This window comes from Lates calcarifer, linkage group LG17, assembly GCF_001640805.2.
Source record: "Lates calcarifer isolate ASB-BC8 linkage group LG17, TLL_Latcal_v3, whole genome shotgun sequence".
In the NCBI taxonomy this organism is placed as follows: Eukaryota; Metazoa; Chordata; class Actinopteri; family Centropomidae; genus Lates; species Lates calcarifer.
In genome coordinates, this window is record NC_066849.1 from 25,156,932 (window position 1) to 25,379,591 (window position 222,660).

General features: G+C 43.0%; 9 protein-coding genes, 4 long non-coding RNA genes and 2 pseudogenes across 18 annotated transcripts; 4 read left to right on the forward strand and 11 right to left on the reverse strand.

Moving 5' to 3' along the window:
- Positions 1–23,734: 23,734 nt before the first annotated feature.
- On the reverse strand, positions 23,735–26,957 carry LOC108879544 (proproteinase E). The gene is made up of 8 exons (XM_018670841.2): positions 26,879–26,957; positions 26,450–26,538; positions 25,954–26,051; positions 25,746–25,871; positions 25,309–25,445; positions 24,403–24,545; positions 24,156–24,308; positions 23,735–23,799 (listed from the first exon to the last, which is right to left on the reverse strand). The coding sequence occupies exons 1-8, from the start codon at positions 26,916–26,918 to the stop codon at positions 23,782–23,784; spliced, it is 804 nt and encodes a 267-aa protein (XP_018526357.1). The 5' UTR covers positions 26,919–26,957; the 3' UTR covers positions 23,735–23,781.
- A 152-nt stretch (positions 26,958–27,109) lies between these two features.
- On the reverse strand, positions 27,110–36,921 carry LOC108879541 (alanine aminotransferase 2-like; annotated as a pseudogene).
- On the forward strand, positions 35,687–45,930 carry LOC108879549 (uncharacterized). Of its 3 annotated transcripts, none has more exons than XR_007814857.1 (8): positions 35,687–36,406; positions 36,789–36,974; positions 37,585–37,656; positions 38,332–38,490; positions 38,565–38,746; positions 42,196–42,274; positions 42,487–42,596; positions 45,794–45,918. It is a non-coding gene; the product is annotated as an uncharacterized LOC108879549 (long non-coding RNA). The 3 variants fall into 3 exon arrangements; XR_007814855.1 differs by having other exon boundaries at positions 37,588–37,656; XR_007814856.1 differs by lacking the exon at positions 42,487–42,596 and having other exon boundaries at positions 37,588–37,656; positions 45,794–45,930.
- On the reverse strand, positions 36,981–41,646 carry LOC108879540 (alanine aminotransferase 2-like; annotated as a pseudogene).
- Positions 44,031–73,130, reverse strand: LOC108879537 (1-phosphatidylinositol 4,5-bisphosphate phosphodiesterase gamma-1). The gene is made up of 33 exons (XM_018670830.2): positions 73,034–73,130; positions 71,159–72,833; positions 63,030–63,179; positions 62,008–62,101; positions 60,942–60,989; positions 59,152–59,236; positions 58,976–59,056; positions 58,134–58,168; positions 57,671–57,743; positions 57,471–57,566; positions 57,266–57,384; positions 56,560–56,645; positions 56,340–56,460; positions 56,031–56,199; positions 55,486–55,605; positions 55,303–55,410; positions 54,506–54,690; positions 54,137–54,337; positions 53,911–54,030; positions 53,617–53,800; positions 52,820–52,897; positions 52,399–52,502; positions 52,227–52,323; positions 52,066–52,132; positions 51,329–51,495; positions 51,008–51,104; positions 50,693–50,917; positions 49,714–49,859; positions 49,510–49,624; positions 49,251–49,412; positions 49,063–49,151; positions 47,778–47,962; positions 44,031–46,597 (listed from the first exon to the last, which is right to left on the reverse strand). The coding sequence occupies exons 2-33, from the start codon at positions 71,451–71,453 to the stop codon at positions 46,537–46,539; spliced, it is 3,963 nt and encodes a 1,320-aa protein (XP_018526346.1). The 5' UTR covers positions 71,454–72,833; positions 73,034–73,130; the 3' UTR covers positions 44,031–46,536.
- A 2,613-nt stretch (positions 73,131–75,743) lies between these two features.
- naprt (nicotinate phosphoribosyltransferase) lies at positions 75,744–82,500 on the reverse strand. Its single transcript, XM_018670833.2, has 13 exons — positions 81,850–82,500; positions 80,519–80,646; positions 80,349–80,431; positions 79,648–79,778; positions 79,358–79,473; positions 78,540–78,736; positions 78,134–78,274; positions 77,922–78,006; positions 77,743–77,823; positions 77,560–77,662; positions 76,933–77,090; positions 75,969–76,076; positions 75,744–75,848 (listed from the first exon to the last, which is right to left on the reverse strand). The coding sequence occupies exons 1-13, from the start codon at positions 82,094–82,096 to the stop codon at positions 75,762–75,764; spliced, it is 1,665 nt and encodes a 554-aa protein (XP_018526349.1). The 5' UTR covers positions 82,097–82,500; the 3' UTR covers positions 75,744–75,761.
- Positions 82,501–82,652: 152 nt separating this feature from the next.
- lg17h8orf82 (linkage group 17 C8orf82 homolog) lies at positions 82,653–85,011 on the reverse strand. Its single transcript, XM_018670842.2, has 3 exons — positions 84,661–85,011; positions 84,519–84,567; positions 82,653–84,090 (listed from the first exon to the last, which is right to left on the reverse strand). Exons 1-3 carry the CDS (start codon positions 84,823–84,825, stop codon positions 83,609–83,611), a joined length of 696 nt encoding a protein of 231 aa, XP_018526358.1. The 5' UTR covers positions 84,826–85,011; the 3' UTR covers positions 82,653–83,608.
- Positions 85,012–86,622: 1,611 nt separating this feature from the next.
- Positions 86,623–90,266, forward strand: si:ch211-191a24.4 (uncharacterized protein LOC100150331 homolog). Of its 3 annotated transcripts, none has more exons than XM_018670838.2 (4): positions 86,623–86,762; positions 87,245–87,329; positions 87,772–87,890; positions 88,549–90,266. In XM_018670838.2, the coding sequence occupies exons 2-4, from the start codon at positions 87,247–87,249 to the stop codon at positions 89,205–89,207; spliced, it is 861 nt and encodes a 286-aa protein (XP_018526354.1). In that variant the 5' UTR covers positions 86,623–86,762; positions 87,245–87,246; the 3' UTR covers positions 89,208–90,266. The 3 variants fall into 3 exon arrangements, with proteins under 3 accessions (XP_018526354.1, XP_018526356.1, XP_018526355.1); XM_018670840.2 differs by having other exon boundaries at positions 86,633–86,762; positions 87,242–87,329; XM_018670839.2 differs by lacking the exon at positions 86,623–86,762 and adding an exon at positions 86,888–87,007.
- A 1,302-nt stretch (positions 90,267–91,568) lies between these two features.
- On the reverse strand, positions 91,569–110,550 carry LOC108879536 (PH domain leucine-rich repeat protein phosphatase 1). Its single transcript, XM_018670828.2, has 17 exons — positions 108,551–110,550; positions 103,659–103,855; positions 102,594–102,719; positions 102,315–102,463; positions 100,105–100,251; positions 99,088–99,315; positions 98,623–98,825; positions 98,462–98,522; positions 98,260–98,355; positions 96,901–97,056; positions 96,539–96,739; positions 96,224–96,386; positions 94,810–94,940; positions 94,610–94,726; positions 93,915–94,109; positions 93,585–93,822; positions 91,569–93,489 (listed from the first exon to the last, which is right to left on the reverse strand). The coding sequence occupies exons 1-17, from the start codon at positions 110,178–110,180 to the stop codon at positions 92,347–92,349; spliced, it is 5,181 nt and encodes a 1,726-aa protein (XP_018526344.1). The 5' UTR covers positions 110,181–110,550; the 3' UTR covers positions 91,569–92,346.
- A 1,330-nt stretch (positions 110,551–111,880) lies between these two features.
- si:ch211-191a24.3 (tensin-3) lies at positions 111,881–155,600 on the forward strand. Its single transcript, XM_018670832.2, is given in 29 exon segments — positions 111,881–112,064; positions 115,386–115,559; positions 117,303–117,353; positions 117,443–117,565; positions 117,690–117,754; positions 120,392–120,475; positions 120,718–120,830; positions 120,980–121,040; positions 121,132–121,207; positions 121,844–121,973; positions 122,218–122,283; positions 123,685–123,774; positions 128,654–129,117; positions 129,119–129,596; positions 132,727–132,857; positions 134,084–134,192; positions 134,279–134,347; positions 149,910–149,997; positions 150,106–150,284; positions 150,287–150,547; positions 151,498–151,581; positions 151,736–151,867; positions 152,192–152,287; positions 153,140–153,217; positions 153,304–153,381; positions 153,541–153,709; positions 153,797–153,865; positions 153,979–154,008; positions 154,401–155,600. Coding segments are annotated over 28 exon segments (3,666 nt in total). The 5' UTR covers positions 111,881–112,064; positions 115,386–115,409; the 3' UTR covers positions 154,543–155,600.
- LOC108879548 (uncharacterized) lies at positions 117,664–120,807 on the reverse strand. The gene is made up of 3 exons (XR_001960359.2): positions 120,686–120,807; positions 120,369–120,504; positions 117,664–117,777 (listed from the first exon to the last, which is right to left on the reverse strand). It is a non-coding gene; the product is annotated as an uncharacterized LOC108879548 (long non-coding RNA).
- Positions 122,209–123,677, reverse strand: LOC127143446 (uncharacterized). The gene is made up of 3 exons (XR_007814858.1): positions 123,593–123,677; positions 122,472–122,666; positions 122,209–122,338 (listed from the first exon to the last, which is right to left on the reverse strand). It is a non-coding gene; the product is annotated as an uncharacterized LOC127143446 (long non-coding RNA).
- LOC127143447 (uncharacterized) lies at positions 153,592–194,371 on the reverse strand. Its single transcript, XR_007814859.1, has 3 exons — positions 194,281–194,371; positions 189,796–189,929; positions 153,592–153,725 (listed from the first exon to the last, which is right to left on the reverse strand). It is a non-coding gene; the product is annotated as an uncharacterized LOC127143447 (long non-coding RNA).
- On the forward strand, positions 190,253–209,255 carry igfbp3 (insulin-like growth factor binding protein 3). Of its 2 annotated transcripts, none has more exons than XR_007814854.1 (4): positions 190,253–190,743; positions 194,289–194,539; positions 197,015–197,184; positions 205,594–209,255. XR_007814854.1 is itself a non-coding variant. In XM_018670837.2 (4 exons), exons 1-4 carry the CDS (start codon positions 190,380–190,382, stop codon positions 205,717–205,719), a joined length of 861 nt encoding a protein of 286 aa, XP_018526353.1. In that variant the 5' UTR covers positions 190,265–190,379; the 3' UTR covers positions 205,720–209,255. The 2 variants fall into 2 exon arrangements, 1 of the variants encoding a protein (XP_018526353.1); XM_018670837.2 differs by having other exon boundaries at positions 190,265–190,743; positions 197,065–197,184.
- Positions 209,256–209,824: 569 nt separating this feature from the next.
- On the reverse strand, positions 209,825–212,475 carry igfbp1a (insulin-like growth factor binding protein 1a). Its single transcript, XM_018670942.2, has 4 exons — positions 211,932–212,475; positions 211,625–211,794; positions 211,224–211,352; positions 209,825–211,007 (listed from the first exon to the last, which is right to left on the reverse strand). The coding sequence occupies exons 1-4, from the start codon at positions 212,311–212,313 to the stop codon at positions 210,897–210,899; spliced, it is 792 nt and encodes a 263-aa protein (XP_018526458.1). The 5' UTR covers positions 212,314–212,475; the 3' UTR covers positions 209,825–210,896.
- Positions 212,476–222,660: the final 10,185 nt, after the last annotated feature.

Here is a 222,660-nt window from a genome sequence, read left to right on the forward strand (position 1 = left end):
CCTGTGTGTCATGGTACCTCACCTGGTTCCTGACTCAGTCTTTACACCTGCTTCCCATCAACTCATCACCAGATTATTACAGCTCTCTCTGTGGTAGCTCTGCTCTCAGCCACCCAGTTCTCTGCTCTCGTGAATTGCTCTCATGCTTTTGCTAACTGTTGTCAGTTGTCTGATACGAGGATCATTTACTCTTCGTGGTAAGGCTGTCCTCCCCGAATCCTCTGACTCCATTACCCACACAAGAAAATACTGTTCATTCATTCATTCATTCAAAATTTGACTATTGGGAATATTATTCCCGCCCACCCCTGTTGACATTTAGTCCCGTCCAAGTCACACGATGAGTAGTGTATCTGAATTCCCATCCCATGGGAATCTTATGGGAATTACATGACCCACAGAATTCTTGAAAAATGTCAGCTCCTCCAGCTAAAACCAAAACCAAACATGGCTGCTTGTCATTTATTTCTGATGTGTATCTACCAAAGTAAAAGTTCTCTGTAGCTAATCACGTAACATCACTGACAAGATCAGCGTGCTGCAGTTTGCGCCTCTTTTGCCTGAACAATTATCTCGCCTCTTTGGTCCACCGAGAAGAAGACACACACCAAGCCCAGACATGACAGCGTAGCGTGTGTGTTTGTTGGCGCATAAATTTGTTGTGACAGTTAGTTACTCAGAGCTCTGTGACCCAGTCACCCAGCAGACAGAAGGGAGCATCCACCCAGCGTTAACTGGTGCATCTACATCCACCAAACACGCTGCTGTTTCTGTAACATGATTTGACCTGAGAGAGAAACTACTTCTCCGCTGGAGAAAGACGGAGATAAATGGAAAGAAAAACGGCGGGGGGAAAAAAAACCCTTTGACAGACATCCTCAGAGACAAGCAGAGCGCAGAGTTAAACATTAGCAGTCCAAACAATACGATGAACAACTCTCACTTGATAAATAAAACATTTCCATTAATGCTGATCTCCAGAAGGCTCGACGGGCCAGGGTGAGAAACGACAAGTGCACTGCAGCAGAATGCATTTCTCAGTGTCTGCAAGCAGTGTGTGTGTGTTAGTGTATACAGTATGTATGTGTGTTTGCCAGCTCTTTCTTCCCACGACAGAGTAATTTACTAATTCTCAGAGGATGGGGGATATAAACTGTTTTTTTTTACGACTATCACAAACCCCTAGCTATTAAAAGTGCGGGTTTTTTTCCTGTCAGTATTCAGTTGAATTGCGTTGCATGAAAATGCATCAGCTGTCAGTCAATCAGGATATTTGGCACCAGAATATCCATCCAGAGCTGTGTACAAATAGACCAACAGAAATAACCAAAGCAAACGAGAAGCTGCAGAGATTATTCCAGCCCATCGAGCTGCGCTGGTAAATAAAACCTAAGGAAGCCTATAAAACCAATTACTTTTAATGTCATGGAATGTATTCTCCCCGGAACTTTTGATATGTTATGCATCAGTATTTAAACTGGGCCAAACCCACACAGTCCAGGAAATGGTTAAATAAAGAAAAATAGATATTTCCAGCTCTCAGTCCGGTTGACTTTGTCATCAGAATCACAGCAGGAGTTATTTTCTTGTCTGATTGTCGGATGAATGGAGTGAGAGATATTTACAAATTGGTGTCCCTCGTTAAAATTTTTCCCTGTCATTATTATTAGAATTGTTCTAAATTGTTGACCAGGCTTTGAGTTTTTGAGGAAAGATATTTCTTTAAGCCTTCAAGCTTGGAACAGGTGCTTTTTTAATGTTGTTGTTTTAATATTGAAGGTGTCCTGTGTTGTCTGCTACCAGGACATTGGCAGTGGATCCTTTTGGGTCCTGTGGGCTTTGGGGTGGGGTCTCCATGGATCTGGTGTATATGTGTGTATATTTAGATGTGTGCAGGTTATGTGAATGCATCAGAGATATTTCAGTTTGGACCAAAGGACCAAAGGACATCAGCCCCACCCTCTACAAACCAGTGAGCACAGACAAGTGCAGACATCTCGAGGTAAGAAACACAGCATAGTTCAGATGTTTAAAACGACCTCTGATTACACTTTAATGACAACAAACCTCTTGTGTCTGTGTGAAATGTTGTTTCTCATCAGCAAAGGAAGAAGTAGTCTGTTGCTATAGTGCTGCAAAACCTCCTGGGGGAGGAGGTCGGGGTTGATTGCTGGGTCAAGAGAGTCCAGAGTGAGACTTTGACGCAGACACAGATTAATGTTCACATTCCATTTCCCCCTAACAGTCACCAGTGGTTTACTTTGAAACAAGGTCACAGTCTTTTCTTAACCTCAACTATGTAATCTCTGAGTACAAATCCAATCAAACTTTACCCACAGCCGCGGTAAATATGTCATTCCTGACCAGACTGAACTGGTACAGGCCCGGGAACACAAACGGCGAGGAAGCCCCTGATCCACAGTCTCTGTTTGAAGTGACTGAAATGACCGGACAAACAAATAAGCACAAAGATGCACAACACTACAACAAAGAAGAGACACAAATGGACCATAAAGAAACAAAAGGATTCAAAAACAACCGCAGAGGTGTAAAACAGCTGCAGAGATACAAATCGACAACAGAGAAACACAACATGACCACAAACAGACACAAAACTACCATAACCGTAACAGCACAACAAGACAAAGAATAACCATGAAGTGCACTTGATGGTGTTTTCATCACTTACAGTGAGATGCTGGTTACTGGAACAGGTTTCAGAGACTTTGTGACCTGTGCAGTCAGAGCTGATTGGCTGTGGTGTCGGTCTGTGGTCAGGAGTTAACTGAGATACACTGAGCAGAAACCAGCTTCAGAGAAACAACAGAGATCATGGAGCTGAACGTGTCGCTGTGCTGAAACGTGCCTTCACATCAAGACATGTGCATGATGAAACACTCCACACTCTACACTCCACACACACACACACACACACACACACCAGCTCCACCACAATGAAATTACTGCCTTTATCGGGGTGTAATCACTGTTATTGTGCTGTCTCCCCTTGCACTGTCACACAGCCAGGGGAAATGGCTGCAGGTCTATTTTCAGACCTCCTGCTGATGGCAGTTCTCAGGTTAGACCCCTGTTTTTGTACAATTATAAGACCCCCTCAGAAATACGGTGCTATCTCAGCTAGAAAAATGCCGATATGTGAAGCTAGGACTGAGGTTGTTATGTTGTTAGATTCAGATTTAGCTCCTTAAAATCAAAACCTATAAGATGAGGATCTTTTTGGCTTCTTCATACTGCGTCTCTCAGCTTTTGTCCTGCCGTTGGTAAAGGTTATTGTCTTCACTTTAGAGGCAGAACGCTGAAGGATGAGTTTATTTTCCAAGGCAAAGGTTTCTTTTGGGAGGGACGTGGGCTGCAGTTTATTTGAAATGTAGATTCTCAGCCGTGTCTGTTGCGCTTTCATCCTGTCCATGAAAAATGCATGCTGTGATCTCATTATCCTGCTCTCCTGTTGGAACGCTACATAAAATCAATCCGGGGCAGAGGAGGGGTGAGAACACCACAGATTCTTCTTCTCTTTTCACAATGGGTGAGAAGAGGCCCTACAAGTGGGAGGAGAAGTGTAGAGGAGTGTGTGAGAATCTGCACGTGTGTGTGTAAAAAGCATTAAACTGGTGGTTGGCTTGATTTAGCACATTAACTGCATGATTTCCTACCTTTCAGGCAGCTGCTCTTTTACATTCATTTCAGTCTGCTTGAGATAGGAAATCCATAATAACAAGCAATTTGATATATTTATTCTAGAAAGTTATTTTTTCTGTGTGTGGTTGTGCAAAAAATGTGCTACACATTCCAAAATCTAATGGAGGTCATTGAAAAATTGTTCAACACTACAGCATAACTTCCTTTATATGGAACTTCTGAGCAGCGGTGGAAGAATATCTAGATACACAGTGTAAAAATACTCCATTGTAAAAGTGCAAGTGCTGCATTAAAAATAAATATAATCAGTAAAATATATTTAAAGTATCAAATTTAAAAGGATTCAACGAAGAACAAATACATCATTGTACAATATTTATTTATGTTTTAATGCTTAAATGGCATTTTACTTTTGAAGGTGGTGAGTACTGGGCTAATTTGAATTTTTTCTATTCATTCAATCCATGAAAAAGCGAGCAAGATTATCATGTGTCTTGTATGAAGCAATCTGAATGTGTGTCAGATAAATGACATAAAAAGTGCAATATTCTGAAATGTCGTTAAATAGAAGTATGAAGTAGCATAAAACAGAAATACTCAAGTTTTTCAGGATTTTATTTCTGTATAGTGCTTGAATAAATGTACCTGGTCACATTTAATCACTGTAACTGATTTTCAGGAACATTAAAAAAGTGACAATTCGTAATTTTATGGGGTATTATGTGGATAGAAATATGGATTATTTCTTTAACCAATGGAGAGAAAGTCACTGGTTCCAATCAAGAAATAGTCAGGTACATAAATCATGGAAAACCACAAGTTGTTTCTGTTACAGTGGTTTTAACATGGATTAAATAAACAAGAGCAGAGCTGCAGTAAAGAGAAGAAGTGGCGTCAAACTCGGAGCGTGGTGGGGGGAGGTCCTGATTTGTAATCAGCCACTGATGCACCACCAGGAGCAGTGGTGGTGAGGTGGAATTGAAGAATCCTGAAGAGACATTTCATTTGTTACTGTGGACTGTAAAACTACAACAGAACACATTCACAAGAAAAAGAAATCCTCACGTCTGACTTGCAGGACACAGGACCATTTTTCAAACTTTATTGTTGTGGATCAACATTTGCTCTGTAACAGTTACAGTTAATGTAACATCATCAACATACTAGTTTAAAAAATAAACAATATTGGTTGTTGGGAAACAGCAGGACACGGACCATGACCACCCACGTAGAAGCTGCGTGCTTTGATGACCGATCCATTCACCCTGATCTCCTGCCTTCTCCCACACGTTTCGTGAAGACATAATGTCACATGAGAGGGGGCGGTAATTAATCTCAAGGAAAAAGTTGATATAGGTTGTTTTAACAAGAAATACAGTTTAAGTTTTCTGGCAATGAAACACTCAACCTCATAAAAAAATAAGGAGCTCTCTTTGCTCTGAGACGCTGGGGGCGTGTCCACTGAAGGCGCTAAAACCACGCCCACTCTGCACAGTGATAGTTAGCATCCTGCGAGCACCCTGTTAGCGCCACAGCTTGAAAAATAGATTCTAACAGCCTTGGAGCTGTACAGACGTTCAGAGTCAAGTTTGAAGCAACGGCCAGTTGCTCATTCAAAACTGATGGTGAATTCCCATCATCTCCGATAAAAGTTTGGGGCGGTCGCTGCAGAGACGGGAGTTGGTGGTGTGATCCTCAGCGCTCCTTCACTGTGGCTCTTCACAAACTGAAACCACCTTCTCTTAATGACTTTCAAAGTTAAACAAGGCGACGACCGAGCTGCTCTGCAAACTCTGGCATCCAGAGAAGATGCGTTAACGGGATGACGGCATAGCTAGCTAGCAAAATCTACAATAACTTGCAGTCGAGCAGGAGAAGCACTGATGCTAACGCAGCACTGTTCTTTATAACGGTCACAGTCTTAGTCGCAGGGTTATGATGAGTGGTGGCTCCACCACCGTTTCAGACCCGCCCATAAAATCCAGACTGAAACTGATGTAAAACTGTTTACATGGTGCAGTAACACACAGTTCACAGTCTTTATTCATCCTCTAAAAAACTATTTTCAAACATATATAATGTTTTTAGAGACAAATTCCTGAATTTGCTTTACACAGACTTTACTGAGTTTTGTATTGTTCCTTAAGCTGCATGTGTTGTTAGTGCACACACTTGTCTGTCAGTGTAGGAGGAAGATAAAAATATCACTGCTTATCTTCGTCTCCCAGGAGAAAACTCACCTGTCGTCTTTATTTCAGTACAACAGCTTTTTTGTTTAGTTTTTTTCTCTCCTCTCTCTCTCTCTCTCTCTCACCACCGGACGTTCTCTTTGCTAAATTGGCAGCAGGTGGGGAGAGATACATGTAGCTGCAATTTAACCAATTACAGTAATGATGGGTGAGGGCTGTGTCTCATTTCCCACTGTAATGGGCTAAAGTGAGCACACCTCACCAAACACACTGCATACCAATAGCACACCTGAAATTCAGCAGCAGCTCCATATGTATGTGTGTGTGTGTGGGTGTGTGTTTGTGTTGTAGGAACCCCCCCCGTTTATTCCAGCTGTGGTTGCCATAGGAACCACTGGCCAAAGGCTAAAGTGAGCTGTGCCCTTGGCCGGCTCGGAGATTAATGGCCCGTTCAGTCCACTACAGTTCGATTGATGTCCTCTTCTTCCTTCACGTCAATATAAGCACGGCTGTCTTTACCGTCCTCACTGTTAGATTAATGTAGCCTTCAGCTCCTGGTATCACCAGCAAGGATCTGAGCTCTGCTGCAGTGAAGTGCTGGCCAAAAAAAAAAGAAGAGCAAACATATCTTTTCTGCTGAGACTTTTTCAGTTTTGTGATTTTCTGAGTCTGCACTGCTTCCAGTATAAACTACTGCAGCAATCAAAATGGAAGTATTACCTCCATACCCACACTGAAAAACCTATTTTCTCGGTCATCTCCTCCATGTCCCCAGTGAGGCCTGCAATCTCAGGGTTATTATTCATCTTGAACTAATTAAACCAGCTGAACTTTTACCACAGATGTGATCACTCGATCATGATAGAATCAAAATGGCACATACATATATACATACACTATGTAACAATATAAAAATCTCACGATACGATAATACCTCAATAGCAAGTCCACGATACGATATTTATTGTGATATTTTTTTTTTTTTTTTTAAAGGCAAATGAAACTTGGGGGGGAAAATCAGTTTATTGAACAAAGAACAAGGCATTAATTTATTTTAAAAACAATCTAATTTCATGACATGGGGAAACTGAAATGCTTCCATGTGTCAGATCTAAAAGACGCTGGAGAATCCACAGTTTCAAAGGCTTCATCTTTCTCTCCTGCTCTGTTTTCCCTCACCTCCATCACCAGCGTCAAAGGATGATGGTCTCTGTAGATCTCATTTCTTTAGTTCTACTGCACCACGACTGTAACAAAAGTACAGTTTTGCCCAGAGGACCTATTATTTGTTACTGGTACTGAGACACTTTTGTTCTTGCGATACAGAAATGAAATTGACAACACTGTTACATCCCCAGTATTTACAAAATATACAGTTTTCACAGTATCACCGTTCCATATTTCTGTGTCACAAAATGAGATGGCAGATGTTTGCATTGCTGTTTTGGTCTTTCAGAAACTTTACGTCCCTAATATACATGTTCATAGATTTCTGTAGTTACTATAATGAAACATAAAGCTTTATATTCTACCTTATACCAGGACATCCTCATGCTTGAGGACCTGATAAATAACATAGCAACATAGCACTCTAACTCTGCTGCACTGCTGCAGTGTTGTACTGTTTCTATCCCAGGCTGCCTGTACTGACTTACATTGACTTTGTCTTTGCTGTAATCTCATTGGGATAATGGACTGTGCAGAATACTTTAAGTCTATTTTCAACCCAAGGCTTATTCAATCATTTTGCCCTGTAACTTGGTTAAGAGAGATTTGTTACCATTATCATTATGGATCACTATCAATGGGATTAAACGCACAAAAGGTGTACCCAGATAAACTGATTCAACAAGACACTGAGTGATGTTTATGTGGAAACTGTTTAATGAAGGAGAGGAAATTGATCTCCGACATAAACATGAAAAAAGGCTGACGTTGCCGAGACTCAGACACAGGTGGGGGGGGGGTTAACTCTGAGCACCCCGGCTGTAAATCCACAATCTTTTTTTCTGGTGTCACGAAGCCACTTCATGTGAAAGGCGACACCGCTGTCGCCTCCTCCCTGCACGCTCCGACTATTGAACTGCCCACAGGAAATGTCAGGTGATGCATGTTAACTCGCTGGCATTTTAATATACAACAGGTCTGAAGAGGATCGTGGTTCGTCACTTTCCAAGTCCCCAGAATGAGATATATACAGTATGCACCATTGCTACAGTATGTAATATTATAATCGCTATAATTGCGGTGTGCAGGAAGTCCTCCAAAACATCACTAATATGCTCTGTGAAACCACTGATAATGATATTTGTAATGATGATAATGCGTGTGAGCATACATTCAAACAAAGGGTGTAATTTGGAGATGAGAGGACATGTAGCATGGACTAATAATGATGAGATAATTGGATGATTCATAATTACAATGAGTCTAATTTTCATTGTTGTATGAAAGGAGGCCGTCGTTTCGTCTAGTCTAGGTGGTTGAATCCGGTTTGCGTTTGGCGGATTCCTCTGTGTAACTGAGCTATCTGCTCTCAACCAGGCACCTTGTGCAGGCTGCCGTAATTTTCTGTCGGATTGTTTGACTAATTAAATTGGCCACGCTGTCTGTCGGCAGCGACAGGCAAAGATCAAAGCCCCAAGGCTCAGAACATGGAGTGCAGACACAAAACTCCAACGTAAACTGACTTCTGGATACAGAGGAGTGAAAGAAAGCTGATACGATGGGGGGGGGGGGCAAGCGGAAATTAAATTAGGAAGATGCTGCACTGACGAGGCACTTTGTTGAAATAGAATAAGGCGGAAAAGAGACTGGTGAGGTGGGAGACATTTAATAACACATCACCCAACAACAGAGAGAATACATCATTTAAAAAAAACACACAAGTGATAATATTACAAGTGGCTCTCAGAGGTGGGATTTATTATTACATGCTGAGAGTGAGAATAAAAATAATGGAGCAACAAACTAACAAAAAGACCAGTGGGCCTCAGCTATGAAATCAGTGTGACATTAGTCTAAAGAGGCTGATCACATGGGTAATGATGGCGAAGGGAAGACTACGCATTGTCGAAGACCAAGCACACCCCCTCGGTGGCAAATCTACATTCCCTCATGTCCAAATCTGATTGAGTATCTGTGAGATTTTACTTTTCCCCTGCAGTTTATATAGTAGCAATGTACAAACTGTCAAGGTCCCAGATGAGGCCTCTCTGTGGCAAAACAGATTAAAGATTAAATCATACTGCTTTGTGTCCATCAACCCCTGCAGCTCTGTGGACCGAACACATCCAGAATGTCCAAAGACATTTTAACTCTGAACACAGCAAATTAAGTCATTTTATATGCAGATGACACCATTTTGTTGTTTGACAATATCTGTTTCAGACATTTTTCCACTTTATTTGGTCATATATTAAATTACACAAGGAACTGGCCTAATTCTGTGATACTTCTATATACAAATATGGGCCATATAAAAAATAAAGTACTTTAAACTCAGTATCAGAGCTAGAGAGATTGATAAAAATGCCAGGAACTGTATGATAGTTTACTGGTAGAAAATTATGCTACACACACACACACACCTCTTACGCACTCAAAAAAATCCCTCACGAATAAAAGCACTGATGCTGGGGAGTTGTTACGCAGAATAAAATCATCTCTTTCATTTTTTACACCCCAGTGCAGATGTGTCACTGATGCTTCATGATCATATTTGTGGTGATGATGTCTGTTCAACCTCAGGCTGCAGTGTAGTCAGCAGCTGACGCTTCTACTGCTGCTTCTACTGTATGAGTCTCTGTGGGGCTTGTTGAAGCTGCAGGGGCGACTGTAACAGCAGCAGAAACAGGAGCTCCACTGAGATGCATCTAAATGAGAACAGGGGAGGAGGCTTTTCTCACATTTTCGCTATAGTCTCACATCAGGAGCTACAGTTTTCAGTCCTGTGCAATGCATGTTTCCTGCAACACCAGAGTATATTCAGTATCTATTAGAAGACAAATCTGAAAATATGGTAAAATATCAATTTTGGATGCTTGGTCCTGATAAATGTGATGGGATAAAGGCAAAATCTTTTGTTAATTGTTGTAGCAACAGGTATATCAGTGTAAATTAAAAAAGGATGGATAATGAATGGGAGATTCACGATTGTCACGAAATTTGCTGACTTTTCAGACCATTTTCGTGACTTTCAAAAAAGCACGTAGCGACAAATTTAGCAACTTTGTTGACAAACCTTAACTACTTTCTGTCAAAGAGAGTCACCAGCATTGCTCCCCAGGTGCAAAGTCAGGATTATTGTACAAGTACATAGCCCAAATCACTGGAAATCAGTTGACTTTACCACCTGGCAGGAAGTAAAATCAGGACAATAATAACCATTCTTTGTTGCATGTCATTATGTTTCCTTTTGCTCTCTGTAAAAAAGATTAAGTGCTGTAGTTTCCCTCTGAATTTCATTGGAATCTGTTGACAAGTTGTTGAGACACAAATGAAGGAATTCTAATGGCACATGACCACTCTCCATGATTTCCATGTATGGAAGTTTATTCCTGCAGTAAATCCGACATTCCCAAAAATGGAGGCTTAAATTTATTTAACCTAATCTGCTGTTATCTGTACCACGGAGACAGAAATGAGCTTAAAGCTCTTTTCAAGTTTTAAGCTGCATCCTGTTCATACTTCCCTGCAGCAGTAATATCATTGTACGGTGTCAGGAGACACACACAGTCGTACAGAAGCAGCTTTTCTTTAAATGCCTCTTGAACTGAAAGCCATTGTGATCACTGAACTCAGTTAAGAGCAGAGCCAAAAAAAATGAGCAGCTAGCCTTCAAGGTTTCATAAGTCCAGAATCCCAGAGCAATTCAAACGCAGCTTTTGTTCCCATGACAGCAGAAGGACTGAAATCTCACTGATGAGCCTGATATGGGCCACATGTGCAGCACAGCACATTAGATCATCATAAAGATGAGTGTCTAGTAGAACATTTTTCCCTTTTTATAAAATTAGCCTCTCGCACGAATCAAACCCAGCTTTTACTTGACAGCTACATCTCGCACAAATTAGAGAGGTGATCAACCGAACGTAATTTTTGACTCAGTGATGTGATTGCACCGCCAGCTTAGAGGCGAAGAAGGGGGGAGAGAGAGAGAAATCAGCAGGGTGGGAGTCGAAGGGAGGGAAAACAAGAATTCTGGGCAGCAACATCCCAGGAGTCTGGTTGGTAGACAGACACTGATGTTGAAATTCAGATCACACACACGCCTGCAAACCATGCTGCTCACCAGGGAGGGGAAGGATGAGAGACAGAGGGGGTGAGGGGGAGGAAGCAGAGGGGGGAAGAAGAAAAGGACAGAGGTAGATAGAGAGTGTGTATGACAGCATATAGAGGAAGAGGAGAAGTCCGGTGGAATCACGGGAATGAGGAGCTTCTGATGAGGCGTCCAGCTGGATTCACGTTATTAAAATTCCACCTAAATTTGACTTCATGTATACAGTATTGTATAATCCTCCTTCAGGTTTGGATCAGAAACCACCTCTCCTGAAGCTGAGCAGCAGCAGAGGGACTCACTGTAGTGATGATGTAATGTAGAGACAAATCCCAGAGCTGCTCCACTGACGACGAAAAAAAAGAAAGGAAAAACTCCTCGAATCGATGAAACAGCGGTGGTGATTTAACAGAGATGTGGGGGATTTTCTTCCATATTCACAGCTGGAACGTTCAGTCGAGCTTATTAGATTATTAGATTGTAAAACGTCCAGAAAAACTCGAGTTAGCTTGTACAGATCAGTGTCACTGGACCAATTTCAAATAAGATGCAGTGTTTAGATTAGTGAGTTTTTCAGGTGCTGGCAGGATGATTGTCATTATTACTATGGCCACAAGAGGTCGCTTTACGATAAAGCGTAACTACAGGTTGTAAATAAATACATAACTGTCTTTTGTAAATTAATCACCCAGTTGGCTGCAAGACATGGAAATGGGGCTTTTAATTAGTTTATATTCTCCAAAGACAAATTTATTTAAACTATTTTAGTTTCTATGACTTTGCGTTTGTTCTGCGTTTGTTGCACTTCCTCAGACCAGAGTTTGGATGTTTCCAATGGGTCCATTGCGGATCTGGTCCAACATGAAGACCTCTAGTTTGGATGTCACAGCTAATCCAACATGAACCCAGGAAGTTCTATTTATAATTATTATTTTATTATTTTTATTTTCATCAGACAGAAAGCGTCGGTGTGCACAGATTCTGTGCTGCTTCCACTGAGGAGCTCTTAACCAACTTAAGACCTCTGCAGTTCTCTCAGTTTTTATTCTTAACTTTGTGAGTAAAAGTAAAGTTTTATCTTTTACTAACTTTTACTCTCCTTCCTCTGTCTCTCGTCCTACTAAAGTCCATGTTTGATAAGTACAGGCCAAGTTCTTCAGAGCCACAGTTTATCTGAAGTTCAGCTCCACTTCTCCCCTCAGAATTTACAGTCCATGTTCTTTGTCCACCATCTCCAAATTTAGGATCTATCCATTTTTTGTGATTCTTTGCCTTGTAAAGGCCTGTGTAAATTGCAGCATGACTCGGCAAAGCAAACTCCTTTTTATGGTGGTTCATTTGTGTTTTGGTTAAGTCACAAAAGAATTTGTGTTCTCGCAGGATTTCAGGAAATGTCTAGAGACTCTACTCCTAGTCTAACTGTTCAATTTGCTGTTTTCTCTAATTCCTCAGTCGTTAATTACAGACTTCTTTCTTACTGTGAGGATGAAAAAATCTGTCTGTGTTTCATGGATACATTCAGTATATGTAGTTATTTTGTTTTAGTTTGTTCTCAGCTTTGGCTAGACAGTTTCTATACACATTAAAACTACAGTACACCATCTCTGTTATCCTGCGTCATGTTTTTATAATGTGGTGTGGTGACAAATGTGTACACAGAGTGAAGGTAAGTGCATACAAATACAGACAGGTGAGAGGATAGGAGGCTGTCAGGAATAACAGCGAGCCGGATGAAGAGGCAGAGCCAGCACCTCATGATTCTGCAACTGCTGTTGTTTACACACCGAGCAAAGCAGATGGGTAAATGAGTGTTTGGCGGTGCAAACACAAACCCAACACACACACACGTGTGCACACAGAGATGATTTGTTCATCACCTTTTTATACATACACAACATAGCGCAGCAGATTACTCGCACAGTATTTCCTTGAACACACGCACCAGACCTGCTTCACTGCCAAGGCAAACATTCAAGGACATCATTTTGACTTTCAGTTTGATTCATTCTCTCAAATACCACAAAATTACAGTGTGTGTCTGTCTGACTGTCCAGCCACCTGAATCCAGATGGAGAGAAGCTCTGAGTTATCTGAGAGTCTTAGTTAACTTCATTTATTATCACGTGATCACATTATTTAAGCTTTTCAAGGATAGGGGAGTGATTTTAAGATTTATTTGCCCCAGATATTGCCTCTCAGGCAAAATATAATATATAATATGTTTTAACATAATGGCAACCAGGTTCTGTTTTCTATTAATGTAATGAGGAAAAGCTGTAAAGTGCATACCTGCCACCTAGCCAGTGATGACATTTGCCACCAACGCAAAACAGTTCAGTAAACTAAAAAACATAATCTCTAGGAAACAGGATTGTCATAGTGCAGGTTGTGAGGAAGCCTGCAGACATGACTCAGGGCTGAAAAAGTCCTGCACTCCTCTTATTCAGCTGCACAATAAGGAAACTTGTCAACCTACACCCTAACGAATATTATTTCTAATTTAACCTCTCTTTTCCCATCTAATAACTCCTTCGAATCCCTCTGTCCAGACGTGACAAAGCTATGTGATGCCAACATTCACACGGAGCATTAACCCAGCAGAAAGGGCAAGGCATGATGGGTAGAGGAGGGCTGAAAAGAGAAGGCTTGTAACAAACTGGCATGAGGCAGACTTTGCCAGTTTTACCCACTATACATACCATTTTGCCCCTCATCCCTCAGCCACTCCTCCCAGCTCTTGTTTTGGTGTTTGTGCTTGTTCATTCTGGGTCAGAGGCGATTAACAAACAGGAGTCTTCACTCAGTGCCCCATTCAATGCCCTCCATTGATCTGCAAATGCAAGAAGGGGACCAAAGCACTTTTAGCTCCTTTGTTTGAGGTTTGAGTGCGGTCATTTGTTTACTGTCATGCAATATTTGACTCTTCAGTGTGTGTTTGGGCCTCCTCGGGAGATGCAGGGGCCTCGGAAAAAAAGGCGATGTTGCTATAAACAGAGCAGAGGAGACAGAAGAGGAGGGGGTGAGAGCGAGGTACAGTAATGAATTTAACAGAGAGAGGGGAAATAGAAAGAGAGCAGAGGAGGAGATCATTTCTAGGTGTGGTAGAAAAAAGTAAAAGTAGAAAGAACTCCCCGTGAGCTGAACCAGTGATAATGACTTTGCGTGGGTCTGACCTGTGGTGATTTAACTGAAGAGCCGAACAGAGTGAGAAGAAATGAGGCTGTTTAAACTGGACAGTTTCACAGAGAGGAGCAGATACTCTCCGTCTATGCTGCAGCTTTCGCTTTTAATCTGAAAGGGACAAAAAATTTGATTTACAATGATCTGTATGAACTGTTTGAATTGAAAGTGGAAACTGCTGATTTAAATCATTTTGTTCAGTTCAGATCAAATTATTGAGTACTTTACTAATATAATAATATAACATCATCATCATTCAATCAGCAGAAAAGGATGCTCCAATGCAAAAAAACCTAGCCGACACTTCTCTATTAAGTAAGTACCTAAGTAAAACATTTTTCATACCACTCACAGCACACTGAGGCCGCCTTAAAGAAGTGGCTTTGTAACTGTTGTTTAAAACAGTCAACAGACTCAGCTGATTTATTGGGAGAGGAGGATTGTTCTAAAGTCTGGGCAGGAGAAGCACAGTCACCCCGGGTTTCTAGTTTGGCACTAAGACACACTTTCGTTTGGTACGGCCAACAGGTCTCGGCTGGGTGACCTGAGTGATCGCTCAGTAATGTCAGTAGTTTTTAGAATACTGAATATCAGTAAATGTTTGTTCTCTTCTATAATAAACATAAGCTACCGGCATTTTTGCCAATGTCCCAGTCTACACAAGACATAACACAACCAGCCGTGACACACACAGAGGGAAACTGTGGTCCGCACTGTTACCACCAGCGGTCTAATTAACGCTGTACATCAGGGTCAGACAGCTGAGGTTCACTGATGTAGATAATGGTGCTGGTTTGAAGTCAGGAGCCCCCTGAGCAGAGACATGAAGCTGGGTCAGGCAGAAAGAAAGAGGCCAGCAGGAGCAGAGGCTCCATCTGCAAAACACACAGCTCAGCTCAGCGGCGAGATCAAACCGGTGGGAACTATTTTATCACAGACGAGCAACAAACACTCACGTCAGCACACGAAGGATGGAAGTAAAGAAAGGCTAGAATAATCTGTCTGAATTCATGTGGTTTGAAGTGCCTTATTCATAAATTCCTGTTGCTCAGTCCAAGTACAGTGTTAAAGTTTAAGATCTAAGGATTCACGACAAGTTGAAAAAAATGATTTTCAGACAGAAACCTGAACAGCTGTGCTACCAGCGACAGAGGAAGCAGAAACCTCGAGCAGAACCAGACTCAGGGTGGGCGGGCATCTGCTTCGACCGGTTGGGTTGAGAAAGAGAGAGAAAGTTGAGAGTTATAATAGTAATAGCAGCACGACTGCCAATAACACTAACACAAGAACAGATGTCGAGCAGGATCGTGGCAGCAGCAGGAGGCTTGACATCACAGATCAGACTCTGCAGCTCCGGAGGTAGAAATACCTGCAGAAGGCGACAGGAGAGGAGGAGAGAGATGAAAAACACAGAACTACAGGAGAGAATAGATGAAGAGAGAGGACAGAAAGACAGAGCGGGGCACACAGCCTGGACAATAATGTGCTTGAGGACACCTCTGTCCTCTCAGGTTTCAGTCGGTCACATGGTCCATGCACCTGAAATCTGGGCAACACAGTCCACATACATTCAGACAGATGGTTGATACTTCAACAAATCCTCCAACCTTACCCTGTTACGTACCTTGAGATAAAGTATTAAGGTTAAGAACAATCATGTCAGTCTCATGTTAAAGTCCAGTGTTTCATTGACTCGTCCATCCACCCCCAACCTCCTCCACGTAAGGACTTTGTTGCTCTATAATAACGTCACCTGACTTCTCTTTTAAATACCTGCATTAGTCATAACAATTTCAAAAATATGATGGCTGTTATTTGCCTCCACGCAGACACACACACACACACACACACACACTTGAACATACTGTCCCCTGCAGCACCTACAGTTCACTAATCACTATGGCAACCGACTAGGTCCACATTTTCTTCTCAACAGCATCACTTCATTTAGAATAACAATAATTTCACGGCATCACACTTTCTCACTGTGTGTGTCTCTGCCACGCGTTCACTCTTACGAGTGTTTCACTGTGGCATGAATCCTGGTATTTGTGTTGCTGTGTTTTGCTCCATGTCTGTCATCTAGCAAAGTGCAGCTATTCATAGAGGCAATCAATGCCAACCAGGAGGAAGAGTGACAAAACAAAGCTTAATGACGCGCGAAGCTGCTTTTGATAGCATGTATAAATAAACTGTACGCTGCTGCTCACCAGAGAGTCTGTTCACAACAATTAAGGGATGAGCCGATAAAAACAGGCCTCTGATACCTAAACATCCACCTGATGTTTGCTTATTGATTCCTGTCAGATGCAGAGAGGAGACGAAATGATGTGGGATATCAGCTCCAGCTCCGATCAACAGTGATGGAAACAATACTTGTGTGGTAAATATGTCTAACCTTCACTTAAGTTTCCAGTTTCCGGTCTTGCGCTGTGTGGTGTGAGAGAAGTGCCTCGGTTCAGTGCCCTCAGAGCGCACAAGCAATTAAACAAATACTGTGGGGAAATAATGGCCGTATGTCCTCCCCGTGGGCTCTGTAGCCTGAGAAGGATGATGACTCCATAAGTCTGTGCAGAGGAGATGAGGAGCTGTGAGTCACAGCGTTTCCTCAGGTCTTTTTGTCTCTGTAGAGGAGTTTTAGACGACGAGCAGGTGGAAACACGGACCCAGAATCATATGTCTGCGTCTTTCTGCAGAAACCAGGCAGAGGTTCCTTTGTTCCTGTGCATCTGCAGTGATTATTACTCTATGATGTGTGTATCGTAGATGTTGTTTCCTAATGCGCAGTTAGACACAACATCTAACACTCTCTTTGCCCCGAGGAGAATCATGTTTCGACCACAACAAACCACAGACTCACCCACACACACACACACAATGACACACACAGTGAGCAGTCATAGCCTGTCTGCAGTCCCCAGGCTGGCAAAGTAAATGAGGTGGAAATGTATGAAGCCTAAAACATCCCCAGGGAGACATTATGTGAAAGAGACACCATCTCGCTAAGGAGAGCAGCCACACAGGGCCGAGAGAGACAAAGAGGAGAGACAAAGCTGAGGGGCAAACGCAGGCTACTGAAGCTAACAAAGAGCTACATGAAGAGTCTGACATGCACCACAGAGTACAGTCAAGTCTATGTTGCTCTGCAAAAGAGAAAAGAGATATCTATATACTTAATTGCTGCATTTAATTTCTCTGGCACTGATTTTTCTTTTCATTAAAAACCATGGAAAGTTCTCATCCTGTGTCCCTGCACTGATTAGTCATTCATCTCTTGTCTCATGCTAAATATGGGTAAATATTTTTATTTTTATTTCAGTAGAAAATGCCTCTCTTTCTTCCTGTGAACTCTAAAAATATTTTTTGATGACCAGCCAATCATTTAAAACCACACTTGCCTAACCAGTGGGACGCTAACAGACTGTTTACCATGGTAGGTGGTTTGTGGTCTAATTGATGTGGTTGAGGTCTAATTATTTAATTCAAAGCAGGTGTGTGACCACACCTTGGTGGCTGATGAGAGCGTGTGAAACACCTCACCTCTCCTGTCTTTGTCTCTACATGGTCTGAATGTTGTGATTCTTTTTGTATCTGTAGAGCTCCTGTACATCGTCGTCAGTGTGTGGGCGGTTTGTCTATGAATGGGACCATTGATTCACACCTGACATCGTCATCTGAAACACCTGGGTTCAGGAGCACAGAGCCAGTGACAGCTCTTGACTTGAATAATTTATTCATTTCGGTCTTATCCTCCTCCACAGGTGTGGTGTGGATGGAGGCCAACGCTCCTCTGCAGCTTCGTATCTTGAAGCCGCTGTAAGCTGCGCCCACTATTTAGCAACCATAATTTATTTGCTGTAACAACGACCTTTCCCTCACCTTAACCCTGCAGCAGCTGCTCCTCATGGCTGCATCCGATTTCACTCTAAGAACTGTCTCTTTGTGGTCTCGACAAAATGAATCTCCGGTGTTTGAGGGTAATGAACACTTTCAGACACCTTGAAGGCATCTGTGAGTTGTTCACACAAACAGTGACGTGCATTATTGTTGAAAGTATTGATTCCTATTTGTTACTGCGAATCACGTGTATAACAACATAAGCTTTAGGGAATCCTATTAATTTCCTTCTTGTTGCAGTGATGCAGATGAGTTTGTACGTTTTATGTTTCAGCTCAGATTTGTGCATGTGGCTTTAGAGAAGGAGAATACTCCAGAGCAGCAGATCACACGATAACCAAAGGTTTTAATGACTAAAATATTCTCTGTGAACATATAAAAGAAACATTTTTAAAACGACCTCTCTGTCTCGCTAAAATCTGTGAGACAATAACCATTCCTGGAGCTCTGTCAGAGATTTCAGAGCTCGACCCTGCAGCCATCTGCAGGTGTATTTCTCTGCTTCCCTCTGACAGTAATAAGATTATGTATTCCCGCAGGCTTTGTGAACAACATGCTAACTGTCTAACCCCCGACCCCGGTCTCCAAGGTGCTCCTTTTTCACTGTCACTCATCCCCATGGAGCCTACAGGGGCAGCTGTACCTGCCAAAGCCCCATCAACCCCCCTGCTGCCCGGCAGCCGGCACCTCTCACCCCCCCAGCAACACCTTCCACCACCCGCTGGCATTCAACGGCTACAGCCAAGATATTTAAGGCAGACGGAGCTGGGAGAGGGAAGGGAGCAGGGTTTGTGTGTCAGCGTGTGCGTGCAGTTCGTCTTAACATTTGGACGCCAGCCTGGAAAAAAAAGAAGTATATATTTAGCCTCAGAATACACATAATGAATGTGTCCTAAATGTCTTCTGTAGCAATAACATGCTGTTGAGATGGAGTGAAGCCCCTCACACAAGGTATCCATGGCAACACTTAGTATCAAGCATCACTTCTCAGAAGCTATGAGCTGTGCACACCACTCAGCTCGATACAAGCGTCCTCCAAACACAAGACGGTTCTCCTGGTCCTGTCTACAACCACGACGAGCCAATCAGATCACAGAGAGAATCAATCTTACCAGGATATCTCTATGGATGTCTTTTAGTTATCGTACTTGTTTAAGGATTAAATTACAGATTATAAAATAGAAATAAAAGCAAAACTATCATCAGAAGTGGAAACAGCTTCTGCAGAATAGTCATGGCAACACAGATCGTACCACGTTTCTAACAAGCTCACTGCAAGAACAGAGTCTGAGTCTGAGAGAAGAAGCAAAGCGAGGGTTGAGATGTTGTTTAGTTCACCTCTCACAGTGATGCTCCATGTTTTGTTCATCATCAGGCACATATTAAAGCTGAGTGTGTAGTGAGACAGCTGGGTTTTAATGAATTATTACATCAGTGACACTATAGTTCACAATCTCAGGGTCAGGGCATCCCCAGTTCCCAGAGTTCTGCACACGCCTAACACTGAGACAAACACCTACAACTTACTCTTATTTTCTTTTTTAAGTCACATTGATGGTAATCAGAGCATCTCTAGCTTCTATAATGTGATGTGTGCTGGAGTTAAATGGAATAAATGAGCAGAATCTGATGAAACTGTTCAGGGAGTTGATCAGATCTTTATCGTGTCCATATGAGTCTGAAGAATATGGAGCAGCACATGCCTGTTCACCTCCACCTCCCACACACACACACACACACACACACACACACAGTTACATTAGCAGTTAGAGAAAGTTTTTCCTGATTTCCAAGCAAACACACGGAGGAGTTAAGTGGTTCCCATAAATCAGTGAGGACAGGAGAAGTCAAACATCACAGGAAGAGAGATAAAATATACAGCGTCATATTCAACAGTGTCATTAATCAACAGCCATTTTTACCATGAAACACAGTGTGTTAGATTTCCTTCACTCATGCTGCTGGCTCGTACTTTAACTTCCCTTCATGACCACCTGCAGTCTGCTGCTCGTCCCCTCTGTGGCTGCTGCTCTGACTCTTCATTCTCATTTCCCACACTGCCTTGCTCCTGGTTTGTGACATTACTTGATTATTGTTTGTGCACTACGTGTAAAGCTGGACTCACACCAGAGGATAATTGCCTCTCCCAACAATCACACGGGACACACGAGAAAAACAGCAAATCAAACTTTAATTCAAGAGATTAAGTCCCACTACTTCTTTGGAAGAAATCTAAAGAGAAGCTGGTTACTAGGTGCTGGAAAGCTGAGACTGTGTTAGAGTGACAGAGGGAAGAAACAAAAGATAATCAGATTCAAGAAAAGACGGCAAAACAAGAGGTGTAGGAGAGAATAGAGAGATGAGGAGAATGAAAACAAGCAGCCCATCCTGTCTGGTCTCCATGGTGAGCATCACGACAGCTTGCAAGCTCCCGCTGTAGCTCCTTACAGGAGGAGCACGCCTCCTCTTTGACAGCAGATTTAGTCTGCTCCTGCACGCCCAGTCCCTGCTGATGTCTTACTCTTGTGTTCGTATGTCACCTCCTGTTTGTATATCGCGCTTACAGTGAGGTGCGTCAGATCGGCTGCACTGTATATGTGTGTCACCGCCATCACGGCTGCAGTGGAAATCCAGGCGGGCAGGCAGGCAGGTCAGCAGGCAGATGGCCAAACAAACAGACAGAGAATCGGTGGTGAGGATTGGATTAACATGAGTATCTAATTGCATTTGAGAAACCAGAGAAAGCGCATGAGGAAAAATTAAAAGTGGCATCCAAATGAGGGCTCAGTTACATAGCAACATTGGCACAAACACAAAAGTAGTTTAGAGTGCATTTCCCTTTGGAGATTATTACAATTATTAGGATTTATGAGGCAAAGGAAACTAATTCTTTATGTGATGTATTAGGTCATATCAGGTGTTATGCAAGTGTGCAAACAGCTGACCATGTGCATAAAATCTCATAAAGGGAAAGAGGTGAGGCTGCTCTCCAGACCAGAAATATACATCCCTCCATAATAAATTCACTTAGACACAAGGACATTCATTGAGTATTACCTATTCATTATAATTCAAATGTTAGATACTTTAAAGAGGAAGAGGAACACCTCAACTAACAGGCCGACCGATTTTTATAAAAACTAAAATTACACTGAAGATTTAAACCAATATTCTCAATTCTCAACAGCAGAAACTCAGCTTTAAACACCACTGTTAAACACTGAATCACTGTTTACCTCGCTGTATTGTTAAAAGTTGTGTCCTGCTTCTTTGTCTTCATCATTCATCTTTCATTTTTTTGCACCCGTACACCTCATACAACAACATCGTTGAGGTCACACAGGTGTTCTTCATTGAGCCTAATTACTGCAGTGTCCGTATGTGCAGCTGATTGTTGTTTCAGACTGATTTCAGTCTGTGACTGCAGTCAAACAAGTTTAAATGGTCATTTCTCAATAAAATGTGTGTCGTTTTTTAAATTTGTTTTACGCTAGGAGGTGGTATCACTGTTTAAAATGTTGGCATGTTACTGTCACTTCAGTGTTGGACTCTATTAAGCAATTGTTCAACGCTTTATTTGCTTTAATTGTGGTGTTCTAACGAGGAACAAAGCTGTTGTGTGTAACACTTAAAGTCACCAGTTGCTGATTTAATACACTGGGTTCACCTTTGTTTGTTCATATACTCAACACCTCCAGCAGTAACTGTTACCACAGTCCAACCAGGATACATGTAGGAGTAAACCTTTAACAGCACTCAACCATGCAGGTCAAATACAATATAATACTTCAACAGAACCTGTCATCACACATCTGTATTTTTGTGCACAATAATTATAGAAAATGAAACCCTTTTCATTACCCTGGTCTCTTTGAAAGGTAACACGTTAAATTTTACAATTTTAAGGTTTAGCGAACCAAAGTTACAGAGCCCAACAGACCAAAACACACCTAAAGTAGTGTCCATGGGTGTGTTTTTAAAAGGTTAAACCATCCTGTGTACTGTGTGTTTTCCTAATCATGGACCCCAGACAACACGTTTTATGCACAAAGACAGTTTTAACCTCAGCAGGGGATTTTTCATTTCTGGCAACCTTCAGTAAAGCTGAGCTGTTTTTTTTATCCTTATCAATGTATTCATCTTGGTGGAAAATAATCCACTAAACACTGCAGTTATTTTGTGTATGTGAGAGCAAATTGAGCTGTAAATACAATTTTTAAAAGGGCAAAGCAAAAATGCATGTCGAGAAACAAACAGAGGTCAATTTAAGTCAAGTCAGTTTTATTTATACATCCCAAATTTTCCTTAAAAGGCTTCACGAGTTTATACAGCGATTTGGTTTCATGACAGCAGATAGAAACAGATCTTCATCAGTGTGTGCAGTAAATGCACCTGAATCTCACCTCTCGTATGTTTCCTGCCCCTCCTCTCATCAGTGTTTATTTCCTGCTCTGGTTTTCTCTCCTGTAAAGCTGCTGATTCCACGTTTCTGTGAAGCCTCTTGAAATGATGCTGTGGTTTCCCCCTCTGCCTCCTGCAGTGGAGCACCCTGAGCTGAGCGGTGTGAGGCGGGAGGGATTGTGGGGGTTTTGCTTTTGAGGAATGAGCCATCTCACTCTCGCTCCCTGGAGCAACTGGGGTGGAATAATTACATAGCATGTGCAAAATTGAACTCCACTCATTGTGAAAGGATAGAGAGAGTGAGTGATAAAGAGAGAAGCAAAAAGAGAGAGAGAGAAAAGGAGAAAGATGGCCGTCACTTCCTGTGGGTGAAGCTGAGCCCTGCACAGCAGTTATCACATTATTTACAGCCGAGGATTTAATGCATCGTTCAGTAATGAGCAGCCAGCCAATGGCCTGTGATCTGAAGCTCACTTATTCACTCGCTGGGCTCAACTCCAGGCAGAAAAAGGCTGGAGGAGTCCCCCCAGATGCAAACAAAGCCAGATCCCCCCCTGCTATTTTTCACTTCATTCTTTTGCTCTCAACTCCAATACATCACGTGAGTGTTTGTGTATAATGTGAGGAAATGTGTGAATGTTTTGGGAATTACTGAGTCGATTTCATACCTGTAGAAAGGAGGGTGAGATCATTTGGTTCACTCACCTGCCTGAAGTCTCTGTCCTCTTGTAGTAGTTCCCTCCTTTCAGTTTAGTGGTGGGACGTCAACAGTCATGTGCAGCTTCATTAGACTCATTTTAATGAATGAATGATGCCTTTTTCTCTTTAAGTTAATGACATATTCAGGTCCATATATACTGTATGTTGCCTCCTCTCTCTCATCTGCAAATACAACCAGCCGCCCACACTAAGATCTGCCCACAGGCTTCAGAGCAAACACTGACACCCTGTGGTTTGACACTGACAATACACCTCCCTCAGTTTCTACAGTAAATCGCTCTGGTCTACTGTTTGGCTGTACAGTGCAACAGGTTTATACATACTAATTGTGTACAGTATATCAAAGTGTGTAGGATAGATTTGGCACACAAGTTAAAAAAAGAAAGAAACTGAGAGACACCTGTGACACTGTGATTGATGAAATTGCTTTATTGACATTCAAGAGGCTCCAGGTCTTCAGTACTGCAGCATAGTCTGAAATGTAAAAAAATAAGAGCACATACATAAGAAACAGATTATCTTTGCAGGTCACATGAGGAAACTGCTCTTTGATTCTGAGATACTGTAGAGTCCATGTTTCACCACATTACCCACCCGTCGGACATTTTGACCAGGCAACAAAAATGTTACTTTGATTTATCATATTTAATTTAGCTAATTAACTGTTTAATTATATTGTCTGTAATTTACACCCAACACATCTGTTAAAAAAACCTTCCCCACACTGTCAGGAATATAACTATCTTAAGGAAATCTTTTTCTAGTTTAAATATTTGTCACCCCTCTGTATTTCACATGCAGCTGTCGTCTCTCTCTGCCTGGAAACTCACGTCACTGATCCACTTTGTGAAGGAAGAGGTGCGAGTGAAAACTGTGGGCTTCTTCAGGGTGTTGCATCCGAGGGAGGAGACGAAGCTGGTCACCCCCTGCACGTACCACCTGCCATCATTGCCCTTGCAGTTCAGAGGGCCACCTGAATCTCCCTGCAGAGACAGACAGAAGACTAGTGAAGGCAACACAACAGACTGATACACCAAGAAGCTGTTTATGCTGTGATAATGAGATGCAGGGTTGTACATGGCAGGCAGAGCGGATGTCACCACCACCACAGATCATGTGGGTCTTCACGGTACTCCCCCACCAGTCGCTGCTGCTGCAGACACTGTGACCGACTACGGGAAGAATAGCCTGCTGGAGCTTAGATGCAATGGGACCACCACCTGCAGGAAGAGACATGGTTGTTGAGAAACAATTAAAAGTTAGGAGCAAAGAAAAAAATGCAGTTAAATGGTAAAGAAAGAACATGTTTAAAAAGATGTAATTTGTAAATTACCTTTTAGTGTTTCATGATCTTTGCTTGATAATTTTGTAAGTATTTCCTTAGAGTTTTTTAAATTATTATTCCGCTGCTTTTATTGTGAAAATTGCGCTTTTATTCTGAAGTGACGTGACGTAAGCTACGGCGTATGCTACGCGGTTACGCAGTACTTAGGCCGTACCTATGACGTCGTTTCAAGACAGAAGGGTTGATGAAATGTTGATGTTTCTGTTTCCTCAGCACCTGGTTGATGGAGGCACAAGGTTGGTGTGTGTTTAATTTTATGTTTTTTATGACACGGTAGCGCTGTTTTCATAGTTTTCCATACATAAATTAGACGATGTAAGCTAGCTAAATTGCTAGTGTTTATGCCGATGTACCTGCTAATTTTTTGTTTTGCATTAACAACAGGGGACGTAAAGAGTGGTAATTTAAATGTTTCATTGTGGTTAAATACAGTTTGGAAGTAATTTATAATTATGATTAAATAATTAATATGACTAAAAATTCTAAAAAAAAAAAAAAAAAAAAAGCTAGCTTGGCCCTATTTGAAGTACAAAAATCAGCCTCTAACACTAATGTCTAATGTTTCATTTGTTTTATCCATACACAAACAGAAATATGTGAGATAAAAATCACATATTATTATCATAACAAATACTCACTGTAGAGTCTCCCCCAGCCGGTGACGTAGCAGGGGTAGTTGTGAGGGACGATCTCTCCGCTCTTGGGCACACAGGAAGGCTGCACCTTGTCGTTTGGGACAGCAGGGGAGGCCAGTTTGATCATCGCAATGTCGTTTCTGAGCATAAAGGAAATCACATGAACGTATAATATAATTGTATAGAAAGATCACTAGGAAATGATGACACAATTTACTGTAAATTACTTCTTGAAGAGTAAAGAGATGTGCTACAGTAACTGCTCAGTAAATCATAAGGCTATAATATTAGAGGTATGTGTTTTTAGCTTCTTGTGCCCCCAAGTGGCCAAAAAATGAATTAATGCAGCTTTAATCTTAGTTGAGAAATGTTCACTGACATTTGAATTACAACATGTATAATCTCTCTCTTCAGCTCTGTGATGGAGTTTTAATCCTTACCCACAGGACAGGCAGTTACTGTTCCAGCCAGGGTGAACGATGATCCTCTCCACAGCTCTGACCTGCTCATAGCCCTCCCCGTTTGTGAGGTCGTACTCCCCCAGCACCACACGGTAAGTACGAGGTCTGATAAGTCATACAAACACACTTTAGATCAAACCACCTTCTCACATCATGACATTAAAACAAGCAGTAAACTGTGATTCACCCGATGCAGTGTCCAGCAGTCAAAACCCAGTTTGGAGCGAGCAGAGTTCCTCCACACGTGTGTCGGTACGTGGAGCCGCTCAGATACTGCAGAGAGATCTGTGAGAACACACACAGGCAGTTTCAAAAACAGCATCAGAGTCATACATCACTTACAGACAAATAGTATATATGTAGTAGGTCATTCTTAAAGGATTATTTTATCTTATCTTCAGTCTGTTTTGTGCAAAAGCCAAACAGCGACACACCCAAAATAAAGCTGTAACTGTTTTTGAACACTTTGGATTACTGGTCTCTTCTGAAAAGTAACTGTTTCCAGTTCATGGTCAGAGCATGATAAAGATGTAAGGTTTTTTTTATTATTCTTGCCTACTTTTTTAATTTACTTGTTTTGTGTGCATTTCTGTTTCAAAATATTCATTACATTCAGGCTGCTGCTCATGGCTTTTATCACCTAATGTCATGTTGCTAAACCCCGAATTTTAGTATTAACTCACCTGCCAGGGCCAGCTGTAGGGACGAGCATCCTCCCCGTTCACAACACGGTTCACAGAGGGCTCATAGGTGGGTGTGCCACACCCGTAAGCTGGACCACAGGGAGAAGTGGAAGTCAGTAAGGCTGATACAGCTCAGCTCTGACACTGAGATACATTAAACAAACACTGTGGTATCTGGCTGGATGAGAAGCTGACTTTAAAGAGATATGTTGACAGACAGATTGATTCCATCTCATAAATTGAAACTTTAGTTTTTACATAGAAACAGATCAATGGAAAAAACCTTGGTGTTTGTCTTTTCATGGGATACAGTGGTTATAAGACAAATATAGTCCAACACTAGACTGACCTTTATCCTTTAACCTTTCTAGTGATAGAAATGACCCTTTCTAAATCACATTGATTGGATTCAAAGAAACAGAGACTCACCATAGGCAACAAACAGCAGGACAAGGGCCACTTTCATCATGACTTCTTCAGAGTGGTCTGTCTGAGTGTGTTTCTCTTTTATACTCTCAAACTACACTCAATAATCAGAGCTCACACACACACAAACACACACACCGTCCAATCTTTGACCTGGGAATCTACGTTCCATGCTGCATCTGTTTCACCTGTCCTTAGATAACCTGTCCAAAATGAGGAGAAAAAATCAGGATACAGATTCAGAAATATTTTATTTAATATTTAAATATACTACACAGGACGTGGGCGTGTTAATAAACTAATACGTTACTAGACTTTAAAGGAACATTTTGGATAAGACCTGAATAAAAGAACAGACAATGCAGAACTGTCTAAATGTGATTTAATTTTTATTTATTTCTTGAAACAGTCTTTAAATTGTATTGATATATTTCTTAACAAATAATTAAAATCACAGATGCTGGATCAGATTGGGATCTTTTCGGGATCAAGAAAATAATGTATTCCTTTTATTTATTAGCAGTGTACATTTAAAAGATTAAAATCGTAAAAGACAATGTGTTACTGTCAGTGAGAGACGACCATGAAAACCATGCTTTTGTATTTTTTCCCCAAAGTCTGTGTCCTTGACATTTCTGTCAGGGAAACCTGTGCAGCAGGTGCAGGTGGAAAGAACGAAGGCGTGCCAAGACCTCCTCCAGAGTGGCAGGAGGAGCCAAAACACACAGCCTGAGAGGGAAAAGAAACACACTCGTGCTTAAAGCAGAAATGACCTGGACATTACATGACTTGTTTAACAGCTATTACACTGTATCCTCTATTATCTGACGTAAAAAAGATTACCCTCAACACCCAAACAAGTGTTTTCAGTTATTTTGAACATGAGACATTTCCAACACTTTCTACGATGTTCTCAAAGAGTCCTAAATCTAAAACACACAAAGAGCTTTTGTTTCGTACCTGATGTGGTAGTTTTGATCGTCCTGTCCGTTCTCACACCCCGCTCCCAAACACACACCTTCCTCCTCCAGTAACCTCTGACAGTAAAGGACATCTGCCTCCACCCCTAATATCTGAAATTAATCGGGAGAGCAGCAATTATATATGAAGACCTCATTTATGAAAGTTTGAATTATACCCTTCTTATACTAATTCTGAGCCAGTTAGTGATTAAATTACTGCTGAAACCTTCATTTGCATGTGATTTTATGCACGTTAGTGATTTTCACTAAAACTTCAGTGCTAATTTTTGTTTTTTATTTTTTTAACTTTTTTATTTTCATGTAAAAATATATATTTTTAGTGTATTTCCTGCATTTATAGAAACACAAGTACAGATTTAATTTATGGACATATTATGATTAAAATTTGCGTATCCATCATATAATCATAATTAAGCTCATGTTTTACACAATATAATATTACAGATGTAAACTAAGCTTAAGCACCCTCAGAAAACATTAAAGATACAATCATGTACGTATATTCACAAATGATATTTTAAATTTACTCATACATGAAAAATAAACCTTTAGTTTTATATTTTTCAACTGAACATAACAGAAAATAAGGATGTGAAACATAATGACTGGATCCAAATCAAACAACATCAGAAAGTATTAATCAATTATAAATATTACAGCCATATACTGTGGTGCAGCCTGAGGACTTTCTGACCTTGGCTTCCTCTATCATCTGAGGTGGTAAATGCAGACGGGGATAAAGAAAGACGCCTGCCATCGCTGGTTGACACTTTATCCCTGGTAGACCGTTCAAGAAGTCACAAGCCCGCTGAGCATTCTGGGACAGTGTTGTCTGAGTGTGAAGAATCTCCTACGATGGAGAAAATCTTTCTATATCCAAATAATCCTTTTGGATGAAATGTGGATTTTTCTTCGTCTCCTCACCTGTGCATATGTTTTATGTGACAGATCTCCAGGTGTGGGTCGATTGACCATCGCCTCCAGAGTGAGCTGTGGTAAAACCGGAGGGCTGGAAGTGGCCTGCATATTTCTTAAATACTTATTCACAGCTGGGTCCAGGTTAATCACCTCCATATACCCTCCTCTCAGACCACACCTGAACACAGGGTGAGTACAGAGTCATAGAGTCACCAGAGAGAAAACATACAGGTTGTCTTTGTTGTGATCTTCCATGTTTATTTGTCCTACACACTCAGTTTGTTTAACACTGTCTACTAAAAATTACTTCTACTAAATCACTTTTTCTTTTCTTTTTAAATCAGAAAGGTTGAAGTTGGTCAATTTTCATTCCCTGGCCACATATTTTCAGGAGTTATTTTACTGGGCAGGGTGGATGTTGGATATTTAAAGCCAGGACTTTGACACCTGTGACACATCCACACCTCTTTGAAACATCGCTGGAACTCACTCTCCTGTGCAGGCTGAAGATATCGAGTGAAAGGAGATCAACTCCACTTTCTCTGCGTACATTTGTCCCATCTCAAACAGGACTTTCTTATAGGAAATAAACTCTTTGTCTTGCCCATACACACTGTCCTGGTACACCTAGAAGATCCAAGAGGACACGAAAAAAAGGAGCTTGTGTTGAGACAAAAGTCTTTAAACGTTTGTTTCATTGTACAGCTTATAGTCACCTCCTCAGCCAATAGGACGAGGCCTTCTGTTGCAGCAAATTGAATCACTTTCTCTATTGTTTTCCTGTCCTGCACCTGACCTAGGAGGACAAGTAATCGTTAGTATCAGATATTAAAATGTAAGCTGTTCTTGAGGCAGCTCCTGTGAGTTCTGTTTACCTGTGGGGTTTCCTGGGTTGCTGATGTAAATAGCTCTGGGCTCACAGTGCCCCCTAGCGGCGTTCAGTGCTCGGTGCAGCTCTTCCAGGTCCACAGCCCAGCCTCCCTCCTCTGTCAGCTGGTACGGCACCAGTTTCACTCCCAACACATCCATCAGTGTGGGCAGTGTGTGAGGGCAGGGCACAGGAGTTAACACGCCTGTCTGAGTCTCCTCATCCCCGCTGGCCATCAAGTGCAAAACCAGCTAAACATGATAAATAACAACATGAAAAAATATTCACTTTTATTTCACATTAAAGTGAATATTTGCATGCTAATGTTAGCATGTAAACAAGTGACATTAGATTCTTTTTGTATGATTCCTATATAGGTGTTTATTAATGGACAATGGACATTTGCGATATGTAAATAAATAAATTAATCTACATGTTTAGCATGTATTAGCAGCTATAAGGACATTTTGTGTAAAAGCAATCATGACATCTTTGAAAACACATTTTGTGTCATTATGATGAGTTTACTGCTTTTGAATGCTAAATAGGGAGACTTAATGTCAAGTGTTGATAAATATATCCTGCTAATAATAGTCCCAGACATATTTTTAATCATACCGACAAGGCCCTCTGAGAACCACTGGAGAGGATGATGTCCTCTGGATGTGAACTGACTCCATCGTCTCTCCTTGTTATGAACTCAGCAATGCTTTTCTGGACATGTGGTATACCGCAGGAGGATGCCGAGTACGAGCCTGTCATCGACAAAGAGGATAGATCAGAAGAAGTCTGGGTGTGTTTAAGTCTGTGGAAGACGAAATAATATTTTTTATTCTTACCTACGCTCCCTCCACCGCAGGTCCCCAGAAGCCTCTGCGCCCTCCGCCTGACATCCAGAGGAAGGCTTTCTTCTTTGAGGAGCTCAGGGTACAGACACACCGCCAAGACCTGAAAAGACAAACAGGGAATGACAGACGGAGACAGACTCAGTTTGTAGCTGTCAGGCTGATCACGGGGGCAGGAAAACTGCTACAGGAGGTAGACACACACACACACACACAGACACACAGATAAAATATAAAACACCAACCTGGCGAACAAATGAGATGGGTGCCATCCCTGCCCTGTGGGATCACCTGAGCTGACATCAATCACCTCCTTGAAGGGTTTCTCTGCTCCCTGACAAGAAAACAGTCTGAGTTTAGACACAAGCTCAGGTTGGTTTTACTTTTCAACCCTCACTGTTTAGTTTTATCCTTCATTCTTTCATGTTGTTAACAACAAATTTTTTTCACCTTATTCTTCCTTACAGTTCAAAAAGCTGGATGAAAAGGTGAGTGGAGCCATGATTTCCTGAGTTAATCATCAGCACAGACCCAGAGATGAGGCTGCAGAAATGAATTCTTTGTGTTGGCTGTGCAGGGTAATAATCTATGAAGTTTCTGTAAAGTTGATTACACAGCTGGCTGACATTAGTTAGGTGATACTTTAACACATCAGGAGTCCCTGAGCCCTAAAATCATAAGCACCATATAGAGGACCAATAAAAATATAAAGTTGTACAGTTTTTCTTGTAAAATGCTAAAGGTGAAACATCTGAATCATAAAGCATAAATCTAACCTCTTTATTGCTTGTCCAGGTATATATTTCTATAGTAAGCATTTAAACTGGGTTATGTCAGGAAGAAATAACAGTCTGATCCTTGACATGACATTAACATGTTGCAGCAGACCAAGATGCATCACATAAACACTGGTCATTACATACTTAGGACCAGGACATATACTGAGTAGGGTAACAAAGCAGCCTTTGATAAAATATGATGCCTTGTTACTGATTAAACTGCCCAACAACGTAGGAACATATAAAGCATTTAAAATTTACAGCAGCAGCTGCCACGTAAAAATACTGCGCTCTTCATACTTTACATTTGAATTGTTGAGTGTTTTTATATTTCCTTAAATAAACCACATTTAATATTGTTTCTTTTAATTAAGGCACTTCCATTTAAAATCTGTGCCTTCCTCTCGTCAAGTCAAGTCAAGTCAAATTTTATTTATATAGCGCCAATTCACAACAGAAGTTATCTCGAGACACTGTACATATAGAGCAGGTCTAGACCGTACTCTTTATCTTATAAGATTTACGGAGAAAAACCCAACAGATCCCACCATGAGCAGCACTAGGCGACTGTGGCAAGGAAAAACTTCCTTTTAGGAGGCAGAAACCTCGAGCAGAACCGGACTCAAGGTGGGCGGCCATCTGCCTCGACCGGTTGGGTTTAGACAGAAAGAGAGGGGGGTGGGGGAATGGGGTAGGAGAAAGACAACATTGCAGATACACAGACTAAGTCAAAATGTAAATAGTAGTAGTAATAATAATAATAATAATAATAATAATAGTAATAATTATTATTACAGCTAAAGGAATAATAATGACAAACAATGGTACATTAATAGCACTAACACTATCAATAACACTAGTAAATGTTTTAATTATTGTTGCATCATGGGTTGAGCTGGATCATGGGAGCAGCAGGAGACTCTCCAGCTCTGGAGGCAGAACCCTGCAGTAAGAGACAGTAGCAGAGAGAGAGAGAGAAGCACAGCCTGGGCAGTAATGTGCTTGAGGGAAGAACACACAGTTAAAGTGATGCAGTGATATTAAGACAGTTAATAATAATCTCGTCGGCAGGACATCATGGACAACATTTACTAACTATTAATCTTAACTGATGCAAGGGAAAAATGGTATCCTGAAATAGGAACCAGAATAATGTGCTAGTTAAAAGTTAAGGCATAAAGATGAGTTTTTAGTTTGGATTTAAAGGCCACAACTGAGTCAGCCTGTCTAATATCACTAGGGAGGTTGTTCCAGAGGAAGGGGGCCCGATAGGAGAAGGCCCTGCAGCCTGCTGACTTCTTTTTGACTCTGGGGACAGACAGCAGCCCTGCACTCTGAGAACGCAGAGCACGGGAGGGAATATAAGGGTTAAGAAGATCAGACAGGTATGAGGGGGCTAGCCCATTTAGAATTTTATAAGTCATTAAGAGAACTTTAAAGTCTGATCTAACATGAATAGGGAGCCAGTGAAGGGAGGCTAAAACCGGGGTAATATGGTCAAACCTTCTAGTGCTTTTAGTGCTAGCACGCGGTAGTCCTGAAAGCAAAACATTACAATAATCCAGTCTAGAAGAAACAAAGGCATGGACTAGAATTTCAGCGTCTGCCATGGAAAGAAAAGACCAAATCCTAGCTATATTGCGTAGGTGAAAAAAGGCGGTCTTTGTAATGTCTTTAATGTGCTGATCGAAGGAAAGAGTACGATCAAGTGTGACACCCAGATTTTTGGCTGTTGTACTTTGAGAGATAACACAGTTGTCAAGGGATATAGTTACATGATCGAACTGGTGTCTATATCGTGCTGGGCCAATAACCAGCATTTCCGTTTTGTCTGAATTAAGAAGCAGGAAGTTTTGAGACATCCAGCTTTTAACAGATGACAAGCAGATCTCTAGTTCCCTAATTTGAGAGGCATTATCAGCCTTTATAGGCACATATAGCTGGGTATCATCAGCATAACAGTGAAAATTAATTCCATGACTCCGAATAATTTGGCCAAGAGGAGAAATATAAAGAGAGAAAAGCAGGGGGCCAAGAACAGAACCCTGGGGTACTCCATATTTCACATCAGAAAAGGATGATACAGTGTTATTACAAGAGACACACTGAGTTCTGTCAGATAAGTAAGATTTTAACCAGCTGAGGGCCACGCCAGAGATTCCAAATCTATTTTCCAATCAGTCCATGAGTATACGGTGATCTACAGTATCAAAGGCTGCACTAAGATCAAGTAATATGAGCATAGAGGTGGAATCTGAATCTAGAGAGAGTAGCAGATCATTTACTACTTTAGCAAGTGCTGTTTCAGTAGAGTGAAAGGCCCTAAAAGCAGACTGATACGGTTCAAATAGATTATTATCAGCTAAATGAGCTGAAAGCTGCTGATACACCACTTTTTCTAGTATTTTAGAGAAGAATGGGAGATTTGAGACAGGCCGATAGTTACCTAAAGACCCAGGATCAAGGTGTGGTTTCTTAAGTAAAGGTTTAACCACAGCTGTTTTAAAGCTAGAAGGAACAGTGCCAGTCGTCAACGATAGATTCACAATATTCAGCACTGCAGGGCCCAAGACTGGCCAGAGATCTTTGGAAAGTTTACCCAGGAAAGAATCAAAAAGGCAAGTGGTGGGTTTAGAAGCTAGTACTATCTTAGATAATGAATGAAGACATATAATGTCAAAATTCATCAGAGCAGAAACTCTCTGAGACTCAGTATGATGGACAGCCGGTTCTGCAGCAGATGCTGGAGAAACTGAACTGATTTTTAATCTAATCTCATCAATTTTACTGCAGAAAAAATTCTGAAACTCACAGGCAGTAAAGGGCGAGCAGCTAGGAGGCGGCTGCTTTTTAGTGAGTTTAGCTACAGTGTCAAAAAGAAATCTAGGATTATGTTTATTGCTATTGATTAAATTTGAAAAATATGCTGCTCTGGCAGTAGACAGTGCACGCTTATATTCCAGAACACCCTGGTGCCACTGGAGATACAGAGCTTCTGATTTGGATTTGCGCCATTTGCGCTCTAATTTCCGACAGGCCTGCTTCAGAGCATGTGTGTCGTCTGTGAACCAGGGAGTGGACCTCTTTGGCTGTTTAATTTTAGTGGTGAGAGGTGCAACTGAATCAAGGAGACTAGACAAGGTTGTATTCAAATCCCTGGTACAGTTATCAACAGAACCAATTGCTGTCGTAAAAGGGGCCAGGACCTCTGATAGTTGCTCTCTAAGAACAGTTAAAGTTGCGGGACCTATGTGTCTGGTGGAAGATATATTAGAGACAATTTTAGGGGGACAGACTAGAGTTGCAACAAATTTGATAAGAAAATGATCGGAGATAACCGATGTGACAGGAGAGATGGTCAGATTAGACACCTCAATCCCACGGGAAAGAATCAGGTCTAGAGTGTTACCACCACAGTGAGTAGGTTCATGTACAGACTGTGTGAACCCGAAAGTATCAATAAGTGCCAAAAAAGCTATATTTAAAGGATCAGAGGCCTTATTTAGGTGAATGTTAAAGTCACCCATAATTAGGATATCATCACTATATGTGACAAGACATGATAAAAAATTTCCAAATTCATCTAAAAACTGTGAGTAGGGGCCAGGTGGCCTGTAAAGTACCACAAGGTTGAGTGGTTGCAATCTATTTCCCTGGTCATGGGGATCGGAAGCTACTGGAGAAGGTTTCAATACTACAGCCTCGAAGGAGTTAAAAGTGACATTAAGAGCTGAGGTTAGACCAAAGAAAGACTTATAAATTAAAGCGACGCCCCCACCTTTTTTCGTAGCCCGAGCAACATGTGCGTTGGCATACTCAGGTGGGGAAGCTTCATTTAAAGGCAGGAACATATCTGGTTTAATCCATGTTTCACATAGACCAACCATATCCAGATTATGTTCAAGAATCAAGTCATTTATCAATAATGCCTTGGTAGAAAGTGATCTAATATTTATGAAGCCAAAATTGAGGATCATATTGAGCCTGGAGCTGCTGGTAGCAGCCTGGTGTGGCAAGGTACCTATAGATGAAGTATTAATAGGAATGAGGCATCTAGTGTTTCTGTTAGGAAATTTAAGTGGCCTTTTATTCAGTACTTTATGGGACCTAGCACTGTCACCAGTGGCAGGAGTGGTGATTTGTACATGGTGGTTTAGAAGCTTAGAAACTTGTGAATAGTACGGCGGGGAATGGAGAGAGTCTCAATGCAGTAGATCAGGCTATCAGTCTGAGCATCTAAAGTCTGCAAATGATCCTGGTTAGATTCATCATCTAAGCTATCTAAGCTAGTGGACTCCAAAACCGCACCACCTAAAGACCTAGCAGGTTCTCTACTCTACGATCACTAGTGTCTTACTGTCAAACCCGACGTAAACACCTGTCTATATTCCTAGATAAATAGCAGCGCTGCTCAGTAGGATGCAGACCATCTGCCTTCAGCAGGTCAGGACGGCCCCAGAAAGAAGGCCAGTTATCCACAAAACTATATCCCTGCTCACTACAGTGACGAGCCAGCCAGCGGTTCAGAGACGTGAATCTACTGTACACCTCATCATTACCCCGCATGGGTAAAAGACCAGAGACAACTAATCGATGCCGACACATCTTTCTAGCAAACTCAAACGTCCTAGCTAAACTAGCTTTGGTGACCTCAGACTGCTTCATTCTAATGTTATTGGTGCCGACATGAATGACAATGTTGCTATAACTAGGTGTGCAGTGTACCTGAGCCCCCTGTTTCTCCCTGCGTGATGCCAGCACCCTAAGATTATCCTCAATGTCGGAAGCTCTGGTCCCAGGTAGGCAGTAAACATTGGCTGGCGAGGCTAATCTGACATTGCGAGTGATGGGAGTCCTCTATGACTAGAGTGCGTTGTTTAGCCCTGTCAGCGGGAGCGGGGGAGACACGCGGGCGCACAGGACTACCAACGGGGCTAGCAAGAGTCGAAAACCGGTTTGCAGTCGGGAGGGGCGACTGCAGACCAAGCCACACAACCGGTTGCTTGCTCTTACGTGCCCCTTTCCGCCCGCTGACAGGGACGAACTCCGCACTCACTGCCGACGAGGCTAAGCTAGCCCTAACAGGCTCGCTGTCGAGCCCGTGGCTAACGCTATCTGGAGTGCCCGTCATATCTAAGGTAATGCTAGGAGAAAGGTCTCTAGCAGAGACACCCTGTCTTCAAGAGCAGAACAGCTAACACAAGCCATGGTAGTAGTTACTTTAAGCTAGGTTAGCTGTAGGAGTGAGAGGTGAGGCTACAATTTAAATTAGGCTAATGAGGCTACAAACGGCTAAGCTAAATTAAACTAATAACAAACAGGCTAAAGTCAGAGGAAATATCACTACACAGGCAGCGATCAAAAGTAAGATAGATTAGTACAAAGCGGCAGCAAATAATGTGTAACAAAAGACTATAGGACAGAAAGTAAAGAGAGAAAGCGGAGCAGCGAGTAAGTGTCGATCTCACAGAATCATGGCGTACGGTACAGGTAGCGTCACAGCCTCTCGTCTCCTTACAGTGGTATTTGACCATAAATCTCTCACGTGACTCACCTGTGTGACCTGCTGAGTGATGCGTGCAGCCAGGCTCTGCAGGTTCGTCGGGGCTCTGATTGCCCGGACTCTGGGATTCACCTGCTGCACCGAGGTCATCTCCTCTCCTCTGACTGAGGAGATCTCAGTGACAGCCTGCCTGTAAACTCCAGGTGCGTCTCTCTCCCGCAGGTGATCAGATAATTAAAAACTAGTAATCAGCTCGACATCCCTGAGGAGGAGTCGAGCAGTGCGCGCTCACAGCGAGAGCGCCAACTGACTGGAGTAACAGAGTACATTTACTCAAATACTCTAATGTTTTAATTGATCCTTGTTGCAGTAATTTGGTAATTTCATACTTAATTTATGTATTTTCAGGTGGTTTAATCGATCACAGTTGATGAAATGCTCACTTGTTTTGTATGTGAGCTATCGATCTGTAAAGTAATAAGTAACTAAAGGTTATAAAGTAAAATAAAATAAACTTGCTCAACTTTATGCATAATGAGTATTTTTACTTTAAAGACGTTCTGCTGTTTACATTTAGGATGCAGTACAGAAAGAATTTGTGGGTACAACAAGACATTTTATTTTCACGTGTAAAGATTTATTTACTTGAAAATAAAAAAGTGTATTGTGAAACAAAGCCTGATCTGCCGGTAAACATGTTTTCTACATGTTTGACAAATCCTCTGTCAAAGAGTTACAGATGAGGATCTGTGCTTCTCTCATGTTGGATCTCAGTGTTTTGCTGCCTGTCTCTGTCCTTCACACCTCTGTTAGCAGGAGGGAATCTGTCCATGAGGCGGCGGTGAAAAGAGCCGAGGCGAGCCAGGACCTCCTCCAGAGTGTCAGGTGGGACAAGGACACATAGCCTGAGAACACAGTCACTTTTTGAAACACTGCGACACACAGCGCCTGATTAATGTGGCTAACTTCACGTCTCTTACCTCAGATGATGTCGGTCAGTCGCTCCACCGTGTTGGCAGCCTGCTCCTACAAACACACCTTCTTCCTGCCAGTAACCTCTGACAGTACAGGACATCTGCCTCCACCTCTAATGACTAAAAACAGAAATATATAAATCTTAGAGCTGCCAGTGTGACAGCAATCTGATTTACTCATGAGTTTATTATTATTTTTAACACAATTTTCCCCAAACTTCAACATTTCTTTGGCATGTACTGTATGTCCACAGTACAAAAATACTTTATAACATATAGTTTTGTATTAATTCTAATTATAAACATGCATGAGTTTGCATGTTCTCTTTTTTTCCTGTGTGGGTTTCCGACAGTCCAAAGACATGTTACGGTTAAACCGGTGACTCAGAATTGCCCTGAAGTGTGAATGTGAGTGGTTGTTTGTCTCTATATGTCAGCCCTGTGATAGACTGGCGATCTGTCCAGGGTGTACCTCGCCTTGCTCGGTGGCAGCTCGGATTGGTTCCAGCCGCCTCAGACTCTCAAAGGAAAAGTGGTACAACTAATGTATCGATGATTCCCACCTTGGCCTGCTCTGTAATCTCAGGTGGTAAATGCAGACTGGGATAAAGGTAGACTCCCCCCATCGCCGGCTGACAGCTCATCCCTGGTAGACCGTCCAAGAACTGCCAAGCCCGCTGAGCATTCTGGGACAAAGTGGCCCGAGCAAGGAGAATCTCCTTCAAAGGAAAGAACAGCAGAGATTGTAAGCAGTAATACAACACATGACAGAGGTCTGTGCTGTCAGGTCGGTGTGTTACCTGTGTGTATGTGTCATAGGAAGGGTCTCCAGGTTTTGGAGGGCTGACCATGAGATCCAGAGCAAGCTGTCCTGTGACTGGAGTACTGATATCAGTATCAATCAAGATATCCAGATACTGCATCACCTCTGGGTCCATGTTGACAGCCTCCATGAATCCTGCTCTCAGACCACACCTGGGACACAGATACAGAAGTTTAATGTAAGTTATCTCCATGTTGTAGTGGATAAGATTTCTGACTTTCTCAGACAGAGCTGACTTGTAATTATTAATAATCTGACACTAAAGTACAGCAACAACTCACTCTCCCATGCAGGGGCTGGATAAAGAGTGAAAGGAGACCAGCTCCACTGTCTCTGAGTACTCTTCATCCATCTCAAACAGGACTTTCTTATAGGAAATGAACTCTCTGTCCTGTCTGTACACACTGTCCTGAAACACCTGCAGAGCACAGCAGAAGAATACATAGATTAATGTGAGCAAAAGGCTGCCAATTAAATTCATATGTGGAGATTTAGTTTAGTTTATAATCACCTCATCAACCAACAGTACGAGTCTCTCGGCTGCAGCGAACTGAATCACCTCCTCTATTGACTTCCTGTCCTGGACATGACCTACGAGGACAAACAGCAGCATGCTGAGGTGATGACGGCAGGGAAGTTTAAGCAGGTGGTGTTTACGTTGCTGCTGTGTGTTGTGTTTACCTGTGGGGTTTCCTGGGTTGCTGATGTAAATGGCCCTGGGCTCACAGTGCCCCCTGGCGGTCTTCAGCGCTCGGTGCAGCTCGTCCAGGTCTACAGCCCAGCCCCGCTCCTCTGTCAGCTGGTACGGCACCAGTTTCACCCCAGCCTCATCCAGCAGCATGGGCAGGGTGTGAGGGCAGGGCAGGGGGGTCAACACACCTGTCCGAGTCACCCCCTCCCCTCTGGCCAACAGCCTCACAAGCAACTTAAGACAACAGAACAGAATTGTATCGATTCTGTGCTTAATTTCACATTTGGTTTAAAGGATAATTACAGTTAATTTAAACTTGGGCCTTGGGTTATGATCATATTAACTGATGAGATCATTTTAATTTTGCCCCAACTTTACTCCTTCACTCCTGTATACTCGTCTGCTGGTTTTCCTGTCGTTTATGTCGTTCTGCTGTCTGAACCATGAATCTCAGTGACCTTGCCAGCACTAGAGCACTTTAAATCATACTCATGCTCCACATTAATTCTCCCTGGTCCTCCTGCAGTCCCTCTGTGACCCTCCTGGGAGGGCAAAGCCTCAGTTTGAGAGCCTCTAGCTGAACTATTGTCTTGATTACAACCTGTCTGAATGTCGGACTGCTCTTGTCTTTTCTGATTTTGTTGCATCAATGTCGCTGTGTTCCCGGATTAAAAAGATGAGTACAATGTTACTGTAACTCATGACCAGATCCTTTAACATCCATCTACCAGCAAATATTTCCTCAGTGTGGCATCTGGACAGTAAACAGTCATAATGGTGCAATTTTACCATCATGCCTCTTTGAGAACCAGCAGAAATGATGATGTCTTTGGCGTATGAAGGCACTCCACCGTCTCGTCTCGTGATGAACTCAGCGATGCTTTGCCTGATGTGAGGCATGCCAGAGGAGGCAGTGTAGGAACCTGTGGATCAGTCATTAGATGTGCTATTTCTATATGTTTGGCTAATTTCAATTCTAGTCTGTCATGTTTTAAATGTCAGACAGATTGTGCAGAAATCCTCACCCACACTTCCTCCAGGACAGACCTCCAGGAGACTCTGAGCCCTCAGCCTGACATCCACAGGAAGACTTTTGTCTTCCAGCAGCTGAGGGTACAGACACACCGCCAAGACCTGAGAAAACAGGACAGTACAGACAAGAAACCAGAGAATATTCATACAACTTTGTAGTAGGAAAGTGCCTCGCTGAGGTTAAAGTCATTTTTATCATAGTCAAGAAAGCAGCAACACAGAGAGCATGGTTACAAAGCTTGATGTGAAGAGAGTAATCAATAATCAATCATTGGAAGGATAATATAAAATATATGAAATAACAGCAGTCAAAATACCAGTAACTAACTGAGTCTTACCTGTCGAACATATGAGACAGGTTTCATTCCTGCTTGGTGAGGACTGCATGAGTTGATGTCGATCAACTCTTTGAAGGGTTTCTGCGCCCCCTGCAGGACAGTACATGTTAATGCAGGAGGGGTTTTTTTTTCAGTAAATTACTACTACTCCTCTCATGCAATTTATCTGATGATAAACAAGGTACTGATGATGTTTAAGCAGAGGTTTAAAAAAAATATGCAGAGACTTTATTGCAGTAAAAGTATCAGTACATTAATGTAAATATTAAAAACTACAAATAAAATTCCTTCGAGTCTTAGCAGCATAGTGAGAATCAAAGTAAAAGTTGTTCTGTAGTAAAATGTCCCCTGTGACTGATTCCAAGTGGAGTTAGTTGGCCACCTGGCCATGGCATTTTCATTTAAATAGCACATTTTATTACAGATAAACTCAATGTGCTTTACATTGAAAGACAAAATATAATAGGTAATATAAGAATATAAGCATGAGAGTAAAATGCAGGAACTGAATCAATGAAGAAAACAGACACAAGTTTGCAGACACAGCTGTTTCTCAGGGATATTGAAGCCAGATAGATAAATGCAGATTACTGGCACGTACCTGTGTCATCTCCTGTGTGATGTGTGCAGCCAGACTCTGCAGAGCAGTGTGTGGTGAGACTCTGATCCCCCTCACTGTGGGATTCACCTGCTGCAGAGAACTCATTGTCTTTCTCCCTGAAAAGACGCTGAAGACGTTTCAAAGTTGCACAAGGTTGAAATGACTCCTTCTGCAAATATCCATTCTTCCATATACAGGATGGAGGTGAATGGTTAACTGTTATGTCATTGAAAATCTCAGTGTCACAGCTCCCCCTGTTTGATGAGTAATCCTTTATGTTCACTTTGCCCTGCACACAAAACTCCCTGATCTCTGAGGTGAACTTTGTTCATGTCAAATCTTTCCCAGTATTCTCATTAATCAGAAAATAGTGGGGGAATAATAAAGTAGATACTTCACCGTTTAATTTGTTCATGAACATGTATTTTCCGTTTTAGGAGTTAAAATATCCTTTTTTAAATTGCTCTTTCACAACATCATTTTCTTTTTCAGTTCCTTGTCATTTTTTTTTTTTTTTTTTTTTTTTTTTTACATTTCTTTACATATTTCTTTGTTATTTACTCTTAAATTTCTTGATTTAAAACAAGAAACTCTCAGAACAAACGGTTAAAATTGATTTATATATTGTTGTTGACGCCATCTTGATATTTCTGCCGTCGTCATTAACCTCATCACATCTTCGGTTAATGCCACCTATTTGAGCTCGTAAATCAATCTTTACAGGTAAATAAGAGCGAGTGTGTGTTGTTAACAGGTTAATGTATCAAACTGATGCAGTTTTTAGAAGTTTTTGATGTTAATTAGCGAAAATGTTTGTTACGGTCTAACACCGCGGTGAAGCTAGCTAGCTTAGCTAAGATCCAGCGGTGTGTTATATCCATGTCTTGTGATCCAGTGACAGCACATTACTGTATAATTGTATTGCTACATTGGACAACTAAACACGTCTGTGTTTTGTATTTCAGCGCGTCGCCACGACCTCCATTTTGGACGTCACCTGCTCCTCCTCCACTGCTCATGCTTCACGAGACATCCTGCGGACAGGTGAGTGTACAGACGTTGCATTTTATTTTGGGACCTTACACTTAAGTGGTTTGTCATAATGAGCACTGTACCATTGTCACTGTATATTTCTCACTATTTTCTGAGCTTTTACAAACCAAACAATCAGTTTATTGATCGAAAATAATCCGCAGATTAATCCAAAAATAATCAGTAGTTGTAGTCCTTTATGATCTTTGTCTTTCATGTCTCAGAGGTTGGCTTCAGGGAAGTGGCTGGAGACGGTCAGCGTGCTGTAAATCTTTGCTGGGACCTCTCCTGGATGTCATTGATGTGTTGATCAAAGCTGAGCTTGTTGTCTAGAGTGAGTCCAAGATGTTTCAAGTTGCTGACTTCTTCTACCGTCTTGCTGTGGATGGAGTTGGGATTTGTAGGTTGTCTGTGCATCACTGTGTGAAGTGAGAGATGGAGTGTTGATAGGCTGTGATGGACTTATTGTTATAAAGTGGACCTCAAAGGAGGCTTGAGTGTTCTTTTCATAAGTAAATTCCCATTTGAACACAGCCTGCCATTAAATATGAAAGAAAATAAAGTCAAAAACTCTAAATATCTGGTAGGTGAGTGTTCTCTAGCAGTGTTTGAACCAGCCTTGTTTTAAATAAAGTTAATATCCCTTTGACAGTGTTGCAGAAAGTCCATTCCAGACATAATCTTATTTAATTATTTACAAAAACTGCCTGTCATGGATTTGGGCCTCTGCCTCTCTAACATCATGTCTTCTTTATATATTAGAGAACTGTGATGTAATGTAATCTCATTAACACTGTTATTGTTTAACCATGGGGACATTTTGTCAGACAGCCTCTTTAACATTTAGTGGAGCGGCAACATTTAAAGTTTTAACCATGTGATTAAAATATAAAAAAGAAAACTTTGCTTCTGCCTTGACGTTTAGGAATCACTAAATTCACTTTTCAGTTTTTGATAAGATAACCCTGTCGTTCTTATGAAGTCTGGAATGTCATCATGCTGAGGAGTGTGAACATGTTTTCCCTTTAATAAGAGCCAGTGTACCCAGCCACTGAGAACAGCTGCTGCAATTTAACCCAGCAGTGCAGCGATCCATGTCAAAGTATGTCATTGCTGTTATCGGGCTCAGATTGTTATTATAAGACAACATAATGGATAAGATTCCTACAGATACAGATTTTATTTAAGGACAAGATCCTTTTTGATTAACCAGAAACATCGCTATATATCACTACCAGACTCCACTGACAAAAACAGGATTTTTACCAAGTAAAACATGAGAGCTGCTGAAAAACCACTGCCTCCAGCAGTTAGCTTTCTTGTGTTTTTGTGTGGTACTTTTACTTATGTGAAGGATCAGAATACATGTTCCACCACTGAAAGTCACACAATAACACAATCAATTGAGGCAGCAGCTGACCAGCAACTCTCATGTTCTGCAAGGTAAAATTACTGTTTTTGTCAATGGAGTCTGGTATTGATAAATCAACAAAAAGGATTTTATTCTCTGCTCGTAATAAAAGGTCTATCTCTGTAGGAATCCTATCCATAATGTTGTCAGACATTTTAATTAATAAATAATTCTGGGCAGCAACCCTGAGAACATAATGGTCAAAACCACTGGAGCACAGGATGAGACATCTCGATTTTTAAGCTCCTTTTTATCTGTAAAATTACTGTGAAAGTCACTCTCCTCAGTGTGTAAACTTCCTGCTTACTTGTTGAAGTTTGTTTATTATCAGTCTCATGACGACAGTGCAGACAGGCGTACATGAAAGAGCTTTATTAAATGGAAACTTGCACAGGATTCGTAATGCAGAGTAATAATACTGGACAGTTAGCATAGATACAGAGAAAAAACACAACTTGAGTCAAATTGCCTAATACACAATGGCTATAGGCCAAAGAAGACGACCTTTGCATAGAAGTCCCTACCTGGTGCAACTGCAGCGTAGGAAGAAAGAGATAGGTTTGTGTCTATGGGGACATTTAAAGGGAGCTCCAAGCACACAATATTAATTTCTACATAAAGTTACAGTATCTTCAATCTGAAGTCCATTATCATTCTTCTAGTGTGTTCTTTCATCTATTAAAACAGGATCGACACCTGTCTGATAAATAAAAGAAGATATATACAATAAGAAATTAGACGGGGGAGGGGGTGATGGGAAGGTGAAGTAGCTACAGAAGGGAGGGAGGAAGGGAGGGGGTGTTATTAGATATGAAGCCATGCTGTGGGGTCGAATCAAAGCTGCTTTTTTTTTTCTTTTCTTTTTTGGCAGATCCAGGACCAGTTGAACCACATTTGTTGATTAGAGCCAGATGATGGGAGCTGGTCCTGGTCCTGTGGTTCAGATGTGAGGTGTGAAATCCGAGCCAGCAGGTTAAAAAGAGTGCTTTGCTAGTTTTTTTTTTCTTTTTTTTTCTGTGATTAGCCCTTGTTTGTTGTCGTGTGTGTGTGTGTGTCCAGTCAAAGTGGACACACCTCAGTCCCTGTGCAGGTGACATCCGGGGGACGCCCCCCTCCCCCTCCTTGCTCACTGTTCTCGTGCCTCTTTGAAGGTAGTATAGATTTATTTAGAGCCCTTTTTGAAGAAGTATTAAAAGACCTTCTCGGTGCAGTTTGGTTCGTCCAGTTTGTGCTCTCCCAGGCCAGGTAGGACGGGAAGGTCTGTGACAGGAGCGCCCTCCAACTCCACCTCCACCCTCCCCCCAAACACTGCCACCTGGGGGGACAGAGTTCATGTGATCACCCAAATAAAAAGACTTGGTCTTGATTAGGAGGAACAGACTCCAGTCTTTAAATCCCTTTAAACCCATTTCATGAGTAGTGGTCCGAGCCAGATGAGTGGATTCCTCCTCCAGTTTGTTAGTAGTTTTCCCTTAAAGGGCCACTATTCCAGTTGTAGAGAAAGCAGTCAGTCTTATACTCTCTGAAACATTCGAGTAACTCTACAAAGCGCAACATCAAAGGCACATACATGATATTTCCTTTTTGCTACGTGTGCCCACCACTCCCTTTTTCCATCCACGTATCAAGAGGTTTTGTTTTTTTTTTCTCTCCTTCCATTTGTGTAACCTGAGTTTTCTTCTCCCTTTTATCCTGTTTTTTTTCTCACTAAAGTCTGAAACACAGGAAGAGCAAATGTGTTGAGCTCAGGGCTTATTTTCCAACAGCACAGTTTACGTTTTTATTAGTTTTGTAGCATTTTGTACCAACATCAACGCCATTTTCATTTTCCTAAACTTTTAAATTCAGACCAATCACAGCCCAGTATTGACTTGTTGTAAATTTCTAATATTTATTTTTGACTTTTAGTTGTGGTGGCAATTGGCCCGCAGCACATTTATGACAATCAGGTGACGTTCTCTGTGATTAGAACTGCAACAAATGATTATTTATATCATCGATGAATCTGCTGATTGTTTGGTCCATAAAAGGGAAAAGTGATAAATGTCTGGTATAATAAAAACCCTGCACAAGTAACATCAGGACCTGTGTTAACGCTCATTTGTTGTGGCCTCTTGCAGGTGTCAGAAGTCTGCAAAGATCTCCATCAACAGGCCTACGGCTACAACCACGACCCAGAGACTAAACAGCAGCCTCCAAGACCAAAGAAGCCGCGGCACGCTCATGTATTTATTCTTCAGTCCTGGGGGTGTTTGACCAAAAACAGCAGGAGCGCCAGGAGCGGTGTATTGCTACACAACAAGACTACTTCAAAAGGGATGGCAGCCATATTTAAATCAGGTACAGGTATCAGTCTGTTGGCATTTTTGCTTAAAAAATAACTGATTGGCGAAATGCTGCAGTTCTAATCACTCAAATTTTAACAAGTGAATAGCAGGGGTCAGTAATAAAAATTGTTGCTAATTATTTTTCTCTCTGTGAGAGAACGCTGCCCCTTCACCTTTCACCTGTCCTATCTGTGCTGTTTCCTTCCCTCTCCTGTTCGCTCTCATTGTGTTTCAGCCTGAAGTCCATGATTGTTTTTATAGCTTAGTTTTGTGAGTTTCTTTTAGTCCATGAGATGCTTCTGTTTGTTGTTGTCGACCGTCACTTCCTCCTCCGCTGTTAGCGCAGCACGGTGCAAGAAAATCTCACATTTTATTGTGAAGGAACATGTTTATTTCCTCAGTTTATAAATGGATTGCATGTCGCTGCTGTCGATCGCCTGTTTGTCCTCTCAGGCCGGCACTTCACAGCACGGGTGGCAGCGAGCGTCAGGCACCGTTTTGTGGTGGAGCTTAGTGCTCTCTGGTGGACAGGAGGATTAACTGCGCTTTGCTGCCACCTGCTGCCTCAGCTTCTCCCTCCTCTTCTTCTCCATCAGCCTGGAAAAGGAGAGAGTGTTTAGTTTTGGTGAAGCGAGAGCTGATTTAACGTGTTTTCATGTTAGGGAAACATAAAAACACTGGACACCTTCATGTCCAGATTTTGGTCTGGTCTTTTCCTGTCTATGGCCCAGTAAGTTTAACTGTGTTTTCTGATTGTAGTGAGCTGCTGCGATGGACGTGACGACCTGCTAATCATCTATCACGGCCACATCCAAGACCAGATTTGTGGATGTGCTGCGCACCATCGAAGAACACGCCTTCGTCACATCTGAGTGAGTGCAAAAAAATCTCACCTATCAAAACCAATTTTACCTTAATTCACTTAATAAACTAATATCTTTGGAATCAGTGCAGTGTTGAGCAGGAACAGTGTAGCCAGCCACAGGTGTTATTAACATCATTATGGACAGGATTCTTACAGAGACGGAGCTTTTTATTAAAGAGTAAGATCCTTTATGTTGAACCAGAAACATCGCTCATCTCTACCAGACTCCATTAACAAAAACAGATTTTTACCTTGCAGAGCCTGAGAGTTGCTTTAATACAGCTGCCTCGATCAGTGAATTTGAGTGTTATTGTGTGGTATGTTTACTTATGTAAAAGATCTGAATACTTCTTATACTAACAAAGTAAGGCAGCAAGATTCCAGCAACTCCCATGTTCTACGAGCTAAAATGACTGTTTTGTCAATGGAGTCTGGTAGTGATAAAACAGATGTTTCTGGTTAAACAAAAATAAAACAAAAGATCTTACTCTTTAATAAGAAAACACAATCTGAGTTTAGTGGATGTACTTTGATTGGTACGTTGACAGTTGCCCATTGGGAAAATTATAAACACCAGAATTATCCTTTAAGTATGTACTCTTAAAAAGTAATGCAAAAATAAGAGCTGAAACAATTAGCTGATGATAATTGATTTATTTTCTGATGTCCCACAAAAAAATAACAAACCGGGTTCAGATGATTGCTTTAGTCTTTAAATGTCTTCTCAGAACTCATGTTGATGTCTTTTCAGTTTGTTTTGTCCAAGCTTGAAACCTTACACTGATATAAAACAGCAGATTTAAGAGGCTTTAAGAAAATGTTTTGTTAACGTTGTTTTAAATGTAATGAATTTAAATGGGCGTCTACACATTCAGTCAGTTCATGTTTCTCTCCTGTTGTGTGATCAGTCACCTGCGGTTTCGAGCCTCCACCAGCTCGCTCAGCTGATCCTGGGCCGCTCGGAGCTCCTCCAGACTCTGCTGGTAGCTGAGGTCCGCTGAGCCCGACCTCTCCAGGAGGGACACCTGGTTGGACAGCTCGCTGGTTCGATCCCGCAGCAGCTGGATGGACGTGTACAGGTTCTCGTCGTCTTCCTCCTGCAACCACAGCGAGGACGGAGACAAAGACGTGGTGAGTGTGGATTACAGTTTGTTCTTGTGTGGATGTGTGTAGTAGAGTCACAGTGAGACGATACAATCACACATGTTAGTGTTTTACTAAAATAATCTCTGCAAATTGTAAACAATAATAATGGAGCAACGAATTAAAGAGTAAAACTACCAAAAATCTAAATTATTCCATCATAATTTACATAAACATAGAAGAATAATGTAGCAGATATTAATACATTAATAACAATATTAATAGTGAAAATGTCAGTCATAATTGTTACTTCACAACAATTTTCTGATTCCATGTAAACTGAAAAAATTACAAAATTACATTTTTCTTTTACTTTCAAAAAGTCCAGTTGAAGATAACAGAGAATAAAACTACAAAAAATATATAAAATAGTGAAAATGTTAAAATACTGTTCAATATTTTCATTTTAAACCAGGCACCAAATAATTCACTTATTTAAAATAATTTTTGGAACAATCTTCCAAATTGTGACAGATTGATAAATAAAATAATTCTTAATTAGAATGTAATATTGATTTTAAGAGACAAATTTTAGAGAGAGGTCAGTACAGATTTTTTTTTTAGGTTAAAAAAGTTGAACTAACCCATGATAAGATAAGATGAACTAACTCCACTGTAATCGTACATAATTTTATATTTATGCATTTATTTAATATGACATATATTTTGTAGTTTTATTTTAGAGAATTAGATACAAAGAAATATGACTTTAATTGATTATTGAACAGCCCAATTAGATATTAATCTTTATCTTTTTATTAATTTTGTTCCATGAAGTATAAAACCAGGTGTGATAGCATAAATAGGTATCCCTATAAAACAATGCATTTAACTTTTAACTGTGTGTATTTATATATGAAGGGAACAACTGCACTTTGTAAATTAAATGACTAAACAAACTGTTTCCACATAGATCTCCATGTTGCTACAGCCACCACACCTGGTTTTATTCTTAATATCTTCGTGTCTGTTGGTCCTACAGACCTTAACAACAAATTATTATTTTAACCCCTACCTCCTGGTCAACAGTGAGAGTAACTGAACTGTTCTGTACCTTTGCATTGACGATCTCAATGTGGACCAGAAGTGACGCCAACTCCAGCTCCTCACTGTAGCTGTTCTTCAGAGTTACACTCCTGTAGCCTGACAACACAATCATTGTAAAAGTTAGAAAAGAGCTGAACATCCAGAATGTGTTTGATTGTCCGGTGTCAGGGCTCTGATTGGTTAACGAGCGCTCACCTGTTCGGAGCAGGCGGACGGGATAGGTCGCCTGTGCCAGGAAGTTGGGGTCGCTGAACATGTCCTCCTCGTAGACGGTGAAGCGCAGGAAGGCGAAGGTGGGGTTGTGGATGTCGAACACAAACTGCTTCTGCACCCACACAGGGTTCAGGCCGTTATCAGCTGAGAGGAAACACAGTTAGAGACTCACAGTGCAACATGAACATGAAGTGAAGGAGCAGAGCTGTGGGGTTTGGTCTCAGCGCAGCAGCCATCTTACCTACGACGTCTGTCTTGCACTTGCAGCTGTCGTAATCAGCTCCGCAGATCTCCACCTCCACGAAGGGACAGACGATGCTGCGGCCATTTTTAGGCAGGTGTCGAGCTCCCAGCACCTGAAGGGAGAGATGGACGAATGTGAGATTAATCCGACGACGAGGTGAATCTAAGTTAAAGATGTTTTGTTCTCTCTCATCAGTCTGACCTGTAACTGGATGGTGATCGGCTCCACGTGCAGCGTGTCCTTGTCGAAAGGGTCAAAGGTGTCGTCCCTCATGACGTCGGGCTGGGGGACGTAGCCGCTGCCTCCTCCGAGCATGAACAAGGCCTGGTTCAGCTGCATGGGTTTATCTACAGACAGACATCAGAGACACATCCCAGGTAAGAGGCTGGACCATGAATCTGTATGTAATTATACATGTTACAATATGTTGATGTCTCCCCCTGGTGGTCATTTCTCTGTATTGACATCAATTTAAAACCGTTCACAAAATTTAATTCACTTCAATCAGAAAATAGATTTTAAAACCCAAACAAGCATCACAACTGTGCAACTTCATCTTTAAATGTTGCCAGGTTTGTGCACTAACACTGCTAATCGTACATTTGTATTACAACTGCAATCAGTGCTTTATTACTTAGATTTAACTACAAGAGAAACCTGGTTTCAGTTTGTTATTACACTGACTCGTAATGCTGAACTGTAGATCCGTTAAAAAGATTTAGAAGTCATTAAAACCCAGCGTTCATCTCTGATATCCAGCCAGAAAACTGAAAATATCAGGAATTATAAATGGAGTTTGGCTGTTGTGTTGTTTTACAGCAACAAAATGTAACTGTGCTGTAACAAACACACCAAACTCCATTTAAAATTCTTGATATTTTCAAAGTTTCCTGGCTGGATATCAGGGATAAACGCTGGTTTTAGTAACTTTTAAGTCTTTTTAACGAACTTCCAGTTCAGCATCACTCTCAAACTTACTGGGCCTGATTCCATTTCCTATTACAAGTCAGTGTACCATGAAGAATTATTCAGAAGCTGTTATTTTAAGATTATGTAATTACATAATGAGTGAATGTAACTTCTACCTCTGACTCTCTATATAAATCTGAATGTTACTAAGTGTCTCCCTCTTGTGTGTGATCTGATCTAAGCTATAACATCTTTAACAAGACACACTGACCTGGGGTCTGGAAGTTGAGTGCGACCAGCTGGGAGCCGCAGAGCCACATGGGCAGCGGGTCGTAGTTGGACGAGTCCAGCCTCTGTCCTCGGGGGTAAACTCTGGAGAGCTGGCGGCGGTTGTACTGCAGGAAACGCTTCCCTCTGCTGCGCGTCGCAAACTTCTCCGCCTTCGTCTCCGGGAAGGACGACATGTCCCGATAACACGCCCTCTCCGTCCCAATCTCTGCAAACGACGGCAGATTCAAGAGGAAATGAGACACAGGAAGTGTGATAAAGAGACGAGCAACAGAAGTGAGGGACGTTTGATTCTTACTGTCTTCATTGAAGGGGACGGGTCTGCAGTAAACCACGAGCTCCGACAACTCCACCGCGATCTTCTTCCTCCTCTCCATCTGTTTCTCCTCCTGCATCTGTTACCATGGAGATATGGGTAAGTCAGAGGTGACAACAATATGGACATTGTTTGTAAATATTATGTAGTTTTTACTGATACAAACGTTTTCCAAGAAAAAGACACCTTCCTTCCAGAGAGAGTGAGAAAATAAAGGTCTAACCAGGCTGATCAGACTCCCTGTGTGTGTGTGTGTGTGTGTGTGTGTGTGTGTGTGTGTGTGTCGTGCAGCGTCTCACTGACCCGAGCATCAGCGTTCTGAGCCGCCTCTCTGATCTTGCCGACCCAGGTGGTCAGGTCCTCCAGGCTGTCTGCTGCCACGTCCAGAGTCTGAACCGGGTGAGAGGAGAGGTGCTGGGAGTGGATGGTGAAGACGTACGGCCGCGAGTTCTTCCCGTCTTTATGAACCACTGGACAGACGGATGGACAGAGGGAGAGATAAGAGTCAGTCCCAGCCTTATGGTCAATGTCCAAACTGATAATTACATGTTAATAATAACTACTTTGTTGATTTTGAAGCATAAATAACATGAAAATGCAGATTAAATTTGGATTGTAAAAATGCAAATAATACAAATAAGATCCTTTTTGTTTAACCAGAAACATCACTATATCAGTACCAAACTCCATTAACAAAAACATGGATTTTACCTCACAGAGCACAGAAGCTGCTGGTCAACCGCTGCCTCGATCTCTTTGTTTGTTTGTGTTATTGTGCGACTTTCAGTGGTCGAAGAATTATTCAGATCCACAGAATAACACAAACAAACATTGTGTGGGGCAGTGGTATTCCAGCAGCTCCTGTGTTCTAAATTCCTGTTTTTGTCAATGGAGTCTGGTACTGATATAGAGAGACGTTTCTAGTTAAACAAAAAGGATCTTCCTCTTGATCTCTGTAGGAGTCCTATTCATAATGTTGTCAGCTGATCACATAATAAAACTGAATTAAAGAGCATCAACTCTTTGTTTATTGGACTCACCAACGTGGCAGGTTGGTACGTCGATGAAGCCCTTGAGGAACGTACCCAGAGGACTGTTCTCTGTGGACTGAGACGAGACAACAGAAGAACAGGAATGAAGAGGATTGATATTACAGAGGGAAAATAATCCACACTGGTTCCACGTCTGAACGAGAACCCACCGCTTCGTCCAGCTCTCTGGTGGGAGAACTGGGCACCTCCTCCACGTAGTTCGCAGGAAACCACAGCTGCTTCTTCCCGCCGTAGTCGCCTCGCCACCTACGCAAAACTCAGAGGTTAACGACAAGTTCCTACACATGTACAGGAAGTACAGGTGCGCTGAGAGTCGCTCACCAGCCGCCTTCCTGCTTGTCCACGTTGAGGATGAGCGCCTGTTTGGGGAAACACAGCTCGTCTTCTCTCTGAGCCCGGTAGTCGTACAGAGCTTTGACCGTACACTGAAAACACAACAGCAACGTGAGGAAGAAGTACATGTACTTCATCACAGTAATGAAGTACTCTATTACAGGCCTTAAGTGAAGAACACTGCTGTTTGTCACAGTGTGTTTTAGACACCGCCACACGGGGGCGCCAGAGTTAACTTTCAAAACCACATTTATCAAACTGAGACAGAAAAGTCCATCTATAACATCTTGAATCTGCTAATCATTTACTAAGTGATATAATAATATCTGATAATCATTCAGTAATCATGCACTGATTAAACTGGAGCTGTTCAAAGTACGAATCCCTGAGTGTTTGTAGTTTGACTCACCCGCGCTGTGGGCATCTTATTGGCCTCCACGTAGAAATGAGGAGTGCGGACTTCATACAGCGCACCATAGTCCAGCTCCTGACAAACAAACAACAAATAATGAGGGTTATTTATGACGCTGTTGCTGCTGTTCTCCCTGTAAACATCACATCTGATACACTGATTATTTTCATGTGTAAATATTAATCAGTATGGTCCCAGTTAAACTAATAAATCATGTTAAACTTTACCATTCTCTGTATGAGTAATCATTTTTATTTTAAATTGTGATTTTCCTACTTTACTGGTTTTCATTCTATTCAGTTCACAGTGATTGGAGGAAAAAAAAAACCCTTCAACTTGGCTAATCAATGAGATTTAAACGTGTACAACAGAATCACTGTATGTTACCTCTTCTTATGGTGCAGATTCATTAGAAATGTGAATAAACGTCACTGTCAGAAGTGACAAAGTCGACTTTTTAAGATGCTCTAATAAGACCTTGGTGGTTTTTAACTGGATACAGGATTTTAGTCATCAGAGAAACAAGCTGAGCAAATGTTAGCTTTAGATAAAAACAGCGGTTTTGAACGTGACACAGTTTTATTCAGTATTTTTACTGATGTGTTTAAGAGAGGAGGAGACCTGAGCGACGCCTAGTGGCTGAAATTACACACTACACTTCGGCTTTTTTTAAAAATATTCTCTGACATTTTACAGACTAAATGAACTGATTTTGTGAAAGTGAGTGTAGTTGACTTTTAACGCACATTAATGGAAACTGGTGGAGTGTGTGTGTGTGTGTGTGAGTGACTGACCGTGGTGCCCATCCGGTCCAGAGTGTCCTCGTTGATCGGGTAGCGGAGCCTCATCTTGCGGTACAGAGGATGTTTCTCGTAGTAGCTCACCAGATCCACCAGAGACTCAAACTCTGCTGAGCTGCCGAGCATGAAGAGACGACCCTCCTGCTGGATACGACAGTGTTTGATCTTACCCTCCGCCCTGCACACACACACACACACACAGTCACAGGAAATGTCAATGTCTGGCCATTTCAAAGTAAAAGTCCTCCACTGTTTTCACACTTCCTTAAACAGGAGTTGATGTTTTACCTGAAGGAGATGGCGTAGGAGTTGTGTTCGCTTCGTTTTCTCACCAGGAAAGCTCCGTCTCTGGGAACTCGCATCAGCATGTGTTCAGCCTGAACACGGGACAGACTGGAGTGGTACCACCTGGAAAACACACACCTCTGCTTTTAAACTTCCACCTTCCTCCTGCCCACACTTCAGTCTCTAATCGTCATGTAGCATGTTGCGTTCACAGACGTTAATCACTCACTCTCTGCTCTCGTGTGCGTTGGGCTGAGGGACGGGGCTGCCCAGCCTCATCTCGAACTCGTTGCAGCGCAGTGGCGTGTCTCTGTAGTGGCAGATGAGGCGGTACAGGCTGTCGAACACCAGGTTGTCGGTCAGGTAGAAGCGGGTGGAGCCGGACTCCTGACGTGAATGAATCCTGCAGTGCTGGACTCGACCGGAGCGCCTGGAGGAGGAGGAGGAGGAGGAGGAGGAGGAGGAGGAGGAGCGAGTTAGTGTTGTTATTTCTAAATTCCTCCGCACCAAATATCCTGTCGCCTCTCGGCTCTTCTCTAACCCGTTTTCCTCTCAGCTGAGATCACTTCTCGGAGATTTCCTGTGTATTGTTACTGACCAGAAGGAGAGGGTGTAGTCTCCGACAAACGTCTCGCTCTCTCGGACCAGGAAGGTGCCGTCTTTGGCCCCGCCCTCGCAGTACTCCTGCAGCAGCTTCTCGGCCACCTGTCGGCCGTCTCTGCCTCCGCCCAGCTTCCCGTGGAACCAGCGCTCGGCGCAGTGCTGCTCGTTGTTGTTACACTCCTGACGAGACGCAGAGAAGAGAGGAGAGAAAAGATGAGATAAAACCACATTTTTAATAGATCATGTTTCATGATGAGGAGCTGATACATTACATTGCTTTGTGGGATTTTTAAAAAATGTTTTTGCAGTTTACTCATGAAGAACCACTGACTGAAAAAAACTGGATCCAGATGCAGAGAAATCATGATTAGAATAATAAATTGAAAGTGTTGTGCAGCTTCAGAGGAAGTGTGCACTCCTCTCCACTTCTACTCTGTAATCATTTCCCTTCTTATTATCATTAATCAATAATTAATTACTGGACTTTAGAGCTGGATAATAAAACTAGAAAATGATGTGAGTTTTTTTTCTTCTGAAACATGAAAACTGCACCACAAACATCCACAATATCAGCAACAATCATCCTTCAAACCTGAGAGAAATAATTTGACATATATTGTGATAATCGTTGATATCGACCGATATTCAAAGTTTTTAGCCTTATATGATTTTGGACGGTGTCATCGAGCCCTGCTGTACTTCCAAGGATACAGACGACCCCTGAATCTACAGGAACAACTGAACCTTAAACCCTGTCAGCATCAGGATGAACTTATATTCTTCATCACCTACCTCTTTCCCTTCGTCGTCCTCCTCTTCATCAGCCGTCTGGTAGTGAGACGTCTCCTCTGAGTAGTAGATCTTATTACTGGTCAGGACGAAATAATGAGGAGTCCATGTCTGTAAATCAGAAACACACCTCAGTAACACTGTACAACACACACACAGGTGTATTCACACACTCGGTGCACTCACGTGGTCGATGGGGTCTTCGAGGTACAGGATGCCGTTCTTCAGCGAGTTGCTGATGTCATTTTCAGAGTAGCTGGCAGACGTCACCTCTTCATACAGAGTTCCCTCCACCAGCTTTTTGTGCTGTGATAATAATAAAACATGAGACGCACTGAGTTATGATAGATCATTATTATCTCCTGTCCTGAAGGTTTCACTGACACTGCTCCTCCTGCACAAATTAAACCAGATAAAAGCATCTTGTACAGTTAGAGAGTGTCAGGTTTATGAGCTTTAGTAACTGACTCCTGAGTTTACAGGACGAGTTGTGACATTTAACTTTACATGTTAACAAGAAGTGGAGACGACATCAACAAATAATCAAAGTGCTGCAGATAAATCACTTATGTAGCTGTTGATTAACTCACATACACATTTAATTATCGTTTTCTGCTCATCTAAATCAGGCTGCATTTCTCTGACCTGTATGTTCTGATATGTTCAGTTTTGTAATGTGGCCGAGGAGGATGCAGCACCTACACAGTATGTGTGTGTTTGTGTGTGTTTACCTTGATGAGGATCTTCCTGCGGAGCTGGTACGGCGAGGGAAGCTCCTCTGCGTTGTTATCGACCGGCTTGGTGAGCAGCAGATCTCCAAACACCTTCTTAAAGTGTGTGGCCATGTTCCTCTGCTGGACCACGCTGCAGTGGTCCTCGATGGACAGGATCACAGGATACCTGCACACACACACACACACACACACACACACACACACCACACACACACACACACACACACACACACCATCAGCTGCTGATTCAACGACAGGAGGAATCAGTGTTTTCTGGGTTTGACAGGTGAGATTTTTAGCACTCACTCAGATGTGACGAAGGCGTGTTCTTTGATGGTGTGCAGCACGTCCAGGAATTTGATCTTGGAGGTTAAAGTGTGGCCGTGATAGATGATTGGCAGGTCGTCAGGTCCGTCCCAGCAGTCCACTGAGATCAGGAGTTAAAGTTTGTAGTTAACTGTGTGCATGAACATGAGGAGCCCAACAGGATAATCTCACAAAATTCATCATGGACATTGACTCTTACGTTCGATGCAGCGGCAGCCCATCCTCAGGCAGCGGGCGTACGCCTCTAAAGATGATTCACTGGAGAACTGGTCACCTGTCAGGTAACTGGGACGACGACAACATGGAAATAAAGCTCACTCTTAGGTTTGTAGTATTTGGAAGCCACTTTGAATGGAGTTAAGCTAGCTCCCAGTTTCAGAGCTAGGCTTAGCATTTAGGCTAAGCTACATCAACATCCGATGCACTAAGACGAAACTGACATCAGTCTTTCCTAAAATAACAAGTGTATTCATCACAGATTGGACAGATACAAGACACTGCAAAAAGTCAGCTCTCAAAACAAGAAAAAAAATGTGGGAATTATTACTTAAAATAAACAAAATTATCACACAACAGAACAAGAAAGAAAGAACAGGAAGGTTTAGATTTTTTGTTTTTGCAGCAGCTCTACAATTCTGGTAATTCTACTTTCAAGTATTAAGTTCCTCAGAAAATCTTATTAGATAATTAAGGCCAGAAAAGCAAGTCACAGGCTCTGACAGGAAAACTTCCTGGTGAGAGGAAATATCTCATCAGACAAATATCAAACATACACTGCCTTGATTTAAAGATCCTCTTAAACGGAGGGTTTCTGAGACTGAGTCTTTACATCAGGGCCGGTGTCTCTACTCGGTGGTTTGACATAGGAACATGTGTGAGCTTTAAAGACAGATGATGAGACGTACGTGTTGTGTGAGGAGGAGATCCAGTACTGAGACAGCGGCCTTTTCATGTCGTCATGAACGACAGGCGAGAGTCGAGGGTCGCATATGGAGTTCTCTTTAGAGAACAGGAAGGTCAGGAACTGGGAGAATAAAGTCACATGATCAGTGAGGTATTAAAAAGTAGAAAAAAAACACAATCACCGTTTATTATTTCTGATTGTTTCACCTCGTCCAGCTGCAGCATGGGCTCAGGCTGCGGCCCTCCCCTCACGTACCCCATGAGAAACTCCCTGACACGACTCAGCTCCGACGCCCAGGACTCCTGAGACGAGAAGTGAGGACAAAGCAGTTTTTTGACAGAACTTTTTTTTTTTTTGTCTGTTGACGGTGGTGTTGTTGCTGACGGGTGCTGAATTTGCTCAGTACCTTCTGGTCCATCTGTAAAAACTTCTGGAAGTCGTAGAGGGAGATCTGACAAAGCTCCGGTCGGTCAACGTTCCTGCAAACACAACCGATTTCAAGATGTCAGACTGCAGCGGAGCGAAGGTTAAAGAAAGAGTATGAGAGGGGAGACATGACACATTAACATACAAATGTCTGTCTGGAAATTAACCTTGTTATTCTACCTGTGCCAGTTCTAATTATGCCATTTCTTTGAGTTAATGTCCCATAACATGAAGAGAAAAAACATTAAAGTTCCCATTAAAATGGAACAACACATGGAAACACTTCACTTTCCTGAAAGCCAAAACCTTCCTCGGCACACTGATAATCTGAGTTTTGTCTTAAAGAGAAACTGGACGTTTAGAAGGAGGGTGGAGGAAGAGGAGGAGGAGGGAGTGAGGAGGGAGTGGACACTGAGGAGGGAGGTGGAGGTGGAGGGACTCACCGCAGAGGGAAGGAGAGCTCCAGCTGCTCAATAATCTGGGAACAAAAGGGGAGGAACCAGGTGACGGACAGGTGGGAGGGAGCGTAAAGGTGAAGCATAAACAGTAAAGCTCAAAGTGAAGTGTCCTGTGGTGCGAGTGCAGAGGTGGACAGTAACAAAGTGCTGGTGAATCTTACTCAAATACTTTACTACATTTATCTGACAGCAGAAGTAACTGATTACTGTGCTGAGAACATAAGATAAAGATCAGATTGTTGTTAGTGTCTGACAACATTATGGATATGATTCCTACAGAGACAGACCTGTTTCCTTCAGGAGTAAGTCCCTTTTTGTTGATTCAGAATCAGCCGTTTTATCACTACCAGACTCCATTGACAAAAACTGTCATTTTACCGAGCAGGACATCGGACTTCCTGGGAATACCACTGCCTTGAACAATTAGTGTGTTTGTGTTTTGTGTGGTATGCTTACTTCTGTAAAGGATCTGAATACTTCCTCCATCACTGAAAGCCCCACAATACGACAAACAAACAGGCCGATCAAGGCAGAAGCTCCTGTGTTCTGCTCGGTAAAACTCCTAATTTTATCAATGGAGTCTGGTAGTGATATATAGTGATGTTTCTGATTAAACAAAAAGGATCTTCCTCTCAATCTGAGCCTGTCAGTGGAAAAAACAAGAACTTTAATGGATGGACTTTGACGTGGACAGTTGCCCAGTTGGATTACACTGCAGCAGAGGCTCACAGTTTGAGATGTAACTACTTTTCTGAAAGTAAAGGATTTGAGTACTTCTTCTGTCAGTGTGTGTGTGTTTGTGTGCAACACCCAAAGCCGACACTCACACTCCTCTGAGCGTCAAACATCAGTGTTCGGTAGAGCTGTGCAAAGTTGGGGTAGGACAGGTCGCTCCTGGCCTCCACCTCCTGTTGGTGCGACACAAATCAGTCAAAGAGGCACAGGAGCAGCAGGTGAACACAAATAAAATCCTACAACAAACTGAGTGCACTTCTGCTCTGACCTGGAGTTTGTCTTTGAGAAAACGCATGTTGGGGACTCGGTAGTTGATCTGAGGCAGCAGAGCTTTCACGTCCTTCACTGTGATACTGGAGGGAAAACAAGAGAAGAGAAGCATTAGATGAAGTTAAGCACAGTCTGTCTGAACACACACCCAGTGATGTCTGATGTCCTGTCACCAGGAGAGGGCGCTGTATGGTCTGAAGAGCCAGTATCAGCATTAGGATTCTACATTTTTTATCAGAGTGAGAGGAGGATGTTTCAGTTGTTATTGTTTAGGATCAGCAGGAATCAGCACAGAGACAGAGATATGTCTTCTAAAGCTGTGGGTACACATTACTGTCTGATCTGTCTCGTCCCTTTAAGTCTGGGGAAAGTCCTTATCTTTCTTAAAGTCAACACATCCCATAAAAAAAGACCAAAGCCAACAATGAATGTTTCCTACAAACGAGCCTGATTTACTCCAGTCTAATTCCTCTGTGCCAAGAGGCTAAAAAAACCTATTAATAACACATCAGTGAGCCATACTGTTGCACTGAGCGACCATCCTGTTACAACAGAATGTGGATTAATCCGCCCAGCTTTTTTTCTTGGGAAATCTCTGAGCCTTTTAAAAACCTTAAACTTTAAAGACTTACACCTTAGGAGATAAATATGATCTACAATCACAATCTAATATTCCCTTTAAAGAAGATAAATGGACAGGTGGACACTGACAAATGATGGTTATTTTATTAGTTTTATATTTACCACACGGCTTCCTCCAGCACAGGAGTGACGGGCAAAAAAGTTTAAAATACAGAATAAACAACACACTTTTTAAATCATCTTATAAAAGCTTCTGACTCTATTTGACATCTGGCATCAGGTCAAATCGTGTTGTTAAACAGGAGCGGACAGATGGATTCAGTAGCTGCTCGGAAGCTTTCACTCATCTTACATGATCTTCAGCAGCAGATGAAGTTTTAACTGGTGTAAAAAGCTGAAGCTTTCCAGAGACAAGACTGAACTTTTAACTTAAAAATGGAAATTGATGAAAACTGTGCGATGTGACTGAAAGCTTCAGATCTGCTCATAAAGAGACACAGTGGAGAGATAATTTATCAAGAGGAGCGGCAGATATATTTGCAGATAAGTCGTTGCTTCTTGTGGAGTTGCTGATGTCTTTACCTGTGCGTTTTTTTTTTTTTTTTTTCCAGGACAAACAGCACATGGATAATCACTTTAGTTGATTAAGAAAACACACACAAACCATCAGAAACAGAGTGAGGAAGGAAGCGAGAAAGACAGGTAGGAAAAAAAAAATTAAATAAAATGCAGGTCGACCAGCTCGGAGGCGGAGAGGATCTTTTGGGGTCAACGACCCGACTGTTGTCACTTGCCAGGTCTGATCCGTCTCCCCTCCCACTTCCCTCTGTCTAGCTACTGTTACTGTTACTATTTTCACAAGAGACAGGAAGCTGCCCTCTCCCAGCCCATCGCATCACTTCCTGCTCCTTATCAGGCGGTGGCAGGCTGTTTGTCCTGGAGCGGCTTCCACCCAAAACAGCAGCCTGGACTTATTAACACGGGACAGAAAACGATGCTGTGATATGTGTGTGTGTGTGTGTGTGTGTGTGTGTGTGTGGATGTTGAGGTCAGGGGTGTAACAACCCTCTTTGATGACGACATCTGGATCTGGTTTCACCCTCACTTTCTCCACCTGTGGCGACGGACCAGGACGACCAGCATCCATCACAGGCCGCTGTAAAAGGCTGTGATTGGGTGTTGACGTGTTTGTGGCGAGTCACTCACCTGCCCTCGTGGTTCCTGTCCATGACCTCAAACTGTTTCCTCAGCCACCTACAGAGGCAGGGATGGAGGAGAACAGAGACTGAAACAACAAGAATTAAAGTAGAGCTAAAATAAAAATAGAAATCTTTTTTAATTTGAACCTGGGCTTACTTTCACAAAAACCTTCAGTGCTATGTCCATTAAGGACAGGCTCATATTGTTATTCTACATGTCTGACAACATTATGGACATAATTCCTACAGAGACAGAGCTTTTTATTAAAGAGGAAGATCCTTTTTCTTTAAGCCGAAACAGCCTTTTTATCGCTACCAGGCTCCATTGACAAAAACAGGAATTTTACCGGCAGAACACAGGAGCTTGCAGGAATAGCTCTGCCTCCATCTGTTAGTTTGTTTGTGTCATTGTGTGGCCTGAGTTTCAGGTAGATACTGAGAACAGTCTGTGTTTCTCAAATGTCTCCACTCCCCAAACAGTTTACACAACTGTCATAAACAGACAAAATTAGCGATTTCATTTCCGCTGACCGTTTCCAAACATATACCGCTCTCACATTATGTCGACACAAAACTCTGTCTTTCTCCTACACATCCTCACAACCTCTCTCTGTTCCCCTGCTCTCACCACAGAAGCCAAAACCTGCCTCCGCACATTCAGCTGGAGTAAATATTTTCATCCCAAAACAAATATTTGTCCTCTCCCTCCAACCCGGCAACTTCCTCTCCAGTCGTGGTCGCTACGTCCACGACTTTTGATGCAACCAGATATCGCTTATTCACACATACAGAGGGCGTAGGAAAGTGTCGGTTGCTTTGTAAACACACAAATAAACATTTCAGTGATGCCTGTTAATGTCTTCAATCGCTATTTTATCCTTTATCTACTGCGGCGTGAAATGAGTGAGACCGTCTGTTCTGGAAAGTTACAATAATTGTCGGACGTACCCCTCCCAAATCCGATGTCAGAGAGGTGTGAGGGCAGGAAGGTTTTAGATGATTTCCAGCTTCCCAACAAATTAAATCTGACTCGAGTCCAAGATTAAATCTGTAGCTCTGACAAACACACTCACCTGTCTATCTGCTGTGGTGCCGGCGCTCTCTGGGTGTCGACCATCAGCCAGTTGAGACCGGTGATCCACATGTTGACCTCCTCTTCACTGAAGGCTGCAAAGTCACAGAGAAAAGAAGGAGAAAATGAAGATTTCTGATCTTAACGAATCAAATCAGTGTTTATTTTGTGTCTGGACAGTCTGTCCCAAATTTCACCAGAATGATGTGAAAGTTGCTGTAATCACATAAAAACACAGGGTCTGAGGCTGTAATGGAAGTAGAAACATCGCTACATATCAGTACCAGAGTCCATTGACAAAAACAGTAATTTTACAGAGCAGAACACAGGAGCTGCTGGAACACCACTGCCTTGATCAGTTAGTGTGTTCGTGTTATTGTGTGACTTTCAGTGGTGGAAGAAGCGATCAGATCCTTTACAGAAGTAAAAGTACCACACAATGACACAAACAAACTAACAGATCGAAGCAGCGCTGTTCCAGCAGCTCCTTAGTTCTGCTCTGTAAAATTCCTGTTTTTGTCAATGGAGTCTGGTAGTGATAAACCAGCTGTTTCTAGTTGAAGAAAAAGGATCTTCCTCTTTAATAAAAAGCTCTATCTCTGTAGGAAAATGATCCATTATGTTGTCAGACACTGTTAATAACAGTCTGAGCCTGTCAGTGGCAAAAACAAGCACTTTAGTGGACGTACTTTGACCTGAACAGTTGTTTCGTTGGATTACACTGCAGCAGCTGTTCACTGTGGCCGGGTACACTGTTCTTGCTCAATACTGCACTGATTCAAATGATTTTTATACATGTGGTGGATTAATCCACCACTGAAAATAGTCCCCAGTAAATTCACTATTTCCTTTGTTAAAAACTATATTCACCAGTTGTTTTAGGAAATTACTAACATTTATGAGGTGCTTTTATTTTCAGATTTACATCTTCAGGAAACAGGGATATTATGTGACCTTTGACCTCTAGTGCTGGGAGGACTGTGAGGACAAACAGTCTACAGTACAGTATGTGGACACACTGACCAGCCACACTGAGCGTCCTGAGGCGAAACTCCAGGCCGTAGAGCACGATGAAGCAGTGGGCAGAATCCAGTTTACGAGCTTCCTCCGGGTAGCGCTCAAAATCACGGGAGCCCTTCCCCAACCGCAGCTCCCGGATCTCTCGTATGTCGACTGGAGGGAGGGAGGGAGAGAGGAAGGAAGGATAGTGTTGCATGAAAACACAAATATGCACAACCATAAATCACAGTTTGGCTTGCTGTTCGTTTCCCTGCCAAACACACAGAAATCTGCTGCCGCCGGAGAGCTGAACAAATGTACTGTGTGTGAGAATCCAAAAAAACAGACGCACAAACATTTCAGCTGTCGGTGGCAGGATGCTACTAAACGGCTGCAGAGGTTTTTCAGCAGCAGCAGCCAAACAAACAGCAACTTTCCCTCACATTTATTTGGAAAATGAATCAGAAAACCTTCCCTCAAACCTCTGTCACTTTAAAGTGACAAAACAGCTGAACGAGACACTTAAAAACACTCATGATTTTTAATAACTTTAGAGCACTGATTTTATTTTTTAACTTGTGTTTGTCTCAGTCAGTCAGTTTTCTGAAAAATAAACACCCAGCAATCTTTGAAATAAAGTTATTTAACAACATTTACAACTGTTTTAAAAGCCATCTATGTTTGGATCAGGAGAACAAGTCATGAATCTGGCAATTTGTGGTTTAAAATATTCAGTTTTTTTTTTTGGATTGTGTAAAAGAAAAGTATTTTTTCATCCAGATGGTCAGAAGAGACGTTTAAGATTCTAGAAAGACACATAAATAAAGTCTGGGTTTCTAAACTCAAATATCTCCTGGAGGAGTTCAGATGTTTGTTTCAGAAAGTCACTCTGCTGATCATTAACTTTTCATTTAGCTCAAAGCATCAGTGTAAATAAGTGCAGCCTCACAAAGCAGCTATTTATTTAGAAAAACAGACGCTCATCTCTGTGTCCGACGGTGATGATACATGAAGCACAAACTGGAACTAAGTGATATCACGTAGTTAAAATGAATTTTTATTACAAGACACATGTATGGATTAGCCTTTTTTTTTTTTTTAGAAAGTTTGTGTGCTTGATTGTGTTTAACATTTGTTTTTTTCTTTCTATCAGTGTTTTTTAATTTCCAGTATAACTTCTACAACAATATACCAGTCGTATTTATGTGTTTCTGTGACAGGCTTCTACCTGCAAATCAAATTTTAGCAGCAGTTTGAATTTTCCAGCTCTAACTTTGCTTTATTTTGCTTTTGGCTGAAGCTCTGCAGCCATGTTAGCTTTATTAAATGGAAGTTTGCATTCTGCACTTGTAGAATTATGACTCTTAGTATGTTTTTGTCAAACAGCAATCTGAATATATCTGAAATGATATGAGAATATTTGTTGATGTGAAAAGATGTGTGCATCTAAACCTGATTTTTGCTACAAATCAAGCGAGAACAGCCTCATTTCTACTAATAAATAACATTGAAATGTTTAGAAGCTGCACTTGTGGCAGGTTTCATCCATATTATTCATGTTCAGTGAGTAATTGACACATAAATTAACAGTAAGTGAAAGCTTTCGTTGTGTGAGAGTGGCGAAGTCGGGTGACTGACCACAGAGCATGATGTAAACTCTGGACTCTACTTTGACACTTGCAGCAGCAACACACCCACAAGGAAAACCCTGGTTTATTGACATAGCAGATGTCTTGTGCAAACACACATAAACACACACTCATGGATGCTCTGGCATTCACACACCGAACACTGAGACCTCGTTTAGCACACACACACTTGAGCTGAATGTCACTCTTATAAGCCCGGATGCTCTTTTCCACCAAACTCCAGCTGAATGAAAACAGGAACAGTCCAGAGAACAGACGCGTTTTCCCATTTGATATCAAAATTTCCCACTCGGACAAAGTTATCAAGTCCAACAGGAGGACAACAGGGGACACAGGAAAAGAACAATCCCAGCCTGTTGCTGCTTTCTAACCCGAGTTGAGGTGAGGCACCCTCGGCCTCGGCAGGTTGTATATAATCCTGCATCAAAAGAGCCAAGAGGAGAAAAGTCTGGTTCCTATCTGAGGCTCCTGCATGTGGAGATGACAGGGAGCACGTTTGGCACGAGATTAAGAGAGAACGAAATTATCCTCAGATGGAAATGTGTCCATACTTCACCGTGGGAGGAGGCTCAATGCTGGAAGCAGCAGAGGAACACGTAACTGACTCTGTCTTTAGTTCTCACCCAGAGATGACCCACTAAAAACACGGTGCACAATATACCTGCTGACATGAACGTATCACCCTCCTTTCTTTAAAACAGAACAGGTGTTATGAGAACTGATCTGGTGTTATGGTTTTGTTTTTGTTCATTACGGAGTAAAAAAGTGGAGGTGTCTCTGTAATCAGTTTTCAAAGCAGAGGTTTCTTAATCGTTTTGGTCTTTTCAGGGGGATTTGTGGACATTAAGGGGACTTTTACAACTACTGAATCAAATTAGCAGGTGGTCTCGGTCCGGATCAAACTGAACCACAGTCTGGTTCGGTTGCAGTGTGAAAACACTGTTTTGGGAGGTTTGGACGACAACAATATAAAACGTCAATTTGAAAAGTTTTTCTGAGAGGATAAGCTGAACATGCTGACATCAGACACTCGCCTGTTTATTAATGTCAAGTACAGGAAGCACATGTAGGTGATGGCGACAGGCTACAGGTATGAGCCAAAACTGACCGGATCAAAAACACGAACCTCGATCCAGACTTTCAGGCGTTAAAACACCCTGAAACTATAAAAATCTATTCTCTAATTCATCACAAAAACTCCTCAAATGGCCTAGCCTTTACTTCACAACATGACGTCATCTGCTAGGCCGCTTCACTGGCAACAACATTTAAGCTGTTGATCTCAAACTAATATATAAAATAGCCCAAACCCTTGTATTTGTCTTCTCTGTGGTTTTTCCCTTTATTACTTCCTGCCTTTTACCCTGGACGTTGGACAAGACATAAACAGCGAGCCAGACGTCACACAAAAAACTGAACTCTCCACACATGATTCCTCCCACTGTGGCCTTTAATCCTGGTCCAGGTTGTAAACATGGTACAGATAAAGACAGTGAACTGCTGTGGAGGACGGCCTGATGTAAACTTTGATGAACATCAGGAGGGCAGCGGTGAGGGGGAGAAGACTCAGAGAGCAAACTGGAGAGACATCAGAGTGTACGATACTGTCAACAGCCTCGAGGAAATAAAACACCAGAGCAGTGACTCCATTAAAAGACATTACATTCATTTGTCTCCACCACGTTTCTCCTCCCGATCAGCTCTCAGTGCTGGACGGAAACTGCTCAGACTTGAGGGAGCGTTCAGTCTAAGCAGTTGTGTGCACTGCTGACCTGAAACCACCAGCCGTTGATAATTGCAGCGCATTTCGAGCGAAACAAACTGTTCCTGGTACAGCTGGTGACATCACTCCCCCGCCAGATGGCATGGAGGGTTTTACAGTAAGTCTCAGAAATGCAAAGGACGAGAGGGAGAGAAAGAGGGGAAAGAAAAAGCAGCAGAGGAGTTTAGAAAATGGATGGATGGATGGGATGCCTGGTGAAAAGCTGTGAGATACAGATGTTAATAAAAAGCAGAGGGAGCTGTAGAGATGGTGAAAGTCAGTTTCACCAACTAGAACTGACTCAAAACCTGGATCAGTCTCAGCTCTGTTGCACAAAACTTCCCAACTACAACTCAAACTTTTGTTAGTGATGAACTTGAAGCTGATAGAAAAGTGGCTGCATGTTTGAGCCACACAGAGTGCAGGGAATTCCCTCAACAAATAAAGTCTTACATTTCATTTACAAAGGTGTTTAATATTTGTTCTTGTGCTTCATCTAAAAAGTAGATTATTTATATCTTAACTGGTTAAGGACAGACTACATGACAGAGACACAAAAATACCACAGATGTGGTCACTTTGTCTCCTTGTGGTGCTTTTGCATCTCTGACCCTTGTTCAGTTCTCCAGTCATGGGTCATGGTCACATTAACTGATAACTCTATTATCAGGAACTATTTTTACAAACAGCAGCAAAGTGCTGACAATAAATTCATGTTCTTAATAACACTTGTAGACCTTATAGTTTGTTTTCTGTCATCGACCAGTCTGACTGAAAAATCTTCCTCTGCCGTCCTGAAAACGTCTTAAAATATTTTACATTTAATTTGGTCAATGCTGCAGAAACCCTCGAGTTTTACAAGCAAGTTTTAGCAACTTGCAAAAACTGTTAAAAACAACAACTGATACAAACTTCTTGCAGATTTTTGATGACTATTTTCAAATGCATGAGATGAAGATTTAAAATTTTTCTGTCCACTTTTACTCCTGTTTCATGCATGGACAGATAAAACCTCATTTCCTCAGGAATCAATCAGCACTTTAGAGCTGAAATGACCAGTGGATTAACCGATCAGTCATTTTTCAGGCAAAAAAGGCGACTGGAATACGTTAAAAATAATCATTAGCTGCAGCCCAGTCTATTCCTTGTTGGCATAAACCAGGCTGAGTATCTGAGGCATCTAGCGCCTCATTTGTGGTCCATGTCTCTGCTTCCTGCAGAAGATGCTGGGCCTTTTGTTCTCAGTCCTTCAATCTGAGACAGGAAGAGAGACACTCCCCTGATAACCCCACACTTCCTGTTCCTCAGGGTTTAATGCCTCCACTGTATGCCAAGCGCTCATCTCAAAGAAAAACACAGATTTCATATGTGTGTGTGCGTGTGTGTAGAAAAACTGAGGGAGAAGCTTCATTTTAAAGCAAACATTTAGGAAAAAAAAGTATCAGGCAACAAAAACAAAAGGAAGGAAAAGCGAGAGAGAAAGGGGGAGGGGGGTGAAGAGGAGGAGACGGAGCAAAGGGGTCAGTTAGATAAAAACGAGCGAGAACAAAAGACCAAAGTATCAGATAGAAATGACCTTGAAACTCAAAAAGAAACTGAAAGAAAGCAGGGAGAAAGTGAAGAGGGAGGTCAGAGAAGATACAGAAAATGAGAAGGGTGTTTAGGTGAGTGTGTGTGGGGGGGGTGCAGCTGGGGGAGGAAAATGGAGAGGCGAGAGGAGGAGGAGAAAAGAAGTGGGTAGCTGGGAGATAGAGCTGTGGGAGATAAAGTGAAGGAGAGACCCACTGAGTTCCTGGAATGTAGTGGTGGGTTTGTCCAGAGGGAGGTTGTTTGTAAAGGGCCGTTTGTGGGTTATGAAAGCATGTGTGTGTGTGTGTGTGTGTGTGTGTGTGTGTAAAGTAAAAGCAGTGTTTTCACCGGTGTGGGAGATTGAGCGGTGTAGGTGTACATGCTCGGGCTCGCTGCGTGTGTGTGTGCACGTCAGGATTAGTGAACAGGCGTCATTTATGCGGTTTATGATTATGGATAAATAATTGACAAGGAAACGCGTGGCGGCCATTAGAGCTCCGAGCTTTCGTAGAAGAGGAGAAGAAGGAAGAAGGGGAAGGGAGGAGAAACCTACAGTGGCCCTGAGAGCCCAACATGAAGACATGAAGAAAACACATTCACCAGTTCAACAAACGCAGCAAAATATTTCTAAATACTGAAAGTAAAAACAAAATGGAAGCAAAAAAAAGTTTCCAGACGACACTAAACTACTTCAACAGAGCTCTGAAATACAACCAAACAGTGTATATTACCCATGATCCCCAGCTTCTGGAGCAGGAAGTGCTGCCACTGTAACAAACACACCAAACACTCTTGATATTTTCAAAGTTTCCTGGCTGGATATCAGAGATGAACGCTGGTTTTTAATGACTTTTAGCTGCTCTACAGTTCAGCTTTACTCTTGAACTTGCTGGGTCTGATTCCAGCAGTTTAGGGAGATTGAACCTGCTCACTAAAGTTACAGAAACACGTGTTCAGGGAGCAGAGTGGGAATGACAGCAGCTCCGTTGCTGTTTTTTGTTTTCTTGAGTTACAGAAGGTTTGTTAACAGCAGAAAGAATCATGCTCAGTTAACTGAAGGAAAAACAAAGCAGAGAGACTTCTCACTAAAACTATTTCTATCTCATTCGGGCGGTGTCTTTTTTTTTTTTAACTGTGCTACCATAAAGTCTGAGAGTTAGAATAACACATGGCAGACAGAAGGAAACTCTATCATGCCAGTGAATGCCGTAACTTTTCTTGTTGCTAACAGACACTGTAACAAATCCTCCCCCAGGCCGCAAAATCCAGGACGCAGACAATAGCCTCCACGCCCCAGACAGGCCGAACGGTGCTCCGACAGGCCCGATTCAGCAGCACTACGGGCAGCCTGCTGCTTTAAGTTCACCACCACTGCCACTTGACTCCACTCCAGCAGGGCTGCCTCAGTCGCCTCAGCCCACAATCAGTCAGGCGGGCAGACAGAAAGGAAGCTCGGGGCTGGAGGAATCAGGACCCATGTGGCAGCAGCATGCACGCTCCTCTGTCTGGAGAGTTACTGAGAGGCTGACATGGAGGAGGCTGAGGTCACAGGGTCGTGATCTGTCTCTCAGCTGAGGACGCCATGACAGCGCCTCAGCTGAGAGATCACTTCAGGATGGGAGGGGGTTGTTGAGGTTGTAAAATATGCATCCCAGGCATAAGTTGACCCCAGTGCGAGGGCCTTCTTTACTCTCATTGTGCGTGGAGTGGCGCTTCCAACTACAAGCTAACGTTAGCTAGCAACCTCAGCTCGCTAGCCAAACAGTCAGTAACACAGATCAAGGTGAAAGCAAGAAAACCTGACGATGAGGAAAACAGCCCAGAGTCCTCGATAACCCTGTTAGAATCTAACTGATCACTCTTTTCCAAAGCTTTCTACCACATCACATGGTCTTCATCAGAGAATGGAGATGACTTAGTTGGCATCATGTGACTGCAGAGTAGAAATTCAGACACACAAACTATATGCAGTATGATACCATGAACATTTAACAAACGAAGCTGGAGATCCAAACGATAACTGCAAACCAGAAAAGGAGCGAGAAGGAAACTAAAACAGGAAAACACAACAAACTGAAGCCAAGACCAGAGCAGCTAACTCCAGCAGCAACAACGCCTGACAGTGACTCAAGTCAGAGATGCTAATGGAGCCGAATAAACTCTGATACTTCCACCTCCTACAGGTCTCTAAACATTTTCAAATTAAACAACCATACACTTTTATTTTGAAGGGTCACGGGTCCAAAAGCGGCTGGGAACCACCGGTTTAAACCGTGCAGAGGAAGAAACAGTCCCTGGTGTTCTGTTTCTGTATCTGTCAGCATGTTCTCACATACTCTGCTGACATTTCAGCATCTTCTGATACTGGCACAATGTAAATGACGCACAGACTGACTGGTGTGGTCGATGTCATGGACTGTAGTTGGTCTTTTATGCATGGGACAGATTATAGTACCAGATGTGCAAAAACCCCTCATACATACATACATACATTAGAAGAAAACCATCCAAAACTGAAAGACTGCTGTTGTTCTGTCTCTTGTCTTGCATCTATCTGTGGTCGTTTTTAGTGTTTTAGTGTCTTAGTGGCCATTTTCTGTCTCTTTTTAGTCATTTTGCATCTTTTTGTAGCTGTTCTGAGTCTCTTTGTTGTTGTTTTGCATCTTTGTGTCTCTTTTGAACCATACTGCATCTAATTTGATTCATCTCATTCTCATCTGCAGTCTTTTTGCATCACTCTGTTGACACTACACTGCTGTTTTCTGTCTCTTTGTAGTCGTTTTGTGGATCTTTGTATCTGTTTTGAGTCCCTGCAGCCATTTTGCATCTCATTGTAGTAACTTTGCATCTGTGAAGTTGTTTTGAGTCTCTTTGGAGTTGTTTGGGGGTTTTTAGTTGTCCAAAGCTTCCTGCCACAACAGACCCACACTTACACAAATATTATATTAAACAAAAACTACAGCACACCACAAAAATATTAAAGGAAATCATCAAAGAAATCTTTCTTAAAGCAGAGTCAAACCGACTTAAACAACAGTGAAGCACAATTGTGACATCCCTACATCCCTACAGAGGCTCTGGCACAGGCCCAGGCACCCACAGGGTCAAGAGGCCTTAGGCCCATGCCAGAGACCAGATCAGTAATCCATCCATACTTTGATGAGGATACTCACTCTCTCCTTCGATCTTGTCCGGGTTTCGGCTCCACACTATCTGCCGTGTGTCCTGCCTGATCTGGAACGTTCTCCTCTCGGGCCGCTGGGACTTCTTCTGGTAGAAGACGGTCATCACCGTGCCCATCTCCAGGCTGTGGAGGATGCGGGGACCTGCCTCTGTCCAGTCCAGCATCCTGGAGGCCATGACCGGACCAGCAGCCCCTGCTGCACCAACTCCACCACCGGCTGCGGCGGCGGCAGAGGCCTCCTCTGCACAGCCATTGAGGCAGCCACTAAACCTGGCTGCACACATCTTCACTGCATAGCTACGAGGAAACCTCACAGGATTACTAATCTGTTGTGGTTTCTTCAGGATGATGCTTGTCCTTTAATCAGCTACTGCGTGCACCGTGGGCCACGGCCATCCTAACATGTCCAAACACACTGATGCCAGGAGCAAATCTGGTTATGAACCCAAACTGTGCCACTGAGGAGAGGCAGGGGCTGTGAGAGCCAGTGTGATTAAACCAAATTCACATTAAAACAGAAGCTAAAAGACATCGCTCAGCAGCCACAGAGCTGAAACACTGAAATGTCTGAGATGTGAATTATCCTCTGGTCCTCTGAAGGGGGAGTGTATCCCCGTGTTATCCTTTCCAGATGCTTCTGGCAGCACACCAGCGAAATCCACTCGGGGTGAGTTCTCATCACCGCTGGACTCTCAGGTTTCCACCCTCTATGCGTCCTCCTCCTAGTCCCTTTAGTCCACGACAGCAAAAGGCAGCACAGTCCGGGGTTCAATCCCGCTTGGACTGCCGCCACCGCCGCCGCCGCGTCGCCTGCTGCTGCTGCTGCTGGGGCGGTGAACAAGACGTGGTTATCCGCCGCTCGCTCACTCACTCCTGGCTCCGGGAGAATGAAAGTCAGTGCGAGCGACGAAGACGCCGAGTTATGTAATGACGACTCGGACAAATACCCGGAGGTGGGTGCAGCAGGGCGGCGGAGAGGAGGACGGGCATCGGCGGACGCTCTGTGGCGGCTTCACGGACACGGAGGAGAGACGCGTGGTCGGGAGAGCACGGAGCGGCCGCGGCGAGAACTGTGTGCGCTCCCATCCGCCGAACCATTCTGCTCTCCCCTTCACACACTCCCCCTCTCCGAGCACACTACGCCACCGACAGGATGCATTATCCTACGCAGAGTAACAGTACAAAGGCGTGCGGGGTTGTGGTGGTACGCGTTAATTGCCCCAGTTTCTCCTCGCTGCTCCTCGCCTTGGTCCTCTCCCTCTCTCTCTGCCTGCGCGTCCCCGCCGCTCCAACGCCAGAGGTCTTGAGAGGAAATTAGGGCTAGCAGACCGGAAAAGCTTGATCTGATTTTTTTCTCTCCCTCTCTGTGCTGCTGTAGTATATCTGAGGGGAAGATGAGGGGAGTGGAGGGGAGAGTCGTAGCGGAGAGCCAGAGGAGAGGCGGCGGAGAGCAGAGCGACCTCCGCGGGCCTCCAGGAGATCTGCAGGCAGCTATGGTGGACAAAAAAGGAAAGGAGAGTTTTTCTTCCTTTTTTCACTGAACTACACGTCTCACACAGCGGGTGGTGACTCGAGTCAAGAGGTCAAGTGGGGTTCAGGTTGCAAAGGTCAGTGACATGTCAGGAAGTCATCAGCTGCAGATTTTAAAATGTCTGCGATCAAGTCTGAGAAGAAAAGTAGATTTTCTTTTGTTTATTGGAGCAAAAGTTAAATTTCAAGAACATGAGAGAAATCTTTTCCCTACAATCTAATTTTTTATGCAAATAAAAATCAGAATTTACATACATCTACGAATTATATAAAAAGAGTTGTGTTAGTGCATGTTATTTCATGAACTTAACAAAGAGAGATAAACCAAACTAACGACTAACGAAGTCGAGACGAGATCTGAAAGAGCCAGAAAACGTTCCGATAAAACTGCAGGTCTGCAGGAGCTGAAAGGCAAAGCAAAACAAACTCCATATGACTGCAGGCCCAGGTCCTCAGGGGCCCCTAAAGCCCCGGGTTTACTGCTTTTCATTTGGAGCGAGGACGAATTAATCCATCATAGGAGAACTGTAAGGCTGCAACCAACAGTTATTTCATTATAAATTCATCTGAAAGTAATTTCCTTTAATAACTGATTGATTTTTCAGTTTAAAGAAAAGTCAAAATAAAGAGAAAAATGCATATGTTAACATCAAATTGCTGTTTTCGTCTGACCAACAGTCAAAAACCCCAGAAACATTTTGTGAGACAATGAAACTACCAAATATTCACATCTGAGAAGCTGGAACCAGAGAATTTTTTGGCTTTAAAGACTTAAAAGATGAATCAGCGACTCATTTCAGCTCTGGAGCAGTGGTCAGCTTTCTGGACGCCTGAGAAATATCAACAAATCTTTGGCCCAGGGCCCCGGAGAGGAGGTTAATCCAGCCGTGAGGTTAAAGTGTCAACTGTAGAGAAAACTTCAGTATCAGCAGAAATCTCTGAGGCCGTAAACGAACACACACATGTGAAGTGTGTGAGAGTGTGAGAGTGAGATGAGACAGTCATGGATGATATCACAGCCTCTCCGTGTCTAATCAGCTCCATATGTCTCACTGGGTGTATCTGTGTTTCTACTACCACTGGTCAGCAGGCAGCCAATCAGAGCTCAGGGAAACACTTTTCACATATCCTGCAGCAGGAAGGGAGGAGGAGGAGGGTGGAGGTGGAGAGTTTCACAGGGGTTCTACTCTGTTTGTCACATTAAACATAAGACTTCTTCTCAATATGGTCAAGAATACAATTCAAATTCACTGTCTTACTGGTCAAAGAGTGACAGAAAACAAGCTATCATATTTCTTATTTATTAATAACATGTATATCACATTTCTGTCAGTGCTTCCCAGCTGTATATAACAATCATCCCTACTAATATAGTTAATTAGTTAACATATCCACCCCCTGGATAGATTACTGAAGTCTACCAATGGGGCACAGGCCCAGGAGACTGAGATGATGAGACCACCACAGACTTATGACCGCCACAAAGAGACTCAAAACAACCAGAGAGAGACTCTAAACCACCACAAAAAGATGCAAAAAGGAGATTTAAAATGAATAAAAAGAGATTCAAAACCACCACAAAGAGACTCACAACCACCACAAGAAGACACAGTACCACTACACAGAAACTCAAAACTACTACAACAACACTCTCTGTGTCTCTTTCAGTCTGGGGGTCTCTGTAGGAGACTGGAGGCTTTAACCAGCAGAACATTGATGGATGGATTGACCCAATACAGAATAAATAATGAATATGTTCATTTAAATTTAAAAATACTGTAGTAAAATCATCCATTGTCCATTACGAGTCAATGAGCTTCACAGAGACTCTTATATCTAATGTTACTGTCTACTGCAAGCAACAAAAATATTCACAACTCTTCAGTTAATCATTGAACTCTGCTGGACCGGATTTCAAGTCCAAACTAAGTCAAACACCAACAGCACAAGAGCAAATATCACATGTGGAGCAGCTAGACACTGTCAACATGTTGTGTCTTTTGTTATTTCTTGTCAAACTCAGAGTAAGGCGTGAGAGTGAGACAGTTTTTTGTTGCAGCTTCCCTTAAGTCGTCTGCTCTAAACTCTAGATATCTAGAACTGAAATCATTAAGCAACTACTTTGGTCATCAGTGAATCATTTCAGTGATTTATTAAGCAAAAGTTCTCTGGTTCCAGTTTATCAAATGAAAGGATCTGCTGCTGTTTTTGTTATATCTGATATTTTACTGAATATTTTGGACAAAACAGGCATCTAATCTGGGCTCTGGGGAATTATAAAAGGCATTTTTCTGGCATTCAATAGAGAAAATGAATGAATGAATTATAGGATGACTCCAGTATTTTTGAACCTGAGCCATATTTTCCCATGTCTTTGGGTGTAAATGATTGATAAGGACAAAAATCTTTGGAATCAGGACACTATTGAGCAAGAAAAGTGAACCTGAAATTAACCTGAAAACATTGCTTACATATCGCACCAGACTCCATTGACAAAAACAGTAATTTTACAGAGCAGAACATGGGACCTGCTGGAATACCTCTGCCTTGACCTGTTTGATTGTGCTGTTGTGTGGTATTTTGTTTATGTAAAGGATGTGAATACTTCCTTCACCACTGAAAGTCAAACAGTAACACCAACAAACTAACTGATTGAGGCAGTGGTATTCCAGCAGCGTCTGGGAAGTAAAATGACTGTTTTTGTCCATGAAGTCTGGTATGATCATGTCCCTGTCGATCTTCAGATTAAGATTTTGAGCACACTCAAAATTTATGTTTTTGATTTTAAGCCTCTCTTTTGTTTATGGTCGGGGTCATTTGATAGTTTGTTCATGTAAACCTGTTTTAAATGCATCAGATTTGAACAACACGGGCCACAACACATTTGTTATTTCCTGTATGAGGAGAGAAAACGACATTAACACTGTTACGGTTTCATTAGTGCTCGACAGATGTATCACATCCCTCTAACCGTGAGGCACTTTGAAGAATAGTGTTAATAAAACGACATAAAAACAAAAAACGAGAGGAGATGACAACAGAGCAGTTGTGTAGGATTATCTTTAGTTGGCTAAGAGGAAGTTGCTGTTGCTGGAGCTGCCTCTTCGGATCTCTGTCACCAGGTTGTGGAGTTTCTCTGACAGCGCCACCTGGTGGAGGAGAGGGACAAAGTGGAGGAGGAGAAATCCTTCAGTTAAAGAGAGAACAGTTGGTGAGATCCAGCTTCTGAGTCTTAGAGTTGTTCTGCGTTTTTGCCATTCAGCACTCACTGTGTAAGAGTCTGGCTCCTGCAGCCTCTTGTGTCGAGGGTGCAGAGTCTGGAGGGAGCCCTGGACCTTTGCTCTAGTTTCTGCAGCGCTACACAGAGGGTGTGTGACCTAGAAAATGTGGGAGACACGTTCATAAAGACTTAACTCCTCCACAGTTTTAGTCCTGTAATATTGTATTGATTTGTACTGTTTAATGACTTCTAGAAAATACTGTATGATCGAATCAGTTAGCTAATTAATGTTTTTATTAACTGTAATTCCTCATGGTCTCTAAGGCAGAATAATATGTTACTACTGTTGTAGCTATTTTAGATGCTGCACAGAATCTTTCTATAAATGTGTAAATCTAAATGCTTTTATATAATCCTTTTGCAAATATCTTCCTCCTACCTACAGTGTCTGCTTCCATCCCTACACTTCCCACCATTCCCTTCTAAAGTCACAGTTGCTAAATCCAAATTATAGACTCCAGTCGATGGGTGTGTTTCTGTAAAGGCTGGAGTGTCTGCAGCCGTCCAACTCATCAAGTCCACATGGAGGCAGATTATATTCTGGCATCCAGAGAGTCTGCAGGGGTGTGGACCAAGGGTGAACTCCTCAGACAGACATTCAGGGGTGGGAAACCTCACAAATTATTAACAGTTGTTTAAAGCTATTTATTGAAGTGTATTTTCAATATTAACGTTTTAAAGCAGAAGCTACATGTTTGTTGTTGATGTTCAGTAAAACACAGAACCTGGAGCGATAAGGACCACATCCCAGAGCCAACACACACCCCGGTGCACACCCAAGTTCCAGAAATGCCACCCAGGAATGTGTGTACACTTTCACCAAACCCACAATGACCTGGTTGGCTGCCAGCAACACAGTTCAAACACACTCTATCTTGTTTATATAGACATGCAAGAGTGTGTTTCTGCACAGTGTGCGAAGGACACACAGATCAATACTCTTTGATCCTCACCTGTCCTTTGGTGAACACTTCCTGACGCAGACAGGTGACCTGAGCTGGAGTGATTGAGACAGCGGAGTTATCACACCCCAGAGGGTAACAGCTCAGTGGGACGCCTGCCTCTGGAGGAGACTCTACCGCCAGACACACCAGGTCCAGGAAAGGATGGCCTGCAGAGGTGAAAAGAGAAGGGAAGCTGTGGAAAAGGTGTACAGGCGCACTAGCAGCCCCATGTGGCTGAAATGCTCATTACACAAGAGAAACATCTTTTCTATTCTTAAAGCATAACCACTTGTTATGATGGTGGTGTCAGTAGAAAGGCAAAATGGTGACTTTCTGACTTTTAGCTAAAATGCTAACATTAGCATCATGGGTGGGTGACCTGGATATTTTGGGTTTTTTTATGTTAAATTGTCCAGAAAAACATTTTAAAAATTGCTAATGGATAACATAACCATTCTGTTTTTAGATAATTCTGCACATTAAACACTGAAGCAAACATCATATAAAGATCTAATATTACCCTAAATTGCATGATAATCAGCAACAGCCTAACACACCCAGGGATGTTAAAGGGAAGCCTGCGACAGTATGAACTGTGCATCTTTTGGGATATCATCGTGTAAACCACACCCTCACCCTCAGCGTCTATGAGTCGGTAGACAGCTTTCCTTCCAGGTACAGTGCTCTTCTCTGGGTCTTCGCTGATCTTCATCCTGGGTCTTCCTCTGACCTCCACCAACTAACACACACACATACAAATGTTAATATGATGCCTATGTGTGCTACCATGTTAGCAAGGTGTGTTTTTAATTAAATTACCTTATACACACAACCCAGTGAGGGTTGTTTTGTGCAGGTGACCAGATGTGTTCCAACACCAACCACATTGATCTCATTCTCCTGAAACAATCACATAGAAACTATCAGGGACAAAGATAAACCCTGGAGGGGAGTGAGGATCAGAGACGATAAAATAAGCTGCTCATTCATTCATTTACCTTCTTGTTGAGCTCAGCCATGCTTTGCTCTGAGATGTTATTGGTCCCGACGATGACCAGTGAGTCAAAAGCAGGGATGGAGAAACTGTAGAGAAAAAGAAAAGAGTGAAAATGGAACAATGGCGAATGAAACGTGAACAGACCAAAATCAAATCTGGCTGTAGGTTTTAAAGACATACTGATGCACACATGCAGCATGGCACCTCACTCACTGCTCGCTGCAGAGTCTGAAGACATGACGGACGTCGACTGACTGCCTGCACAGGTCCCCGCTGTCCAGACGAACCCCCACAGGCCTGTAGCCCAGCTCATACAGCGCCAAGGCCACGGCGCAGAAGTTCAACAGGCCGCTACTGAAATCAGATACAAGCACAGATTACATTGTATGAGTCTGATACGTTCAGTCTTTCTTGGAAACTGTGGAAAAAGAGCAAGTATCTATGTAGCCATCAATGATGGGAAATGATAAGAGATTAGCTCCTTCACACCTCTTTCTTCTTCTGGTAAAAGTAATTTAGCATAGCTGCTGCAGTAACCACTACACTGGAAAGTTACATCAGAATTATGATGGTAGTTTTGTTGATGTAATATAAAATTAAAAACAACATCACTAATTACCAGCCAACGCTGTAGCTGTCGATCACAGGGAGGAAGTTCTGAGGGTAGGCGATGGCGTAGGACAGGAAGGCGGCTAACTCGCCCTCTCTGATCTTCCCAGGCTCTGCTGCCAGAAGCTCACACACTCGGCTCAACCAGCCTTTTGTCAGGGAAATGAAGTCGACTGGATCTGGGTCCCCGTTCACCGCCACCAGAGTCTGAGTGGGAACAAACGTCAGGGAGATATTATTACCTACGTGACGTGGCAGTGAAGAGTTTTTCCTCCTAGTTTTGAACAGACAGTTTCTCTGCACTGTTAGCAACATGCCTCCTGCATTACACACGGAGCCTCCAGCCCCTTCCTTCACACATGATCACCAGCTGAATTTCTTGAGCCACTCTTTTCCTCTGGAGACCGATATTCAACTCACTTCACCTGGGCTACAATTAACTAATACATTTCCTTTACAGATTATTTTGCAGATTATTTACTTTATTAACTGATTAATCATTTTGTCTGTGAAACATCAGGAAACAGTAAAAAAATGTCAAAAAAAAGTGACATCTTAAAGCCTACAGTGACATATTCAGTTCAGGTCTGTTTTTTTTAACCAACAGTCGTCAGGGTATTATGATGTAAGACAAGGAAAAGAAAATGTCAGTTTTTCTGTCTGTTGAAAATGAAGTTCTAGAGCTGCTACTAAAATGACTGACCTGGATCACCACAGAAACTTTAACAGTAATGTAAGCATACACAAAGTGGACTTAATGAGCAAGAATGTGTAAAACCACTGTTATGGTCGTATGCAGGTGATTGGTGGAGATAAAAACATACTCACCTGTGGCCACACCTCCTCCAGGGAGGTGAAGGAGGTGACGTATGAGTGAGCCATGGTCCCTGCGACGGGGATCCCAAACAGGAATCCAGCCTGAACGTTACTGGTGAGATCAAACCCTGGACAGATTCATGACACATTCAGCCACAGACAACACTACTCACATGTTATCTAGTAACTGCCAATGAATCTATTTATACTAGTTACTCGTAGCCAACAAAACCACAAATGTGGAGAGAAACTGTAGAGAATAATAATAACTGAACATGTCTGACAGATTACACAACATTCACCTCCAATGTGTGTGTATCGTGAGGCGGTGAGCCCTCCATCTGGCCCCTGAGCCCGCCTCAGGCCCATCTCCAGCAGCTTCCTCCTGGGACCGGCTGCCAGTCTGAAACGGGCAGCGTTACTACACACCAGACTGACAACAGAGAAGAAAAACAAGCTGTTTTATAACTTCTGCTGGAGAAAAGGTTATAAGAGTTATACAACAGACAGTTTGGGTCCACAGCTGTGGCTGACTGATGGTGGAGGCAGCTGTGAAGTACAGTGGTGTAACCACGAGCTTAAAAATGTAGAGGTCAGAGACTCAGCAGGGGATGAAAATGGAGACAGAAGGCTAAGATGGAGTATTCCCTTGTTTTTTCTCTTTTATATCATTATTTAATTTTTGTATGTAAATTCTATATATTCCTTTGTGGCCTATATCTGAGGAAATGTTAATGACTGTTCATTCACCACTTTCATTACTGTCTAAAACACATATACTGTACATATAAGAGATAAGATTATTTTTATGGCATGGACAGTGCAGATGCATCACAGGCCATTAGACTGTTGGGATTCAAGAAATTAATAAGCCAATGAAAAAATCAGCAACAGATAAATCAATAATAAAAGTAATTTACTGGTTAAAGCCCCATATACACATGTGGTTATATGACTGTTTACTATGGATGTATTGAATAAAAGTGTGTGTGTGTGTTGTTACCTGGCGTAGTTAACCAGACACAGTAAACTGGTCTCCAGCAGCTGAACCACAGCCAGCGGACCTGCCACCTCCATCAGAGGCACCTGCAGATGTTTTAGACACGCAGCACAAGTTAGACACTCTGACCCCGACTGTGGCCTTTGACCCTCACTTTAACCCTGACGGCTCACCCTGGCAAACACCACAGTTCCCTCTGGGACAGAGCGGAGCGTGACGCCCGAACAGTCCAGGCCTCGCAGGAACTGGAAGAAGGCGGGGTCAGTGGCCGGGGGCAGGACTGAGCGCAGGAACTCCACATCTGGATCCATGAAAACACACAGTGTTAACACAAACATCTGGAACAGTGACAGTCAGACCAACAACAGAGGACATCCTTCATCCTGACACCACACACATGGGCTGTTACACAAGCACATGTGTCCTTCATGTGCCCTCACATGTCCTGTCTCACAACACACACACACACTCACCACACACACAATTACAATAACAGAGCTAAATCTAATAACTCTCTGTACAGCTAATCTAATTCAGAAGCTGCGACCTCAGTGGTGTGACTGTGATGAAGGTCAAACTAAACATGTCTGACAGCTTGTTGATTGCAGTGGTGGAAAATAACTACAAAGTATTCAGTTGAGTACATAGACCAAGTACTATATAATTACTTATACTCTGAGTATTTTATGCTCCTTTAAACTATATTCCAACAGAAGTATTAAGATTCCTGATGTAAAGAGAAGTATGAAAACAACACTGAACTAAAGTACATCTGATACAACTGTTTATACAGTACATTTCTGAGGGAATTCTTGTAGTTTCCCTTCACTTATTTCAGTTTAAGTTATTGGAGAGATTAGTTAACATGTTTGAAACTAGTACATTTAGCTCTTTATTGCTACTGATGTGCTTTTCCTACAGTGCAGTTCTGACTACAGGACTTTGTCATGGATTATCAGGATCTGGAGATCTTTCAGCTCTGGCTGTAGGAAGCTTTGAGGCTGTTAGTGTTACACAACTTTAGATCATTTTTAGATCTTTAGTCATAACCGTTTAAAATCATTGTGAAAGACTACTTTTATATTGTTTTATAACTGACTTTGAATTGCATCTGTGTGAACTTAAACATGTTGCAAAATCAGAATAACTTCCAGTTACATGAGCGCAGGACAATCCGCGTTACATTGAACCACAAACGTTCCTGGAATGCGGTGTGCCATACTGTTTCATGTGCTTTACACACATGAGATTACTCTTCTGTGCTAAAGTTCAGAGCTATAATCCCCCCCCCCTTTCCCAAAATACCGCACCGGCATTCACGTTCTCTCAATGAAAGTCTCACGGGGGTTGCACGGCGAAGTATTGCGCAACCGGATCGGTATGCGTAAAAGGAGGTTTGGAGGGGAGAAAAGTCATGAATAACATTATTATTAAGAAGATTTGGTCTTGGCTCGTGTTTAAACTGAAATAATGTAGAAAGTCAAGTTCGAGTTGCCTTTCTCACCTTCGTCTGTGAAGCGAAAGCTGCGCAGGAACAGCTGACAGTCGTGCAGACCGGCGAACAGCGAGAAGCCGCCGCCGAACGGATTGTCCCGGAAGAAGAGCTCGAACACGGCGGGCTCCTGGTGCCGACCGGCCCGCCAGTACGCGTACGCCATGGTGAACTGGTACAGATCGGTCAGCAGCGGAGGGACTCGCTCCCGGATAGACCGCTCCATGGCCTCGCGTGTGTTGCTGAACGGCGCTGCCATGTTATTCAAGTCCTGGGTCCAGGTTCACTGATGCCGAGATATCTGGGACTTGGAGTTCTCCAGAGTCCTGCACCTACTGAGGCAGAAACAGAGCGGAACCTCTGACAAATACTCCAGAGGCAGGGTAAGACGTGAGGTGTGTAGGCAAACAGAAGAGTGAACAAATAAGATCTGAAACAGACGATTATTTCTTAGATATTTTAGTTGAACGAATTTGCCGAGTCATGTGATTTTACACAGTTTTGTGATCCACGTTGCCTTTTTGATGTCCTAGTCTTTCAGTGTACACCCCTGTGGTCTAAATGTCATTTAATAAAACTACAAGAACACAAACAACAAATTAAATAATTAACATCAAAATCAAAAGTATTCTAAAGAAATGTACCTGGTCCTTGTAGTAAGTTATTTCCTCTAAAACATATTGGATTTAAAGTAGAAAGCTGCACAAAAAGGGAAATAATCAAAGTACAAGTGCCTTAAAATGGAGCATAGTATTTGAGTAAAGGGGTTGTTGTGACATTTCCTGTCAATAACACAACAAAGCAGAAACAAGACATTCACATCATCTTATTTATTCACGGCAGAATTTTCCTCAAGTATCTTCAGTAGTAGATTTCAAAATGTTTGTAACAGGTTGTTGGTATTTGCATCACTTTTAGTATAGTTAGATTCAAATGCAGTACTTTCTGTATTATCCAAGCATCAATCTTACATCTCTAAGTATTTATTTGCTGCACTTATGGAGACACTGCAGCTGTTTTTATATATGTTGCTTGTATATGTTTTTCTAGATATAGATTTCATAGATTATTTTGTATCTAAGGATCTGAACCTAATGTACCAAGTAACTGCTTGATTCTCTTCAACAAATTTGATAAAATAACTCATGTATTTCCCTCTGGATTTATTCAGAAGTACCACATTTGCGTGACAGGGCGTCAAGCTGGAAGATGACCGTGATACTAAACAGACTTGTGAGTGTTGTTTTCTACTAGGTTTGTGTCATACAGCATTTAAAAATAAAAGCTTTCAGCCTCTTTCTCTGTCTCAACCACTGTAGCTTTAAGTCAGTAAATCTGAGCAGTCGCAAAACAAAAGTATGCCTATGTTTTTCAGACTTTTCCCCTATTTCTGCTTTTTATTTTATTGTTTTATCTCTTCAAGACTCTAAATATGATTTAAATGAACCTGGGGACAAAATAACTGTAATGAGGATGCAAGTAGACACTGTGCTGAAGTTGTCTCAAGCCAAAAGAAGGTTGGGAATCACTGATTTAACCAATTACACCTACATCAAACACTCTGCAGCGTCAGTGAATGACTTCCCACTTCTCACATGTCAAATTAGAACAGGAGGACACATCAGCCCATGCTTCAGTCAGTAACAACCACACTGTGAGCACAAGTGTCCATGTGGGACACAGCAGTTGTCTTTTCCCACTGTCCACATTGGAAAATCAGACATATGTGGATGAGGAATAATTTTCAGACTCTAAAGAACACCTCTGTTCCTTATCCCAGTTCTCCGTGCTGCCCGCTGCCCTCCTCTGCTGAGGAGAAACATCCTGCCAGCTCATTGGTCAGCGTGTGCTTCTGTCCTCCCCAGAGAAAATGTGTCGGCTGTCCTGATTGGCCCTGCTCTGGAGCATAAACAAAGAACGGGCTGAGCTCGATGGCCAGAGCCGACCGGACCAGGCCGACCCCCCCTGAGCGCTCTGAGCAGGGGTGATACAGTCGCCCGCTGACAGGGTGCATGTACAGAGCCTCGGGGCGGAACGGGACGGACAGCTTCTCCGCCCCGCCACAGTACGACAGTAGCTCCTGGCCTGGCTGTGTGGGGGTCTGCAGCAGGTGGGTGAAGACCACGGGCCGGTCATCGCAGCGAAGGAAGTTCCTCTCCCTCCCGCACAGGGACAGGAAGGGGAAGTCCTCCTCATATCGCCCGCTCTGATTAGAACGCAGACGACTGAAGAAGAAGACCAGGAACTGTTTGTCTGATGAGCACAGAAACAGAGATGATGGACGGCAGAACCAACATGGATCCATATTCTGCATGTAGTTCAAGAGACACACAGGGTACCTGTCCTTCATCTGTTTTATATTGTGTGAATGTTGCTGAAGTGCCTTTACATGGACAGGGTGGTACATTATGTGTCTTAGACAGATGATTTTCTCCTATCTTAACCAAATAAGGTAAAAAAGCAAACAGCTATATCAGCTCTACAACAGCAACAACAACCACACAGCTGTTTATTTGTTTATCCTGACAACTGATTTAATGGCAAACAAGCACATTTACCAAAACTATTATTACTCTTATGGGTTGTTGTGAACACTCGGGAAGGGCTGTGATTGGTCAATACGTTTCTAGTGATACATAAACTATAGTGTGTGTGTGTGTTTTTTTTTTTGTTTTTTTTACCTTTGAAGCAGGTGACAAAATTCTTTACTTTAGTGTCATCGAGGAAAAGCTGTAAACGAAGCACACATCATTATATCACGATGTTATGAGAATTAACAATATATTTTTATAGATTTAGTTTAATGTCAGTGCACACACTCACCTGTCCTTGGTGGTCGATGTAGTAGAAATACTCTCGGATGCGTGGTTCGGGGCTCTGGCCCTGGATGTATGTAGCGGCGGCTCTAGAGGCGGTGTAGCCGGCGGGCAGGCAGCGCAGGGCGGGTAGACCTCTGCAGCTGAGAGCCGCAGTCCGGAGCAACAACATGGCCGCGCAGGACCGCACGCAGCGGGAATATGTTCAGGAGTAAACACGAAAACGGAGAGGACGCGGTGTCGAAGTGACAACCAGTGTGTTAACCGACAGACTCTACTGTAAGAAGAGGTTACAGGACTCTAGCTTCGTCCTCATGTTGTTGTTTACAGCTGTGCCGCTTTAACCCGGAACAGCTTCACTGTGACGACATGATCAGTTTCTGAGTGCTGCCCCCTGGTGGCCACTGATAATACAGTTGTTGTAAATCACATAAGGATTTAATACAAATTCAATGCAACGTTGTATCAAAGTTAGTGAATAAGCACAAAAAATTATTGAAATTTAAACAGAAATGTAGAATTGAACTACTAGAAGCTATCTACCCTACTTTTTCCTGTTTTCTCTTTTCCTTTTGTCATTTGTTTTTTACTAATAAAGATTTTTTAAAATGTTTTCCTTTCTTGTGAAATAAAGTCAGTACATTTTTTTGCATTTAAAATATTATATCACAAGTTGAATTTACAGTAAAGCTACCATCAATTTTATCAAAAATACAATTCCATAATCATAAAAAAAACGAAAACTGTTACTCCTTCAAACAAATAAAAGTCAGCATTCTTTTCCTTGGGGGGAGTTACAGTTGTGAGGACAGGGACACAGTATTTGTGGGGAATTCACAGTTGTAGCCTGAGGGGTTGAGTCTATTTTTAGAGTCATTTACTGCTTTTTAAAGGTTTACTACACACAACTCCAGGTCCCTTTTTAACTTCTTCTGTATGACTCAGGCAACACTTCATTAACACATCCAGTTTCTCAAAACAGAGTACTGAAGAACTTCTGGTGAACCAGGACTTCATGAGTAATCAGGAATTTTTGAGATGAAGAAATTCCTGTGACAGCCAAGTAGATCACATGTGAACATAATATTATTTTTGGAGGTTGTTACACTACCCACATTCCTCCCTGTACATACTTACAGCCCATCCCTGCTGAAATCCTGGAGGTCAGGCTGACTGTTTGTAGCCTGTTTCCTAAACTGTGTATGAAACAGCGACATGACCAACACCTTGTACCACCTTGTGCATTAGTCATTACAAACTCATGCTGTGCCAAGCATTATTCAAACAGGACTTTATTTAAAATTCTAGTTAGTTGTAAGATTCAGTTTGTGTTGATAATTTTGGAGGCTTTGTTTGATTCGTTTTTATCAGTCTGCTGCTTATTTGAATGAATAAATGAATTGTTTCATCAATAAAATATTTGAATATAGTGAAAAATCATACAATTCAAATTGCTTGTTTCATCCAACCAACGATTAGAAACCAAAAGGGATTCATTTTGCGATCAGAAATGACAAAGAAAAGCATCAAATCCTCACTCACTGCAACCATTGCCATTATTCTGTGTAAGTGGCCTACATATTGTACAACTTGGCATGTGGGAGACAAATTAATTCCAAGACGAAGGGCAACATGTTGCCAGTGAACACAACAGAGCTCTTCAGGGGGCTTCATGTAAATCTCCGTGCTGATAAAAGACGCACATAAACAACAACATTCCTCTGAGACGCTGCTGCTCATATTAAAAGGCCAACACCCCCAATAAAACACGGTTTAAACAGAGGCTTCTTTGGCTCCTCTGATGGGACTGACAACACACAAAGCGGCTGATTCAGACGGGCTGGTAATGACTTGAACTTCGTCCAAAAAAAAAGACGCCTCAGCCAGGCTGTCCACTCCAGCTGTGACCACAGAGAGAGGACCCCCGTCCACCTACCTGTCCGGAACCTACCTGTACGGTTCTCTTCCGCCTCACCTCCTTTACTCTTCCCTTTCCAGGTTTGGGTGGAGCTGTTTCTACCTGGACTCTGAGAACAAATCAGGAGAGTGATTTAAGGATAAAACAATGGCGTTATAACCGGACTTTAGACCGCGTTCATCGACTTCACAGTAAGTTTGTTTTTCATTGTTAACGGCCGAGTTGATTCTAACGTTTTTAGCTAATTAAACTACCAAGTGTATCATAGGCGTTGTTGTTGTTGGCTTGCTTTTAAGCTACTAACCTGCTCCACAGTTGCGTTACCCGGAGTTCAAAAACTTCATTTTAATGCAAAGCTTCTGTTTAGTTAGTTTTAAAACATCATAAATAGTCTTAGTCGACGTTCAACCAATTCCTTCTAACGTCTCCGATAGTGGTATGTTAACGTTTACGTTTGTTGGCGTTCTGACGTAAGCTACGTCAACGGTCGCTAAACCTTTCATCAAAAAAGCGATTTTTGTGTGTTTTAATCGAAATTAACGTTAAAACGAAATAAAGAAAACATCCTTAAAATGTCTCTATTGTAACGTCTGGTTCCTGTCAAGTAACTGACAGTTTCTATGGCGTTCAAAGGTTGTTTACGGTGTCCTAACCGTGTCGTTTCGGTCAGCAGGTATGAGTCATCCGCCCCGTTCAAACCGGGGACACCGGGAGAGAAACGGAGACCACCGACATCACCGAGACTCCCCCGATGACAGGTGTGCACAGTGTACTGTGGTAGTGTACATCTACATTTACTCAATTACTGTACAGATCAGCTGCGTTTCTAAAGTCAAGGAGTCAACTTTAAATTTCAACATAAAACCAATATGGCTGAGAAGTCTTTGATGTTTAGTTTTAATGTGTTTATTACTATGCTTTTCAATATATAAAATCATTAAAGTCATTATTAAGTATTGAGAAATACATTACACAAGTATTCCTCAATACATAACAAACAACTGAATTAAAATAACATGTTTTTTCTATCATATTGTTCACAAAACATGAAAACTTAAGTACTACTTTTTCAGTAAGTTCAAAATTTACTGGACTAAACTTTAAAAATAGAACAAAATGTGGAGAAGATTCAGCTCCTCAAATAAAAAATCAGTGATTATTTTGTCAGTATTTTAATGCATGTGTTTCTATGTGCCTAAGGTCTTCCTCACAACCCCCATACTACCCCAGAGAGGCCGACCCGGCTCCCAAACGTGCACGGGAGGTTCCTCGAGTGGAGCACCATGACTCCAAATGCACAAACATCTGCTCCAGGAGAGGTACAGTCAGGATCAGGGTCAAATAAAATGAAAGCTGCTACGTCAGAGGGCAGACTTTGGTTTCAGTGCAGTTCACTTCCTCCTCCCTTCCATGAATACTGGACAGACTGGTTTTCTGGTGTTTACCAACCTCTGTACTCAGAGTTTAGACTTTAACAGGGAAACACAACCTGCTGACAGCCTGATACCTGAGTCTAATAGTTTAATGACCTGCTCCTTCTCTCATAAAAGAGTTAATCCTCTAGGAAGAGGAGCATTTCATTCTGTATAGTGCTGAAACTAACACACAACAGAGAGAAAAATAACATCATTTCAGTCACTTCAGTTGATCAAGCAAAAATGTTTTGGTTCCAGTTTTCAGATGTGAGGATTCACTGCTTTTCAGATCAGTTTCAATCAAATATTTTTAAGTTCACACTAATCAAACAAACTGGACTTTGGGGTCAAGTGCTCTTGGAGTACATCTTAAGTCTCAAGTAATTCAGGATCAGTTGATATCAAATCTCAAGTCCTGTAGGATCTCAGGTTTCTGCTGATTGTTATAGTCAGTTTTTAATTGCTTATTTTTACATTGATTAACTGCCTTTTTTGGCAGATTCAATATTGTAAACTTGTGATTTCCCTCCTGACCTGTTTCATGTGTCGACTCTCCTCCCAGGTATCGTGCTGATCTGCGCTGTACTGACCAACGCCCTGGTCCTAATATGTGTGGTCGCTGCTCAGCTGGTGCAGTCGGGCCTGTCCTCGGCAGCTGGGTTGGGAGGCTTCGACATCAACTCCAACTTTAACCTGCAGGGCACCGAGCTGCAGCAGGTGAGAGACCTGGACATGCAGTACAGCCAGATGAGGGCGCCGGGGATCTACGGGGGCATCGCCTTCAGCCTGACCATGGGGGTCATCTCGCTGCTGTTCGTGGTGGCCGGGAACAAACCCCCGCACCTGATGTCCAGGAAGCTCCTAGTCGGGGCGTTGGTGTTTCAGGCTGTGGGCGCGGTGGCATACGTGGTGGCTGTCGGCCTCTACCTGCACTTTGTCATCAGGGTCAACTCCACGGATATTTGCAAACAGCGGGAGAGACTTTACGCTCGCAACGGCTACACCTGGATGAACTGCGACGTGAGCGGGGCGGACGCAGCCGTGGCTCTGTTCGGGCTCATCACCGCCATCCTGTACACGGCCGGCACGGTGCTCACGATCCAGACCATCCGAGGAGTGAAGCGCTACCTGCAGGAGCGAAAACGCAGAGAGGCAGACAGACAGATGGCCCGGGGCCAACCACAGAGGGCGCCGCTGAGGGCTGAGACCACCTCTGTGTGAGGATGGACGTCTGGAGCCTGTATCATAAAGTGAAGCTGATGGGTTAACTTCACTAAGCTAGCTAACATGTTTGGGTTTAACTGGCTCACTTTAAGCGAGGTAGATCCTGTGGAAACCTGTGCTGCACAGATCAAAATGTGTCGACAGATCCACTACTGACCAATCAGCTCACTGGACAGATTTATTCTTATACTGCTGCAGGTTCTCATCAGGGACAAAAGAAAGCTACTGTGTTTATAATAAAGTTGGATTTGTTTGATAAATAGTGGAGGCTACTTAATATAAATCCGCTGAGTGTCTGACTTTACAATGCTCTCTCAGCTGTAGCCCACATCACATCCACAGGTATAACCAGCTACAGCTGTGGTTACAGTGGCTTTCTGTGGATTAGGAGGGATGCAACAAGTAGGCGGGGGTGGAGGGTGTTAGTATACCATGATAATTATGTCAAAGACAGAAGAACAAACCATGTGTGCACACTGGGATTAAAACAGAACCTCTAACAAACAGATATGCTTTACCTCATGAAGATTATAGCTGCCTATTATCACAGTGTAGATGCTTTTCGATTCTTCTTCTGTCGCTGTCACTGTTTATCAGTCACACACTGTAAATTGTCTCAACAATATTTTTACTCATCGCATTGAAACTTTCCTGTATGAGATTCTACTTGTGTGATTTTATTGTTGACATTTGACCCTGAACGTCACTTTTTCTTGCCGTGTTATCCTGTTAAACACGTCACTCACGGTTCTGATGTTGCATAGATCAGTAAAGATCAGAGTTAACTGAGCCAGGTGATAATAAACAGGATTATTAATGCTAAGCCAGGCAGTGCAGGGGAAACCAGATTAAGTGCTTTGTGATACAGCTCCCAGTCCTTTGAGTTTATTTTCAAGTGAATTGTTTATATGTTGGATTAGACTGCGTGAACTCAGACGGGGATTTAAATGTTTTTAACTTTAATTAATGAATGAATTAATGTTTTTTTATATCAGACTTTATAATGTAAAGTTTTTTAGCTCTTGAAATTAAACCTCCACCAACGTGACTATCCAACATGACTCTGTTTATGATGACGACAGATCGGCCTATAGGTGGCATCAGACGTCTGTGCAGCTCCCGCGGCTTCCTGCCAACCGTGACATCGCTGCTGCGAGTGTCCCCCCTCTCTGCTGTCACACAATGGACCACATGCACAAAGGACACGGCAGTGATGTAACTGTTGGTCTGTTCAGTCAAAGACTTAATTACTAACAAAAGAAATTCTCCAGAGTGAGGTAATTACCCAAGTTCTAATTTTACCACTTCACACAGCACAATGTGGTGATTGTGTCGCAGCAGCACAAACAAGACAACGTGACATTCGCAGAGAGGAGTTTGCTGCTTGTTGTTGTGCAGTTCTTAACCTTGTACATTTTGTTTTTTTAAGATCCTAAAGGGTCAGTTCACACAAATTCTAAAGACATTTTAGTGGTCTAGATTTCAAGACAATTTAGGTGAAAGGAACAAGGCAGCAACTTATAATTATTTTCATTTTCTGGATCTGAGATGATTTGTCGATTAATGAGCTCAAGTTCTAGCTTCTCAGGCTGAGGCTGACACAAAAACCTATTTGAAGGCATCGACTTGGGCTTTTCTTCAGCGCTTTTCAGCATTTTATGTATCAAACAGTGAATTGAGAAATTAATTGGTAGAAAAATCAACCATAAACATAATTATTTTCAGTCCTAGATTAATCGTTTGGTAGGTAAAATGTCCAAAAAGTAAACTGCAATATTGCTCAAATTGCTTGTTTTGTCTGACCAACAGTCCAACTTAAAAAAGCTCAGATTACAAAGATATAAAATATAGAGAGGCAGTACATAATCATATTTGAAAAGCTGGAATATATTTGGCTGTTTTTTTTTTATTTTTTGCTTTGAAAAATTATTTAAATGATTGATAGTTGCTGAAAATTTATTTTCTAGATTTCAAGACCAGGTTGATCAGGTCTTGAAGTTTCAGGAGTGAACATCTAAACATCTTATCACATAAAACCAAAGCTATTTGAAATATCTTTTTGTAATTTGTGTGAACTTTGAGTGTTTAAAAGATCCTGACAAATAGAAAACACAAGTTTAAGTACGTGACAGACGGCTGTGCCCTGGTAGCTCACCTGGTAGAGCTGCAGTATACTGCAGCAGCCTGGCTTCGAATCCTGCCTGGGCCCCTCGCTGCACGTCACCCCTCTCTCTACCCTGCCTTTCCTGTCTCTCTCCACTACCACTGTCAATAAAGAAGAAAGGCCACAAAAAGAATGTGATAGATGAATGCACAAACACGTCCTCCACCCCTCCCCAAGCAGTGAAAGTCAACATATTGTGGTTATTTGAAAACTTTAATTTATTATATAGCAAAAGTAGCTCTCTTGTGCGATTTGCCATTGTCAGGAAGTCTGTAACACTGTTCTGAGAACATTTATTGAGCTGGTAATAACTGTAGAATCCGTCCTGATCAGCATTTACTCACCACTGCAGCACCACTCCGAACTCTGCACACCCCCCAGAGAACGCAAACCTGGAATATCAGCCGTCTGAAATAATCATCTTTTCTCTCAGAGAATATTAGTACGCTTCAGTGACTAGGTCACTTTAAAGTATTAAACTCCTAGGAGTTAGTTAAACAGTTTTACTAACTCCGACAACTGTAAGGCCATCAGCCACGACAAACGGGGGGGAATGTCTGCTACAACACAAAAACAGAATGGTCCAAATCCAAAAGTACCATCTAACAGAATTAATCTCTACAGTCTAATAAAGAGCATTCAAAGTGCTTCAAATTAAAGATATGGTAAAACTCAATTACATGTGAAGATTTAATCAACATAAAGTGTTATAAAAATTGCATTGCATTTCAAGGGGCATAGAGTTAACAGTAGAAAATAAAGTAAATAACAAAAAACCATAACGAAACAGTCTCTGGTCCATAAGCATGTTCAGAATCCTCTGAGGGTTTTTTGGAGGGAGCGGTACGAATGAATGCAGTGCCGACAGTCCTGGTTCCACAGTTCTACATCCCTGAAACTCACTAAATCTGAAATCCTGGATGAGAAACCAGCTGCTGTGGAGCGTGGTGGAGGTGGTGGGTGGGGCAGAAGTTAGAGGGGTGTGACGAAATAGTCTGCAGGTTTCTGGTAGCTGTGTGCTTGCTGGTTGTGTGTCTGCATCTGCTCCTGCTGCTGCTGGATGATCTGCCGGACTTCCTCCTCCAGCTCTGGCGGGATGATGAGCTGGTCTTCGGGGTCCGGCTGGGCGGGAGCGTTGAAGTAACCCCCTTGCTTCCTGATGGGGGCGTCGCCCGCTTCCTCTATGAGGTCCTGGTTCTTCCCTTGGCAGGCCACGGAGCCGTTAGCTCGAGCCCTGCGGCCCAGAGTTCCAGACCGAGCCTCCCTGCTGAGGCAGGGAGAGGAGGGAGGGACGGGGGAGGGAGACTGGGTAGGGAAGGGAGGGGGTGAGGGCTCGTGATGCAAGGCGACAGCGGAAGGGATGTTTGTGCTTGGCTGAGCGTGAGCGTGTGTCTGGGGTGCTGCGCAGTCGTGGCGGCGCAGACAGTGGACGTCAGCCTCCACCTCCACACGGCTGCCGTTGGAGAAGACGCCGGCGATGGGCTCCTCGTCCTCGCTGTCCAGCCCGTTGTCGGACAGAGCTCCAGAGAACTGCCTCTGGAAGCTCCCTCCTCCACAGGCAGGTCTGCGCACGCCGGCTCGTCCCGGCAGGATGAGGTGGGACGTCAGGGGCTCGGCCTGAGGCGGCGGCTCCTCTGAGGACGCTGTGGATCCCACCTCGCTGCTCATTTCAGACGTGCTGAACTCGCTGCTCAGCTCGCTCACCGTTCCTGAGGAGGCCGGCGGCAGCGGTATCCCACCATCACCGCCTGCCGAGTAATGGTGTGTGCCCAGGCCGGGGCTCGGGGGCGGGGGCGGCGGCTCGCAGAAACAGCAGCAGTCTTCGGTGATGCTGAGCTGCACGACGACGGCGCTGAGGCTGTCGGAGCAGCCGTAGCTCTGAGCCAGAGTCACCAGCTTCTTGGCAGCAGCCAGAGCGTCCGGCACATTCCTGACCGCCTCCACCGCCTCACTGGGAGACAACATGTCCCACAATCCCCGGCTGCCCAGGAGAAAGAACTCATCCTGCGGGGTGAGCATCACCGTGGAGACGTGGGGTCGAGGGGTCACAGAGGGGCACAGGAAGGAGTAACCCATAATTCTGGTGGAGTCAGTTACACCACTGACTTTGTTATCCTGCAGAGAAGAAGGAGAAGAAGAATTTTAGGCCAACTCAACATTATTTTAGTGCAACAACACATAAGCCATGACTGACCACAGTCTGTCTTTACCTCTGTGATGATGGCGTTGTGCCGTCGAACCCTCTGGTACTCAGGCTCTTCTTTGACGGTGTGTGTGGTGGAGAGTTGCATAGCTTTGCCGTCTCGGCACAGGACAGCCTGACACCTGCCCACATTAGCAGCCTTCAGAGTAAAGCAGCCGCCGTGGTCGCCAGGAGCCACGGGGTCGTGTCTGATGTGGCATAAAGCTGCTGAGCCGCCCATCCTCTGGCCTGCTGTTCCCAGCTTCCTGCAGGAGAGAAACGCAAGAGTGTGACCGCTGTCACCGTGGAAATATTCAGGTGTGACTGTTTGCAAAGGAATCGTTTTCAGCGTCTTTACCTCTGCATGGTGAGGAAAGTGTTGGTCATGTAATCTTCCTGCCTTTGGCCCCTGTGTAGCTCCTCGGCTAGCACGTCTCCCATGGTGCACTGCAGCAGGTAAGGCACCTCAACATTCCTGTCTCCGTCGAAAACTCCATACAGAGCTTCACGAATCCCACAGAAGCTGTCCAGAGCCAGAGCAGCCACACACAGCCTGAGAACAAACAGGAAGAAGATCAACACGTTATCTCTGTGTAATGTGCATAGATCCTGACAGTAACACTTGAACGAATAATATACAAAGATCAAAACTAGGTGACAGTGCTGCAGAGAGGTAATTACATCTGTCAGACCTGCAGCATCACTTCTGAGGTCTGCTGACCAAAACCTTTTAAAAAACAAGAACTATCATCTTTTTACTGTTTAGCTGCAACACTATGGCATCAGCTGAGCTGAGTCTGTGCTTTCTAATTTAGTTTTATGCAGTTTTTATGCTTTTATTGAACATTTTTTATTTCATTACTGTTATTGCATTTCTTTCTGTGTATATTTTGAAAGCCCATTGTTGTAACTGTGGCTTGGAAAAGTGCTAAATAATCTAAATAAAGTTTACACACTTACCTAATTGTGTTCTTACAAACAATAGAGATCAATAAATGGAAAAACGCTGGTGAGTAGTTGGACAGAAATAGAAACAGAGGGGGAAAGACTGACTTGTTTTTGACTCCGGAGGCCTCGGTGTAACCGTGGCTCCAGACTGCAGGGGCCCCGTGGCTCTCGCTCACACACGGAGCAGAAGGAGACGGATCTACTCTGAAACATCGGATATTACTGCAAAGAAGAAGAGGGAGGAAGCTTAGCCTGTTGGTTTTGTATTTTAAAAAGGTTTTTGCTTCTGCTGTGTGTTTTCCTACTTGAGGAGCTCCAGGCTTTTGTGGTCCAGGTTGAGGCGAGGATTTCCTGTGAGGTCCAGCTCCTGAAGCTTCGGAGGAAGCGTCTCTGGCAGAGTCACCTCAGTCAGCTCGTTGCAGCTCAGGTCCACACACTGAGGAGGAGAAGGACACAGAGAGGGTCAGTTCTCAGAATCTCTAGACGCCTCATGATTCATCTGGCTAAAATTCAAAGCACTAAAATCCATCTACAAAAGACCTCTGTTGATCCTGAATCCTGACCACATTCAAAACAGCATAACGAAGGATGTCAGGCTTTTCCCCACCATTATAATTACATTTCAGGACCAGACAATAATGTCCTCATTCATTACTACAGTGTTTTCAAGTCTTTGAGAGTTAATTGGCCTTTTAAGTGTTTGGTTTGTCCAGTTCAACCTGCAGGAGTTTCTGAAGGAGGGTGAGACATGTTTTGCTGCCACAGAGGAAATGAATGATGAAGTATGTCTGATGAAGTTTACTTTATCATATTTTATTAATCAAAGGGTGGATACCGCTGTCTCAGCAGAGACGTGGTTGCAGATTAAATAAAACTTGTATGAGACCAAATGATTCATTCACTCAGGTTGTTTTTCCTCAGGCTGCAGCTGGAAACATGAGTTCACATTATTGTTTTTGCTGAGATAACTTATCGTTATATAACACAGCGTTCTCCATCCAGATCACGTCTTCCCTCTAACTGATGACCAACACGATCTGTTTCCCTCAAGGTAACTTGCCTGCAGCTGATATTGTTGGTTTATCCTTAAACAACCCCAAAACAAATTTAGGGATGGGTTCTGATAGCCGATTCTACTTTAATCCTGTTCCTGGTCGGAAAAATACCCAGATTCATTAAGCTCAAATCTCTTATCAAACATTTTATCTCTCCGGTTTTATTAGCAGAAACCAGTGTTGAAAACAAGCAGATAACAAATTGAGCTTCAAAAGCCTCAAAAAGAGTTTTGTGTATCGACAGTGAATCACTCCAGAGAAATCACAATGAAAATTCCTATTGTGTTTCCGACCCTCGTTTCACAAACACACACTCTTGCACTGGCAGGAGTATGAAACCCTTATTTGGGTTCAGAGAAAGGCAGAGATTAGGGAGTTACCGGGAGATTACAAAGGATTTCCTGATCTGGCCCAACCCAATAAAGATGAACACAGAAGTGGAGAGATAAAGAGGGACAGAGGGAGCTCGGTTTTTGTCATCAGACTACAGCGAGGTTGATTTTCTGAAACTCCACAGGGTCTCTAACTCGGGGACCAGCTGATACAGGTGTTTGTGGACGTGTGCCTCGAGACAAGCTGAGCATTGAGGCAAGAAAGTAGAAATAAATGTATGTGCAGCTGCGTTTCAAGCCCCAGACGACCACCACCCGTGTATCCGACTCACCTTGATCTCCGGCAGCTGGAGGACCTCAGGGAACGCGTTGATGCAGTTGGAGTGGGCTGAGAGTGTGTGCATGCGCTGACAGCTGAGGATGGTGGTGGGCACGGCCCTCAGTCTGTTGCCGCTCAGGTCCAGCTCCTCCAGCTGCTCCAGTCGTGCCAGTTTACTGCAGGAGGTGGAGGCACGGTTATATCAGAGCACTGGCACTGCAAAACTTTATTTTTGGGAACCACATTTATCAAACTCATCTCTCTCCAGAGCTGCAGCTCTTAAAACCACCACTTAAACATGGTCATGACACACAGAGATACTTTATACCTGGCAGTGAAGGTCTGCAGCTGGTTGTAGGCGAGGTGCAGCACCCTGAGGCGCCCGTGTCCCGTCAGGAGAGGGATGCACTTGTCCGTCAAGCTGTTATTGGTCACATAGAGCTCCTCCAGGCTGCTGAAGCTGTCATCCGATAGGCTGGCTGCAGGGAGGTTCTCCAGCTTATTGGCCGACACATTTAGGTACCGCAAGCTGCGAGGAAATCCCAACGGAGAATACAAACTTAGACCTTGAAGAAATGACTTGACAAAAAATAAAAGTCGGAGATGGGAGGAGGGAAAGTATGAAGCTGGAGATAGAAGAAAGGATGTGACAAAGACCGATGAAGAGATACAGCAGGATGAAACACACACCTCTGTGCTTTGATGAACAGGTTATGTGGGAGCTCAGTCAGATAGTTGTGTTGGAGGTCGAGAACCTCCAGCTGTGATCTCTCCAGCCTCTCAGCGAGCCGACACACTTGGTTCCAGCCTGCCAGCAGCTTTCTCAGGCTCCCGCTGGACAGCAGCCTACGACACAAACAATAAAGCGAGCTCAGCCTCTCTGTGTGTACAGTAAATCTGTCAGCGGGAGCAGCTCTGTTTTACCCTGATGAGGACACATTACAGTATACAAAACATCCTTTGCTTGAGTGACTTCATTTTCCACTGAGGTTCAATAAGTTCACTTCTTGAATCATGAGCAGCTAGAAGGAGAGTGCTTGACCTTTAGTTTGAATTACTTCAGTGCTTCATGTAGACTGTAGCTGAGGATAATGGCTGATGTCATTGTGTATGTGTGCAGCCAAAAAAAGACTTATTACCACGCTGCCTTTTCATGTACCACCAATAAGTACAAGAGTTAATGTTTTTAATTGCTCAGCGGTGGATGAAGCATAAAGCTGTATACAGACTGAAAATAGCTCTGCGCTGGTGTGGGCGTGTTGCTACAGGTACCAAAGAAAGGATGGAGTTTAATCCACCAAGTCCACTTATATGACAATTATTATTACATAATTATACAAATATGAGTTTAAAGACTTGTCAGACGTTTAAACACTTCACAGTGCTGAGGCGAGAATCAATAACTCATCGTTATTTTATTCTCCATCTTCATGTTACAGGTTTTTTGACTTGAGTTGTGTACGTGCATGTTTTTGTTCAGTCAGCACAGCACACTGTCAGATGATTCTGCTGCAAAACTCTACGCAGACTCAACTTTCTTTTCAGACAACCTTCTTTCTTTTTTCACTGCCAGCTTTGAATGTGATGCCACTAACATGACATTAAAAACATGCTGGTCTTATTTAAAACATACACTCTTGTGTCCAAGATGATCTGTAACAACTTAGAGGTTCTTCTGACTTTTCTAGAGCCATCATCTGGACAGAATTTCAAATTTTCCAGCACTTTGGTTTATTATTTTGTCATTGTGAGCATGTTAGCATTTAGCTCAAAGCACCACTGTGCAGCCTCACAGAGCAGATAGCCTGGCCGTGGACTGTTAGTTTTGTTGATACAGTTTTGTCATTTTATTAACCTTTTCTACACTGTTTATTAGTCAAGTCAGTTTTATTTATACAGCCCAAACTAATAAATCTCAAATTTGGCTCAAAGGGCTTTACAATTTGTACAAACAATCTGTGCAACACCCTGTGTCCTCAGACTCTTGGTTCAGATAAGTAAAAACCTCCTTAGTCTTTCAGGTGTTTGATGTGTTTGTGTGATGCTCACCGTATGGGCACCTCAGTAACAGAGTTATGATTGATGTCCAACACCTCCAGTCTGCTGCTCTCACACACCCAATCAGGGACACACCCCAGCTTGTTCCTTTAAGAGAACAAAACACAGTCAGCACCGAGCTCAGAACAAGAACCCAGTCTACTCTCTTATTCTGTAAATAGGACAGTGAAGTGTTTGTAGTGAGTCTTCTCACCAGGACAAATCCAGAACAGTCAGATTCTCTGGCACAGGCTGCACTTCCAGCTGCTTTAGCTCTACAAACACAACAGAGCGCACAATTCTTTATAGTCTCAGTGTGAAGGTGTCAAACATAATCGGTTTCACATCTCTACAACACATCAGCAGTGTTGGTACCGTTATGTGCGGCGTGCAGGCTCTTTATCGCATGGCCGCTGACTCTGAGGAGGGAGAGTGTGTTTCTGTCACAGCGGAGGAGCTCCAGCCGACAGAGAGACCTGACATCCAGCTCCTGTAGACCAGTATCCCTCAGGTCCAGGTGGGCGATATGGACCAGCTGCTCTGAGTCTCCCACTATTACCTTTTGAAGCTGGTTTAATCTGTACAAGAGAGAATGTAACAAAATGAAACAGGGTGGAGAGAGGGTAAAGCTGTTGGTGATTGATTTATTTCAGCTCCAATTTAAAAATTTCAAAAATAAAAGAGGCTACATTGAACTTCAAATCCTCAACGCAAAAAGACCAGCAGTGATGTAGAAATCTGGAGCACATTTTTCCCCCTGCAGCATCTCGGGAAGTGTTAGATTTCAGCTGAGCTTTGTTCCAGTATTACTTCTAAAAATGTCAGTGAGGATGTTCTTACCTGAGATCTATGTGGTGAGCAGGCAGCCACTGCAGTCCGGCCATATCCAGGACAGAGAGCTGGTTCCCTGCCAGACAGAGTCTCTCCATGCCTCTGAGCTTCTCCAGGACGGGGGGGACGCAGCTGAAGCAGTTGAAGGATAAGCCGAGGTAGGTCAGGCCCTCCAGAGAGCCCAGCTCCACGGGCAGAGAGCTCAGGAAGTTACTGTCCAGGAGAAGTGTCTGCAGACTGGACACAGGCAAACAAAAATGACAGTTAATGATGATAAAGTCTGCATGTTTAGATGCAGAACTAATTAATCTGTGTGGCAAAAATGACAATGAAACTCACAGCAGGAGTGAGGCTATGATGAAAAGTGGGTCTATTCTTTAAATTTCTTTTTCCAACAGGTCTGAAATCAAGTTTGTTTACATCACGTGTTAAAAATCAGCAGCCTGCTGCACCACGTATGTGTAAGAAAAGAGTGCAGTGTGGGAGTTACCCTGTAACTTGGTAAAAACAGGCTGCACCACACAAGACAGAAGTTATAATTTACACCTCCTCAGAGTAACTCCCTCCTTTTAAACTGCTGTCATGGTGCAACAGTTTTAAAAAATGGTAGGGACTAATGTTAAGCTCATTTCAGACATGGAAAATGTAACATCTAATCTATGACTAGTCCTTGCGGCTTTAGTGAGACGTGACAGGAGCTTTGAAGAGCAACTGCTGGTAGATACAGTAACTGAGTGTTTGACCCCAAATACCCTCTCGTACGGGGACAGCGTCGGCATGACTCTGCACTCTGATCACCTGGACAGAACCTCTGCATTGTCAGGACAGAAGTCTGGAGCAGAGCCAGTTGTTCATTTAATACACAGAGGGATTAATCTGCTCTGATGGAAACACAATGACAGCAACTCCTGTCTGATGTCTCAGCAAGGCACAGGTCACCGAGGACACATTCGGCTCTGAGGCAAATACCTGCCAAATTATCATCATCATTAATAACTGCACCACATTTTCCTGCAGCCCACTTACTTGTGCATGGTGCCTACTTCTGCAGGCAGCGACGAAAGACGATTTCCAGACAGGTTCAGCTCCGTGAGCGAGGTGATGTCACACAGGGCCAGAGGAAACTCGGACAGAGAGTTATTTGACAGACTAAGGCTTCTCAGTTTACAAAACCTAGAGAGAGTTAGAGAGAGGGGGAGGGAGGGAGGGACAGGAAGACAAGGGCAGAGAAAGAGGGATAAAAATATTAATCTCTCAGTGCCACAATCAGAGTTTGGCCTTCTTCTAAAATTGAAGCTCCAACAAAAACAAATACTGTGAAAACTTTTTTGGTAGTTACATAACACCTAACAGGGAAAATTACCAGGGAGGAAACCTGCGCGAGGTCTCAAGGATACAGCAGCACGACTCTTACAGTGCACAATCTATTTAAAGCTGAGTGTTTACACGACTGCAAGTTTTTCACCGTAACAATGCAGCATGTGGTTCAGGTGGGAGTTTGGGCATGTATGTGTGTGAATGTGTGTGTGTGTGTGTGTGTGTGTGTTCCCTGGCTTTCCTGGCCTACCCTAATCCAGTTCACAGAGGGGTCAGGGCGAGAGGCTAAACCTGACCCACGTCCTTCCGAGGGAAAGTCACAGGCAAAAACACATTCCTCAAAACACAGCCTGCGAAGCATGTGTTTAGAAAGGAACAATGGCAGTGTGTATATATATGTATACGTACACATTACATATTCATTTCCATGGAGAAAACGTCAGGCTTAGACATAAGGTTTCCTTGACATAAAGCAGCAGAAAAGACGCTTAAATCAGGGGAGGCAGAAACAGTTAGAGGTTCACATAAATGGGAGATTGAGGACATTTGTCTCATGGTTTCAGTCTCAGTCTCAGAAATTCCTCATGCTGGTAAATCAGCTTTTGCACAAGACAAGAAAAGGAAAGCTGTATTTTTTTTTGGGTCAAGGACATTTACTCAGTTAGACAGCTGTTAACACACCGTGACGTGACGCTACAAGCTCGACTGATTCTTACTGGTGCATTATATTAATATTACACACAGGATTTTTTAAGCCCAAAGACAAGATGCAAATTTCAGCTTTAAATATTCACAGTATGACAAAGCAGAATGATCGGAAATTCCACTGCCTGTTTGATATTAGTCAGACTTCTTCAAGTTAAATCTAAGACTTTTTAGGACACCATATAAAATACATTACCTCTTTACCACCACTTTTAGTTTACATGTGTTTGTACTGTCTCTCAGATACAAGAACATTTTGTAACTTATTCTGCCCACAGCAGGCAGGAGAAAATCTCAGAGTTAATTTAAGGCTTTTTGTTATTTCCAAGGCCTTTTTGAGAACACTGTATTCAGAGCTTTTCTAAGACTTTTCAGAATGTGCAGATAACCTGTCAACAGCTTGGATTTTACTCCTTTAAGCATTTAACATGACAGAAGGTTTAAAAGAGCAGCTGTACTCTTGTCTGATGATATAAGTGCTGTGGTTTTCTTTCTCTGCACAGTAATATTTTGAGTGGGTAGATCACTTGTCCCATAGCACATCAACAAGGGACTAAACAGACCAACATTTCTTAAGACTACATGAACTCTGCGCTGAGCTGAATCTGAAAACAGTCAGATCTCTTCCTTCTCCTCTGTCTGCAAACAACACCACAGCCAACATCTGGTCAGGAGAGGGACAGACACAAGCTCTGTTTTCTGCACACACTACAAACGTGTATGAGCATTTCCAAATGCAGCCGCTCCAGACAGTTTTTGTTGGTTTTTAGTTAGAAAATTCCTCCACAGCGAGGACAGAAAGGCAAACATGAAAGAATAGAAAATGACTCCACTTCATAAAACTGTGACATCAGCGACCAATTTAACAATCTGACCTGGAAAACAAGGAAAAGGCCTCTGCTCCTGGAGGTCATGTGACGGATGTCACTGTCAAATCTCTAAACACGCTCGCAGCTCGCTTTTAATCATCCAAACCACACAGCCGCCCACACACACGTCATCTGCATTTGATCTAAGCTGCTTCCTCTTTAGACCATATGGTAGCTCCCCAAGACAGAAACAACCTCAGAGGGACATTCCACATCCAAAAAAAGAGAGGAAAACAAAGGGGAAAACGCTGCTTTCATCTGCCGGCTCCTCCTGTTGCTGCGCTCTAAAACACACAGGATGGCAGTGCACTGTGAGACTGGTGTGTGCTGATGGCAGAAACTCACCTGGTAAGTGCTGGAACACCTTTGTGAGGGGACATGAAGTTGTTTTTGAGATTGAGGTGGGTGAGGTCCTGGCTGTAAAACAGCTGAGCGGGCAGCTCCTCCAGGCTGCAGCACGACAGGTCGACTGAGTTCACCCTCTGGGACGCGATCTGACACATTGAAGGGCGGACAGGACGACATGATGAGCGACTTGTGACAATGTGACAAAGTTCACAAGACGTAGAAGAAGTGTAAAACTCTGCCACCATCATCAACTGATGGGCGTAAATCTTAATGTACCTTTGAGGCCGTCCTGTGCCACCGCAGATGCTCTGTGTAGGAGTCGTAGCTGACGTAGTAGGTCTGACTTTGGGGACCGGCTGAGCTGAAAGCCAGACAGTGGCTGTGTCTCCTCACCTCCTCCACCTGCAGCACAGAACACAGTTCAGTTTCCTACATCTTTTCCATAAACAAGTCTTCGTTTGTCTGGCCAAACTAATGACTCAGGGATAAAAAAAGAACCTCTTTTCAAGCTCTGACCCTTCTGTTTTACCACAGGTTTTATCCAAATGATCCAGAAATGTGTGGTTTTCTCAACAAACTAACCCACTGAGGTAGAGAAAATGAGCATCTCCCATGTTCTGTGAGGTACAATAACTGTTTTGTCAATGGAGTCTGGTAGTGACATAAGGCAATGTTAGATTTTACTCTTCAACAACAAGGTCTGTCTCTTTAAGAACAAGTTTCTCAAGTCTTCTCAGATCTACCATGACTGTTTTTACACGTATTCAGTTATCTTCTCTCCATCAGGGTGGTGTCTGTCAGTCTCAGCTGATCAGTTGTACTATGTGTTTTGAGTATGTATAAAGATTCAGATGCATTTCAGCCTCACATTACTTCCAACTGTTTGTGTTTTGTTATGAATTAATGTTATTGTCCTGAAGGACTTGCTGCACAGGTGTGAGGGGGGCGGGGGCAGTATATTCTGGTGGATAATATCACAAAACACAGAACAAAAGCAGACGTGCAACAATAACTCAATAATAACAATAACTAAAATATTTTTTATCCTTTTCATTATTTAATGTCTGTTTGCTGCAGAGGTTTTCTTTACTTCTTTTCACTACATAAAACAACTAAACATGCTGTATAACAATAATACAGAGTCATCAGTCAGCACCAAATCTAAGTGAAGGCCTATGTTGAGCTGGGAACTGTGTGGCTGCAGGAGGAGGTGAACGACCTCTGAATGTTTTGTACCACTGGTCTCAGCCACAGAGACGACTTCTGTCCCTTTAAGGCTGATTAGCAGGTTATTTATCTGGAATGTGTTGCCTAAAAACACAAAAACACTTCGTGAAGTACCTTTCCTCCGATGAGAGGGAGGATGTGCATCTTGCCAGTGTGGGCGTGTTTCACAGATGAGACAATGAGGCAGGTTCCACTCAGCGTGACCTGACGCTTCGACCAGCGGTTCACCGGCAGCGCCAGCTTCCCCTTCCGAACATTGAACACTCCTGAGAGCTGCACGCGCTCAGAACCGCCCGCGCTGCGAGGCTTACCTGCAGAGAGAAAGACACAAGCTTGTTATACGATAGCAGAAGAGATCGCTGACGATTGCGAGCACAGTGATTATTACACACAGACTTTCCATAGCGGCTTTTTGCACAACAGAGAGTTTTATTTTTAGCTCTGTGGGATTTTGTGAATCAACTCTCTCACACTGGGTCTCTCTTTCAGAAAGTGAGAGCGACAGAGAGCTGGGTGGTTATGTAAGTGAATTGTAGCTGATAGCCTGTGGGCTGAGAGCGAGCAGTCACTCAGGCGTGATTTGTTACATTAACCCCTCGCTGGCACAAAAAGCAGCCACAGTTCAGTTAGAGACACGAGGCGGTGCAGGGGGCTGATGGTGTTCACGGCCAGAGCCCTGCTCCGCCCTGAGCGCTCCAAACCAACTCATAAACACTGTGTATTTTCCTATAGAGCTGTATTCTCCGGTCTGCTGGTCACATATACAAAGAGAACAAGAGAACAGAAGACACAAGAGTGTGAGCCACTCAGAGGCCTGAAATCAGATTAGCCTGTTATGCAATGTCTTCTAACACCAGCACCTAGAATCCTCCCTTCAGTGACTTACACCAAACGTCACTTAGGTTTCACCAGGATTAACCAACTCCTGAGTACAGCAGAGTACTGAATCTGAGTACTTTTTAAAACCTACTGAAATCTGTCCACAACACATCATCATCATCATCATATAGCTCAAGATTCAAATCAAACTTTTGCCAATTTTAGAATGAAAACTGACAAAGACATTCTGTTTTTCTCTCTTAAAAACTACAATGAAATATCTGCAGGTTTTGTTACTATTGATCAAAACAAGTGAATATCTTGGGAAACTTGGCAAACATTTTGCACTGTTCATTGATATTTCTGTGCAAAATAATTAGTCGAGACATTAACTAATCATTAGTTGCAGCCCTTGTAAAAAACATGGTGAAGTTCATCAAAGTATGAAGAAAAAGTCATTTTAATACACTATCTGTCCTACTTTTTAGCCAACTGAAGCTCTAATTTTTATTTTTATTTTTTATTAGTATAATTATTATTATTTTATGGTGGTTTGAAGCACCAGACTTAATCTCCTCCCATCCTATAAATATTCTTTAATTTCTTACTTCAACCAGGATCAAAATGTTGAGATAATTAATCTTAAACAGTTGCACAAATACGTTACGAACACAAACACAGATTAAACACACAAAAGTCAGGAAAAGGCAAAAAAAAATGTCAAAGAAAGCCAATAAAACACACAATTTCCTGAAAAAACTATTCATTACAGCTACTGCACCTAATTACCCACAGGCCAAGGTTACCGTCCAACAGTCCAAAAGATATTCAATGCACTGATATAAATGAGAAAAGCAGCAGAACCTCACATTTGAGAAGCTGGAGACAGTAATGACTGGAACAATTAATCTATTATTAAAATAGTTGACTGGTTTTTCTGTCAGTCAACTAAGCATTTCAGCTCTGCCTGCCGTGTTTAAATCCACTTTGGGTGACTGCCGTGCATAATTTCAGGACTTTTTGCAGTTTATTCCAAGATGAAGGATCTGCCCACATGAAAGCTCCTTTCTCAGCTCAAGCTCAGAGTATGAAAAGGAACAGAGAGTCCTGAGCGAGCAGACAACGATGGAAGGAAATGTAAGTAAAGATACGAAGGAGGAAGCTGAAAGATAAGGGGTCAAAACCTCCACATATGTTGTGTGACATAACAGAAGGACGGGTGATATCATGTGTTTTCTTCTGCCATTATTACTGAATGAAAGTGACGTAAACCCACCATTTAACTGATGGAGCAGATCAATCTGATGCTTTCAAACACACTCCATTTTAAACTAAACAATAACGTGGAATGTGTATTGTGTGGCGAGTCCACCCTTCCCTGGGCGGTGCAGGGGCGAGATGTAGCCTGTTAATATATACACACATACATGCCCTTTCCTTCCGTGTATTTCTCTGACTGAGGAACATCCTGTCTCCCAGCGAGCAGCCACTGGTCATTTCCTGTTCCCTGCTATGACAAAACCTTCGGGTGCATCTTGCCCTTGATGCTCCTGAAGGCAACAAGCATCTGACTAAAGCTGAAACGATTGGCTGACTAATCACTGAGTCAACTGACAAAAAATCATGTGTTTTAATCATAATTATCTAATGTTCTGAGTCATTTTTCAAACAAAAAGGTCAAAATTCCACTTGTTCCCAATTCTCCCAAAGAAGGATTTTTAGTTTTTGTCTATTTTATATCACTGCAAACTGAATATCTTTCTGGCATTTCGGACTCTAGGGAACAGTTTTTTCCATTTTCTAAATCAATTTTGATAATTTTATAAATTGCTTAAGCTTTTTCTAAGCAAAATGCCAAAAGTTTGTTGGTTCCAGCTTCTGAAAATGTGAGGATTTGATGCTTTTCTGTGCGACACATGATAGAAAACTGAATATCTTCAGGTTTTTCTACAAAACAAGACATCTGAAGACGTCACCTTGAGCTGTAATTATACCAGCCATTTTTCCACTACTTTCAAAATAAGAAGTGAAAATAATCTTTAGCTGCAGCCCTGTGTCTGACATCTTCATCCTTCTGTCTTATTAGCATCAATTTCAAGACTTGGCCTGAAGTTTTGATCATGAATTTTAGCCAGGAGAACATGGAGAGGCGGCAGTGAAGTTTTTATTCACCACGTATCTGGAACAAATTCCCAGAAAACTGGAGATCTGCTCCAACTCTCAGTTCTTTTAAATCAGGGTTAAGGAGTTTTCTGATACACTGCTTTTTATTGAATTAAACTTGAGACTATTTATTCTACTTAAGCTTATTTTTACTTTTTATGTTATTTTACTCTTTAAAATCCTATTAAAATATGTCTTCTGCACTGTCCTGTGTTTCTTTTGTGTTTAAAGTAAACAAAGTAGGACAAGGTAAAATGCCTGCAGGTATTTCAGCAGCTTTGGACTCATGCATCAGACGAGTTTGTTTGGTGAGTCGTATTTTAACCTTGTAAAGTAAAGCAGTGACCTCTGGGTGCTGCAGCTCCAGGATGAAGAGGCGTCTGCTGCTGCGACTGTCTCAGAGAGATCCGAAACACTGAGGAGGTGAAATCTGAGTTCCACTAAGGTCGCTTTTCTCTCACTGTCAGCACAGTCTGTGTGTGTGTGTGTCTGTTGCTGTGTGCATTTTGCTGGTGGGGTTTTTGCTTAGTCAAACTCCTTTGGCTCGACTCTGAGCATTAACATTAACAAACAATTCATACTGCAGGAGAGCGAGGAGCAAAAATCCCAGTCTCCTGAATTAATGTATAGTTTTACATCGTCTTCCTTTCCCACTTTTACTTGAGATTTCTAAATCTGGCAACACCATGAACGCCGCTGTCACTTCACATCATCACACCGCTTCTCCTCTGAGATTGTTCCTGTCATGCCAGTCGCACTTCCACTCCCCCTCCACCTCTCGTCGTACATACCAGCCTCTCACTGCTTGTTTCATGGCTGTGTGTTTGTCTGCAGTAGCTGGAAGGGCCCCTGCTTTCAGCAGCCGAACTCTACGTCATGCTTTGTTCCTCTGTCATGTTTCTGTGGGAGCCAAGAGTGAGGGGGGAGGTGAGGGGCGGGGGAGATTTGTCCAGCTCTCTAAACATTTTCAGGGTAGAGGAAAGCCTATTTTGAATCATGTCTTCTGTGTAGAGCTGCAACAATTAGTCAATTAATAACGATTGAAAGGGTGTGATCAATTAACAGTTTTTAGTGGATTTTTAAAGAAATTCTGTTTCTGGCTTCTTAAATATAAACATTTGCTGGTTTTCTACAGTTGTTAAGTGAATATCTTTGGGGTTTGGACAGTTGGTTTGACGATCAGGACATTTCAAGATGTCACCTTGAGCTTTTTTTACTTTCTGACTTGATTTTATGGAGGAATTAATCAAGAGAAATAATTAACAGAAGAATTAATTTCTTGCTTTATAGAATAAAAATAAAGAAGCTTGTCAAACAGGACAGAGAATGTGACTAAATCTTCTTCAGAGTATGTAATTTTAGTAAAATATTATTTCCAGTTTCTTCTTTTGTCATCACACCATCAGCTCCTGACTCTTTATCCCCACTGTCTTAGCTGAGGGTGTAAAAACAAGGTCAAAAACAATATCCAGTTGTGCTAATCCCATAAGAGATCATGGCTGTTTTTACATCCTCTTACCCTGCTGCTTTACAGCAAAACAGGATCATTATCAATAACAAAAACAACAACAACAGCAGCAGCAGCAGAGCTCGAAGAGAAACCAAATCTACACTGCCACATGATTTCTGGTCTTTGGCGTGCCGAAAGATCACACCTGTTACCTCCAGATGTGTCTCCCTACAGGACTGCACACAGAGAGGGGTTGGGTGGGTTTACAGGCAAAACACTGGGTATTGTCCCCACAGGACAACTGAATACACTCGTTTAACAGTCCGACTGACCAAACACAATGACAGCACTCACGGTACACTGAGAATGGATGAACAATGAATGAGCAGGGACAAGCCGAGCGCAACAAAAATGGCATGGAGTAACTAGCTAGTGGCTCTCTGACAGCCTCAGTGTATTTTAAATAAGAATTGTGATAAACCTTCTCGTGGTAATGTCCTGGTTTTGACACCCAAGTGTTCTTTTCTCACTAAAAATAAAAGATCTTAATTTTGATCTCAGACAAAATACTCACCGAAGTAGAAGCGAATCAGGCAGCCGATTTCTGGATTCATCCCCTCCTCCTGCACCCTCCAAGCATCTTCGAACCCCAGATTAGTCAGGTACTCGTTTAATATCTGCAGAGGCCTCTCGTCATCTCCCAGCCGCCGCACAGCTCCACCGTGCAGCTGGACAAAGAGGGCCGGGGTCAGACTAGTATTGATGGGCTCCAGCCATCCCCTGCTCCCCCCGGGGATCTCTGGGTCAGGCTGGACAGATGCTTGGCTGGTCAGGGGCCGGGTCTGAGAGCTGCTGGAGCATTTAGAGGGAGGTTTGATTAATTTGGGGGTATCTCCGTTATCCCCAGCTCCAGTTTCAGTATCATGACCTAGTCTTGTCACTTGGTTGGAAGCACTAGAGGGGTCTGTGGTGGTGGTGGTGGGCAGGTCTCCTTGCTGGTCTGCAACAGAGTCACCAGCTGAGTGTGTCGGAGAGGTGGTGAGATCCACTTCATCTGAGGAACTCTCAAATGGGTCAGGTCCCTCCGTGGCACTGTCACAGTTTGGGCTCAGCACTGAGGAGTCGGTGCCCAAACCCAGCCCGTCGCTGAGCGAGTCCCGGTGCTCTGTGCTCCTGGGTCCACCTGGGCTGAAGTCCTCACAGGTGCTGCTCTCCATGTCTGAACCTGAGTAGACTCCGTAGCAGTCTGCCACACTCAGGCTCAACTCCATCCCAATGTCATTCAGACAGACCTCAGATGAAGAGTTACTCGCTGTTTTATCATCCAGCAAGTTAGAAGGCAGTTTAGCATCGGGATAATACTGTTTCGTGTGCTCATTCTCCTCTACTTTGGGGTTTTTGACATCCGCACTGTTACTAAGACTTTTAACATCATCAGACCGTCCATTACTGTCTTTACAGTTATCATTTAAGTCAACTAAAGGAGCAGTTTTGAAGTTAATTCTCAACACAGCCCCAGCTTTGCTCCCCTCCAGCTTACAGGCTACCTCTTTAGCAGTGGTGTCCACCGTGCACATCACCGGCCGCGGGTAGGAGGGCGTGAGCCAGTCGTGGACGTGAATGCAGCCCCGCCGGAGGTCCGATCTCACCCATGTTTTATCAGAGGCCTGGAGCTGCTTGGACTGCTTCTGCCGGAGAAAAGTCTTCCTATCCAGGCTGAGGGTGCTCAGCGGCGAGACGGAGGGAGCGGGACTGGCCGCCTCCGCAGAGGACACCCCGGTAGAGGTGCTGGTCGGCGGAGCCCCCAGCGACAGATTCCTCTTGTGTCTCTGCCGCCGCCTGCTCAGCAAAGAGTTGACAGAAGTGCTGCTGTTGACCGATGTCAGACTGTAGATGCTGGCTGTTTTCACGGCGGGCATGTTCATGTTTTTGGCCGCACCGCCGATAGCGTTGGCAACTTGGTTTTGATAGATCCCGTTCCTTATCGCAATCTGGAGAAGGGAGGTGGCTGCGAGTCCCTTCCCGAAGAGTTTCGCCTCTGCGCCCCCTCCGTCATCCTCCCCGATGGAAGGTCTCTTTCCCGCTGACAGCGGGGTTAATCCACTTGGCTTCATGGAGTTACTGTCACCGCCAGAATCAGGCAACCCCTGTGGTGTAGGTGGAGTTGAAACTGCTCCGGATTCGTTTTCTTTCCCACTTTCCATCCTGTTAGCTAGCGGCGGCGTCAGTTAGTTAGCAACAGCCCGCAGGTGAACTGCTAGCCCGCGTTAGCTCGGAGCCGTTAGCTCGCTGTAGTTACTGGCTAGTTTCTCCTGGTTGTGCTCCGCGTTAGCTTAGCATGCTAAGGTGCTGCGTAGTTCGTCCAAAGAGTTTCTCCGCTACATCATCCCGTCCGATAACACGCCCGTTAGCTCTCCTACTGGAGCTAACCGGCTGGTCGACATGAGAAACGCTTCTATCTGGTCGCCATGGAAGCTAACGCGAGAAGGCGCGACCGCTACTGTACAAACCGAAGAGAGTGACGGTCAGCCGTACACGGTGGACAGGGCGGGGTCTCATTGGATATGAATTATGACACGTTCACGTCCTACCACAACGCTCGGAGTTATTTAACTTTGCACATGACTACAACGCGAGTTCACAACGTGATCCGCACGTGATCCGACTCTGTAGTTTAATTCCTCGCGAACCACATGGATACGTGAGAATAAACAGGCAGGAAATAATCTTTTGTATCAAATCGCTTTCAAGAAAAGAAAAACAGTCTCTGAATGCCCGAACTGTATCATTCATGAGTTTCGAAGATATAAATTACGAGTTTAAATGAAGACTTGAAAGCAACATTAAACTGCAGTTAGATGACTTTGTTTTCAAGCTCAACGTCCCATTAAAAGAAGATGGTGTTTGAACAAAAATAAATGTGTCCCCGGCTTTATGACCCGATACTACATTCTTCTGTACGTTCATACAATAAAACTTGTACATTTTACTGCGGAGTTTTGCATGTGTTGCCTATTAGTAAGCACAGAGGAGATGTAACTCGTCTTCTGGTGCCACCTAGTGGAATAAAAACCATATCACCTGAGCAACTGGTGACTCCTAAAGTGAGATTTAACTATTTATTATTTTACCCCCTGTAATCCAGCGGTGGACGAAGTACAAATCCACAATGCCATATAAAATTATTGCGTTGCAAGTAAAAGTCCTGCACTGAAAATAAGTAAGAAAATGAGAGTAATAGCAGTAAAATGTACATAAAAGTACTCATTGTCAGTATTACTGTGTAAGAGGATAAGTTTTAATGGTGTGCTTGAATTATTTTTTTGGCTAGTTTAATTCATAGCATTATATTTTATCAAATAATCATACATGCTGTACATAAAGTCTTAAATAGTAACGTGTGTGTATGTGTTTTTGTCAGTGATAAATGAGTTTTATTGTAGTTTTTTTTTTTTTTTTTTTTGACTTTCTCAGTTGTTTGGAAATGTATATGCTTGTCTTATAGGTCCATGCATGACACAATAATAAAAAACGTACAGTGTTTCCCACTGAAAGCAGAGTAGATGCTTAGTTACACTGCATCACTGCTAAAAGTAGCACAATAATGTAATAAATCAGGCACAGGATATGATTTATTTACTCTCCCTCATCAGATGAAGGTCTGTGATATATAAATCATGAATTTGCGTGTCCTCCACAATAAAAACCTGGTAAAATCTTTGTGTTTTATGTTTCTGTGAGCAGAAAAAGCAGTGCTCAAACAACTTAATCAGCCTCTGTGTGTGCTAATGAGTGTTTTTTTGAGAGAGGTGTCTGTATCTGTCTTTATCACTTTCACATGCGCACAAATAGGGTGGACTGCTGTCACACTGCAGTCCAACAGAGGGCAAAGTGCAAGCTGTAACTGTATGGTTTATCATGCTCTCACTCACTCTCTTTCTCTCTCTCTCTGGCTTTCTCTTCCTCCCTCCCCGCCTTTGTCAAGTCTCCACCTCGTTTTCTATACCAGCCACACACACAGACTTTCACTCATCTGGCTTCATAGTTGCTCTGATTTTGACTTCTGCTTTATTGCAGCAACAGCTAAGGTAAGAACTTTTTCTATCGTATGTTAAATTCATTTCAATTCTCTAAACCAAAACTGCACTGATTGAACATGAGGTGTATTTCTCCTGCTGCTGGTTTGGATTTTACAACCACTTTCAGTAAATTAAGGAACATGTGATGGATGATAAATCTCAGGGGAAGGGAGAGGGAAGGGGAGGGGAATTATGAGTGAAAAATTTCTCCCTACAGATGCACTGAGAGGAAGGGGGTGGCTGTGGGGGATTAGCCTCCTGACACATTAAGACAGTGAACCCCAGGAGACGTGTTTCCACTGGGATTCAGTCCATTTTAAGAGGCCATTTAATCCTTAAAAACCTACTTTTCTTGGGACAAGTGAAAACCCCCTCCAGTGGGGGTGTGATAATTCCACTTGTTACAAATGCAAATGAACTTCCTGCAAAGATTCCCCTGAATTAAGTGACATGATTTTGATACTTAAAGGTAGAGGACGAAGTGACTGAGACATCTTTGGGAAGTAAAAGAGGAATAAAATGAAGTTACGTCACGCTGCTGGAGAATTTAATTCAATGTCTTTATGATGAAATAAGATTGTGTAACTCAATAAGGAGTCTCAGTGAGGATCAGATGGGCTAAAGGGGGATTAGTGTCCTGCTCTAATAAAAAGCACTCAGGGAAAAGAGGAGGAAAAATAACAGAAAAGGGGGGTGGGAGGTCTGAATGGAGATGACAGGATGGGGCGCGCTAAGCTAAAAACGAAAGCTGGACACAGTGAGCGAGTGTTTCGGTTCTGGTGTTTTTTCAATTTCAAAACGACCTGTCAGCTGAATCAACCACCGTACGACGGCTCTATTCCGGCAGCTTTTTAAAGATGCCAGAGGATGTTTTTTCCACTGCCAGCTTGTGCCTGGAGGAGAGAAAAGGGAAAGAAACAAAGATTGCTAATCCATTTTGGAATGCCTCCTTTTAAAATGGGAAATAGAGACTATAATTAGATGTGGCCAGTTTAAAGCTCAAGGGCTTTGCTAAGCAGCTCTCCCTATAGCAACGCATGTGTGTGTGTGTACGTATGTGTGTGGTTAAGTTACACACTTCCGTTTGTTTTGGTTCCTCAGGCAGAGCGCTGACAAATTTAGATTGCAGCACCGAAAAACGCTGAAAAAAAAGAAACACAGACCAGAAATACATCATTGGAGAGTAGTCACTCATTAAGATTGTTTGCCCGACCCTGTCAAGTGTTTCAGCAAGGACACATCATATACACTGAAAAAACAGAGCCACATGTTTGTATAGACATTTTTCACACGTGTCCCAAAACAAGCCCGAGCCCCAGATGTGGACCATGTGACCCACCGTGTAGGAATCATGTGCTTTACATTTTTAAGTCAGTACCATGTTGCCTGAGGTGCCTGGGTGGCATAGAGGACCTGCAGACTCCTGGGTTCAGTCCTCCTGGCTGCTTGACCCTGCTGACCTCTGGTGGGAAGCTGGTGAGGGATCAGATCTTTGACATGCAGCACCAGCGACTCCCACTGATCTGTCTTCTTCTCTTTCTTTTTCACCCAAAAATGAAAGAAAAAGGTGAAAATTAAGAAGTTTTAGTATCACCTGATGATTACACCGTTGTTTACAGGTATATTTTGGTGACTAAGGGCACAGGACACACTGTATTTATAAGTTTAAAGGTACAAATTAGTGATGAATAACCATGTAATAATAACAACAAGCCTTTGTTTCTTTGATCAGATAAATAAAAGAAAAATAAATCAGTTAAATTTTGATTCAGCTGTCTTACAGTTTCCATTAGGAACACATTAAATACAAGTTTAAAACACATCCACAATTATCTAAAATATCTAGTGTTATATACACTTTATTAGTTATCTAATTAAAAGTAAGAAAGGCAAGTAACAAAGAGATGACTTCGCATCATTGTGTTCGGTTTGAATGAAGCTTTGAGGATTTAATCTCATTTATGACACCAGTTCATTGTCTCTTCTTTGGAATTGGGATGAATAACTCGGCTGAGCCTTTATGATCCCGTTATCCTGTTGTAATGCCATGTTGAGTTTTGGATGTTTGATCAATTTGACATCCTTATCAATGGGCACAATCTGCTCATGTTAAACAATAACAGTGTGATTCTAATCAGTTGAACCTGATCCTGCAGCGTGTTTTCATTCATGCTGCTGTGGTTCCAGTGGGTTATTCCTGTGTGTTACTCTGGTGAGAATGGTTGTATCACTGTTTACTCTGCTGTGGTCACACGGTCAGGGTGAAGGCAAAGCTAGCCACCGCTCCTTCCCCTGCTCCAATGTCTGCCACTCTCACTCCCATAGACATGAACCAACACGCATGTAATTGCCCCCTGAATCCATATGTTAACGTTAGAGCCCAGGCACCACAGAATCATCCACTCCAGGGTTTACAGAGGAATGTGGGAGGAAATCACATTCTTTAGCATCTCAGATTAGATTCAAAAAAACAAACATATTCAGAAAAAAAAAGAGGCACACACACATTTCACGGCCTTGGGATTGTAAGGTCAAAAAAACAGGCAACCTACTTTACTAGCACAAGTGATATGAACATCTTTTGGGATGCCAGGTTGTGGAAAATCCTCCTGATAAGTGGTCCAACAGTTCACAGGAGAGGTCTTTTTGATGAATTAAAGAGCTAAAAGGACAGGACTGGCATCCTAAAAGTTGTTCTTATGAATGGCTTATAACAGATCAGCTTATAAATCTTTCAGAAATGGGGCCTCATCAGAAAGTAGCACTAATAACACATTTCTTTTTTCAGAATATAAGGCCTTTAATGCTTGACAATAAAAACAGACCTGCACAAAATGTTGCAGACTCATGTGGACAAAGTCGGGTAGAACCTGATAAATCTAAGGCCATGGATTTCAGTCCTCATCAGAGTCTAAGTTTAGTGGTTTTGTCCTGATGAGTAATGAGGTTATGATCTGCTGTTTAGGCACCATTGCTCCTCTCTGACTCATCACCATCTCTCCTCCAGTCACGAGCTTAGCGAGGGGCTCCAGTGACTAAGCATTTGCGAGCAGTTCCTTATTTTTCTGGCCTTGGACGCCACTTTGTTTTAGCATCACATCCAGTAAAAGGATTTTGGGGGATTAATAAGGGCTGACCGCATTTGAACCCAAATATTTCACTGTCTGGGCTAAAAAACGCTCTGCTTTGCTCGCGGTTTCCAGCTGATACGGCACAAGCTCAGATAAAATGCTCTGCAAACATCTGCTGACCTGAGGTGAAAATTATCACTTCCCTAAAATTTTCCATGACTTTCATTGTCACAGCTTTCGCTTCCTTGGTGTTTTATAGGTGTCCATGTGACTGAAGTCAGTCATGGAGGAACTGCGTCGAATCGATCTGACCTACATCACTGAGCGAATCATCACCATATTCTGCCCTCCTGAGTGTCCAGAGGAGACCTACCTGCAAAACCTGCAGGAGATTATTCCCATGCTGCAGTCGAAGCACGGACACAACTACATGGTGAGGCAGTGGTGGAGGAGTTAAAGTAGTAATACTCAAGTAAAAGCAAGGCTGGATTACCGACAGGGTAACCGGGGCTCCAAACTCCCCAGGTTTACTGCGTATCATCTGGATCCACATAATCCGATTAATCACAAATTTGTTTTGAATGTGCACAGCTGTGATTTGTCCTCCATCCTCCTCCTCTTTCAAAATATTCAACTTCTATTTTGTCGGATCAACAGACAAAAAAACAAAAATATAGATTTTTCCCATCAAAGAAAAAATGACAAATATTCATATTTAAGAAGCTGGTAGCAGTAAATGTTTTGTTAAAAAAATGATTTAAACAGCTATTAAATTGTTTCTGATTGATTTTCTGACAGCTGACTAATCAATCAATTAACTAATCATGCAGGCTCTAAAGTACTCGAGTGTACAGAGAGATTTAGGAGCGTTCACCAACAACCTAGGAGGTTAATCCAGCCACGAATAAAAGTACAGAAGTATTAGCATCAAAATATACCAAGAGTAAAAGTACTCATTTTGTATTATTATAATACTCTATTATTGAACTGAAGCATTAATGTAGCTTGTGTAGGTGGGAGTAATTTCAGCTGCTTTATATACAACTTGGTACTTTTATTTGTCATATTGCAAAGTAATATTGCAAAGTAACTAGTTACTAAAATTTAAAATACTTTAAAAGTAAATGTAGTGGAGTAAAAGGGGAAATATGTGGAGAGGAGTTGAAGCTTTAAGTAGAAAAAAATGAATTAAAATTGTACTTAAGTACAATATTTGAGTAAATGTACTTAGTTACTTTCCACCACTAGGAAAAAAACTGTGCAAGAGATTTTAATTAAATTAATCTCAGTCCATAAATAATAAGCTAAAACAACCTGGAGCCAATTAACATCAACAAATAACAGAAACCAATATGATACAAAATAATTCAAATACTTTTACTACTTTTAGTTTTGATGATACATCCATAAATTGGGTAACTAAGTCATTTTAAAACACACTTTTTACACTTGCAAAGACTGTGTCATTGTTTCAGTTCCTCACTACAACTTTTCCATAATCTATATTAACTTTTATTTATATAAGTCCCAGATCGGCCCCTCATAATGAAGAACAGTCATCCCTCAGTTAAAACAAACTTTAAAAGCAAACTAAAATGCTAAGCTTTTTTGTTTTTCACATTCATCTTCACCCTCTGTTTCTTACAAATGCACATTCCTCTTAGATCATGTTGGCTTTCTCACATTTCTAACATCTCTCTGGTTACTTTGATGTCAAGTCATTTTTAATTACATTCGCCCAAATCACATATTTGTGTCGTTGTACAGTCTGAGCAGCACATGACACTCTGTCATTACATCCTCAGTTTGGATTAGGAAGAACTGAACAGAAATCTCCTCTCCAAGAGACATTTATTTTGAAAAGTAGACATGTTTAGACATTTTCTACCTCGGTGTATTATGTATTATTGATACCAAAAATCTAATTTCCTGTACTCTCAATTTGAAAATCAGTACATAACATCACAACTTCTTTAAATTTAAATGAGTATAAGTAAGTACTAGTTCTATACTTGCTATCTTTTCTGTTCTGTTTGCATTTTAGACATTTAGGTAACGATGAGGTTGAACATTGATTAAATTAAATATTAACTCATAGACTGTTGAGGCATTTTACATTATTCTTTAAGCCATGCCATGAATGCTTTCCTCATGCTGCTTTTGTTTTGTTCTTCAGCTCATCAACCTCTCACAGAAGAATGGCACCCTCACACAAATGAACCACAAGGTAATGGTAACACTTCACATGGCTTATTTACAGGATTAAATATTGTAGTTTGTAGTAAATTACCTGGATGTGTGTGGTTTGTCTGTCAGGTTCTGGACACAGGTTGGGTGGATCGCCTGGCTCCCTGCTTGGATCAGATCTTGAGCGTGTGCACGACGATGGAGAACTGGCTGCAAACGAACCTGAAGCATGTCCTGGTGTTACACTGCAGGGTAAACTGACACACACACACACACACACACACACTGACATGTTCTTTAGATTAAATTGATCTGTGTGCTGTAGGTGAGTATGTAAAGTTTATTTACCCTGATTCTGTGTCTGTCGTCCACACAGGGAGGTAAAGGGCGGCTCGGAGTCCTGGTTGCTTCTTACATCCACTTCAACAACATGTCAGCCAGGTAACACTGATGTCAGGTGACTACTGTAGAGGAAAGAAACATTTCTAGCTTTATTCTCATGGCAACAATGACACTGAGCAAAAAGACTAAGGGTCTACAGCTATGCTAGCAGTTCTGAGGCTGCACTTAGAAAACAGTGGTGCTTTCAGCTAAATGCTAACATGCTAACTTGCTGATGTGTCTGGCACAATGTTTTTCATTTTTACATGTTAACATTTACTAATCAGCAGTAAATACAAAGTCCAGCTGAGGCTGATAAGAATGTTTTGAAGATCTGGACAAACTAAAGTAAACATTTGATCTGATGATGGTGTTAGATGATAGGAAGAGATAAAAGTTATTACAGCTCATCCTCCGGGGACTATGAATGTGTGTGGCAATCCATTCAATTGTTATTGAGATATTTTACTGATAGGAGAGAAGCCAGAGGGAAAGGAAAAGTTGGATTTAGATTACAAATCTGACAATCCAAGTTATTACAATTAATCCTCTGGGGACTAAAAAAATGTCTAAAAAAATGTAATGGCAACCACCAAAGTGTTCAACCAACTGAGCATCTCTAGAGTCATGTCTCCGGAGTGGCTAAATATATAGAAACACTGAGAAACAGAAACTTGATGTTCATAACAAAAAAAATTGCAGAGGACTAGAAGTTTTTATAACCTAGCAACGCTTAAAAGAAGAAGAAAACAGCCAAAAAAGGAGATGATGCCATAGCAACAGAAATAACAGAAACGTCCATGATATCTCAAAAGCTGCTAGTCAAACTGCCATTAAATTTAGCATGGATAGCATGGTCCCCAGATGATGAATCCCTAAGGAATTCGGGCCAAATCGGTGCAAAACAAACCTTTTCATGTTCAGATTCATCGTTCAAAATCAGTATTTCATTAAACTAAAGCTGTAAATTAATGACACAGCATTGACATTTAGTGTTGAGCCTGTTTGCAGGTCAAAGAGCAGCGGCAGAACAATAGACAGAGTGAACAGAGGCTCATCCACTCTACGCCTCCACCAGGCAAAGAGCAGCACGTCTGAATGAAGAGACTTTGAACCAGACTGTTATTTGATTTTCGGGCAGGGATCCTACTGCCGCTGTTGGGACACCAGTGAATTTATTTACTCTTTATTCACCTGCGTGTCAGACTCTGTAGAAGAGAAACCACAGTTCATTTCAATCAAAGGCATTTTTAAAGAAAATATTACAGTCTCTGCGGTTTATGTTGTTACATAACATCGGTTTTATGGCCTCTGTGTGAGCTATAAAAAGCACATCCTCATTTAGTTGTGTCTAATAATGGGGTGAGGTGAAAGGCCAGTTAGAGTCAAAAAAAAAAATGTAGAAAAGAGGAAGATCAGGTTGATTCTGTGCTGTTTGTGTGCACGTGTGTGTGTGCTCACTGTTCATGGCCGAGCTGACTCACTGTTGAGAAATATCTGATTATGGCCATTCATTGTCCCTCTGATAATAACACTGTATGAGCCTGTGTGAGTGAGTGCAGGTATGCAAAGGTTTGTGAATGATTGCAAATCTGATCTGACTGTGTGGTGTTAGGTCTCGCAAAAAGTTTTGGTTTTATTTGTCCAGTAATTTTTGTTTTGACATATTGTGTCTCTGAGATTTCTGCTGCCACCCCCAATACAGTGGAGATTAATGTGTTCTGTTAGCGGTGCACTGAAAAATGACCCTTAAAATAAGGCAGAAATGCTCCCATTACTCTGGATAAACCACAGAATACACTGTCAACAGTTTTAATAGGGACTATTTATCCAGTGGAAAGTAGTTTGATATGTAGAAGCTCATTTCTGCTAATGTAATGGCAAAAAAAGATCCTGTAAGGTTTTATAATAAGAAACCATCTCAAAATAATCACTCAGAAGAAACAAGAAACTTTATTTTCTCATTAAAATTACTTACAGGATCTTTTTTAATCATATTAATGGAAATTGGCTTCCCTAAATTCTGGGAAGGCACGTTACCATTGACTATTTTTAACCCCTTTTAAAGGGGAACTCCACAGATTTTAAAGTCCATTTATTAGTCACGTTAGCATGTTAACATTTGCTAATCAGCACTAAACCTAAAGTCCAGCTACAGATGATACGTCATTAGTTTTGAAGATATTCAGACATAAAGTAAACTTTGGATCTGATGATGGTGCTAGATGAAACGTTAGGGGATCAAAAATTTAAAATCATCTTTTTCCACAGACACAGTGAGTGAGTGAGTAAAATATCAAACCCAAGACACTACACTTTAGACAACATAGACACATTTTCCCAAAATTTAAAATAAAGTTCCATTTAGTAGCTCTTCTAGAGCTTTCAGTCATATCTCTTTGCATCTTCATCAGCAGATGGAGTTGACGTGGAACTGTAGATTTTAAATTTTCTATTTTTTTTCCATCTGTCACATCATCTTCATCAGCAAATCAAAGTCCTGTGACAAGGTGTGGTGTGAGTGTCACAAACAATATATTGCATTTACTTCCATGGTACTGGGGTGTGGACGCAAAATCACGGATAATTTGAAATGTCACTGCATAAAACCTGCACGATCAGGTGCCACTGCAGGTAAATGAGTAAACATGAGTAGTGTCACGTGCATCGTCACCTGAATGTCTGCCTCTCCCTCAGTGCAGACCTTTCTCTCGACCACTTTGCCATGAGGAGGTTCTACAACGACAAGCTGTCTGCTCTGATGACCCCCTCACAGAAACGGTAGGAACTGGGTGGACTGAGCAGGGTCTCTGCAGGTCAAAGGTCAACACCAGTTTAACTCTCAGCCTCTGATCTACGATGTAGACCGAGGGATCTGCTGTGACGGTTGACCCGAGTCTGCAGGGTCACCAATCACCTGATTTATCCTCTTGTGAAATAGTCACTTGAATAAAGCTACTATGAGGTTGCGAAACAAGGAGGGTGACTCACTGAAAATGAACACATCTCCCTCTGCTCTCCAGGTACGTTTGGATGCTGGGCAGCATGTTAAAGGGAGGACTGAGGATGTGTCCCTCTCCGTCTTTCCTCCTCTGCGTTGTTCTTCATGGTCTTCCCAAAATAAGAGCAGATGGAGGTGAGCAGCAGACGTCTGATCTGAATTAGAGGGAGCTGACTGGTTATAAGTTGGACACCTGAGGTAGAAGGAGATGTTGTTACCTGAACTCTTTGTACGTGTGTCTGACACACAAACTCCATCATGTTATCTTTCTGAATTCTTCCCAGGATGTTGTCTCTTCCTGAGAGTCTACCAGAGTCTACAGGCTGTCTGCACATCAGCAGTTTAGTAAGAAATACACTTCATTATAATATAATAATAATAATCAATAAACGTATTACAGAATACAGCAGGTAATGTGTGTTTCTCTCCACGGCAGCCATGTTACTGCAGGACAGACGGACCGGCTCTACTTTGTGCTCCAGCCGGCTCAGCTGCTCAAAGGTGACATCATGGTCAGTGGAAATATATCTGAATATTATTATTATTAGAAATACTTCAACAGTTTTTTAAAAAACATTTAGAGTTCATGTGTATACTATTACTGCAAAAAATGCTAAATGATTTTTATTGGGCAAATAGGAGCTAAACTTGCAGCAGCCCTATTTTACTCTTTGTTTTTTGTATTAAAATATTATTTTAGTATTTTTTTAATTAATGAAACTGAATATATTTTTCTAAAATACAGTGACTTTACATTTTTAATAACACTTTATTTCATGGATCTGTAATGTATGCATAATTTCCTAATATTTTTCAACAGATTTCTGGGAAAAATGTTATTTGATGCTGATTCTTTAGGGAAAATAGAAAAGAAAATATCAATTAAAGTCAAGTAAATACTAATTCACTATTAAAAAATCCATGTATGTAAGATTGTGTGCTTGTATCTAAACAAATGTCATATTTTTGCACCTGTGTGCAAATAAAACAACACCATTTTTTGTTGCATTATAATGTCTGATATGTTGCAAAGAGCTAAGATAAAAGATATAATGCACAAAATATCTCATTTACCTTTGAGACACTTTCTATGCAACAGAAGCCTGACTTTACATTTACATCATGTGTGTTTGTGTCTCTGACTTTAGGTGGTCTGTTACGATAAAGACAGTCGGTCAGGAAGCCGTCAGGTCGTCTTCTGTCTCCAGTTTCATACCGGCCTTGTACACGGACACACCCTCACTTTCTCGAAGGCAGACCTTGACTGTGCCAGTGAAGGTATTTATAACCTGCTGCCGCCATTCACTGCACGCTGCCAACTGTTGCTCCAACTACATCAGTTAATGTGTAACCGATAAATCCTCCAGCCTCCCTGCTCTGTCCCTCTCTCTCTCTGTCCTCCAATGTAAACACCTGAACTGACCTTGGACCTCGTGTCAGCTGTGCAGGTGTGAAGTACTCATGAGTACAGGTCCAGTAAAGTTACCGGCTGTCTCATCTTTTTTCTTACATAACGTTCCAGATCCTCGGTTCCCAGACGATGGAAAAGTGGAGCTGCTGCTTTCTGAAAGTCCTGAAAAGATTACAGGTAGGCGTACCCCTTTTTCTTTGTTTTTAAAAATGAAGCTTGTCGCTACAGCGAGCTGCATAACACAACAGAGAGAAAATACGCAGGTGAAAATGTGTTATAGATGCATTCCAGTAGTTAAATGATCCAGGATCTGCAGCATACTGGTTCAAGTTTTCATGCTTTTTCTAATATGAAAACCAACTTACGAGTGAGGGACAACTCTAAAGCTTCAGTGCAGGAGACGCTGAAGTCTTCAACAGGTTCTTGAAGATAGAGAGGGATGCTCCTGCTCTCACAGTATTTGAGAGCTTGTTCCTTGGTGGAAGATGAAGCTGAGCCAGAAGGAGAAGTTCTCCATTTCCCAGTAGATCTACGTTTGAACCCTCACCTGTGGTCATGACCTGTGGGTAGTGACCGAAAAAACGGGTGAGACAGGGTGAGGAGCTCAGAGCAGAAAGGAGCCAGTTGATGTGGTTCAGGCCTCCTGGGCACCTTCCTCTGCAGCACATCCAACAGGAGGGAGACCCCAGGGAAGACCCAGAACTTACTGGAAGGATTATGTATCTCATCTGGGTTTGGGATTCCCCAGGAGGAGCTGGAAAGTGAAAGAAGAAGAAGAAGAAAATGGATGGATGGAAGAGTCTAATGCCACACTGGCACCCTGGGGGTCTGGATCTGAGTATACATGACCCCAAAGCAAAGTTCCTTTGATTAGTGTGAACTCTGGGTATTGTAGCCAATATTTTTTGTTGTGTTAGTAATGTCACAACACCTGAAATTGACCTTGTGGGAGTGCAGACTGTCAGGTGAAGACCTGCTTCTCTGAATGATGCCTTTACACACTCACTCATGTTCAACACAGTCAGACACATTATTCATTATTTGGGCTACAAGTGCTGCTGTTGAACAAAAGCTGCACCGAGCGTCATTGTGTCTCTCAACTGAAGCAGAAGAGACGGGAATGACTCAGAGAAAAACTCATGAATGAATCCTCAAGTTCAACAAACAGTCACCCAGGTGGGGGCAGTGTTGGACACCGGGAGAAAGGGGAACGGGCGGACGAAAAGTGGCCCTCCGCACGTATAATCACGCTCCCCGCCACTCAACAGGAAGCAATATGAGGGGTTATCACACACACATCTGACAAGAATTCAGACTGCAGATACAGTACACAGGGGAAAACACACAGGCAGGAGAAAACCAGGGCACACACACACACACTCAGACAGACGGGTAGAAACTAAATCAAAAGTATGACTTAAAACAAATATTAAATAAAATCTGGCGCCTGGGAAATCAGCTGCTGTTATTGTGCGTTCACACTTACGTGGATGTGTGTGTGTGTGTGTTGTTGTTTAACTGACTCCTGACCAGCGCTGCCTCTGTGTCTGCTGCTCTGTTTGTCATTTCCATGTGCAGGCAGAGAGCTGTGGCACAACGGAGGCTCTGTGACCGTGGACTACGACACCTTGGACCCTTTAGTCCGACGAGACTCCTACCAAGAAACAGGTAAGGTGCATTTTAGTGTTTTTAAATCAGGAGTTCCTCACCCTTCTTTAAACTTTCTCCATTTGTCTTTCACTTTCTTTTCTGTTGTTTTGCATTCCTGTGGCATCCTTGACTTAATTATTAGACAGGATTTAACTGGGCGTCACATAATAGGAGATAAATAAGCTTGTCTAACATTATGGTGACCTTTACTTCTGTGTCCATGACATTCTGAGGGAAAACAAAAACGCCAGTTGAATTCAGGCCTTCTCCGTTCACTCATTTAAAGGGCCATACAGCTTTTACCTCCTGTCTCAGGTTCTGTTTAGACATTATTTCAAAACTTAAAGATAGAATTACAGTAATTTTGTCTGCTTTACTGCTCATGTGCAGCCGTGAGGTGCGGCTGGTGGAGCTTGAGCAAACTGATGCTTCAAGAGGAGAAAACACATAATCGATCTGTTAGGAAGCAAAATTAGGATCAGAACAAAAACAAGCTGCGTATTTTAAATGTTCTTTTCTGAGAGAAGCTCTGAAGGATTTACTGTTTTGTTTGAACAGTTGAGTACATATGGACAACGTTAAACTGCTGCTCATGTCATTTTTATTTCTGTTCTTCCTCTGAGTTATTGACAACAACTAACAAAATTAAACTGAATATTTGAATGTGAGTAAAAACACACTGCCACCCTGAGTGGTTCTGATTTAATTGTTATTTGACCTGACAAGCAGAACTGTCTTCAAAATGGTTAGTTTGAATGCAAAGCATTTAAAGCAAATAAAACATGCTACATCATGGGTTTAGTCCTTTAAAGATTCACTTATTTCTTTTACATTAATAATGGATGAAACAGACGTTCAGAGGTCAGTGAAGCAGGCGTGTGACTCTAAGGTCACCCTGGACCTGCAGGGAAAATCTGGGTTAGTAGCATGAAAAAGCAGCACTTGCCCTTCGTTCATTAGGACTACTGAGGAGCGAAGGTTTTTAACCCCAAACTGCTCAGGCTGCAGTTGAACCGAGCAGCTTCTGTGAATGTGAACAAGGTAATCCTGAAATCTAAAAATGACAAATCCCTGAATAAATAAATAAAAATCTTCACAGTCCTGAATCACTACAATCAGCTCAATAAAAAGATTTGTTCATTGCTTGACCAGAGCTCAAACAGTGTATATTACCCATGATCCCCGGCTCCTGGAACAGGAAGTGCTGCCGCTTTAACAAACACACCAAACTCCATTTAGAAATCTGGATATTTTCAAAGTTTCCTGGCTGGTTTTTAACTGATCTACAGTTGCTCTTGAACTTGCTGGGCGCTGATTATCACTCTAGATTCACATTCACTGTGTCATTAAATTAATCACTTAAGTGATTCACTTCAGCTCGTTCAAGATTTACTAGTTAATGAGCACAGACAGTCAGAGTCTAGGCATAAAGAAAGTGGTTGGTGGAGACCAAACCAGAGCTAAAAGGAAAACAAATTCTGGACTTGCATTTCTCAGGTGCACACTAACATCCCTCCAGTGGAATGATAATGTTGCTCTGTGTCTGTGTGTGTGGAAGCAGGCAGCTGCTTGCTAACATGTTAGCCACAACAACTTTACGAGGTGATAATATGTCAAAAGTTGTGTGTTTTTTTAGCTTGTTGTTGACTTTTTCTGCCAAAAAAAAAGATCTATTACTGTATCTCTGGCTGCTGCTCAGATTGTTGTATTCCTGTGTGGGCGCAGACCCAGTCTCTGAGATTGTCTGTTTGGACTCTGGCCTTCGCTGTGGTCAGTCTTGTGGGTAATTGTCTGGTCATCAGTGTGACAGCTTACAACTGTTGCGGTCACAAAGGCCTCTTTGACGTTCCTGGGAATGGGTGTGACGACAATCATCTAGGCAGCAGCCAGACCAGACCCGTGTGTTTGGAGGCGGCTGTTTTTCAAGGAGTTTTAATTTAGTTACAATAACCATTCACACACACACAGAGAAAAACACCAACACAAAAACACACATCCAGACAGCTCAAACAATCAGTTTTAACCAGTGGCTGAGGTTTCAGTTCCAGCTGTTTTATGCCATTGCTAAATCTGCTCCGGCCAGCCATGTAATTTAGATAGACCGATCGTTGGGGGGGACACATGTAAACATACACACTCACACACATGCAAAACACACACATGGCCATTACATTTTAACCACCAGCACACACGCATGCACATGAGCATAATGAGGGTGCCAGCCAGTTAGCAACGCAGCCGCTCGCAAGAATGTTGTTTTCAACCACAGGTGGTTCTACTTTACCCTCGCTCGGCCCGCTCTCACCCCTCCCCTCCTTTCTCTGTATCACTCCATCTTCTTTTTCTCTCCTTTATCTGCTCTACTCTCTCTCTCCTTCTATCTGTGCCGTGCTGCTTTCAGGTTCAAGTTGCAGGTTTTGCAATTTGTCCAATATAATGTCACCCTCCCCCAGTCCCCCCCAATCCCCCACCTTTCTGCGCACAAGTCTCTCCAGAGCCCGCCCCCATGTTTACATTCCCCTCTCCATATTTGGCCAGCTCAAGGTCCTTGTGCTTTGTGTTTTCTTTTTACTTGAAAGTGTATTATGTGTGCTGCACAAACTCTTCCACCTGTGTGTGTAGATGTGGCTGCAAGTCTAGTGAATGATCCACCCTTTGGTTTCCTTCTACTGTTCCCCCCTCCTTTGACATAGAAATGCATGAGTGCACACTCTTTACCTACCTGTGTCAGCTCCGGACAGGATGCAGAGGAAGAGGGGGGGGGGGGGGGTCGACGAGGCAAAGCAAAAGCTGATTTCTTGGTGACGGTGAAGGCGGGGATTCATAGTGCAGGGACGCAGCAGGCGAGGAAGGAGTGCAGGAGTGACATAAGAGAGGGGAAAGAGAGTAGGAGGAGGAGGTGGGGAGGGAGGGGGACACAGGCAGGAGAAGGGAGGAGGAGGGGGGAGACTGTTAGCACCTTAAGAGAAAGAATGTTCCTTGCTTGTTTTCCTGTGGCAGCCTGAGAGGACGACAGACAGCACGGGAGGGGAAAAAGACTTCAACTTCAACAGAGGCTGGTCTGAATCTTTTCAGTCCTCTCTCTCTCTGTGTCCTCATCCTTTTTCATTCAGTCCTCGTCCTTGCCCCCTCTTTTCCTCTCTGCTCGTCATCTGTTTCTCTTTTCCTCTTTCTCTAACTGCGGAGGGAGGCTTCAGCGAGTATTTCCATCCTGTTTCTAGCCTCCGCGGGGGAACAGTGAAAGTTTGCTCCTGACTGCCGGTAAAGTACGCTGCTTTTTGATGCTAGTTTGGCGTGGTGGTGGTGGTGGTGTGTTTGCGACTTTTAACTGAAGTTAGTGTAAAAGTTTAAAAGTGTGTTTATCAGTTTGCGAATGTATTTTTAATCTGTGCATCTGTTTGTGTGAGAACTATCAGACCAGCTGTGAGGTTTTACCATGCCTGTCTGGTATTTGAGTTTTATTGCCTCTCCGGACTTGAGAGGCTGTGCTCATACAGCTCTGGTATGCACTGTATGTATTGTTGCAGTTACTGTACACCGCAGCCTTATCTGATGTAGGTGTAACAACCTTTATCAGAAAAGAACAGTGGTCTTTTAGTCATAATATGTCACTGTGTAGTATGTTTTAGAGGTGCAACTAACATTTACTATCTCTATTGATTGTTTGGTCGACTAAATGTCTGTCAGGTGACATCTTTAACTTACGTGTTTTGTCCAACTAAAAGTCCAAAACCTAAAGATGCTCAGTTTAGATCATGAATCACAAAAATCCTCACAATTGTGAAGCCAGAAGAAGAGACGTTTTGCTAGAAATAACCTCCACAAATAATCAATCAACTCCTTTTTTCATCATTTGATTAATTTTCTGTTGATTACCTAATTGATTGAAGTGTTTCAGATGTGTATTTTTTTGTGCGCTTCGCTCGTATCTGACCTCAGGTAGACGTCTATGACAAGACATGTCCTTCGCGTGACACACACACAGGCACAAACACACACATATGCATCCGCCAGCCCACACAAAGGGGCCCTGTGTTATCTACATAGTGTGTGTCTGGAGCGATGGCTGTGGATCCAACAGGTGGTGTGTTTGCGTGTGTGTGCGTGTCATAATGAATCATATACAGTAGTGGTGCAGGTATTCAGTCATATGTACCAGGAATAAGTTCAATAAGAGGGCATTAGTTTCACTTTTAGTCAAACTTTTACAGTTTCACTTTGATAATTCACTGACTAAAATATCTCTAAACATCATTATTACTGATTAATCGATTAGTTGACAGAACTTAAGCATCATTTAAGTTTTTGTTTATGCCAAAACATTCTTTGATTTCAGTTAAGGAGCATTAAAAGGAGATATATGTCCCAGGCTAGTCTCGTCACTTTCCGATAGCGACTCACTGTAGCATCCAGACTGCCCTGAAGAAGAAAAGTGTATTCTAAGCTCTTGTATTGCAAGCAACCATCACCTGTTCCCCGCAAAACACATTCAACGTCAGAGAAAATGTACAAATTTCCCCTTTAAATGTGAATATTTGCTGTTTTTGCTTAATTAAATTCAACATCTTTGGGTTTTGGACCATTGGTTGCACTGGAATATGTAACCATGTGCTGTGTAATGGACATTTTTCACTATTTTCTTACATTTTTTTGAACTGTAAATGAAAATAATCCTCTGATTTCTGATTTACCAGCGACTGTGAAATTATAAGGCTCTCCTAAAATGATGCCAGAATTGAATATCAATAAAAGTCAGTCATTAAATATGTGTATTTGTGGTTAAAGAAACCCTGATTTCTTGTCCACAAGTTTCATCAACAGATCATGTTTGCATCTATTTTCTCTCTTCTGTCAACATCTAAACCTCAGGCTGACCACAGTGATTTTGTCTTCCCAGCTCCTCCTCATGTCCTGGGCCCTGGAAATGGCAGTTTGTACGCCAGAGTGAGGAAAAGGAGCAGCGAGGAAGGAGTTTCATTCCCGCCACTGATCGCCAGCAGCCCCAGCTGCAGCGACCGAGCTCCGTCTGCCAGCAGTGACTCAGGCCTGTCCGTCGCTTCTCAGGGGAGGACCGGAGCCAGACCAGGGAGAGGGGCCACGCAGGACAAGTGCACCCAGGCGGGGAAGCTGCTCTCTGGGTTGGAGTTTGAGATCGCTCAGCCTCTCCTGGAGGTCATGACTGAGCTGGCAGCGTGCGGTGGAGGGGAGGTGGGGATGGTTGGAGACAAGTCCGGACTGGGACACACTCTCAATGGAGAGGCTTCATCCAGAGAGAGGGAGACAGATATCCTGGATGATGAGGATGAAGTGGACAATGTGGCAGCTTCTGCTTTGCTGAGTTCAAGCAGCATCTGCTCCCTGTCCTTCGGAGAATCTACCCGAAACTCAGAGATCACCCCAAACTGAGTACTGCACACGTTCCTGGGTGCAGCAGCAGCAGATGGTGGAGGTCGTCACCGATAATTACCTTCAAGTGGACGGGAAGGAGAGGTCGAGCAGAGCGAGAAAAGAGAGGCCGCCACCTCTGGTAGCTCCCGACACGCCACCCAGAGGGATCAGCAGCAGGGAGGCCGTGCAGAGAGGGCTGGTGGACGAGGACGGGACACACAACGCCACACAAAACGCACAATCTGCTCATACTACACACAATTCATCTATCCAGGAAGATGATCTGGAGTCGTTAACCACAGATGTAGATGAGTCCATAGAGCAGCTGAACCAGCTGATTCTGGATCTGGATCCAACGTTTGTTCCTGTTCCTACCCGCTGCGCCCCCCTGTCCCGCTCCGCCTCCCTCCACACCAACGGCCTCAGCCACAAGGGAAACACACATCTGTCAGGTAAGACCAATCAAACACTATTTAACAACAGCTCACTCTCACATTACGACCGGCTGAAATGCCACGCTAAGAAAAATACACCTGTGCCAACAAGGCGGCTCGCAGGTCGCCATGTTGCTGAGCTCAGCCTCCACACACACACACACACAGAATCATTTATAACTGTAAAGGACTGAAGCACTGCCTGATTGTGGAAATCTCCACCTGAGAGAGAGAGAGGAATACATCTGTGTTTGTTACAGGAGGTGTGTTTGTAAGTGTGTGTGGTGTTTGCTGAAAGGGTGGAAGCGTTTTAATTAAACAGGTAGTGGATATTCCTGCTGTGTAAGCAGTGTAAAATCAGGACCTCTGCTCTCTACACAATGTTGTGTTTACCCTCCAATCGGTCTTTATTTTGAATGGAAATATACAGAGCAGAGTGAAAGAGTTACATAAGGACCTGCACGAGCTCTGACGACTCTGATGCTGTCTCTTCAGCACAATTAATGGATTAATTATGTCTATAAAACATCAGAAAACCAGGACAATGTCTTTAGATGTTCCGTCTACACTTGTTTGTTATTAAACGGTTTAGTGGTTCTGTGGTTTTGTTAAAGCTGGAGAAAGATCCTGGTCTGGTTTATCACAGAAAAAGTTCACAGTGACTTCAGACCTGCAAACCCTCAGTCTTCTATCTTGATGACGCCTGTTTTCGTGACCCATGTGTGTCAGCGCTGCCTCTTCTTCACTGTTTCTTCTCACCCCGCTGGCACACACGATGGATTTATCCCCTCTCACATCTACTGGGACGGAGCCTGGAGGAAGAGGCGCATTTTTGCTGCGACCTCCTTCCCCGATTCATTTTCTGTCCGTGAGCAGCGCGGGTCATAGGTGTTTGAGCGTCGTCATCGCTTCCCACTTCTTCGCGAACAGAGCAGCTGTTCCTTCAAAGCTCACGGTCCACAACAGGGGACGAGAACGGCCGTGACAGCTCCTGAATCATGTCTGTCAGGGTCTCTGCTGCAGGTTATCCGTGACCCGCGGCCATGTGCCACCTAGGGTTACCTTACTGCTGACGTTTAACCTCTGACCCTGTGTTTTTTGTACACCGTCAGGTCAATGAGGGGGTCCTCTGAGCTCTCCGTAAATTGTGGAACTTGAGTACAGGAAATGGAGCATGTGTGTTTGTATGTATGTAGGTCAGCGAGTGGGTCGGGGGCTGATATTTCCCAGGGGCATATTTGAAGCAGTAACTCTAATATTTCACCGCGCAGTGTCTCTGCTGCCGACTGTGTTTGCAACATGTGTTTTTTCCAAGGGGGATGTTTTCAAGCGGGAATTTGTAAGCGATCAGGAATGCTTTTGAAGTTTGACACAACACTTTGCTCTCCTGTGTGTCTGCATCACGCCTCCCCGTCTCCCTCTCATCATCTCGGAGCTGCGCTCTTCAAAAGAGAGCAGTAGCCAAGTACAGTGGGTATCAAGTGATCCTCGACCCTGTAAAAGCCCCCCCCTGTAAAAGGCAGCCCACCCTCTGGTGTGGGAGAGTAACTGGATTAGTTTCAGTCGGACTAGCTTCGGCCTTTTCATGTGATTCTGAGATGATGGATGCTCACAGCGAAAGCTGAGCTCACAATGTTCCTCGCTGCTGTTTATAGTTGATATGCACAATGGAGTATGAGCCCATATATGGTTAATCTGTAGTATGACACACACGTCAGCCGCTGGTTTCTGTGTGTTTGCTGTTTCCAGGCAGCAGTGTAGTAAAATAATCCAAATATATGGAATTAAGTTTGCATCAAAAAAAAAACACAACAACTCAACAATGAGAGACTCTTAAGGGACTATTATGATTTGCAAGGTGAGGGTCACTTGACTGATGTGGGTGGCTACAGCTGGAGAACAGTTTCTAACCTGAGGCCTGCTCTCAGCCGGTGATGTTTTTCATCGCTCTGCTGAAAATAAAGACTGAACAACAAGCTTTTATCACATTTTCTCCTTTACTGTAGATACATTTCTAACTTTTCATCAAACGCCGTATACTACCACTACTACTACTTCACTTCAAGTACTACCTTTTTGCAAATGACAACCCCAGATTCTCCACATAGCTGAGAACAGAAAATGATGAAGATTATGCAACTGGATGTGATAACTGTTGCAGTTTGCTTGAATAATAACTTCCCTCCTGTAGGCTTATAAAATGCAGAATTGCAGAGTTTTCAAACTAAAACAGGGTCTGAAACGTTTCCAAAAGTCTCCGTTTCTAGGGCTCGAAATTCAGGAGCAGCAACAGTGAAGAGTTTTTAAAATGACACATATTAGTGTGGATGCAGCAAAAAAGGTAAAAGCTTATTGTCATGAATATATGCAGTTAATCCTTGTGGAAGAAGTAAAGATGATGATGAGATGAAGGCAAATGTGACACTAAAATATTGAAACTTAAAATGAAGGATGACTGACTGAATATCGATCTGAGAGCTAATATTAATTCTTTAATTTTTCTCTAGTTATTTATTGACCATCATATGGACAAATACTGATGCATTAAGCTAAAATAAGCCTTTCATACCAATCTATTTTATACTGACGTGTTATATACATCATGCTGGTGGTAGACAACAGCTTGGTCCGTCTAACGTGAGTGTAGATTTCTCAGGGTGGATAAGTTCCAGCCCAGGGGGCGATGATCTACTCACATCTGAAAGGAGAACGGCTGATTGTTCCAGCAGATGTTTTTCCGACAAAACACCACGATGTTCCACCATCTGGTCGCAGCGAAGTCTTGCTTAGTCACACGAGGCTCAGCCCTGATGATAGCTGCTCCGCTCTGCTGATAAACACACCGACGGAGGCTATTGTCAGACACAAACACGCCGAGCACTGATCACTGTCATCACCTTTTATTGCCAAGTTGGCATCTGGTCATAACAAAGTGTCAATACTCTGTAATGTTATTGTTTTGTTTTTACAAGCGTAGACATAACTCTTTGTGGATATTTAACTTTATAGAGGACGAACACACGACTGATTCTTTGATTAGATTTCTGATCATAATCGGTCTGACTCTCCTTTTTGTGCCTCCCACGCTCCTCCTCCTCCTCCTCCTCCCCACCCTCACCCCTCTCTTTATCTCTCTTCTCCTGATCAGGGTGGAAGCAGCAGAAGCAGGTCAGCGATGTGACGGACTACGCCGGTCTACCCAGCCCAGGATGGAGAGGGGGTGGACCTCAAACCTTCAGGGGCTCCCCAGTCCCCAGTCCCCCTTTCTCGCCCTTGCGGGTAACACACATTTTCCTGTTGAAGTTTTTATCATTTTTGCAGATACTGGTCACATGAAAAAACACAACAGGCCAGTCCAAACCAGTTCACCTGCAGCCCAGGTACATCAAACTATCAGCAAACCGCCCTTATCTAGTAGGATATAAAGATAACATTTGTGAACAAAGTGATAAGATTAACTATTAGAGAAGCCGAAGTTGTGACGTCACAGCAGCTTGGCTCCCAGGAACAACACAGTCTGTGGAAAATATTCATTAGAAAGGGTTCAATTGTTCAAGAAAGGCCACAAAATAAAAGCTTGTTTTTTTTCCAAGCTTGAGGATAATTCATAAAGACTAGAAAGTGATTTAAACATCATATTGTGCAACAAAAACAGTTACCCTGGTGCAGCTATGAACTGTCACTGCCAGATATCTAAACAGAGCACAGATATCCACTTTAATCATCAGTTTCAACAAAGACAGAGCAGAAAAAGTCTGCAAACTAATTCATGTGCTCAAGCTTTAGGACGTCAGCTAATGCTAGCTACCCAGAGGGCAGGGAGGGACTGAGCAAAGTCAAATCCTCACACTGTTCAGTTGACTCCAAATGGCTTCGCTTCTTGCCAACAAACACAAACCTAGAGTTCAGATCAGCGTGCAGGATCCAGCTATCCGCCGGAGTCAGACGGTGACATAATGAGAAATAACTCACACACAACTCACGCCAGGTATGAACTGTGACAAGCGCTAAACATGCAAACAGCAATGCAGTATCAGACAGGTGAGACGTACAGATGAGAGGCCGAAGCTCATGATTCACACAGAGGAAGATGCTGAAAGAGCTATCACTCTTCTAAATCTCTGACTCCAGCTCTGATCAGACTGTCGCAGATTATTTTGGGCTTTGTGAACCCAACTCCTTAAACTTTTCACTTTAATGTCTGTTAAAGAGACAAGTCTCTGTTCAGACTGTGTAACTCTATCTACATCTTTTCTTTTCTACCTCTCCCTCCCTCTCTCTATCTTTATTTTTCCTCTGCTCTCTGCTCTTGCACTCATTCTTATGGCTGGGTGGCATGAATGGCCCGACTGTTTACACCAAAACACAGGCTGTAGCCACACACAGATCACAAGACTGATGTCTGCTGGTGTGTGTGTGTGTGTGTGTGTGTGGGCTTGTCACTTTGTAAGACTTTGAGAAAGACTTTCTTCTCTTACGTCTTTTATTCTCGTCTTATTTTAAAGCATGGGCATCTCCACAAAGCAAACAGCCTGGACTATCGGGGTCGAATGGACAGCTCCGACATCGTCCCACAAACTCCAGCCTTCCCTGTGTCCCCTCCAACGCCCTACGGTGAGAGATAATGTCAGAACGAACACTTCTGCTCATGGGCGTGCCTGCGTTTTGAAATCTTATCGGCGTCTTCCTTTTCTTCCCAGTGAAACATTTCTCTGAGTTTTCTCAGCTCCGGACCGGCGGGCAGTGGGACCAACACAGCTGGACACAAGGTACACTTTCCCAGGAGTGTGTGTGTGTGTGTGTGTGTGTGTGTGTGTGTGTGTGTGTGACTGGCGAGTGCACTAAAGTTTAAACCCAAACACTTGAGCTCCTGATTGCTGCTGGACAATGTTCAAGAGCCGGGCTGGAATGTCCTCCTGGCATTATGTACCAAAAACACACACATATATACACACACACCTGTTCTTTGTTGCTACTGGCTGAATATGTGGGCACGGCTCTGTTTTTGGTAAGTCATGGTTGGTCAGCGGCAGACAAATGGCTCGTTCCTGCACTTTTGTTTTCATTATTTTTGGAGTAACTAAAGAGAGAGGCTCCTATCAGGCCCATGCAGGACAGCTGATGCTGGATGCCCGCTAATAATAGCCGACGGTAACAGAGGAAGAGACCTCTGCTGGCAGGATGTCCACTCACGTCCTGTTCTGGGAGGGGACGGGAGGAGAGGGGAGGGTCTTTTGTTGCTGGGACATCCTGCTTTGTGGAGATATGCGACGCACAGCTGCAGAAGGAATTTACTGTAGTGTCAAAAAACACGAGCGTCTTTCAGCGGTCGAGTTTCATGTCTGATCTCAGTGGCTGACATTTTCCGGTGGTCGCTCTTTTTTTTGCGCTTCAGCAAAAGGCCACAGATGACGACCTGGATTTGTGCTGTAATGTTGTTGAGAGCAATTACCTTGGTCGGAAGGAAAATAACTGCTGGGGTTGTGCAAGACCAGGAAAACCACATTAGTCCTTGGCCTCTCAGTAACAGTAGTTTGGTGCTGTAGCTCAGTAAAGTGCATCTGATGTCCTGTCTTCCACCAGCAGTCATCACTGGCTCGGTGAAGGGTTAGGGGGCTTATGCACCAGGGATCCGGGTCTGGATCCGAGTACACTTGACCCCAAAGTCCAGTCCAGTCCAGTTCAGTTTGATTGGCCTGAGCACTGTGTACTGGGCATGGATCATTGAACCGTGTAAGGGTTTTGCATCAGTTGTGAAAACAAATGCAGACTGCTGTTTAGGACGTGTAGTGTAGAGCACTCCTCCTCCTCTTCTTCTTCTTTTGCAAAGAAACTATGTGCGTACCGCCACCTACAAAGACCCGTACCCACAGCTCAGCACAAAGGAACCGAACCCTGAGTTGCGTAAGAGGTGGCAGGTCAGAAAGTCCTCATGAGGACTTGTTGACAGAGTCATCAGTGTGGCCAACTGCCACGCTGGCATGTGGATGTTAAATGGCAAATAGTAACAAACCTGCAAACACTAAATGATAAATGAAATACTGAGTTATTAACAATAAAGATGTTTTTAATGTCGCACGTGGAGAAATCTGACTCGCAACGCTGCAGAAACACACAGCAAAACAGATTCAGACATTAAAGAGAAAAGCATCAATAAAACCAAGATAATAACTCAGAACTGATAAAACCAGTAAATCCAAACAAGTGAAAACTGAATTTGGTGCAAATTGATTCATTCTCTGTGATAGAATTTAAAAATACAGGCCAGTTTCCTGGCTTTACAGATGCAGCTGGATCAGGAAACAGTAATAAAATTGATTTCTAGTTTGTATTTTATGCTTTCATCCCTTTTGTTTCCCCACACGATTAGCTTAACTGGAATTTAAACTATAAAACATTTCTGCAGAAAAACCTCTTCAAGATGAACAATGGCACTTGAAACGTTTGAGATCCATCATCTGTCTCTCATTCGTCACAGACGACCAATGTTATCTTCTAAAGGAGAACCACTCCCATGCACTTTCCCCATGACCTCTGACCCGCCCTGAACCTCAGACAGTCAAGTGTTTGTCTGAGCGGACCATCTGCCTTTGCTAAAAACCTCGGCAGCTCATAACAACATCTACATTCCTCTGACTGAAACCGGCTTCCGGTTTGGCCGGGAGCTTCTGTATATATATCTCTGTTTATTTTGATTTAGCCACAAGTACACAGGAGAAATGTTGTTACGTAACATTCGAGAGCTCGTCGCAGGGAAATGAAAGTTCAGAGACAACAGCAGGGTTCATCTCTGGGTGGGTGGAAGGCAGAAATGTGGTGATGAATTTGCAAAGGCTACAGTGTTTCTTTGTTTTATTCGGTTCGTGAAATCTTTTTAAATCTGAATAAATCAAGTTAAAAAAACAAAGACATCAAGTGAAGAGCAGAAGCAGCTGCAAAATATTTTGTGCATGTGACATATTTGTGTTTGTACACACCAATCAAAGCCAATCTCGACATCTCGATTAGGTCAATTTAGTTGAAAAAATGCAGTTAAGACCTGTTCTGTGTTGAAACACAGTCACTGAAACACTGTGGAAACAACACTTACATCTAAAATTGTGCAAAGCACCAGCACAGGCTACAATCCCAGCATTCCCAGTGTGATCAGCCCGGTGATAACGCTGTGGGAACTCACGCTGCAGGCTTCATGCTGCTGCCCGCAGTAATCACTCCCCACACTCTGCCAGCCTCAGGTCAATCTGTGATTACATTAATGACTGTAAACATAAAAAGAAAATAATTTAAATGTGGAATCTGACTGTTCTGTCCCGACATTGAGGATTGTTTCCCAGACTATCGTCTGCCTTTTAACGTGGGAAACAGGAAACTCTTGTCTAGCCCCCCCTCCCTAAAAAATGGGAGCGAGCAAAAGATATTCTGTGTCCTTTGTTAATTCTTCTGTCCATCCAGAAGAAAGAAAGCATCAGGTGTTTTTCTGTACACAAATAATGATCGTTCTTTCATCAGCTCTCTCTATCTCCATCCTGCTGCCTCTCTGTTCTGACAAACATGTTTACAACAAACACACAGACCTGCCCTTTAAAAGAACGAACTGATCCGTCTGCAAACACACAGCAAAACGCCATCATAGATATCACTTTAGTTTTGTTATCAATAAACGTTTGGGGAAATATTTAGGGCATCAGATTTTCTGATTATCTGCAGTGGAAGTAGAGCTGTTTATAGAACTGTATATTCATCATTTTGCCATTAAATTTTATTTTAAAACAAGTTTAACCTGATAAATATTTTATTTGAGCTAAATCTAGACTTCAATCAATAATCACATATAGAAAAGTATGGAAATATAAGAGGATTACTGCACCTGACCAGCACAAAAGGTGATTATTACCCATGATCCCCGGCTTCTTATGCAGGAAGTGCTGTCACTGTAACAAAGAAACCAAACTCTGTTTATAATTCTTGATATTTCCCTCAGTTTCCTGGCTGGATATCAGAGATAAATGCTGATTTTTAATGTCCTCTAAGTCTTTTTAACTGATCTACAGTTCAACATTAGTCTTGAACTTACCTGCTCAAAGTGAGCAAGTACAGGTGTTCACAGAGGCTCCGTTCTCCCTGCTATAAGTCAGCGTACCATCACAGTGACTCTTAATCTGTTATTATAAGGTTAAATAGTTAGATAATGTTGCTTTAAGCTCATAAATGAAGGACACAGATAGACAAGTTGTTGTCCAGACAGCTTAAAAACACCACTATTAAAACCCCGTGGCAATTCTCTTAAAGGAGCAGTTCAATATTTTGGGAAGTCAGATGAAAATGAAGCTGGGTCCAGCAGCCAGTTAGCTCTTGTTTACATCAGTAAAGTTATTTTAAAAATGAAGACATGGGCCTTTTTTAAACAAATAAACGAGCAGCACAGATGGACGGAGCTGATGCCCGTTCCAGCTCATTTCCCGGTGACACAGAGGTTACAATAAGACACGCAGCACATGCTTCCACTGAAACAAAAGTAAACTCAACACAATTCAATCAGGAGCTTTATGGTGTAATTTATGATGTGCTAAGATTAGACACATGGCAGGAGACACAGTCGGTGTGTACGTCTGCATGCCTTTGTCTCTGTATTTGTGGCGAGCAGATGGTGGGAGTGGACACACATGCCCTGACAGAGAGGCCATAGAAACCCCCCCCAAACCGCCAACCAGCACTTCACCACCAAACACCACCACCTCCTCCCTCTCTGTGGTCCATAAAAGGTCACATGCGACCTCTGACCCCACTGGAATCCACTCTGATTGGGGGAAAGTGCTCGCAGTGGCCCAGCAGGAACAATGCTCAGTGGTCAGTGAGAGGAAGAGGGGAGGGGAGGGAGGGTATGTAGGCAAAGGATGGAGGGGAGGGGAGGTGGGGGGGGTCTGTACCTCTCCTTTCTCCCTCCCTCTTTCTTTCTGTCCCTCCCTCCATACAAACCCAGAAGTCGAGCGGTGTCACAAGAAGTCAGGAACAAACGGAGGAGCTTATTTTTCCATCTGGGGGACGAAAGGAATTGGGCATGGTGGCGAAACTATTTAGCCCCTGAATAGGAGAAAGAAAAAAGAAAAGCAGCTTCGGCGAGTCGCTTTCTGCAGACAGAAGTGAAACAGAGGGAGAGAGAGAGAGTAGGGAGAGGAGGAGGAGATTCTGCTCATAGGGAGAGTTTCATTCACGCTGGGAGGCTGAGCGCAGCAGAGGACAGATAAAGACTTTGGAGCAGGAAGGTGAAGAAGTGATCCTGACATTTTGGGGGGTAAACAGGAAACCGGCTGATTTCAGGATACTTCTGAGAGTGTCACATCATGACTGCATCTCTGGGTATGTACGTGCGTGCTCACATGTGTCAGGAGAAATGAAAGTGAGTGAAAATGAGTGTGTATTTGGGTGATTTTCTTCACAAGTGTGCGGCTACAAACCATCAAAATCCACCTTTTTCATAACCGCCTCTCTGAGCTGTGTATGAACTTTTACACTTTGCCTTTCTTCCTTTATTTCTTTATTCTTTTTCTTTCTCTCAGCAGCAGTTTTCTGCCTTGTTTATACAGCGTTATCTCTCCCTCTGTGTCCCTCCTGGGAATTTTAAGGAGGGCATACATGCACAGAAACACTTCCCTTCTCTCCTCCAGGCCTCTGGTATTTTTGTAGTCAGCTTCTGGAATTTTTCTGTCAGATGCCTTTTACACCCCCCCTCCAAACAAAACCTCATCTCGTCTCTATCTTTTTTTGTTGCTCTTTTTTTAAATTGTTGATCTAACTCTCTGGACAGCAGCGTCTGCAGCGCCTCTGACATCTCACATTTGGTGGGATGGTGAGGTGGTTTGTTCCACTGCTGCGTTCATGATCTCATCCTGTTAAAGGCTATTTTGGCCTCCATCGTGCAGTCATGGAAGGCTGATGTATTGGTGGTTAACCGAGGGAGGCCATTCTCCCCCCACCAACTTTTCCTGCACTACTGACCTGGATTGAACCGAAAAAGTCTTTGAAGAGTCTTGTTTCTGTTGGGGTGCTTATTGCTGTGTGTCCCCCACATCTGCCAGAGATGTCACACACAATAAAACAACATCTTGCTGAGCCACAAGTGCAACAGTTTCATGCAAAAAAAGATTCAGTCCAGCACAAATTTTCCACATTTCTCGTAAGTCGAATAATTAAGTACAGGAACTCAATTTATACTCACTGAACCAGAGTCCTATTTTCCCATGTGTTTGGGTGTAAAGGATCTGATTACTTCCAACGCTGAAAGCCACACAACAACACAAACAAACAAACAGATCGAGGCAGTGGGACTGCAGTGGCTCCTGTGATCTGTGAGGTAAAATTCCTGTTTTTGTTAATGGAGTTTGGTTGAGACATATAGTGATGTTTCTGGTTAAACAAAAAGGAAAGGAAAACTCTTTTATAAAAAGGTCTATCTCCGTAGGAACCGGACGTGCTGTGACGTGGATTCACGGTAGCTAGGTTCACTGTTCTTGCTCTTTACTGCACCAACTCCAAAGATTATTGTCCCTATCAATCATTTACACCCCAAAACATGAGAAAGTAAGGTTAAAAAACACCAGGATTATCCTTTAAACATTAAATATCCCCTTCAGAAGACGTGTGGTTTTGCAGAATGCAAACACAACTACAGCTGAAACAATTATTTGATTAATTAGTCGAGCGTTAGAGACAAACATCTGCAGCTATTTTAATTTGTGGGTGTTTAATTCAGTGCACAGCAGGTGTCCTTGCAAAAATGTGAGAGCAATAGATAATTACTTGGGTTTAAACGGAGAAGTTTCCTTATAATTAGCATCATGCTTCCACACTATTCTGCAATTATCAGGAAATCACAGATATGTAAAACCAAAGAATTATGCTGGAAGATTAGTTGCCAATTAAATAGATGCAGCCTCAAACTCGACAGGAATTTGTCTTGAAAACATAAGCCACCACATTTAAGTTTAAAGAAAACAGATAATTTCCCTGTGGGACAAAAATATTGTCATGTGCAGATATTTTAATAATCGATTCATTTTGCTGTGTGAGAAACATTTGACTTTTTGCAGGACTGCAGGAAATGAAGGGCAAAGAGGCAGAAAATTTAAACCACAAGGGCGGAAAAAGTTGACAACACAGTGGACAGAGGGCCAGCTGAGGGTGCAGAGAGCAAAACGAGGGGTGGGGGGGTGGGGGCAAGGATTTTGTTCCCCAGAGTATTAATCAACAAGTGGTCTGTGTTGTCACAAGCCCAGTCTGTGTGAGACGTACCAGAACATCAATTGTTCTACATGCGAGCTCTGATGATGTAATGGTGTCTGGTACATCTGCACTTTACAACAACACGAGAAATCACGTGAAACTGGAGGAATTATGGAATCTGTATGGAGTCCATGTGACATTTTCAGTGTATGAGCAGCAGCAAAGCAGAAAATAGCAAGTACATGTTAATAACTACATTCTGCAGGCCTATCAGATGCCCCTTATGGTGCAGGATTTTACAGCTGTGGAAAGTTACCACAACAGCAAGCTCGACCAGTGCTGCCAGATTGGGTTGATAAAAAAGTAGCTCAATCAGAGCCTGGAACCTGCCCAGTCCTCATAAAAGTAAAATAACTGATCCTATTGCCTCTGGTTTTCTATTTTATCCGTACAATTACACTTAACTCAAAACCACAGTTAGAATAATAAAAAACATATGATGGAAGTCATAAAATAAACAGATGTGAGCTGTGACATAATAATAATTGGAACAGGAAAAAAAAGGTTTCAGCTTGACAATCATCGGTTATTAGTCATGTTATGTTGAGCTCAGCTATAGCTCATTCTCAATCATACTGCTCATACAGGAGATGGATGGGTTTATTGGAGTATAGCCAAACCTTTCATTGGTGGAGGCAACCAAAATGCTACAAAAACTGGTCCAAATCATCCCACAACTGACCCGAAACCACTTCTACCTTCGCAATTCAATAAAAAGTGGGTGAAAAACATCCAATCTGACAAAACATACCTCAATATTTGTGAGATAAATGATAGAATTAGCACAATGATACTTGCCATTGTTGCTATTCTACTTGAAATGCAAGAAACTGTTGACTGTACTGACACTGTGCAAGTTATCTTTCGTTCCTCTGCGACAAAAGCTGTGGCACAAGTTGTCAAGCGCAGTTAATTTAATATTCTTCATGAATATTGTATAAACATGTCGATTCAAGAGTCTGTTATCTTTGCACAGCTGCTGCAGTCTAGTCCATGTAGCTTGGTTTAGTCGGTAGCCGTGCAGGAAATGACATCAACATTCTTGATCCTGCGTACAAGGCTTTAAATGGTCAGTTGTTTCAAAAACTGTGAGCACAACACCAGACCTGTTTGGACTGCTGAATAAATCAAGAGATGTGGGTGGTGATTCAGAAGTCTGGCACCAGGCAAATGTTGTGGCAAAGGTTTAATGTTTTAAAAGGCACAGCCTCAGAGAATGCTCGAGAGTTGTTTGTGTCATCAGCTCATTTGCAGTGTCATTCTTCAACTGGGACACAGAGTCGTGTTTTCCAGTTTTGTAGAGCGCAAAGTAATGAACCAAAAGAAGTAGGTGGTACTTGGACCACTGTGCTTCTCCAGACACATGCAGATTAAAGCAACTCTATCTTGTGGATCTCTACGAACCTTCCAGCACATTCACATCCCAAGAAATACCACGACCAAACACATAGACATACAGGACACAACCAAAACCACATCTCTAGTCAGTTTTAAGGAGGAATTAATTGGCAATTGAAGTTAGTGTGTCTCTCTCTGCCAGTAAAAACTGGATTTGTCTTGGTTTTAAGGTTAAAACTGGGAGGTTACACACTGTTTCTATTTGAACCAGGCCCCCAATACAACCTGAACCATAATCACTGAAATGCTGTTGACAAAAATAGTTCTAAGTAGCCTAGACGTCTAAAAACGTCCTCCTATAAACCACAATTAGCCAGTTTTGACCTAAAACAACAGTCCATAATACCAAGCCACAATCTGCTTAGAAGGTTGAAGGTCGCTCATAAAAGAGCAATGACAGCAAAACCATTGTCCCAAACTTTGTGGACAAAAATTTGATACAAAGAGTTGTCCATATCTTTGCATAACAAAAAGTTGGAAAGAGCTGCCTGCAACACAGTGGCATGTTTTGACTATTGTCATGTGTGGACCAACCAGCAGGAGAAAAACTCTATGATCACTTCTCCAGATGGGTAAGGTCTGAGGAATTTCACTCCAGCTTCAAAACATGATCAGATATCTGGGACATTTTTTGCAGCTCAGACTTCATTAATATGTGAAATCATTGATATTCACCTTAAAACATAAGGAAAATTATGTAGGAATGGGCCTTACTGAATCTGAATATGGGTATTTTACCAACTTGGGACTGGATCCAAAGTGAAATCGGCTATCAGAACCCATCGTTAACAGTGCAGTTTCTATTGTTGCTGGTGTATCATGAGTCAAGCTGTGAGTGAAACCATAGCAGCAGCTCTAACTGCAGTTTATGAAGCCATCAACTCGTTATCAGAATACTTCAGACACCAATAAACACCTCAGCGATGGCGGCGTTCTCTTTAAATACAGCCTTGTTTACTGTTACCATTCACCCTCTTGTAGTGTTGTTATTCTTTCCTCTCTCTTCAGCTGGCTCGTAACTCGGCCTCTCCTCTGCCACTTCACTGAGTCGATAAAGCTGTCCGTCCAAACACGAACAGAGAACACAGGAATCTGATTTACAGACGACCGCCTACCAGTTCGTCCTCTCCACAGAGAAATGCTCTGCTCCGACACTCGAGAGTGTCTGAATAGGAGCAGGAGGAGGAGGGGTGACACAGCAGGGACCGAGGCTGATTGATTTTATTTTTACTGAAGCAGGGATGGTAAAGCTTGTCATCTGATCACATTCTGATGCAGCACCAAGTGATACCAAGGAGAGAGCTGCATGTTCTCTCTTAAAACTCTACTTATAAATACGTTTTTCAACAATAGAGATGGACTCACTGAGATTCATCATCAACTCTGCAGCTTTACTGAGACTTTTAGCCTCTTTTAGCTCCTAGTTTTGTTATGATGGCACATCGGTTCAGTCTCAACGTTATCATCAAACAAACTCTGATAAAGTCATTGTCTGCTACCTGCTCAACAGCAAACGGCAGAGACATTGCCAGAGACTAGCAGCTAAAGTTAAAGATAGTTTCAGACGTTGAGGGAGTTCTGTAGAAGTCTTGGACTACCCTGCATGTTTTAAGAGGATGCTAAAGGGGTACCAGTGCGATAAAAAGCAACGTCAAGAGGTCCCGACTAAGTGTTCATACGTTACAACTAGTGATGAGTTAGAAGACCAGTGGGGTATTCGATCTAAGAACCGATTCAACGGATGTCAGTCGACAAGTCAATACACTTTTTTTTAGCTGTCTTACAGTTCACAAACTTGTCTTAAACCTGTCTTAAAATGGCTTAAAAACTACCTGTGATGGAGGTAGAGACTTGATGAAAACGGAGGGAGTGTGACTCGTTTCTGTTATCCCCTCCGATACACTATGCCCGTCAGAGGAATGTGGAAATTACCAATTGTTGCAGTGAGTTAAAACCAGCTGACAGTGTCAGCAACCCGGCAGGAGAGACACACTTTGGTTTCATAACTAGAAAACAGCAAAAAAGAGAAGTGAATGTTGGATTTAGATTTGTTAGATAGACACAAACATGGGTCTAATGCGATGCTAATGTTGCTCTGTGGCTCTCAGCAGGTGTCTTCCTCCTCGTTTTGTTCCTGTTTCTTCTCAGTGCTGCTCTTCGGCCCTCTCTTCCCTTCATCTCCCTGAGAAGCTGCAGCCTGTGATTGCTCTGAACAGCTGTAACATGCCACAGACCTTCAGACCTGTCAGCCTCAGTCTCTGAATGTGTGTGTGCGTGGAAACAAAGTGCTTGCACTCACATTCCTGTGGTCAGCAGGGAGTCTGCAAACATGCTGTTGTCCTCCTTGTGCATCATTGTATTTTTTTTTTTTTTTTTTAAAGTCTGTGTAGGCTCCTTCAGTCCGCTGTGATGCCTCTGAGCGAGTAAATGTTTGGCTGCATGAGCGGGGGAATAAAAAAGAGACAAGTAGAAGTGTTTCTTTGTCAGATAAAACACAGGAGCTCTGTAGCTGCACCGAACATGTGACGGCTGCTATGTTTTTCATCTCTCTGCGTTTCTTCCCTGTTTTTCTTCTCCCTGCCTTTCATACCATCCTGCTTATGTAGCAGCCGGCGTGGTCTGAGGTGGGGAAATATGAAGGGAGATATTAGCTCCAGATAACCTCGCCGCGGTTTTATTGATTAATGGGATTTATCTCCGCGCCAAGCATGAAGGTATGCACACGTTTTCATCCCATCAGCCCATCCCAAGTGTGTGTATCTGTTAGTGTGCGTATTCGCACTGTATGTGTGTGTTACGGGGTCGGAGAGAGAGGGGCGGGGGTGTTGGCTGGTGGAGGTTGGCAGTCGTGCCCACATGGGTCTGTGCCATCTGGAATTGGTTTTGCACGGTTCGACCCAAACTGAGGAGGCTTTGTGCGCCCTCAGAGCTGCATAAGTGAGGCGAAAACAACAGACAGAAAAACACTGTTCAGAAAATTAAAGGGAGGAAACTCTCTAAGCCTTTCATAGAGTAAGTAAAGTGTAGCAGTGTGGAGGGTAAAGTTTGTCAAATGTTTGTTTGTTGTCTGAGTCTGCTTACATATTTGTCTATGTCTCTCTCTAAGTTCAAATCAATTAAATTAAGCTTACCTGGCAGAATAACTGATTACATCTATAAATAAATATATACACAAAAAGTGAAGTAATAATACATGTACTCAGAACATGGAATGTACAGAGATCAGAAAAAAAGACAGAAAACAGTGCACCTGATAAACCTAAAACTCGAGTCTTTATGAATGAAGGAATGAAAACATGTCTTGCTTACTGACAAGCAGTTACTGTGTAAATTTTCCTGCCAGCTTTGCTAAGATCTGTCATTCTTGATTTTTTTTTAGAGCAGAAAACATTTTTCAGTTGAGCACTTAGTCATGTCTGCAACTATGTTTTATAATCAGTCGATCATTTCAGTCATTTTTAATCAAAAATAAAAGATGTTGTGTTCTCAAATCTGAGGATTTCATGATTGTATGTTGGTAAACTGAATGTCTTTTGCTTTATAGCTGCTGGTCAGACAAAACAAGAAATATGAATACGTCTCCTCGAGCTCTGGAAAATTAAAGTGAGCATTTTATTGACAAAACCACTGATCAGTCAAATGCAATCATCATAACAGCGTAAATCCCAGAGGGGATTAAATAAGTGCTCTTAAGCTTTCAACAGGATTTTTTTTTATGTTTTAACAATAAGTTTCAGATCAGAAAACAGTTTTTTTAATGCAGTTTTGTCATTGAAACAGATTTTGAAAGGCTTTAAGTTACAAAGTGTTGCTGATACTGGCATCCGATGAGAAAAATGTTTTGTCTTTTAACTTGGCGGACTTGTTTGCATAGACACATGTCACATAATCATGAAGTAAGACTGCAATTATTAAAGACGTATATTATTGATAATATTGTTCATATGTTGTATTGACATTCAACACCAAGCCCTAGTTCTGCCACATTAACAGTTTCACCCTGGTTAGTTCAGAGAGAGAAAGCTCTTATTCTGGAGGGGAAAGAGTTCAGAATTTATGTAGCAAATTATGGCTTTAAAAAAATGTACTTGTCTCCTCTCCATGGTTTCACACTGGGCCTGTAACGTTCTCTCCAGTCTGGCTGAACATGAGTAGCTATGGATACTGTGCAGCATGGAAACAGGAGGTGAAAGGTGTGCGAGGGTGTAATAACGACCAGGGGGGAATCCTCACAGAGCAGGAGTCTGGCCTGAGGTCAGAGGTCAGGGTGGGGTCAGCCGGTGCTGCCGCAGTTTGGACTGTTCTGTAATTAAGTGGATGAGCTGGGGATGAGCTGAGGAGCAGCAGATGTGACAAACCACATTTTTGGGGGGAGAATGAGCCGTGGGAACAGAGAGAGATGAAGCTCGGCTGCTTTCTGGGAAAAGTCCCCAGAGAGGAAAACTGACAGTGACTGTGGGAATGTTTGAGGAATCCCGCTGCCCTCAGTGCATTCCCCTCGTCTTGTGTTTGTTTCCTACGAACAACAACAACAACAACTCCGACCTTGATTTATCTCTGCTTTCTGAGCTGTGCCTGAGTAAACTGAAGAGTCAGGGAGGAGAGGTTTAGGTCTGATTTGACAAAGACTACAACATAATCTGCTCCAGGCCCTTGACCTTTAACCTGTCAGAGTTTAAGTTGAGTGGCAACTGAGTTGCAGATGCACAATGGGGGGCATCATATGGCACCAAACTAATATGTGGAAGCATTTTGCATTCAACATTAAAGACAGAAAAATGTGGACAGCTTATGATGCTGTTTTCTGACTTTGTAAACAGCAACTGCCTGAGATTGGATATAGTCGCCTGCTGCTGCTGGAAATGACACTGAACAAAAAAAGTTCAGCTACTTTGTTCAATTACTTTACTAAACAGAAAGGTCGAGGGTTGTAAAACTTAAACATCAAGCTAAGAGATGCTAAATTCTCCCCAGAGTTGAGGGGTATCTTACTGAGCCAAGTGCAGTTTTCATTAAAACATTAATCTGCAGCGTATCTACAACTTCAAGCATGTATTTGAAGATTTATGGACAAAACATGACGTTCACTATGATTACTTGAGTCCTGCTCAGAGCAGCTGCCAGTTAGTTCACACTTACAGATATCTGATACACCGTATATAATGTAGGCATCACAGAAATTTGTGTGGGAGCCGTCAGCTGTGGGAAAGTCTCATTAAACTTAAAACCTTTTCACCAGCAGCCACAGACACCTAACACAGATACTTAGAGCTTATTATTACAAGTAAAAGCCCTGCATTCAGAAATGTAATTAAGTAAAACTACAGTGGTTGGATTAACCTGTCAGGAGGTTATATCATTACACATTATATTGTGTTGTAATTTAACATGTCAGCAGCAGTTTAATGTTAATTTGAATTACTTTATACTGTAAATTCCCTATAATAACACATCTATGAGGTAAAATATTAATCTGCAAATTAACAAGCAACTATACAACAGGTTTTTCTAATAAATGTAGTTAAGTAAGTGAAGGTTTTGCCCCTGTAATGTAGCAGAGTATAAAGTGGCTTAAAACAAAAATATGCATGTAAAGTACAAGTACCTACATCTGATAGGACGTGTAACTTTGTTGGCAGTGTTTTAGTAGTTACTGTTCAAACACTTACATATACACTATATTCATACTTTGAGTGTGCTGCTGTTGCATCATGCACACATTCACACATTCCTCAAATTCATCAACAGCACGTGTGCGATTATATAATCCACTCGAGATGCTGCGGCTCCAATATGATCGCACAGACAAAGCTGGTGGTTGAGTTCAAATTCCTCCATCTCCCGAGTGTTTGAATGGAGGGAAGGAGCGGAAGCGGGGAAGAGGGGGGGAGGTAGGGAGGTAGAGGGGGAGGCGGGGGTGAGGGGGGGGGGCTGCAGTCCGAAAACAAGGAGCTCTTTATAATGACTGACTCTTTTCACGGTGACTCATCGTGCTTCACAGGCCTGTCTGTGGCCTGAGGAGGCCTGCCCTGGTGTTTGCTGAATGACACACTGTGTTGTCAGAATGTCAGGATGTCGTGTTGGGATGTTTGAAATGCCCTCTAACATCACTCTCTCACACACTCACACACACACACACACACACACACCTCTGCCTACTGTCAATCTCTGCTTCGCTCATTGAGCATGAACCAGAGTCCTAATAATGCAGATTATACAAGGTCTGCAGTTAAAGCTTAAAGAAACTGATGATTATTTTTGGAGAAATTGACTTTAAAAGCATGAGATGAGAAGTTTAATATCGTTCTCATGTCTGTACTTCAACTAGCCACAGCAGGGAGGCGACCTAGCTTAGCATAAACACTGGAGGTAGTTGGAAACGCGTAGCTTAGCTCTGTCCAAACAAAACTAAAAATATGACTACAAACATGTTTAAAGCTCACGTGTTGCAATCATCATCATACCCACTTTGAACTCATTTCATCCATAAGAAATGTTAGGTTTGTGCGAGGCTAGCTGCTCCAAAGTTCATTAAGATTACAGAAAAGAAAAGTACAGCGTTGAAGGGAAATTTTGGGGATATGTTCATCAATTTTAATTTGCTTTCTTGCTGAGAGTTATACCACTCAAGTGTGTGTGCATTGTGTACAAAGCTAACTTAGCATAAAGGCTAGACGCAGAGAGAAACAGCATTGTATCTCGTGTGTGCACAGGAATATGTAAACACACAAGATACAAAATGTTGAGCTTTACATGTGTTTGTAGGAGAGTTTTGCAAAGCTAGCTGTTTCCCCTTGCTTCTAGGCTTTTACACTGGGCTAGGCTAACAGCTAACAGCTGGCTAAAACACTGATTTTAACACACGAGTTCAATTAACATACTGTATCTCATTATTTTTAATCTACACACAAACAAAAATGTGAGCTTTAGATGTGTTGGTATGGATATTCTTTAAGCTTTGGAGGGAACCAGCTACCTGTTTCTAAACAGGCTCTAGCTCTTTTTATCTAACTGATGACAAGAATATGAAAGTGTATTTCCCACAAAAACAAAACAAAACACACAAGTCACTACATGCAAATCACTGAAGCAAAATAAACTAGACTGAATTTATTGCGTAACATCTGACTAAATTACTGCAACAGGCCTTTGAGATGACACATTACTACACAGTATTATTAGATGTGGATGATTCAGGATGAGGATGTTAAAATTAGATTTATTTCCCTGCTGAGACACACGTGTTACAGCAGGCACACAATTATGATGTCATGGGAAAACAGTCGTAATTTTTGGTTGAAAAGATTGAGAAATAATTCCACTTGCCGCCGATACTACTCCAGGAGTTATTCCCTGGAAAAACAGAAGGTTACGGGAGGAATCTGTCAGAAGTGACAGGTGTGTTTCTGCTCGGCTGTTACATGTTGACGGGTCTGTAATCCAAACAAAGGCAGGGTCCCATTCATACAGTATATGGTCCTAACGAAAGCAAACACAAGCGGCGGTTAAGTAGGCAGTTTTTATAGTTTGTGGAACTTTTTTACAGTACATCTGGCACTGGCATCTTTTTATACGATGACTATATGTAGTAACTATATGTAGTAACGGAGGACTGACTTCATTTCTCTTTTCTTTTTTTTCTTTTTTTGTCAGATGCCCGGAGTTTCCTGGACAGTATGAACCACACCGGCGGGTCCATGTGCTCAGTGTCGTCAGGAAGCCCCCTCCCACACACAGACAGGTACACACACCTGGTTCTTTACTTAATCTACCAGCCATAAAACTAACTGATTAACAGTGAGTATGTGCTCATTTCTACTTCTAACTCACCCTCTGTCTTCCCCTGCAGTGCCACTCCTCCCCCAGTGTGGCATGACCGGACTCCATCCTCCCTCAACTCCAACTACCCCCCACAGCCGTCACCCCCTCTCTCCCTCAGCACTCCCAATGCCCACAGTTCTCCCCGGGGGGCTCCGAAAAGCCCTGGCGGAGACAGACAGACGGACAGCACAGACTTGTCCTCGTTGTTGTTGGGAACGGCGGCCTGGATCACAGCCTGCTGGAGGCCATGGAGGGGCTCGGGACTCTGAACCTTGGGGGAGAGGGGGGCCTCGCTCCGCTGCTGCCTGAGAAGAGGAGATGGGGCGAGGGGGGAGAGCTTGGCTCCCGCTCCCCTTCTCTAAGCGGGTTTTCTAGCCCTCACAGTGGTAGCAGCCTCAGCATCCCCTTCTCGTCTTCCATGTCCCCTGATCCTCTTAGAGGACACAGTGGGGCCCAGTCACCCGCATCAGGTACACTGAGGTCCCTGTATCTCTACATAGATTCATTTTACTCCATATTTCTCTTATAAACAGTCAAATTACAATAAATACAACAGCCTGTGTTGTTGTGGATATATTTTATCCCTCCCCTGAGTCAATCCCTCCAGAATCACAATCACAAGATTTTAATTTTTCATTATTTTACTTAAGAACTTTTCTGATGTCAGATAAACAGCAATAATTGTCTGTGCATTCAGTACTCAATATCTGTGAACTTATTATTTTTATACTGATAGTGATATCTGTATGTTTAGTTTCTATTAACACTTCTTTGATGTGTTGACAAAATTTTTGTGTTGATTTGAACATCCTGCTCCTAGAGCTAATCACTCTCCACACGAAACTACCACAACGGTCAAACTAAATCTAATAAATCAGTTACTGCTCACGCTAGGCATTGCTGAATGTTGCAAATCACAAGTTTCTGGAAAAGTTGCTGCAGCTGCAGAGACGGACTGTAGAAGTTTTTAGACTAAAAGTTAAAACTTCCTGCAACTACAATACAACAGAGATTAATGCAGTTTTTCTTTCAGGTGAACTTTTTAGAAAAAAGTAGAATAAAGTCTTACAGTAATTTTACAAGAAAAAGGTTATAACATTGAGGAAAAAAGTTGTATTTCAAGAAAATTATTGCCATATTTAACAATAAAGTCCTGATATTAAAGGATAATAACTAAATCTGAGTTTCTGCTGAGACCTGAAACATTTTCAATGATTTTAGAAGCGCAAATAAACCAAAAAAAGACCTGGAACGTAGCATAGCGTACCACCCAGGTTGAGCAATAATTTATCTTTTTGTAATTTGGGTGTACTGACCCTTTAAACGGTCACTCTCACTTCATTTTTTTCCCACCGTCTTGTCATATTTGGGCTAAAGCCTGTCTTAAACCTAACATGGAGCTTTAATCTGTGTCTTGCAGACTCTGGCAGTAAGCAGGACACTGTGAAGTTTGTTCAGGACACGTCCAAGTTCTGGTACAAGCCCGACATTTCCAGAGACCAAGGTAAATATTGGTTTTGGACCGGAGAGCCAAACGGCCACTACTGAGCAGATAATACACCCTTGTGCAAAGGTTTCCCTCCATATGAGGTCTGAACATGACGTTTCTAACTTTAGCTTATCTTGTGTTTCCTCCCCTCTGTTGACCCACCGAGCAGCCATCACGGTGCTAAAGGACAAAGAGCCGGGCTCGTTCATCGTCAGAGACAGTCACTCGTTTCGCGGGGCGTACGGTTTGGCCATGAAGGTGGCGACACCCCCTCCGTCTGTGTTACAACAGAGTAAGAAAGGTGAGTTGTCAGGAAGTGCTTGGTTTTACCTGGAAATCATCTCTTCTGTGGGAGTGCACGACAACCACCACCTTTAGTGATATTTTCTACTCATATATATGTGATTTTTATACATACACATACTTTTTGTGATGCATTCAAGTTCCCTCTATTGCCTCTGCAGAAATTCTCTGTTATATAATGAGATATTTTAAGACAATTTAAGATGCATTTTGTACATATATACATGTGTTTTTGTGCCAGTTCAAACTCTTCCATCTGCGTGTTTATCTTTATACATTACACATGTAAATACACTGAGATTTGGTCGGTGTGTCTCTGCAGTAGGAGACCTGTCCAATGAGCTGGTGCGACACTTCCTGATAGAGTGTACACAGAAAGGAGTTCGTCTTAAAGGCTGCCCCAACGAGCCCTACTTTGGTGAGGATACTGTAAATGTGTTCAGCGTATTTGGTGTTTTATTTTGAAAGTTTCTAAATATTTGAGGCATCTGTGATAAAAAATCTTATTTACTTTTACATCTGGATATTGTAAATTTTCCATTTTTGTTTATAGATAAAACAACTGCTTGGCAAAGTCTCCAATCGTAATACTTCATCATATCGATGTGATCCTGCTTGTTATGAGCATAAAAAATATGGCAAAATTGTCTATCACCCAACACGCTTATACTTAGACTGAGTCTTGTACACATGATTATAACACTGGCTTGTCAGTCATCCAAAGGGATAACTCTAATAATAACAATGAAAACTTTTTCAACATCTCATCTCATGTTTTATAAAATATCACTACAGGTCTCAGATAAATAGGTTATGTTTCATTTTACATGTCTGTAATTATCAGAAGAAGTTGGACCTGGAAGTGTTACAGATAATATCTGAGGAGTAGAGATTTAAACTAAACGATTTATTATTAGTCTGCTGCACCATGACAATTTCCCTCACATCTATAACAACCAAAAGTAACACAAACAAACAGTGGGGTGTGGAAATCAGCGAGCAGCGAATGCTCTACTCAACACATTTAAATTGCAAACCGACATTTTAAAGTGTTGTCTTCAGCACTCTCAGTCAGTCAGAGCAGTTTATTCCCTCAAATGCTTCTAATTCCCAGCGAGGTTATAAAAACACAGCAGCCCAGGATTTTAATGTGTCTCCTCTGCCACCCTCTAGTGGTCAAAGCCATGAGGTGCACTGATAATTAGTCCTGTTGGGTGGGTTTGTCTGTGAAATATTAATGTTCTGATTTTATTTTTCTCCCCCCTGACAGGAAGTCTCACTGCTCTGGTGTGTCAGCACTCCATCACCCCTCTGGCTCTGCCCTGTAAACTCATCCTGCCTGACAAAGGTAAACCGAGTGTGTTTTTGTTTTTTTCTTTGGGTAAAAAGCGTCTGCCAAATGACTGAATGTAACTGTCCGGTTAATGCTTGCAGATCCAGTGGAGGAGCTGAGTGACTCATCTGCACAGACAGCTACAAACTCAGCAGCTGAACTCCTCAAACAGGGAGCAGGTACGACACAGACACCACATATGTTTGTTTGACTTGTGTAAGCAGTGTATTCAGTTCATTATCAACACACACAGAGCCTGAGTTGTGTTTCAGTGAATAAAATTAGTAGATAATGACTCAAGCTCCTTTATTTTGTGTGCCTGTGTGTTGTTTGTGTAGCGTGTAACGTGTGGTACCTGGGCTCTGTGGCGCTGGAGTCGTTGACGGGACACCAGGCGGTCCAGAAGGCGACCACGATGACGCTGTCCATGGATCCTCCGCCGGCCTCCACCGTCGTCCACTTCAAAGTGTCGGCGCAGGGCATCACGCTCACCGACAACCAGAGGAAGTGAGTGATCGCACACCTAAAGACACACACATACAGGACATCACACAGGACTACACACTGACTCTCTGTCTCTGCTCGATCCTGCAGGTTGTTCTTCAGGAGACATTACGCTGTCAACACTGTTATATTCTGTTCTCTGGACCCACAGGGAAGGAAGTGAGTACTATCACAACCTTAGTTTCTATCTGTCTGTCATGGTGGTTGATGTAATATTAATGTGATATATAAATATGTGCATTTATAATCATAATGTTCCTCTGACTGAACAGATGGACCAGAGGCAGCGGCTCCACTGCAAAGTAAGTTTTCATCATCTTCTCCCTTCACTACTCCTCATCACCTTTGTTATGGTGCATCGTGTTTACGTTCATTTCTTATTTTAGTACAGAAAAAATGTTGTTTATGTGAATTTTACCTGCTTAAAATGTACAATCTGAGATCTGGAATCTGCTCTGAGGTCTCAGGGAGAGAGGAGTAATCTAAGAATGATATGATATGATCATCATGATCAATCATCATCTTTAAATGTCAAGTTTTTAGGTGCTATAAAGACAGAAGTTTGTTGCCTCTTTCTTCACAAAGAACAAATCCTCAAATGAGGAACTGTGAACCTTTCTCCGCCTGTTCACACTTAGTAATTTACAATTTGTAAAAAATAAATAAAGTCTCTCTCTCGCCTTCCTTCTTCCAGGATCTTTGGATTTGTAGCCAGGAAATCTCAGAGTGAGACTGAAAACATGTGCCACCTGTTCGCTGAGCATGACCCGGAGCAGCCGGCGAGCGCCATCGTCAACTTTGTCTCAAAGGTCATGATCGGGTCACATAAAAAGTAACGAGAGAAAGACTCAAACTGACAGACTGAGGATCGACTTCCCACCCAGACATCACATTAAAAAAAGACCTCTACAACAACTTTTCCTCCCAAGAGTCAAAAAAAAAAAAAAAAAAAAACTATGAAGCCACACACTCCAGAAGAACCAGGCTGCACTGCAGGATGCTGCCACCAGAGGGCGCTAAGACTGTCATATATGTAAAGACTCGCCTGCAAGATGCCAAGGTTTTTTAAAAAATATAAAATGTATATAAAATCAAAACACTTTTTCACAGAGGATCTACTATGAAAACCAGATTTTGTCATGTTTAAAATACTTTATCTTCAGACTTACTTTAAATACACCGTATCACACTGACAAAAAATAAAAACAAAAAAGCTCTTCTGATTAAACCTGAAGAATATGAGATATTCTGCACATAAATATAAACAACTAAGTATGGATTATAATTCTGAAATCTTTTCCTCTTGGTAAAAATATGTAAATCAGGTTTCAACATCACCACAGGTCCATTTTACTGTATATGTTCAAACCATACTGTCACATGACAAAGCCAACAATGTGGTCGCCTTGTACTTAAGATGGATTTATCGTGTTGTGTTTATATATTGCTCAAAGTATTTATCCCTTTTTACAGATATGTAAAAGGCTTTCTTTCCCCTAAATATACGTCATATATTTTTGTATGTCCCATGTTATTGTGGGGAGAATATGATGTAGTATTTTACCTAACAATGAACTAACTACATAATCTGCCCTATGTGTACTTGTATTACTAATATAGTTGTTAATATGTTCCTTTACCAATGACCTAAATACAGATTTGTGTACAGTTACGGTTCCTCAAATACAGTCACCATGTCCGATCTCTTCTTCTGCCTTACATTAAGTTTTTGGCTGATTTGTAAATGAAAGTTTCCACAGCATCTCTGCTGGGACGGTGCAGGGATGATGTATATTTGTAGGCCAACCAGGAAGTTAGCATCTCCCTGGTTCCCTCGACAGAAAGTCAACTGGTTTTTGGATTGTTGCAGAAAATAAACTCTTTGATCAACAAACACTTATGATACTTAAACCTTTTGTTCAGTAATAATCTTCACAACTTTTTGAAGCCTAAATACAAGCTACAAACTTTCAACTGGTCATTTCATTTAGCTCTGAGCTCTTCTACAAAAGTCTTTCTTCTTAGAAAGTTAGTGATAGTTTGAAAGAGCGTGAGTAGAAACACAATGAGGCTGTAAAGGTGGACTGGTGAGTAGATCGCTTTTCAGGTTAATGTCCCCAACAACATCTGTAGTCTCATTTAGACACTCGTTAGCAACTGCCTTTTTTAAGACACGTAAAAGCTTTTAAAAAATCAAAAATGGTGTATTTTCTGATGTACTTTACATCATAGAATAAAACATGACTTTATTTCAGCCATTCAAAAAACCCACTGACTTTGGGATGAGGGAGCAGGAAGTGCTAACATGCTAACTTACTTCTGGGTTCCGTACACTACTCCATTCTGAGGCCTTGTTAAAGGGTCAGTTCACCCAGATTAAGAGAACAACATTACAGACAGCAGACAGACAGGCTGCGTCTCTCTGCCGTTTGCCGCTGTGTGGGTCATTTTTTAGCAAAAAAACAGCTGCTACTATAACTGGAAACAGACTGAGAGGAGTGTTGCAGGCCGCATAACCAATCCAGAGCAGAAATAAAGACCTCCACAGAGCGAAATGGACCTGCAGGTGAAAAGCTACTCCCTTCACATTTGATCTGATGTTTACACCATAAGAAACTATTGATTTTTGGAGCTTTTAACATCACAAATGTGGATGGAGGCAAATGACTCAGATATCTCAAAAATAAAACAAAATGTGCATGACTTAAATGCAACCAGAGGTGACAAGACATGTTTCTTTTGGTTGAACTGACCCTTTAAAATCAGAACCGTAGTTTGCAGCTTCACCAATAGATGGCAGTAATCAGCCACCAAATTCCACACTTCAAACAGAATCAAAGAGTGGACGAGTTGAGCACTCATTTAAATCTGCAGAACTTTTAGGATATTTAACAAATGTTCAGTTTCTGGCTGTGTTTTTATGCTTTCCTGCTCCTTCCCTGCTTTTACAATCACACGGGTTTTAATAGCACAAATCAGTTTCAGATGAATGTGAGCAAGTCCACACATGCGAGAAAGAACCACCCTCTTGAATAAACTTGGCAGCGTCAAAGTGTGTCCAAGCTTGTGCGAGTGTGTTTAAGGAATAAAAAACAGAGCATCCATGATAGAAAAAAGGTGCCTGATCGGCCTCCAGGTGCCTCAAAGACCTGCTGCTCTGCCTGTGCCCTGGTTTCAGAGGCCAGATCATCAGATACCGGCTCTGAATGAGGCTCTATTCAGGTTCCTGGTCTCTGTGGAGAGAGCTGAGGAACTGGAGGTGGAGGAGAGACATGGGGACACATCACCCATCACTGTCCTGCAGCCCTGCCTGGCCTGGGGAAAGAGGGGCAGCACGGAGGGTGGCGAGGGGGGTGTAGTAATGGTGTCTGTGTGGGGGGTGGGGGTGATGGAGGTGGGGGGTAGTCGGCGGTGGATGACCTCACCATTACGGGAAACTTTCCCACAGCCTGCACACAAAGAAGGCCGTCAAAAGGTAAAAAGGATGAGAAAGAATAGAAATTTAACACAGTGTGTAAAAAAGGAGGCAAAGTGCGGAAGAGTGGTTAGAGGGGCTGTTTCAGAGGGGGAGTCGTCTTCCCTTTTCAGTGATTCACTGATTTTCAGGCTTGATAGAAGCTCTACTTTCGCTCAGAAAGGCCTGAGAGAGACTCAGCTCACAGCAGCGACCCTCAGTCTGGCTCCTGTCCTCTCTCTGCTGAGTCACCTGCCGCCATTTTGTCCCCTAGCTGGACCTCTGCTTGCACTTCCTGCTGCACTTCCTGTCAGGTGGCCCACCAGCACCTGGTGGCCCGGCGGTTTTCACAGCCACCGCTGCTGCTGCTGCTGCTGCTGCTGGACGACATCACATTCCTGGCATTGCTCGCTCCGAATGGTGTTTGGAAATCCAAAGGCCGGCTTCCGTTCGGGAATGCCTCCCTCACAGAGTCCCTCTCAGCCTCTGATCCCCGGCCTCCTCTCACTTTATTTGAGTTAGCTATTTAAAGCCTATGCTAAGTGCGCTGCTGTTGCTGCTGTCGCTGTTGCTGCTTTGGCTGCACATGGGAGCAAACACACACACTCCGTCGCACACACTAAAACCACACCGACCCACAAATAATCCCTCTCCTATTTTTAATTTGGTGGGCAGGAGGGACAGAGCCTGCAGGGCTGACTGCGACCAGGCGGACAAACTCACTGATTTTATCTGTAATCTGTCATTTGCCTTTTGTTATTGCACCAAATTTGGTTAGTTTGCAATTAGCGTAGGGTAATATGATGATATATATAGTGTGGAGATTTTGCTGAACAGCATAGTACTGTATATTTATATAAAAGTATTTCCATTTGCTGGCACTAACTGTCAGAGGAATATTGTACTTTTTACTAAACTACAGTTACTTCACAGCTGGTTTCAAGTTGAATATTAAGATTTTAAAAGCCAAACATGATAATTTTATAAATTATCATACACTGTTATTAATTTAAAGTGCTATTCTGGATACTTACTTTGATGTTTGATGTCTCTAAATGTCAAATTTACCACTAATAACTTACATATTCCAAGTCAAACTGGAGTATTTTTACACTGTGGTGTTGCTACCATGCATGACTGTAAATGTCGATGTGTACATACGGATTTTACTTTGCGCTGCTGTTTATTTTTTAGTTTTTGACAGTCTCTTAACCTTTTCAGCTTCACCCTAACAGGTGGGCCAGAGCATACAAACTCATGCTGTGCAGCTAAGCTTTGTTAAACCCAGAAAACGAAGCCCATCAAACTCGCTTTTGGAACCAGGAAGTGCTGTCGCTGTGACAAATATGCCAAACTCTGTTTATAATTCTTGACATTTTCAAAGTTTCCTGGCTGGATATCAGAGATGAACACTGGTTTCTAATGACTTCCAAGTCTTTTTAACTGATCTACAGTTCAGCATTACTTTTGAACCTGCTGGGCCTGATTCCAGCAGTTTAAGCCGCTGACTATCACTCAGTTAGAGGGAGATCGTACCTGTTGCATAATGTTGCTCTGAACTCTGCAGTCACATCAGAGCAGCTCTTCCTTTAATATCTCTGGTTGTACTGGACCATTATGGTAATGTTGCAAATCAATGAGCAGGACCTCTTTATGGGAACAAGCCCCTCACCCTCCCATCTGTATCTCTCAACACAAATACACTTGTATGGGCAGGAAATTAGTGTTACTCAACATCACAGAAAAACAACTTGCTTTAGATTTATGTGCTGGACCGTTTCACACTTCCATAAACAGCAAAATGTGAATGCACACACACACACACACACACACACACACAGATATGCCTTATGACTTATACACACACACACACACACACACACACGCACACACACAGACACGCACACACACTTTGCACGCCAATCAAGACTTCTGGCCTACGTGCTCTCAGGCACATGCTCAGAAAGCAGTGCCTTTATGGCCAGCCACTTCATTGCATTGTCTCTGGTATGACTGACTGAAACACACTGTTTCACTCACACACACACACACACACACACACACACACACACAAAAGGTCTGAGTACTTGGGTATCAGCGTCAGTCTTAATGAACCTGTCTCCAGGGGGCGGGGCCGGGGTAATGTCCCACACAAAGAGCTCCCACTGGGCCACCGAGCCAACCAGAGGCCAACAGATTAACTTGCATTACATCAGCATCCCCACAATACACCTAATGAGGGAGGGATTATGTGTGAGTTTGTGTTTGTGTGTGTGTGTGTGTGTGTGTGTGTTGCCACTCAGGCCATTGCATCACTAATTAAATGCCATGACTCAGTTTTGCTGATTCAGTGGGCGTCTGGCTGCGTGAACACAGACGTGCTCAGGGGCCAACGTACATCTTAATGTACATTTTACATCATTAAATCTGCATTTATCAATATTATATATCAACAATGGATCGACAAAGCTCTGATAAACTGTAGCGCTACCAAGCATCTGCCAGACACAGTTAGCAACTAGCTGGTGAAGAAGGTGGAGGATCTAGCAGCTGAAGAGCCAGACATTTCTCTAAGGCGTTGGTAGAGACCAAAAGCAGAGTTAAAAGGAAGTACCAACTGGATTTACATTCATCAGGTGGACAAAGCACCACTATCATCGTTACTGTATCAATTACATGAGTCAAGTAAAGGTCAGACGTTGTGTTTTCAACTTGTTTTGCTGCCCCCAAGTGTCCAAAAAAGACAGAATGATTAAATAAAAACATTATTGAGGCTTTAAAAGTTAATCACAACCATTTCTCACAAATTTCTGAGATCTGTAGATGCTGCAACATCTAAAAAATAGTGAAATGGGTCAAGCAGTTAGACAATCAGACAGACTGTAAGCAAGGCCTCAGTTAAGCTGTTTATTTTGAAAAGAAAATTGTATTTATTAGGCAAACTGTCTGTAGTAAGTGGCGGCCCTACTGGTCTAGAGATTTGAAACTCTGACCACGTAACTGCAACATCCCCCCGTTTGAGTCTAGAAACTAACAATTATTCCTATTACTTATTAACATGGCAGTTATTTCAGTAATTGTTTGGTCCATAAAATATCAGAAAATAGCGGAAAAATCACATCACAGTTTCCCCAAGTCCATGGTGGTGTCTAAGCAACAGTCCAAAACCAAAAAATAAAATTGGTTTGTTTACACTCTGTCTGATTGTGTTTCTTGCTGAATAACCAGTGTCTCTGTGCTCACTGATTCATTTGATAAGGACAAAAATAAGACCAGGGTTGCACTGAACTGTATTTTCCTTTCAGATTGCACAGTTCACACGTTAGCGTACTGTTTCAGTTTTGCTTTGTTAGAAAAAAAGTCTGTGTAGTGTTGTTTTTGTGTCTCTTTGTGCTGTTTCCTGCCTCTCTCCACAGTGTTTTATTAGACCCAACTTATCTCTGGTTCACGTTTCAACAATGTTTTTTTCCATATTCAGTTTCAGCCTCATTCTTTTTCCTTTTCTCTTTTATTTCCTGTCTTTTATTTGGTTTCTTGTGTGCACTTTAAAAACTTTACAGAATGTGGGAACAAAGTAGTGAGTGTACGTGTTTCTCCTGTGTTGCTTGTCCTGTTGCATCCATCTTTCTTTCCCCCACCATTCTTTCTCTCTTTTTGCCCCGTCAGTATTCATATTCAGCATTTCTGACTTGTGAGATTTTGGATGCCATGACCCAGATTTTTCTCTGTCTGCTGTCAAGGAGTAGAAGCAGAGCATTAAAAAAAACAGGGGGCCCCGGACAGAGGGGGAGTCAGATCATTAAATGAAAATCAATGAACTAGTAAATCTGACAGAGAGAAAGAGGAAAAAAACAAACAAATAAACTGAGCAGAGTGAAAGAGGGTGAGAGCAAGAGATAAACTGAGAAGGGCAGACAGAAATAGAACAGGGTCATATAGGATGGCTGCACAATGGGCACCAGTGTGGAGAGTCTCCAGTATCTGTGCTCGCTGTCCCACATCTCTCCTGTCAACCCCCCTCAAATTTAACCAGGGGTTGTCTGGGGTAACTGGCGGGATGAAGGGATGACAGGCAACTGGCCTTTACCCAAATGCCTCCACTGTCTGCCTGTCTCCCTCTACAGTCGCAGACCATTACTTATGTGGGTGCAGTTCATGTCGGGGAATCATGTTCGTCTCCTCAGGCTCAGCCTGACTGAGAATAAAAATGAGCATTTGGTGCAACATTTGCTTAGCAGTGTGTCATAACTGAAGACAAAGTCCAGGTAAAAACTGAGTATATGGCTGGACTAATGAAATCCTACCACAGTGAGGAGTGTCTCTCCTGCTGGGCTGCTGACAGCGGTGTCAGCGGATGTTAACGCGCCACAACATCCACAGTTCCCCTCTAGTTGCGACGGGCATACAGTTATAAGCAGGCAGGGAAGCAGGCAGAGCTCGGCAACTGAAAAAGGCAGATTTAGGTTCTTCATCAGATAAATCTTGTCCTGCACATACAGAAAGATGGGACGAGTCAAGGAAAACAAAGTCTTGCATGGTCCTTCACTTTTGAAAATCAAAATTTATCATAATTTCCATGACTGCATGATCTTAGTGTAGTCGTTTCATGTAATGTTCCATGTTGTGTCGCAACTGTCTGAATCCCCTAACCATGACTACCATGTTCCTCGTTGTGTTATAGTACAGAATCATTCCTGTGAGCATCAGCTGAGACTGCAGGTCCTGCTGCTCACCTGATGCTTAGATTTATTTATTAGGTTTGTTCCGATGTAATCATGAAAGGAAATAAACTGTGAGAGCACGATTTGTTAACTCATTTAAATGTTCCCCCTTTAATGTGTGTGTTTACAGGGCAACAGGTCACAGAAACACCCTGCCAAAGATAATCAAGCGATTGGGTTACTAGTCTAGTTACACTGTAAAGAGGCAAATGGGCTTGTATTACAAATTTAGGATGACTAAATTTAGGTTTACTAAAGTTAGGATGACTAAATTTAGGCTGACTGAATTATCAGGATAATTTAAAAAAGCTCCTCAGACTCCAAGTGAAGTCTTCTGAAGTAAAAATAGCTCGTCCGGTTTTTCACTCTGTTCATTTATCCAGTTAACTTAATAATCCTGCCTTGTGAGACGGGCCTCAGGCATGATTCAGATCAAAGAAAACAAACTACAGGCGTGAGTGTGTCCTTATTCTGCTGTCAGCTGCTCTGGAGTGTCGAGTTTACTGAGGTTTACCATGATAATTACCAGATGTGTTCCCAAAATGCCTAATTTGTCTCACAAAGTCTTATACAAGACTACTGGATTAGAGCTCATCTCTGTCTGGCCTCTACTGAGAACCGAACTTCTGCTTTTTACCTGGAACAGCTAATTGTGTCAGACAGGACTGATGAAATCTCACGGTCGTCTTACTTTTCTCATTACTGAACAGAGGCGAGTATTCAGGCCGAGCCCAGCCAGTGTCAGCTGTCAGCGGCTCTGTCTCCACGCCCCCCTCCTCCAGACTCCCTGACTGTGAGAGCTATGATGTCATGCTGCAGCGGGGGTGTGTTTTGGGGGTGTGTTTGGGGGGGTGGAGGGGTTGGAAGGCACGGGGAGCAGGATAACAATGATGGCTGAACCCTTGACCTTCTGGTCGTGACCTTCTAGCATGGAGTCACCAGCCGGGTAAAGCCTCTTTTGCGGCAGCCCCCTCACGTGGCGGCTAGCCTGCTCTTAGCATTAGCATGGGCTAATGACCTGGGTCCCGACCTCGAGGCCAGGAGGTCGGGGGAGGACCCAAAGCGACCATCTCCTTTTTTTTTTTTTTTTTACAAGTGCTCTCTATCTGCAATGCAACGCCAAGTCAACCGCACGTCTGCACAAAGAAACAAACCGAAAGAGAAAAACAGAAAAACACAGGTAACTCGATGCACGTTCACACACTTCAGCTCGTACACACATTCAGCCACAAACACAGGAATGCATGCATGCACGCACAATCCCATCCAGGTAGGGTTACCTCTAACATAAACATCTACACCCAAAGAAAGCAACACACCCTCTCGGGGACACATTCCTGTATCCTGAGCCCCGCCACTGATAAGAGTCTTGTGTGACCGGGACACATGGGCCGAGTTTGGACTAATTCAGCACCTGGGAACCCCCTCCGCTCTCTGCCTCCACCCCTGTCTAACTCCTTCTTTGGGAACAAACCCAGCCTTGTGCAACTCCCAACAATGTCAGTGACACTCTACACTGCCACTAATTGTTAGCTCACAATGCTTCCTGGTATTGTGTTCAACAATGCCCACTCTGAATAGAGAGTCTAACCTACTTGTATTGTCGCTAATTGGTTTCTTGAGAGGAGTAGAAAATGGGGAGAGAAAGGGAGAGAGGAGATGTTGGTAATGGACTGCAGTTTCATTGGAGTCGCCAGTAAATAGAGTTCACAAAGGGCTTTGTGGGGTCGAGGGCCGAGGGTCGGAGGTGAAAAAGAAGAGGTGCACCTGCACTCTCCACAGGCCGACAATGAGCTTATTCAGCTGCTCTGCCCAGCAGGACGACGGAGGACGGAGGCAGTGGCTGTCCCACAGCCTCGGAGAGACAGCCAAAGACACACACACACACACACACACACACAGTTAAACAGTGAGAGGAACAAATAAAAGAGAGACTGAGGGAGGGATGTGGGTAAAAAAGACTGTCCTGTATATTTACATCTTAAAGAGATGTAACTATGAATGTACTGTTCTGTGCAATGAATGTTTAGAGGAAGAGGAGATTGGAAGAACAGTGGAGGAAGGCAAAAGTGAAAGAAAGTGTGGGTGATGAATGAGAGGAAAAGGAAAGAGATGAACTAGATGGGAAGACAGAGGAAGAAAGGGGAAAATGGGAGGTAGAACTCAAAGGAGAAAAGGGGAAAAAACTGATTAAGACAAGAAAAGAATAGGAAAACAGTAAAAATGAGAAGTAGAAGAGATAAGCTGAAGAAAAAGTAAAGAAGAGTGGGAGGGGACTGAAATGGAAAGAAGGTAAAAGAAGAGTAGAGAAGACAAGTGAGGAGTTTAAGAGTGTAAGAAGAAAGGTAAAGGGGGGAAAAAGAGAGGAAGAAAAGAGGAGGCAGAAGAGACGAGAAGAAGTTTGATGTCAGGCTGACTGAGGTTGACGAGGGGGGAGGGGACACAGACGTGACCCAGTTACACACAAGTGGCGTGTCAGAAAACAAAAAGCACCGAGTTAAAGGTGAACGTTCGTCTGTCTCTTCCTGTATTTAAATGTGTCACGACTTAATCCTGTATGTGACATGTTGTTGAAGCACATCTTTGTATCTAATCACACAGTTTGAGCTACATGAATCAACATGTGCAAAACATGCACAGACATGTGCATATTCAGGCAAATATTTGTGTTTGTGAGTTATGTGCAGGTACTCTGAGGCCACGGCCGTTAATCTGAAGCTTTACCTTCAATCATAAAGATATAAATCGAAGCTATTGAGAGATAAATCGACTTTTAGTTTCCACAGAAAGAGTAGCTTCCATTCCTTTCATACCCACTATATCAAAAAATACAAACATACAGTACACAGAGTACTACATACGCAATAATTCAATGCAGCTGGTGGCCCTAACTTTCACCCTTTCTATGCTGCATCATGAGAACGATAGCTTTAGTTTTACTGATCATTATATTTGTGTGAGGGGTAAATGCTTCTTTATGGCCTTTGTGTGAGATCTATGCTACATTTCCTGTTTGATTCGGTCGCACCACTCGCATCTGTCTTGTTTTCAGCTCTGGTAAAAGTCCAGCAGCTAAAGAGGCAGATGTTTTTCTCAGGAGGTGGTAGAGACCAAACCAGAGCTAAAAGGAGAGTGAATACTGGACACCAGTGGGATAGTATTAATATTAATATCACTCTGTGTGTGTTGGATGTGTAAATATACTTGGGACATCCCCTAAAAGTTGATGAGTCGAGGCATAAGCTGAGAAGACCTCAAGTCGACTCCCATTTTGTGAATCACTGCACTTTTTTTTTTTAGAGCACACAGAGCAGTGCAGGAGGAAACAGTGTGGCAGGCTGTAAAGTTTACAACAGAGTCTTGTCTTAAAATGACCGACCCACAAAACTAACTGTGATGGAAGTGGAGACGGCTGGTGAGAAATGAGTGCAACGTGACAGCGGACAAACCCTTTCCCTCACTGAGTCACAATCAGTCGGAAACCTTTACTCTACAATGACACGTAGAAGCATTTCCCGATTTGACACCACTACCAACAAAGGCAAACATAATTTGTTTGTGTCTTTCAAAGCCACCTTAGAAAAACTAAAACTGTTCAATGGTGGTTTGGTTAGATTTAGATACAACAACAACTTAGTTAGGTTGAAAAAACCTAATTAATTGGGTTAAAATTACTACTTTATTAAGGTTATGGTGCAACAACACCTGAGTTCCCTCTTTGCTCTTGTCATAGTTATTATGGCCACTAGAGGGCTTTGTCACCTGGGCACAGGGCAGCCAAGTTCTTCTCAAGTGTTAATCTCACAGCAACCCATTCTTCTCTATTCTCTCTGTCCCTATATAAACCCCTTTCAATTCCTGCTTTAAAGTTATTTTAAGTATTATCCTCCTGACCTCCCAGCTCATCTACACTGGCCTGACTGACTGCTCAGTCACTGAGCACCAGCCAAGATTCTTCCTCTGTGGGCTCAGGGAGTATATCACATCTTTCATGTCACGAGACTTGCTCGCATCCAAGAAAAGTCATGAGTCATTAAGTCTTTTTTTTTTTTTTTTTTTGCAGTCTGTCAAAGTCTGAAGGCATCAAAGTTGCAACTTGAGTCAGATGCAGAAAGTTTTTGCCAGTAGCTAAAACACAAGCTGATAAACCTTACCACACCCCAGCACAGTTCAACTCAGTCCAGTGTGTACCTTATAAGGACACAGAGTTTATAACCCAGTGTTTTCACTGCATTTTAAGATGGTTCCCTTGCTGAAAGAGAGAGGTTAATTATTCTTGACAAGCATGCTTTTTTTGGTATTTTTCACCTGATGCTTTAAAACTCAGGGGACTAATAACAGAATATGTATTATGCACTCATTGCCTGCTGGTTCATGTTTGTTAATATCTTTTTTTCCCTTCCACCAGATCCTTCTGCCACTCATTTTCTCTCTTGTTTTCTGAGTCCATTTTTGGTATCTCTTCTTATTCCCTGGCCTGTTTTTTTTTTTTTTTTTTTTTGTACGTATCTCCCTCTCTTAAGAATCTGCACTAACTTTTACAAACAGATAACTCTTCCTCTGTCTTTTCCCTTAAATTTCACACAGACATACACACCTATAAACATGCATTCAGAGACAGCAAACATACACACACACTGAGACGCACTCCTGTGTGTATGTTATATATTGCCATGAAGTCCCAAGGCCATGTTTTTGTTTCCGTTGTAAATGTAACAGGGTAAATGCAGCCGCTGCTGACAGAGGAGTCGAGGCACTGGAGGCACTCCCAGAATGTAAAGCCTGCAGTATTGCGTGGTTACATTCGCTGGTTGGAAGGAATGCATGTTACAGTGAGTGTGATATATCTATATCTGAGTGTGTGTGTGTTTGTCAGCTTGTCTGTGTGCATGCATATACCGCATATGTGCACATTCAGTAACTAAGATCTCAGGCATATACCTATTAACGTCATTCAGTTATGTGCGTTGCTACATCTTGAACCAGATTTATATTTCTGGATCAGGATCAGGAGGCGACAGGAGCTGATGTGCACCTCCTCAAAATTATAACTACATGTCATGGATGTGGAGAAATGATTGGTGAGTTTGGGTCCCTTGTGTTTTCTCCTACATGTTGTGAAAGTGAAGTGAAAAACACATGCAGCAAACTGAAGTTTAGTGTTGAGAAATGTATGTTTTGTGATCTAGCAGAGCCAAACATTGCTGTGAACTTTGTTCCATATCACAGAGTGAATAACACGATGTAAACTTGACGACCCCGTGCAGGACATAACCTGCTGATGTGATTCATCAATGGTACAACATTTACATCATCCTTATCAGAGAAATGACGGCATATATTTGTTCAAAAGTTTAAAACAACCTGCATTTGCTTATTCCCGACAACCAACATCTTGTGGTAATGTGAACGATTACTCCTCTCAGAGTAACAAAGGTGGAAATAATAACGTGATGTTGTTGGCAGATGGTCAGACTGAAAATAGCACCGAGGCTGCGCTAATGTGGGCATGTTGCTTCAAGTGCAGATGAGGAGATTACTGTAAATATGATTCAGGATGTGAGGTGATTAGAGTAATAGATCCAGGAGTTTGAAGACTTATCAAACATCAGATCGCTGCACAGAGGTTTCTAATACAATGGGACAGGATTTTGCAACCCTGGAAGTGATGCCAGTTATTTTATCCTTGGTTCTGGCAACTGCAGGGCAACAGTAGAAATACAGCAATAACATTACAGTGTAATCCACCTGGAACATGCACTCGCACGTATTTGATTGGCTTTTCATTGCGTTGGGCAAAAGTGGAGCCAGTTTCAGTTTTGTTGACAGGCAACCGAGTGTTTTTTGGTGGATCTCTCTGCATCAGGACCCTCGCTGTGCCATCCGAGTTGCCTCATTGAGATGAATAAAGAGGTTTTTCTTTATGGCGAAGCACTAATGTTGCTCTGAATACAGCCTTGTACGAGGTTGTGAACGATAAGTTTGTGCACATGCAGTTCAACTCTTTGACTGATGATACTGATAAGTTTGAAGTTAATAACTTTTGTGGTGTTTCTGTTTGGGGTAATTGAAAATCGCAAGTCAGCACTCTGAGAAAATTAGAAAAACATTGGCTTTCGTGCAGTCGTCCTTCGAAGGTGGATTTCAACTCATCCAACACCTGCCCTATTTATCTGATTTGGCCCATCAAGACTACCACCTCTTCCCCAAGCACGCTGATTCCTGGACATACAGCAAACACACAAGAAACTGTCAAGTATGTTGCCAGGATGCATCAATTCAGACAACAATGCCGATCAAATTCCTGCTTTTCTGGAGAACTAATGCATGTCGACACTGGGGAAGATGACAGCAATGTATCCTTCCAAGTGCGTAAAGACGACACTGGTGTGTGGGCTTACATAGAAAGCACATATTAATGTGCAGTGTTAGAAGAGGTGATGGAGAAGTTTGTGGCTTAAGGTAGAAGGAGATGAGTCCATGACGCGACCAATGTGTGTTGCACTTTTGTCGATAAATGCAAGACTTTGACAAGTGAGCCTGTGGTTCATGTGCCATTTCTTATCCGTTTCCTACCCACAAGCATCAATGCAATCTTTGCTAACACTAACCAGATGTTACAGCAGATAAGAAAACATACTAGTAATTTTCAGAGTAGTCATATGGGTTGTTTGAAACTACCCACACTGTCATTTAGATATAAGGACTTCTCTGAAAATTAACGGACTATATCTTATGTCGAACTACAAATCAGTTTTCATAAAAGTACAAATCTGGCTTTCAACCTTGCACTTGAAAATGTCTTTAACCCCCACCAAAAAATGTTGTGAAATGGACATACTGGACTGACAGAGCGATACAGTAGAAAGAATAAATGCAGCAAAAGATGTTGAGAGGCAGGAGTGAGCAGAAAAAAAGGCAGATTGAAAAAGAAAGGGGATGGGGGAAGGGAGTGCAGAGAGCAATATAGGGGAATGGGTGAGGGGTATGTTATGTGGTTGTAGGAGAGCCGGTGCATGAGATAGTGAAAAAGTGAGTGAGTGGAAAAGAGAGAGAGAGAGACGAAGGGGGGAGAGGTGTTGGTGCTTTTTAAATAGCCTACGTGGAACACCAAATCCCCTCAGCAGCACAAATCAGCTGACTGACTGCCACTTGCCAAGGAGTAGGTGGGGGTGGCGGGGTAGGGCAGGGCTTATAACTCTCTCCGCTGACACATCCACCATGTAGAGGCGAGAGAGAGAGGAGTGAGAGAGAGAGAGAGAGAGAGAGAGAGAGAGAGAGAGAGAGAGAGAGAGAGCCTTATCCATGTTGGTCCTGGAGAACTCAATCCTGTCTAAACATAAACCTGCACTGGGGGAAGACGAAGGAGACTGGGCAGGGAAAGGAGGAAAGCGGGAAAGAAAGAATAAAGGAGACATCAGCTGTCTTTCTCCTTCCCCTCCCATGCTGTCATTATTCATACATTCACTTAACTTTGTTAGCAGGCTGTGACACTGCATTTCAAAGCCTCCCTCCCATTCACTGAAAAATGGCCCTAGTTTAGGTAAGAAATCCTCTAGGGCTCGATAGCGGAGAATAACAAATTGACAAAAAGAAAATTAGGTTATTGGGTAAGGGCTTGCACTTAAAAAAAGCTAGGAGCACCAGATTTCCTTCTCCCAAGCCATGTCCTCCAGTTCACGATACCAAGACTTTCCCAGGCCAGATACTGTAGGTATGTAACTCCTCCAACATAGTGTACTATTCTAACTATTGGGATGTGCCCAGAAAACCGAACGAAGGTTTTCCAAAAAAACCACCCTAGAAGATCAGAGCAAAAGAGAGTGGAAGATGAGATGCAACGAATTAGTGTTGCACTTGTTTGTGCACACAAAGACTTACAGCAGAATGACAAAGAGAGCTTGAGAGAGAAGTCCAAATGATCAGTTTTAAAAAGTTGCAAACATTGTTGGATGCAGCCTCCCCCCATTCTGACAAGAAGAAATCCCTTGCGGCTAAATAACACAGAAAACCTGCTTGACAAAATGAAAATCAGGTAAGGTCACGTGGCAGCAAAGTAAGCTAGGTACACCAGGCGTCTTCTCCCAAGCCACATCCTCCAATTCTTCCTGCGAGATACCAAGACTTTCCCAGGCCAGATACTGTAGGTGTCATGCTCTGGGTCCACTATTCTACTATTGGGCTGAAAACCGAAGGAAGGTTTCTGACAATGCCTTGAAAGCAAAAGTGTTAAACCTTTTCCAAATGGCTAATCCTGCATTCTCACCTCTGTACGCTTGCCCGATCAGTGGGTGTTGATGTCAAATGATTGGTTTTAAAAAGTTGCAAACATTGCTGGATGTAGCCTCCCTCAATTCTGACAGGGAGTAGTGGGTTTCAGATACTATGTGCCGATTTAACAACCTTTCAAAGGAGAAGCAATTCTGCTCTGAACTCCTCATGGATGTGGAGTTTGAGATCTGACGCATCTGTCTACTATCTGAAGCATTGGCTGCTTCTTTCCACCATCTAATTGCTCCTGTCAGTATCCAGACATCATAACCAATGGGTGGGGAACAGTAAATTCAATGAAGAGCTTTGCCTTCAAGCTCAAGAGCTATTAAAAAGTTGTCATAATAATTACTGTTGGATTTGTTTAATCAAAGGATAATCTCGTAAAGCACAGAGAGTTAAGGCTAGGACTTAGTGGTAGCCTGAATTTTTATTTCAGTAAATCTTATCGAGTCATTTTCTCTTTACCTTTGGAGTATACAATATTTTTGCAGGGTGTGTATTTGCTGACTGTGATGGAAATTCCAGGCCATGACTAAACTCACGTATCTGAAGGTCTTTAAGAGGAATAGTGGTGAAACGAGAAGGAGAACATTGGAAAGAGAAGAAAGAGAAAAAAGAGTGTGTGTGTATATATATATATATATATATATATACGTATATTCTTTCTCGCTCACTCTGTCTCCCTCTCTCCTGAAGTCCAGCCGGTTTCCTGCTTTCCCAGAATAATGCACAGTTTATGAGGCAGGCAGAGGGCCATGCTTTATAAATGGCACTGTCTAAACCCCTATGTTCGGTCGCTCGCTCACTCTCTTCCGCTCTGTCACCCTCCTCCACTCGCCTGACACTGTCTACAGTGTTATGATATGCAAAGGCAGGGAGGTGTTGTGTCAAAGTGGCACAGGCACTCAGTCATGGTGAACCTTTTAGGATTTTTTGGCTTTCTTGGATTCCAACCATATTAACCTCCCCCTTTCAGTACATTTCTTCACTTGGCAGAGCTGTCACATTTCCCCTCCTCCTTCCCCTCGCTCCCCTCAGCTTTCCATGAAAGGTTACCAGCAAATTGTCACCCTCTGCTCCTGAAATGCTCCCTTGAAACACTTCTCAGAATGTGAAGGTTATTCCGCGGAGGAGATGATAAATCTTCAGACGACCTCAGTCTCGTCTTACTCAGAGCAGTCGCCTAGCTTCTTACCCTGCCATCCCTCAGCTCACACCCTTTTCCTTGCTCTCCCTCTCTGGTCCTTTTCGTCTTTGTTGGGTGACTAACATCTTGGAGGATGAGGGTGGAAAACATGCTTAACCGTCCTTAATGAATATCAGAGATGGCGTGTCACATGTTTGTGATTCATATCCTCTGTTATCTCAAAGGCTCTATTCACCATAACACCAATCCCAAACATGATGAAGGAAAATGAAAGAAGGATGGTCCAGTGGTTTGGCCAAGACCTTTGCTTCCAGTTGGAAGGACCGAACAAAAATTTACTTTCACTTGACAGAAATCTGTCCCTAATCAAAGCATGCATGTGTTTCTGTACAAATTCGAACGTAGTTTTTCCTGTTGTTTCAAGCTGCCATTAATTTCTGGTATGATAATAATTAAGCAAACTCTTTAAATTTGCTTAGGTTTTGTAATCCAACACAGCCAACATGAACTGTCCATTATTTTTTGTTTTATTTACATTATTTCTAAAGGATAAAGCAATGCAGACTTTTCCTAGCAATCTGAAACTAATCTGAATCAACCACCTGATGAACACGATGCAGATTTATGCATCACGCTGCTCATTTTTTTCACACTGTACAAAAAGGAATGTAAAAAACTTTCAGTATTTCTTCTGAAAAAGTGTAAAAAACCCTTTGATGGCTGAAGAAAATTGAATTGTGGTAGCTGGGTTAACCAAAGAGCCTCTGCACTGGCATACCAGTTAAAGCATGAAGACCAAAGGATTTCTACTTTGGTATTTGGTTGACTGTCACAGATGATTTAATAGCTTAAAGGCAAATGAAAACTATAATCAGTAAACAGGGGAACTAAATCTTGGCATCTTTTACTATTGAAAAAAGAACTTTACCAAATATCAGTAACTGACTCAAATAATCATCAAACAGAAAACAAAGGGATCTTATGAGCTCAGCTGTGGGACAAAAGGTTGGTCTTCCCAGGACTTAATAGGAAGTAGGGTTTTCAGCACTGGGCTTCACAAGACAACCTCAGGTCAGATGAGATACATAGGTCTCCCCAGAGATCTTCGACGGGTTGGACATGAACAATGGTCCATTACAACAGCTGCTTTACCACTGACTCTGCATCAGTCCACCGGATGATCTCACACTGCATTACACCCTCAGTTGTGAGAAAGATCCCAAGATACTTAAACTTCTTCACTTGGGGCTTCAACTTACTCAAAGCCAACATTTTAGCCCAGCACATTAAAAAGGAAATAAGTTTTTAATTACTTGAATCAGCAGCAGGCATCAGTTTGCCAAGATGATAACATTTAACCTGTAACGGTCTCGGGCCTGTGGGAAATGGTGTCCATTAAAGGCCACTGAAGCCCTCTGTTAAATATTTACCACTCCTCCGTTCAGACACAATCAGACACTATTGCAAACAAAGTCAGAGGAAAGACGTGGTGAGACACAACTTCACCAGGGCAATGACACTTGAGGGAAATTACAGTAAGTTAAGAGTTTCTGGTGAATTCTGAGTTGAGTCAGAGTCTGAGATGAACACAAACAGACAGACAGACAACACCCCCACATACACTTACTGTGTCTCAGCTCACGTACACGCTTGAGTTCACGCACTTCCCATGCTCACATATATTATTTTCGGTGTATAAGTGCATTCACACTGACAAGTATGGCCACATCCAGTTCACTAAAAAGATAAGGATGACGCACTCAAAACAGTCATAAAGTTGAGCGTGGAACGATGGACACTTCTCACCCTCAGCGGTCACCATTTTGGCTACGTAGCGGAAAGAAAGGGAGCTCCAATGTATTTTGAAACTTGTGAAAATGGTGGCAGAGGAGGGAGGACACGTCAGCACAGATGGCGGTGTAATTTCCATGTCACAAGAATCTAAAACATTTATATTTAAGTCAAACGCATAGTGTCCAAAAATTGCGTTGCATGTTGCAATTGTCATTTTCGGTGAGCGCATAGCAGCCATGTTGGATTTGAAGACAACTTAGTGCTAGGGTTGAAGGCTGCTGGACTTCTTTTCGATTTCTTGAAGACGTTTAATCTCTCATCCAAAAGGCTTCCACAGAAAGGGAAAGAACTGAGGAGGATTTTTTGATGAGAGACGAAACATCTTCAAGAAACCTAAAAGTCCAGTTTCCTTCAACTAACCACTGACGATTTGAGACACAGCACCAGTTGATGACACTGTTGCTAGCTGGCTAACATCTAATGTCTATACAGTTGATGTCTTGGCTATCTGGGGTCCAGTGGTCAAACTGCTTGTTGGTATCTGTCTGAGCTGCATGAAATAATGTACTATAATCCTCTAAGGTGGTTTTTAGTCATCTGCGACATTAATTTTGCAATGTTTCGATGTTTTCTGAACCCCAATGTTCCACTCTCACTTCAGCTCTCCATGTATGTTCAGCAGCAGAGCTAAAACACACTGGTGTGGTCGTTTTAAGTATGACAAACGCCACGAACGACAGTCCAGACATTCTCTCACTGAAAAACACTCAAAAGCACTCAGGCATGCAGCACACTAACGTAACGAATGAGAAGAATGCGCACACACTCATCTAAACACATGCACACACTCCCAAAAATCAAAGCAAGGCATGCATCACACATACAGTGACTTGGGAAGAATGACATGTGAAGTAATGGCCGCAGTGTCCCGTGGCCCTGCTGCAAAACATAATAAAACGCGCTTTGATTACATTCCTCTGTGACCGGTCGTATCCCACTTTCCATTCTCCCCGCTGCCAACGAGTGTTTTATGCACAGCCGCTGTTTTCATGATGCAGGGCAGCGATCTGGAGCCTGCGGGGGTGACTCACCCATGATGCATCCTTTTGATGTCCTGAGCTTCAGACCTCCCAACATTTTATGTCCCACCTGCCACATAGGTTAGAGGTGGGGGGAGGTAGAGCAGAGAGAAGGGGGGAACAGGGGGGTTAAAATAAAGACATGTAAAGAAGGGGACATGGAGTAATTGCATGCGTGGCTAACATGAGTTTAATGATCTGTGCATTACTGTATATATGCTATGAGGTTTGCAAGGGTTAACCCTTTGATGGCCACAGCTCAGACAAGGTGCTCTGCCTGATGTAAGATCTCCGGGGAGTTGCATCATCTTATCAGAGCCGTGTCCTCGGCTGTCCTGGCACTGGGAGATACATGGAGGGGCTCTTTGTATTTTGTGCCGAGCTAGTACATTGTTTTTTTTTTTGTTTGTTTTTCTAGAAGCTGTGTGTTTTCATATGTTTTTAATCACTTCTGTCTTCTCAGTTTCATATTTGATTTGACTGTTTTTCCTTGTAATCAGCCTTATTACTCATCTCCCTTTGGTGTGAGAACATCTGCATTGACTTGTCTCCCATGACTCTCAAAAAATACAAGGCCATCCTGGTTTACTAAAAGACTGAAGAGTTTAATAAAAAGGCTACTGTTTTTGAGATATTTGAATCTACAGTTCTAGACAGCTACTGGTTTTTATTAATGTCCTTCAGTTCCTCTTTTTTGTTCCTTCTATTCTTCTTTTTTCTGGCCAAGAGATTTTAAGTTTTTTCCTGTTTAAATTTTTAAATAAATCAAAGTTTAAAATATTTGAATGTAGTTTTTCAATCCTTCCAGACAACTAACAGTTTTTGTTACAACATGGTCATTCAATTATTTCTCTGTGTTTTCCTTCTTCTTGTACGTTTAATGTCTTTACTGGTTCACGCAAATTCATAATGCTGGGTCTCAAGAAAAGAGATTTAGATATCAAGACAATATCATAATTAAATCTATGGTCAAATAAATAAATGCAGCTGTCTCCGTTCCATTCCAGTCTGATATTCATTTTGATTCAAAATCCTCTGATTTCCTTCCTCTCCTTTTTTTTAATGTCTGTATTGGTTCATGTAGCGTAAAGATATAAAATAATAAATAAAGGTAATACTTAATATTTAAGTGGATAATCTAAGGTGCATGGTCGCAGAGGAAACATGAGTGAAGAGTCCATCCTCTGTGTTAAATTTTGGAGAACAGAACAGAGGAGTGAAATAAGGCTGTCTGTTTCCTGTGGCTTTCGATCAACCCACCAGATGATTTGACCATGGTGAATTTCTTTTTAACCCTTTGACTGCAGCCCAGGAGGCGGGATTTCAGCCCAGCTGCGGGGTGAGCCATTTGCCGCGGTGCAATGATTGACAGACCGGACGGCCGAGCTGCGATTGGCTGCTGAAAACCTCCTGATCTGTCTCCACCAGTCCTCGCCAGTCAGGTGACTGTGACACGCTGACAGAAATCAATGTTATCAATCTGTCCTCACAATCAGCAGGACCACCACTAATGGGGAGCTGAAATTTATCAATGCAATAAATTGTTCTTCCTCTCCTCCTTTAGTAAAAAAAGCCTAATTTCACCTCCTCTGGCTTGTTTGTGGTTTCCTGCAGATTAGATTTATCATTGGGCAGTTTGAGTATCGAATGGGTTATGAGCTGTTTCTGTTTCTTTTTAACTCTTGGCCTCTTAAACACAGAATCTCTGTGATCATTATTGGACATTTATGACCATCATCACAAGCTGCTGTGCCATAAATCGCTGGTGGGAGCCATCACTGCCTCACAGACGTCATCATATGACGTTGTTTCTCCTCTCTCTTGTCTTTTTTGCCGGTAAAAATTAAGGCCAATAAAGCAAAAGTGCCTCATAAACGATGTTGTTCTGGCACAGCTTGAAGTTAAGTGAATAACATAATGGCTTCACCACCTGTTTTGGGTGTTGGTGTGTATGACATGACTGTGTGTTTGTGTGTTTCTGAGTTATGTGGTACATCCCTTATCACATCCTGGTTCTGCAGAATTTGTGGTTTCTGCAGAATTTGCAGTTTCTCGCACAAAACAGATGGTGATTAATCATATTTGACATTTGTGTTCGTTAGACCTGACGTCCTGTTCTGCACTGACATGCACACACAGCAGAGTAACCTGCAACATCATCATCTCCAATACAAGACACATCAGTGTTTTCATACTATTTCCATGTCTTGCTTATATTGTAGTAGCTGTTTAGGGGCGGCCGAGTACTTTGTTCTTGCTAAATTGTGGACCAATTGCAAATATTTTTGTCCCTATCGATCATTTACACACAAAAATATCAGAAAATAAGGTTAAAAAATAGCATTAGTATTCAGATAATTTACTTGAATGAAACTGTACTTAATTAACAATAATAACAGCTTAGCTACTATCCATAAACTTACACTAACACATGGATGAATCATGTTTATGAACTTAAAGCAAGACATCACAGGCTCTAACTCACCCATACAGATCATTCCTTGGCTAAACTGATCAGGGATCAGATAAACAAAACACTTCTTCAAGCCTTTTATTTGATCGCATGTGTAGAAATAACAAGGAGCTGTTTTTTCTCTTGTCGCGTTAATGAGACAGAGAACATCAGCTCATTTCAGCGTCATTTTATCTGCTGTTATCACAGGCACAGAAGAGACAGACCACGGATGTAATTAAGAAAAATCAGACAGTGAGTGGATATTTCCACAGGCTGCTTACTGACAGTTACACTATGGGAGGAGTAAAGATTACGTATGTGTCTTGGAGAGACAGATGCAATTCATGCCTTTTCAGCGTCTGGTCCGAATGGGTCTCAAACCTCTTCCTGATGTGGTTTGAGCAATCAGATTTCAATCTGTCTTGAATGACTCTTGGATGCATTTGCAACTTTTTTTCTGAGATGGGCTCATGAGGTGATTGAGTATAAATGGGTTCAGTGTCTGAAACTCTGTGAGAAGCCTGTGTTCTGATGAAGCTAATGGGGATCCTAATAAACAAACTCATGAGATTTGTACTGGTTGAGTCCCTGCATCTGTGTAGAGACGGGCATTTTAATTACTTTTTGAAGTCGAACAATCAAGATAATTTAAGTCGATTCATCATGACATCATCGTTAACACATGCGCTCCACCTTCCACCTTGTTGTCTAATTGAGTAAAATAATGACATACTTTGCTTCTTTTTATTGCCAACATCTGTTCCACTCTTTTGCTTCCTCCACACAAAGAGAAGATGCAGCACTCGGGCAGGAACAGTACCATAAACATTAGTTCCTCATCTCTATGAAGTAAAACATAAATCTCCTCCCATCCAAATAAAAATTCTTAAAAAAAGATGTTGACTATGCTTACCTTTTTGACTCAATTATTCGTGCACATGCCTAGTTTTGTGTATTTTGGGAAAATTGCAAAACTTGTCTAAGCCGGTAGGTAAAATGTTATGAGCAAAAACTACAAAATAAGATCAGATTTCTATAAAAAACTTTTCATTCAATTTTCATTGAACACACCTTAAAGCTGAAAATTAAACTGATTCAAATGTCTCATGTTTCCTGTCGTACATGTCTCGCAGTGGCCGGACGAGCACAGAAAACTCACCCTCCCATCTGCCTCAGGTGGATCAATGGTGTTCAATGTTGATTCAAGAATATGTTTGATAGAAATTTGCAGCTCATACTTGAATATTTTCACTATTCTTTGCTTTGTAGTGGTATCTTCAGCCCTTTCAGTCTTTACACTTGTGGAAAAAGAAATGAAAAATTCGGAGGAAAGAAAAATAGAGACCACACAAAATGAGTAAATCAACATATCAGACACCTCTCTCAGCAACATCATCAGCCAAACAGCCAGCAGTAAAGACCAACTACAGCCAGCATCATCAGAGACACCACAGGAAGTTTAAGTGATGGTTCACCACGGACGCTCAACGTCCCAAACAAATCAAGCTGCTTTGAACTGGTACGAGCTCTTGAATGCATCCCGTAAACAAATGAGGAAATAAAGTGAAAATCCAAAATTATTTCTCAGTTGATCTATTGCTCAACTCTCCTCCTAAAGCTTTTCCGGCCTCGAGCACACCACCAAACACACACTACACAAACCCCTGTTTGCACGTGCGCGATGTGGAGAGTTGCAGCCCTGGTGCTCTGCCTTCATGGTGTGAACGGCCCCGGCTCCAGAGCACCATGTACTTTTGTGGCGGAGAGCGGCACTTTCAACTTAATGAGGCCATGTACTGCCTGATTCATTTACTCTAAAATACATGTTGTGGGGGACGAGAGCAGTGTGTCATTAGAAATCACTTGACGGGGACCCAAAACAGAAACGTCTCAGCACTTCTTTAACTCTGTTAAAGAGAGAGGCAGACAAAGGCACAGAGACAGGAAGGAGGAGAGAGGAGGAGGATGAGTGAGAAAAGGGTGAGGGGTGTCAAAAAAAGTGTGAACTCCTGCTCCTTTGTGACCTGTTAAAATCACTCAGTGAGCATTCAGGGTCAGCGAGGACAAAGGAGGGAGGGGAGTCCGTTCTTTCTCTGCTCGGCAGGGAACAGCTCATGCTTGACTAACTCTTTGGATCCCACTGAGCCAATCTATATGCTCTTTCTTCTCCCCTTGTATCTGATTCTGAAAGTGTGTCAAAGCCAATCATTATGTTTGTTGCAGATATCATTGACCTCTGCGCGGGTGTGTGCGTGCGTGCGTGCGTGCATGCGCTCTGGAAGGGAAACCTCCAGGCATTTTTTTCTCATGCACCGACTTTTCAGCAGCGTCGTACCCAAACCGCACAGCAGAGTGTCTCTGGGAAGCGCAGCGTTTCTGCCCAATGTGTTTTGCGCCGCATGCAGCTCCAGAGGTCTAATTATGCTCAGTTTGAAAGCACAGACACCCCCATGTCAAAGACAGACTCTATAAATCACACACAGTCATTAGTGGGAAAATATGCTTTTTTTCTATTCTTTTGAGGGCTTGGCAATACAACATAAAGCCATGACAAATAAAAGCAATAAACTATTTATTGTGTCGAGGGTAGAAATGGTTACATCTCTCCACACAGACAGGAATGGCATTTACGCAAACGAATTGGCTGTAAACGCTTTTTATTTGAAACCCAGGATATAATTAGAAACTTGTGGCTTTCCAAGAAAGGATATGTATGTGCGTGCATGTATGTGTGTGTGTTTAAGCCTTGATGAGCCTATGTGCGTGCATGACAGCATGTTGTTTTTTCTCTCTCTCTCGCTCTCTCACACTCACTTTCTCTTCTTCATTATGTCAAGTAGCTCCCAAATATTTTGTGTCAGAAATAAAGTTCACATGAGGAATTTCACAGGTGGTTGTGGAAAAAAATGCATTAGACTATATGGTCAGGAAATATGAATCTGACATGTACAAGTTGTTCAGAGTGAACAGAAACATCCCCTGAATTCCTGTCCACACGCCATCCCTGTGTCACCCTGAGCTTCGAGTGCATTTGTAATCATTTACATTTTACTCATTTTGTCAGAGGATTTTATCCAAAGCGACGTACAAGTGAGGGAGAACACTGAAGCATCAGTGCAGAGGGAGACATTGAAATAAACACTAAGCACTAAATCTGTTAAATGAGGCAAAGCGCAAGGAGATACATTAAAGAAGTGTGAAGTAAGTGCTAGGTAGAGAGGAGCATCCTCCTGCTTTGATTGGAGCTTCTTCCACCATCAAGGAACCACGAACGAGAACAGTCTGGACTGTGAATGCCTCGTGTGCCGGGATGGTAATGACAGACGACGATCCTTAGAGGAACAGAGAAGGAGCCTGACTGATTGAGTTCATGTACATGGAAGTCACTCTCTAGGCAAACATTAGTGACTTAAATTTGATTCAGGAGCAGCAAAGAGACATGTGACCTTTTAGATACAACTGTAGTCGAGGGAACAGGTAACCATCGTCTGTACGGAGAGTTGGGGAGGCAGATGTAACATGATCAGAGACGGACAGCTGGGCATCAAACATGACACCCCAGTTTCTTGAGACCTTGGTCAAGAAGGGAGATGCGAGTTTTAAATGTTGATACTGAGATAAAGAAATTGATTGACTGGGATGACTGAGAGTTCAGAGGTTTAGCTGAAGGTGGTGTTCCTTCATTCATGTGGATATGTCACAGGGACGAGCCAAGACTCACACTAGTCTGCTTATGTACCACCTTTTGAGTCTTATTTTCTTAGTTTTAAACATCAATCCAGCTCATAAACTGTGGATTGCCTCAGTTTAGAGAAATATATCCTTTGTTTTATTACAACTTCAATCAATAATTCACAGGATCAGCAGCATCTTCAAGTGATCAGCCTCAAGATTTACACCAAACCCTGCTTTTAATATAATTTACCATGCAGGAAAGCAAAAGCCAGCACATAAAAACCCATTATAAGCAATAGAGAAGAGGTCAGTAAACACCTCGCCTTCCATTTGGATAGGGAACAAAGAACATGGATTTGACTCATATATTACTTATTGCCATATTTCACCATATAAAACGGACTATTGTGTAAGTGCAGCACACTGTCTTACTCCATTACTAATGTCACAACTTCCTTTATTATATGTATCAGTCTTGTGACAGCATTTTTGTAACATTATTTGAAAAACTGAACACTTGCCTTCCTAAGATTTGTTAACTTTAACAATACTTTTCAATAAAACAACACTAATTCTTGAGTACACAGCATCACTGAGGATTTCCTTTTTAAATGTCATTTTTTATGGCTAGTGGTTGCCATTATCCTACACAAAAATGACCTGTTGTATCACCTGTACCTCCACTAAGACAAGCTGGGTCTTATGAACACAGGGTAGATTGCTGCTGGTGATAAATGTCAGAATTTGACTGCACGTAGCAAACAGAAAATTCAAGTATTTACAAGTCATGCTCTGTAAAGCCAGATATCCTCTGCCACATTTCTGCAATACAAGCACTTTCTAACTTTTTGGCACAGTGAACATCAATATGTGTATTGTATTTTTGACTATCTCAGCTGTTTTGTTTTTGTAATGCCATTCCTGATCATGCTTCGACATTTCCCCCCCGTGTGTTTGCATGGGTATTTTATCTGAGACCGTCTGCTGATTCATTAATGTCTCTGATTACCTTTTGTTCATCAGTGTGTGTGTGTGAACACCAGCCTCCAGACTCTGCTGTCAGCAGCTCTGCAGCCTTGTAATGCAGAGCAGGTGGCATGGAGACACAACCTATAGGAGACGTCTCTTCACAGAGAGAGAGAGACGCTGGCCCAGACGGTGATATTGCTTTCACTCCCGGCATCTTTATTATTGCTCTCTCCCCCCACCTAACCCCAACACTCCCCACAAATCAGATGATACGATGCACACTCTGAGCCCTTCCTCCCCTGTCATCCCTCCGCACCCCCCTCCTCCCCCTCCGCCTCCTCCTCCTCCACCGCTGGACTCCCACACATAGCCTTCCCAGCACTGCTCTGCCCTGAGAGAGGACCGGGATGTGACCGTGCATGAGTTACACCAGATTAATCTGCTGTTTGATGGGAAACGTGTTGTTCTCAAGGTCTTGCAGAAGGAGGTGAGGGCGGGGGGGGGGGGGGCAGATTTAAAAGCTGGAGTGAGATTACATTTTCATTCTTCTCTCTTTTTCCACTGCTGACAGAGGAGCATGGTGTATTTACTTTACCAGCCTTTTACAGCCACTCCCCCACCACCACCACCTCCACCTCACTCAGCTCCTCTGCTTAGCAATAAGATGGGGACAACCATTAATTAAACACACCCTCACTCTCTCTATTCACTTAAACAATCTGCAGAGCTCAACATGCCCTTTACAGAATCACTGATGTGAGACGCACAGTGACATGTGTGTCAGTATGAACATACAGTGAGCACACACATATATACAAATTAATTTAAAGAAATAATCAACTAAAAAACTATTTTTGAGGATCAAACACTCGCCAAAGTTTGTAGCTCATGGAGGATTGTGGCTACACCAGCAGTTACAAAGGATTCAAGATGGATTCCAGTTTCAAAATCTCCTTAAGGACTTCTAAAACCACTCCTGCAGCGCTATCCATTCCTCTTTGTCCATTTTTACGTTCAGAACATTTATCTCTGGCTCTGTTAGCTGTTTAGCTACTTGTAAATAACAGACAGCTATAAATATAATAATAAAAGCACTATGTATCCAACCAATGTAAAGGACATTATTGGCATTTTAGCAAAAATATAGCTAAATACCAGCTTTGTGACCAAACTAAGCTAGCATCGTTGCAACCGGATGATGTTAATGGCTAACGTTTGCTAAAGACAAAGGTAAATAAATTTATTATGGTCCTACTCTATGGATCTCTCTACCATATGTTAGATTTACAGTATGTCATTAACATTTTATTTGTTTTTGCCCTGTATGATGCTGCCTATTTTTTTTTTTTTTTTTTGCTATTTGTGCTTTTTATTCTGAAGCACAATAAGCCTGAAAAACTGGATTGTGCTGCAGGTTTTGAAAACTTTCTTTGGATGTTTTGACTTTGAGTTTGAGGTAACAAATTTCTCAAAGCCACAGGTGGTGAGTATTGGATGTACAAATCTAGCGCTGAAACAATTAGTCGATTAATCAATTTTTTATCAACAAAGTCAAAGTTTTTTCCTTTTGTACCTGAGTTTTGTAGTGTTCGGTGGACAAAACAAGAAATCTGAAGCTCTTGTGAAGGGCACTATTGATATTTTATAGATTAATAAAAGCAAGTTATCAATATGTTAATCAGTAAAGAACATGTTAGCTGCAGCTCAGTTCAGGTTTTTGGTTGAGTATTGCTTTAATAGCAGAATCTGATTAAGTGCGGTCCGAGAGGCTACATTATCTTACATGTCGAACAACATGCGGACACACCTAAATTTTCCTATACAGCCTGTCAGGCCCTCTGCGTGTACAGCACGGAAGCCATCCATTAGAGCGCAGCTAGGTGCTGCTCAGAGCAGCTGTTAGCCGCCTGAGTGCAGCAGCTATGACGCGTCGCAGTGGAAGGTCTCCACATCACGACCTAATCAGTCACCGGCAATCCAAACAGCACGTCAGGCGCACAGGTTTAGCAGGCGGCAGGGTTCAGCCGGAGCCACTCTGCAGCTGGTGAGCGGGACATGTTGCCTTTTAGCCTATTCTGGCACACACACACACCTGCTCAGTGTCAGGTCAGGCTTCAACATGTGTCAAAATATACAGGGGTTTGGGAATGTTACATTCGTACATAATGGGCTGCACTCTCGCCTTTTTGGCAGCGCCCTCCGCAGCGCTAACACCTGTCGCTTTATCAGAGAGAAAAGGAAAAGGACTGTTTCTTTTTTAGCTTTCATCTTTTAATTTGAAATCTATAAGCTCTCTTTGCCTTTCATCATATCCTTGTAATAACATTTTAAAGGATCAGCTCATCCGAATGGCATAAATCATATTGATACTGATATATTCATTTGCAGAGCTAGAGGCAAGCCAGATATGTTAAGGACCATTAAATTACACAACATTAAACCTTTTAACACAAATGTGCATGTTTAACTGAAAGCAAGGGTCTTTGGTGCCAAATTATTTAAATGTGAAGTATCTAATTTCTGGCACTAGGGGTATATCAACGTTTGCTGAGCTGATAACTTATGATTCAGATGTTCAGGAGGTTTTTTAGCAGGAGCCGAATTATCCACAGAGCTCTCCTGAACTCCAAAACAAACAGACCAAGTGATTAAATCAGAAAAAAATAGTGAAAAAAAGTGTTTCAAATTAAAAATCTGTCTTTCTTCAATGCAATTTGGCGACGTTAAGCTGCTGCTAATTAAGCAACTTAAGATAACACAAGATGCTTTTTTTCATCTGTTACAATATGAAGAAAATTAATCTTAAAAATGTGGCATAAAACTGAACAAAAGCTATATAACAAGCTATAAATTCAACAATCACATATTTCACCTGAAGTTGAACATGCTCCACCATGTTCACCAGCTAGTTGTTAAGTCTGTCTGGTGCTCGCTGGCATGCAGTTGGTTTATCTGAGTTTCTTCCCTAAAACAGCTGCCTACTGTGGCTAGAATCAACGCTGATGATTCAAAACAGTAAAGTTCCTGGTCATAAAATCAAAACAAAGCTGAAAGATGCCAAAATTAAGTGAAGATGCGTTCACCTCTACAAGCAACAATATTGATTAGAGCAGCTTTCAGTCTACAGCTCTGTCTGTCTGTGAGATTTATGCCTCTACCCCAACAGTGGAGATGAAAAGGATTTCACATGTGGTTCTTAAAACAATCAGCATGTCTCTGATGTGACAGTCTTCACTGAAGCTTTCTAACTACTTCATCCCACTGTCCCAAGCGTTACATTCACAGATTCTCCGGAAGGAAACTATTGATTTGGAGCACATGTGACGTGCTGAGTCCAAGCCTCGCCACGCCAAGATCCAAGATTAGACACCTCTCTGTCTCTCTGCCCCATACTGTGTCATGTTTCTTCTGTCTGCCCTTCTTCCTTCTGTTGTTTTAGTCTCAATCCCAGTGCACTCTCTTAAAAAAAACATCTCTCTTCTAGTCTGTTTGAGGTTTACATGAACCTCAGTGCTGGCCTCTGCCCCGGCCTGCTGCCTACCTGCGGTCACAGTTACACTTTGCGAGAGTCAGGTTTAAGATCTCAATCCTCTTAGCGAGGACTTTGTCTTTGCAGTGAAACACGCTCTGATCCCATCCATGCTGCATGGACCACATGGCTGTTAGATAGCGTGGAGCGGCGTTTGAAGCCGGCTGTGCCTGGCGAGCAGCGAGCCTGGAGACATCTGAGTGGCGCTAGCTGGGTATGTGTGTCAGGACAGGAGGGGGAAACTGATCCTCTTAGCAGCCTGGAATTGGCCCACTCTCAGGAAAGTGTCACTTGAGTTGGTCAACCTGAGAGCACCAGGCAAGATTGTCTAGCCTTCTATCTCCTTCCCGTAGCAACCACCTCCTCCTCCTCCTCCTCCACCTCCTCCTCCTCCTACTCCTCCTCCTGGCTGGCCATGGGAGGACTGCTGTCCTAAAGACCGTCGGTGACTGCGAGCACATGACTGTGATCTTTCCTTGATATGCTAAGTATGCCGTACTTGGCCTCCAGTCATGAGTTCAATCCAAGATGCCACACTGCCTGTTTAACCAATTAGAGTGAGCCTCTGCTGGGCAGGACCCAGACCTCCTGCTGAGAGCTGCCAGGCATTTCTAACTCCAGCCCAAACAAATGGCACAGACTTCCCCACAAACACTTCATAACACATGCTCGAACCCTAACCTCTTTGCCTTCTCGTTGCTCCCACATGCAGCTGCCTTGATCAAAAAACCTACAGCTAGTTACCTTTTCTTTTAGGTTCTTTCTTCACCTTTCTCGCGCCACACATTCCTCCTCTTGTCTCTCTCTCTCTTCTTGCCTCCAGATGTTTCTCTAACCATGTCATGCACGCAGTGACAGAGCGCGGTCAGGCCATGTTCATTCCATCAATTTATTGAAAACAGATATAACAGGAAGAGTTCGTTCCTGTAGAGCAGCCCCCATTACGGCAATCAATAAAGAACGGCTGGTTTTAAAAGCATGCGTGGCATTTAATAGATTTCAATAAAAGCTGCACCATTATCTCTAGAGAAAGGGTGGCATTGTGTTACAGCAGCACAACTTGTGCCATAAAAGTCACAAATGTTATAATGAGAAAACTTATAGTTTCTGGTACATTTACTTTAAAGGCAGCCCTATGCTTTCCAAGAAAGTACATACACAAATCACTGGCGGCTGTTGTGGAAAATGTGGAAAATTTCACGGTTATGCAAGTTGGAAAACACATAAAAACTGTACTGACACAGTTATTTACCTGCTTTGGCTCGAATGGGAACCTTAAGGGAAACTCTAACTGATTCAGATACTGTTACAACAACAACTACAGCCCTTGAACTCTCTGGAAAACGATTCAACTGTAAGTCCTAACCTCAAAACAGCCAAATTAATGGGGTCTGAGGATGGTGGTTAACAAAGGCAGATGTCTACCACCCAAGTTGGCATCCTTCATACGGTTACATCCCATCTTCTTTGCTCTACTAAAATCCATCAAAAAAAAGCATCAGGCGGTAATGCTCGATGTCAGTGCTGACTGTGATGGAGCGAGCAGATTTCATCAACCATCCGCCGACAAATCCTTATAATTTTTGTTTTGCAAGTTAACCAGATTTTACTACATGCTATACAGTCAGTTTAAAGGCTCCCAAAACACCCCATGCAATTATCAGTCTGCAGAAATGAACCCCACTTCATTAGCCGATTTTCATGTTTGCCCCATGACAGACGAGGCCTGTCTTTGCTGTCAGCGCCACGGCTGAGTTAAGGAGCAACAAATGATTTTTCTCAGCTGGCAGAACACATAATTTATGCCACAGTCAACATCATTCAATAAAATTACATCTTATTCGTTCTCCTGATGGGAAAGCAACCCAACTGTGTGAAAAGAAAAAAAATAAGATTAAGAGTGTCTGTGTTGGCTGAGCAGCACAATACAAAGCAGACTATCTTAAAACATTTGGGTCTGCGTGATAAGCTTGTTTACCAAGCTGGAACGCATTCTGTTGATAAGACATGCCTTCGTTTGGCCGCTCAAAGGAATGCCTAATTAATTTCAATCCACTAAGAAAATATTTTAAAAAGAAAACATGTGAGGAAACAGTCGACTAATTTGACTGTGATGAAGGGTGTAGTGCAAGAGGAAAAGTTTGGATACATTTTGTGTGATTTTCCTCTGTGATTTGAGCTCCTTTTTTTATAAAATTAAACACGGCTAAATTAGATTTCTGGAGCTGGAACTTTCAGCTTGGTTTATTACGATTCACATGTTGTTTTTGCAGCACTGCCAGTCTTTTCAATCAGTTGTTGTATTGTTGTGCTCACTTGGACTCTTACTCTCTTAAAAAATGTCAGCTGTAGCTGCAGTCACACTGGATTTCACTCCCCATTCATTTCTATGATGAACAGGGTGAGACATACTGCTACCAGCCACTAACTGACCTCACTGCAGAGTTCAAACACACTGAACATGATAAACTGAGAATTTTGAATTTGAACAGATGACTACAGATCAGATATTAAGTTTTTTCAAATTATTTTGAATCACCACAGTAGGTGTTGTGAACTGATGTTGCTAAAATCCACTTCCTGGCTCAACTTTCATCTGCTATGCATGTCATAGTTGTGCACACATACTTTTCCTGTGCAATGAGGGATTATTACGACATTAAAGGTGCTCTAACTTGACGTTTAGCTCTGATTATTTGTTACCATGCTCCAATTTACTTTGATTTTTAAGATGTTCAATCAAAATTCACTCTTGGCCTCAAAGTAAATCTTAATTCCTGACCTTTCAACCCCATGTCACACTGTTTATCTGTGGATAAAGCTTGCTCAGTTGTCTCACAATGACACCTGAGCTATCTCCATGACAGCAGAGCAAACTACATGCGATGTAGATGAAAGCTACAGAAAAAAGCTGGTAAGTTGACCTTGAGTTAAGAATTTTTTTTGTCAAAGACGCACAGATGGGATCAAAATTCCTGGGATCAACTAAAATCCAAACATATTCTTCTATAGTTTTCTATCTTTGTGAATTGACTAAGCAGCAAAACGTCACATCTGCTGAGCCACAACCAGCATGTTTGCCATTTTTCTAAGCAATAAGTGACTTGAAAATGAATCAATTATCAAAATTCCTGTCAGTTAACTGACTCATTAACCCTCTACCTCTTCCAACCTTCACACTGAGGTTAGTAAGAGCAACATAGGAGGTTAAAAACACCACAACAAGACCCACTTTAAGTGCATACTGTAGGCCAACTGTAGCAGACTGATGGACTTGAAAGTCGGCCAAGTGACAAAACGCTAAATAACAGTGCTGTCAGTGTGATCCATGGTGCACAGCCTGTGAAATGCCTGTTCTTCTGTGAAGCGATATGCGGGTCATAACGTGGTCAGCGAGTGCGGCGCGTGCTGATGCTATAGCTCACGTATGAAGACGGCGCATGTTGACAGCAGGGGAATTTGCAGCTTAAATCACTCGTGGAAGAAGGAAACAAATAAATCAGCCCAGATCCTTTAGTTCCCACAAAAGCCTCAAATTATAAAGTGCATTGTGCCAGTGATATACTGAGGACCGTCGCCGACTTTGTGTTTTCCAATTAATGATTTACGGCCTGAAATGTGCTGCATTGTGGGAATGTAACGCAGAGGAATGTTGAGTGCGACGGCGACGCTAAAAGGGAAGGAGAGATTAATAATGAGAGAATATCAGATTCCGCGAGGCGGGGAGGACGAAGAGGAGGGTGAAGGACAAAAGTGCAGACACAAAACGAAGGCGAGATCGTTGAGTAAGATGAATAGTATCTCTTATTGCAGTTTGTTGAGGCTGCGACAGAGACGGGTCGAACATACGGTTTGGGGAAATGAGACGTGCAGGTTTGTGCCAGCAGTCATCTGATTTCATTTTATCTTTTGATTGGACCCAAACTGTCTTGAGGAAAATTACAACATACCTCACTAGAATCCAGTGCATGTGCAAGAGAAGGTGAATGTTGCATTGCACAATGTCTAATTAAGCAAAAATGTCATTAAACTTTAAGCCACCTTCAGCCAGGGAAACAGCAGCATCAGAATGAACCCTGCCACTGTTATAGCAGTGACAAAATAAACTGGGAATGTACTGTCTTCTTACAAAGAGGGCACAGTTTTCCAAAAGTGTCTTTTTGCTGAATTAGTTTAAACTGTAAGGAGGCGCTTTAGGTAAATCACACCCTGGACGAACGGACAGACAATAAACAAGCCAAAGGTCAGAAGCTGAATATTTTAGAAAAAAATGCAGGAAGAGACAAAAAATGTCAAGTAATAAGAAAACTAATCTTAGCTGGAGACGTTTTCTCGCTATTCTGGGGGTGTTTCCTTACCCTCTGCTTGTTTTTCATAATGCAGTCTCAACACTTTTTCTGCTTCTGTGGTGGAAATCACACAATGGCCGATACTGATTGCTTTATTTTCTCAGTGTGTACCCCCCTCTCGCGTTTGTTATTGCAGAACAGGAGGATATGCCGGACAGGGGGGCGATGCTGAGCCTGCAGAATCTGAACATTTTCTTTCTAATAATTTGAAATCCTGTGGGGTCGAAGTGGGGAAACAGAAGGAGGGGAGAAGGGTTTGGGGGGGGGGGGGGGGGGCGTACAGGAGAGAAGGTGCAAGATCACCAGGTCTGCTCAGGGTATGTGAAAGGTGAGCGCCGCTTCTGAAACTATTTGGGCAAAAGGGTCAGGTATGCAGTCTGGTCTGCACGTGCTCAGTAGCTGTGGCTGCTGCTCTGACTGATGTGCATTATAACACTGCAGCTTCCACAACCCCAGAACAGTAAAGCAATACCTCTTTGGCTGTGCCCACCACTGAGCGTGTGGTCACACTCACACAGAGGTTATATGTAAAGAAATTATTGTTTTAGTGGGTTAATATGGAGGCCACCTACACACCTGCCCAGAGGAATGTTTTATCAGTTTTGCATGTGGGGGGTACCGCCATTGGCATTCACTCACATACCATTGGTGCCAGCAGGGGATGTGGCCAGTGGTGTGGAAACCTCCAGAGGTTTGGTGAACAGTCAGCACAGAAGAAACCCTCCCTGGCACGGCTCATTTCTCTCTCTGGTTGAAATCTGTAGATGTGCATCTTATCTGTAACATAAAAGTATTCATATTACTGATCAGCTAAGAGAAATGCAGCCACATTTAAAAGCTACAAGCCATCTGCAGCTCACACAATTTGCCTGTCTTGTGTCAAGGGGACACATTTCCAGATGGAAACAAACACCTTTTTTTAGAGCAGGGGGGGTATTAAAGCACCTCAGTTAATTATTATACGTGATTAAAAGAGTTAAATGTTTGAGCAGCTCTCTCCTCAGGCTGGATGCAGCGGTCCCTCATATCGGGGCTCTCCGTTTACATTATTCATACGGAGGAGGGTGTGACTTGTTGGCTCTTTTTTCCGCCTATATAAAACGAGAAGTTCGCGTAAAAGAAAATACAGATGGAGAAGGCTAGCCGGCTCGCTGTGTCACAGAGAGTCCCCTTAAGCCTACGTGACAACTCACATACTGTCCCTTTGTGACCAGCTTAATCGGCAGAATGCCCGGTCTCTGTGTGCTTTGTCTCGCCGCCGTGCTGGCTGCGTTCGCCCGGCTCGTCGGCACCGTGGGGCCGGTGGTCCGCTGCGAGCCGTGCGACGCCGGGGCGCTCCTGCAGTGCAAGCCCCTGCCGAAGGACTGCGCGGAGCGGGTGAGGGAGCCCGGCTGCGGCTGCTGCATGACGTGCGCCCTCGTCGAGGGACAGGCGTGTGGAGTGTACACGGCGCGCTGCGGCTCCGTCTTGACCTGCCTGCCCCAGCCGGGGGAGAGCCGACCCCTGCAAGCTCTGCTGGAGGGACGGGGAGTGTGCTCCAGTGCCGCGTCCAAAAAACTCAACAGCATTCTCATACCGGCGCAAAAACACGGTAAGAAGAGATGTTTTTATTTGGGCAAATTATTCACTGTAGATATCTCGCTGCTTTTTTGTGCGTGTGTTGTTATTTGGATGGATTTGACAGGCGCTCTCCCCATGAGGTGGTGCTCTTTGCTGACCAGGTCTGGGGAGTTCCCTGCTCATAGAAACACCGATTAGCGCGCTGTACTGATAGTGGATGAGATAAAGGTGCTCAGACTGGTCTATTTAAGGTGTAAGGCAGAAAGAAACATTCGGAAAATCTGTCCTCTGCGCTGCTTTGCAGCTTGCCACAGTGTAAAACACCAACCCTGGCCGTGGGGTTTTAGAGGGGAGGTTTGACATTGCACAGTGATGTGCTGGTCTGGGTTAAACAAATCCCATAGGCTCCTGAAAGTTTTAGAGGATAACACCAGCTATTGCTTGGAGGGTTTACGCAGCAATTAATCGTTGCTTTCCCACCAGGCGGCAACTTTTTCCATGTGCGCACGGATTTGGAACCGCCGTGCGTAAAATGCTAAATAAAATTAAAAGATTGTCGTTTGGGGATGTGCAGATTGTTTGTTTTAAGAAAGGGCAACACTGCTCCCTCTCTCTTTCTCCCTAACACACACACCCACAGGCACACACACACACACAGCCTGGCTGCCTCAAACCAATAGTTAAGGAATGCCACATACATACTGTAAGTATACAGTATTTAGCTGAGGCTGAGTGCAGACCATGTCCTTGTCTTCTGTAATGTCCTTATTTTCCTTCAAGTAAAGCTCATGGATTTTTGTGCACAGCATGAAAATATGTGCTGCTGCTTTCCTGATCCATGTGGGCCAAAACATCTCAGCTGTGTGGCAAAGAGAAGGAGGAGGAGGAGGAGGAGGAAGAGGGAGGGGGTCACTTCTCTGGGTTCCCTATAAAGCAACCAACACACACTTAAACACACAATCAGAGCCCATTATCAATGAGCACAAGCTGCACATTTTCTGCAGCACATGCTAGTATAATATTGAGAGATCTCGTTTGCATGGTGTTTTGTGTGAATGGATGCACGCTGCTCGCACCGGTGAAACGGCACACACGCCACCTCGGTGTGAATACACACTGTTGTGTGTTTGGGCACCGCTGACGTCAGGCCTCCAGGAGCCTCTGTGTGTGTTTTCTTCTTCCTGGTTATTTGGTTTGGCCGCAGTAATGTGTGGTGTGCGAGCACTCAGCAGTCACATTGTCATGCACACACACACATTCAAACACACACACATGCATCCAGCAACAACTTGCCCAAACTGTTTTACTCGTCTTACTTTTTAATTTCCTGTTATTCAGTCTGAATATTTCTCTTTGTGTCATTTTATATCTGTTTCTCATCATTTGCAGCCTCTGATTCAAGAGGAAACAGAAAGAGAAATCCATCTTATAGCGCTCTTCAGGCCTGTGAGGGAGCACACAATCAATCACAGCAGAGACACACATATCAATGCATTCTCCTTTACAGTATCTCCACCACTAGAGATGGAAAAAAAATGTGGGAAATGATCTCAAGCGCCCCTGTTGGTCGTGGTGCATCAGTGCAGCCTGGTGGTTTCCACCGCCATCAGTCCCCAGCTCCAGAGCAGCCTCTCCTCCCAGACATTAACAAGCTTTTCTCACCGCAGTTTGTGCTGTTTACCCCTGTGCCATTATACAAACAAATTGCGTAATATGTTTATCTAAAACGCCCCAGACTTCCTAGAAAGGTTATATAAAAGTTTATATTGACAATAAAAATTAATGCTTGCAGGAATTTTAAACAGGGCTCAATATTTTTGTCCTTGGTTATGGACATTTATGAACTTTTTTAAGAGTTCTGAAAACCATGCGGAGGCATCGTCGGGGTTAAAGAGCATCTGCTGCCTTCTGACTCTGCCTCGATTCAGCTGATGTTGTTGTTGACATCCATGTTGTTATTTCTAAGCTCTGGCGAGTCTGGGAGACTGTGGAGTCCCACCACGTCACTAATTGATCAGGTGGTCACGGAGAAAGGGTGGGCTGCCAGCCTGCCTGCCCACACGAGCTACACCCCTACGTGCCCATCCGCTGCCCTCACCGCAGCTCTCGAACACAAAATCTGCTTTGAGTTAACGGTTTAAAACTGTGTTTGGGTGTGTGTGTGAGCCACTGCATGTGTGTTCCCATCATGTCCCCCCCCCGCCTGCCTTTTGCCTTTTTCGGGACATCGTCTCCAAGCTCAGTTAGCTTCTTTGGCTGTGGCCTTGTGGTGGTGTGGCAGACCAGGTGGCACATGGCAGTTAGTTTGGTCCTCTCCTATATTAGGGAGGAGTGTTTGGAGCCCCCTCCTCTCTTCCTCTCAGTCAGATGGTCCCTGCTCTGTCTGCCTTTAACGATTTGACAGGAATCTTTGCCAGCACCACGAGCTATTAATACATCTGTTCCCTCATCTCCCACTTTACCTCTTACTGCCCTAACCTCCTCCTGTTTTAGCCCCAATCCCCCCTATTCCCCACCCTACACATATAAACATACACAACATTTTCTCCTTCACAGCGACCTTAAAAAGCCTTGTTTAGACTCAGTTCCGCTTTGTGACTCTATCTCTTGGTCTGCATGCTGTGGAAATTTGTGGATATGAAATCGTCATGTTTCTGTTTATTACTTGGCTTCATTTCTGGCTCCAAACAGCCCACAAGGCAATGAGCTAACTTTATTTCGTCTGTTTTAAACAGGCCTCTTTTAGGCAGTCAAGAATTCTCTGCTGGATTATTAAGTGCAAGAGAAGCAGACATTCAACATTTTGTATGATGGTATTTTATACAAACTGCCAACTAAAACAACTCTCTCAACGCTGATTTGTAGCTTCCGATTCAGAGTTCAAGGGGAAACGTCAGGGAAAAATAAATGATCATATTTAGCAGATTAATCTCTGGTGTTACACCTCATTTAACTGTGAAAAAGTATTATTATACAATGTCATAATTAAAGCCTTAAGACTGTTTGAAAGAAAAGAAAAACAGTGATTTCATTTCTTTTTCTGCATTAAGACCACATAAAAACAGGTCTAACTTACACAATAAATACACATACACTTGTCACACCTAGACTAGATTTACAGGTAGACTCCATAGACTGTATAAAACACAGTTACAGGCTTTCAGAAACAAACAAAATGGAGATTTCACTGCTTTTTCTGCATTCAAACAACACAACACATTAGATGTTTAGTAGTCTCTGCAGTCAATTCCTAATCTAGTCCAGATTTGACATGTGGAAGTGCAATGGAGTCTTATGTGGTTTCAATTTGGGAAATTGGGAAATCACCCTTTTTTGTTTACAAAGCAAAAATAAAGGTTTCACTAATGTGCATGTGGGTTTTAAACAGTTTTAAGGTTCTTACTATGACATATAACACTTTCTCAGAACTTTAAGTGGCACAAAAACGGAGAATCAGCCACTAAATTTCATAATTTGTCTCGCCCAAATTGGAAGCTACAAATCAGATGCTAACTTGAACATCTGTAAACAAGTATGTAACATCTGAAAACTGATGACTTATCTTTACCTGTACAGATAATGGTGGAAATCAGGTAGAAGACGGTTGTGCCAACGTGACCCAGACAATGACAGTGCTGCCCAGCGTACCGACTGTGAAGGGTGGACACAGTCGGGGGTCCATGGACACCAGGCCTCCACTGCACAACAAACTGATCCAGAAAGATCAGAACAAGAAGACGCAGAGCTACAAGGTGGAATCTGTGTCAGGAGGAGCCAATATGGACATGCACAACTTCTCCCTGGAGAGCAAGAGGGAGACTGAGTATGTAAGTCACGCCCAGAGGCAATGAGATCTCTGATTTATGTTGCTTCTTTGGAGGAACAAAAGAAATGGCAAAGGTTCATAAAGAGTAGTCATTGACCATGACCCCAGCATGACTGCAGATGGCACAATATATCAAATGGCAACATTTGGGATTACTATATACATACATACATGGTCCCTAACAATAAATACACAAGATAAATGAGCAGCTTTCTATAAAAATGCTGTTAAGAGTGAGTTGTTAGCTTGCCAGATAGTTAGCTCTGAAGCTCGACAGCAACATCATGAACATCACACACTCTAGGAAGTGACAGGGAACTAAAATACTCAAGAACTAAAATAAAAATACATACACAAATCCCATTTTAGTCTGTCATGGAGAGGCTGAAAACTATTAGCCTTGACTTGGTAGGGTTTTTGCTAGCTAGCTAGCAGCTGGAAACTGCTAGCTATGAATTGTTAGCTTGCTAGCTAGTTAGCTCTCGAGCTACTGTGTGTTTCGTAAATAATATTTACCTTTGGTCAAACTGTTCGACACAGCAAATTTTGACAACAGCAACTGTGAACACCACACACTCGGTGAAAAGAGGAGTCTGTGATGGAGAGGCTGAAAGCTGTTAGCGTCGAGTTGCTATGTTTTTTGCTAGCTAGTTAGTTAATGAGCTAATTTGTAGCCTACTTTGTACACAGTAATAACTTGTCGAAAAATATAGATTTGAGCTCAACAGTGTTTGCCCCGACATCATGAACCACACGTAACTGGCGAAATTACATATATAATCGGTGAAAATGGGGATACGACCTAGCTAGCAAATGACAACTATTAACTAGCACCCGAAACTGCTAGCTAGCAAGTCGAAACTGCTAGCTAGGTAGCTTGCTGGCTAACTTGTAACCTGTATACAGCGTTTTTACCTTTTTTCTCAAGTTCTGGTTTGGTTTCTAGGCTTTGGCGTTACAATAATGCGGTCACCTGTTTATTTTCACAACTTAGCTTGAAGTAGCCGGTACAGCACCGTTCATTTGTAACCTGACAGGAAGCGCTGGTGTTATCACCGCCCCTTTAAATTGACGAGTGAACGACATATCAACACGCTGCAGTATGTGATGGGTCTGTACCTTTATGAAAATCTGTCATTGAATGTAATAATGTTCTATCATTATCTTATCTTAAACACCTACCTGAAGGTACTTGGTGGAGTTATAACAATGCTATCACGAGTGGCTGTGAATTGTTAGCTTGCTAGCTAGCCAGCTCTCATGCTGCTCTGCATGCCGGTGGAATTTAAATTGTTTTTTACTCAAAATGCTTCGCACTAAATTATACTGTGTGTGTCCTCAAGGCCTAGCAAACATATTGAATATCTGTCCTAGCCCGTAAAACATTTGCAAAGCCTTGTTTACACTGGCTTGGCTATATTTTATTCTTCATTACCACCTATTTTACCATCTTTTTATTCTCTAATTATTGCCACTCACTGTTGAAAGGCGTTATTGCTCTGTGCCAGGGATGGTCAACCATGCTGCAAAGCCATGAGAACCAGCAGTCTTTTTAAAATGTTTTTTGGGCCTTTTTTTGTAGAGCTGATAGAAGATGACAGTAAACCAGAAGAGAGACAGATGGGGAATAATATGGAACAAACAAACCAGAGATGTTTTGGGTTCATGGTCGCCTAGGCCACCAGGGTGAATCAATCCACTGGGTTTTTTCTTTTCTCTCAACTCACCACCCACTGATTAGCACTCCTAATGAAGGGGGAGCCCATCAGTGAAATCACCTGCTGAGGTAAACTGTTGGAGTTACACTCTGCAGACTACAGGGCTCTCTATAGCACATGGCTGGCCACCCTGGACCTATGCTGGTGGCATAAAATGCATGTCGCTGTCATGGTCGGCGATATGCATGTGCAGCCTCATGCACGTGCAGGAAAAACACAAGATACAAACAGTATGGGGAATCTCTCTTCAAAACATAGCTCTACACGAGCAATTTTGTGGTCAGAAGCTCCACCAGGTCCCTTTGGGCTATCTACCATCATTTAAACATTATTTTTTAAATTACACGCTCTCAAACAACAGAGAGGGTACTACTTTTTTCAAAAAGATGACATCTCATTTTGCGGCCTAACCTCTTCAATCTGGTCCTAACAGTGAGTTCATCACTGGAACCCACTGTCATTCAGAGAGGCATTGTTCAGATTCAGATCAAGTTTCCACAAATACTAAACTTTGGAGTGATGGTGCAGCCATAAGAGTTATGGTTTTGTTCAGTGTAAGCATGATGTAGCTTAAAGGGAGTGTGTGAACAAGCAGGTTTTGAATATGTGATCATACAGTGTGGGAAAAATCTTTTCCTAACTACTTAGGTGGTATGTTAATAGGCCACAATCCTCTTTTATAGACTGTGATGTTCACCATAAACTTGTACAACTGCACGAACACTTCTAATGTTCTTTGTGTTCTGTGATTGTGTAAGGATGAGTGTGTAATATTGGTGTCGCTGGGGTGTGTTTGCCGCGTTGCTAGGGGCCATGTCGACGGGAGATGGAGAGCATCCTGAACAGTCTTAAAATCAGCAACGTGCTCAACCCGAGAGGCTTCCGCATACCCAACTGTGACAGAAAGGGCTTCTACAAGAAAAAACAGGTGAATGGCTCTCCCTGCTGTCTCTTTCTTCTACGCACCGTCTCTCTCTCTGTCTCTCACAAACACACTTAGACATACACACACCTGCGGACATGCAAAATAGACCCACCGCATGCCTGAACACTTCCAAAGAATCCTCACAGACTCATCCCACCCACACATACACAATCCCCTTTTTTCGTGCAGCTCGGGTTGCCTTGACAGCCACATCAACACTATATTATCAGAATGGCTAATAACCATGTATTACCCCAGTAAATGCACTGCAGCCGTCTGACTCATGCCTCACAGGAAATGAAGTCGGTCAGGTGTGTTTGTGGGTGTGCGGTGTGGGAGAGTGTGGGGGGTAGGGATGTAAGAATGTGGTCTGGGAGTGTGTGTGGCACGGTAGATGTGGCGGCAGGGGAGTGTATGTATGGCGCTTGTTTGATGGCGGTAGTTTTGGTGAGGGTGTGTAGGTGTGGGGTGCTGTTGGTGAGGTAAAAAAAACAAACAGGCTGTCACTGGTTTAGTTTTTCTTGTCCGTGGTGCAGCAGACTCAGGCCACCCATAGCCTGCTCATTTGCAAGACGGGGAGGAAAAGAAAAAGAAAAAGAAAAGCGAGGAAGCTGAAATTCGTTGGAGTAGTTCGGTGGGTGACATGTGCTGACCTGAGGGGGAGGAGGGGCGAGACGGGAAGGTAGTGGATGGATGGGAGGAGGAGGAGGAGGAGGAGGAGGAGGAGGAGAGGTGGGGTGAGGCACTGCTGAGACATACAGTGTGTCAATTAAATACCACCATCCCATTTCCCGAGGTTGGGAGCCTTATCGGAGGGATTCCACAGAGCTAGAGCCCGTTCTGAGAAAACGCATGAGTCACCAAAAAAACCCCCCACAAGCACCATGAGTCAGAGACCAACTCGAGCCATAACACACACACACAGACACACACACACACACACAGAATAAAATCATCCTCTCAGATTCTTACCTCACTCTTTCCCCAAAGTCTCCAAAGTGTGGTTTCATTGTTACTTTTATTAAAATCAGACTCTTCCTTGGTCTTTTCCTGGATTTCATCAACAAATACCCACCAGGAAAGTGTCAGTTCTGGTCTAAGTGTGTGTGTGTGTTTAATTGTGTGTGTGTGCAGCAGTGTGCCAGCCCTTGTCGCCCTTTTTTCTCTGTGGGGTGCAGGGTGTTGTGTTAAATCCATCCGAGGGGATGTGCCTTCACGGTGTGTTGCAGAGATTTATGACCGGAAACACAGCGAAGAGGAGACCGTGTGAACCGTCTAGGGTGACAATACTGTGAAAAGAAGGGAGCACGGGAGGGAGGGAGGGGGGAGAGGAGGAGATGGGAGGGAGGGAGGGGTCGGGGGGAGTGGAGGGGTGAGCAGAGGAAAAAGGGGCATAACCATATGCATGATACACAAGCTGTCGGAGTATCTTAAATCGATTCCCCAGCCAAAATCTTTTAATATCATATAGTCATGAACTGTTGAAAGGTGGACGGTTTCATCTTTCATGTGGGCCTTTTCCACTGCAGAGTACCAGGAAGTAATGGGGAACTAACCCCGTTTTTTTCCCAAGTAGTTCCAGGAACAAATCAACAGAGACTAAAGTAGAAGCTAAAACGCTCAGGAACTTAAAAACAAGAACAACGAGTCTCATTTTGGCATTGTTGTTCTAAAGAAAAGTGAGGATTAGGCATATTAGCCCGATAACAGATTAGATTAACAGATTGGAGATTGTATGAGGTTTTAGTTTCAGCTGCTTCTCAAGAGCTAGAAAAAGCAGATCAGAAATAGACTGATTGTTTAAGATGTACATTTTCCATGCACGTCATGATCTGCTGAGTGTTTTAAGATCAATTAGCAAATGCTAAATTTCAGTTTAGTTCCCCTAATTCATTAATTTAGCGATTTAACTGCTGTTTAAATGTCTGAAACATGAAAAGAATCCTCTCTGCTAATACTTCCAGGGCTACCAGAGAGTAGGGACTGAACCCAGAAAGAGGTTCATCTGGTTGAAATGCATGAAAACATCCAGAGTTTCTAACAGAGTCTGGAAAAGTCTCTGAAGCTGATAGAAAACTGAAACTGCACACACTGCTGTCGCTTGTAGCTCTTCACATTTGTCACTCATGACCGTGTTCTTCAAGCTGTTTCTCTCTCTCTGCCTATTTAAACTTACTGAGGAGTTCAGTGGACTGTGGAGAACTTCTTGATGCTTCACACTCTCTCATTTGCTCAGTGGAGTGGACATGATTGTACGTTAGGGAAAATGTCTGACATATGTTGAGTGTATTAATCAAACAGACAATGTTTTATGGGTCAATGAGGAAGAAGTGTGTATGTGTGGTCTTCTGTGTGTGTAGCTGATAATATGAGAGCTTCAGGCCTGCAGGAGAAGTTTGAGCGGTGTTAGCTCTACCTCGGCTACAGGGAAACCTATTTTTAGCAGCAGTTATATGAATTGGCTCAGTATCCCAGTTCAGGCCACGCATGCCCAACACTGATCCACTCATTACACCCCTCTCACTCTTGCGCTCTCTCTCTTTTATTCATCATTTCACCCACCCATCATTACCCCCATTGTGCCCTGCCCTACAGTCGTCCACCCGCCCTTTGTTCTGTCTGCCCGCTCCATCATTCTGTCCATCCTGCCCTTCCGCCCACCTGGCTTTTCCTTCCTTGTTTGGCCAGGAATCACCCCGCAGAGGCTTGTGAATGGGACGACAGTGTCTGCGTCTCTCTGTGTACTCTTTCAGAGTTTAGTGTGTGTGTTGAGGACGAGAAGGAGGAGGAGGAGGAGGAGGAGGAAGAGGCAGTGGGTTAAGGATGTGAGCCAGGTGCCTGCGTACCCTTATCCCTCTCTCCCTCCCTGGGTCCTGACAGTGCCAGGCCCATAAGGGCTGACTTATTGAGCGTGACTCAGAAGGATCTGTGGAAACGTACACACCGACCACAATGGCTTTATAATAACTGGCCAACCTTCGGGGACCCAGACAGCTATTTTCACTCTGTCTCTCTCCCTCGTTCTGTTCCCTCCCTTGATTTCTAATCCACCCCTTCTTCCTCCTCACTGGGGGATATGGAGACTTTTTTTTTTTTTAACCATAGCTGTTGCATAATATGTGGGGCAAAGTAATATTTTTCAATATCAGTGCCAATACGATACCTATGTCTGGGCACTAAAACCAAAAACAAATACAGATACAAGCACATACTCTTTCATTTTGCAAAATATGTCAAAGTGAAATGCATCAGTGTTTCATGTCTCAACAGAAGCAGCTGTGCAAGAACTTTGTTTAAATAAAAATTGTGATGCACATGAGGAATATCAAAGAATAAGTCAATACAACCTGTCTTCTGAGCATTCAGTCCCAACTGGATGTGATTTAAGGACAAATTTCATGGTGCACTCAACTGAAGTTTGATCCCCCACATAATAATATGTTTAGAGCTTCAGCTAATAATCTCTTTCATTATTATTATTACTAATTATCGCTTGTTTCTTTTCGTCTAAACCCAGATTACATGCCTGCGTTATTTGACACACATGTGAACATATGTAAAAACTCTGTCGTATAAAAACATCCACGTGTGCATCTATAGATTGTTAATAATAATGCCCATCAAAAGTTTTCTTTATCTTACACACCATCAAAAAAGTGGAGCAACGAAGCAAATTGTTTTATTAAAGCTTTAACATGCAAATACTTGCTAGTTTAAGTCACTCATTCATTTTCGACACATCATCTCTCTTCCCAGAGCCTCTCACCACCTCTGCTCATTACTTATATTGATCTCACCTGGTCCAGTCCGTCCCTGCTCCTTGCCAAACTTTCTAAAGTAATATTTAGGCTCCTATTTTAAAGTTTGTGTGCCTCCATTCTTCTAAAACAAACACAAATTATTCTGGAGTTGCATTCACTCAAACTCTCATTAAACTTCTTTTTAGAAAAAGCAATATCCTGCAGCTACACCCAATGCACTTGCAAACACACTCACAGATGCACCCTCTCTTACACAAATACATATACATGCGCCCCTATACACACACACACACACACACATTGCATTTTATGAGCTTGTGTTTATCCTGTGGTCAGACCAGGCTCTTTTTAATGTCCGTGAAGCCCAGCGGCGCTGCTATTAGCTATAAAGACCGACATCACAAGAGCACGCATTCATACGCACAACACACACGTATACACACCCCATAAAGGTAGCATTATGAATGCGTGGGGTGGATGAAATGTGCTTTTTTTAAGTGACAGCTGTGTGGACCACGCAGGGCCAGCGCCGGGGCTGTGAGGTTCAGGGTAGGGCACGAGGTCTGAGCTGACCCGGGGTTTTTGACTCAACACGTTTGAGGAGCACTCCTCCAAAAACCTGTGCTTCGAGCATCAGCTGCTCACTTTACATGGGCTCGAAAGAGAGAAACAACAACAAAACAGAATCTGTATGAGCCTCAAAAATCCAGTCCTGGTCCTGCTCTAGAGTCAAACATTTAAACTGTTGTCAAAATATTTGCTAACACTGTTTCCCTGTTGTGGTGACTCAGTTTGCTGTGTGCATCTGTTTGTAAATATTTTCACTTAAATTGGTCACAAAGAACAAATGCAGAAAGCTTAACATGCTACAACAAATGGAAGCTATTGTGGTTTCCAGTAATATAGTTGCAAGAGACTTATATCAGCAGCAGGTCCTGCAAGGAGCAAACAAAGAAATAAAAGTTATTGGTCGTGATAATTAGTCCACATCTCCTCACACACTGGCCACGAAGCAGTCCCCTCCTCACAGATAAACATGAGGACAAAAGTTACACCCTTCATTTCATGCAGAAATGAGCTCATCTCTGTGAGTTCGCCAAATCTTGTGGCTTTCTCCCAAAACTGTGGTCGTCATAGTATTAAATTCTCAGGGATCAAGACCAGATATCCACTTGATTTGGCGAACTGAACTTTAGAAGCCACAGAACGAGGGCTGTGGATTCTGTCTCCTGTTTCTCACGTCACAAGTTTCTGCGTTGTCAGAGCCAGCTTTCAAGTTTACAGGGACCGAGTGTTTGGCATTTTCTTTAAGTTAATGTAGAGATTACAAGAGGTCAGACTTGACTACAGTTTTAAAAGGACAAAAAGTGGAAAAAACACAAAGTTTCCACAACAAAAAGAACAATTCAGCGATGCTTTGTTTCAGTTTTACTTCTACCAGTCCCTAAGTCTTCATTAGGAAGCTGTAAAGTGACATCCAGTCCTCAGTGGAATTTGTGTGTGTGTGTGTGTGTGTGTGTTTGTGTGGATTGAAGCAGTAAAGAAAGGATTGCTTGAGATGACTGCTAATAGTTCACAGATGAAAGAGAGACTGAACGGAAATTCAAAGGTAGCCAAGCAACAGGGGAATGCACACATGCACATTTTGCTCTTCCTCTCCCTTCCGCCTCTCTTCTCCTTTGGCATTTCAACCCTCCCATACACACACACACACACAGCATATACACACACTGACACACATCAGGCACACACAGGACTCTATCATCATTAACCAGAGCTGAGGAACACAATGTTAAGCTCCTCTCCGCAGTCTCGTCCGCTGGGTCGGAGCTAAAATAGAACCTGGCCGCAGACTCAGACGATGGCACCGTGAGGGGGGATGGAGGGAGGAGAGGAGAGGAGAGAAAACAGAGTGAGAGAGAGGAGCAGGAGCAGAGGGAGGAGGAGGAGGAGGAAGAGGAGAGGTAGGTAGGAAGGGAAACTGAGTTCATCGAAAAGAAAAGAGTCCCTCGATGATGTTAGTGTGTGAGTGAGAACGGGGCGTGCTGGGCTGCGTACTTGCCCCCAGACTGCTGCAGTAGTTGTTGCCGAGGTATTTTAATAGGCCTCTGTCTCTATAAAGCTGCCTTTGATCATGCACTCAGGCTGCACGTGGATGTTGACTGTGCCGGAAACAGACACCTGGTCACACTCACAGCCCGTCTGTCTGTCTGTCTTCCTCAGTGTCGCTGCACAGCCGCCTGCAACGCAGTCTCTAAGTATCGGTGAGAGAGTTTTGTTTTGGCTCTGCGCTCCCTGGGTGCAGGAATTTAAATTAAACAACGACTTTGAGATTCAAGTGCTGATTTCAGCTTTAATTTGAGGGTGTTTACATCCACATCTGATAAACTGTGGAGAAATTATAGCTCTTTCTTTGCAGCCTTGAGGGTAAAAAGTGTTACGAATCCTCAGCTGTTCACCTACGATGGGCAGGTTCTTATTTCTTAATGGTAAATTATCTCATTTAAAAGTGACATACACTCTATGCCTGCTCCAAACATGACTCACAGTGGGTGTTATGCTACCTTTATGATTGAGGTCAAGTCCAGGCAACTAAAACTAGATGGTTACCGTTTGGGAAACTGTGGTCGTGGTTAAACATTATTACATTCTGGGAAGAGTTAGAGGGAGTTACAACTGTGGTCGCAAAGTCACTGTGAGAGCAAGAGTATCAGAAGGAAAAAAACGACAAAATATTGTTTTTGCATTTAAGTCTCGTGAGGTTTAGAGATGTTTCTGAACCTTGGGAAGAGCCAGGCTAGCTGTTTCCCTTCACTTCCAGTCTTTATGCTAAGCTAGGCTAATCACCTCCTGGCTAGAGAGTCGTGTTGATCTCTTGCAAAGAAAGTCACGCACTTTCAGCACCCCCAAACATCCATACAGTCACGTCTTAATGTTAAGCTAACACACCAGTATCTGTAGTTATTATTCACACAACCAACAGGAAGATGTGAATTTAAGTTGGATTTTAACAGCCTTTAAATGAAGGTTTTAAATCCTTACCTGCAAATTACGTCATATTTTGTTAAATGAAACTTGAAATTGAAGATGAAACTTGCTTGAACTTGATCAGAATTTGTCAGATTGAACATCAAATCTGCGTCAGATTAACTGGAAAAGCCTGCACTGCATTACTTTCAATCTATAAAGTAAGTTAGGCTTGATGGTCAATAATTTTCATATAAATTAATGGAAAACAGAAAGGATATATTGTAGTAAATGAGCTAAAATATACAAAAGCACAGAAAGGAAGTACTTTAAACTTGTTTCATTTAAAGGTCAATCTTCTGGTGCACAGAACCAAATGTATATATGTTGTATATATACACTTACAGACTGTATATACTGTCCACTACTTGCTGACTGCACTGCCAGAGAGACAGGCAGACAGACAGACAGGCGTGTCTCGGCTCTGGCTGCTCACCTCGCTGATCTGTCACCACTGCCCCAGGGGGGAGATGATGGGTGAGAGTAGGATTATTCTGAGCCAGAGTTTAGCCTGGCCCGACTGATTGCGTCGTTTCATGTTTACCCCGAATGGAGCTCATAAAGTTGCCACTCCACAAAGCCCGGCCCCCTGTGGGACATCTGATATTAGCGCGTACATGCGTGTGAGCACATGTGTGGAAGCAGGTGGGGGGTACGTGTATGTACAGTCACATACGTTGTGTGTGCGCCTGCGTGTTTGAAGATGTGTGTTTACGTGCACGCTCATGCGCGCCTCGTGCACGCGCAGGCCATAATCAGCTCCAGATGATTTTGAGTGTCTGCCAGCTTCCCAGAATAGCAGCGCTGGTTTCCCTGCAGCCCTCCAACTGGCCTTGGCAAATATTTTAGCAACTCCATGTTTACCTTCACACTCCTTCACTCTCGCTCACTCAGAGCGTTCCTCATTCCCTGCCCCTCGCTATCAAAAATGATCTGCTTTCTCATCATTTACTCCCGCTGGTCAGGAGCACATAAGCCTGATAAATAAACTGCCCCGCAGCTCATAAACGGGACAAACTCAACAGCACGCTGGTTGCACGTGGATGCCTGAACCAGCCCCTCCCGCTCTGGTCCTGATACATTTATTATCTGTGAGCAGCTCCATCATCTTCTGTGTTTATCTAATAAAAAACTCAGAGGCAGTTTTTACATGCAGCAGAACATTCCTGTCCATGATCGATGAGATGTTTGTCTTATTAGAGTTCTGCTGAGGCATGACTTGGCCTCCTGACAAGCATCCAGAATCTAAAAGCCAACAGAGAGATTGAGTGTTATTATAATACACACATGCACACACAGTGAAGGTGGTGTTGATAAAGCTGTGTCAGGATAATAATTCCTCACCCTGGAAACACTAATCTGTTTTCACAATGTGTCTCAATGTGATAAGTCTCCCCGCTACTTTCCCGTCTTTCCCTCCTGACTTTGAACTGAAGCTGGAAGTCGGAGCTGGCTGACTGATGTTTGTGTGTTTGTCCGTGCCCTGCTGGTGCCACCTGTCTGCGCAATCCTCCTCGCTGAAGGCTGCACACGTTAATGTCTGCATGGCAAACTGATTCGGTAAAAAGCAAGCAAGCAGCTTTTGCACCACTAAAAAAAAAAAAATCTTCTTCTTTCTCTGCAGTGCCGTCCATCCAAAGGCAGGAGGCGGGGATACTGCTGGTGCGTGGACAAATACGGGCAGCCTCTGCCCGGCCTGGATGGCAGGGAGCGGGGCGAGACGCAGTGCTACAACCTGGAGAGCAAATGAGCGGACGGAGGGACGACGAGTGGACGGAGAGAGGAAGACAGCGAATAAGGGGGGAGGGGGAGAGAGACAGAGAGTAAGAAAGAAAGAGAGCCTACTTTGCTCTTGCATGTAGTTTTATGTAAACATTTGAAGGAGCTCTGGACCTTTGATTTCAGGTCCCATTTCTGTCGGAGAAGGAGGGGAGAGAGCGAGGGGGAGGGGAGGGAGAAAGGGTGGAGCGCAGCCTCGGCGACCGGCTGAGCCTCCTGTCCATCACAGCTATCTGTCCTGTGCTTAGGGAACTTCTATCCTTTCTTTAAACAAAAAAAAAATGAAGCTGAAAGCTGACAGAGAAGGGGAAGAGAGAGAGGATCCTATCATCTGCACTATTCTTTTAGAGAGAGAGGAAGGAGGGACTTTTCCACTCACTTTAAAGAGGACTTGTTTGTGACTGTGACCCCAAAAACCACACCACCACCATCTCTATGTGTCTGTCTGTCTGTCTGTGTGTCCAACATATACGTGTGCACAGCTGCATGTCTGTGCAACACAGCGAGTGAGTGGGCGCTTTGTGTAAATACTGTTTGTCACTAAGCTCAGTTTAGAGATGTCAGACTGTCCATCCCCACCCACCTCCACCCCCTGCTCCATCAAACAATGCAGAAAAAAAAGAAAGTCGCTCTCTGGCTCAGGGTCCATTTTGAAGTGAAGGATTATGGGACGGCAGGGCTTTGACGTTTTATCCAGCGGTGGCCCTCCTTGCTGCCTCTGGCTCGTCCCTCTCTCTACCTTTAGGAGGGGAACGGAGGCAGTTACAGTGCCTTAACAAACCAACGACCTCTCCGAGCCGCCTCTCTCCTTCACCCTCTGTGGTCCCCGACTAAACAAATACTTTTCAGAAAATCTACCTTCTGAGTATCAAACGCTCGCCCCCCCCCCCCCACACACACACAGGCCTGGAAAGTGTCTCTGAAATGTTTGTAGCTGCAGCAGCTGTGCACAGACAAACTTCTGGAACGTTCATCGCTGTTGATCTGTACGCTGGTAGCTTCACAAAAAACGTCGAGTAAGCTACTTCCAGCAAAGATTCTGAGCTATAAAGTGTGAAGAGTGTGACATGGAGTTTTGCAACATACTGAAGTAATGAATCAAAGAAGTGCATTAACCTGCAAACTTTGCCAAATATTAGCCTGGTTCCAGGTTCTCTGCTGACGCCCACATCTCTTATTTTTTCACTGTTTCAATTGAAGAACGAGGGAGACGTCATCTTCCTGCGCCAGAGAAAATCGTGTTGTAGATGAGTCAACGATTTACAGAAATAACAAGTTCCTAGCATCTGCCACCAGAGCTACTTTTCAGGATATAATCCCAAGAAAATAATGCAAACATAAAATGATAATTCAGTCTGATTATTTGAAGATGTAGAAGACATTTGAGGTTTGTTACAGATGTAAGCAAGTGTGGTGAAGCTAACTGTGCTAGCACCACATGTAGGCTGCGTATCTAACCATATTTTGGCATCAGTATGAATATATGGAACATAAATCTTATGTGTAGACAGTGGAGAGATGGATTATGTTGCAGCAGAGCTTTGAGAAGTTTGTCACTTCTCTGTGACGCCATCTGTTGTAACTTCAGTGAATCCAGGCTAACTGCAGCTCCAAGCTTTTCAGAGCCACTTCTCAGTCCGACAGGAGGCGAGTATTTAAGGCTCAGAGGGTCGGTGTTTGGTGGAGTATTATTTTGAGGTGCTCACATGCAGCCCGACAGTCTTAGGAAACAGTGTGGTTAGATTAGTCTGTCTTCTGTCTCTTTCCTGCCCCCTGCTGTTCCTGTCCACGTCCATGTCCCTGGTCACACTTAGTCTCCAACCTGCTCTCCCGTGTCCTCGCCCCTTTGTCCGTCATGAAGCTCCGGTGCTGAGGTCCCTGTCTGTGCCTAATACCCACCCACTAACCTGAACTGTTTCTTCCCCACCTCCTCCTCCTCCTCCTCCTCCACCCAGCTCCAGCACCCTGCTCACCTCCGGTCCTCTTCCTGTCAGTGGTGCAACCTGGTGTAGACTTGTTAAACGGGGGGGTGGGGTCCGGTGTGACCGTCTCGCCCTGCCGCAGGTGCCAGCTGCCCTTATGCTTCAAGCACAAGCACTTAAAGCACTTTAGCTGCGCCGCTACTCGTCAATGCATGCAGTTAAAGACAATTGGACCTATCTGCATCTGCATACCTTTCCCTGGAGGTAATGTCAGATGAAACAGTGTGATACTGTAAGCAAACAATAATAACCTGAGAGGAAAAAAAAAAGAAAGAAAGAAATGAAAAAAAAAAAAAAACGAAGCTACACCAGGACTTCTGACAGCGAACTTTAGCGAACACCCCTCAGAAATTTTCCATTCAATGCAACTATTTTCTTTTTTTTTTTGTTGTTGTTGTTTTTGTTTCTTTGAAAAATGCTCGTATGATCGTATGCCAACAAATCTCCACAAGGTGGACACAGCACCAAATATGCATTCACACAAGTGGTAGGGGGTCTGAGGGAGGAGGCGTTGGTCCTCCCCGAGGAGCTTCCTGCCCGATGCTCTCCCACATCCTGTGTAAAGACTTGAAAAGTGGAGAGAGTGCCGACAAAGAATGCTTGCCCAGTAGCTTGGTAGCATGAAATCGGCTGTACACTTCCTTTTTAATAGACAGCAGCAACTTACAACCAGCCTGTTGGTGCTATATCCCATCTATTCAAAGACTTGATGTAAGGGGAGGAACATACATACAAATGTTTAAGCTATTCCCTCCCTGATATTTGTAAGTGTGTCTTTTTATATATATTATTATTATTATTATTTCCTGGCCAGCTATGTGTCTGACTAGACATCATGTACAGTACTTAAAAATAAAAATTATTTATCTAAGAAAGAATTATAAGCTGATCCAAACTAGGTTTTCTTATGAACAATTCAGTGACTCACCGATTGCACAGCAAAGTCTATATGATTCAGTGTATTTTGGGGAATATAATCACTAATGAATGTTATATTTTTTAATGAACCTTTTTGTTTTCTTCCTTCTTCTGTTGCTCAGCAGTGTCATTTGTAAGCTCCGTGCCCAGCAGGCGAGTTTCAGCCTCTGGGGCAACAAAAAAAAAAATATAAAGAAAAAAAAATATGTGTGTCAGTCAGGCACTCAGGTCTCTGGTCATCTTAGTTCACTGCTTCTTCTTCAGGCCAGTGAACCTCTCACCTCTCACTAAGTCACTTCTCTCCATGCACACCCAGCCATCCCGCCTCAGTCTGTTAGTGCAGAGCCAGGGTCACACTCCTGTAACATCACTTTTTATTTTTTTATTACTTTTATTTTTCCCTGCTGGTCACATTAAGAAATCTCTCTGTTCACGGGTAAATGTGTTTTGTTTTTGTTTTTTTCATTTCAAGTTTATCCTTCAAAGAGTTATTTTGATTCAAGCTTTTCATGATACTAAACTAGAAATCACACAGAGAAATGATTTTGATTCAAAATATAATTTGTATTTAATGTCTTTTTTTAAATAAAAGTGAACACATTTTAAAGACGCCGCCTCCGAGGTTTTGTTTTTCGACTCTGCCGTCGTCATCAGCAGCTAATAATTCACAACCGTCCTCTCGTCAGCTTAATTTCTGCGCTGCAATCAACACATAAATTTTCTCCTGTTGAAGTCCTTGAATGCAATCAGGCTCCCCTCAGTCTTGGAATGTGTCAATAGGGATAAAGCGCAGGTTCAATTTGTAAAGAATAAAAATAAATCTGGTGGTGCCAGGCAGGCTGGCAGTGGGCACGGGAGGTTGAGGCAGAATTCCTGTGCCCGACCAAGGCAAACAGAGAGCGGGTCAAAAGGCAGCGCAGAGCTGCATGTCCCGGCGAAACGTCTAAAGTTAGACAAGGGCCTCCACTTTAGATCACCGTGATAACACTGCACACAAACACGCTGGAAATAGAAATAAATGCGGGTCCGGGGAGCGCATCTACACACACACACACACACGGACTTTCACAATCACATCCTGATGAAGCTGTTATGATGCTCATGTTTTGCCACCTATGGATGTTTGTGCACAAAATAAACCTTCCTGAGGTGAAAGAGAGGCCAGAGCTGCATAGCTGAGGTTAATGTTTTTATTAAATATATCACCTTTTTTTCTTACATTACATCTCAATTACAAAAAAAGTGTACATACACACGAGTGAGCAGTTAGTCACTTTGGAATAGACTCACATTAACAACAATTCTCTCTCCAACAGCAGCATGTAGATAGAGCAGAGCGCGTCATGGTTCACTGTGGGACTTGCTCTTTGTGGTCATGTGTTCTTGGTCAGAGAGAACAGCAACATGTAAAGTAAAATAGCAAGTCTTTTTCTGTTTTTTGACAGATATAACAACACAAACTGACAGCAGACACATAAATATTGGAGGTAGGTAAATGTAGAAATACCCGTCTGAGAGGCAGCGCAGGGAGGCACCTCCTGTCATGCTATCTGCAGCCCCATGGAACCATGGGAAATGTTTTCTGAGAGTTTTAAGGATTCCCGACTGAGAGTTTTGCATTCACTGACAAGAGCTGATCGTGTGTGACGTCAGAAAATAAAAAAGACAATAACAAAACAAAAAAAAGAGGACATAACAAATGGCAACAATGTGAAAATGGATCATAAAAACAACATTTAGAAATACATTTGGTCACTCAGTGCTTTTTGTTCTTGCTTGGTTTGTCACAAACCAAACCTCCAGAAAACTCCTTAAGGGTAGAGCGAGCTCAACTCAGCAGTGGAGTTACTCAGGGCCAAGATACATATATACACTTTATACACTCACAAAAATAATATAATAACAACAATAAGGCAAAAAATGATATAAATACTCATGAAATAATTACAAATAACAAATAAAATGCAGTAAAATTGAAATAAATAAGGCTGAAGAGTAGAAGTAAATGCATCAATATTAAAATCTCCTTTTCAGAAAAACAAAAATAGATTTTTTTTCTCTTTGGGACGGGTGTTTGAAGGGGGGAGAGGGGGAGGAAGGAGGGGACCCACAGTCCCTCAATGACAGTGTACCTGAATTAAACACCACCATGGACAAGATCAATAAATAAACAGCTATTAAAAAAGGAAAAAAATCAGTGGCTTGCTTCTTCTTTTTTCTGTGAGATCTGCATCAGTGGTTGATCCCTTCAGGGGCACTCGGCGTCCGCGGGCAGGTCGGCCGAACCTAAAATCTTCTTGCCGTTCCAGGAGCTCACGCACCAGCATCGACCCCTCTGTCCGTCCAGGGAGGACTCACACTGCAGGAGACAGAATCAGAACCATTCGTTTTCATTGTACGGTCACACATGTACGGTCATGCTGCGTTTACTGACTGACATCACCCTCAAACAAAACACACACTGAGGTGCAAACACTGCTGAACAAATCCCTGCAACACACACACACACACACTCTGTGGTTGACATAATCTTGGCTACACACTCTCACACACACATTCTGCTGAGGACACCAACCTGTTTGGGTTTGTAAAGCCCATGTTTGTCACAGTTGGGGAGGTAGAATCTGGTTAACTTGTCCCCGAGTTTCTGCTGGGATTTGGCAATCTTGTCCAAGGCTCTCTGCAGCTCCAGGTGACAGGGTCCCTGTGGAGGTGAGAGAAGGGTTAACTGAGCTCTGTGGCTGCACACGGGAATAATAATCATCATCAGCAAACAAGTGGGCTCACACAAACTGCATATAAAACTTGTAATAACAAGCATCCCCACTCTCTATCTGTGTCTTATTTTCTCAAACAGCACACGAGCGCCCCCTTGTGGCGCAGCGCTCCTCCTCCCTGAGCGCCCCCCGAAAAAACTTTTAAGCAACATATCAGCGCTGAGGATTTCCCTTGATTGATTCTGATTCCGTGTCTCACCTGCTCCACCAGTTTCCTGCGGATGGCGACGAGTTTGGCTTTCATGCTCTCCTGAGCGTCAGCGGCAGCCCGCGGGTCGTAGGGCTTACTGTGGCCGGGGAGGTAGTGGCTGGAGCCGGGGTCCGAGACGATGGCAGTGTTGTCCATCTCAGCCTCTGGCTCTCCCTGATCTGGAAGGAGGAAATTGGATGAATGTGGAGCAGGACTGAGTGGAAATGGGTCCAGATCAGACAAGTCAAGTGTTTTTGGAGAGGGGGGGTTATAAAGTGGTAAAACAGATGCAGAACCGTGGAGGTGATAGGCCTACCTTGAGTCTGGGGCTCGGGGGTCGGCTCCGGCGCCGTGCTCTCCGTGCACACGGCTTGTCCCCGGGTGAGGGAGTGCAGCGGCCGGGGGTCGCCGGGTCTCGGGGTGCACCTCAGTCCGGAGCCGCACGGCGCCGTGTAGATCCCGCACAGCTCCCCAGTCTTCAGGGCGCAGGCGAGGCAGCATCCACAGCCGGGCTCCCGCAGCACCTCGGCGCATCCGGGCGCCACCGCTGGACACTGGCTCAGCTTCTCCGGAGTACACGGGGCGCATCGGATCGGCTCTGGCCCCACCACCGGGGACCCCAGCGTCCCTGTGGCCAGCACGGAGCACAACGCTGCCACCACGACGTGCTTCAAATATAATCCACCCATGGCCAACATAGTGAGCTGGAGACTAAATTTAGAATAAAAAAGGTAGAGGAGACAACCAGAGGAATGAGCCGGATTCCCACGGTTCTTGCTCAGTTGTGTCTTTCGTTTGATTTTGGGAAAATGTCTAACTGTGCCTTGCGCGCAGCCGTATTTATAGCCGGGTCCTCTGTGAGTGTTTGACGCATCGGCGTTATGAATGATTTCTGAAAAGAAGGTGTAATGATACGATGGGCTGTGATTGGCCCGCCTCTGTCCCATTTGAATACAACAGTCACGTCAATATTTATTTTGGAACAGGCGGTGCTTGCACGTATCGCCGACGAGTGACGACACCAGTGTTTGATGTTGCAATCAAGGACCCCCCCCCCCCAAACACACACACACACACACCCTCCCCTCCAGTTTTTTCTCACCCGGGTGCTATACCCAACCATACCCCACACTGTTGCAGATTACAGTAGCGGCACACAGGCTGCGGGTTCGATTCCCCGCGCTCGTTTTCATAAGTTAAAATGAGTTCGCAGAGTGTCACGCGGGAGCTGATTTCATCGGTGCTGAAGCGGTCCCGTTGTTTCCCGCTCTGACACAAATGAGCTGCTCTCTGCGGAGACAACGTTGCCTTTCATGAGTGTTTTCCATTAATTGCCCCCCCCCCGAACTTCTTATTACACAACTTTTGCGAGAAAAGCAGGGGGGGGACTAATAATGAGCGCAAATTACGCACGCCCACGCTGCGCGCGGAGAGCTTGGGGCCCGCTGAGAGCGAGCGAAACCAGCTGCTCTAATTTGACACAAGAAAGCATCCGTGCGTCGCGAGGTGTGTGTGTGTGTGTGTGTAAAAAATAGCTGCAGCAAATGAGGGTCACCGTTACGCCAGTGAGTCAAAGGGGGCTCGGGACTCTGCGGTATGCGATCCCCTCCCCGCGCGCGCGCGCGCTCCACTGAGGCCCGGCTCGGGTCCAGGAGATGTCCCGTCGTAATTACCCGTTTCCTGGGATAATAATAGACCAAAGCTTTTTTGAATAGTGAGAGAGGAGGGGGGGGGGCTGAGCTGACATGGCCGCAGACACGTCCCCTCGCATCGCCACTCTCCGGAGGCTTTGAACGTCCCACGGTGGACGACACGCACGTTTTCACGGCTTGCTGCGAGGCATTTGGTGTCCTGTCACTGCTGACCCCAGACGGCCGTGTGACAATGTTCCCTCCGTTTGCAAAAGGACCAAGAAAAAAAAAAACTCGTACACCCCGATTTATCCTCACACACACACACACACACACACACACACACACACACACTCCAAACTTCAGTTAATTACCTCACTTTGATTTTTCTGATGCAACCGGCTCCATCAGTGTGACCAACCCTCATGTAACTGCTTTATATGATTGCATCATCTGTCAACCGGTGTTAACAGTTACTCTCACGTGACAGCCCCCAGTTGGGCGGAAGTAACTGAGTACATTTACTCAGTTACTTTGTTTGTGCTTCTTTAAGTTGAGTGTTCCCGGTTTATTCCACATCACACAGTCGTTTTATTTCACTACAAGTGACTTTGCATCCTCATGTTAGTACAGTAATAGATTACACTTCGTTACTCTGTTACATTGTTCTTCCATGATGTTGTTATAATTGGCTCATTGGTCCAACAACAGGAGAAAAATGCTTCTTACACATTCATCCGCTCTCAGAGGAGTCATTCTGTATCACAGGTACTTTTACTTTAAGTACATTTTGCTGGTGGTACAACTACTTTATCCACTAACTAAAGTACTCAATGCAATATGTACATTGTGGAATTGAAAACTAAAGCAGCATAAAACAGACAGAACCAAGTAAAGTGCCTTAAAACTGTAGTAAAGTACGGTACAGTGTGTAGTTACTTCCCATTACTGTACTCTATAAGGAGCTGTCTGTATAAGGAGTACTTTTACTTTAGCAAGTAACTAGCATAGTGCTGTAACTCTCAGGTAAATGCAGTAGAGTAGAAAGTAGAGTATAATGAAGTGTGCACCTCTTCTCGTGTAAAGTAAAACTACCACAAGTGCAGTACTTGAGTAAATATACTCAGTTACTTTCCACCAGCGCAGGGTAGTCTGCACAGTGAGTACTTTTAGAGACATACTGCTGATAATACTTTGTACTTTTACTCAAACCACATTTGACTGCAGGGCTATTACTCAAAAAGTAATGGAGTACTTTTTACACTGTGTTTTTACTGCGTTAAGTACTCGGTGTACTTCCTCGGCCTCTGGGCAGAACTGCTGAAAGTTTGGCTGCACATCATGAGTCTGTGATCATTCTATCAATAAAACATGACGTGTGCTCATGTGCAGCCTATACAGTTTGTCCTACAGGAAGTCCACATGTTTGTTTTCTCTCACTCTCACTGAACAGGAAGTCCTTCGCTGCGTAGCTGAACGCTCCCATTCTCATCATTAAACATTAGTTTACACTGGGGGGAACTTATTCGCTCGTGTGCTGCACTTCTGCACATACTTGAACGCCACTAAAATACTCCATTACATTTTAAAACGGCTGGAATCCGCTGCATTTATGTGACAGCTGCACTTAGTTACATTACAGCTGGTGATTTTACATTCAAGAGAGTAAAAAGTTTAAGTTGTTTTTATGATGTTACAATAAATATCCACCGTCATAGCTGTTTCCTGAGCTTTCAGCCGTACACCACAGCCTTCTTCAGCTAATGGATCCTCCTCGTGTGTCCCCAGGAGACCGGGGGACGGGACTTTATCATGACAGGTGAGGAGCAGGTGGTTCAAGTCAGGACATATCAACCACATGCACTTATGTAAAAGTAAAAGTACTTTTACTGATACGTTAATGTGGATCAGAAGCAGGAGTATAAGTAGCCATAAAAGGGAGTGAAGTACAAGTAGGAACAGTACTACTTAGGTAATACTTTTACCTTTAATGCCTGACTGTTTATAACTGAATGAAATGAAATGCACCTGTAAATGGAGCAGTTCTGCATCCTGCTCTTGCTCCTTAATACTTCTCCCACAGCTGCCAAGATAACGTACTGCCATTAAAGTTTGAATTTTACAGCCACAGTCACATGTGTCTTGATGTACATTCAGTCTGTTGGGCCCCGTCTGTCCTCAGCTAAACTGTGATTTGAGAGTGACGTCTGCACTCCTGCGTCCTTGTGCGGTAACGTGGGCTTCAGGCGGGTGGCAGGACATTCATTCTCATATTTTTTTTAATAGACTGCGCTCCTTAACCTTAAAACCAATGAAAAAGAATCCATGAAGGCCTCGGCTGGCGTGTGAAGCCCTGATATCTTATGATATGGCCTCATATGGCTGACTGGGTGAAGCAAAGCAAAGCATGGGATCATCTGTGTGATTAGTGGGTCGATGTAAAGAAGGAGAGACATGAGACATGGATTAAAACCTGTAAAGTCTTCTCATGGAGGAGCCACATGTGTTGGCTGACATGGGGGTGGTGGCGGCGGCGGCGGTGGGGGGGGGATCTTCTTTTTCTCCCTGCTCTCAGATCAGAGGCAGAGTGGTCAAACAGAGCCGAGTTATCTCAGGTCAGGGACAGACCTACTTTTTAAAAAACACATGCACACAGCGGGAACCGCCAGAGCCGCGAGCCCCAAGTCCACAAATCCCTCGTACAGTTGCCGCAGGGTTTGTGTTTTGGGAGAGTGATGATAAGTGGGGAGGGGGGTGAGGGGGTGAGTGGGGGGTGAGGGGGTGAGTGGGCTTCCCATCTCTTTCAGATGTCACATGATGGAGATCAAACGGCGCTTGGCATTGAACGTCCCAAGACTGGAATGTTTACCTTTGACAAGAGCGCCGGGAAAAACACAGTCTTGTTGTCTCAGGAGCTGCTCACACACACACACACACACACAATACACACACAAATACACACCCACCAGGATCCATTTATGGTGATTTAAACCTTGCCCTTTGGTGGGCGTAAAAAAGGGGGGTATCTACGACAGATGAGCTCAGAAAAACATGGTTGTTTGAAATCACACCCACAGAAAGAATGCACACCTGCGTGAATACTACACAGGCCAACACCCAGAGGTTCTCTGAGGTTAACGTTTGTACATATATATACATACATATCGGCAATGTGTGCCTCCATCACCTGTAAGCAGACACTCAGCAGAGTTAGGTGTAACGTTAGAGAGGCAGTAAGCACAAGATGTTTAAATAATTTGCTCTACTGCAGAGTGGGTTACAGCTGAAGCCAAAGCTGCAGGTCTCTGATATCATCCCTGTGAGCACCTAAAACGCCTGATAATCCACCTTAGCAGGTGAACGTTAAGGTTTACTGGCCACTCTCTCCTGTCTGCTGAGGAAGACAGTGCGACACAGTCAAAAGCTCCAGAACAGACGCCTCGTGCGATCAGACTAAACTTTCTCTCTCAACATTTACGAGTTCTTTCATCAGAGCGGCTCCTTCAGAAAAGTGAGTCATGCACAGCCATTTAACTCTACACTTTCGTAGCTGAAAGAGCCTTTTATTAGTGACAACTTAACATTTACAACCTGTGGCGCCTGAAGCTTCATTATCAAGTGAGAAACCCATGACTGTTGAGTAATGACTCGCTCACTTTCCAGTGAGTCATCAAGTCGGCCGTTCACGGAGCGGGAGATGTGACATGAGTCAGGTTTGAGTAAAAAGAAAAAAGGAAAAAAGAACCTGGAGCAATAAAAACAATAGGACAGGCCTGTGTGTAGCTGCATGGTCGAGGATTTAATTACAGTCCTGTACATTCAAAGGACTTTGTTGCAGGTAGGTAAGAAAACACTATGAACAACTGTGATGTCAGCATCTAAAGACAGTTATTAAGTTGTTAAATAATGTTTTTGCAGCAGTTTATTGGTTGAATGACCCATTGAAGTTGTGTTACTGATGATCTATAAGGCAAAGCAGATCGTATACACCCTGAAAACCGACTTAAGTGATCACACAGGTGTCAAAAAAGTTGGATATTATTTCCGCTCTACTTATAAAACTTTGTAGAAACTCACAGCTATCTTAAACTTTAGTATTTTGTGTTGGAGAAGGAAACAGACGTCTACATCATTGTGTGTCGTCTCTGCACCTGTGTTTGTGTTGTGTGGGATGACTTGTATCTGATTTACTGGTGCAGATGGAGGTTCGTGCACCAGCCTTGTTTCTCTCTGGTCCCGGGACACGTAGGTGGCGTGGTCCGGTTGAACCAGCGTCCTCTGAGAATCAGCGGGCAGGAATGTGATGTGAGCGGGCACAATGACGCTAATCCCCCGGCAAAGTTGTTCTTTTTCTTCTCCTCCTCTCCTCACAAGATTTCCCCTAATCGGATAATCCATGTCTTATTAAACGGGCAGCGCAGATCATAGATTGAGGAGTCTGGGAGAAAAACATTGAAACAGAGCCGGGGTCATTCGAGGCACAGGAGTCTTGGGCCGCTCTCGCCGTTTTTAAAAAGTTGTGAATGGGGGGATGGATTTATTCGTTAGACCCCAGCGTCTTGGCATCTTGTGTGATGGTTCACGTGTGTGTGTGTGTGTGTCTGTGTGCGACAGTGTGTTTCCCGATTTAGTGTATATGTTTGTGTATATGTTTGTGAGCTTGTGATTGTACACTTGTGTGTGGGAAACCCAGGAAGTCCAGGCTCCCATGCGCCAGCATCCATTGTGTTTAGTTTCCTCCTCTCTCTCTCTCTCTGAGTGACTGTGTGTGTGTGTGTGTGTGTGTGTGTGTGTTTTAGCTGCAGTGCTTCCCTCTCTTCGTTGTGGCTCTAATGAGAAGTAGGAGGAAGTCGGAGCCAGAGGATTGCACTTGGCAAAGTTAACTGGAAACTGTCTCATGAATGGGTCAGAGGAGCTGTGTTGGTAGGATTTACCATTATTATGTCCGTGTGCAAGAAACTGGAGTTTTCCATTCAAGCTTCCACTGTTACTCTACTCACCCTCCCTCCTCCCATTAAATCTGTGTCTGTAGATCCTTCCTTCAACCCACAATGGAACAGCCCGTCCAGAACATCCAGATCAAACGACTCACAGCAGTAAATAAAGACTGAAAGATCATATACAGCGAGGAGGAGCCGCAGCCGCGGTCGCCACTCTTTGTAATGTCGATGTCTGACTCTCTTTCATCTTTATCATAATTTTGGCAAACAATTCTCTACAGAGTTGTGAAGCGTGAAGGCCCGGGTACGCTCTGAAACAAATCCACTATCCAGACACGTCTGAAAGGAGAAAGTGTGTCAAGTGACTGTGCTGAAAAGAAGGGGGTCAAATGAACTGTACGAACAGGGATCACGATGCTCGCTTTCAGTCTCTCACTGTCAGCAGAAGGCAGAGCGTAAGAAAAAAGTTCAGACACGTTCATATCTGGGCACAGGTAAAGGAAGTGTCCACCTGAATAACAAAAGAAAATCTGGACGTGATATCCAGCTACAGATACTTCGATACTTCTGATGCTAAGGTGAAGTTCATTTGCTCCCCACAGTATCGAAGACGAACAAAACTCAACAACTTGTGCAGAAACAACATCCAGAACCAGCCTGGTATCAGCAAACAATGTAGGAATATATTTCTTAAAAGGACCAGTGTGCAACCGGATGAGTTGATGCGGTAGTCGGCGCCGTTTTGTCACCTGACAGCTACCGTAGACTCTCCGACACGCTTGGAAAGCGAGGGGTCTGTCAACACTGATCCTTTAAGTAATTGCATGTGTCATTTCATGCCTCGCCATATCTCTACTGACTAAACCTGAGTCTGATGCTTTGTTTCTACTTAGTCCACACATTCCTGTAACCTCCGAGATCTCCGACGTGTTTACGACATTCCTCCTTTTCTGCCTCTGGAACGCTGAAAAACTTTTGCAGTCAGATTCAGACTCAGAGCTAAGATTCAGACAGAATTAGTATTTAAATTAGTGCTTCAAAGAAATGTATTTCCTTGCATTGAACACTAAGGGCTGTACTCCATGGATTCAAAGCAAAACTGTGTGGAAATTAGCTGAATTGAAACAGTGTTATGTGACATGTGAAAAGCTTAACATGCGTGGACACAACATTAACCTGGACAATCCACACAACCTGCTGTTCTGTCTGTCAAAACCTGCTGACACCAAAATGTTGTTTCTAGAAAGACGTGTGCTACAAGTGAAATCCCATTCACCTCTGTTATACTGTTATTCTCAACCCAAAACTTTCTACACGGATAGATAATCAGAGAAATATGTATTGTTGATGGGACGTCCCGTGTGGTTGATGTGAAATCAGCAGGTCAAAGATTTGTTATGCAGGTCTGTTTTTCACAGGGTCTTATATCAGTTTACCTCAGGTGACCGTGATCCGCTCGGTTTGAGGTTATTATGACATTTTCTGCGTGTCTTAAGGTGTTTTCTCTCAGCTCGTCACATTCCATCTGTGTGGACGTTCAGAAGAGACCAAACATGCAGGAGCGGTAGGAGAGGGTTAGTGAGGGTCACTGCTGTTCTTACACAACATGGAGTTCATTGACCCCGTGTGTATCTGCGCTTGATGAGCTTGAAAACACAACGTACAAGTCGAAGAATAACACTCTAAATCCCTGATGAGAAACAATCTAATAGGAGGATGTTTTCTCTCCACTAATCAGAAAAGAGACGTTTGTGTTTTTTTGGCTGTAGTCTGAGACCTCTATGAAAATGTTTGGTTTCACAACCGTGCAAAAGCTCAGTTGTGAAATGAAAACTTCTTGGAAGAACGTTCTGTACAGTGAAAGCGTATCCTTGCATATGGATTTAATAAAATGTTGAAAAACAATCATGTGCTTTAACTCTACACTGTACTGTGAGTCAGGCAGTTTGAAGGCCCCGGGAGACTGAAAGTAAAGTAAATGTCTGCACTGGATGATCTGCCAGCGGTGGATGTTCCAGGACGCTCAGTGATTCTTAGTGTTTTTTGGCTTGAAACAGGAGGAATCAGCTGACCTCAGTCTGTCCACACCTGAAAAACAGGTTACAGACTCAGTGGTGTGGAAGGTTAAGACGAATTCACTGATCTGCTCCGAAGACGATTGAAGCCGCCCCGATAAATATTAAACAATATTTTAAAAATCCTGCTGTGTGAGGGGAACACAGAGGAGATCTGTTAGTGTGTGCCGTGCTGTGTTGGTCTTCTCGTTGCACACTATAAAAACAAAACCGTGAAGTCTGACGTTATTTGTCGTCATGTGTGTCATCTCTCAAACCTTTTAGGCTTTAGCTGAACAATCGGGTGACGAGCGGAAGGTGAGTCGGGGTATTTGAACAGGAGCTTGATGAGATGATTGCGAGCAGGTGTGGAGTTGAGCCGGGAGGCAGGTGAGTGAAGCCACGCCTACAAGACAAACACAGACTCAGGAGAAAGCGGGGGAATACTGGAGGTACAGCCCAGGTGAAAGGGACAGGTGCACACTCTGAAAACAGAACAGTCGCAGCAATACTGATAATAAATAAACTATAATGTGCTTGAAGAAGCAACAAGTGATTTTTGATGCAGAGAATGAAATGTGATGAACCTTGAGGTGGGTTTTCACTGCGACCTCAGTGTGAGAGTTTAAAGAGTAGTGATGAAGAGTTTTAACGTGAACACGACTGAGTTGTGCTGCACGTTACAAAGGCAGGAAAAGCCCAGACTAAATGTACAGCTCCTGGTTGCTGTCTCACCTCTGCACAGCCGACCAGTTCTGGCATGAAGTGAGTGTCAGTGTCAGATCATCAGCTTCGGAAAGTTCGAGAACTGGACGCCCTAATCTGACATCGGAAATGTGTGGGGAGAGGCTGTTTCCGAAGCCGCTCAAGCATCCGACAAGCATGTCTGACTTCTGATAAAGCAGCTTAAAGGTGGTAACAGTGACGCCTTAACAGACCCTCTCTCCCACCTGAGCTGCAGCCGACATATAGGCGTGAGTTCTTCAGGTGGAAGTCCTCAGTTTGTTCTCAGGTGGATGCTACAGACGTAGCACATGTTTGATGTTGAGCTGCAAGTTCACCACGTGTTTGACTTCACTCACACAGAAAAATGCGCTCCCTACACAAACACGCCGACAAATAACATTTAACATGAACGTCGACAGCGTTATATACATGCACAGATGCAGTTTGGCGGTGGGTTGTGTTTATTGTCCCACGCTCCAGTGTCCAGATTCCAGCAGGGTTTACAGTAAGGGAGCAGTGTGAGGGGAGGAGGAGGGGGGGGCAGTAAAACTATCGTTAACCCTGCAGAGCGTCCTGGTCCTCGGCGTCGCTGCCCTGCGATCTCCCCCCTCTGACTCAGGCTGCTGATGGACGCCGTTCCGCTGCACCACAGCTGCAAACGAGGCCTGAAAAGGCCCATTTCCCGCTCGCTTATCTCAGAGTGTGTGAGTGTTTGCGTTGGCACTCCTGAGCCTGGGGTTGTGTTTGATCACAATCACGAGGGTCCAGCAGGTGGTAAACACACACACACACACACACACACACACACACACACTGGCTGTTGTTACTTTCTGGGTTATCAACAAAAAGTGGAGTATTGACATCCTCTGTAGTGATTGCACACAAATCAGCGTGAATCACAAAGCAAACAGAAGATGAAGAAGAAGGAGGAGGAGTGTGTGTGTGTTTGTGTGTGTGTGTGTGTGTGTGTGTGACTGGTTTATCATTCACTCGCTGAAAAACACAACCTTGATGGTTTCATGTCACGGCACGATCTTGTTGTGTTGCCATGACAACCTGTCACTCAGGATGCTCCGCATGCCATCGCACTTCCAGCTGCTTTTACTACACACACACACACACACACACACATATTTTCATATCACTGATGAATGTTTGGGAGTCGGTTCTTCCTGCGACAGGACTCGATGATAAGGCCGCCCCACGTTTGTTTTGTTTTCCTCTGAACACCCCCCCCTCCCTGTTTGTTTGTTAGATGGGGGGTGAGGAGGTGGGTGAGCAGGGGAGACACTCTTTTTGCAGTCTTTTAATAAATAATCGTCGTCTCTCAACAGCAGAGGTGGAAGCGGCGATGGAGAGACCACGCTCAGCTGTAAGAGCTGTGATTGGTCAGTTAGGGCTGCTTCAGTTTCCTGTGTTTCCTGCTCTTCAATCATCAGTTGTTGCAGTGGTGATATTGATGGGTCAAGTGTAAATCCAGCTCCAGCTCTGAGTCCTGAATCCTCACCTCTCTTTAATCTGCATCGTCTTTAGTGTCAGATCACACAGTGAAATGATTTTTTATTTTTAAATTGAAGATTTATTGATGATCATTTTAAATACGCCCTCGTTTTTTATCTGACGTCAACCGTCATGAGTCAAACTAAACTCCAGATGTGTTTTTTTTTTGTGATTTACACATGTTGTACAGTATT

What these genes read in the sequence shown, in the direction of transcription:
- si:ch211-191a24.4 (XM_018670838.2), top strand. Translation starts at nt 87,247, where the DNA reads ATGAGTCATCCGCCCCGTTCAAACCGGGGACACCGGGAGAGAAACGGA. An exon ending in CGAGACTCCCCCGATGACAG is followed by an intron (nt 87,330 to 87,771) that starts GTGTGCACAGTG and finishes TATGTGCCTAAG; the next exon opens with GTCTTCCTCACAACCCCCAT. An exon ending in AAACATCTGCTCCAGGAGAG is followed by an intron (nt 87,891 to 88,548) that starts GTACAGTCAGGA and finishes CTCTCCTCCCAG; the next exon opens with GTATCGTGCTGATCTGCGCT.
- lg17h8orf82 (XM_018670842.2), bottom strand. Translation starts at nt 84,825, where the DNA reads ATGTTGTTGCTCCGGACTGCGGCTCTCAGCTGCAGAGGTCTACCCGCC. An exon ending in ACATCGACCACCAAGGACAG is followed by an intron (nt 84,568 to 84,660) that starts GTGAGTGTGTGC and finishes CTTCGTTTACAG; the next exon opens with CTTTTCCTCGATGACACTAA. An exon ending in TTTTGTCACCTGCTTCAAAG is followed by an intron (nt 84,091 to 84,518) that starts GTAAAAAAAACA and finishes TGTGCTCATCAG; the next exon opens with ACAAACAGTTCCTGGTCTTC.
- igfbp1a (XM_018670942.2), bottom strand. Translation starts at nt 212,313, where the DNA reads ATGTTGGCCATGGGTGGATTATATTTGAAGCACGTCGTGGTGGCAGCG. An exon ending in CCCCGAGCCCCAGACTCAAG is followed by an intron (nt 211,795 to 211,931) that starts GTAGGCCTATCA and finishes TCCTCCTTCCAG; the next exon opens with ATCAGGGAGAGCCAGAGGCT. An exon ending in GGCTTTACAAACCCAAACAG is followed by an intron (nt 211,008 to 211,223) that starts GTTGGTGTCCTC and finishes TGTCTCCTGCAG; the next exon opens with TGTGAGTCCTCCCTGGACGG.
- LOC108879536 (XM_018670828.2), bottom strand. Translation starts at nt 110,180, where the DNA reads ATGGAAAGTGGGAAAGAAAACGAATCCGGAGCAGTTTCAACTCCACCT. An exon ending in TCCCTCTCATCGGAGGAAAG is followed by an intron (nt 102,720 to 103,658) that starts GTACTTCACGAA and finishes TCTGTGCTGCAG; the next exon opens with GTGGAGGAGGTGAGGAGACA. An exon ending in GTTACTGAGGTGCCCATACG is followed by an intron (nt 97,057 to 98,259) that starts GTGAGCATCACA and finishes TTTGTGTCGTAG; the next exon opens with GCTGCTGTCCAGCGGGAGCC.
- LOC108879537 (XM_018670830.2), bottom strand. Translation starts at nt 71,453, where the DNA reads ATGTGTGCAGCCAGGTTTAGTGGCTGCCTCAATGGCTGTGCAGAGGAG. An exon ending in GGACAAGATCGAAGGAGAGA is followed by an intron (nt 63,180 to 71,158) that starts GTGAGTATCCTC and finishes CCCTCCCTCCAG; the next exon opens with TCGACATACGAGAGATCCGG. An exon ending in GACAAGCAGGAAGGCGGCTG is followed by an intron (nt 52,324 to 52,398) that starts GTGAGCGACTCT and finishes AGTTTTGCGTAG; the next exon opens with GTGGCGAGGCGACTACGGCG.
- LOC108879544 (XM_018670841.2), bottom strand. Translation starts at nt 26,918, where the DNA reads ATGATGAAAGTGGCCCTTGTCCTGCTGTTTGTTGCCTATG. An exon ending in CCTGCTGTTTGTTGCCTATG is followed by an intron (nt 26,539 to 26,878) that starts GTGAGTCTCTGT and finishes CCTGTGGTCCAG; the next exon opens with CTTACGGGTGTGGCACACCC. An exon ending in ACTGCTGGACACTGCATCGG is followed by an intron (nt 25,872 to 25,953) that starts GTGAATCACAGT and finishes ATGACTTATCAG; the next exon opens with ACCTCGTACTTACCGTGTGG.
- naprt (XM_018670833.2), bottom strand. Translation starts at nt 82,096, where the DNA reads ATGGCAGCGCCGTTCAGCAACACACGCGAGGCCATGGAGCGGTCTATC. An exon ending in TGGAGGAGGTGTGGCCACAG is followed by an intron (nt 78,737 to 79,357) that starts GTGAGTATGTTT and finishes GTTCCCACTCAG; the next exon opens with ACTCTGGTGGCGGTGAACGG. An exon ending in CCGACTCATAGACGCTGAGG is followed by an intron (nt 77,091 to 77,559) that starts GTGAGGGTGTGG and finishes TCACCTCTGCAG; the next exon opens with GCCATCCTTTCCTGGACCTG.
- igfbp3 (XM_018670837.2), top strand. Translation starts at nt 190,380, where the DNA reads ATGCCCGGTCTCTGTGTGCTTTGTCTCGCCGCCGTGCTGGCTGCGTTC. An exon ending in GCAAGAGGGAGACTGAGTAT is followed by an intron (nt 194,540 to 197,064) that starts GTAAGTCACGCC and finishes CCGCGTTGCTAG; the next exon opens with GGGCCATGTCGACGGGAGAT. An exon ending in GCTTCTACAAGAAAAAACAG is followed by an intron (nt 197,185 to 205,593) that starts GTGAATGGCTCT and finishes CTTTCTCTGCAG; the next exon opens with TGCCGTCCATCCAAAGGCAG.